The sequence below is a fragment of the Epinephelus lanceolatus genome, chromosome 24 (assembly GCF_041903045.1).
Source record: "Epinephelus lanceolatus isolate andai-2023 chromosome 24, ASM4190304v1, whole genome shotgun sequence".
Lineage (NCBI taxonomy): Eukaryota > Metazoa > Chordata > Actinopteri > Perciformes > Serranidae > Epinephelus > Epinephelus lanceolatus.
This window is the reverse complement of record NC_135757.1, coordinates 7,112,431-7,353,718: the sequence shown is the minus strand read 5'-3', so window position 1 is coordinate 7,353,718 and position 241,288 is coordinate 7,112,431. Positions and strand designations below refer to the sequence as shown.

General features: G+C 41.7%; 3 protein-coding genes and 1 long non-coding RNA gene across 11 annotated transcripts; 2 read left to right on the top strand and 2 right to left on the bottom strand.

Moving 5' to 3' along the window:
* Positions 1-472: 472 nt before the first annotated feature.
* cryaa (crystallin, alpha A) lies at positions 473-4,582 on the bottom strand. The gene is made up of 3 exons (XM_033616172.2): positions 4,206-4,582; positions 3,659-3,781; positions 473-1,279 (listed from the first exon to the last, which is right to left on the bottom strand). Exons 1-3 carry the CDS (start codon positions 4,401-4,403, stop codon positions 1,070-1,072), a joined length of 531 nt encoding a protein of 176 aa, XP_033472063.1. The 5' UTR covers positions 4,404-4,582; the 3' UTR covers positions 473-1,069.
* Positions 4,583-13,247: 8,665 nt separating this feature from the next.
* Positions 13,248-163,226, top strand: dgkza (diacylglycerol kinase, zeta a). 7 transcript variants are annotated; one of them, XM_033615708.2, is made up of 38 exons: positions 13,248-13,651; positions 13,814-13,926; positions 62,722-62,830; positions 63,242-63,337; positions 65,509-65,586; positions 66,028-66,090; positions 68,942-68,998; positions 69,086-69,154; positions 69,767-69,838; positions 69,979-70,095; positions 70,996-71,067; positions 71,603-71,701; positions 71,835-71,917; positions 72,017-72,077; positions 72,403-72,516; positions 72,860-72,997; positions 73,460-73,538; positions 73,727-73,782; positions 75,687-75,749; positions 78,297-78,370; positions 81,007-81,118; positions 81,546-81,632; positions 81,830-81,942; positions 82,074-82,174; positions 90,667-90,746; positions 91,082-91,126; positions 111,990-112,050; positions 118,263-118,303; positions 121,741-121,883; positions 133,912-133,998; positions 140,794-140,883; positions 142,963-143,019; positions 147,718-147,767; positions 154,118-154,158; positions 155,532-155,652; positions 157,049-157,085; positions 158,615-158,714; positions 162,780-163,226. In XM_033615708.2, the coding sequence occupies exons 1-38, from the start codon at positions 13,529-13,531 to the stop codon at positions 162,894-162,896; spliced, it is 3,219 nt and encodes a 1,072-aa protein (XP_033471599.2). In that variant the 5' UTR covers positions 13,248-13,528; the 3' UTR covers positions 162,897-163,226. The 7 variants fall into 7 exon arrangements, with proteins under 7 accessions (XP_033471599.2, XP_033471598.1, XP_033471594.2 ...); XM_033615703.2 differs by lacking the exons at positions 13,248-13,651; positions 13,814-13,926 and adding exons at positions 44,532-44,638; positions 60,123-61,322; XM_033615707.2 differs by lacking the exons at positions 13,248-13,651; positions 13,814-13,926 and adding an exon at positions 41,460-41,874.
* Positions 163,227-179,568: 16,342 nt separating this feature from the next.
* On the top strand, positions 179,569-225,146 carry LOC117250166 (midkine-B). Of its 2 annotated transcripts, none has more exons than XM_033616202.2 (5): positions 179,569-179,684; positions 215,137-215,219; positions 218,092-218,259; positions 222,790-222,951; positions 224,316-225,146. In XM_033616202.2, the coding sequence occupies exons 2-5, from the start codon at positions 215,138-215,140 to the stop codon at positions 224,342-224,344; spliced, it is 441 nt and encodes a 146-aa protein (XP_033472093.1). In that variant the 5' UTR covers positions 179,569-179,684; position 215,137; the 3' UTR covers positions 224,345-225,146. The 2 variants fall into 2 exon arrangements, with proteins under 2 accessions (XP_033472093.1, XP_078021713.1); XM_078165587.1 differs by lacking the exon at positions 179,569-179,684 and adding an exon at positions 186,012-186,035.
* Positions 210,258-215,171, bottom strand: LOC117250168 (uncharacterized). The gene is made up of 3 exons (XR_004501066.2): positions 215,075-215,171; positions 210,897-210,975; positions 210,258-210,732 (listed from the first exon to the last, which is right to left on the bottom strand). It is a non-coding gene; the product is annotated as an uncharacterized LOC117250168 (long non-coding RNA).
* Positions 225,147-241,288: the final 16,142 nt, after the last annotated feature.

The window sequence follows — 241,288 nt, the reverse complement described above, 5'->3', positions numbered from 1 at the left end:
CTGGATTCGAGACGTGCTGTACTTTCTTAATTGGAGAAAGTTAAACTGTCTCTTCAAGGAATGTCTAATGCGTTCGTCGAGGTCTGGGTACCTTTTCTCGCATATGTACAGAATGCAAAGTTTTCTGATATTCCAACCTAATTCATAGTTTAGGGAGTTTTGTTTTTTGCCTCTTCTTGTTTTTGTTGGTGGAGGCATACCCTTAATGTTCTATGGGCCATATATCTTCTTGGCACCCTCAGTTCTCTTTGCCTTGAAGTCCAGATGAGTCGGCATCTTGAGAATCTCTAGTGTCAGTATTTCTGAGTGAAACAAGGTAGGCAGGTGGGATATAAGGTTGGAAGGAATTTGATTTGATTGTTGAACCACACATCTAATAGTTCCACAAAACCCAGAACAATCGCACCAAATAGCACCACACTGATTGAACCGAAACCTCATATGAAGAGTAAAGAATAAATCCACACAAGAGTTGCCTTTGGTTAATTATACAGCTTTATTGTATGTTTCTTTAGTATGGACTTCTCAGTAATGAGCAGGTATCCATTGATAAGGCCTAGACTACAGTACAGAATATATTTAAGACAGAGGAGAGGGTTCAAAGAGTCAGCACAAGAATGGAAGCAACTAGGGCCTTAGAGAACTTCACTGATGGAAAATGGACATGCGTGACATTTACCTCCAAGCTTAACCCCAATCATCTGTATCGTCAGAGGGCTCGCTCTGACACAGATCAACACCAATCAGCATAATGAAGCGCCCGGTCATGTGAATGTCTCGTCCTTAGATGAGTTTTCTCCTTCAAAACTCCAGCCGCCCCTCACTTAACCATCCTCATGGGGAGATTTTTGTTAAGCTCAAAACAATGATACTAATAATACTGTAAGAGTGTGCCAAGTAGAATCAACAGAGGAGAAAGTGAGCAAGGAGGACACAGATATCCTCTAAGGAAAAGGGAGGAAAAGAAGCCGAGGGGTGGAGGATAGAGATGCTGTCGTCGTCCATCCCAGTCGAAGCAGGGTGTAGGGGGGCAGAGCCCTTCTGGCACCCCTGGTTGACCACTTTGCCTCTAGGAGGATGCAGCAGCGTTGGGCTTGTCGTCACGGGTGACAGGGATGTTGCGATCGCTGCGGCCAGATTCACTCCCCATGCTGACCTTTGGCCCGGTCAGACACAGCAGACCGTCAGCTGACAGGGTGCAGGTGATTGCTGATTGGTCAACACTGGAGGGGAGGCGGTAGCGGCGGTGGAACTCACGAGAGATGTAACCATGGTCGTCCTGAAAAACAAAGTTAATGCCACAGTGATAGAGTCAGACCAAGGAAAGACTATCCCAAAGGAACCCTTTAGCATCTTTACAAGATGCACAGGGCTTTAAAATATAACTAATGTGAACCCATTTGCAGCAATACTTGATGTTGAGAGCAAATAACAGCAGTTACAGAGATGGACTTGAGGAAAGTCAAGTTAACGTAACATTATGTAACTGACATACCTATGTCTCGTGAAGCCAAAAGTCACCATTGTTTTAACGTAACATAAGGGTATTTACGTCAAAAGACATTACGTTATGTAACAAACGTACCTGTTTTAACCCAAAATATGATCTTTTTTCTAAACCTAACCAAGTAGTTGTGTTGCCTAAACCTAACCAGGACCATTTCACAACATTAACAACGTGTTTCAATGTATTTCAGCTGTGCATCACAAAGATACGCTGAAGGGTGGCCCTGTGGGTCACTATCAGACGCCAAAGCGCGTGACAAAGCTTTGGTATTTGACAATCTGGGAATGAGAATGGGTTAGATAGACTTAAGCAGTGGTGTAGTGGTAGTTGCTAAGGTGGGTTTTCGCTCGGTAGTTGGGTAGGTTATATATTCCAATGGCTTTTTGGCTGATAGGTGAGTATACCATAAAAATCCAAGAACTCTGTCTTTATATAAATTGCAATAAATACTGCAAAGATGAAACTTTTGTTGTAGCATGACCAATATAGGGCCAAAATTACCCCCAAAATACCTTGCTAATGCTTTGCAAATCAAAGAATCTTGCCAAAAAGACTTGGAGATTTGGAGGTACAAACCGTCACACCAAAAGTTACCAACCTAGCACCTCTTGCAGCATATTTGAAATGTTTTGTAGCTGAACATCTGTATAAAAGTCATGAATTTGCCTCGTGAGGCTGTGTGTTCTAAGTGTGCTGTTAAAACGAAGTGGTCTTGTCAGCTGATACAGGATGTTAAAGGTACCCCCAGACAGGGTCGGACCTAGCACATTCGACAATAACTGCATTGTAGACGGCTTTTACCATTTAATTTTCTCTTACGCCAGTGCTCTCCACATACACTCCTCCCCATTATTTTCCTCATACCCTAAAGCTTCAATTTATAGCCCGGGGCTATTATTTGCTTAAATCACTGAACTAACCCGGCTTATTTTTGGGCCAGGCTTCTATTTGAGATAGGCTTTTAATTCCTTTCACACAAAACTGCTACACTGCAAAGGAGAAATGCAATCGAATTGTTTATTTCGAGTCACTTTTTTTTCATCTCTCTTGTTTACCAGGCTGGTAAATATGAATGAATTATTCTTTGGTGCTCATGGAGAACTGAACAATTGAACTGTAGAGAATCTAACCGAGCTAACGATATGTGTAGCATATCCATTTTGACAAAAGTTTAAACATTTATATTTGTACGAACTATCTAAGCAGCTAACTGACGTTAGCTCCAGTGGGTAGCAAACAACCAGTTTTATACATCCAAAGAAGTTTTATAAAAATGAACTACATGGTAACCAGACCAGGTGTCTATTGAGACAGGTGTTTATTTGTCAAACGTGTAGCTGCACCAGGCTAGTAAAAGGGACTGGGCATTTAATTGGGACAGCGCTGTCATTTGAAGTTTTACGCTATTTGTGTTTGTATGTGTGCCGATGGGGTGGTGACCGCCTGTTGGAAGATTCGCCGCTGCCCCCAGACATGGATGTAGTTCATTGTACTAAGTAATGGCATGGGAGTACAATCGTTCAGCTACAAAACACCTGGGTTACTCTGCACTGTTTAGGAACATTGCACGTAAGGAATTTCCTAACCAGGCCCACTTAACTTTTTTCTGGAGCTAAAAAGCTGAAGCCAATGCGAAAGTGCTAAAAACTGCAGTTCCTCTAATGGCCACTTGAGGCTGACTCCAAGAGCGAGTCAGTCCCCATAGACCTCCATGTTAAAATGTCCAACTTTATAGCAGAAATAAACGTGTCTACAGCCTGGTACAAAAAAAGTTTTGCTCTCTGTAGCTAATTTCAAAATTCCTGACACCTGTATGGGGGTGAAGTTTTATATAAATCACTTGTTTACACTTTATTATGGCCCAAAGTTATGCATAATTAAGGGTGGAGCTGCTTTTAGTGACAGGCTGTCTGCGAAGCATAGCTACCGTCTGTAAGTCAGATCCACCCCTCGTTTCTTCACAGCTCCACCCTCTCATCCAAATATGGTGACAGCCAAAATGCTAAGCTCAAGTCTTCAAATCGGTAGTCTACAAACCACTGGGTGATGTCACCGTAGCTGCGTCCGTTATTTTATACAGTCTATGACTTAAACCTACCAGTCTGAGATCATTAAAGCTGATGTGTGTATGAGTTAGAGTAGAAGCTCTACCTGTCTCTCTCCATGCTTCCCCTGGATCTCCACGTAGTCATCGGTAACCTTCACACTGAGCTCATCGGGAGAGAAGTGCTTGACGTCCAGGTAGACTGTGTACTTATCCCTGTCGGACCTCACCTGTAGGACACACACAAGCATAGAGAGGCTCCATTGTATCATACGATATTGGCTTGAACCTCTCAAAGTTCAAGTTCTTAATATTTTAGAAGTGCAATTTCTTGACTTTGAGTTGGGCTTAGATGGAGAGCAACTAAAACGAAGACTGTCACTGGAATAAACCAAAGAAAATCTGGATATTAAATAGATGTACAAAGAATCGTAACAACTAAACAAGATCAGGACAGTTTTAGGAAAGAACAAAGTGCAACACTAATAACACATTGGGATGATGAGCTAGAATGTTATCTTGTTTGGAGGCAGATGAACACAATCCTCTGCTTTTTTCCTATGAACATATGAGTTAAGCCAACTTGTTTTTTTTAATTTCTCCATCATGGTATCATGATGTGATTCCTGACATGAAGGAACCTGATCTTTTTACCTCAGAGGTGCCGGAGTTGGAGGAATCCATAAAGTTGCGGAACAGCGACTGTCTGTAATAGGGGCTGATGGTGGAGGTGGTGTAAGGGAAGAAGTCGTAGTCAAAAATGCCCTCTCCAAAAAACTGGTCAAAGAGTCGGGCAGGGTAGACAGAGCCCAGGGCACGTCTGAACCAAGGGTGCTGGATGGCAATATCCATAGTGACTGGAGACAGTTTGGTCTAGCTCGGCTTGGCGTGGCTCAGGTTGGCAGATGTACCTGCTCAGCTCAGAGTCCAGCAGGTGGAGGAAGGGAGGTGAAGCGGGATGAAGAGAAGAGAGCGTCGACAAAAAGCAACGAGTGAAGAAGTGTTTCCAGAGAGCTTTGTCCTCTGCTCTCCGGCTGCCTCCTCTTTATATACCTGAGAGCCAGAAAGAGAGGCTTTAGCCACGATCCCTCTGGAATGGCATTATCTCATGGTGGGTTGGGCCCTGTCAGCAGAATCAGGGTTGAGGATGGGGGGGCACCGCTGGGTCCAGACCCTGGTGCGACCCAGTGCCACCCACACACCAGACACCCAGGGCTGCCAAAACAAACGCTGCTGGACGGAGAGGAGGGAGGAGGAGGGCATGACACAGACAATGAGGTCAGGAAGCAAACTAAAGACACAAGGGGTTTTACCTGAGTGATAATGCATCAAACAGATACACACATATCTATTCTGTCAGTTAGTCAGTGACATAATGCTGCTGTATTGTTCTGCCTGTGTGGTTGGGTGGAGGGCAGATTTAGAAACAATGCTGCGCAGGGTCAATGGAGCAACAACAACTGACACAGAGACATGAGGACAGACGGTCTGGGGTGCAAACATATTAACATATCACTAATGTAGATTACTCAAGTTGAAAGAACAGCATTGTATCAAAAATGCTGTGAGGTAGAGTATTATTACTGTTTTAAAGGCCAAAAATGGAAATAATTTTTTAATTGGACCAATTAAAGGCAGCCAACAGCAGGCCCTCTCGCCGCAGACTCTCTAATATTTACCTATTTAATTAATAATGAAACTGCATCCAATTTACATTAACTCACAAATAAGCAGTTAAAGGTGCATTTTTTAACGTAAAATCACACTAAAGACCAACATGATCTCACAGAAATATGTAAAATGACAACACATTCTGATTGCATACTGTCACATATCGTTGCTTTGTCAGTGGACTTTCATGGGTACATATTACGTGCTTTGTATCCTCCTGCATCTGCTGTTGATATCGGGGTGCCACAACCAATGCTGGGATGTCAACTAAAGCACATGGTTAGGTTTAGATAAAAAAAACATCATGGTTTGCCACTACATTCATATGGGAAATGAACAGTGGTCTAGGGTTTGTTGGAGACTCATAGCATTGACTGTGGTATTCCTCAAGGAAGCGTTCTTGGCCCAATTTTGTTTTCATTATATATCCTTCCATTTGGAAACGTCATTATCATTTTATGCTGATGACACACAATTGTACATCTCAGTCACACCAAATGCCCCTAATGCACTACATGCTCTCATTGCCTGTGTCACTGACATTAATGTATGGATGGGTAAAAATGTTTTAAAGCTAAATGAGGCAAAAACTGAGATTATTTTAATAGGACCCAAAGTAGCAAGAGAAAATCTGCACTTTGTGTTGGGTGGCCTTAGCAAACAGATTAAAAATGCTTAAGTATTCACTCATGCTTTTATTACCAGACGTTTCAACAATTGCAATTCCTTTTTCACTGGATTACATAAAATGTCTGTAAGAAAACTACAGCTCCGTACAGAATACGGACGTTTTGTTATGCCCCTTGGTGTCTGATAGCGCTGCACAGGGCAGATTAATGTTGCAAAATGGTTGCGCAGTGCCTCTTACCTTGGGAAGCTTCAGAACAGAAGAGTGCTCCAGGGGTGGAGTGGAACTACTTGACAACAGTTATTTAAGAGCTGGAATCACTGCTTACTTTACAGATTAAGATTTCTGCATAAAAACACACTGAGGGCTTACAAATATGATGTTTTGTTATGAATTAAACTAACTAATAGTTTACAAAGTGCTTATGATAGATATCAGCCGTAGAGATGTCTGCCTTCTCTCCAATATAATGGAACTAGATGGCACTCAGCTTGTGGTACTCAAAGCTCAAAAAGACATTTGAAAAACTCATCAGCAGAAATCATGACCTGGTTGCTCAAGATAATCCACAGACCTTGTGGTGAACAGTTTCATGTAGGAACTATTTTCTCTCTACCGAACTACATCCGCCAATGGTATCACTGTGCAGAAAGAAGCGTGCATCTACAGCTAGCTCACTTAGCACCACTGAGCTAGCTAAATTTACAGCTTAGCCGATGAGGAAGCCATTATTGTTTGCATTATTGTGCTGTAATGAGTGTAGGCCTCTGGTCCATGAGTAGATGCACACTTCCTTCTGTGCAGTGATACAGTTGATGGGTGTAGTACAGTAGAGCGGAAATAGTTCCTAATGAAACTGCTCACAACAAGGTCAGCCGTGTCCAGCAGTGTTTATTGCAACAAAAAATGGGTATTTTTTAACAAGAGTTGGGGATATATCTGCTTCTTGGCAACAAAAGCAGGTATTTTGTGTGGATAAGTGGAGGGGTGTCGTCCGTCTTTACATACAGTCTATGACCTAAACGTAACCACACATTAACTGCAGCGTTGTCACATCATGAACTGAATTGTAAGAAATGTAAAGTTTCAATGTATCCACTACATAGGAAACATACAAATGTAACATATCTGTGGTTTACACAAACATACAAGGCTAACATATATTCTGCCAATATGGGCGGAACTTTATTTGTACATTTGGATATTAGCACTACTGAAGGATCTGAGTACATCACAACTGGAGAGCTCAGCCACCATCAACGAGATTGGTTCCAGAGAAAGTGTGATGTGTAGAGGTGAGCCCAGCTACATCTACAGTAGCTGGGCTCACCTTCTTGCCCCAAGTCCAGACTTTTCACCCCATTTTGTTCCCCTGCAAAAGATGCACAACCTAAAGAAGCAGACATACAGTATATATGTTACATAGGTACATCAACACCTGTGCAGTCTAATGTACAAACAGGCCATAGTTTGTAGCTAAGAGTGAATCCTAATGTTAAGACAAGGGTCACTTCCCATGCCTGTTGTTTCACCACCAGTGGCTTCCCGCCACCTGCATTAGTTTAATCCCACAGGGCTTTGGCCAGCCAGCACAGAGGCTTAGGCGCTCCATGCACCCACAAGCCAAGAGCAACTGGGCCAGGCAGCCGGGGCTGGGGCTGTTTTGGGGGCAGTTTGGGGAGGTTGTTGGGGTTTGTGGTAACGAGCTGCTGCAGACTGGACTTAGATGCCGTTAGACTGGCTGCAGTTCAGCAGAGTCAGCATTCTGGGTTTTTATCAATGGGACAGACAATGGCTGTGCGCTCTGTGTTTCCACAGCTCTGAAAAGCTGTTTTGGCTGACAACCTGGCAACCTGGCGGGGTGGACACGCTCATATTCATTCATAGATTTTTGCTCTCTAAAAAGAGCTGAAGTTCAAAAGGACAAACATGTAGAGCAGGCAAGCTTTAAAAACCAACATCATGGTATTGGAATATCTGATGCTAAAGTCAGTCATCTTAGACTTTCCCTTAAATATGATATGAAGAAATTAACAGGTTGAAGTCTTCTACATGTGCTCAAGACTCGTCCCAGCCAAACTGTAAATCATGCTTCCAAAGCCTCTCCCAACAAACAAGTACAATAAACTCTTAATTAAGGCTGTCTGCGAGGCATAGCTACAGTCTTTAAGTCAGATCCACCCCTCGTTCCTTCACGGCATCACACTCTCATCCAAATATGGTGATGGCCAAAATGCTAGGCTCAAGGCTTCAAATTGGTAGTCTACAAACCACTGGGTGATGTCACAGTCGCTATGTCCGTTATTTTATACAGTCTATGACTTAAACCTACCAGTCTGAGATTATTAAACCATGAGCTCTTAATTCAGACATATTCCCCACAGCTTTCAAGACTTCAATGGTAAAACCTCTTCTCAAGAAATCCATTATATCTTACTTAGAGTTAAACAATTACAGAGCCACTTCTAATCTACCTTTTCTTGGTAAACTTTTCGAAAGAATCGTTCATCTACTCACTTTAGAAAAACTCCAAACTGGTCATTAAGCAAACGACAGCACAGAGACTACCCTACTGAAAGTTGTAAACAACCTGAGAATTACTGTGGGTGCCTGTTTTCGACAACTTCGGAGTGAGACTGGGTTAATTTGTCAGCCTGAGTGCTAATGTATCAGTAGTATGTGGTATTCCTCAAGGAAGCTTTCTTGGCCCAGTTTTGTTTTCATTACATGTCGTTCATTTGGAAATATCATTAGCCATCACCATGTCAATGATCATTTTTATGCTGATGACAACACTGTATATCTCTGTCACACCAAATACCAACAATGTGGCTGTTCTTCTCTTAGACCTCAGTGTAGCATTTGATACAGTTGACCGCAATATTTTAATAGACAGACTAAGGAAATGGGTTGGGTCAGCCCAAGTCGTCACATATAGCTGCTTTGCCAGTGGACTTTAATGTCTACATATTAAGCACCAGGTATCCTCCTGCAACTGCTGTTGACATTGTGAGATGCTGCAACCAATGTCAGGACTTCAACGAATGCACGGGGCTAGGTTTAGAAGAAAACATGATACTTTGACTCTACATTCATACAGCGAAAACTCCTGGATGAAAGTTTGTGGTTTGTTGGACCCATCTACCGCCTCTCCTGCCTGTTCTTTAGCTCCTTATATTACATCATTACTGGTAGCGTTTCAACCTGACGCTGTCCATATCATACTGCTGCGACAGGTGCCGTCTGGCCATGTTATGAACTGACACTGCCCATTTGTGTATGTGAATTTTGTTTCCCATTATATGTACAACAGAACTGCATTTGGAGGGATCTCTTATAAGTCAGCACGGACAGGAGGAACAATTCCAGCCATTAAAAACTGTTTCATGGTGCACATTTATTGGTGTGATAATAAGTTCTTGGACTTAAACATTTCTAAAACAAAGGAGTTTATAGATTTTGGATGTTACAGAGGACCCAAAGTCTTTGAAATCCGGCACTTGGGCAGTGACTTGGGGCGTCAGAAACCAACGGAAAAAAGGCATCCTTTAATTTTGGCGTGACATGTGGCCAGTTGATGTTATAGTTGAACGGCTCACGGTGGCGTCAGGGGGAAATGCGGTGGGACAAGGACGAAAATTAAGGCGGTGAAAGTCCAATTGGAGCAGGCGGGAAGGGTGGTAGACGGGTCCAACAAACATCGACTTTCACCCGAGAGACCAGTGTTTGCGTCCCGTAAGATTCTAAATCCAAACCCTGTTCTTTTTTCCTAAACCCAACCCTCTGTGAAAACAGAAGTGTATCTTGAAAGAAGTCAATGCATGTAACAGGCAGACCTTGACAGGGCGCCCCAGAGCATCAACAACCAACGTTGTGGGGAAAATCCATGACCAAACATTAGTATGTGATGAGGTCGGAGTGAGAATGTGTTGAACAGAGCCACAGCCAAAGAAAGCATTATTTGCAATAGAACTGTGGAAAGGGTTTCCTCTTACAAATATTTAGGTACTTTTTTTGATGAACATCTTAAATTTGATGCAAACACTGCAGATATTGTGAAGCGAGGGCAACAGACACAACAGACCTTGACTGGTTTTTGCAACCCTCCAGAAAGCCTCAAGTATTTCAGCTTTTTTGGAAAGTGTTCTTGCAGGCGAATTTTCTCTGTTGCTGTCAGGGCATCGTTACGTTTTACCTGCTTGTTAAACTAATCGGTATTCAAATCTCGTATTCCCTCTGCGATTAGTCTTTTAAATTCTCTGTAAATGTTTTTGATTTGTCAATGCTTTTTTACTCTCTTTTATTGATAATCAGTCTATTAACTTTTTAAAAATTATTTATAGATTCCTTTATTCCACTGAACTCCTTGGCATATTTTTAATATTTATTTATTTATTTATTTATTTATCACTCAACCATTAATGTGTCTACATGTTACTGTATGTTATGTATGTATGTATGTTATATATATGCAATGCAAGCTGTTCAGTGTTTTTAATGTGTTTAATGACAGGTATAAAAAGAAAAGTAAAGCTTGCATGTGGCCAATGGATATAAATGGATATTAAGTAATGTAATCATATATGTGAGTGTACATTTGTATGCATGCATTTACCACCATCATCCCACCTGGATCTGTGTATAACTCCACACTGCACCCTGCTGGAGTTTCGCTGCCATCAGATGCGACTCGTGTTTACTGTGCTGAAGTACAAGAATAGGACTCCTGATTGCCTCAGCATGCAGCCCTTCATACACACTCCACTTATGACTGCCAGCCCAAGGTGAACTAAAAGATCTCCGTGTTCCTCTCAGCTGCTGACCACATCATAGCTCTAAGATAAGAGACTTAAGAAAAAGGCAGGGGCGTAAATATAGGCAGTTCAAGACATCAGTCCTGTTCCTATTTTTTTAAACTGTTTGCAGCAGTGACGCAAAATAAAAATCTGTGAAATTCTGCAAAGACTCCGTGTGTGTCTGTGTCTTATTTAACCAGTTATTGTTAGTGCTGTCCTCATCTTGTCCACCTCATTTTTAAATTTGGCCCATGGCATCAATTCTCAATCAAAAATGTGTTGTATGCTGGACAGCTGCATGTGAGTGGAGCCCCTGCCGCGCCATCTTCAGCTTCCCTTGTGGCAGCAAATTGAACGCCCCATTACGTCTCGTATCTGTCTTTATAGACGGCCAGGTGATATAGTGTTTGCCCGAAGCCTTTTCATTGTTTGTCCCTATTGTGAAATTAAACCAAAACTCAATTTGAATTAAAGTTTATGCCCCCCGCACATCGGCTCTGATAATTAATTTAAACAAAAATGACATGCAGTTTGGGGCTGCAGTGTGTAAAGAGCACAGAGGAGGAGGGCGAAGCTGCATGCGTCTTCTCTGGGATATGTTTATTATATTTACAACTGACTTGGAAGAGAATGAGGAGAGGTGGAGGACAAATTGAGAAAAGGAGAGCAAAGGACAGGATGTGAGAATGAGGAGAGGAGAGCAGAACAAACTTAGCCTGATTGTTGCAACTGAACACAGTCCTACTTTAAAGTTTGGATCGTAGACTGACTGGTTGGTTTATTATTTTATTTATTCAGGATCCAGGATAATATGATGAACTCAAATCCAAAATCCAAACAGAACACCAGGCAGGAAACGGAGCAGGTAATGACACCAAGAACATGGGGGTGAGCACAGGAGTCAACACAGGAGTAACACAGACGAACTAACAAAGAACAAAGGTAAACACACACACTTTCACAGACAGCAGTTCATCTCATTTCCACTGGGTGTCCACACCTTGCAGGCTCACAAAAGGGTGCATCTCTGACAACCAATCACATCTGTTCAAAGAAAGCATCACACCTAGCAACGGCGTCCACCACACTTCTCCCAAAGTAAAAGTTTCTGTCCCTTCCTTGCTCAGAGTTGCTCTGAGAACTTTCCTAAATAACTCCTAAGCTAGGACTCCTGACTAAATGTGTTCTCAGAGTGTTTGTGAATACATTCCCAGGTGTGATGGGAAGACTCTGGGAACAGGGAGGGACTAACGAGACAGGTGTGGCAGAAAACAGGCGGGAAAACCCACAAAGACAGGAAGTAAAACCAGACACGACACGTGAGGAGAGAATCTACAAAATAAAACAGGAAGCAGATTAAACATGAACGAATAACATGAAACAAACAGGATAACAGAGCACCTGCCCTGCAAAATGTCTGTGCACGGCTCTGTGAAGGACCCCAGCCTCCTCAGGATGGCGTCTGGTCCTCCGGAAGTCTTCCTCCTCTGTTAGAGATCTCTGCTTTGCATCTGTATTCCAGATGATAAATGGTGTGTAAATCATTATTTAATGTCCATCCATCCACCCATTATCATCTGCCTATCCAGGGCCGAGTCATGGGGGCAGCAGGCTGAGCAAAGCACCCAAGACGTCCCTCTCCCCAGCAACTCTTTCCAGCTCCTCCTGGGGGACCCCAAGGTGTCCCCAGGCCAGATGAGATATATAATCCCTCCAGTGTGTTCTGGGTCTGCCCCGGGGCCGCCTACCAGTGGGACTTGCCCGGAACACCTCTAACAGGAGGCGCCCAGGAGACATCCTGATCATATGTCCGAACCACCTCAACTGACCCCTTTTGACATGAAGGAGCAGCAGCTATACTCCGAGCTCCCCCCGGATGTCCAAACTCCTCACCCTATCTCTAAGGCTGAGCCCAGACACCCCACAGAGGAAACTCATTTCAGCCTTTCGGTCACTACCCAGAGCTCATGACCATAGGTGAGGGTTGGGACATAGATGGACCAGGCTCACCTCCCTCCAGATGTCCGAACTCCTTACCCGATCGCTAAGGCTGAGCCCAGACACCCCACGGAGGAAACTCATTTCGGCCACTTGTGTCCACGATCTCATTCTTTCGGTCACTACCCAGAGCTCATGACCATGGGTGAGGGTTGGGACGTAGATGGACCAGGCTCAGCTCCCTCCGGATGTCCGAACTCCTTACCCTATCTCTAAGGCTGAGCCCAGACACCCCACGGAGGAAACTCATTTCAGCCACTTGTGTCCACGATCTCATTCTTTCGGGCACTACCCAGAGCTCATGACCATGGGTGAGGGTTGGGACAGAGATGGCCCAGGCTCAGCTCCCTCTTCACCACAACAGACCGCCCTTTAATGAAGGATGACCTACTGGACACCTATACTGTCAGATTACATTTTGCATTATCAGAGGGCACCTTGCAATATAATGCAATCCTATCAAACAAGATCTTAATGTGTAATTTTGTACCCACGTCCGTCCTGGTTATTAATAGGCTGCTTGTATTGTTCAATAGATGACGAGGGAGGGAGAGGAGGAGGGAGGCACAGAGCGAAAGAGAGAGAGACACACAGCGCGAGCTCACAGCTGATTTCCTGCAACATGTAGATGAAGGACGGAGCAGGACACCGCTTCAACTTTCCAGTCCTCGTCTGTCCTCACTCACCGGACACACCGACGCAACTATCTGCTCTCCAACAGAGCGCGCGACACAAACGCAGCCTCATTTACATGCGTACCAAAATAGTAACTTGTAAAAGCACAGCAGCACAGCAGGAAGCAGCTGGGTCCGCCGAGGAGGATATTATTACTGCATTTCAGCGCCGGTAGTCGTTAAACAAAGCGGGACAGAGACACCGCAGGGATGATGAGAGGCTCCGCTGCTCCGGTGGTGGAGCGGCCCGGGCTGGAGGACGTAGCCGAGGAGGAGGACGTGTTCGCTGCGGAGGGAAGCTCCAGGAGCACGCTGGAGCCCTGCAGCTGTCAGGTGTGTGTGTGTGTGTGGGGGGGGGTGGGTGTTTACTGGCCTGTAAAACTGGGTGCTTCCTCTTTCCTACTTTCACCCAGCACTACCAGAACTCACGTATAATCAGAAAATAATTCAGTATTCTCAGTGGACCACCAAAATGTGTGTGGCTGTTTCCTTCAGGTACCTGGGGAGCACGGCATGGAGGGGGCAGAGGAAGATGAGGGACAGCTGTCAGTGTCCCAGATGGAGGCAGAGTTTCTCCAGCTGACCCTCAGGAAGCAGGTGTCCTACAGGTAGGGAGCACCAAACAACACAAAAAAAAGTGGAATGCGACCCACTTCCTGCTAACCTGTTCGACCTGAATGCTGCACTCTAGCCCTTCCCTGACTTGTTACTGGAGGTCACATGGTGCTGTGTCTGTGTTTGTGGGAAAAATAACTGTTAAAGGTGCTGTGTCACATGTTTGTGTGTGTATTCAAAGTGAAAAGGTTAAGATCAGGTCCATCCCTGAGATCAGACCTTAAGCTCTGTAACACTTCCTGACACAAACATCATCCAACATCCATTTTTGTACATATCCAATTGTTGACTATAGCTTACTTGTAAGGGGATACTGTAAAGGTAGATTTATTGGTCGAGGAAGGGGATGAAGAGTTGGAGCTGGATGGAGTCGTGGTTATGAAGCCGAGGGGCTGGCGTCTCAATGAGCTCCATGCTTCGTAATCCCCCAGGGCTCATATCTGGGACCATCTCGTTGTGACCCACTTGGCTCTCTTGCTGAGGAAGAAGAAAGGAAAACAACAGGGTTTCGGGGGTAGAGTCTTGAGAACTGAGACAAACAGAAGAGAAAGGGTCAGACACACTTAGGTTACAGCAGGTGATTGAACTGATGAGGCGCAGGCTATATTTCGGTGAGGGAACAACCGACATGACCATTTCATAAGGGGTCCCTTGACCTCTCACCTCAAGGTATCTGAATAACACTGGGTTCTATCCCACTGGACTCCCCTAAACTCAAAAAGGTTTGTTCCTAGTAAATGTTTTCTGACTTACAATCAATGTACTTCTTTAAATTAAAGCTGTGGATTTGCGTTTTTAAGGACCAAACAACCAGTCTATTTGAAAAACAATGAATCACTAAACACATGTATATACAGATACACATTAAACTGTCCAGGTATCAGACAGTTAGTGTTAACCAAATATAAGTATTTGATTCCTTTACTCCAAACTGATGTAGTTGCCAAACTGATGTAGTTGCCACTGGACGTCAGTATGATGTCAGAAAGACAATGGAGTCTTACGTTGGACAGATGTTAAATTTCAGTTGGAATGAAAATAGGGAAAATTATATTTTAAATGTCTAATGAGATTAGGATTTAATGTTGTGTGGATGTAATGACATTTGCAGTCGCTGGGTTTTGTTCGTCACACCTTATGACCAGTGTTGGGGGTGATGCGTCACTAAAGTACCCACAAAGTCCAAGTCCATTTTAATGGCCATGTGTCCCACATTTTGTTGATCGACTTTTCCAACAAATGTTTAGATTCTTTCTTGAAGTATTCAGGATTAAATCAAATTTCTGATTCAGTGTTTTAACGAAAATCTTTTAACTGTTTTGATCCTTTACTGTTGCTTTTATTTGAAAGCATGACATCTTCTCAGTCAGGTGGCAGATAGGCATATTTACTGCAATAACAAACTGCTCCCTCAAATGCAGCTTAAAGGTTTGACATCAGGAGTATTCATGATGTTGTCTTGGTTTTGTCTCTGTCTTTGGTGCTCAGTACTTGAAGTGGTGCACTGCAACGTCTTTGTCCTTGAAACACCTACGGAGTGGTTAACTTTTTTGAAAATACAGTTATATTCCACCAGCTATGCAGTCTGTCTGCATATGTAACCCACCATGACAAACAATCCCTATTATTATTATTATTATTATTATTATTATTCAGACTGCACATTGTTCAACTAGCAAAGAAAAAAAACAGTGTGACTGCAAACACTCACCATTCAGTTTAAAATGTCACTGTGTACGCTCTGCCTCTAAACCCAGCAGGCCACCAGTGTTGTTTGTCGTTGATACTTGGGTGTTTTTATGCCTCTGTGCTGGTAATAGCTGTGGCCGGAGGCATTGTGTGTACAGGTTGTCTGTCCGTTTGTCCCATCCTTGTGAACACGATATCTAAAGAACACCTCAAGGGAATTTCTTTAAATTTGGCACAGACTTCCACTTGGACTTGACGATGAACTGATTCGATTTTGGTGGTCAAAGGTCAAGTCTATGTCACCTCGTCTCATCCTTGTGAACATGATATCTCAAGAATAAACTGATTAGAATTTTGTGGTTGGTGGTCAAAGGTCAAGGTCAGTGTGATCTTACAAAATATGTTTTTGGCCATAACTCATGAATTCATATGCTAATTATGACAAAACTACACACATGTCTAATAGGATAAAATAGTGAAGTGATGACATTTAATATCCAAAAAGTCAAAGGTCAACTTCACTGTGACATCATAATGTTCTGCATAAAACAATTTTCTGGCCATTATGCAATGTCATATCTCAGGAACAGAAGGGGAGACTTGGTCAGATATTGAATTGGTGACACTAATCTTGGGTGTTCACCTTGAAACTGTGCTGATTGTATGTACGTTAAACCTTACATATCCATCCATCCATTTTCATCTGCTTATCTGGAGCTGGGTTGCGGGGGCAGCAGGCTGAGCAAAGCACCCCAGACGTCCCTCTCCCCAGCAACGCTTTCCAGCTCCTCCTGAGGGACCCCAAGGTGTTCCCAGGCCAGATGGGATAAGTATGTTCTGGGTCTGCCCCGGGGCCTCCTACCAGTGGGATGTGCCTGGAACACCTCCAGTGGGAGGCGCCTTGGAGGATCCTGATCAAATGCCCGAACCACCTCAACTGACCCCTTTCGACGTGAAGGAGCAGCTGCTCTACTCCGAGCTCCCTCTGGATGTCCGAGCTCCTCACCCCATCTCTAAGGCTGAGCCCAGACACCCCACGGAGGAAACTCATTTCGGCCACTTGTATCCATGACCTCATTCTTTCGTTTACCACTCAGAGCCATGACCATGGGTGAGGGTTGGGATATAGATGGACCAGTAAATCGAAAGCTTTGCCTTCTGGCTCAGCTCTCTCTTCACCACGATGGACCGGCGCAGCGCCTGCATCGATGCAGACACGGCACCAAATTGCTGATCCATCTCACGCTCCATTCTACCCTCACTCATGAACAAGACCCCGAGATACTTGAACTCCCTTGCTTAAGGCAGTAACTCTCCCCAAACCCGGAGAGGGCAATCCACCAGTTTCTGCTGAACCTTACATATGCCAACATAAAAATCCCCCTTTATTTTAGTTCCTTCCCTTGGGTAGACTTCTTTACCCATATCAACTAAACCAACTCCATGTCAGCTGTGCAGCTCTGTTTGTTGACGAAGACAACATGATGTGGCTGGAAGTTCCAGAAACAACAAGTTGGACCTTTTGGTGTGATTTGTTTTTGTCGATAAATATAACTTTATTGGGCCCATACTTGGCAGAGGTGTTCTCTGAAAGGCTGAATGTCGACAGAGGGGCAACAAACTTCAAACATTCAACAAAAGAAGTCGCTGAAACAAAGCTGTCCATCTTGGTGTTGAGTTACTCTCTAAATAATTCAGTCTCTGTGTGTATTCATTGAAGGTTTGTATGTCTGTGACAACAAGGAATCATAAAACATCCAAGCTCAGTAGGGTTTGCCTGGAGCAGCAAGGGGACAGCTATTGAGGCAGAGGCCTGTTTACAGAGGAGGAGGAGGAGGAGGAGGAGGAGGAGGGCTTACAATCAGATTAGAGACTATCACACGCCAACTGTTTCTAAGGCAACAGACAGGCCAATGTTTCATTCATGGAGAAAGCAGCGGCAACACCATTAACACTGCCAATACAGTGGGATGTAAGGTCAAAGTGTCCTGAAAACATACAGCAGGAACAGTTGGTTAAATCTATTTCAGATTATATCCTTCAACTGGCTGCCAGACCAACTGATTTCATCACAGGGGCTGCTGGGAAATTAACTGTTGTGGTGAGAGGAGTTGAAAGTATTTGGCTAGGATCCGCGACTGAGCTATAAGGATTCCACTTCAGTTTCTCAGTCAGTTTGGAAACGTGTCCATTACCTGGTGAAAACAACACAGCAAAACTCCCTGATTGCTTTTAAAGGGCTTCATATGGTGACAGAGTAATCTGCTACCTACTAATCCTTTTATAAAATTTGAAAAGTGGCTTTGAAGAGAACATGAGTTATGTTATATCGACAATATTTCACCGCTTTACCTTGCTATCAGACAGTGATTTTTGATGGAGAATTAAAGCCGTTTTATCGCTTTTTTAAAGCCAGACTCCATTGAGAAAAACAGTAATTTAACGTCACTGAACACAGGAACTGCTGGTCTACTGCTGCCTCAATATGGTAGGTTGTTTGTGTTATTCTGTGACTCTGGCATTTAAAAGGGTTAATTTGGATTCACCGAAGTCACACAATAACACAAACTAACTAACTTATGGAGGCAGCGGTAGAGCAGCAGCTCCTGTGATCAGCAAGCTAAAATTGCTGTTTTTGTCAATGGAGTCTGGTGGCTTTCACAAAAACATAAATAACGGCGTTAGTTCCCTGTCGAAAAAGTGCTGTCTAATGGCAAGGTAAAGCAGTGAAAATACTCTAAATATAGCATACACTTAAACTGCTATTGATTTTTTTTAGGTGGCTAAAATATGTTTTGTTGCTGGCCCCCATCCACAGCAGTACATTGCTTAGCCTCTGTGTCAGGACACCTGCCTGCTTCTCCAAACTGGAGGAGTGCCGACTTAAATCTACTGTATGTAATACACTGACTATTGATCAGGAACTCATACAACCCTACTTCAAAAAATCCGAACTATGCCTTTAAATCTGTTAAGCAGTTCTTCCCAGGCTTGCAACGTGCCCAACAAGAACACGACAAAAGACACTGGTGGCAGATTCTGCACCGTAGGCAAACTTTCTCCTCCCGTCAAAAATATGTTTTTTATCTTGCTCCTCCATTGTACAGAATGATGTACGCACAGTGTGTTTTCACATTTCTCTGCTGGAGTTGGAAAAGTTTCTCCGTGCTCACATTAAATCTCAGTTTAACCAGTGGATCTAGCAGCAGGGTTCGGAGATTATACCTCACGCTGGCTGTAACATGGCAGTTACTCTTTTTTAATGTCGTCTCTGTACAGTTGAGAGGAAGAGGCAAAATGATATTAAAGAAAATGTGGTTGATTCGTGCTTTCTAGAATAACATTATAAAAACAGCGTGGGATTTTGAGTCTGGCCTCTAGCCGCAGGCTATAATAAAAACAATAAAAGACACTTTTAATACCTGGAAAGTGTATTTGTGAAAAGCCTATTTGATACTGAAGATGAATGCATGCCAAGCACTGAATGTGATCTTACATAATGTGTACTGATCTCCTCCTGCTCTACCTCAGATGTTTAATTAGTGTTTTGTGCTTCACTCTTTTAAACGTCGCCGCTGGTGTTTGGTTTCAGGTGTAACATTTCAGTAAGGGCGGATGTTTTCTGTCACCGTGCACGAGGCCAGATAGTGAGACATGGCGAAGCTGTTCATCAGCCAGCTTCTTATGTCACTGCCAGCATGAGACATAATCTCAGCATAATTTAGTATAATCAGTAATCCAGATGGGATTGTGTGTGCGTGCTGTTTGTGTGTTAGTGGTGGGGGTGGGGCAGGCTGGTCCGGCTGTCAATTCTCCTGACTCACCACAGGAGTTATGTAACTGTCAGTGTCTGTGTCTGTGGCACTGCCACACTGTGTGTATGTGTGGGTGTGCGTACATTATCTTGTGGGAACTGCCTTTTTTCCAGACCAGGTAACATACTGTATGTTTATCAGGAAGTTGGAGGTATTATAGAAAATATCAGCAGGGGTCGCCACAACCTTAAAGGGATAGTTCAGAATTTTTGAAGTGGGGTTGTATGAGTTACTTATCCATAGTCAGTGTATTACACACAGTAGATGTCAGTCAGCACTCCTCCAGTTTGGAGAAGCAGGCAGGTGTCCAGATGCAGAAGCTAAGCAATGTATTGCTGTGGATGGGGTCCAGCAACAAAACATATTTTAGCCACCTAAAAAAATCAGTAACAGTTTTAGTGTATGCTATATGTAGAATATGCTTTACCTTGCCATTAGACAGCCCTTTTCGACAGGGAACTAACGCCGTTATTTATGCTCTCGTCAAAGCCACCAGACTCCATTGACAAACGCAGTAATTTTTATCTCGTTGAACATGTGAGCTGCTGGTCTGCTGTTGCTCTGATTAGTTAGTTTGTTTGTGTAAATGTGTGACTTTGGTGACTCCAAACTAACCCTTTAAAATGCCAAAGTCACAGAGTTAAACAAACAACCCACCATTTTGAAGCAGTAATAGACCAGCAGCTCCTGTGTTCAGTGACGTTAAATTACTGTTTTTTTCAATGGAGTCTGGCTTTGAAGAGAGCGATATAACGGCTTCAATTCCTCATCAAAAATCACTGTCTGATGGCAAGGTAAAGTGGTTATTAACAGTTATTGATTGTTTTAGGTGGCTAAAATATGTTTTGTTGCTGGACCCCATCCACAGCAGTACATTGCTAAGCTTCCATGTCGGACTCCAGCCTGCTTTTCCAAACTGGGGGTGTGTTGACTGGTATCTACTGTATGTAATACACTGACTATGGATAAGTACCCCATACAACCCCACTGAAAAAAAAATCAAACTACCCCTTTAAAGCAGAGAAACTTGAAGAACCAGTAGCTTCAGAGGAACATTGTGACATTTGTCGAAAATTCTGGCCAACTTGCAGTTTTAGATCATTATCTCTATGACATAAACACCACTGGTTTCAACTTTCTGCATGACCTCCCTACTCTGTGCTGTCATCTGATGCTACAGACACTCTTATCTGATCCCAATTCCCAGCCTGTTTTTAGCAGGATCAGTGATTTGCTTAATGTGTCGTTGAATATGCAGGAGGCAGTGGCTGTGCTTGGAGGTGTGAGTACCTCAGAGACATGCTGTTGGACGTGCTGTGACATGATGATCGCTTTCGCTGCTGCTAGCTGATCAACAGAGACTCTTTCACGTTCACTGTGGTTTCTTGTCGTCAAGCAGCGTGACTGTGAAGTCTAAGAGTGAGTCGGGAACCATGTTGTTAGCAGATGTGAGGGATACGTCAGTTGAATGCTTCTCACAAGTTGGCCTCTTGCACTTCGCACAATCTGTTGAAAGAATCTTTGCAGCAGTGTGGGGAATTTCTCATTCATAGTCTCATCTGCTTCTATTCGCCTCAGCTTTTCTAGGGCATCGTCGAGGGGTACACTTGATGCACATATGAAACCTAAACCTAAAGTGTTCTGATCGGCAGTCTTGACGCCAAGCTCCCTCAGAATTCAGTTGATCAATTTTCATACAAGTACAGCCTCGACTCTCAAGAAGGTATGCGCTATATGATTGGCAACCATGTCATGACCTTGCCAAATCAGTCTCAGCAAAGTCGTCTCTGCACAACTTCTTTGCTTCCTCCTGTGTAGGCATCATCATGCTCTCAGGTTGTCTGTCCGCCCATCTGTCCCATTCTCTTGAACGCAATATCTCAAGAGTTTCTTCAGATTTGGCACAAACGTCCTCTTGTACTCAAGGATGAACAGATCAGACTTTGGTGGTTAAAGGTCAAAGGTAACTGTGACCTCATCTGTATCATTCTTGTGACCATGATATCACACCAAGGCCTTGAGGGAACTTCCTCAAATTTGGTGCAAACGACCACTTGGACTCAAGGATGAATTGATTAGTGTTTGGTAGTCAAAGGTCAAGGTCTCTGTGACCTTGTGAACCTGATATCTCAAGGATGCCTCGAGGGAATTTAAGCAAATTTGGCACAAGCATGGGGCGTCGGTAGCGTAGTGGTTAGTGCCGGCGCCCCATGTACAGAGGCGATGCCTCGCTGCAGTGGTTGCAGGTTCGACTCCGGCTTGCAACCCTTTGCTGCATGTCAGCCCCCACTCTCTCTCTCACCCCATTTCAATCTGTCCTGTCCATTAAAGGCAAAAAGCCCAAAAAATAATCTTTAAAAAAAAAAAAAATTGGCACAAGCGTCCACTTGGACTCAGCAATGAACTTATTAGACTTTGGTAGTCAAAGGTCAAGGTCTCTGTGACCTTGCTTCAGTCTCGTTCTTATCAACGCAATATCTTTAGAACCCCTTGAGGGAGTATCCACTTCTACTCAAGTTTGAACTAATTAATATTTGGTAGTCAAAGGTCAAGGTCACTGTGACCTCACAAAATTTGTGTTTGGCCATAACTCAAGAATTCATATGCTGATTATGAAAAAATTTCACACAAATGTCTAACAGGATGAAATGATGGCATTTAATATCCAAAAGGTCAAAGGTCAGCTTCGATGTGACATCATAATGTTCCGCATAAAATACTTTTCTAGCCGTTATTCAATGACATACCTCACAAACAGAGACTGAAACTGTGCTGATTGTATAGGTCTTCTGTGCTGCCGGGTTGAAGGTGTGTGTGAAGCATCCATATTTTAGAGTTTTTAGCTTCTTTGCAGCAACATCCATATTTGAAGCATTGTCAACTGTCATGGCTACATATGAGTCTGGACAGACATGGATGTAAACTGTAACTTGACCGGTTTGCAGAGGCATACAACCATGAGGTTGCAATTCTATTTTTTTTTTCGGAGACCTTAGACATTGGATTTTGTCTTCCAAACATTTTTCTGACAGAGGTTCATTCTCTGGGGGACTTTATCTTGACGAGTACACATGTTTTGTATAAACTTGGATTTTGTTGTGAGCTGCAATAAATGCGGGCCTTTAACAGACTGTCCTTGATGCACTTTGTGTCGTCAGTGCTTTTGTCCTCACAATTCTTCTTGGCAGGCACGTGGCTCAGGAACATTGTCTGCCGCATGTATCCTTTGCTGGCTTTTCGTCTTGTTAGAGGAATCTGCAACAGACCGAGACCACTTAGTGAGTGCCAGAAGGGCCTGTGCAAAGGGGTGTTTATGACTAACACGTGAATGATGATGTAAACCAACAAGTCTATCTCAATCAGAAGTGACTTCACTTAGAGTCAACAATGATTGATTGCACAGTGCACAATAAAGATGGAAATAGTGGAAAGTTCTTTGGTGATTAGACCCTGACATGACATGTTTGTTCAGGGGGCAGGGATGGTCGAAAGACTGGAGGCGAATGGGGCGGAGAGTCGCGTCTGTTTGACCTGAAATGACAGCAGCAGAGAGAACGACTTTAAAATCTGACAGTAACAAGATGATTGTTTTCGGGAGAGTGTAGCAACATCTGGTTGGATTAACTCAGAGTGACGCCCAGTCAGTTGATAGAGTAGAAGCCGGAGAGTGAGGCAGAGAGATTTGTGAATGAACGAGTATAAAGAGTCTCCCTGACTGACCCTCTGCTAAGCTTCATATAGCCGACAGCAGCTTTCAGACCTGGTTGTTGGTCAAATAGCCATGGGAGAGGCTCAATTCCCAGTCTGTTGTATGTCCTGGGATCATTTTATTTAATCTTTATCCAGTAGGAGTTGCTTTGTTCGGACCCACCCTGTAGATTTCTAGATTTCCAGTTAACTAGGTTGTGATCCTTGAAGGTCCTAGATATCATTTCTGGGTCTCAACAAACAAGAAGGAAGGGTTTTGCCCCCTGGGTACAAGTGATGGCAAGCATTAGTGACTCTGATTGTCTAATCTTTCACAGTGACCATTTTAAACCACAGAATCATCATATAGTCTGATCATGGCTTTCGATGCCACCTTCTCTATCACTCCCAAGTGAGTAATATGAGACAATGGGCCCCACAACCTCTCCTACACAGGACTAGAGACACACAAAGACTTCACAGTCATTTTGTCTCTCTTTGAGCTAATTTTGTTTTTTGTGTCTTTTTTTGGGTGTTTGTGTCTCTTAGAGGTCACTTTGTTTCCCTTTTTTAGTTGGTTTGCCCCTTTTTGTAGTTGTTTTGTGTCTCTTTTTCTTTTAGGTAATTCTGTATCTTTTTGCTGTTTTGTGTTTCTGTGTAGTCATTTTGTGTCTCATAGGGGAAATTTAATGTTTTTTTTTAAGGAAAATTTGTGGGTTTTCTTGGTCATTTGTGTCTTTTTCTAGTCATTTTGTGTCTCTTTAAAGTAATTTAGTGTTTTCTTGAGGTAATTTTGTCTTTTTTGGACATTTTGTTTCTCTTTTTGGTTGGTTTTCCCCTTTTTGTTGTTATTTTGTGTCTCTTTAAAGTAATTTAATGGTTTTCTTAAGATATTTTTTTGTCTTTTTTGGACATTTTGTGTCTCTTTGTATTCATTTGTGTATCTTTTTGGTTGGGATGCCCCTTCTCGCAAATCTTCTGTGTCTCTTTGAGGTAATTTTACATTTTTTTTTACTTTTTTTTTTGCCTTTTTAGTTGTTTTGCGTCTCTTTGAGGTAATTTGTTCCCCTTTTTGGTTGTTTTGCCCCTTTTTGTGTATTGTTTATTAAATGAATCCCCATTAGCTGATGCCTTGGCGACCGCTAGTCTTCTGGGGGTTTGTGGTAGTAGTAGTAGTGGTGTCTCTTAGAGGTATTTTGGAGGGTAATTTTATGTCTTTTTTGGACATTTTGTGTCAGTTTTTAGTCAATTTGTGTCCCCTCTTTGCATATCATTTGTGTCTCTGTTGTCATTTTGTGTCTCACTGAGGTAATTTTATGCTTTTGGGGTAATTTCATTGTGTTTTTTTGTGGCTTCGTTGTCATTTTGTGTTTCTTTGAGGTAATTTTGTGTTTCTTTGTAGCCTTTTTATGTCTCTTTCTGTTTGTGTTGTCCCTTTTTGTGGTCATTTTGTGTCTTTTTTAAGTCATCTAGTTCTTTTATTTGTCATTTTGTCTTTCTTTGTAGTTAATTGTATCTCTTTCCTTTAGTTTTGTCCCTTTTGCAGTTATTTTGTGTCTCTTTGCAGTTCCTTCACATCTCTCTGTTGTCTTTTTGTGTCTCTTCCTGGTCTGTACATGTTATTTTGAGTTACATTTTGTAGGTGAAGGCCAGGGGGCCCTGACACTTTGGGCCCCTGGGTCTGTTCCTGGTGGGCCCGTTCAGTAATCCATCATGATCACTCCTGGACCAGCTTTACATGACAAGAGTACAGGTGCTGTTTGCACAAAATGTATCAAGGTCTGTCTGGTATTTGTAATCACACATGAGCAATGGTTATCAGTGACAATAGAGCGTGCAGATGGAACACAGACGTGTTGCCTCCAGACGGCTGTAAAGGCAGTTAATTAGCTGAAAGGGAGAGACTTCATACATGTTGTGTTGTTGCAGCTGACAGATGCTGATAAGAATCAGACATCAAGCGCCGTCTTCCTGGCAGTAACAACACTAATTGGAATACAATTGTGTTTATTCTGTATAATTAGATGTGTCTGCTGTTTGAAGGATGTATAATGGAAGTAGACCAACATTATAACAAAAGGCTTGTGTCAGATTTATGATGCTTACTCATGCACTCAGCCTCGACACAGTGCTCGGAGTGTGTTTCTTGCTTGTAAGTGACACAGGGTTGTGTCCATACCAGTTGTGTCTTGTGCTACCTTCCGAACAAAATGTTCACCTCTAAACAATAAATAAAATCTAATCGTCAGAGTGTAATCAGGTAAGCGCCTTTCATTTTGGCCGCTGCCTGAGCTTTTCTCTCACACCTTTATTATTATTATCATGCCTGAAATGTCATCTTTGTACACAAGCTAATAACCTGAGGCTGTGTTTATGCAGACAACAGCACTGCATGGAAAGCCAAAGTCATTCATTTCAGGAGACCTTTGTGTGAGCACGGTGTATGCAGAGGGCTCCCGCAGGGTATCAAAGAAAAACACATAGGGTTGCCATGGCCAAATGACGTTACGTACCATTAAGTTATGAAGGTTAGGCTTATGCAAGTAAAGTAAGTTTAGGAAAGGAAACATGGTGATGACATACCTCAAAAAAACTTTTGGTTACGGTCCCAAACACTGGTCTCCTGGGGGATAGTCCTGTGTTTTTTGACCTGTCTACCACCCCAACGTGCCTCCTTACATGGACTCTCAGTCTTTATAGTACTTCCGTCTTTACTTCTGTCAACGCATAGGTCAAGTGATTACAGCCTTCCACCTTGCATAGGGTATACATCAATTACAGGCTCAGTACCATGTGGGATATATATGAATTACTTGGTGTTATTATGTGCAATTATGTGTGTTATATACAAATTACTCGCTCATGATTACGTGCGTTATATACGAGTAACTTGCTCATGATTACGTGGGTTATATATGAGTTACTTGCTCATGATTATGTGGGTTATGTACGAGTTACTTGCTCATGATTACGTGGGTTATGTACGAGTTAGTTGCTCGTGATTACGTTGATTATTTAGGAGTTACTTGCTCATGATTATGTAGGTTATCTACGAGTTAGTTGCTCGTGATTACGTTGATTATTTAGGAGTTACTTGCTCATGATTATGTGGGTTATGTACGAGTTACTTGCTCATGATTACTTGGGTTATATACGAGTTACTTGCTCATGATTACGTGCGTTATATACGAGTTACTTGCTCATGATTACGTGGGTTTTATACGAGTTACTTGCTCGTGATTACGTGGGTTATATATGAGTTACTTGCTCATGATTATGTGGGTTATGTACGAGTTACTTGCTCGTGATTACGTGGGTTATGTACGAGTTAGTTGCTCGTGATTACGTTGATTATTTAGGAGTTACTTGCTCATGATTATGTGGGTTATGTACGAGTTACTTGCTCATGATTACTTGGGTTATATACGAGTTACTTGCTCATGATTACGTGCGTTATATACGAGTTACTTGCTCATGATTACGTGGGTTTTATACGAGTTACTTGCTCGTGATTACGTGGGTTATGTATGAGTTACTTGCTCATGATTACGTGGGTTATATACGGGTTACTTGCTCGTGATTACGTGGGTTATGTACGAGTTAGTTGCTCGTGATTACGTTGATTATTTAGAAGTTACTTGCTCATGATTACGTGGGTTATATATGAGTTACTTGCTCATGATTATGTGGGTTATGTACGAGTTACTTGCTCATGATTATGTGGGTTATGTACGAGTTACTTGCTCATGATTACGTGGGTTATATACGAGTTACTTGCTCGTGATTACGTAGGTTATGTACGAGTTAGTAGCTCGTGATTACGTTGATTATTTAGGAGTTACTTGCTCATGATTATGTGGGTTATATACGAGTTACTTGCTCATGATTACATGCGTTATATACGAGTTACTTGCTCATGATTACGTGGGTTTTATACGAGTTACTTGCTCGTGATTACGTGGGTTATGTACGAGTTACTTGCTCATGATTATGTGGGTTATATACGAGTTACTTGCTCGTGATTACGTGGGTTATGTACGAGTTAGTTGCTCGTGATTACGTTGATTATTTAGAAGTTACTTGCTCATGATTACGTGGGTTATGTACAAGTTACTTGCTCGTGATTACGTGGGTTATATACAAGTTACTTGCTCGTGATTACGTGGGTTATGTACGAGTTAGTTGCTCGTGATTACGTTGATTATTTAGAAGTTACTTGCTCATGATTACGTGGGTTATGTACAACTTACTTGCTCGTGATTACGTAGGTTATGTACGAGTTAGTTGCTCGTGATTACGTTGATTATTTAGGAGTTACTTGCTCATGATTATGTGGGTTATGTACGAGTTACTTGCTCATGATTACGTGGGTTATATACGAGTTACTTGCTCATGATTATGTGGGTTATATACAAATTACTTGCTTGTGATTACGTGGGTTTTATACGAGTTAGTTGCTCGTGATTACGTTGATTATTTAGGAGTTACTTACTCATGATTACGTGGGTTATATACGAGTTACTTGCTCGTGATTATGTGGGTTATGTACGAGTTACTTGCTCATGATTACGTGGGTTATATATGAGTTACTTGCTCGTGATTATGTAGGTTATGTACGAGATAGTTGCTCGTGATTACGTTGATTATTTAGGAGTTACTTACTCATGATTACGTGGGTTATATATGAGTTAGTTGCCCGTGATTACGTGGGTTATGTACAGATTACTTGCTTGTGATTACGTGGGTTATGTACAAGTTAGTTGCTCGTGATTACGTTGATTATTTAGGAGTTACTTGCTCATGATTACCTGGGTTATATGTAAATTACTTGCTTGTGATTACGTGGGTTCTATATGAATTGTGGTGCATAACTTTTCGTAGGTATATGTACGATCAGTTCATGAGAACAGCCTATGACTTGTTAACTTCTGTGCAGTAAAGCTCTTCGCAGATCTGTCAGTAAAACTGGACTTCCTGTTCTTTTTTTCATTGTCTCACTGCTGCTTGGAACAACATGGATCCACCACAGCAGGGCGTTATCTTCTTTATTGCAGTGCTGATTTCAATCTGAGGGTGTGGTAACACGCTGACTGCCAAGAAACTTGCTCAGCACACTCATGATAAACAGACAAGTAGGGCTAAACAGTATCGGAAAAGTCTTCTTTTTTGACACAATATTTCGATTGCGATTCATGATACAGTTTTTTAAAGAAGATGCTTATCTTCCTCTGCCATCTTCCTTAGCCATAATATTCACTATATACTGTAGAAGCATAAATAGACTTGCATTTGTATTGCCCTTTTTTAGTCTTCTGACCACTCAAACCTGGGTCGTGAGGAGCTGCAGTGTTTATTCAGAGAGAAACTGAAAGCTTTACTGTCATATACTGCCACTTTACAGCTTTAATTTTCTCCCTTCTCACACCTTATCTGCTCAGGGCTCATCCACCATCACTCTCTGTCTCTTTTTTTCTCTTGAACACACACACATTAGGCATATATGCTACTCATTATACATCATATTTAATCCTGGCCTTGGCTGACGCTTGGTCAGTGGTTTTTGGTGTCAGATACAGGCACTAAGAGGCATTTTTTTGACATTTGGAGCAACTGCCGTAGTATAAGGAGCAAGAAAGTCCACATAGTACGGACATAAGGGGAGGTGGATGGGTTTCACCCGGGGGACCACTGCTAGTTTCCTTTGTGAAACCAAAAGTCAGTCTTCCTCGTTGCATTAGTAACAAACGTAGTTATTTTAAGCCAAACCATGATGTGTTTTTCAAACCTAACCACATGCTTTCACTGCCCCAACCAAAGGAAGTAAACCTACAAACATTTTACGAACGTTCAAAGTTTATTTTGAAAGGAGCTGCAAGCATTTTATAAGCAGAAATTGTACATTTTCCGTGAGAATGATAGTTTATTTTGAAAAAACACAACACATGTAATGAGTGTAAGTTGACACGCCGTCCTTCAACACGCAAAACTGACATTGAAGCAACACATTCGCAGTCCGACTTCGTCACATATCGATGTTTGGTCATGGACTTCCCACACAGACATAACGTGCAAAGTTCCCTGGGTGCGGTGAAGTTCTGGGACTCTGTGTCGATTTCAATGCGTGGTTGGGTTCAGAAAAAGGAACAGAATTTGGCTTTGCAATCATACAGGAAGCAAACACTGGCCTCCTGGGTGAAAGTCCATGGTTGTTGGACTCATCTAACACCCTTCTTGCCTGCACTACTTGGACTTTCATTGCCTTAACTGTGGTTGATGTCCTGTATCATGCCAACTTTTTTCTAACACCAAAAGTCACTGCCCAAGTGTTGGTTTACGATGACTTCGCAGAGGGGTACCTAGAGTGTCACAGTGTCACCAAGCGTTGGTGTTGATGAATTGGCAGAGAATAATATGTGTTACTTAAATAACTCCATGGTCTTTCCTCTAGTTCCACCCTCAGTGTGTGGTCATTTCAGGCAAGACTACTGATGATCATATTGACGATCATGATTGACAAATGTTAAATGAATATTAACTTGACCAGCTGAGGGAGTGGGAGGGAAAACACAATGCCCCTGTCGCCTTGAGCCAAAAAGTTGCATAATGTAGCAACAACAGTACACCAGATGGAAGCAAACACAGATGGCGGAGATAAAAAGCAAAAGGACAGATGGGAGCGCGGGGCCCACCAGTCCAAAGCTGCCTCGACTCCTTCTCCTCGCAGGACTCTGTCGTGTTCAGCGTGCATGTTGTTTGTCTCTCCTTGTGAATGAAGATGAGGTCGCTCACTCGGGCCGACTACTATGATGAAGGTCACCACTGTTGTGAAAACCCACTTTCCTCTTATCACTGTAGAAGATCATATCTCTCTGCATGCAATGCATCCTGTAGAACTAGATAGATACAACAATTGTCTCAGATGAGTTATTTATGGTCTCAAAGTTTGAGATTTTGAACTTTTTAAATGATGATCAGTGTGTTTGTGCTCGTAAATCAACCTTTAAACCTGTTTGTAAATATGTAGAAATGATTTCTAGCTGTGGCAAAAGTTAGGTCTAAATGAGATATCATCGCTTTCTACAACCTGTCACCCTGATTCCAATTTCTGATATCTGTACGAGCCTAATTAAATTAGTTCAAAGACATGATGACCACCTGAGGCCAGCGTTTTCACTTGTACACATGTACTAAAATATAATTGGCAGAGTGCCATAAATGCACCGGGCACCGGAGGATGAATCCTTTTAATTTTGATAATGAGCTTTCCTCTGGTGCCCTCGCTTGACTCAAATCTCATCTTTGCACACAAGATGTTTCTTCAGTAAATAATACGCTGAGCACAGTCACAGTCTGTTTGCTGTACACGCTCTGTGAAACAATGAACAATACAACCAGGTAAATGTCACTCAGTCAGGCCTCTGTTTATGTTTTGAGGCTCAACTGACATTTGCCGCTACATTTCAGATGATCTTAAAGAAAAAGCTTTGAATGTCTCTTCACAGTGAATGCATCACATTATCCATCAGCAGCTGGTCACATGCAGTTAAAGCCTTGTACTTCTTCCCTGCCACAGTACTGCTTCTATTGTTGGTTATCAACTGAAAACAACAACCAGTTAGCATTATGTGTCAGTGCAGGGTCGGATGCAGTAAGTAGGTTAATCAATGTCACTGATCACTGCTGTCTCTCCACAGTGGAGCGTTATTAATAAACCATTATGTGTTTCTCTGCAAATAATTTCCAGGAAGTTACAATATGTAACTGTAATACTTCACAATGAATTACATTATTATCACCTCACAGGCTTTTACTTTGACATTCAACCATATTCTGAATTAAATTGTGAAATTCATGCTAGTAAATATAGTAATTTTACACAAAGTACAGTAATTCCACGGTAGCATATTGTTAAATTACACAGCTGTGCATAAACTGTGAGGTTACAGTTGAATATAGTCATTTTACAGGAGTGTACTGCTAAATCACAGTAATTTACAGGCATTAACTGCTGTGATGTCACAATACACAGCTGTCATTTCACAGTAAATTACTGTAAAAATGACACAGCAACTTCTTGTGAAAGTGATGCAGCTAGTAGCCAGTAATTTACTGTAAATGTACAGTCAAATATTTTACAGTGTGTATCTCGCTTCTCAGCTGTTTGTGTATTTAAATATATAGATAAATAAATAGTAATGCCACAATTAATGATACGATACGACATAATGGTTTATGTTTCATCGAGCAACAAAATGTCTTAAATAGACGCATCCACCGTGACGTCACGTTAACTCCTGTTTTAAAGCCTTGAGTTTGGCATTTTAGCTTTAGCTGAGACGTAATTTACAGCTGAAAAAGATAATATATTGCAATTTATTTTATTGCAATACTCAGCTTATTGCAACACATTTAAAACTGCAATAATATCGTATCGTGACTTAAGAATCGTGGTAATGTCGTATCGGCGTATCGCTTCTAGTTTGGTTAGCACTTTGCATTTACAGTGATGGTTAACTGTGATAATGCTAATGCTAATTTTTGCTAGTGAAAAATAGGCTTATTAAACCACTAAAACAAAATGTACTAACCAGCACAACTGAATATTCGACTCGTAAGAGGATCTACTGCATTGGCTTCATTCAGGTTGCAGCTTTAGCTCCATAATAACTGATTGACAGGGTTGCTTCACATCGTGTTCTCTTTAGCTCTGTTATACATAAAGCCAAGTACTAGATCATTATTTCATCACTATCTGCTGTGTAACCATGTTGTAAAAATTCATCCTGACTCACGAGTTTGGTTGGCACCAATGTGGCAACATGAGCCCTTCCACAGATGGAGCTGACACAGTCAGCAGACAGGAGGTGCTGATCTGTACTGGTTATTCATCAGCCTCTCTCTTTCTCTTTTACATGCACATCACTGTGAACACTCAGTCTGCCAGATCCTTCTGTCAAAATCAAATTAACATGACGAGCCGATGCAGGCGTAAGCAAGGACTGCTCGGAGTGTAGTGAAATGGCAAATGGCTGCGTTAATCTGACACTTAAATCTAAGTCTGTCTCTCGCCGCAACTACCACTATCACATCATGGTCTTTGTAGTCGTTAGTGTGTTGAAACTCAAACTCATTCATTTTACAACAATCCTGCTCTGCTATGGTATGTTGAACATACTGTAGCAGGTATGTTGCGTGGTGAATTTAAATCTGTCCCTGTTGGACCGATGCAATCCTCCTACACCCCCTAACATCTCCAGTTTCGATCACAGCCAGCACCCATGGGTCCTCCTTAAGCTTGTAGTAGAACGTATCATACAGGTCCCACTTGGACTCCTTTCAGAGGGCTCTACCTAGAACCCAACATAAAGAGTTATACATCAAACCATCTGTGAAACATCCTCATGTTGTGTTCACATACGCCACCCAGATCCCTCTCTGGGGGTTCAATACAGTGTACAACCTTTCCACTTTCTAAAGCCCAGTTCAGACCAAAGATTCGCAATGAGACAAAACCGTTTTAGAATGTTGCTGAGAAAAGTTGCAGTGGTGTGAACTGGCTGGTCTGGACTAGACTCAAGCCAGCTGATGGTGTCACCTGCAACTTAGCTGGTCAAATCGCCGGTAACTGGTTTTAGAATGTAAAGCACGTGACCTGTTTCAACAGCCAATCAGCTTGTAGTGAAGTCTGCTGGTCAAGTCGCAATGACCGCAGACGGTGTGTTCACTTACCGCGGCAGGTGCTCCATCCCTGCTGGGCCCTCTGTTTCAGTCCTCACAGTGCGCCGGACAGCCACAAAATAAACCTGAAAAGCTGCAAATCAGAACAGAAGTACAGAGAGTTGTTGCATAGTGATGATACACCATCTCATCTAGTTGCATTGGTGTGAATCGGCAGGTTTTTAGAACATTGCAGAACAGTACATTTCAAGTAGTTGCCTGTTTCAGCTCATCTCGTCGTGAATCTTTGGTCTGAACTGGGCTTAATAGTGCTACCAGGAACTATCTGCTGAAAAGCCTTTAATACTCCAAAGGTTTCATCTAGAACCTATCCTAGGGGGTCTCTAAAAATAGTAATTGATGACCTTACTCATAGCAACACATACAAAGAATTCTTGAAGAACCTTTTCTTTAAAGGTATAATATGTAGTTTTTCCACATAAAAATGTCTAAAAACGACTAAACCAATGTTATATATTTTGTTTAGTTGTGTACTTTGATCATCAGAAATGTTTCCAACAATTTTTACAAACCCAGATAAATATGAAATATTAATAAAAGTTACGGACTGTGTCATTAGGTTGCATGTCAATGGCGACGTAACTCCAGTTACCATAGCCATTAAATGAAGGAGAAGAAGAAGAAGCAGACCGGATGAGACGTCAGAGAATGAACGTTACTGTTGCTAAGCTAAGCTAACTCGTCATGGATCATGATTATACATTGACGGTTACTGCACCTTCTGACACCGAAGCTGTCCCGGTAAACAAGCCGGTAAAACGGAAACGTACGGGTCAACCAAGCGATCCCAGAGGAATTTGGGATAAGAACAGAGCTAAATCAAGGATAAATATTGGTGTGGCCTTTCCGAGATGGAGAGAGCTTCGTGAAAATCTAGGACTACAATTTGACGCCGACCTCACGTGTGTTCTACTAGACAGGTAAGCTAACATCTGGCTGATGTTATCAGAATATTAATCATTTCCACCAGTGTATTGCAAGCACTGCTGCCCGCCGGGGCACCAGCGCTCCGGTCAGTGGCCTCTGCTGCGGAGCGGTGTGGAGCGGAGGCTGGCTAACCACAACATCTAACGATAGGCTTCTATAATGCTGAGCTGATGCCGGTAAATGAACTGCATTTATAAAAGAGGCAGAGGAATAGCTAAACATAAGACGCACTGAGCAAGAGAGAGCAGCAGAGAGGGAGAAGCCATCGCTAACTGTAAAGCTAAGTAAGATCTGTATCTGTTATATGACTACAACTCCTATGATCCCACGCTACTTTGTGACGTCATCCAACTCCGTCTTCTGTTATTGTTTTGGTTTGAGACCCCTAGCGGCAGAAAATTACATATTGCACGTTTAACAAAGAGTTCTTCAAAAGCAAATGGTTCTGGGTAGAACCAACCAGGAAGTACCCTTTTGGATCGCTTAGGGCTCGAGATAGATACAGCCGACACTTCAAAGAGTGTAGGTCTAAAGGTTCTGTACACACTTGTTTGTAAATTGGACATGGGCCTCCAAAGATTTAAAGTCTTTGACTTGCTGACAGATAAAGGCGCTGATGGCACACACCAGATAGATACAGGGGACAATAACGTGGCAAGCTGTCAAGGTTCTTTGACCGTTCTATGTCTCCAAAGATATCTGCAAGCATCAAGTCTTACTCCTGCACCCTATTTTATCTGTAGGTCTCATTTCCACAGCAGCTAATCACTACAGCCACAGACATGGCAGCTTTGATGTTCGTGTTACACATTTTCTCTGTTATCAGATGCAAATGTCCCAACAAGACTATAAGCGAGAGAGAAGGGCTTACTGCTGCGGACCCTTCTCTGCAACTCATTAGGAAAATGGTGTGCTTTGGGGTCAGGTCTGGGATTAATGTTTGAATTTATAATCAGAGTTCGTTATAGAGAAACAGAGGGAAAAATGGGTCAGCGGTGGGTGTTGGGAAGTTAAAAGGATCTCTCCGAATTGTGTGTCATGCTGTTGAGTGGCATTTTATTTGTCATGGAAATACTGAGTGGGCGACGGATGAGAGGGAACAGTGATGACAGAAAGAAGAGGAGCAGGTGTGTGTGTGTGTGTGTGTGTGTGCGTACAAATGCTATGATGTGCTCTGTCTGTCAGAGGCACAGAAACCATAATCACACGCTTTCATCCCCCCCTCCTACACACACTATATAGATATTTTATCGCTATATAAGGAACAATATTTTATATAACAATCAGGGCAGGCGAGAGTTAAGTAATGATGACACCATAACCACAACAAAGGTGTTGTTTCCATGAAGATCCTGAAAGAGGGGTCTGATAAAGGAGTCCGTTTTTAGCCAGTTCCTTTAGAAATGTGTTATTCTGACATAAATAAAAATTCACACATCCTCCACATGTTTGGTGGGACCTTGCAATTTCACCCAGTCCTTGCATAATAAAGTAAAAAGCGAGCTGTAAGTGTGACCAATCACTGCCCTTTATGAATTGTCCAATGTTCAGATCAGACTCTGTGTTGTCTCAGGCTGCGTGTCATCCTTACAACTCAGATATCAACCAATTCTAACATTAAACCATCTCTGCCCCAGTACCTCAAACTAACAATGTGGTTTATGGAGTTATAGCTCAACTAGGCCGTTTACTTGGACCACTGTCCTTGTCCCAGTGTACAAGCACCGGAGTGGAATTGATTTATTGACCGAAGTTTGTCCGACTGTGCTAGGATATGTGGCCATATGCCTTCTTTCAGCTTGTTGGTATTGGACCTTTTTCCAGTTGACCTATTACATCACAGACCAAACAATCACCATTCTGTGTTTGCCTCCGTCCATGTATTTTGAAATATTTAACTTTCAGCGGACACAGCATGAACTGTGTCTCCTTGTCCGTCCAAAATTGCACAGCTCTGGATGTAGATTTCACCATGTTGTTACCAGCATCTGCTATTCGCCTTCTTGGTCAAAGCCTGGGGTGAAAACTGGAGCATGTTCAGTGCACCTAGGCCAGTTTGGGTCTGAGTGGCTTTATACATGTAGGAGTAGTTTGACTCCCAATCACTTGCCAATCTGAGTGTGTTTTTAGCCCCTTTTACACTGCTAGATTTTCTGCGAAAGTTTGCCGGCAAGCTGCGAGTGTTTAGACACACAGAGCCAGATTGGCGAGTTGATCCGAGGTGCCCAATTTTCCGTCTCGTAGGGTAGTCATATTGGCGGAACCCTTTAAACAGACGGAGGCGGCCTTCCGCAACGGGAGGGGCTGTTGAAGACTTGTGGGAGGAGCTGTTGATGACGCTGCACGTGTGACCCACTGGCGGTGGATAAACAGGAAACAGCTGATAGCAGGAATTAGCGAGCAGCTAGTAGCAAGAGGGAAACGCAAACCTGACAGACACTGTGAAGATGAGCAACTGGGGAGACAAGGAATTGCGCGCCCTCCTTGTCCTCGCAAATAAAGAGGCCATTAACCGTCAGATGACGGGGACGGTGAAGAACGGGCCGACTTACGAGAGAATTGTTGAAGGACTGACCAGCTGCAGCTTCCCTCCCACGTCACTGTTTACGTCACACGCTGAGCTACACGTTTTGTTACTTGCTCACGCCCCCCATTGCCCCAAAAAAGGCGCATTCTGTATAAACAAAAGTAGGTAGGCGGCATTTTGCTGCACTCCCCGATTTTGTTTTTATACTGCCAATGCTGAAAAAAGACTGATTGGGCTTTCCTGCAAATTTGCACAATTCCTATCTAAAAAGGGCTAGTGCAACTTTGAGAGATTTGATTTAGTACGATTTCAGTCAGACTAACATGTTTACATGTATTTTCAAAAGTCCGGTTTTAGTCGGACTAACTCATCTCAACAGACAGGGTAGAAACTTGTGGGACTGACTTGTAAGTCATCTGTTTTAAACATTTTCCATAACACGTTCTCGTCAAATACCAATGCTAGGTCTGTAAAAAACAACAACAAACAAACGTAAAAATATGACATGCTAGGTACCTTTCTGTATCTGTTTTGGCAACCTGGTCTCACTCAGAGCTTGTTGAAAACTGCTGTTTAGTCAGTGACTTCCGGTGTCAGACACCAACGAAAAAAAACGTCCTTTCATGTCAGCGTGATACACAGCCAGTCAGGCAGCAGCGGGTGGGAAGGGTGGTGGACTTTCACCCGGGAGGCCGGTGTTTGCTTCCTGTGAGACTGTAAAGCCAAATCCTGTTCTTATTTCCTAAACCCATCATTGCCTCGACCCCACCACGTGCTATTGTTGCCTAAACCCAGTCACATGTATTTGTTGTTGGAGGAAAAACAACGTCAATTTGCGGTGTTGTACCGACGTAGTGCGTTTATTTGGAAAAAGACTGTATGCAAATTGTACATTTTCCTGTGGTTGACTGTCTTTTGACTCAGCTGCTTGCTCCATCAGTAGAGACTGGATACTGACCCCTGGTCGCACGTGCTGCACACTGCATTCAATGAGTTAGACAGACAAAGGTGCGCATGCATTTTTGAGGATATGGAAAATGATACTGTCAGGATAATTTAATAAAAGAGCTCCGTCAGCTGCAGGATTAACATGTTTAACTCATTAACACACCATCATTAACTTTCTTTTAATACCTTTCGTACATTTGGTGGATAATACCTCTGTGCTTTTACTTTAGTAGGATTTAAAATGCAGGACTTTTACTTGTAAAGTATTTTTTATATTGCCGTGTTGCTGCTCTCACTTATGTAAAAGATGTGAACTCTTCTTCCCTCACTGGTGAACAGCCAGTCAGTTGGTGAGTGCTATTGTGACTGTAAGAGTGTGTCAGTCTGCCTGTTACCAAGGCAGCTCTGGACTGTTTTTGTCGTGATTCATGTTCATATTAAATCATCATGTTAAAGCTGGTGGGGTGCATATGAAGTGAAACTATGTTTACAACCTGGTTTCTGTACCTGATGTGCTGATGATAACGTCTCAGTGAATGAGAGAATTAAAGACATGACTGCCTCTGTGTGGATTACACCTCTTCTGTTGCTGGACACTGAATCTTGAAGGAAACTGAGCTGCTGATGGACTGTCTGGTTGTCTGCTTGCTAGACAGCACCCTCATGTGGAGAAAAGGTGACTGTGCGTTTGCTCTAAGTGGCCCAAATGTGACTGTTTCCTCTCCCTTAAATGTATTAAATTTGAATTAAACTGAGTTTTCAGCTCACACTGAATTACAGCATTAATTCTTTAATACTTTATATGTGCTTTTAAGATCTGAAACATGTCTGAGTAGGTGCTTGATTGTCATATGAGATCGAATTTTATGTTGCTTCATTGGATCATGTGTGAAAGGATACGGCTGGAGATATGAAGTTTTATGTGTGTATCAAAACCAGTGTTCCTGAGCTTCATTGTACTCACGTAAGAGCCAAATGTGGATTCATCCGCTGCTGAAAATAGTCCCTAACAAATGCACTGTATGGACTATAGCTCATATATTTGTGAGGTGTTTTTATAGATATAGGTCTTCAGTAGGAAAGAATGGGCAGGGTAGGGAAGTCAGAAAGTACTGAGAGATGAACTCTCTCTGTCTCTTCCTCTCTTAATGTACCAGTTTGAGGTTCTTGAGGTTTCTACCATTTCCCCCCCCAATGAAGGTTTTTTTGGGGGAGTTTGTCCTTATCTGCGGTGATGGTCCAAGGACAGAGGGATTTATAAATAAAACTGAATTCAACTGAATGTAGCTCCTGCCATCTGGTGGCGCTTTTATGTTACTACAACAACATTTCAGTTGGCACATAAACAGCCACAATGACTGAATTAATAGTATTAATAATAAAAATAGGACAAGAATAATCCGATGACATCATGCACGTGGTAAAAGACGACCAGCAATGATTGGTTGTGGAACAACATGCAGTCTGTCATGTCTGTGGGCCAAGTCACGGCATCATTTTATCACTCCACAATGACCTAATCTGACATAGTGACTGTCGGAACCTGGCGAGTGCACGAAATGGTGTTTCTGTCCACTTTAACGTCAATATAAACTCTCTTGTTGCTCTGTTTTTGGTCTCCACCAGTGGCTGAGGGAAGTATGTTTTTTTTTTAGTTGCTAAACGCTCCACTATGTTCACCAGCTGCTCTCTAACTCTGTCCGTCTTCTGCCGAACCAAAGCAGTAAATGAAAGCTCTGTAGACCCGAGGGATCATCACTATCAGAGACGCCTTTCTCATTGTGCTGCCTTATAGGAGACATTTCTGAGGAAAGCAAACGTCGAGGCTGGTTATTTCAGACTGTTTGAGCTGTAGTGTTTGTTGTTTGCTTTCTGTTCGCAAGGAAAACAGTTCTGTTGGACTAAATCAACACATTTTGAAGTCATCACCAGGTTGTCTGACAAACAACGACTCATGCAGTGCTGCTTAGCAAAAGGTGTGGTTATAATTAAAAGGGAATACCATTCCTTTTTAATGTAATTCATGTACACAGGAGTGTGGCAGGTGTCAGGTCTTGGCTCCATCAAGGACATAAAGCAAACAGTGCAACAAAAACTGGTGAGCAGCAGTTAGTCAGACAGAGTTTCAGTCAGGCATGTGACAGGACAGCTCACAGTGAGGCCCTGATTGTAGTCATTATCCACTTCCTGGTTTTAGCCGGGCGGGTAGTAGAGGATCAGTGTGTGTTTACGACAGTGCGTGTGTGTAGCAGCGTGCAACTCAGCTGAGTGTGTGTGTGTCAGAGTGTGCCTCACATGGAGTGTAATTAAACTCAGCGAGGAACTAAAGAAGAAGAGAGGAAGGAGGAGCAGGAGGGGACACAGTCTAAAGTTAGTGAAGAGGGGAAAAGAAGAAGAAGAAGAGGAGGGAGAGGGAGGAGGAGGAAGACAGAGGAGTGAAAAGCTGAAGAACAAACAAAAGGTGGACACTGAGAGACAGTCCAAGGAGCACTGGACGACACTGCACTGATACTACTGCTGCTGACAGCAACACTGCTGAGTGGGAGATGTGGAGAGGAATGCTGGGAAGGATTATCTCTCCCTCAGGACTCAACACTAATCTCTCTCTCTCTACACACACACACACACACAAACACACCTTGTGTATCTTGTAAAAGACCTTTGGCATGTGGATTACTGACTTTGTAGCCTCTGCAGGGTAGCCATGTTTGAAGTCCTAGAGTGGTTTAAACGTAGTAATCATTCATTGTAGAGTGTAATATAATAGTGGCAGTTTGAGTGTAGTACTTTCATAATATACTCTCGTTAAACATAATTCCTGAAAGTATATCATGCCATTGTATACTGACGTTTGTGTTGTTGCTGTAGCTGCAGCAGAGTACATTTAATTTAGCAGTTTAGCAGTTTTAAAGTAGAGTCCAGTGTTTTGAAGTTTCTGGAGCATAGGGAGTCCTGTTCATATGACAGCTTCGGAGGAGTTCTTTAAAGGTCCCATATTCTACTAATTTTTAGTTTCATATTTGTATTCTGGGTTTGTACTAGAACATGTTTTCATGCTTTAATGATCAAAAATCACATTCATTCTTTCAAACTATCTACCTGAATATACCTGTATTCACCCGCTGTCTAAAACGCTCTGTTTTAGCGCCGGTCTCTTTAAGCCCCCCTCCTCCTAAGAAAAAGACCAGTCTGCTCTGATTGGTCTGCGGGTGTTCCTCATCTGTTTGGGTCTTTGCGCTGTCATTGCAAACTGGGGAACGACTGTAACGGCACTGCAGCAGCCGTTTCTACCTTTATTCAGTAAAGTTGTGACATCACAACTTCAACAGAACTCCTGACGGCTTGTTTTAAAGGCACAGGTTCTAAATACAGATTTCTCAGAGGATTGATTTTGAATCTTTTTTACAGTATTCATATCACACCTACACCTGCTTTATCATAAAAAAAGGCATGGAAATCTGGCTTTTCAGAATATGGGACCTTTAAATGTAATGGCCCCTTGGTTGTAGTTCTTTGAGTAGACACAATCAGTCTTTGTCTCATGGATCTAGGTCATATTCCTACTATGATAGCTTTATGACGGCAGTAAAGCAATTTGGCACTGAGAGCCTTGTGTCTAACCAGAGTCCCATTCATGGTTGTCACATTTGTATGGAAGATTTAATTGGCAGCTTAGTGGTTTCCTAGAAAGCCTCAACAATCTGCGGTCGGACTGCCTCTCTACATGGAATTCATTTGAACTCCTTTGGGAATATTTGGAATACCTAAAGAAACATTTGGAGTCCTTCTTTGGGATTGCTTGGACTACACGGGAGATTCAGGACCAAAGTAATATATGGCCTTTTCTTTCTAGGAATATTGCGAACTTTGCAAGAACTACCCAGAATTACAGTAGTTACAGCTCATCCTGCCAAAATGTTACAGGTCCAGAGACCAGAGTATTGGAGTGTTTGGAACATAGTGCAGTTCTGTTAATATGACCACTTAAGAGGAGTTCTTTAAATGAACTGTAGTGATTTTATTGATGTACCCTGGTGCAGCCCTTTGGCTATAGTTCTTTGAGTACACACAATCAGTCTTTGTCTCGTGGTTGAGCAACTGGTGCACCTTTCTTAGAAAGCCTTAAGAACCGTCTCCTGCACATGGTATTCATTTATATAAAGGAACGTTCGGAGTCTTCTGTTAGGATTGCTTGGACTATACAGGGGATATTCAGGACTGAAGTCATTTATGGTCTTTCTTTCAAAGAGTATTGCAAACTGCCCAGAATTACAGCTCACCCTGACAAAATGTTACAGAGGTTAGGGTAAGGACCTGAATGAATTGTCCGTCATGGATTCCGACCTGGGAGCAGACACTGATCTGGGACACGAGGCTGGACTTGAAGCCTGTGGTGGTGCCTCTGAACAACAAATTGAAGAGACAGAAAGAGAGGGGCTGCTGAACGTAAAAGAAGGTGATGGAGAATTCAGCTCTGCATCCTCCTCCTCTAATTCCTCCCTGCCCTCCTCCTCCACCCTCCCGGCATTCCAAATCTGTGTGGAAGAAGAGAAGGAAATGCTGACCGGCTGCTCCAAGTCTTTATCCGGACTCAAGCTCTTCACAAGGAGGTAAGACTCAGCGGGTAAAAAGGGTGAAAACAACGACCTGAATATTAAAAACATTGAGGATAAATAATGGTGAATGGTGGTCTACCACGCACTGGTGTAATACCTTGTATTGGCCAGCAGGTGGAGCCATTGGTTGAGACTCACAATCCTGCTATGATTAGACAGGATGTGAACAGATGTGTAGGACTTGCAAGTCACATTAAGGCAGCTCACAACTGCAGTAACACAATCCAAGCCTTAAATATGCACACACACACACACACACACACACACACGATAAGGCCTTGCACATTTCTAGTGAAACAAACTCAGACCGCCACACAACCTTGGATCTAGTCATTAGATAACACGGCCATGTGCCTCCTGCACAGTTGAAGGTTCAGCTCAAACGTTTGGGAAAGAATACAGAAATGTTCTTTTTGCGGCTGTCCCTGCGACTCGGGGTAGATCAGGCTTATATTTTTCTGTGTTTGTGTGTATGTGTATATAACCTTGCCACTGGGTCACTAGTCATCATGTGGAGAGGGGACACGATTCCCACAGCAACAGGGGCAGCAGTTGTCATGCCAACGTTAGCAACGATGTCAGTCGTGCCTCCAGCTTGGCTCCGATAAACAGTTGTCAGGAAGCGAGGGATCATGGTGCAGCCCTAACGGCTCATTTGGTTTGTCCGGTGCCTGCTGAGAGGGCAGAAGATGTTGTCCTCTCAGGGACAAGCTATCTCATATTTCCCACTTATCTCGCATTTATTAAAGTTTCTGTGTTTGGCATTCAGAGTATTGACATAGCAGCAAAACACCATTTGCTATGTAAAGATATGGTGCAGTAATGGCGTCCTGAGCACAGAAAGAAGTCACGGTACCTCTGTGTGATGGTCCTGCCACGCAAACACGTTACTGCATGCGTGTATCCCACGGGCTAGCTCATTGCCTCGGCTTTGCACTGCGCTCATATGGTGGTTATCGCTGATTTGGTCACAGAGGCAAAGCACCAGCCCACCAGTTCTCTCCTGGTGAGCACTGTTAGCTCTGTCAGCACTGTGGCGATTATATGGAGTATAGAATTAACTTTTGCTGGCGGAGTTTGCATGTTCTCCCTGTGTCAGCGTGGTTTTCCTCCAGGTACTCCAGCTTCCTCAAACAGTCCAAAGACACGCAGGTTAATTGGTGACTCTAAATTGTCCGTAGGTGTGAATGTGAGCGTGAATGGTTGTCTGTCTCTATGTGTCAGCCCTGTGATAGTCTGGTGACCTGTCCAGGGTGAACCCCGCCTCTCGCCCAGTGTCAGCTGGGATAGGCTCCAGCCCCCTGCGTTCCTCGGTTAGAAAATGGATGGATGGATGGCTGAGCAGCTATTTTCAGGTTTAGCACTCCGCTAACTTGAATGGGGGATACATTGATTTAGTCCTGTGGCTCCTCTAGACTTTACAGATGCTGTTGGATCAGACAAATCAAATCTCAACAGTGGAATGAGTCATTTACGTGGGCGCTGTCTCTCACTCTTCACCATCTACAATCCATAATATCATCAAAGGATCCAGATAACCCTGAGAAATCTCTGCATGTATGGGGCAAGGCCGAAGCCAACATTGAATGCCCGTGACCTTTGACCCCTCAAACTGCATTCCATTAAAAACTGACTTGACAGCAGACTTCTCTGAGATGGACTGACACAAAGTGGAAAAGTGCGCTTTGGTCTGACGAGTCCATCATGGACGTTGTGTCCTCCGGGCTAAAGAGGAAAAGGACCATCCAGACTGTCACCAGCTCAGTTCAAAGCCAGCATCTGTGATGGTATGGGGGTGTGTTAGTGCCTGTGGCATCCTGAGTAACTCACATCTGTGAAGGCACCATAAAAGGTACATAGAGATTTTGGAGCAACATATGCTGCCATCCAGATGATGCCTTTTTCAGGGACATCCGTGCTTATCCCAGCGAGACAGTGAGACACATTCTGCATGTGTTACAGCAGCGTGGCTTCATAGAAGAAGAGTTCAGGCACTGGACTGACCTGCAACTGAAGTCTAGACCTGTCTCCCATTGAACATGTTGCGCATCATAAAGCACAAAATGCAGTAATGGAGGCTTCGGACTGTTGAGCAACTGAAGTCGTATAGCAGGCAAGAATGGGAGAGAATTTCACTTTCAAAACTTCACACTTATTGAGTGTTGTTTAAAAAAAAGGGTTGTTGGAAATGAAAAATTTTAATGATCAGTGTTTGCATTGGAATATTACTGGAGCCTTAAGTCACACAGGTCTCTAGTTTAGATAACTCAGTCTTTAGTACTGAACATAGTGCTGCAGAAAGGGGATGTAACTCACAATCACTTCATCTATCTTCGGCCTTTTCTGTTTCCTCTTTCTGACAGGGTACTTGATGTGTGAGTGTGTGTGTGTGTGTGTGTGTGTGTGTGTGTATGTGTGTGTGTGTGTGTGTGTGTGTGAGAGCATTTGTCAGGCAGTTTTTCACTCAGCTTGTCAAGGAAGTACACAAAGTTATTTTAGTCCTTTCTCAGGCTCTCTCTCTCTCTCTCTCTCTCTCTCTCTCTCTCTCTGTCTGTCTGTCTGTGCCACACCCACTCTCTCTCTCTTCCTCCCATGACACAGGCAGTATCTCTCATCCCCCCCCCCCCCCTCTCTCTCCCTCCCTCCCTCCACATTAGCGGTCACTGCACAACACCAGGGTTTAGTGTGAGCTCGGCAGATAGATAGATGAGAAAGGGGAGTGGAAGCATGGATGGATAATTTTCTCCTCCTTTTTCAGGTTGGCTCTTAATTTATTCTGTTTTTTTTAAATAATATTTATTAGAATAAAGAATATTGCATGAGCTTTATTTAATATTCTTAAAATATTGAATTTAGCATAGTAGAAATAACTTTAATAGTTGTTGTGTTGGATTATGAAGTGAAAGTTAAGTTAGTATTGCTCAGTGATGTCTGTCAGGTTGTTAGTGGGCTGATGCAGTGCTGTGTTCCAGTCAACTCAGACTAAAGGGGGGACATAATCAGCTGATTGGAGGGAACCTCTATGATAAATAAAGTGGGAAAAAAACAGGTCAAAATGAACGTGGCCAACAATGTCATGCACCTCAGTTTGTCCCAAAACTTTAGGTTTTACTCATGTTTGCCCACACCATTGTGAGGATGAGTTCCTGCACTAAGGCCTGTGGAAGATCACTTGTCCTTTATCAAGAATCTTCATCAAAATGCATCACTGTTTCTCAATGTAAAACAATATCTACTAATATTTTGACACACTTTCAAAGAATTTACGTGAAAAAAATCAGGAAAAATAAAATGAGCATGAACTGTCGCCTCAGCAAGAGGTTTCAGGGTCAAAACCTGTCAGCTGGATTGGGCTCTTAATGGTTTTTTTCCCAGGTCCTCTGTCTTCCTCCTGCAGCCCAAAGACATGCGGGTTAGAGTTAACTGGTGACTCTAAATTCCCTTGGATGTGAGCGTGAATGGCTGAAACTTTATTTAACTACAGGAAATTGCCATGCAGCAAAGAGTGCTAATGTAAAGAGTGCAAATATAAAAAGTCTAAAAGTCTTTTGTTACCTAAATCTAACCACGCACTTTTGTTGCCTAAACCTACCACGTACTTTTGTTGCCTAAACCTAACCACTTGCTTCTTTTGCATAAAAGTAATTACGTATTTTGTTGCCTAAACCTAACCATGTGCTTCTGTTGCATAAATGTAATCATGTACTTTTGTTGCCCCTAACCTAACCAGGTGCTTTTGTTGCCTAAATCTAATCACATACTTTTGTTGCCTAAACCTAACCAGGTGCTTTTGTTGCCTAAATCTAATCACATACTTTTGTTGCCTAAACCTAACTACGTACTTTTGTTGCCTAAACCTATCCACATGCTTTTGTTGCCTAAACTAACCACGTACTTTTGTTGCCTAAATCTAATCACGTGCTTTTGTTGCCTAAACCTAACGACATACTATGTTTCCAAAACCTAATCAGATGAATTGCGTTGCCTAAACCTAACCATGTGCTATTGTAACCTAAAGCTAACCACATGTTTCTGTTGCCTAAATCTAACCATGTGCTTCTGTTGCCTAAACCTAACCACGTGCTTTTGTTGCCTGAACCTTACCAGGTGAATTGTGTTGCCTAAACCTAACCAGGCAATTTTTGTTGCCTAAACCTAACCAGGTGATATTTTTTGCCTAAAGCTAACCACATGCGTTTGTTGCCTAAACCTAACCAGGTGATTTTTGTTGCCTAAACCTCACCACGTACTGTTGTTTCCCAAAGCTAACCACATGCGTTTGTTGCCTAAACCTAACCAGGTGAATTGTGTTGCCTAAACCTAAAGAAGTTAACTAAAAAACAATGTGTTTTACTTACGTTCTTAGTCTATTTTGAAGAGAGACTGTATCCATTTAATGAGCCGAAACTAAAATTTGACAGAGAAAGAGAGAACTTTATTAATTCTGAACAAAAACCAAGGTATTCTTGGATGTATCGGTGAGCACTTTGCTATTAACATACAAGATTTAAAGTAGCTTCAGTCAATATTCTTTATAGTAACAGTGGATGAACCATAGAAATAGAGCAAATAGAAAGAACATTGAACCATTTGCCGGGGTCATTTCACTAGCACAAAAGTCACTAGTACGGTTGTACTCTCATTGTGGTTAGTTGTTATGTTGACAGCACACGTCAGTGGGGCCGTGAAGTGCGTGACATTTACTAGTTTCTCAGTTTTGGCCTATTCGTACTCTATTTTCCTTATTAGTCAGTCAGTTTATATGGAAGTTAGTTGGGAGGTTACACTAAAGCGATTGCAATAGCATCAGTAGACATAGAAATGGCCGCTGCTTGATCATCCTGCTACGCTGATTTGAATAGGAACGTCCATTCTACTCTTATTTCTCTTCTTTTTCGATGGCACCAACTATGGATGGGTGTAACGTGAAACTTGTCGATCATAGTCATGAACCTACAGAACATTATTACCAACTTAAGTTCCCCTCAGCTCTACATAGTTTCTTTCAGCACACTGTTTTGGGTTTTCTGGCTTGAACCTTTTCTGTTTTCGTTCAGTCTAACTGTTCTCATAGTGTCGTTTCCGGCAGCAGCAGGCAGCTGTTAAAGCCACTGTACACAAACTGTCCAATGAATAACGTCCCAAAATTGGGCTGAATAAACTGGCACGATTCCCACTGCTAATACTGTTTTGATGTGTTTGTAAAAAGCACTTTATAGGGTTGCTTACAGCTGACATTATCCTCATGGTGAAAATGCCTGTCAACAGAGGTGCCGGGGATTATGCTGAGCAAAATTACCCAGGTGCCTGTATTTGTGTGTTTGTTGAAATATGCGTGTGTGTGTAATTCCAGCCATGAGGCTGACATAAGAGCTGCTGTTTAGACTGAAAACATGTCACCATGTGCTGACAACAGCGTGAGAGAGAGTGGTAATAAGAGTGAGAGATGGCTGCTGTTTAGACTGGAAACAGAGACAGAGAGAGAATGACACATAGACAAGTGTCAGGTTTATTTATTTGTCATGTGGCTATGAGAATATAGAATCAATCTTGGTTTCCTCCCAGCTCATTTTGAAAGTCGATGTTAACTGTGTTGAGTTCAGGAGGACTCCACCAGGTTCCCCAAGGCCTTCACCCTGCTGCTCTGTCCTCTAGAAATCATATTAATATACCCATTTTCTTTTGCCATTTAGGAGGAAACAAAATTGCTGGCTGGATTTAGTTGTGTTCCAGGAAGTGTTTTGTCCCTGTGCTGCACAGGAGTCATATGATACGGTTGGATCATGGGCAAACAAAGAGCAGGGGCCGCATTTATAGAGCTCAAATTCACACTGAATGTTGGCATATGAACAAATGAGGAAACGCCCAAAAAATGTCTCACTTATAAAACCGTTTGTACGTCTGCCAGTGCACAGTTTCCTCAGAATTGTCCACACGTGTATCAGTGTCACATCCTTATCTCTACACACCCACATTCAGCCATCAATAGTCAATGCAAAACAACTCATGAATGTTGATGCATAGGGTCTTTATGGTGAATCATCGCACCAACCAAGTGTCACATATGTATCCGTATTGCTTCACACCTTCAACCCAAAATGGTCGCGACTATCAGTGGTATCCTCCACCCTGGTTATTATTGAAAATGGAAGTTTGATAGGTGAACAGTTTTGTCATGGTGCTTTGACAACTTCTTTGTGTTTTTAACCATAACAGCTTTTTATCAGACCTCTAGGAACGGTTGACCTAGTAGGTAGAAAATGGGAGCTAAAGTTAGCTAGCGTTAGCTAGTAACGTTAGCTAACTTTAGTTAGTAACGTTAGCCGACAGCAATGCATCCATGTGCAGAGTTGAAATTTAAAAGACAGTTATATTGAAGCACATTTGCTCACCTGGCCAAAAAACAAGTTGACAATCATTTCAGTCATGAACCAACCCGGTCTTACTCCAAAGTTGTTGAATAGCAGCCCTTGGTCAGTGACCTCCAGTATCAAACACCACCGAAAAAAGCTGTCTTTTCACGTTAGCATGATACAAGGCTGGTTCTCGTTATTGTTTGACGGTGCCCTGTGGTGTCAGGGGGAAATGTGGCGAGACCACAATGTAGGTTAAGGGGACGGAAGTCAGAGTAAGGTGCCAAATGGGTCCAACACCCACCAAATATTACTTGGGAGGCTGATGTTCGCTTCTTGTAAGGTTGTAGAGACAATAGTTATGGTCCAATGGTCCAATAGATTTCTTGGTCTTGTATACTTTCATTGATTTGGCAAGTACACATAGTGATGTTAGGAGGTCTGGAGGACGAGGTGGGGTTAATTTGTAAAGATAATCATGTCCACTCTGAGAAAATTGGTCAAGTTGTGGGGAAAAAAACACTTTGTTTTGTTTTGTATGGCTTTTATGTTGTTATGTTCCTCTATTTTCAATTCATGAAGTATATGGATTTATCACTTCATGCCTTACATCTCAATTTCACATGTCACAATAGTTAGTATTACAAAAACCCTATGGCTAACGTAACACTTTTTAACAGAAATCCATCGCTGCATAGACTTGTGTACTTGGGGATACCCGCATTATAGCATGATAGCATTTTAGGTAGTCTCTACTCTACATTCAGTGAATGTAGAGTCTGTAGACAAACCCCGGAGATCTTGCCTCCGGAAGAAGAGCAGAAGAGCCCTGGTTTCCAGATGTAGGCTGTTTGTAGTCCGTGTGATATTGACCAATCACGTTTGAGCCGGGTGCAGTTGTTGCCAGGTTAAACGGTCCGTGCAGTGAACTAACGAGGTGGAACATAATTGGCGTCACTGCAAACTCTGAATCCATTGCAATGGTTCAGCATATTTACTTATATATAAACGGAAATCGGAAACGGAAATTCGCCTCCTCCACCCAAATCAAACCGGAATGCCAAAAAATCGGGGGTCTGCCCCCAGAGGCCGTATTCGCCGTCTGCCGGAAGTCAGACGCCAAATACAGCCGATGAGTTCTGAGAATACATTTTAAGAAGTATGCATGTAGGGAAAGGCAAGCAAGACTTTTTTTTTTTTTTTCTGGAAAGGTAACCTTAGCATTTGCTGTTCAAAATTCTAAACAAATGTTCAGATAGTCATGGTAAAATAGCCAATTATTACTGTACCCTGGTCAATAGGGGGCGTTGCAGCACCTTTAGCACCTACCTTCCTGCACCCAAGGTTACAACGTGCTTTAACAAAAGACGTAACTGAAAGTAATACAATTTTCAGATAAAAGAGATAATAAACAATATTAATTTACTCATGTAAGTATTTTTGTTGTTTTTAATTGAAATTTAAACAGAGCTAAAGTGGGAATAATTAGTCCACAGAGTGAGAGAGTACATGAGTAACCTCTCAAATATGCAAATACCAAAGTCAAATGACAGAGCACCCATTCCTTCCCCTTTCATAAACACTTATTTTATAGAATAACAGCTTGTTTCCAGCATGACATGTTTTCTGTTTCTGCATGGTGCATGTCAGCTGATCTGTCTATATCTGTAAAATATAGTGGCCATTCTCATATTCTGTCAGTCTGTGGTCAGCTTCAAGGGCCAGATATGTCTTCGTTTTACGCATACCTCCACAGTGGAGCTGATGTTAAGGAGCAAGCCTGCTGGTTGTGGTTTCACTGGTCAATTCAAATGCTTCCTGATGTGCTGAACTTGATGACCTTTTTTGTACAGGCGCTCTTTTCATGCATGATGTGCAATGATGTGGGATGTTTTATTATAGATAACAGAGCTGATTCCTGGAGTGCTTCCTCGTTGTGTGGCCCACTGCACATGCTTGACAGTGTCCAGTAGATTTTAGAGAGATTACAGCATTACATAGATTACAGCAAGAGGGTTTCAGGTTCCAACCTGCCAGGTGGTTTTTTCCATGTTCTCTGGGTTCACACCCGGTTTGGCTTTTGACATGTCATGTCAACAGTTTTACTGACCTTTATTTTATAATCATTGCCTATTGGGAACATACTTTTTGGGCTGCAGGGGATTTTTTTAGTTGCAGTGCCACAGTTGACCAATGGCACAAATTGGCTGAGAACTTTTTTTATGCCTCTTTGCTGGCAGCAGGAGGCATTATGTTTTTGGGTTGTCCGTCAATCCCATTTTCATCAATGTGATATCTGAAGAACGCATTGTGGTAATTTTGTCAAATTGGGCACAAACATCCACTTGGACTCAAGGATGAGCTGATTAGATTTGGTGGTCATAGGTCAAGGTCACTGTGACTTTGTCTCCATTTCATTATTTTGAATGCAATAGCTCAAGAGCACCTTAAGGGTATGTCTTCAAATGTGGCACAAACGTCCACTTGAACTCAAGGATGAACTGATTAGAATTAATGGAAAATGATTGAAGCATCATTTTTTTAGATTTTGTAGCCTCTTTGCAGCAAAATCCATATGTGAAGCATTGTCAACTGTCAAGGCTACATATGAGTCTGTACAGACATGGAACGGCAACTTGACTTAGATCTAGTTTTATTCCTAGGATGGCGAAGGCATGACCCGCCCTACTCTGCCTCAGTCTTCCTCTGATTGGCTTACTCTGACACCCTAACCGATCTTACTCCTTGTTCCTTGACCTAATCAATCCAACCAATAAAGGCAACAAGCACGAGCCAGTCAGAGGGAGAGTAGGACGGGTCATGCCTTTACCACCCTAGGAATTTTTTTTTGGCGTATCCATTGGTGTTAATCCATCTACCGTGTTGTCTAGTCAGCCAAAAACATAACCAGGTTGTTGAGAGGCATTTTGGGAAACAAAATCACTGTAGAAGCAGGACAAACATCACATCAGTAGAATTAGAGTAAGTCGATTGCAGTTTGGGTGAGGTGGTTTTCTCCAGGCATACACATAAATCCTATACATCCTCCCTCACAATGATGCACATCAGAGGTGTACAGAGAGAAGAGCTAACTCTCACTACATTGCCACAGACAGCCACAAGCTTTGGTATCACCTTAGTAGAGGAAAACCACATTGCTTTAGAACCCTCTTCATGCCATTGTATTTACATAGCACCTCACTGTTTTTCATGTAAATATTTAACCCAGCAGCACAGGGCTCTGGATAGTCTCACACACTCACACACACACACACTGACAAAACCTCTTTATTCCTTCACCCCAGGCTATCCACCTGAACTGGTTGCACATTTAACAGACTTCTACACCCAAGAAGTATCTCTGTATTCCAAAATTAGCACCTAGCTAGCATCATAGAGCTTGTAAGCCTGCAGACAACAAATATGCTGTCAGTGCCGTATTTGTTTGTGTATTGATGAAGTGATTAATTGCTTGCTTGTGTGATGTTGGTTGGTCCATTGATTTATTGGTCCAACACTTTTTGTCCGTTTGGAGTAACACAACTGGACAACTTCAGGCCCGCATTCTACGAACTTGGCATACAGGCTGGCTCGTAATGGTTTTTTTTTTAGGAGATTGGCCATGTTGGAGCAGATGGGGATTCAGTGCCTTGTTCAAGGGCACCTCGGGAAATTTGGCACCTCTTCAGATACCAATCCATACTCCACATTTGGTCGTAATGGGGACTTGAACTGGCGATCTTCTGGTTCCCAATCCAAGTCTCCATGGATTTAGCTACTGATGGTGATCTGATGGTGGCAATAGTGGAAAGAGTTGCACAAAATTTGCCGTGGGAAACTGTCCTCCCAAGAAGAATATCAGCAAGTGCCCCAAAAGCATCTGTCTACATTCAAGTGACAACTCCCTATAGTGGCCATAAGAATTATGACTGGAGCAGAGTAGGAAATCGGGTGATGCTGTTACATAGCCTAACAAAACATCGAACTTCAGGTTGTTCCCATTCACTGTTGGTACATTTTAATGCACCATAATTGGTACATATCCTACATAAACATGAGCCAGTAATACATGTATAACCCATGTATTCTGGAAGGCTGCGATCACGTGACCAATGTGCTGATAGAGTAAATAAGAAAGAGGGAAGCAGTCTCGTAAGGAGGAAGGTTGGGTGGTGGATGGGTCACAAAATGCAGAACTTTGCCCCGGAAACCGGTGTTTGAAACCATGTGTACTGTCAGTGAACGTTGAGTCATTTAAAGGTGCATTGTCACCATATTTTCCTAAACCAAACCTCTGTAGCTTTACGCTTGGTGAATAATTTTTACGTTAAGTCTGTAACGTCATTTATGGGGCACTTGGGGAACCATTGTATGAGGATACTTTGCGAACTTTTCCACGGGAGACCGCTTTCTTTGCCATTTCCTCCCTCAACAATGTTTTTTTTTTAAGCATGTGTGCCGAATAGGGCTGCCACTAACGATTATTTTCATTGTCGACTAATCTGTCGATTATTTCTTCAATTAGTCGACTAATCATTTTATCAAAAAATGTGTTAAAATGTTGAAAAATGTCGGTCTGTCTCACCCAAACCCCAAAATTACGTCATCTAATGTCTTGTTTCGTACTCACGCCAAAGGGTTTTAGTTCACTGTCACAGGAGAGTGTGTAAAGCTGCCAATATTTGAACGTAAGAAGCTGCAATAAGAGTATTTTGGGTACTTTTATAGTACTTTTCTATGAAAAATGACTCAAACCGATTATTCGACTACTAAAATAGTCACCGATTATTTTAATAGTCGATTAGTCATCGATTAGTCAACTTATCGTGGCAGCCCTAGTGCCTAACCTTAACCTATTTTAACCCAACCCACGGGTTTTTCCTAAACCTAACCCAGTAGAGTTGGTTCCTTAACCCAACCAAACCTTGGACGTGGTTCTCAACATGGAGGTGGCTGAGCTTGCGGCTAACAGCTAACAGTGCTAACTCCATAAAGAGGCTAAACAATGGCAAAAGTGCTGACAGCTAATGGTGCTAACCAGGAGGAATTGGAGGATGGGCAATACGCTTCTGCGACACTGGCGTCCCGATATCATCGGTAACCACTGTGTGAGTGCAGTGCATGAGTGGATATTATAGCTTTACATTAGAGTCCTGCATCGAGCCGGGTACCTGGTAGTATTTTGAGTTAATTTTATTTCGGTGCAATATTGCAATGTTGGTGATCGGTCTTGGGAGCAGGTCTTGAAAACCAAACTGTTGCATCACAAATAGTGGTTTATTGCTGTATTAATGTTCATAATGTCGTCGCATCATTAGGGATGATTTTTAGTTTTGGACGGCACAGACAGGTGGCATCACCCTGCTTCTAGAAAACACTTGTGTGTTGAGGGCGACATATTTGTTGCTTAATTAAGAGGGCTTGCTCTGTGAATATTGATGGTCTCCAGAGGATGGATCTTAACGCTTTTAATGACTGCGGCGTCCCTCCAGCATCCTGCCAATATGTACACTCGAGCATTAAAGCATAATAACCACACGTAATTAAAATGAGGTTTCTGTTTGGAGCATCACTCACAAGAAATTATGTCAACATACATTTACTTCCTAATATAGGCATATGGATCACATACCCTGCGTGGACTCATATTCTCAAGGGGACAAACCCTTTTGATTCAACATCTTTAAAAGGAGTCCTGCTCCCTTCAATAGAAAGTCTCTATTTCTGGAAACAAGAGACAGGAAGATGTTTTCCTGCCTCCTTATGCAGATCGAAACATCCCCGTGGTTTTATTCCTGTCTCCGTTCGGCCTGACAAAGCACGTTAAGCTGTGTTGACATGCAAATACACACTCAGGTGGGTAATGTTTTATTACTGAGTACTCTCGTCTCATCCCTCCCTCACTCTCCCCCGTTATGGTAAGGGATTATCATTGTAGAAGGCAGCTGTTACATAACAGCAACACATGCACACACACTCATACTCATAATATAGTTGTTTAGAGGCAGAGGGGAGAGGAGGGATAGATGGGGAAGGATCAGAGGAAAACAGTTTTAAACTGTAGGAAAGTAGGTCTCTGCAAAAACAAGGACACGTTAACAAATGATAGCTTGACTTACACCTGTTTTTTGAGCCTGACATTTATATCTAAGAGTGTGAAAATGTGGTCGTCATTTTTCACATGATTTTGATACCCATCGCTGAAAACTGTGAACTAAGATCTGTACGTGACATTTCTGCGCCGACTCGTAACTTATCAGACGACATGCTGGCCCAAAGCTATTATTACCTAATATATCAGCCCTGACGAGTTCTAAATCAAATATACTGCTTCCTGCTCTCCTACAGGGCAGATGCTTTGCTTCTTGCTAACCGCTTTGCTTACATTCTCTTGCTGATTTGTTGTTGTTTTTTTGCTAAAAGTTCTGGATAGCACATCCTGGATACTTAAAAATAATGGGGACTTTGATTTATGAAAGCTCTTCTGTAAGTTCAGAGACTTTTGACTAAGAGTGCTTGAAGCGGCTGTGCAATAAAGATGGAGTGCTCTGAAAAAAGATGCTGGGCATGGCCACACACGCTCTCTCCTCATTGGAAACAACTGAAAAAAGACTAGCACACAGGCCCTAACACCAACAAGTCTACAAACAAACAGGACAACTATCTGTCCAACAACAAATCTACAAGTAATAGTCTTCTCTGGAACTCTCATGGTACCAAATCTAAGAATAAATAATTTCCTTGGGACATGGGAAGACGAGTGATAGCCACAGCCCAGCGCCTTGATATTTGACGCCACTGGCTACCCTGCACCATAATGCTCAGCTGGAAGCAGCTCTGGACAGCTGCGAAAGAAAGTATAGCAACAAACCTCACCAACAACAAAGTGTACAACCACTGCTGCAGGTCCCTGGATCTCCATCAGGATATCCTCTTATTGTCACCTTAAACGCGAGAGGAAAAGCCAATGCTTGGGCCTCAATTTCTGTGTGAGTCTGCTGTATGTAAAAGTGAGAGCGTTAAGAACACCAAAATGCTTTCCCAAAGACATTGTCTGTGACATGACAGGAAGAATCCCACATATTCTGGCTGCATCAAACCATACTGCTCCCTCATGACATGGATGAGCAATCAGAGACACTGAAACAAGACGTCTACCAGTTGAGAGATTCGGTAGATTTCTGGTATTGAACACTTTCATTGCACTTAATTGACAAATTTAACTTTTTCTCTGATCACATACATCTTGGTAGGGCAAATTGATTTAATTTCCGCAAGTCAGGAGTAAAACTGTTCACCTCTGACCTCTTTTACTTCCTGCATCACCCATCTGCTCCCTCTGCTAAGGACAAGATACAACAGGGATCAAAACAATGACAAGACATAATACACACACCAGAAACCTTGAAATAGAACCAGATAAGCTCCCGCCTGAAGAGACATGAGGGACGTCAGAGCCAAAGAGAGTCTCCATCCCACATAGCAATGACCTCCTCCCCTCTTCCTGTTCCAGTTCACTGACCAGATGACAGAGATGGTTACTACTGGGATCTAACTCCAGCACCATTCCCCTCAACCATCAGCTTTAAGTCCCAAGTCAGCTTTGACGCTTGTCTTGGTTACGACATCCAGCCTGTGAATCTGCAAGGGAATTCTTTGGCCTATTTAAACCTTCTTATCTGTTGCTGCATGGGAAGGGGCCTTCACATTTTCATATTTACTATCGAAACAACTAAGGCTAGACAAACCATTGTCTCACAACAACACCAGCACTAATATCAACAATTCTTGTGCCTTGTTCACCGCTGTTGACAAGCTGATTAATCCCCCAACCAGTACTCAAAGTGGGCCAGTACTCACTGGTATGTAGCAATGACACTTCTATATTTCACTCTTTGGTGTACTCTGACTTTTTCTTGGAACGGCACATCTCACAAGCTGCCAGTACGCTTCTGCTCTTTCCATAACAGCTACTTTGGGCAGTTCATAATAGCCTCAAATAAGCTGCTTTACCCAGGGGGCACTCGGGGCACAACATACCCAGGGGGCACACTGTGATGCTCATCTGTTCCCATTCTCGCCTGTTAGCTTTTTTTTTTTTTTTTTTATCAGCGCCTTGGCCTGGCTTCAAAAGGCAACATAAAGAAAACATGAATAGAAGCAGAAGTTCATACTAAAGAGCTTTGAAAGCCAAATCCTCCATTGCTGAATGCACGCTGGGAGCAGCAAGCTAAAGTCAATGCCACTACTAGAAGAACCTGTTGATGTAAAGCTGGCATCAGTAAAACCACCTGCTGTTATCACCACCAGTAGTGATTAGAAGATCTTTTGAGTAATTTGTGTCATTCACCCGCCATTAGCAAACCGACTCATTTGAGCTTTTGGTTCAACCCAGTTGAGAATACAATTTCGATTAAACTCAATAACTTTTAAAACAGAAATGTCCTGTTGGACAGATTCCCATCTGGCCTCAGACCACAGCACAGAGACTGCACATAGAAAGGTGTTAGATGATATTCGTCTGAATACTGATTCACTTTTAGTGCTGCTTGATAATAGTGATACTGCGGACCATTAACCACTGGGAAAGTAGGTGGCATTATCTGGCACAGTCCTCAGGTCGTTCAAGGTCATATGTCAAATGCAGAGAGCAAGTTGTTGCACTTGGGGATCATAAATTTTGATCAGATAACAATGGCATGTGGAGTCCCTCAGGGTTCAGTTCTTGGGCCACTGTTATTCAGTCAAAACAATTGAAAAATCACTTCACTCCCTGCAAGAAAAAGAGGTGTAACAATACAAGTGGAGTCATAAAGTGTAGGTTTCCAAAAGCAGTGGTTGACGGTTGACATTTAGCGCAGGGTCTCAACGTCTCACTTGTGTGTTTCAGTGATACAGATTGTACTTGGTCGCACTTCAACAAGTTTTAACTCAGTGAAGCGAGGAAGAAAAGTGAATAGGAAATCAGAGTCACGTGACCACATTTTCAGAAGTGAACTGGCCTTCGATCCTCTGTGTGATAAAGAAATACTAATAAAGGAATTGCATATCATATCATCTCAGATTATGGTTTGCTTCACCGTGTAGCTTTATGAAAGCTAGTCATCACTGTGACAACCCCTGACCTTTCTGACTGAGCATTAGGAGTGAAAGTACTCGTCTGTTTCATGTCAGTGGTGGGATTAAGTGAGCAGCGGAGTTCTCGGTGCGCTGATGAATCTCTGAGATGGGACTTCCTGTTCAACTCTGTGGTGGTTTCAGTAGCAGAGTTCAAAGCTGCACACATTTTATCCTGCGCTGTTCTCGTCTCATGTCTTGTGTCACGTGATACGCTATTCTGCCCATGCAGAGTAGTGACACTGATCACAGCACATGTTTTCTCTCCCACTCTCTGATCTAGTGTCTCATCTGTGGTGCTGAGCTAGGTTGTTTTTTGTGACCGTGTGGTCTGTGTGGCCCTGACTCAGTCGTGTTGTTTCTTGTAAGCTCAGTGATCAAACTAGAAAGAAATATATGGAACAGATCATCTGTTGATTTGCCCACCTCACACAACCACAGAGCTCTTTTGTGTTTCATACTTTTGAACAACTCGAGTGTTAGTTACTGTAAACTCCACTGAACTGTGTCTGCAGCAGGAAACACTACAGCTATTCGATGCTTCGCTGACAGTTACGATAACAAAGGACAGAGGTGCTACGGTAAAAGGAGTTAATGATTTCACAGTTTGTACTTTTGCCTGTTGCAGTTTCGGACCTCATGTTGGCTTTTGTTTCATATGCAAAGCTACCCATAGTCTGGCAGGGTGAGACATATTTGGTCATCCTGACCAAATATACACTCAGTTACAAGTTTATAATGTCTGCCTCGCTCAGTCCTGAATGAATGAAAGTTCTGTCTAGTTTTTTGTAGGGATGAATAGTACACAAATCTGCACTGCACTCATTAACTTAATTTGAATGCCAATCCTTCCCCGGGCTCCTAATTTCAACCAGCAACACCAAGTAATCTAACTTCATTCAAATCAATGGATGGAGGCGCTCTATAGTTAAATCTGTGGCCTTGGTCTTATGTGAAGCTAATGAGTTCAGATAAGTTTTCATGGTATTGTCGGACAAAGTGCTCTCTCAATTTACCTTTAGCTCACGTTTCTGCCAGTGACAGCATAATTTGATACTGTCAGACTCAGCAAAATTCGGTCCACCAAATACCCTGGGGCTCAGAGCGACAGATTTATACTTTTGAGAGAAGAAATCCCATCAAGCATGGGGAAATTAAGAGAAATCAGAGCATGACTCTGGATGAACCCAGTACACTTATAGTCACAGACACTGTAAGACCCCAGAGCTAAATGTGAATTCAGTGCATTTGCATTAGCACTGCTTATCAGGAATCACAAAGATTAGACAGATTTATACGTCTAATCTTTGCAGATGAGACACAGCATAGGGCGTGTGCCGCTGTGTTGTCTGATAAGTGATGGAAAGCAGAGGTGCTGATGTGGAAAGCAAGATTAAAAGCACCAGAAGGGCAAGATATCAAACATAACAAGGATCTGCTGAGTAACACTCTTAATAATTTCAGAGTTAGAGAGATGACGCCTCAGGTTTGGGCTGAGAGTCTGTGGAGCATCTAAGTAGTACACCTTTTCCAATCATTTAATTGAGCTCTAAAGTCGTTTAAATGCTGATACTGCATGAGACTGACTTTACTGATGCTGTATTTGTTTAGTTTTCCGGCGTTTGGGTGGCCCAGGAAGTCCACCAAGAGCTGACACGTACAGTACATCAGTTCATACAGTTGTGAAGCCAACAAGTAGGTGTTGTTTTGCCAAGTCAGAAGCCAAGAAGTGACACAAGCATTCATTTGGGGTCATGACTGTGTCCATCTGATAAATGTAAGTGCAATATAGATAAAATCATGACATTTGTTAACAGTAACTTCTGGGTAGGAAACCCCCACGTCACGTAGATAAAATAAATGCTGAGCGAAAGAAGACAAAGCGGTGGAAGTACTGCTGGGTCTTAGTAGTACTGCGTTTCGTCCACCTTGCAAAGGGCTCACTGCATGAGTATACCCTCAAATGAAAAATATAACGTGCAAATCTCCTTCAAACACAATCCAAAGCACTCTGTAGGGTTTGTGCAAACATTAAAATGCCTTTATTTTACATGGCATCTTCCTGCAGGTCTTTTGCAGTCAGACAGGAGTTTTGATTTCACTTCCTACCAAACCTACGAGGAGCTCTCTCTGAAAGTGTTCTTGGTCTTTCAGACCTCAGCTTGACCTCGACAGTTCCTGTTAAGTGCCATTTCAAAACTACATTACAAACAGCTACCTGAAAACACTTTGCTATAGTTTTCAGAGTCCTAGGCAGCTGTTTGGAGGAGCCCATGGCTGCTGATTGTTGGGACAAGGTTTCAGGAGTCAGAGTATTTATAAAGCTTTGAAATTTACATCACCTGGCCTTTCCTAACAATGACTGTGAGTGAGTGCCCAAACTTTTGCATGCCACTGTATGTGTGAAAAGTTTTTTCAGTGTCATAGATAAGCAAATGTACACTGTCAGCTTTTATATAATGGTATACCTTGGAAGTGGTCATACTGTGGATGTTGAGGGAAGCAGTGAAAGGGCTTCTGCTTGACATCAGTTTTAATGACCTGAGTGACTTTGAACAAAACAGCACTGCATCAGGGATCCACTGATCTAATTAAACAGCTGGTTAGATGATTAAGCATGGGAACAGTTGACTTTAATGGATGTAAGTCATCATCACTGCAATATGCAAGACTTGTATCAGTATCAGTGAATTAATAGAGGTGATTGTCTTTGCTGATGTCATATAGGGAACACTTTTAATAAACAGAAAAGCCTATTTGTCCCTCCAGCAGTTCTAAGGGAAGACTGGAGCAGAGAGAAGCTGGACTACCATCAATAACCATGGAAACCGTCTTCTGTTGCATGGATATTAAAACCTTTAACCTTAAGCTTGGTACCAGAGAAGACATGGAAACAGCACTGCTATGTTCTATACCCAAGCACATCTTATCAGATGCTGCATATCTTTTTTAGTACCTTCCGTATTGCACCGCACTCCGAGACATGATGGATTTCTTCTTTCATCGCCATTTCCGCCGCCGCCAGAAAAGACAGAAGCATGCGGCCGCAGCGCGTCCGCCTGGTCCTGCTCTTCAGACCAGTAAAGCCAGGAGGCGCTCTAGTGCTGGTCTGCCCTCTGTAGCATTAGTGCAGTCCAGACGCTCCTCTGTTGGTTTACCTCCAGTTTTTTCTGACCAGCGCAGGCGCCCCAGTGCTGGCTTACTGGTGGCCAGTGGACAGAGGCGACAGTCCATCATAGAGGTAACAGAAACGGGTGAAGCAGTGGGAGAATCTGGGAAAGGAACTGAAAGAGCAGATGTAATCTTCAAGAGAGGAAGAAGAGGATTGCAGTATAAACCTCCCTATGCTCGCAGTGCCTCCGGCGCAGTCCATCGTGGGATGGTGATGCGATATCGACGTCCTTCTAAGATAAAATCTATCGAACCTCATTTACTTGGATCCTCCATGTTACTTGCAAGCGTAGTCCAGATGGGTGGAGGAGTGATAGAGATGGAAGAGGAACAGGATGGCTCCGTGCGCTCCTGTTCTGAGTCAGATGGAGAGGAAGGGAGCGATGAAGATGTAAGCTCCAGGCCTTCAGCTCAGATGCACTTAACCCAGGCGGTCGTTATGGAAAACATTACACCCCGCCCCTTGCTCCGTGCTCCTCGCTGCCTGAGACGAAACTCCTCCCACCTCCTTCCAGCAGACTCTGTGTTTCGGAGCAGTGGAACAGGTTACGGAGTTTACGGTCGATATAACCGACGGAGGTCGAGTCAAGTTAACTGGACTTTGAATAAACAGATGCAGACTTCCACGACCAGCCCCAGTCTGGGTCACTCAGCAGGTATGAGCTCGGAGGCGGGGGCTGCTGGGACAGATGTAGCCTCCTCTGGGTCGACGCTTCATAAAAGCACCTCCTCACCACTGGGGGCACCAGAGGGAACCATATACTATGATCCTTACCTGGAAACATGGGAGAACTTCCTGTCGTATGTAATACAAACACACACAAACACACACATGCACACACTAATTGTATTTCTATCTTTGTGTAAACCCTCATTGACTTAAAGCCTTCCCTAGCCTCTAACCTAAACCTATTTCTAACCTGGTCGTATTTATCAGCGGAGGAATTCAATGTGGATATTTTAAGTCCCTTACAGATAATTTTGTATCACATGATGTGATAATTCATAATTTCAACAAACAGACCATCTAATTTTGGTGCTCCTAGGTCAAGGTCACTGTGACCTCATCTGTCTCATTCTCATTAACACGATATCTCAAAGAACACCTTAATGGAATTTCTTCAAAATTTGTCCATTTAGATGCAACAATGAACTGATTTGATTTTCTTCGGTCAAAGGTCAAGGTCGCTGTGACCTTGCATCTGTCTCATTCTCGTGAATGTGATATCAAAATGAAGCCTTGAGGGAAGTTCCCCAAATTTAGCAGTAGCTTCCACCTGGACTCATTGATGAACTGATTAGATTTTGTTGGTCAAAGTCACTGTGACCTTGCATCAGTTTTATTCTTGCGAACGCGATATCGCAAGAAAAACTTGAGGGAATTTCCCTTAATGTTCAGAATGAACAGATTATAATTTGGTGGTCGACAGTCAAAAGGTCAAGCTTTTTTATTTGCATTGTCAGCCAAGAACGACACATTTGCCGTAACACTGAGATAAACTAGCAGCACGTTGACAATCTGACGGTAAATGTGCCTCTCTTGATGTTGAACTTCACCGTATAGATACCATGACGTGTCTGTGTGGGTTTCCACAGTCCAACAACATGCTGCTGTGATGATAAATTGCTCGTAGGTGTGAATGTTTGTCTCTCTGTGTGTCGGCACTGTGACAGACGTGGTCAGGTGTTAAGTGTTCGTCAGAATGGATGGATGAAGAGTGTCACTGTTGAGCAGTGTATGGCTCATTATGTTGTATCTATTGTGTATATTGTCACATGTTCTGATAAAGCATCATGACTCACATACTGGTGCTAGAGTTTTCCAACCTGCTGTATACGTCTGCAGTGTACTGTTTTTTATCCCTATCCCTGGTTTGTGGGGGAGATTTTTGGTATGAAGTGCTACACACCCCAGAATATGAATTTTAATCGTTCATTTTTCATTAGTGTCTCTTGAATTTGAATCTACTGACATTTGAGAACATCCAAGGCACGACGAAGCTTCACACAAGCGGACCATAATTCACTAGGTGTTCTTTTTTTCTTGACTGTGTTCGACAATCAAGAAATTGTTTTTTTCTTGAAAGAAAGTTTTTAATCTGTGTAATTTTGGGAGACTTTCTATAAAAAAGTCCTTTGAATTTTATTGTCGAAAAGAGAACAGGAGTGTTCACACTTTCCTGTCTCTTTGTGTTTCCAGGAAAGCGATTGCCAAGTCTGGCCTGCACCATCTACCCTGTCAACCTGGCACATCATCCCTGACCAGGACTGACCCGGAGGCAAATATCCGCAGCACCGTGGACTGGACTGTGAGTCTGGGTATCAGGGTCTGGGGAAAAACCCTTTACCTCATTCATACACAACCGAGTCGCCAGGGAAATGTTGGCGTCATACGTTTCTGCAAACCACACATTGCATGTTATGCAGCGGGGTTAGGTTAAGAAAGAAAAACCACTTAGTTTTTGTTCGGAAAAGATCATGGCGCAATCCCCTTTGCAAAAGCGGAAATGTTTAGGTAAAACACAACCACTTCTTGTACCACTATCGCACTGAGAAAACAACAAAGTGGGCAGCAATGACCCGCTAAGTCACCACTGATTTGGTCTTGATTTCGTCTACAGTGTTCTGCACCTTGTCATGCGTCTCACCGAGATGTCACGCTTTCACGCTACGCCTAGAAAACTTTCTGTCCTCCTCTGTCTCTGTGTTTCTCTTTGTAGGAGACGGCTGTGTACGGAGATCATATCTGGTATGAGACAAATGTGTCAGGAGACTACTGTTATGTGGGAGAACAGCACTGTATTGCCAGAGCACAGGTTGGTATCCGACTCGGATTATCTCTCCTCCCTGCCTGTCTTCTCTACAGCACTATTTTCTTCAAGCTCCATTCATACGCAGCAGTGTTAGGGCCGAGCATCACTCTGTTTTTCTCCAACATATCAGACCCAGTGTTTATACGACTGCATATTTGCATCCCACATGTTTACACATATAAAGCTGCTAAATGTTCTTAGACATTCCTCCAATATCTGCACCAACTAAACATCTGGAGCGCTCGTTAAAACATCCCTTTCATCCACAGCAGCAACATCTCATCGTCCACTTACTGTTTTATTCTTAGCTTTCATCCACGTCTCTCGCAGGCTTCATTTTGCCTGCGTCGAAGGCTCAGGCGACATGTGAACATCGTACACGAGGGGGAGATGGTGTAGCCCCCGCAGCTGTTTACAGATGCTCTCTGGAGTCAGATCATACATCCACTGCTCCGTGACCTTTGACCTCTTCCCAGTGGATGCTGTGGCTGGCGTTCACAAAGGGGTTGATGTTGTTTGTGTCCAGGGTCCTCGCTTCATCACTCGTTTTCTTTCTTGGTTTTATTGGATTTATTTTGTTAGTCCAACTAAAATCGGACTTTTAAAATATATGTAAACTGGAATCGTACTAAATTGAATTTGTCAAAGTCGGACTAACACACACACAGATAATGTGACTGGGAGTCGAATTACTCTGCATCTATACAGTCAATCAGACCCAAACTGGCCGAGGCGCTCCACAGTTTCCGTCCTGGGCTTTGACCCAGAATCAAACAGCATTAAATACCCAACAGAACAAGCAGCCAATATGAACATAGTGAAATCTACATCCAGAGCTGTGCGTTTCTAGATGAACGAGGAGACACAGTTCATGCTGTGTCAGCTGAAAGAGTTAAATTGAGAACGAGGTGGTGGTGTACTCGAGGATCATCTTTATATTAAACTCAAAAAGAAAACGTAGGTGCTCTTGAAGAAAAGGGTCGGCACATCGGAAGGAACAATGAATTTCAGGCTTTCCTGCGTGGAGCAGGAACAAACGCACTTGAGTTAAGTTAAAAAGCCTTACATTAAAACACCGACCGGTTTCTTCAGGGTGCAAAAGCATGGACAGGACTCAAGCAAACGTTGGCATGTTAGATGATATACAACAACAGTTGTGTTACAGTTACCGAAATCCCATTGGTCATATGTCCTTCCTGTTTTGAAATCACTCGTCTTTGTTTGAGTCACATTTGGACAGTGCTTACATGCGTCAATGAGACACCTGAAAGGAAGTCCTCCAACTTGTTTGTTGTCGCATGCTTCGGCACTAAGTCTCAAAGAATCAAACCGATCACAGTCCAGTTGGGCGATCCTTGAAAGTGACCTCAATTTGAGTATTTTATTCTCGCAGCCTGAACTGATTCCTGATCATTTAGAAGATTGTTTTTTAAAATTTCAAAGGAAACCTGAAGCTTGTCGCACTTCCACTTTCGTTCTGACTCTCTGCCGTCCCTCTGAAGGGCCCTAGTGGTGTCATCAAGCTCAGGCTTCTTCAGTTTGAGGGGAGCGACAGTGCCCAGATTTGAGGAACAGGTAGTGTTAAATAAGGAAGTGAGTTCTTTGGTGCTGAGATAGGGAGAAGGGGCCTCAATGGTGCAGGTGTCAGGGGCAGCCATGAAAGCCTCGCTGAAGTTATTGGCAGTGGAAGAGTTAATGTAGCGAGAGCAACGTGCAGGAAGATGAGAAAGGCAGAGATGCATCAAACATAACAACACCAGGTCTGACAGACGGGCATCAGTTTTTTGAGTAGGTCCGATGGTGTGATCTTTGTTATGAAATAACACCTCATGCACACTGACGCTGCACTGATTCATTTTCAGCACCACGACAGTCACTCAGTGTCATCAAACACGGTCGTATCATGTCATAGTTTCACTCATGTCAGCTCATATTAAAGTCACATGGCAAGCCTTGTCATATCACACACACACGTGGGATGTATCTATGTATGTGGTGTCAGTTAGCAGCACAGTGCTGACACCAAGTGGTCACAGATGGTATTACCGCCTCACAAGCTGCTGAGGATCATGAAACAAATGACTAAATTACTGCTATCAATTTTGCTCCTGTGATTCTTTGTCTATTGTTTTTCATATTTGACACAACTAATCACGTCCTCCCTCTCCTTCCAGCAAAAGTCTTTCAGCCGAAAGAAGTGTGCCGCCTGTAAGATAGTCGCCCACACCATCTGTATAGAACAACTGGAGAAGGTAATTTCTCATGTACTCACACACTTCTGCCAGACGGATTCAGGCTATCTAAGAGTTCACCTTTTTAATTTACCTTATGGAGACGAGAAAGATAAAGACGCAGGTGTAAGACTTCACTCCTGACACACAGATAAAGGTGGAGAGGAGATTAGAGATGGATGTTTAAACCATCTTTCACAAGGGACAAAAGGTGATAGAGGCAAGAATAAAGACGGATTAAACTTTCTGTCCTCAAGATCAGAGGGAAGTAAAAAAGAAGGATTACTTTAAACCCTCAATCTAAAATTGGATCCAAAGATAGCTGCTTTCCAGCTGATAGCTACTCTATTTATTTCAATTATAGGTTAGCTTATCTGTTTAATTTTATTCATTTTCATTGACGCAGAGGACAGCACAGTGCAGGCAGCTTGTCTTTAACTGTTCCCCCTGTCTAACTTTCAGTTTTCCAGCTCTAGAGCCATTCTGTTGGATGCCACCCTGCCCCTCAATGACCCCAACTTTAGAGTGAGATACACAAAACTCCTTCTGTCTCTCTTCTCTCCTCGTCTGTGACCCTCAATCTGACAGAAACACACAGGCCTAAGGTGGTGTCTGGACCTCACTAGTTATTCAGAAAGAAACCAGTGCACATCAGTGTTTCCCTCGGGATGAGAATTTATTTGGAGAATCTTTGTAGGTGGGGGCAAATGCATGGGGGGCGGCCTCTCAAATAAAATCTCTACAGTACATAGCAAACACAGATAGAGCATGCATTCTCTAAAGGCAAGCAGGTTTGTGTGTCATCCAATTTAAAGGTCCAGGGTGTAAAATTTAGGGGGATGTAGTGGCCTCTAGTGGTGAGGATTACACAACCAGATGAAACTTCTACCAGTTAGAAGTTCGTCAGTGTTCATTGTTCAGGAGGTTTTTACCAGGAGCTGAATTATTCATAGAGGTCTCTTCCTCTCCAAAACAACCAGACCAGGAGATTAAAACCGTAAAAACATCTCATTTTGGTGCTCCTAAGTCAAGGTCACTGTGGCCACGGATATCTCAAAGAACACCTTTAGGTAATTTCTTCAAAATTTGGGCAACTGTCCACTTGGACGCAGCAATAAACTGATTTGATTTTCTGTGGTCAAAGGTCAAGGTCGCTGTGACCTTGCATCTGTCTTGTTCTGGTGAATGTGATATCAAAAGGAAGCCTTGAGGGAATTTCCCCAAATTAAGCAATAACGTCCACCTGGACTCATTGATGAACTGATTAGATTTTGTTGGTCAAAGTCACTGTGAGCTTGCATCAGTTTCATTCTTGTGAACGCAATAGTGCAACAAAAACTTGAGGGAATTTCCCTTAATGTTAAGAATGAACAGATTATAATTCAGTGGTCGATGGTCAAAGGTCAAGGTCACTGTGACCTCATGAAACCTGTTTTTGGCCTTAACTCAAGAATTCATACACTACTTATGACAGAATTTTGCACAAATGTCTAATAGGATCAAATTGTAAAGTGATGACACTATATATCCAAAAGGTCAAAGGTCAACTTCACTGTGACATCATAATGTTCTCAAAAAAGGCTTTTATCTGACGTATCTTTTATCTGTGCTTATTGTTTTTCTGATCCAGACGTTCAGGAGGTTTTTACTTGGAGCCAAATTATTTGAGGTTTCTTTCTCAACAAAATAAACAGACCTGGGGATTTAAATTGGAAAACACACTGAATAAAACATTTTTACATTAAAAAACATTGTGTTTTCCTGATGGTGCTTGTCATGGAGGAGCTTCTAACTAAGGTGGATGACGCTGAAATGTGAATGGCCCCTTCCTATTCTGGGCTACTGTAGAAACATCGTGGCACAATATGGCAATCTCCATAGATGAGGACCCAACGAAAATATGAAAATTCTTAGTTTCAGATGATTATACACTGAAGAAAACATGCTTATTTTAATAAATTCCATTTCTGCCGATATATCCCCCTAAATCCTACACACTGGACCTTTAATTGAGTGAACTGCATTGGTATCTAATCCAGGTCAGACACACACCCTTTGCAAACTTCCACTTTTGTTCTTGCACCATGGAGGGGTCATTTTCTTGCCCTTAAATCCCAAAGAATCTTCCGTCTCTTCATCTCATTTCCTTCTGGTATGATAAATCAGACAGGTTTAAAGGGTTGGCCTTGTTGATTCCGAACTGATATGATACTAAAGCCATTTTCTGAAACAGCAGGGGTGGAGGTAACAGCAAAGAGGGATCAGGACTTGTCACTGAGACACTCTTTATCATCAAATAGAGTTTGCCATTAGTATGGGGAATGGAACACCAGTCACATGACTACATGTGGTCGTATATGGGAGAGATTGCAACTCCTGACCGAGTTAGAAATCTCTTCTTCACTCCTTCATTAGTCGAATTTTATTTATGAATCATCTGTAATTATCACATCCATAAAATATGACACATTGCATTGAAGGAATTGTTAGCAGAAAGTACTTAACATGCCATGAACACATCTTTTCCTGTCCATGAATTTCACAAACAGAATTCCCAACAAGGGACAACCCTGGCGGAGGCCAACTTCCACTGAAAATGTGTTTGACTTTGTGCCGAGTTCATGGAAACAGCTCTCACTTTGGTTATACAAGAACCGGATAGCTTGTAGCAATGGCCCTGGTACCGCCCAGATGACTTCCCATTGGACGTGGTCATAAGCTTGTCAAAGTCCACAAAACTAATGTAGACTGGATGGGCAAACTCCCATGACCCCTCCAAGGGTGAAAAGCTGGTCCACTATTATATGGTCATTAATGGGTCTGACTTGGACTTGACTTAAGAAGTCAACCAAAACAAATTCAACTTCTAATTGGACCAGTTGATCCTTATGCAAGGCTGAGTTGTGATTCGTAGGAACAAGCAGAAGTGTTAATGAACCAGAACAGTTCGTCAGGATACCATGACCTGTTCCATACCCCTTCACCACAAACAGTTTGGTTGACCTAAAAGAGTTCCACCTGGCAACCGCAGTATCCTGTGGTGTCCCTTCTCTGGTCAGGGTGTCCCTGGTTTTTCCTTTTCTTCTGTGCACCACTTCACTACGGGGGAATCATGGTTCCTCCCCACTTTCACCGCTACAAAGTCACACGTCTAAACCTCTTTGGTGAAACTGTTTCCTCCTCCTAAAACATGTTTAACCTGCCAACGTGATCACTGGAAACCATTCCAATCAAGACTCTGCAGCTGTCTGTTCTGGAGCTCCGTGCTTTCTCCTAAAACCTCTAACAGTACCCAGTTTAGATTGTGCAGCAGAGCCTAATCGTCATCTATGTTTCTACTTCTCTTTCTATCTTTTTTCCCTCTGCTCTCCTCCAGATTAACTTTAGGTGTAAACCATCTTTCAGAGAATCAGGCTCGAGGAACATCCGAGAGGTGAGTTCTGGAAATGTCTTTCTCCTCTCTTTCTGGCTATTTAATTTAGGTTCGGAAAATGACGATTCGTGTATTTTGTGTGTTCAGCCCATCGTAGTGCGTCATCACTGGGTGCATCGAAGGCGGCAAGAAGGAAAATGTAAACAATGTGGGAAGGTGAGTGGTAATTTCAGTAGTATTGTTCTATTGACCAATAATTAATTAGAACCATTTAAATCTTAAAAACTAATCCTAAAAGCTCCTCATGTACATTTAATTTGTAAAATAATGGATGTAGCCACCATTACGTCACCCACTGGTTTGTGGACTCCCTTTGAAACCTTGAGTTTGGGATTTTAGGTGGTGCCATCTTGGATTTTTGGAGACAGAAGTGAAGTAGCTTCTTAGCCGAACTCTTGCTGCTATCTTGGTTAGCATTTATGGTTAACTGTGATAATGCTTATGCTAATTTTTGCTAGCATAAAACAGACTTAAAACCATCAAAACAAAATGTACTTACCGAAAAACTGAATTTTTACCACAACCAAACCACGGTTGGAAATTAGCACCAGTGACCAGCCAAATGGTGGTAAAATATATAAGTGGTTGCTAGATCTGCTTTACCCACCAACCAAAAAAAACAATGTTAATCCCTAATTGAGTGGCTGGTAGATCTTAGAATCCACTAGCCACAGTTGTAGGTGGATAAAAAAGTTAATTTCCAACCCTGATAGCAACAGCTACAGCTATGTCTACACCTATAATTTCTGCTCCTGTTGTTCTGTGCAGGGCTTTCAGCAGAAGTTTACTTTCCACAGTAAGGAGATCGTGGCCATCAGCTGCTCCTGGTGCAAGCAGGCTGTGAGTATGTCTGGAAATGGAGTTACATGCTGGAACAAGACAGACATTAGACTTAATTTAAGCTGACATCTTTTGTACAGCGTTATATTATACAGTGCTCAGTAAATACATGTCTAATATTGCTGTATTTCCCTCTTTAGTATCACAACAAGGTGTCCTGCTTCATGCTGCAGCAAATTGAAGAGGCTTGTCCAATAGGAGCTCACGGTGCCCTTATAGTTCCGCCCACATGGATCATCCGAGTCCGACGCCATCAGGTCACTATTGTCAATCTTTTTTTTTTCCTAAAGCAATTTTATTCAATCACCACCTGCCCACTCCGAACAATCTATGACTCTACACCAAAAATAATAAAACAAGTAAGTGTCAGAACATACATGAGCTCAAATAGCCATTTAACTTCGGTAAAATAGTCCATTTTACGACACTAATTCTGCAGTTAGAGTCAAATGGAGGTTATTCCATGTCTGACAGTCTGACTCTGTTTGAGAAGGTTGCAAGAAATGCTAACCCCAAGATATCTGAACCCTGATTGTGCTTATGTAGAAAGGCAGGTTTGACTGCTGCAGCTGCGTTGCAGTTATATTGATGGGAAAACGATTTATTTTCTTAAGATTCAGCTTGTAACCAGAGATCTGTGTAAAGAGATACCTGAAAATCTATACCCTCCCGGAAAGCTCCACGGAATAAAAGGGAGGAACAGGGTTACTGCAAATAAAAGGTGACATTGAGGGCAACTTTGACGAGTCCCGAGAGACGGTGCAAAATGATCAGATACTGTAGCGTATCATTAGTGCAGACACTTACCCTGCGGTTAGTACACAGAAGATGGATCCATGAGGTGAAACGTTCACTGAAGCAAAATTTTAAGGAGCAGCAAACAGATTACAACCACTCTATTCTATTGAATGCTTTGTCTGTTTTTACCGATATAACAGCTCAAGGGTGTTCGAAGGCTTTTCCTGAGTATATGGTATTTGTATGTTAAGAGTTCACTCTTCCAGTATTTTCATATAGGATACACTTTGTCATCCCTTATGACTCATGAAGGAAACCAGCCTTTCCTTCATTATGAGAACAAGCTGCTTCATATCTTCCTTTCTGCTCTCCGTGAGATCAACCTGCGTTGGTCTGACTCTGGTTTGTGTCTCTCACAGTCATCTATGAAGTCGAGTAAGAAGAAGAAGAGAACATCATTCAAGAGGAAAAGCAGCAAGAAAGGAGCAGAGGTCAGTTCTTAGCTTGCAGATGAAAAATCTATCACTGTATTTCTGTCTGTGCCATCTCCGGAAAGGATCCCTATAGACATAGACCTTTTTGCTAAAGAGTAAGATCCTTTTTGTTTAACCAGAAACAGCCCCGAAATCCGTATCAGCAAACCCACCAGACCCAAACTCACAAAAGCCATCTTGGTTCGTCTTTCTATTCTGGTTGAAATAAACCCTTAATTCACCCAGTTACATGTGAAAATATGTTGGCTCTATACACACTAGAATTGCTCTTTTTCTAAATGCAGTCTGGTGGGTTTGACAATAGGAAAATAGGGTCCAGGTTAAAACATACCATTTAAGGATAGAACCAGATTTAAGGTATGTCTTAGGGACATGATTTGTGGTAAATTTGTGTTTGTTTTTGTCAAATAAAGTCTTCAGAGAGCTACCGAATATGTCTTAAATGTTTAGGAACACCAGCCTTAGATAAGTGCCGTCTTGGACAAATCTGTTATGGAGGATCTGAGTAGTTCATCTTCTTCTTCTTTGACAGGAAGGACGGCAGTGGAAGCCATTTATAATCAGACCCATTCCTTCACCATTGATGAAACCACTGCTGGTGTTTGTCAACCCCAAGAGTGGAGGAAACCAGGTATTCATGAGCAACACAGTCAGCCCAACAAGTGGCTCAATCAAGTGAATTAGTTGGTAAACCATCGACATGTCATCCAGTTTAGTCAGTGTCTTACTATCTATCTATCTCCATTGGTTTCTCTTTCTAACAGGGCACCAAGATCCTGCAGTCCTTCATGTGGTATCTGAACCCCAGACAGGTGTTTGACCTGAGCCAGGGAGGACCAAAGGAAGGGTAGGTCTCTCTAAAACACACACTATCAACAGTGAACATCTACTGAAGCTGTCGGACTTGTTTGGCTAGATCAATCAATAATCAGAGTTAATCTTGTAGCTTGGAGCTGTATCGTAAAGTCCATAACCTGAGGATCCTGGCCTGTGGAGGAGACGGCACGGTGAGGAACACACACATGCAAACTCTGATTTTAAAAAAAGATATTCCACTAATATTGTCTGGATATAAGGAGTAGTGTATGGTTATGTCATCAGCATAAAAATGTATGATGTTATCTGATAATATGAGCCAGTGGTAATGTAGAATTGAAAAACAGAAGGTGACCAAGAATCAAACCCTGAGGAGCACCGCAAATGTGAATTGGGTATCCAGCTGAGGCGTCTTTTCTGAGGGATACCAAAACTTCCTGTTCAAGAGTGATGGATGGATGGTTGGTTGGAGGCACACATCCTTGTCTCTGTAACTGCATGTCTGTGTGAAACCAGGTGGGCTGGATCCTGTCCTGTCTCGATGAACTTGCATTAAACCCTCAACCTCCGGTTGCCGTGTTACCACTTGGGACAGGAAATGACCTTGCCAGGACCCTTAACTGGGGAGGGGTGAGCACAAACACTGACAAACACATTTGTACATCTAAACTGTGTGGGTAAATACAGATAGTTCAATTACATGCTGTTGGCAATCTGAGCAACTGCTGGCTCATTCCTAGTTCAATATTCAGTGAGCCCTCATATGCTGTACTGAAGTGTCTGCGTTTGCTCAGTTTCTTCCTTTCATTTGTCACTAATCTGTGTGTGAGCTTGGATTAAGTCCAAACTAACATACAGATGGTTCACACGTCTATATAATCTCAGCAGAGTTTCCTCAAAATGGAATACCATCTGTTTCAGCACTTTTTTCCTGAAGTGATTTCGTCACCTCAAAGTTAAAATCTGTTTCCAGGGCTATACAGACGAACCTCTGTCCAAGATCCTGTCCCATGTTGAGGATGGAGCTGTCGTCCAGCTAGACAGATGGAACCTACAGGTTGAACCAAACCAAAGTGCAGGGGCTGAACTGGACGAACAACAGACTGATAAGGTCAGTGCACATACACACACTAGCAAATTAACGTATCATATCCAGATACTCTGAGCTGGATTCTGAAACTCACTGGGAAGTATCTTTTTGGCCATTGTCTTTGTGATGACGGGATTGTGGGTCCTTTAGCTTGGGACATTTCTTGACCTCAACAACGAGTCTTTCCTCATCTATTCTTCATCACACACGAGACACGGCAACACTCTTTGCATCAGTGGTGAAGAAAGGTGTCGAGATGTCAAAAGTGCATTTCATTTCAGGTGTGGCGAGGCTGGAAAAAGGACAATGGTGTGAAGTGCCGATGCAAGTTTAGCCACCGTGAAATGGGTCCAGTATTGAGCGAGACCGTCACTTTACGTCCAATAAAACAGAGATAGACCAATTGTTAAAAGAGTAACGCTGGTCTACCACTGCCTCGAACGTGACTGTTGTGGGTTCATGTTTGTGCATATGCTCTCTCAGCTTCCTCTAGATGTTTTCAACAATTACTTCAGTCTTGGATTTGACGCCCATGTGACTCTAGAGTTCCACGAGTCAAGAGGTACATTCATATTAATACACAGAACAATGACAAGTGTTATCACACAATATACTGTGTAAGAAGCTCACATCAATATTAATGTGCGCTGCAACATTAGTAATTTATGAACACTTTGCTTTGCCATTAAATTTGCTCCATATATGTAAAATCTTGTGTTGATTTCCTGTCTCTGTGTGTCACTGTTTCAGAGGCCAACCCAGAGAAGTTTAACAGTCGTTTTAGGAATAAGATGTTCTACGCTGGGGTGAGTGCACGTCCATGTTTAACATCAGTGTGTTAATGTTTCTCTACTGTTCAGTCTTCATTTAATGTTGTGTTCAAGACCAGATAATGTAATATGTTCGGAAGAGACGTTTAGGTGAAATATTTGAGTGTGTGGGCAGATTTTGTTGTTGGTAGTTACGTTATTAAATGTCTCAAGGTCACAAAGCATCGCAGCAGGAGGCCGGCACATGCAGCAGAGAAGGAGTTTCAGTAATGAATGCAAATGTTAGTCACTGTTTACTGGGAGCGGCCACCAGCTGTGCTGTGTCCATTTACACAGAGGGATTAGTTGTTGTCTTTGTTCTATATTATTTTATTATTTGCACACTTTAAGACACTATTTTGTCTGTTTTTTTTTTTCAACCTGTTTTCAGAAACACTGTTGCAGTTCTCAAACACTAAGAGCAATTATCATTATTTTACCCTGAGCAGCAGGACGCTTCATTTGCTCTGCGAATAATTGTCATCCACTCCCAGTATTTCAAGTGCTTGCCAAATTAAATAATTTCATCAATATGTTCATCACTGTCACTAAAATGAAAAATGTTCCTCTATTGTAGTGCTTAGCTTAAACGGTTTTTGGGAGTCTGAGTTGGTGAGTTGAGAATCATGTTCATTCAACTTTGTTTTACTCCCTATTTCCCTCTGGTAATCCATGCCCCACCTACATGGGTCTTTTCCGCTGTCACTTGCAGCCACGTCAACTCAAGCCATGCTGCGCCAATTTGTGTTTCTATTATCGGTTTAGACACGCTTCACCAGACATGGACCTTCTCCAGAGTAGGTTCAAAAGCCGGGCCACCCGCCCTCAAGCGACCACAGCAGACCCCACTTCTTCCCCTTAAACAAGCCCTGTGTATTGCAAGACTTTCTTCACCTCTGTCTGCAGGAGACCAGAGAGAAAGGCGTTTTTAAAAGTCTCTGTGTGTTCGGCTCTCAGTACTTTTGTAGCTTCTAACCGAATCTCTGTGGTTTGGAGTTTCTCTCCTGCGTCCTGTTTTTACTTTAGATATCTGCTTTATCTCACTGTTTCGTGTAAAGTTTTTACAAAGCAAAATAACGTGGGACTTGTATTGTAAAGAATCTATAGGAAATGACACTCTCCTGGGTGGAAGTCCTGTGTTTTTTTGACCAGTCCACCTCTAACTACCCACCCTGTGGCGGTTTCTTCAATATTTGTTATACAACAATGCGACGAGTGGTGCTTTTATGCCTATGCTTTTTATGCCACTTCCTCTTCTGCTCCAGTAACAGTTACTACGGCCACTAGAGGGTGCTGCCTTACAATAAATGTAAGCATGGGTCAAATAAGCTGCTTTCACAGTGGTCATTTTTTGGTGACAGCGTGCTGGGCCAAGCACATGCACATAGCAGCCTTATGACAATGCCAGATTACTGAAATCTATGGAAAATTTATGTCTGAAAAGCCGTCACAGATATTTTTCTTGGGAGGAATTAGACAATGAGCATGTTGATGAACAAGCAGTTTAATCAGTTTTGATCACAGAAACTATTAAAGACATTTGTAACGATTCATTTGGCTTAAAATATGCATCAACTGTTAATATGGTTGGTCATAACAGCTGAAATGTTCCTGGGCCTTCTGTTGTTCTTTGAAGTAATATAGTTTGTCATAAACATCTGATGTTGGCCCTCAGGTCCTTTTATGTGGCGAACATGAGGTTACTCAGGTCAGGCTGCTGTGTTGAAGTGTGGTGAGAGAAAACAACTTTGCAGTGATGAGGACTGAACACTTTCTCTGACTGCCGGGGGCAGCAGGAGGTAGCTCCATCTTGTTGTGGGTTGCACAGTGAGCTCCTCGGAGACAATCCTGCTTACCTGTCTGTCTGTCTCTCTGTCTGTCCGTCTGTGTCTCTCATACAGACAGCGTTCTCAGATTTCCTGATGGGAAGCTCCAAAGACCTGTCTAAGCACATCAAAGTGGTGGTGAGTAGCTGTCAATCAAGCAGTCAGTCATTTGTATACAATACAGAGTCTGTCTCCCTCTATCTGCCTATCTCTCTCTCATATTGAGTGTGCCTGGAGTTTAACAGTGGCATTGTTGGGCTTGCGGTTGTCTCTCTTTCTCTGTTCTTCTTCTTCTCTTGTCTTACGGAGGATTTAAGAATTGGGTCACTTAATATAAATGACAGCAGAGAGCAGGAAAAAAACATGTTAGTGTTAGTGGATTATGTAAAAGAGGAAAATGTTAAAGCTGGAGTGCAGAATTTTTGTCTCCCCCCCTCTGGCAGTGAGAGTAATTACACAAACACTGTTGATGCATGCGTATACTGTCTGCCTTAAGGTGAGCCTGCTGCATCTCCCCTCGGGCGTGCTCTCTTCAAGTCTTTTCATGCCTCTGTACTGTCTGACCGTCTGTCCCATTCTCATGAACACGATATCCGAAGAACACCTTGAGCAGTTTCTTCAAATTTGGCACAAACGTCCACTTGGGTTCAGCAATAAACTGAGTAGACTTTTGTGGTCAAAGTCAAGGCCAGAGTGACCTTGCATCTGTCCTATTCTCATGAATGTGATATGTCAAAAACACCTTGAGTGATTTCTTCAAATTTGGCACAAACATTTACTTGACTAACACGATCATAGACAAAAGGTCAAGGTGACTATGACCTCGTCTGTCGCATTTTCTTGAACGCGGTATCTCAAGAACTCCTTGAGTAAATCCTTTTGAATTTGGCACAAACATCCACTTGGACTCAACAATGAACTGATGAGAATTTGGTGGTCAAAGGTCAGTTTCATTGTGACCTTGCATCCATCTTATTCTTGTGACCTCACAAATCATGTTTTTGGCCATATCTCAAGAATTCATTGCCTATCTATGACAAAATTTCACACAAACGTCTAATAGGATATAATGATGTTACATATCCAAAAGGTTAATGTTCAGCTTTACTGTGACATCATAATGCTAGGCAAAAACACGTTTCTGACCACTACTCAACATACCTTCTTATGAACAGAAGGGGAGACATCTAGAGCATCCACTCCAGAAACTTCTGTTGGATACTTCCCAGGATATTCAGCCATTGCTTCCACCATACTCCTAGTTGCTGCTCCATCACCATGGTCTATCCCGGCCTGTCTTTTTTTAAAAAAAAAAATCTTTATTTCAGACTGTTAAGTTGCAACAAACTCCTAACACTAGCATTCCGATATACCAAGCTTTCCTTGGTGTTGATAAGCTTAATCAGCATTCCGCGAATTCGTCCATTTATACGCAAAATTATTCTGCACTCTAGTTTTAGTGTTATTTATTTGTAAGAAACACACTGATGTTGCAGATGAGGTAGACTTTGGGTTTGCTGCAGGGGAACCCACATCATTAGTCATGGTACCAATAGGAGCATCAAAAGCAATACAAATCTTGGAGGGTACAAGCAGTCAAAGAACAACTTGAGGAACAAAAAACCCAAAGCCCGTTCTCCAAGAGAAAGTGCTCCAAGGTGGCTGTGCAGATTGATGTTATCCAGGGGTGAAAGGGCTGCCAGCAGATTTTTATAAAAGCTTCTGGTCAGTACTGGACCCAGACTGGTATGAGGCGATGCGTGAGTGCCTTTATGTAGGGTGGCTGCTACTTGATGCAGAAAAGTCTTGACACTGCAGCCAAAGAAAGGGGATCTAAATGATTTGTGTTGATTTTATTTTTCCAAGAGCCTTGTAGATCAGTTGAGGAGACACCTAGAGACAATTCTACTTTGTAACCAGGCTTCCTGTGTACCAGGTCGTTCAATGTATGACAACTTATGACAGCATCTTTTAGCATCATCTTTGGGCTCCTTATTTTGGATCAGGACAAGGCCTTGAAGACATCTTTAAGGCTTTACATGCATTTGGGTTCAGGGAGCGGTTCATTGCTGGGTTCAAGAAACTCTCTGCCAGGGCCTCATGTCTGGTTCAGGTCTCTGGGGAACTATGTAGACCAGTGTCTTTGGGGAAGAAGGATTCAGCAAGACTTTCCATTGTCGGTGCAAGTATGTGCTCTTGCCACTGAGCCTCTGTTAGCCTTGTTACATAGGAAGGCCTAAGGTGGGGTGTGACCGGAGTTGGATTTTAAGGCATGATGTGTCAGTGCTGGTTAATATGAACAGGACCTTCAGGCAGTGGTGGGTCCATTTCAGATTTATCAAAGGGTGTCATCAGCAAAAGTAAACTTGAGTAACAGTGGGGGTTTGTTGTGTGGGGTTTGGAAGGAGTTGGAGGTCCCACAGCTACTGGGAGGACTAAAGTGGAGCAGAGAGGGGCTGGAGGTGTTCGGTATGTACCTAGGCTTGGAGGGCTGGGTCAGTAGGAACTGGGATGGGACTTTTTTGACCATAGATCCCTTGTTAGCAAAGGTCTGGTTCTCTCGCAGATTTCATGCAAAGGTTGGATGAAGGGGTTCTGGGGGTTGCGTGCGCTTCAGCGCCCTTACTAGGTAACTAGTTTAAATGAAGGAGATTAAAACTCAAGTCTCTCTTCGTCTTTCTCCAGTGTGACGGGACAGATTTAACATCAAAGGTTCAGGACTTGAAGCTGCAATGTCTGGTCTTTCTCAACATCCCCAGGTAATATAACTAACACAACTACTGTTACTGATACTACTTTATTATGTTTACAGCTAATAGACCTTTGTACTTGTACTGAACTTTGTGTTCATTGGTTGACTTTGGGCCCTATTTAGATGGTCTAAAGCGGACAGCGGAGGGCGCATAATCCATGTCGCAAGTGTCATTGCTATTTAGATGCAGGCGCAGTTGTCATTTTCACACCTTGCGCCCTCGTTGTCTAACTAACAAATGACCTTGCGCTTCTCTGGGTGTGTTGGTCTAAAAATGAGGAGTGGTCAGGCGCAGTCATGGCGCGTTGCTAGTTAGATGACGTAAAAAGCAAATGCTCCAGTGACCAACAAAAACCTGGTCTAACGTCAACGGCGCAGTATTTCGCTGTTATACAAGTTATGCATCTCTAGGCGGGTGCACAACGCGTGTGCACTCTGCTCAGACACACATGGAGCAGCCACACATATGCAAAAGATAACAAAAAAAAATATGATTACAATGTGAAAACTTATTATTGTGCACATTAAAATATTTATCAGAAACACGTCTTAATGGTAAGTCATTAATCAGAATGATCTAATCGCAGTAATAATGATCATCATAATTTGTAATAATGACAAATGAAATTGTGAAATTATCTGACCAATCAATCATTTTTTTGATTGAAAACCAAAGCCCACACATTGCATTTATTTTAACATGTTATATTAGGCTACATTACATTATATTACTATATCGTTATCTGAGTGTAGAGAGGACACACATGCAAATAAGAGGCAGAACACAGCTCTAGGAAACATGTGAAAACAATTAACAAACGTGGGTGGGGGAGAAAACGCTGAACAGGTCCTAGCTGCAGGATCAGCACCTTGGGGAGCTCCGCGGCAGTCCTGATAGCTGTGCTCTGTTACATGATGAAAACAAGTTTGAATAATATTCCACAGATATTTAGTAAGATCTTTCTTGTATTAGTGAGCCCACGTCTGCTTTACCTCGGGAAGCTTGGGTGCCTGTCTGCTGTCCCCGTAGATCTGGTTCTGACGGGCCTTCACCTCCCGCACGAGGAGATCCATCTCCTCAGCTGTAAAACGCTCACTCTTTCCAGTTGGTAGGTCCGCCATCTAACTAGCTCTCCGCCATGCGCTCCAATCACGCCTCTTTTAGAGGGAATGAGAGGTGACACTCTGATTGGCTTATTGAATGATACGCCCAAAACACATCCATGACTAATTCACAGAGTAAGTCCAACCCTTTTACTGGGACTGACTGGGACACACCCATGCACCGCACGCCTGGCGCTTTGTGTTTTAGACCATCTAAATAGGGCCCTTTGACTTCTTTCAGTTAGTATCTATTCTAGTGTTCAGATTTTTTCTAAAGAAGCGCAGCCTGACTTTAGACATTAAATACGAGTGTCTTACAATCCATTCAGACAGTCCACCAGAAAGTTTGACCAGGGCTCAAGACATCAGAGTAAAAATAAGTTAAACTTTAATAAACAACACTCACACTTCGTCGTAGTTGCGTACTAAAACAGAAGTTAATAACCACAAAACTTCTCGCAGAGTTGGAAGACACACATTCTAGAGTCATATCAACTTTGTTATACATGAACCCCAAAATTTAGGATGTTACAATGACGTTTTTTTGGCCCTAGTCTTCTGTACACACAAACATGCGGAGGAAACCCTTGGAAAATAATTTTGATTATTTTAAATATTAGCCTAACTTTAATAATACAGATTAAGGGATAATGTGTTTTTTATGGGTTGCATCGGCAACAGCTATGTCTGGTGGCATTGTGATATTGGTATCTGTCCGTTCCGCTCTCAGGAACATGATATCGCAAGAACACCTTTAGAGAACTTTTTCAAATTTGGCACAAACATCTCCCTTGACTCAGCGATGAACTGATTTGTATTTGTTAAAGGTTAAGGTCACTGAGACCTTGCATCCTTCTCATTCTCTTGAACACAATATCTCAACAATGCCTTGAGGGAATTTCCTCAAGTTTGGCACAAACATCCATCTGGACTCCATGATAGACTGATTAAAACATGGAGTCCGAATTTCACACAAATGTCTAATAGGATGTAATAATGAAGTGGTGAGATATTATGTCCAAAAGCTTGAAGGTCAACATCACTGTGACATCAAAGAGTTTGGCAAAAACACTTTCCTGGTCATTATTAAAGGTCATAACTCAAAAACACAAGTGAAGACATTTGGTCAGATACTGAATTGGTGACACGAATCAACCTGCAGCTGTGTCACATAGGCGAGGCACATTTAGTTCAGAGGAGTTCCTTTGAATCGGGATTCTATCAGTGTCTTACTGCATGTTTATGAGAGATATTCTGTTTGAGCTGTATCTCAGCTGAGAGGGGCTTTGCCAGCCTTCAAAGGGAATTGCAGCATGTATGTTGCATAGGTTCAGGATTTCGGATTGCAGTGGCTCTGTCGTTTCGGGGGTTCTAATGTGCTTCCTGCAGAATCTTCATCATGTGTGGATTTACCATCAACTCCAACTATATAAGCTTTTTTTTTTTTAAATAAATTTTCAGTTTCTTGACCTGAATGTCTCTGACAGAAGTGATGGTCATGACAATGTGGTGTGTGTGTGTGTGTGCTGTGTTCCTCAGATACTGTGCCGGCACTACACCTTGGGGAAACCCCAGTGACCATCACGACTTTGAGCCTCAACGCCATGATGATGGATACATCGAGGTTATTGGATTCACCATGACCTCACTGGTATGTAGCTCATTGTGTTGTGGTAGCCATGGTAACCAGGGCAGGGAGACCAGCAGCCAGCAGAGTGTCTCACTTTATTAAAATGAGTATAAAAATAATCTTACCTGGGGTGTCAACCATGATACACAGTGTAGTACTGTTTGTGATGATAGGTACAGGAAGCAGTTCCTGTTCATTCCTCACATGTTCTCATGAGGAATAAACAAAACGATCTGGCGTTGCTAAAAAAATGTTCAAAATAAGGTGTATTCAATCCAATTCAAGAGGATGCCGGACTCTTAAATGTCACGATACATACAGACAGTACAGCTCTGCCATCATGAGTTAAAAAGCCATAATGATGCATCTGAGAATCCCATACCACAAGGGTCATGGCTGGAGTAATGACCAATTACGAAGTGAAATGTACGTGTGTGTGTGTGTGTAGGCTACGCTGCAGGTTGGAGGTCATGGCGAGAGGTTGAACCAGTGCAGAGAAGTGACCCTCACCACTACAAAGCCTCTCCCAGTACAGGTACAGACTGTACATACACACCTTACTGTACTGCTACAATGAACTCCAAGCATGTTTATAGAACAAATCGTCTAGATTCTTCACAATGAGCAGCTGCCCAGTAATAACCACATTCTTGTACTGTTGATGTAGCTAAACAGACACTGAAGCAGTTTGGGTAATAACCTGCTTCTGTGATTGATCTGTATTGTTGTCAGGTGGACGGTGAGCCGTGCAGACTAGCGCCCTCTGTCATCCACATCAGCCTCAGAAACCAGGCAAACATGGTGCAGAAAACCAAACGGCGGACGTCGCTGCCACACCTCAATGAGTAAGTCACACACAGTTAAACACGACCTCAGCCAGTAGCTTTCTCCAGCCCTGTGGCCACGGTGCACAGCATTCTGACACCTTGTAATAACAACTTGTGTTAAAAGCTGTCTGGTCCTGTTTGTGTCACAGTCAGCAGCCAGTCCCAGAGAGGCTGAGGATCAGGGTCAGCAGGATCAGCATGACCGACTACGAGGCTCTACACTATGACAAGGACAAACTACGGCAAGCATGTAAGGAACACACACACCTGTATCCATATATGCATCCATTATCGTCTATAGCCAAAAAGATTTGCAAATATAATCAAAATAAGTAAAGAACAGATGTATCTTTCCACGCAGCATATTTGTGGACACACACACGGGGGAATATATGTACCAATATTTGATAGAGTTGGACAAAGTGTGTGGGAGTTGTGGCCTTCAGCTGGTGTAATATTCAGGACACAAAAATGAGGACATGTGTGTAGGTTGAAAAATATTGGCGAATATTAGTTTTAATCATCTCGTCCAGCTTTGATGTTACTTCGGATGATTTGCAGATCAAACAATCAAATGAAGTTGTGTGTTGTGTGAAGGAATAACGAGGGAATCATTAGCAAACAAACAAAAAATTAAAATTTAAAGCTGGGGAAGGGGGAAATCTGGAAAAGGCAACCCTTTGGCCAGTGCAAACCCCTGTGTCAAGGCAGCAACAGAAAGTTTGCTGTTCCAGTGGGGAGTTTGGGCGGATTAGAAAGCTTGCCCTGGAGTTGAGTCCGGTGTCTGGTGTTTAAATGTTTGTATCCTCACTGGGTTGTGATAACCTGGTCACATTTGCCGCTGTGTTTAGGTGTCATCTCACTCCCTTCACTCCCTGTAACTACTATTACGAGAGAACGTTACCGGTGGAAACACTGGTTGTTTTTGCAGCAAAAAAAAAGGTGCGACCAAATCATGTGCTGACGCAACCAAGCGAGAGCAGTGGAAAAGTCGATATGGAGCCGTGTCTGTAGCTGCGGGGAGTGAGGTGGAGGACACACTGGGCTCGAGGCTCTCGCTGACGTTAGCATTTTCTCTCCATCTCTGAAACGCTTCACCGATATTGACACGTTTTGTTCGTTTCTTGCCAGACTCTCTTTTAGACTCTTGTGTTGATAGGTCCGTCCCTGTTTTTGGGTTGCTTGGCAGTGTAGTGTTGCCAATGCTAGATTGCACACACACATCTACATTTTTATAGGAACACCTTCTCTCTGAAATGACCTGTGATTGGCCACAGTCTCCTGTAACAGTCTAGATTTTCTAAAGCCTGGAAACAGAGCCAGTTTCCCTCAATCCACTCAAATTAAAATACGCTATGTTATCAAAATAAAACTGTCTACACCAGCTTTAAATCCCTATTTTTTCTGGAGATGAAGTGGTTATATAAGATCACATTTCCACCCGTTTCCCGTCAGTATGTAGACAAAATGTCTACCAAGGAGTTACACAGGGTCAAGAAGCTGCAGGTTGGTGGACCTGAGTGACGGCAGCATCTTCAGGCTCAAGTGGGAATAAACCTGCTTGATGATTTTGAAGGTGGAGCGCTGGTGTGAAGGTCAGCAAGATCACTGTCAGCTGACTCTTCATCCTACATCACAGCCACTCTTCATCTCTGCCGTGTGTACAGAACACACAAACACACACTTGAATGCAGTCAGTGAGTTCATGCCAGTTCAGAGTTTGGACACAGGGTGGCACTGTTACCTTTTACATATAGTAAACAGCACGCTTTATAAAACTCTATTTATATTGGTGTAAATGTGACATGTTTCTTTTTGTTTCTGTGTTTTGCGCATGATTTGTATGTACTAACTGCACACACGTGAGACTATTAATAACTCATAATCACATGTTTTTTTCCAGTTCAATCCCAAAGTATTATTTCTATCAGTTCTGGATCATTTTCATAATTCTCATACCTCGTCCTTTGTTCTCGCTCTCTGAAGTTTGAGTTGTTTTCTCATTATGCAAATCAATCACTGGTCTCAACTTTTGGATGTGTCACACTTGGGGGGAGATGGGTAAAAATATGCTCCGTACTCCGAGGCACTGCTGTTATATCATCTCTCTCTGTCGCCCCGTGTTGCATCCTGAACATGGATTGAATATAGATTTGTGTAATAAAGATTTGGATGACCTTTCAGAACTGCACACGTATCATCCGTGCAGGTTGTGTATGACATTATGTGAGAGCTATTGTTTGAGAGTCGATTCAAAATTCCGATCAAATACTGTCGTGACGTCGTTGCGACTGGTATGAATAGGAACAGGGGTGTAGCACCGAATTCTGGGCACTATGCATCAGCAGTGGGCCACCCTTCCACTCTTGATCCATGTCTCTCTCATGCACCTTTGAATTTAAATTTTTTTTTTTTTTTTTGCTTTTTCTACAAAGTCAGTTTCCTTTCTTTCTTTCTTTTTGAGCCGTGATTTTTTTATTAAATTTTATTGCATTTAGAGATGAATTCTGAGCCATCAAGGGGTGAGAGGGGCCTCAGAGAGCTTCTGCTATTTTTTAAATTCAGTTCAAGTCTTTCAACTGATTTATTCCACCAAGTTCAATTTCTTATCACACTACTTGCTTTGAAATAAAACATTGCAAACAAAACAAGGCTTCTCGAGTGGGTTATCAGTCCAACTATTCCCTCAGTACATAAGTAAATACACTGTTTTAATGCACTTTTCTCTAACACCTGTCTCAAACCCAAAGCTACTCCGTTAATAATGACATAAAACACACACAAAAAAAGAAACTCTACACCCTCACATGTGATGAGTTGGAACCGGAGAATATCTGGCTTTCTGTGACCTAATTAATCAGTCATTAAAATGGTTGGCAATTAATTTTCTGCTGCGCGACTAATTGACTAATCAAATAATCAAGTTGTTGTCTCAGCTCTAATATATACAGTGTGTTTGGAAATTGCTCGCTCCAATTTACATTTTCCACGTCGTGTCGTCTTGTACCAAAATCCTGAACTGTGCTTGTATTTCTATGAGCTGTCATTACAAAACAGTGCATCACCATACACAACAACCAATTAATTTCTACTTGGCTGCCACTTGAAAAGGTCAGTTAAGAAAAAAAAGCACATGCTGAAGGAGAGTCGATGAAAATGAATGCAGTAGCTGGAATTTGAATCAGTGTTTGGTGTGGTGATTGTTTCAACATGCACTTTGATAATAAACCTCTCTGCTCTCTTCCTGTCATGGAATGTTTGAAGAGTAATGAATTATAAAAAGTGGACAGGCTCACTCCAGAGTCATTGTAATCCAGAAGTTGTTCAGTGACTTCTGGCGTCAGAACTGACGAAGAAAGCCATCCTTTCACATGAGCATGATATGCAGCCTGTTGCTGTTATGTTAAACTGCACCTGGCAGTGTCAAAGGGTAACACAGTGGGACAACAAGGCGGCAGAAGTCTAAGTAGGGTCGATGAGAGGGGTGGTGGATGGGTCCAACAAACACCAACTTTCATCCAGAAGGCCGCTGTTCACTTCCCATAAAATTGTAAAACTGAACTCTGATAGTTTTTTCCTAAACTCAACCATGTGCATTTGGACAAAGGCGACAAAGGACTAAAAAATGTCAATTTGCGTTGTTGTATGAATGAGGTGCGTTTATGTTGAAATGCCACGTCATTTCTCGACATTGAAAGTCCATGACCAAACGTTGATTTTGTGATGAGGTCAGAGTGAGAATGTAACTAACTAACTTTTGTTAGTGTACTTACTTGTAGTACACTGTGTACTCTACGAACTTAGTTGCGTAGTGCGCAAATTTTGAGAGGACAGTGTTGTCTCAAATCAGACATCGTCAACCCTAAACCCAACCCAGAACTCTAACCCTAACCCTTGCCCCGAACCCAAACTTTCCGGAAATGACAGAGATTTGACAGCTTTTCTTCTGACAGTAAATTGCCAACCTATCAGAGATGCACAGATCCAGCTTTTTCAGTTTCGATACCGATCCCGATGCTGTGGCTTTGAGTATCAGCCGATACCCGATACCGATCCGATACCATGGTTGACCTTAAAAGCTATATACATGTACAATTACATATAGAAAAGAAAAGACTTGAGGCATCAGGCGCTGATGACTACACAGTTCTTTCCTTAGATAAAATGAAACAAGATGAAACAGATTAATGCAATGATGAACTATTTATTGTTAACAAAAATAAACAATTGTGCAACAGCAGTTGAAATAGTGTGAAATACCTCCACACAGCAGATTCTCTCCTTCGCTCAATGACGTATGACGTAGCTCATGTCGCAATAGATTTAAAGGGAAAGGATCGCCTCAGGTATAGATTGCATTTTCCGATACTCGATCCCACTATTTTGATGATATCAGAGCCGATATTCGCTCCACATATCGGATTGGTGCATCCCTACAACCTATGACAACGATTGCTACTTGCCAAAATATATGCTTGTTATATCTGCTTGTTTGCTCGCTTGTCTTCTTCTGTATCTGTTTATTATCAGTTTAGAACGTGCTTTCACGGCAAATTCTGAATATCCACGGCTGATACCGAGACAACAATAGCTGCTGCATCTTGCGAATAGTTGCAGCTTGTCAAGCATCTGACCACAAATTTAATACAGAAACTTTTACAGTGAAGAAGACAATTTAACATGCACATACACCAAACGTATCTACACCCCTAGATTGTAACGTCACTGTCAAAAATGGGCTGACATGTCACAAGTTTGATGTGTTTTTGGTCCAGCCCTTTCACTACGTAGGCAACATGGTGACTAGTGATGTCCAAACGAAGCTTCATGAACCACCAGTTGTATTTGCTGAACCCACTAGATGGCGCTCTTGGTGTAATGAAAAAGGCTCAAGGGATGGCAATGCAGTTTGGTTTCAACTGTTTGTTGAACAAAGAGTGCCAGAGTGGACCCACAAAACAAAGGTTCATGAAGCTTCATTTGGCCATTACTTGATGAAACCAAACTGCATTGCCATCTCTTGAGCCTTTTTCATTACACCAAGAGCGCCATCTAGTGGGTTCAGCAAATACAACTGGTGGTTCATAAAGCTTCATTCGGGCACCACTAAGTGACCATTGAGGGTGAGAAGTGTCCAATGTTTCACCTTTCACATTTTGACTGTTATAGTATGATGACGTAGACGTGGTCGCTTCCAGTTGCCTCTTGTCTGCTTCACTAAATTGGGCTGAATTTATGCTGTTATATGTATTCAGCAAGTCTTGGTAGTGGTTTTTTTTGGCTGGCTTTGGATGGTGATGGCGTGTAGCTGTGAGTCACCTATCAGGATGAGGAACTCAACTAGGAACTAGGACTGTGGTGAAAGGAGAGGAGATTTACGGTGAGTAAGGACTGGCGTGATGGTGGGAATATGCGGTGCTGTCCTGTTCCTGCTGTGGCTGCAGAAAGGCGCTGCTCGTGTTCAGGAGTAGCGACCATTTGGCTGTCTTGTAGGGGTTGAGATTTGTGGACAGTTAATTAATCCCACACCCAGAAACCATGGATTACCAGAACCATCTGGAAACATGGACAATTATAAAGCAGCAGCCAACAATGTAAGAAGATGCACAAAAGGACTAAACTATAGCGAGCAAGTTAAAGGAGCTGATGGGATCACATTTCACTGGAGTTGTACCTTGTATAATTTTACATGCACTGTACGTAGACACGTAGTACACTGCATTTTGCCATACTTCTTAGTGTGAATGATTTACGCAGTCAAAACAGCAAGTACAGAAGAATCCGGTTTGAGACACAGCTTCTCATAGTGAAGTTACTACTGCTTGCTCCCACTGCTGTCTTTGTCTTCCACACTGAGACATTTAGTATCAATGAGAGGTGTGTGTGTGTGGGTTCAGGAGCTCCTCGCTGGGTTTGACAGCTCTTTCAGCACAACGAGCTGTGTGATGTTCAGCCAGCAGTGTTGTGTTGGTGCAGCTGGCGGTTGGCCTGCGCTGCCTCAGGGAGCAGTCTTGTTTCAACGACCTATGTCGGCTTACTGATGACGAGCCAGCTTGGTCAGGCTCATTTAAGGACATAAAAACATCAACGTTAACTTGGCACGGAGTTCTGGCACTGAGTATAAACTGTCATTTTTGGAAATGTCCAATATTGATGTCGTTCTTAAATACTGGGCTTCACCATCTCAACATGAAACAAACGTATCACACATGATTAGGCTGTATCATGCTTTAATTATAGTCTTTCGTATATTCTTCTTGATATTGAGCAACAGTGGGCTATACACGCGTTTATAGAACCAGTGTTACTTTGAAGTAACTTCCAATTGGTCTTTGTTTCATCACTGAATAGAAGACAATTGCTGCACAGTCTATGTGTCTATGTTCTTTTATTCACTGTGATACAGAGCCAAGGGTGTAGGTTTAGAATCGACACATACAAATCGAGGGTTTGGCTGTCCTCTGCCAGAAAATTCTGAGCATCAAACGCTTAATTTTATGCTTTCTGGTGAATTTCTATGCACCGACTTGTGCCTTTTATGCATCAATATGCAGTGGCATGCGAAAGCTTGGGTTAGATTTTGTGTGCTGTGAATAGATAAGTGTGTAGAAGATGAACTGATCTCCAAAAGGCATGAAGTTAAATATAAGCTTATTAAAAGATTATTGTATTATTTTGGTTTTGTACAATTGTAGAGTGAAAACAAGGAAAGGAGCAACATGCAAAAGTTTGGGCACCCCAAGACATTTGAGCTCTCAGACAACTTTTACCAGGGTCTCAGACCTTAATTAGCTTGTTAGGACTCTGGCTTGTCCACAGTCATCATTAGGAAAGGCCAGGTGATGCAAATTTCAAAGCTTTATAAATACTCTGACTCCTGAAACCTTGTCCCAACAAGGGACAACTTTCAGAAAGAGCTGCTCATAGGATTATTAGAAAGGCAAATCAAAGCCCCTGTTTGACTGCAAAAGACCTGCAGGACGATTCATCAGACTCTTGAGTGGTGGTGCACTGTTCTATTGTGCAGCGACACCTGTACAAATATGACCTCCATTTTTAGCCATGCACTGTTCCTGTTCGATAACATGATTGTGCGCCACGTGCTGAAACAGATTGGTGGTATTACCTTTGGTTGCTGAAACATTTTTTCTGCAGTTTTTACATTTGATTTCGTTTTCTTCACAAAAGCCAAAATGTGTCCTAACAAAGGACTCAATTTTCTCTAAGTTGCTCTGTTGGCTCTGTGTTTGAGTTCACCTCCAAGTTGCTCCCAGATTGCGGACTGGACAGGCGGAGTCACGTGACTACACATGCAGTAGTACATTTTTGAAGGTTATTTTTTGGGGGGGCTTTTTGCCTTTAGTTGGTAGGACAGTATTAAGCGTGAAAAGGGGTGATGTCCAAATGAAGCTTCGTGAACCACCAGTTGTATTTGCTGAACCCACTAGATGGAGCTCTTGGTGTAATGAAAAAGGCTCAAGGGATGGCAATGCAGTTTGATTTCAACCCTTTGTTGAACAAAGAGTGCCAGAGTGGACCCAAAAAATAAAGAAAATGGTTTATGAAGCTTCATTTGGCCATTGCGAGTTGAAACCAAACTGCATTGCCATCCCTTGAGCCTTTTTCATTGCACCAAGAGCGCCATCTAGTGGGTTCAGCAAATACACCTGGTGGTTCACAAAGCTTCATTTGGACATCACTAGTGAAAAGGGGTGAGAGAGAGGGGACGACATGCAGCAAAGGGCCGCCTCGGCAAGGACAGTGCCCCCATACATAGGACCCACTGAGTCCCCATGCACTGAGGCATCGGGTGCCCCAGTAGTTCATTTTTAAGGGGACAGAACATAAACACAAAAATAAAAATTATCGACATGGGCAAGAATACGTCGGTAAGAGGTTCTGAATGTCGGTTTAGATTAGATTTAAAATGAATAACCCAGCCCCAGGTGTGGCATAACTGATAGCAGTTAGCAGCTAACTCAAAGAAAACTAATAGCGGCTGAGAATGTCCACAAATTGGGAAAACAATGAGGTATGGGAGCTCCTTGCGCTCTTAGCAGGGGACGAGATCAGCCACACAGATGGTAAATGATTGTTATTGACATGTTAATGCAGTTAATGTTTATAAAGCCCTGCAACTCTATAGCACCACCTCTGTGTAAAGGGGACTGATTAATGTGTCTTGACACAAGCAACCCATACAGTCCAGACACAGTTATTCTGGTCCCCAAGTGGTGTATCTGTGGTGAACACAGCCCTGACATCCTTGACATGTGGCTCCAAAGCTACACCACAACCCCTTAACACACAACATTAAATCCCCCTTGGCTTGTAATTTGCTCTGGAGGACTTTAAACAGCTCCTGTTCTGACCTTCCCTATAAGCTGTTTCTCTCTGTCACAAAGAGGATGCTCTCAGCAAACACATCAGTTTAATTTACAGCATATATTCTCCCATCTTTGTACCCTAAATAACTGAGCATAAGACTGAGCCAGTTTAAATATCAGTCGAGAAGTTTCTGTCGGTGGTTCCAGGTTCTGGTCCTCAGCAACCACCGTGCTGCTGCTTGTCTATGCTACATGTTTAATTAGATTCATGTGGAGTCCCAGGTCTGTTGCCGCTATATGACCAAAATTAAAACTAGCAGTACTCACAGGGTCCTGAGGGCCAGAGTTGAGCACCGCTGTATAAGTAGATATCAAAGTGCTGTTGGATAATTGTCTTGTTCCTCTGTATCTCCAGCCATTCCTCTGGGACTGATCGTGGTTTCTGGTGACAGCGACTTAGAAACCTGCAGAGAACACATCCAGCGGCTCCAGGAGGTAAGGAGGAGAAGGGGGTGGGGGGGGGGGTATGGTTGTGTGTCACTGAATGGAAAGAAAAAGGCAGCGTCATAAAGCAAGATGAAAAAGAGAGGAAGCAGAAAACCTCTTTTTAAAATTTGCATCAAAGCTAATTAAGGTGTGTGTTCAGTCGAGTTAAAGGAATAGTTCAGATTTTAAGTGGGGTTGTATAGTGTACTCATCCATAGTCAGCATATTACATACAGTAGGTGTCAGCCGGCATGCCCCCACTTTCAGTGCGCTGCCTCGCAGTTTATCAAGCCTACAGACCACTCTGCTTCTCTGCTCTGCTATGCTCCCATCTTCCTCTCCAGGACTTCTGTTCTGTGCAATCCTCCGTCAGGTGCTTGGGACCGCAGGTTGGTACTTGGATGCTGTGGTTGATGTGGTCTTTGTTCAGCTCAGAGGCACACGGGAAACTAACAGCTACCACTTCAAAATTTGTACTGGAAAATCTTGCAGGCACTGATCAACAGTTAGTCAGCTCTTTTTATGTTGCATTAAAGGGATAGTTCAGATTTTTTTGAAATTTGGTTCTATGCGATACCTATCCATAGACGGTATATTATGGATGGTAGATGTCGGTTGGCACGCCCCTAGTTTGAAGAAGCAGGCTGGAGTCTGAAATGGAAGCTAAGCAGTGTACTGCTGTGGATGGGGGCCAGCACCAAAATGTATTTTAGCCACCTAAAAAGTATCAGTTCAAGTGTATGCTATATTTACAATACTTCCACTGCTTTACCTTAATGTCAGACAATGATTTACAATGGGAAAATGAAGCCGTTATATCGCTCTCTTTAAAGCCAGATTCCATTAAGAAAAACAGCGATTTAACACAGCTGAACACAGGAGCTGCTGGTGTACCGCTGCCTTGGTTCGTTAGTTTGTTTGTGTTATTTTGTGTTTTGACATTTAAAAAGGTTAGTTCAGATTAACCAAAGTTGCACAATAACACAAACTAGCAAACTGATCGAAGCAGCGGTAGAGAAACGGCTCCTTTGTTCAGTGAGCTAAAATTGCTGTTTTTGTCAATGGAGTCTGGTGGCACTGACGAATGCATAGATGGGGAACTGACGCTGGTAATGGCTTGCCAATTGAAATGGGTAATCTGTAGAAAAGGTAAAGCAGGGAAAATACTCCCAGTATATTTTTTAGCTTTGGTGTCGGACTCCTGCCTGTTTCTCCAAACTGCCCCTTTAACAGAGCACAAACAAGCAGCACGTTCTGAAAAAGATATCCCTCACAGGAAAGGCGATATCAATAGAAGAAGGCGAATATGAATATATGGATGCAGCATCCCTTTTATAGGGTGAAAGAAAAATCTGTCAGTAGCAAAGTTATCATTTACGCTACAGCTACCAAACCCCATGGTCATCCCATGGCTGTGCGATTTAACACTGTTTTCCCCCAAGATCTTTCTGCTGCTATCTCTCTGCCACACACAACAAGCCCACTGCACATGGCTCCAAACTGCTGAGTGACCTTAGACAAGGTCAACAACATCCAGCCGCAGCAGCATTAAAGAGAGATTCAAGTAGGAGCGAACAGACTACTCCGGCTTGTTTGAATTTGCTTATTTTTTTTAAGTCCAACCACCAAAGTCATGAGAAGCTTCCTGTCTGAATACCGAAATGGATTTTGGTAGAAAGGTTACATCTGACACCAGCGCCAGTGTGAGTGATTGACGGCTGAAGGAATCTAGTTAAAGAGGGCTCTAACGGTTCCACCAGTATGACATCCAGCTTTGAGTTCCTCCACTGCACACACACATACACACACACCATACTAAACAAACAAACACCCACACGCATAAACAGAACAGATTCTGTAGCCCGCTCTAGGGGATACAAAGTACAGCATGTGGCCGGGACTACATTACTAATACATTACACAACACAGTTCGTGAACACAGATATAACCATGTTTTAAACAGGATCACAAAAAAAAAACACCTTCCTCTTAGTCAGTCGAAATACAATGTACAAAACAGACATCCTACCTTTTTAAAACCGCTTAAGTGTGATGGAGATGTGAAATGAGAACAGGAAATGTCTGATTTATTGCACACCCTCTTATCTTTTACCTGCTTCACCAAAAAATACTTGAAGTGTGCTCCCACTTAACAACTTGGGCTTGAGACACGCCACTACAGGCACAGCCACTTCAAGAACGCGCAGCAAAACAGCATGGTGCCCATTTGGAGAGAGGCTGTGTGTGCAACCGGCTGATCAAATGTGATTAACGGAAAAACACACACAAATTAATCTCCTGTAATAAGACAGGAGATTACATAACCCACATGAAGTATCACGGCTTAAGATATGAATTCCCCCTTTGCTTCCTTATCATGTTCTCTGTCGTTCTCGCAGTCCAACAGCTAAGTAGCTAGCCAGCCTATTCATCAGCAGTGTAAGAAGGCCTGGATAACTTTTGATCTGAGGGTCCAGTATATCTTCAAAAAAGAAAAATATGATTAAGAATAAAGGGGCGGCAGAAGCTCAGTCCATAGGGACTTGGCTTGGGAACCCGGGGGTTGCAGGTTCAAGTCAACATGTGGACCAAGTATGGAGTGTCTTCTTCTTCCTCTAAACGCTGTTATACTCACCAGAGAGATTGACCTGGCTGCTCATGCAACTCCATGCATGCGTTTGCCGATTAGTACTTGAACAATAGAATGACCTTTATTGTAATTAAATACTGCCAATATCAGCCTTTTGTCTGCATTTGTCATTGTCCCACCGTTCCCTACCACATCTACTGGCGTCAAAACAGGGCCTCTTGCTTGATTTGCTTGGCTGCCTGCGCCAAGTGTGACACTGACGTTGTTCCTTTTGACTAGAGAATACTCCTCTTTCTTAATATCATTCTTTTCCAACTCACCACAGCTCTCCAGATTTACTGCCACTGTGGTAAGGAGGAAAAAAGGACCTTTATCTTGTATGTCAGATTCTAAATATCACATGAGTATTGCAGCTCGAGCCATTATAGTCCTTTCATGTTCGAACAGTCATTATGGAACATCTCCCTAATGGAGGCCTATGTTTGAAAGGCCAAAAGGCCATTACTTTAACAGATAAATGAAGCCGGCAATGTTACAGATTAGACGTCTGGACAAGGCTATATTCAGCCAAACTCAGTCCAGACAGTGGCTGGGACAGAAGTAAAATCAAGAGTTTGTCTTTTGTACTTGCTGTACTTCAGACAGCAGTAATGATTCCACAAGTGTTTACTCAGTACAGGTCCTCCACCTTCAGAAGTGAGGAGCAGGTCAATTGTTTAACCTCTTGGTCTGAGTACAGGCCCTTCTTTTTCCTTTTTTCTGTATTTTGGTGTTTAAGTATTTGTGTCAAAGCTTGTACACACGACGATGAATGTCTGTGCAAAATCTGTAGGGATGTCTGCCTTATGTGAGAATACTTTAAATACCTCAGCTTTTTGAACTGTGACTCTCTTTTCATTGCAAAGTCTAGAGCATGTACCACAACTTGTTGGTATTTTCCTCATCTTCAAATCTACCCTGTTTGTCAATGTTAGTATTTTCCTTACCAGCACAGCATGTTGCAGGATAGGTACAAACAGACTCAGTCTCGTTTTAATGAGGCCTGGTCTGGTCTCTCTCACGCCTTGTGGTGCACAAAGACACATCATCAGTGATGTAACCATGTGGTCACTGACTATTTTTCCAGCATCAAACTGCTGTACCCAGGCAGTTCAGTTGGAGGAGATCAGGCCCCAGCTTGAATCCAAGAGTGTGGTTCATGGATCATGCTTTTTGATCCACAGCCATCTTGATGTCTGTGATGGTAATGATGGCTCTTTTCCTTTGCATTCCTATGATACAGAGAAGCTTTAAAGCTCTGCAGAGGGACTTGGAAGCAAAGCCTCAGCAGTGAACTTCAATGAGTATATGTGCATGCCATTCTCGGCTGCTGCCCTCGCCTATTAGGTTTGTGTACTTGGCTCTCTTGCTGTCAGAGGCCTCCTCCTCCAAGTTCATCCTTGAGGAACCTTCTTCACCCCTTAACAAGGCTGCCTTCCGTGCACAAACATGCTTGTTTGCCTCTGACGACTCCTATGCTATTTCAGATGGCATCTGCCCCTCCCCAAGGCTCTTCAGACAACAGCTCTGGATATGTCCCAGTGATCTTCCTCTCTGGTACAGTGGGCATGTTGTTGTTTTTGCCAGACCACAGTGGTGGAGGTTGGATGGGTTGGAGAGGATGTTGTAAATGGACCATACTGGCTCAGCCCAGCCAAAAACAGCATACCCACTCTGCCGCTGCTTATTCTGCAGCCATGAAATTTCTTTCCTGTCCTTTGGTGCTCTTGAGTTCTCAACTGGGTCTTGCACCCTTGACTTCCTCTTAGCCCTGACCTTGTAGCCAGCATTGAAGACTTTTATCTCTGACTAGTCTCTATCTAGCACCCCCTATCCTGGTTAACCCAGATCTCCTTTGTCAGTCTGCTAAAGGGTACCCATAGCTCTTCTTCATCTGTAAGGTGATACTGCCCAGGATTTGGGCTTGTTGAAGCCACCTGATTCTATTCTCTTAAACCCTAAAGATCAGCAAAGTGCCACTGGAATTGTGTAAGGCTACCATCTTGTTAGATCAAGGTCTTCAATTTTCCAGGGAGTCTTGATCAATTCACCTCTGTCAGCTATGACTTGAGGGTACAGCCAAAGAGCTCGCCAAGGGAGCAACAGTACCTGATACCTCCAAACAGAGTCAAGTTGACCATCATGACTCTGATGGGGGGCAGCTGAACACCACACTTGGTCTGGGGCCTCCCCACTCCATCTCTGACTTGAGGACTAATGGTCAACAGGATCACTTAAAAGGTGCATCCAGTGATGAATGTCCTTTTGCCAGTGCTGTATTGATGTTGTTCTAGAAGTGACTCTCAAATTGAAGCACTTCGAATAACCCAGAATCAAATTCATAATCTTGCCAGGAACAATGTGTTGAACTAGTTAACTACTTAGTAGGCTCTTCTAACCTGGGTGGCAACCCCTGATAGCAATAAGCAATAAGTAATTCTTCCTTCTGTTTGTCATCCACCCCTGCTTTCGGAATAATTAATTGATTATGCCCCTGCGCCAGTGACAGCTGTGGCCGTAGTCATTATGTTTTGTCAGTCCATCTGTCCCATTCTTGTTAATGTGATGCCTCAAGAACTTAGGATATGAGGGATTTTCCTCAAATTTGGCACAAACGTCCACCTGTACTTAAGGATGAATTAGTTTTATTTGTAGTCAAAAGTCAGAGGCTTAAGTCACTGTGACCTTATGGTTGTCTTGTTCTTGTGAATGCCGTATCTCAGCAATTCTTTGAGGGAATATCTTCAAATTTGGCACAAACATCCACCTGGACTCAAGGATGAACTGATTAGTTTTTTGGTAGTCAAAGGTCAAAGGCTTAAGTCACTGTGACCTCATGTTTGTCTTATTCTCAGGAATGCTGTATCTCAGGAATGCTTTGAAGGGATTTCTTCAAATTTGGCACAAACGTCCAACTGGACTCAAGGATGAACTGATTAGAATTTGGTGGTTAAAGGTTATTGTAGCGACACACAATATATTTTTGGTAATAACTCAAGAATTCAAATGCTTCCTATGATAAAATTCCACATAAATGTCTAATAGGATGAAATGATAAAGGTATAGCCAGAAGATCAAGGGTCAGCTTCTCTGTGACATCATAATGTTTGGCAAAAACACTTTTCTGGCCATTATTCAACATCATATCTCAGGTTGAAGATGTGGTATGTAGGTCCCTGCCCAGACAGGACTTTCAGTTCATCCTCAGATGAAAGTTCAACTTAAATGGCTTAAGCATGGGTGCTGGGCATTCATGTCTTTTCAAGCTGTGTCATCCAGACAACTGTATTTTTTTCCATGTGGAGAAGCCATCTTTTCTCTGTGTTTGATTAGCCTTTTTCATCACGCTCTGTTGCCCTTTGCAGGTGGATAATGAACCACCACACCTCTTTGATTTAATGCCTTTTCACTTGCTGCACATTCATGAACAGAAACACTTTAAAGATGAACCAGACTCAAAAAGGGCATTGATTGATGATATTGTGAGGAGACAAACAGAGATTAGTTTCCCTCATGTGTCTCAGCATGTTGCAGCATGATGCATGGCCTGTTGCTTGTTAATGTTAAGATATGTGTGTGTGTGTGTGTGTGTGTGTGTGTGTGTGTGTGTGTGTATGTGTGTGAGTGACCTTCACTTCGTGTATTGATATACTGTGTGTGTTTCAGTGTGCTTATGGCATGCTTATGGGTGAGTTTATTGTATTGTGACTTGTTGTGAAGGTGAGCTGGATTTGTCCCATGATGTAAAGGTGATTTACTCACAGGCTGTTGCGTTAGAGGAGACAAAACGGTGACAAAAAGTGAGCCTTTTATCCTTAATTATTCCTATATTTGAGTGCAGGGTTAATTAATTAGTCTCTTTGAGAAGAGGCCTGAGAACAAAACCAGTCAAATGCGAAAGACAATTCAAAGTGCAGCTTGAATGTTTGCGATTGTTCAATAACCACTTTTCACAGTGTTGTCTGTCACACGGTCAGCAGAAGACAGCATCCAACAGAAAATTTAATTATAAATGTCATAAATGAAACTCAAGCAGCTCGATACTTTTGAAACTGAGTAACAAAACAGAGTCACTTTTAACTCTGGTACTGCCAAGACTTCCTTTTGCTCTTTTGATTCATAATATATCTCTGAGTAAATGAACGTCTAATGTCAACTGCTCAAAAGAAAAGCAATTTAATTCTAATTTTATTTTATAGACTGTAGATTGTAGGGCTTTAATTAGTCCCTGTGGAGGCAAAAGTGCGACATGCAGTACGAGCTCTGTACTAAACCTTTCTCTATGTCCTTTATCACTCACAGAAGGTACGATTTGTACCAGTAATTGTACCACAGGCAATTCAGTAATTAAAAATCAGAAAAAAAAAAATCAGTTATGCTACAATAGGTAATGGTAATACCTAATACCACACGTTAAGCTCTTATTTAATGGCACTAATTACAAGGATAATTAAACAGCCTATTATTACATAAAACCCATTAGCTACTGAAACAAATACAAAACAGCTCACAGAATTCTTCTGTTATGTTCTATGTTTCTTCCCTGAACATTTCAGCTACAGTACCTATTTTGGTCTAAGCTAGCCAAGCATTGCTGTCTCATACTGTTACCAGACGCTGTTTAAAGCTTATTTATTAATTGGTCGAAGATGCACACCACACAAAGTTGCACTGGATGACCTTGATTTTACCATTTGAACGTTCTTTAATTTCACGGTAACCAGCATTTATGTTACTTTGCGTGCGAAGCCTCTGATTTGAATTGAATTTAATTGTCATTGTCAGTCAGAGAGGTAGTGAGGTGTAACCCAGTACAGTGAAACAGAATGGCAGCTCATAGGGAACAAGCTCAGCCATGTGTCAGTCTTCGTGTTTATCTCCAACAGACGTGAGAAAATACTGTATTGTCACAAAACAATGGTCGAGTAGAAGCCAACAAACCTATGCCAAGGTCATCCAATACAATTCACACCCACACTCTCCTCTCTTGATAGAGTAGGAGACAGAAGTGAATAGCAGAGAAAAGAATCATACATCAATAAGGCACCATCAGTGTGGTCAGGTTTGTGAAAGTTAACAATAACGCCTACACTTTATATGCCTCCACGCTGAAGGCAGCCGAAGCCAGAAACATTATGTCTTCAGGTTGTACCTCCGTCGGTCCCATTCTCGTGCATGCAATATTCCAATAATGCCTTGAGGGAATGTCTTCAATTTTGGCACAAAGGTCCACTTGGACTTAACAATGGACTAGTTAGATTTTGGTGGTCATAGGTAAATGGTCAAGATGACTGTGGCCTCATCCGTCTCATTTTTGTGACTGAGATATCTCAGTCGTTTTTTTTTCATCGTAAGTCATTTTTATGTTTGTTTCATTTCGTCAAATTTGGCACAAACGTCCACCTGGACTCAATGATGAACTGATGAGAATTTGATGATCAGAGGTCATGGTCATTGTGACCTTGCATCCATCTGTCCCATTCCTGTGAATGCGATGTCTCTAGAACTTAGGATATGAGGGATTTTCCTCAAATATGGCACAAACATCCATCTGGACTTAAGGATGAATTAGTGTTATTGGTGGTAAAAGGTCAAAAGCTTAGGTCACTGTGACCTTATGTTTGTCTTATTCTTGTGAATGCCGTATCTCAGGAATGCTTTGAGGGATTCTCCTCAAATTCGGCACAAACATCCACCTGCACTCAATGATGAACTGATTAGAATGTGGTAGTCAGAGGTCATGGTCATTGTGACCTTGCATCCATCTGTCCCATTCCTGTGAATGCAGTGCCTCAAGAACTTAGGATATGAGGGATTTTCTTCAAATTTGGCACAAACATCCACCTGGACTTAAGGATGAATTAGTGTTATTGGTGGTAAAAGGTCAAAGGCTTAAGTCACTGTGACCTTATGTTTGTCTTAGTCTCGTGAATGCAGTATCTCAGGAATGCTTTGAGGGAATTTCTTCAGATTTGGCACAAACGTCCACCTGGACTCAATGATGAACTGATTAGAATGTGGTGGTCAGAGGTCATGGTCACTGTGACCTTGCATCCATCTCATGAACGCTACATCTCCATTTGGCACAAATGTCCACTTGGACTCAACGATGAATTGTTTAAAATTTGGTGGTAGAAGGTCAAGGTCACCGTGACCTCACAAAACATGTTTCTGGCCATGAAGTTACACCATTGGTTGTTTGAGTGCATTCCGTAATTAATAATTTCTACTTCCTCACCTCACATTTGTTACTGCATTATGCTGGCAATACAAACTCGGCACTTCCTGTATCCCCTTCAAATTAAAAGCCTATTATTTAATGATATTTATGTAAACAATAATGACAACATTGATAATGAACATGTCGTTTTTCAGGTTATTTTACTGTAGAAGATTGCAAACACATATTTGTGTAAGTGCATTTTTGTTTGCTAGTTCTAAAGTTAGTTTTAAAGTTTACTAATTTGTAATTCTTTACATTTGCTAACAACTCTCCACACGTTAGGGTCCAGTTTGTGCATGGTGTATACTTCGGACTGTGAAACATTACAGAGTGAAAAAAACTGAATTTCCCCTCAAGGGATTAATAAAGTATGTTGTCTCTTTGACCACGTTGCGTCATATACTATTTAAGTACACTTTAAGAGCACTTCTGAGAGCACTACAGATAATTGCACATCATCATTAATTATCCAGGAATTCACACAAGAACCGCCACTGGCTCTGACTTAGCTGCAATTTAAATTTGACAACACATCATGCAGCCATGTGCTAGGTTTGGACCAAGTCTTGTTATCATGTCTGATTTCTTTTCTTTCTGTCCTCTCTGTGGCCACAGGGGGATGTAGCTGCTGGGATGCCATACTGTTATGCTCTGTCATCCTGACACGTGCAGTGGAGGGGATAAGGTTGCTGTGCTTTTATAGTGTGCTGGCCGATGCAACCTGAATAAAGTATGGAGCTCTTCAGTCCTCTCCATGTCTATGGTTTATAAAAACGGACTTAAAACCCTTAAGGGTGGCTCCGGTATTGTCTATTGTTTTTAAGGTCTTTATATCATTCTGTAACTTTTTAGTCATACTGTGTTGCTGTTATCGATTTGAAAGCGAACAATAAGATTTTGAAATCAACTCTGAAGCGAACACGGAGCCAGTGGAGAGAGGCTAGAATCGGAGTGATATGGTCATACTTGCGGGTTCTGGTTAAGTAGTAGCCGCGCCGCAGCATTCTGAACCAACTGCAAACGTGCAACAGAGGCCTGGTTTAAGCCAGCATAAAGTGCGTTGCAGTAGTCCAGTCGTGTGGAAATAAAAGCATGTATCACTCGTTCAAAATCATTGGAAGACAACACAGATTTAATTTGAGCAAGAACCTCAAATGATAAAAACTGGAACCACGTTTATCTGCTTGTCAAATTAAAAAACATTTTGACACCAAGATTTGAGACCATAGCTTTGACATTGGGTTGCAGGGAGCCTCGGTCTAGGGGGGGGACACTGGTGCCACTGGGTCCGAACACTATGGCCTCTGTCTTACTCTTATTTAACAGCAAAAGGTTTTGAGCCAACCAAGCCTTAATGTCATTTAGACATCCAACAAGAGGGGCTGTTACTGGCCTTTTTCAGGGGCATGTAAATTTGGGAATCATCTGCGTAGAGATGGTAGGAGACGCATTTTTAAAAATGAATCCTTGGGGGAGAAGGTAAAGGGAAAAGAGAATGCACAAACAGTCTTGGTAAGTTCTTGGTAACTACCGACAGTGAGACGTGCCAAGCAATACAACAGAAAATTAGAACTTTGGATGTTTATGCACGAAGGCATCGGGCCAGTTTTGCACCAGTTTCTGTCCCTAAATTCTTATATTCATTTGCAACTTCAGTACAGTCACCATTGATATTTACATGTTCTTTCTGCTCGCTCTGAAATAAAAAATCATTTCCTCAGATTTATTGGTATTTAGCTGAGGAAAACTGGCCTGACACCAGTCAACAAACTCCTCCACACATCCACACTACAAGTCTGTCACTGGCACATTTAACATGGACAGTATCAGATGAGTTTCTACATTCGTCGGTGTTAAGTTGGTCTTTAAATACCAGGAAAAGATATGTCCATATTGCCCATCTCAGTCTGAGTATAGGTATTTCCTGCCACATTGACATGCCCACATGTTGAAGACCTTGTGAATGGTAAACATGGCCGTGTAATCCAGTTTAATCCAGCAGAGCTTTGTTTACTGTGCTTGTCTTAATTCCTCAACCCTCGAAAAGGAGAATGTGTTTCTGCTTCCAAGATGCCTCATACACCACTTGAAAACCAGAGGTAATCCCATTACTTAAGTGCATGTAAATGCAGTAAAAGATCTCTTGAACATGCTGCATTTAGGCAGCCACTGTGGATGATAGGACCGTGTTCTGTTCTCCGTGTGTGGATGTCACGTACCCATCCTTCAATTCACAATGAGCTTTTCATCTTCCCTCTTTAGGAGCAAGCGGAGCAACACTAACTCTGTAAATGTTATTTTTAACAACACTTTCTGGTTTTATATAGGTTAGATCACTAACACTGAGAAGACAGCTCATGTGTTGTTGTCAGACTTTGTGTTGCGTAGCAACCAGATGATGTAACACTTGTTTTAGCGTTTGATCTCCTGCTCTCTGGTGATGCTCGCTGGTGCAGTTTGTGAAAGGATCTCTGGTACAGACCCAATATGGTAAACCTAGTTGCTCTTGTTGCAGTACGTATCAGTACACGTGTGAACAAACATTACTGTTTTTCACTATCAAACATCAAGACAAGCAGCCTTGACATTTGAAACATCTGTCATCAGAATAATATGGAAGCTGAGAACGGCCATGCTCCCAATTATTTTTACTGCTGTTATCTCGAGACTGCAAATTAATTATTTCATTATCTCGAGAAACAAGCTTTGTTATCCCATGGTGACGAGATAATCAACCCTTTACCAGGCGAAAACAAAAGTATTATTGGTACCTCGACAACGAGACAACAAGACGAAAACTAATAACAAAACAGTTGTTTCCTCTCATTAGGCCACTGATAATGTTTATCAGCGATCAGGAATGCCAACTGTAGCAACTGACTTAAGATCACAGTCAGGTGAACCCTGCCAATTGCGTCCAGTGCATGCCAAACACACTTTTGCTAATTCTGTGGCCAGGCACTTGGGCTGGCATCAGAAAGAATGCATTGTCAGTAGACGCATTAGAGGCTGTGACAATCATGGCTTTTCACATTCACTGCTTTCACCACCTTTATTTTTATTTTTAGAGTTGTGAAGAATTGATTTTTGCGAACACTGCCATTTAACCGGGTGTGAAACTAGGTTAAAGTTTACCACTAGATTACATGGTATTGGATCACTGCATAGATTGTGCATTTGCTGATACCTGATCCAGCATTTTAAGGTGCTGATACACCAAACCGACATCAAAGAACTAGTGGCGATGAAAGCCGACTGTTGCGTCGTCTACGTCACCTCACGTCGCCTCACGTCGCCCTGTGTCAGTTGCATTTGAACACACTACATGGACTACATCCGATGGCCAAGTGTCACGTATGTTCTGTGCCTGCGTGAGAGAGAGTGGAGTGAGAGAGTGGTACATCCTGTCAGCCGAGGTGTTTCCTATCTGCGCAGCCGAGCACTGCAGCACCTCCACAGACTATTACATCCAGACGGTCCTGGTGTTTCCTCCGCAGGCTCCACTTCACTCAGCTGCCCGATAAACCCGCTGCTTCTTCCCACTTTAACCTGAATAACAAACCAGGGCTCGGTGCTCCGGTTGGATCCAAACAGAGAGCCGGGGCTAACTGGCTGTGCTTTCCTCTGTCATGCTGCAGCTAATGCTCCGCTAGCAGCTCCCAGCTAGTCCCAGTTTGTTATTCAGGTTAAAGTGGGAGAGGCAGCGGATCTGTCGGGCAGCTGAGTGAAGTGGAGCCTGAGGAGGCAGATTCACTCGCTACAGGGGGCGAGGGAATAAAACCTAAACAGCCAATCAGAGTGATCTCTCTCACCGACTAGCTCCGCCGCCGATTCAACATGCTCAATCGGCCGAAAAGCCGCCAACGCCGAATGGCCGATGGTGCGGGACACACAGCAAAAACTAGGCTGACAGAAGCATTTCCGATACTGGTATTGGTATTGGAACAACTCACTCCAAAGTTGTCGAATGTTTGCCCTTGGCCAGTGACTTCTGGCGTCAGATAGTGACGCAAAAGTCGTCCTTTTACATTAAAGGAAAAACTTCAATTCGAGGTGTGGCATCGACGTAGTGCAGATAATTTGAAAGAGACTGTATGCAAACTGGACATTTCCTGTGTTAACAGAAGTGTGTTTTGACGAAAGACAATGCTTGTAACAGGCAGAACTTGACACGTTGTCCCAGAACATCAAAAACCAATGCACCCAGGGTACCTGGCGCGTCATATCTCGACGTGGAAAGTCCATGACCAAACGTTGATATCTGACGAGGTCAGAGTGAGAATGTGTTGTCATGACGGAAGCCCTATGAATAAAGGTGGTGAAGGCAGTGAATGTGATAAGCCATGATTGTCACAGCCTCTAATGCGTCTACCAGCAATACAATACATTATTTCTGATCCCCGGTAATGAAATAATTAACTTCTGACCTCTAGATAATGGCATTATAAAACTAATTGGATAGGGTATTCTGTGTGGATCTTTTAGTTTCCTAATCTATCCTGTTGAGAAAGACAAGGTGTGGTCTCACCAGCACACCCTGGACACACGTAAAGACACTATGGTCTTAATTTACATACAGGTATTAAAGTGCAACTCATTCCTTTTGTGCTTGTGCTACCAAAAAATGAGAGCTGACCCGAATGCCTCCAAGCTCAAAGCTTTGATCATTGCTGTTTTTCTATACCACTACCCCAAAAATCCCAAATAGCCCATAAATTAATAATCCAAAATTATTCATTATGCATCATCATTAATTATTAAATATTCTGAGACAAGGACATTTAAACTTTTTTACGGGCCTAGTTTTGTAACTTCGATAGTTTGACCACTCGCGGAAGGCTTACACAGATGCTGGCAGCATCTTGCCTTTAATTTCATTCATATTTCACTGATTTTAAAACACCACATATAGAACATATATATGCCATATATCTTCAGGTGTTAGATTTATTAGGATTAATGCTGGAAAATTTGAGAAGAAGAGAGTCGATCTCACTGCTGGTACCTGGAGCAAGAGGCAAACTGCACTTCCAGGCCGATGCTCCTGTTTGATAAATAACACACACGACTCCAGGCGCACAATGAATCAGAAACAAAGCTCACTACATCTGACCGAAACAGAGAAAGAGCTCTGCAACTTTATGTGTAAGGAGGTAAACTGGAGTGAACGGAGAAGCGACGAGAGAAGAAAGAAGGTGAAGAGAGGAGTCAGTCAGTCAAACGTGTTCAGCGTTTGATTCCGTGTTTGTAGGCTTGCTGTAAAAGCCTGCAGGCGTTTTACTCGGCTCGAGACTACTGCTGAAGTCGACAGCAGGATTAGATAAGTACAGACAAACGCAGAGCAGGAGAGTAGAAGTGTTTACTTCAGCCAGCCTTTCTGTCATAGTCTCCATGAAAGGTTTGCAGTTTGAAAGGAAAACAACTTTACTTTCTTAGGCTTGTTTTACTCTCGTCACGTCTGCTGGAAGGTGACTTTTTAAATTCAGTGACTTCTCTGCAGTGCTGAACTGAAATTGTTTTGTACTGTGTTGAGGCTGCCAAAACAGCATTGATTATTAATTCGACCAGTTTTATGCTTAAAGAAAATCACTATTTTTAATAGTTTAAGATTTTATCCCAGTCACTATCAAAAAGCCTTTTCCACAACTTAAGACCACTGATGGCACCCGAATGACATCAGAGTTCTCCGTGGAATTGTTTTCTCCTTTTTGTCATGCTTTTTAAATCTTATGTCTTCGAAGCATTTTCAGGTTACAGCTGTCACCATCTTTGTTTTTGTCTGACCTTTTTATAAATGTCAGCGTGCTGTCTGCTCAGCTGCTTTGTTGCTGCTCCTTGTCTAATTCTCGCTGGATCACAGATGAATTAAGTCCATAAATCAGTTTCTTACAAGAACCAGTAACATCAGATAACATGACTGACTGAGACAGAATGCCGTTGAATACAGGATTCTTCTAATTAGCAGTAGCGGATATATCAACTTCTGAACAAGAGATTTATTGGCCCGTGGAGGGAACTGTTTTACTAATTATGACTTTTCTGTTTGAACTAGGTTGGATGTCCATTTGTCCTTCTATTATATTGTTTAGGTTTTATTGGTTGAACAAATATAAAACATTTCGTCATAGTTCCCATTTTGAAATGTTACTTTTTAGTCAACTTTATTTCCATTTGCAGTATTATATTTGGGGATATGACTCTGTTCTGGGGCCCCTCTGCTTTACCTTGGGCCTACACAGAAAGCCTAAAGTGGAGAGAGCACACCTCTCTGCCCTTCCACGTGCATACATGGAAAGCCTCATGACAGAGAGAGCACACCTCCCTGCCCTTCCATGCGCCTACATATGAAGCTTAAGGCAGGGAGAGCAGCAGCAAAGGCCCCGGGGAACAGAACAGAGCAGCATTAATGACAAACAGAAATGACATTTATAAGTCAGACACAACATGAAAAGGAGGAGCTGGGGTGGAGGCAGGTTACAAAGCAGCTTGCAGAGGAAGCAGCAACAGTAGGCAGGCAAGAGCAGTTTAAATAGGGCGCCCTGAATGAGATTCGCCAATTGGTTGCATAGAAAGGAATCATGTGATCTGTCAACTGATGTAGCTGGGTTGTGAGCTGAGCTTGACATTTCCTACCTTTGGTTGTACAAGACCAGCTGGAAACGCAGCAGCAGGTAATTAAAAAAACACCCATGTTGAGGGGTTTGAATGCCACAGAAATCCCGCTGGTAACACAATGACAGGCTATGAAAAAACACCTACAAGAAAAAAAACAACACTCAACTGAAAACGTGTGTTGTGCAGCTACTAGGGCTGTCAAATGATACATTTTTAAAGTTGTGATTAATCGTAGAATTTCAATACTTCATTGCAATTAATCACATTATTAATTGCATGTTTAAATGTTCTATAATTTTGCATTTCAAAACAGTTTTGAAGTCCTTTTTAGAGCAGTAGCTACCCGAGTGTTTTCATTCTGAATACAGCGTTTGCACTTTTCAGGAGTTCGAGTTTAGCTGCTTTCTCTGATTCATGCAGTTCGTGTTTGCGTGGAGGTATTGCCCCCCACAGCTGTGAGGCATATGACTGGTCACAACATGGCAACCCAAGTCTTCCATAATGCGTTATATTCAGACCCTAATCACGTTGCAGTAACGGGTCAACGCTGACAGCGCTAGTAGCAACTGAACAACCGCTACTGTTTTTCGTCTCAAGCAGTGGTCTGTTAGTTGGCAGCCATTTCACCTAGATGTCACACCATCCACCATCTCCTCCACCTTCCAGTGGCAAAGTCAGCTCGTACACATGTCGCTGCATAACAAGAAATGGGGCTGATAAATAGCTGATGACGAATTCTAGACATACTAGTCGGTGTAGCAGGGGTCTTCTATCCAAGTGGTTCCCAATTGGTGGGTTGCAGGCCCATTCTGAAAAGGCTGCAAGTACCCTGAATTTCCAGCACAGAGCTTTTATTCTGAAAAGCTGTAGAAAGAGTGACTATCGGACAGCTACTTGACAAAGACGGCAAACTAGCTCAACAACATGGCCAAGTACGACGCTAAATATATTGAGCTGTGGGACCTTGAACTAATGACAAAAGAGAAATCTGGACCCTGTGGCTGCACCAGTTGGGAACCATTGTTCTATCATCTATCTATTACCCTGTAAACCACTACTGACATGTATTTCATAGAGTGATAATGTTTAAACCGGGCTACCGAACACTAAGCATCTTCCTAATGAATCCTGAAGTTGAATCAACACCTCTCTAAAACAGCTTCAACAAACACTGAACATGATGATGATGATTCATGAAGGAGATATCACTGCAGAGTTGTTGGATCAGACTGCATTAGTTTTAGCTACAAGGACAAAACAAAGCTGATCCAAAGTTTTTTTTACAGGACATAAAGAAAGAAGTAAAAAAACATGCAGCATGTAACACATGGCCTCAGACAAATACAGGGATAACGAAACGTCAGGCACAGTTAGAATAAAAGTTTACTTTAAGTTGAAAACATCAATAGCTAGAGAAGAACAAATTTAAGGAGGGAGATGTCACAGTTGTGGGGCCTCTGCTGAGAAAGCTCTATTACCACAACATTTAGTCCTTGATCTGTGGACAGACAGGAGTCTTTGGTTGGAGGATCTAAGGTGTCTGACAGTGTAGTACAGGGGCAGGAGTTCACAGATAGAAGCAGGGCTAAGACCATTTAGTGCTGTGTAAACAAAGAACAAGGTTTTAAACTTCAGTCTTCAGCTAACAGGGAGCCAGAGCGGAGAGGCAGGAATCTCAGTAATGGTGTCTGTTTTTTGATCTTGTTAAAAATCTTGCTGCAGCTTTCTGAGCTAATTGGAGATAGGATGAAGAAAACGTCTGGTGATACCAAAATACAAAAAGTTGCAGTAATGAGGCGAGTCAATATGAAGGTGTTGACAAGTTTCTCCAGGTCACAGACAGAATTCTCCTGTGTTTTCCAGCAGTAAATATCTGATAGACCAGTTTATTAAATGTTGGTCCTGAATCAAATATGACTCCCAATTTGTTTGCATATGTTTTAATGTAAGATGATGATGTCACTGATTGTAAAAAATAATATACAGAGCCACCATGATGGCACCCATTGTTTTGAAGCCTGTAGTTTGGCATTTTGGCCGTTGCCTTCTTAAATTTTTGGAGCCAGAAGTGACCATATTTTGACAAGGAGGTGGAGATAACGCTAGCTGCTAGCTTAGTTAGCACAGTGCATTTACAGCTATGGTTAACTGTGATAATACTAATGCTAGTTTTGACTAGCAAAATGGAATGGGATGGTCAAATGGCGGTACTATCTAACAGTCAGGGTTTACACGCAACACAAATTAACCACTTGCACAAATTTTTGCATGTAAAGTATTAATTAAAATTGATGCACTGTTTTTGAGAATCGACACAGTATAACAAAACGTAAAGTCGTGATACTCCAGTGTATCGATAATATCTTACACTTCTACTTTGAAGTGGCCACATATGCTTTACCTAACAGGAAATGTCTGCTGTTAGCTAACCGTTTGTCCACTTGTTTACCGCCTGTAAATGGAAACACATTAGTTCCACTTGCGTAGTTCCTGGTGCGTGCCTGCAAACTGTATGATAGTCCTGCCATTGTTAGCTGAACGGAAAAAATGCAAAGTGATCTTGCTTGAATAACCAATATTGTGTGGCGGTAGTATGTTGTTCTGTTCCCGGGAGTCTTTGAGGCATGCTCTCCCTGCCTTGGGCTTTCCATGTAGGCACATGGAAGGGCAGGGAGGTTTGCGTTCTCTGCCTCAGGCTTTAGTCATATGCACATGGAAGGGCAGAGAGGTGTGCTCTCTCTGAACTCTGGTAGATAAACGATTGGCCCCTGGGCTGGACTATGGGCATGCTTTTCTTAGAGGGTCTTTAAGTGCAGTTCTGTTGACCAGTAATTAATAAGAATCATCAAAATTCTTGATCTTCATACACACAGAGAATATAAAATAATGGACACAGAAACCGTGACGTCGCTCATTGGTTTGTGGACTCCTTTTTAAGCGCTGTCTTTGGCAATTTGGCTGGCACCATCTTGGATTTTCGGAGCCAGAAGTGACCACATTTGGACAAGAGGGTTGAGCTAGCTGCTAATCACAATTCTAGCTATTAGCTTGATTAGCACGGTGCATTTACAGCCATAATTAACTGTGATAATGCTAATGCTAGTAAAAAAAGGATTAAAACTATTCAAACAAATTGCACTTAGTGGAAAAACTGAACATCCGACTCCTTAGAGAGACTTTTATTGCAACCAAATGCTGCACAGGACTTTTTTAGACAACCAAAACATTACAGTTAACTTTCATGAATGGAACAACCACTGAAACAAGGACACCTACAACTTTAATCTGTGATTCTGGGGTTACGCCATGGTTACGTTACCTAACCAACTTTGTCGCCGTGGTAGGGACATATTATCAGACGACACCCACTTGTTACTCAAAGCCACCTCATCCTTAATTAAACATAACTTTGAGAATTATTAACATTTAAATGGGTGAGTTATATAAAAATTTACCCCTGTACAGTTCTTATGAAAGCTGAAATTAGCTATAGAAACCAAAATGTTTTTGTACCGGGCTGTAAACATGTTTATTTCTGCTGTAAAGTTAGACATTTTAACATGGGGGTCTATGGGGACTGACTCACTCTTGGAGTCAGCCTCAAGTGGCCATTAGAGGAACTGCAGTTTTTAGCACTTACACCTTGACTCCGTCTTTCAGCCTTGCACATTGCTGCTTGGGATAAACTGAGTCGTTAAGCATGAGCACTTCTAACTGATTTATTCTGGGGTCTGTTGTATGGTCAAAAATGTGCATCTTTCAACCCCTCATCATGACCTCCCTGATCTGAGTTGATCAGAGGTCAGACTCTATTTGAATATAGCACCTTTAATTCAGCATTTTTGCTTCTTTCTGCTCACTGATGTGCTGCCTGTGCTTTGGAGAAACACTCTGAAACTGAACTGTAATTGGTAATTATGTAATGTGTTCATGTGGAACAACACTACAAACAGGAGTCTTTGCTAACGGCAAAAGTCAGAGATAAACCTCCAACACAGGTTCAACACATTCAGTGAACCATCATACGCATTGTGACTTCTATATGAAAGGTTTTATGAGATCATCGTAGTTATGAAGCTGCAAAGGAAGGCAAATGTGCGTGCCGTTAAAAATCGAGATATTTTTGGGTGATCTAGCACAATGGCAGAATATAAATAGATCAAAGGAGCAGAGCGCAGAATCATTATTTCAAAGATTATGGCTCTGTGGTCAGACAGACATCACAAGTTGGCAGAGAGAGGCACAGAGGAGAAGAGAGAGCTCTGACCTCTGACGGATTACTGCAGGCTAAATGACAAACTAAGTTCATAAAATCACCAGTCAGGACTAAAGAGGTGTGGTGAATGGGGTGTCAGGAGGAGCTGGGAATGGAGCTGCCATCCCTGTGATTAGTGGATGACCTGCTCTACCTTGCTGGACACCTTATGCAAGTATGTCCATGCCCTCTGCTATGAGCTCTACATTTCTGTGCCTTGTTCTTTCATTCCTTCATCCACCTTCTTGGAAAGGTCAGCGTTATTTGCTCATTTCCAAAAACTTTTTAATGTCCAAGTCTTTCATAATGTTTGAAAGTAGGTGTGTTTCTCCTTCTGACTAGAAAGGTTAGCTTTTCTCTAGGGTGTGCATCTCTGCTATACATCAGCCTTGCAAACTTGTTTTGAACAAGGTATCCATGACAATGCTCAAAATCCAAATGGAATATGATGTATCAGATTCAGAGTATTGTCATATTCGGAATAATAGTAGATCTGTAGGGATCTGTTCAACTGATTTATACAAAGGCAAGGCAGGTATAGAGGTATGAATCTCTGATCTTTGAAGTCCACGAGGGTGGTACCTTGTTCGTTCGTCCTATTGTCCAATCAGCCGAAACATTAAAACCACTGACAGGTGAAGTGAGTAATTTTGATTGTTCTGGCATTCACGTGGATACCACCTGACATGTTCCACCCACCCAAACACCGTTGCAGCCCAAGTACCCCCCCTCATGGCAACAGTACTCCCCAATGGCAGTGATGGCCCGTGGAGCGTGACAGAAAGCTCAAGGTGTCAACCTGGCTTCTAAATTTCCCAGGCCCCAATCTGCTCAAGGATTCTTGTGATGTGCCGGTACCCCAGATGTACCCCTAATCCAAGGTGGGGCCTCCTTGGATTGGACTTGACCCTTGACACAGGATCTCTGGGAGTGTCCTGCGGTGTCTGGCACCAGTGCGTTGGCGGCAGATCCATTTAGTCCAGTGGGTCGTGAGGTGGGTTAATGGCATGTGCCACAGATGCTCATTCAGATTGGGCCAGGTTGACACTTTGAGGTCTTTGTCACATTCCTTGGGCCATTCCTGAGCGATGTTTGCAGTGTGGCATGGTGCATTATCCTGCAGAGGGGGGTACTTGGTCTGCGACGGTGTTTGAGTGGGTGGAACATGTCAGGTGGTATCCACATGAATGCCAGAACCAAAGGTTTCCCAGCAGAACAATCAAAGTTATTCACCTGTCAGTGGCTTTAATGTTTTGGCTGATCGGTGCATATTCACCATAGAAAGGATGGGGTTGCCCTCCCTTTCCTCAGCGGTCCCCAAGCCATATCTAGGTCTCTTAAACAAAGCAGCCAAACCTTCTGTTCCACCCACCCATCTCTTCTTCTCTTCTGCTCTGGGAGCTGCTCTGTCAGCTTGTTAGTTTTTCTATTAACATTATTAACAATTACTGTTAACAAAAAGTCTCGTTCCACCGCCAGCCACTTTCCATCTGCTCTGCAATCTAACTCCTCTGTCTGTTTGTCTTTCAGGAGGAGGCCGCCAAGAGTCTTTCCTCACAAAGATTATCTCCAAAGTGGTGTTTCCTTGACTGTAAGTACACCCCATTGTTCATACTCCTTCCTGATCCGTTTTTCCACTACCTGGACTCCCCACTTGTGCCGTCAACATTTTTTCCACATGTGCATAAAGTACAGACAAAAATAGCACAAATGTACTCACTGAAGATGAGTGTGCTTGCATGTGGTTTGTATTTCTATTGAAACAGGATCGGTCAGTTTTTGATGTAACGGAATGAAGTCTCTGTATCAAATAGTGAAATACGCTCTGCAGAGCGATGTATGCTATACTGTCTATGCTTTATCTCTCTAAAAGAATAGGAGGCTTTTGTTTTCAGCTTCAAATAAGTGCTAATGTATTCCTATCTGTAGTTATATCAGAACAGTTCTTTTAATCATGACCAAGTTCACTCAGCCTCGATTAGCCTGACTTCAAATCATCACATTCTGGAACAGACTTAGACTGCCAGCTGACGCTATTATCCCAATTTTATTTGAACTTTCTCTGTGATGTTTTGTTGCGTCAGCTTGTAAAAGACAGAACACTCATTAGATTTATTATTGCGAATATCATATATTCGTGTGGCCCTGGCTCAGGCCTGGACCGTGTGTCAAAATCAGTTTCAAAAATCATTGCTATTTCATTTTCTACTGTGTTCACTGTACGTTGTGCATTTCAACCTTTATAATGTGCTTCCAATGGAAACAGGACTGTACACAGACGTTTTCAGGGACTGGTGCTCAAGCACCTCTTATAATGGGGTTTGGACACAATTGTCCCTCTGTCCTCTACCACTGAAACTGGTCTGCAGTTCATTGCAATCCATTTTGCAAGGGAGTTCGTCAGTAGGTCTCAGGTAGACTCAGTTTGCTTCTGAACACCTGGGGCCGGTTGCACAAAGCACTTTAATTGAAGATTTCCCTTTAAATCTGAGTTAAGGTTTCCTTTAAATAAAATCAGTTGTACAAAACATCCTTAGGTCTTCTCCTTAAGATTCCCTTGGTCTTATACTTAAGGAATTGCTTTGAGTTCACTGAGCCTTTGCACAGAGGATCCTAGCAACCAAAGTTAGGGAAAAAACACAAGGTACCTCTGCCTGCGTCTCAACTGCTACATGGTTGAGTTCATGGTGATAGCAGTGGATAAAGATAAAATGAAGGCATCCTGAGAAGAGTGTTCTGTGACACGGAGAACCCGATAGACACCCTTAATGATTGATTTTGCACTATAAATTTGTCCAGTGGTCAGTTTATGATTTGTCTCAACGTCTTAAGTTGGATCACTCAACTTTCCTATGCTGTGCTCTTCCAGCCCTGTTACAATTAGGGATTGCACTGTGGTTTTATGCAACAGAATCTTCTCAAGCAGTTATTGGCGAGACATTTAATGTACGCAAGTCAATGGTGTGCCATGTTATTCACCAGGTCTCAAATGTCCTCACTTGTCTGCGAACACTGTGGTGAAGTTCCTGTCCAAACGTTGCAGTTTTCTCCCACTTTCCTTGCTTCATGTTGCTGTTACTTTCGGAACAAATTTACTTTTCAGTATCTTCTTTTTTTTATTGAATTCCTCTAGAAGTATGATTGATCCTTGATCCTCCCTCTGACCAGTTTGGTTTTGTGTCTTCTTGTCCTCTGCCATTTTTTGTTCTATCAGGCCTACTTTGTGAAAGTACAGTTGGGTGTGACAATAGGTAGCCTGGGCTATCACAAGCACACGTACAAGGGTACAAGGGTCTCCATGGAAACTGTACAATTTTCCTGCTGTAAAATCTCTTTAGTCATTTTCTCATTTAAGGAAAAACTAAACCTTAAGTGTCGTACTTAGAGTGTGGAGAAAAAGAAAAAGAAATGAAAAAAAAACCCCCAAAAAAAACGCCTTGGAAGAACGGCACTTGTCCAGTCAGAATCCAAAAGGCCAGGTGCTTGAGCACCACCTGAGGTCTATGTGTGCACGTGCCTGAGCAGAAGTGATGGGTGACCAAACCCAAGAGTTAATATGCAGCTAATACGAGGATTCTTATCTTCCAATGTGACAGTATTTTAGTTTGTCCTCTCCTTGGTTCCCCTGACAATGTTTCCTTGCTAAGCTGCAGTCGAAGGATAGAAACACAGAGGGACTTTTGTACTAAAAATACTTTAACCTTGGAAGGTACCTGTTTTGACAAACATGGCTAACTCAGTCCGCTGAAGCCTCAAACTAACTTCATAAACTTTTCTTTTTTGCCCAAATCTTCTATTGGATGCATGAAGACGGAGATCTGTTCTGTATGTGACATTCAGAGCTTTAATACAGCAGCAAACCATTATTGTCCATGTAAAGATATAGTGGACCAATGGTGTCCTGAGCAGAGACTGAAGTCATGCTACATCTATGTGTGTTGTAATCAGACGTGGTGTCGGTTGTTGTCTACTATGACACATGACATGAGATGAAACATTGGATTATCGCGTACAACACCATACGTCGCTGCATCGGGCTATAATCGGGCTGATATCGTGTGTAGTCTAGAACTAAAATATAGTCCGATTATAAGATTATGTTTTATCACTGAAATTTGAATCACAGTTGACATACGTCTGTCAGTGTTTTTGAGGCGTTTTCTTTTGAAGGGCCATTTAAATGACAGTGCTCGCCTCCCCACATGTAAATGTTCCTACAAAACAAGTTCATCCCAACACTGTTGCGTCACTGCATCCTGGGTTTAGTGCCGCTCAAGACGACTGTGACTGGTTTAAAGAAACAAAAACAAATCGGCACGCTTTTTTCCTCCCATAGCAGAAAGATAATCTGTGATTCCAGACCTTTCTCTCGCACTGACAGAGTGCTGTGCTGAGAGCTCTGGCTACACAAGTCTGCTTCTAATAAGATATTAATAAGTGTCACAAATGAGAAATATACATCGATAAGCTCATGCTTGCAGACGTGCATACAGTCATAAATATGTGTTAAGCTGACAGAATAATCAGTCAATGACATCACAATAGCACAGTCTCTGCATCAAATATGAATTCACAGTTATTCGCCAACGTCTTGCGTGACAGTTGTTGAAACTGATTGATTTCTGGTTTAAAACTCAACACAGCAGTTGTAAGAAAAAAAAAAAGACTTTTCATTTAAAGGTTATCGTTAATGGAATGTGTGCACACACAAACCTGTGAGATGCAAACAGATTTCTGAGTTGGTAGTTTCTCAAAATAACATAAAGCACAGTACCATCGGATTCTGTTTATTGGTGAATGTCATGAATATTAATCCCATACAGCAGCGGCTTCCCAAAAATATCGCAGAGGAAAAGCATTCGTCTTACACAATGTTATACATGCACGCATACACACCTCTGTTTGTGTGGAGTCCTGGTGGAATTTAGCCAAGAACAAAGAAAGATACAACAGCGAGCTGAATGAGAGAGAGAGAGAGAGAAGGGAGAGGTGTTTGAAGAGGACAGAGGAAATGTGTAGGTGGTTAGCAGGTGATCCGGTATCTTGTCGTCTGATGGATAAACTCAAAGAAGCATCAATAAACCTACAGTACACTGGTGACAAATTATACTTCCTGATCAGGCGTTTAGCTTGGGAGCTCTCTGAGTCCTTTGATACTAATGATCTGCCTGAACCAGTCCTAATCTAATATTCAGATGTGTCTACATAGTACAGCTGCACGGTGCAAACTTAGCCCCATTTCTCATGTCTGTACAGTATCAAATTAAGGCAAAATATCGAAAAAGGAAAATCAGCAATCAGCCGATAAGGCTGTTACTGCAGCTGCAGACAAAAGATTTAGGGCTCATTAATTCTCCCTTTATGTATGAAAGTCAGTTTCAAACGTAAACTTCACTGCCCTTCCATGTGTCCTTTATAATGGTATGGGTGCATCCAATAGATGGCACTAAAAGGCAGAGTCAAAAGTTTCACACAACAACAGACAAGGTGGCAGCGGAGGAAGTCGTGATATTGTAACCTTAAATGGAGGTAGCATTGTAGATATGGTCTGTGCGGCCATTGTATACATCCTGACATGGACGTATCTTGTTTAAACTAAGCCACACTGCCCCCACAATGTCCGGTGGTACTGCTCTGGTTCATCTGTATCCGTAAGCTTTCAGAAAATGTGCACAAACGTGGACAAACTGATCAGAGTACAGACAGAAGGTTCGATCTGTGTCCGTAACAGTGCGCTGAGCTGAAAACAGGGTATTGCAATTTAGGTAGAGTAAAGTAAACTTTATTGTCCCCCAAGGGAAATTCGTCTTGGGCAATTTGTGTACCACTTCCTGTGTTCACTATGTGGCACTAGAGAACACACATTACCTATATGACATGTTGTTGTATATCACTTGTAGACCACACAGTGTAAATTCGCTGTAAATCAGATGATCTTTGTCACATAAGGCTGACTTCCTGTTGTCAGTAGCTGGTGCTATGACTATGAGTCAATATGGGCACATAGATCTCTTCAGGCCTGGATTCTTATGCAGCATGTGAAATCTCAACCTGGTCTCACTCTGAAGTTGTCGAATACTGGCGCTTGGGCAGTGACTTCCCTGATACGTGGCCATCAGGGGTAACCGCAGCAGGACAGCAACATAAGTTAAGAGAGTCCAAGTAGGGCCAATTGGAGGGGTGGCTGTGTTTGCTTCCTGTATATTGTAAAGCCATACCCTGTTCTTTTTTCCCTAAACCCAACCATATACCAGTTAACCCAGTTATAATACAGGCAGATGTAAAGCTGTGATGAGCAACATGATGTGGTAGAAGTTGTTCAGGTTCCAAACTTAAGGTTAGAAATTATTTCTGTCACAAGTCCCAGACAACAATAAGTTTCCTCTGAGGAAGACTCTCAACAGGATTTCCAAACTGTGAGTGTGTCATCACAACTCTGTTTCACTCCAAAGTCATCGAATATTGGTGCTTAGGTAGTGACTTCTGGCGTCAGACACCGACGAAAAAGCTGTCCTTTCGCATTAAAGGAATAAACGTTAATTTGTGGCGTTGTATCTGCAATTTATTTTGAAAGAGACTGTATGTAAACTGTGCATTTCCTGTGTAAACATAAGTGTATTTTGAAAAGAGACAATGCATGTAACAGGTAACAGGTAGGCAGCTATACCTTGCATGACATATGTCTACGTGGAAAGTCCTTGACCAATCGTCAGTATGTGACGATGTCAGAGTCTGTTCAAAATCTAGGGCGGATTGGACTATGTAAATTATACCCTGCAATTGCAACAAAAACTCACATTTTGTACAATAAAGTATCAAGGTCTTGAGGCTTTTTTGGACAAATCTGAGGTAAATCTGGTCAACCTGTGAAGGGTAGTACATTAAAGAAATAAGCGTTAAACTATAAAGCACAAATGTTCAAGATCTGGGCAGATTGGACCATTTACAGTTGAGTTATAAACCACTTCCTGTTTCCAGTAAAACATGGAAATTTGAAGACAGCTACCCTGTTCCACGAAAACTCACAAACTTAAAAGCATCATCAAGGTCTTGAGGCTTTTCTAGACAAATTTGAGTTGGGTCCGGTCAACTTGCTTGGAGGAAGACATCAAAGTATAAACCATGTCATTTTCTGACCATAACTAAATATCAGCACTTAGATCTCTTCAGACCAGGACATGTGAAGCTTGGGGCAGATTTGACCATTTACAGACATGTTATAAACCGCTTCCTGTTTCACGGTCAAACATCGAATTTGATACCTTGCCATAGCCAAACCATTGGACAAAGACTTGAAAGCTTCGCAATTTAGCATCGCCAACATCTTGAGTACTGCTCAAATTTGAAGATGATCGGCTTAAATCTCTCGGCCCAAGAAACGAGACACATAAAATATCAAATTTTTCACTTCTGATGCGTGTGGAAACATTCCATGAGTCTTAAATACCTTTAGTCCATGCGATTTATTTCCTGACATAAAAATAAGTAGGGTCCTCATATCAATCGGTGTTCCGGCCCGAGGTGGTGGAAACGACTAGGCCTATACCGATATGTCTGGTATTGATCCACTATTATTGGTGTCAGTTAAGGTTGTAGTTCTGTATCCGTCAGCAAAAGTGCTTGTTGGATTGTTTGTGTCTGAAGGCTCCTTTCAACAGTGGGAACATTTTGGAAAGTTGGGTCTGAAAATGTGCAGTCTTCTCATGTACAATTTAACAGAGTGAATTGTACTAGCCTTTTGGCTAGAACCTTTTTAGTGACAAGATAATTGATTAACACTGTCTCTCGCTTTTGTCTCTTAAGCTACAACAGCAGATCGTTTCTACAGGATAGACAGAGCACAGGTGAGTCTATCCCAACTTGCTTCACCTCACTTCCACAGATAATATTTCTCTATCACTGCCTCTCTCTGCGTCTGACTGGTGATCAGCTTGTGTCTTCTGGATAGAATTATCTGTAAATATAAACAGATTAAAATGACTTTTTGTTTACTCGAAAACGCGGAGGAGTTGGGGGACTTTTTGCAACTGTGAGTCATGCCTGCAGCCCTCCTCACCATCAGCATAGGGCCAAAACAACCTACCTCCAAGAAGATATGCCAGCTCATCTCAAGGCTCACATTACCGTGCAGCAGTGGAAGCAGATGTCCACTGTTTCATTAGCATGAACAGGATATGGTTCCATGCCAGCTGCTTAATTATTCCCATTGGTTGGGTAGTACTTGGCATATTTGGCATATCAGCCTGACAAGTGGTTCACACACCACAGGTACAGTGGCTCCTATTGCTGCATTTGGTTAATCTGTCTCGTTAATATTCGGTGTCACTATCAAAAGGCACGGTGCTAGAATTCCTGAGATACTATACCAGTCAAACAGTTTATGAGACAATGGGCCCCAGGGTGCAGATATAAGGCCTCGTCTCCTACACACAGACCTGGTGGTGGTTTGGCTCTTTATAATCTTGTTTTACGTCTTTTTTGTAGTCACTATGCATCTTTACTCTGTTGTACTTTTGTGTGTGGTCATTTTGTGTCTACTTGTAGTTGTTTTGTGCTTCTTTGAGGTCATTTTATGTCTTTTTGGTCAGTTTGGTCATTTTATTTGTCTCTCTGTTGGATTTTTGTGTATTTTTTGGTAATTTCGTGTCTCTTTCTAGTTGTTTTGTGTCTCTTTTTTTTAGTCATTTCGTGTCTCTTTCTAGTTGTTTTGTGTCTCTTTTTTTAGTCATTTCGTGTCTCTTTCTAGTTGTTTTGTGTCTCTTTCTAGTCATTTCGTGTCTCTTTCTAGTCGTTTTGTGTCTCCTAGTCATTTCGTGTCTCTTTCTAGTTGTTTTATGTCTCTTTCTAGTCATTTCGTGTCTCTTTCTAGTCGTTTTGTGTCTCCTTCTAGTCATTTTGTGTCTCTTTCTAGTTGTTTTGTGTCTCTTTCTAGTAATTTCGTGTCTCTTTCTAGTCGTTTTGTGTCTCCTTCTAGTCATTTCGTGTCTTTTTCTAGTTGTTTTGTGTCTCTTTCTAGTCGTTTTGTGTCTCCTTCTAGTTGTTTTGTGTCTCTTTGTGGTCATTTTGTGTCTCTTCTTGGTTAGCCTCCACCTCTTGTAGTTATTTCGGATCTCTTTGTAGTCATTCTGTCTACTTTGTGGTCATTTTGTGTCTCTTGTTGGTTGGCCTCCCCCCTTTTGTAGTTATTTTGGATCTCTTTGTAGTCATTTTGTCTGTTTTTGTTGGTCATTTTTTGTCTCTTTGTAGTCTTTTTGTGTCTCTTTTTGGTTGGCTTGCCCTTTTTGTAGTTATTTTGTGTCTCTGTGTAGTTATTTTGCGTATTTTTTTGGTCGTTTTCTCTGTGTCTTTGTAGTCATTTTGTGTCTCTTTGAAGTCATTTTATGTCTTTTTTGGTCAGTTTGGTTATTTTATTTGTCTCTCTGTCGGATTTTTGTGTATTTTTTGGTCATTTTAGTCATTTTGTGTCTCCTTCTAGTCATTTTGTGTGTCTTCTTGGTTAGCCTCCACCTCTTGTAGTTATTTCGGATTTCTTTGTAGTCATTCTGTCTACTTTTTGGTCATTTTGTGTCTCTTTTTGGTTGGCTTACCCTTTGTGTACTTATTTGTGTCTTTGTGTAGTTATTTTGCATATTTTTTTGGTCATTCTCTGTGTCTTTGTGGTCATTTTGTGTTTCTTTGAAGTCATTTTATGTCTTTTTTTGGTTATTTTTTTGTCTCTTTGTGGATTTTTTGTGTCTCTTTGTAATCATTTTGTGTCTCTTCTTGATTAGCCTCCCCCCTTTTGTAGTCATTTTGTCAATTTTTTGGTCATTTTGTGTCTCTTTGTAGTCTTTTTGTGTCTCTTTTTGGTTGGCTTACCCTTTTTGTAGTCGTCATTTTATGTCTTTTTTGGTCAGTTTGGTCATTTTTTGTCTGTGTATTTCCTGGTCATTTTGTGTCTCTGTTGTTATTTTGGAACTCTTTGTAGTCATTTTGTCTATTTTTTGGTCATTTTGTGTGTCTTTCTAGTCGTTTTGTGTCTCTTTGTAGTCTATTTGTGTCCCTGTCTAGTCATTTTCTGTCTCCTTCTAGTCATTTTGTGTCTCTTCGTGGTTGGCTTTCCCTGTTTTGTAGTTAGTTTGGATGTCTTTGTAGTAATTTTGTGTATTTTTGGTCATTTTGTGTCTCTTTGAAGTAATTTCGTGTCTCTTCCTGGTCTGTACCTGTTAATTTGTGTGACATTTTGCAGACGAAGGCAAGAGGGTGCCCTGGCATTTTGGGCCCATTTAGTAATCCATGCTGGCAATTGATTGAAATTATGGAGATATGTAAATTTGGCAAACTTGTTAATTTATCTTGTTATGTTGAGCTGTAATTGTAGCGTTTTAAGTTATATAGTTTTCCACTGCTGGTCTGAGGTATGTGGAAAAAAGAACACTGCAGTATTAGTAGAAGGCGACTGCACAATCTCTTGATTTAAACAGAAGTTTTGGGACTAATTAAACGATTTTAATTTGCAGTGCTTATAGCGTGAACACAGTGTGCCTCTGTTTTCAGTAACGTTAATTTAAAAACAGAGTGCTGGATCACCAGCCTCAGTGCTTGACCTGAACCTGAACCCTTCTCCAAACTTTATTGTTACCCGACATCGCCATGCTCAGTGCCGTTACGTTGTATGTACAGTGCATGACACGGGTTTTCTGGAAGTGATTGTCAGTGAGCATTGTGATCCAGTCTATATTCCACTCCTCTCGGTCTTTTTCATCCACATCTACACAGTTGTCTGGTGTTAATGTGGCAGTGGGAACATTCTTCAGAAAGCAGGTGTTCCTGCTTGAGGCCATCTGACATCATCAAAAATGCGATCGCTGAGAGGAGGTACACAGGTGGTGAATAAAAGCCACCTCACAGTGCCTCCCCACTCAGTAACATATGGATATGGATATGTATGGAGAGACATTTATTTAACTCAAAGAATTATGGCAAATTATGTCGTCTACTCTTCTCTGGGTTATATATATATATATATGTATGTACTCATTTTTTTCCATATCTCAGAGCCAATGGTTGCTCACATTTTGCTCAGATTTCTTTTCCTTTATTGATGTTATTTGTCTCTCGTTATTGCAGTATTGCAAATCAATAAGCTGCTTTATGGTAATATTGACTATTTAGGGAATTTTGTGTTAGCGTGACTGGTGAATATCATAGTGAGCTTCCTTCACAGCAGCGTCCTGGTCTGGTGATACCAGTATGAACTGACTGTTTGGTTAAAACTGTCTTACACTTCATGTTTTATCAGGAACATCTCAACTACGTATCCGAAATCTCCCAAGAAGAGATCTTCATCCTGGACCCTGAACTGGTTTTGATGGCAACAGTTGCCACCTCCCCGACTGCCATGCCTGACCTGGTTAACCCCGCCTCCAGCCTGGTAAACAGCAGGTAAGTCAATCACCACCACGCTGATCCTGTTATACCCCTTTCCGCCAACTTTGAACAAGCTCTGCTCTGGTTGCCACGACTACTTTTGAACCATTCATTCATTCAGGTGTTGTACACTCTGGACAGGTCGCCAGACTATCATAGACACATAGAAACAGGCATCCATTCACGCTCACATTCACACCTACATCATCAGTTAACCTAACATGCATGTCTTTGGACTGTGGGAGGAACCCGGAGTACCCAGAGAAAACCTACACCAGAAGGTCTTCCCCACCCTGGGTTCGAATTAGAAAAGTTGGTTCCCAGCTGGAACCAAAACAATGCAGGTTTTCCTTGACCTGAAGTGCATGACATCATATTGTAGAGGTTGGAAATTCTCTTGCATGTTATTGTCTTGTACATCTTTTTATCATTAACTGTTGGTCCATGTTTTTTGGATGCAAGTCAAAGTCTTCCTACTACCTACTACATCCAGTGTGCATTGTGCAACACCTTTCATTGATGACACATCCTTGATTACAGTAAGTCTGATTGAAACTGGTGGAAACAGGCTGGTTCGGCTAGATAGCACCAAGGTTCCAAGAGTCCCGAATGGAGCTAATTCAAGAACCAGGGCTAATTTGGTGGACTTTAACCCTTACCTTACTAACCAGAGCCATTGTTTTAGGACTGCTACAACAAAAGCTCTAGAACAACTAACCGGCATCAAGGACAACTATGAATTTACAGAGAAAATCCAGTTTAAAGAATGAATCCATCTCGTCCCTGCAGGGGTAGAAGACCTAATGCAAACACTGATGAGTTTTTTAGAGATACATGCAGCAGAGGAGGCAACTTGCCGAGATATTGGAGGAACGGATAAGAAAATATATCATTGCACTGATAATAAATACCACTTGCAAATTAAGGGTACAGGATTTGGAAAGGGTATTGCTCTAATATTTGCAGATGTATCCGGCACAGAAGAGACAGTGTGATAAAAATCACGATCCAACCACTGCAGAATTATTCAGGTGGCATTTGGGAAAATGGAGACACATCACGGAAGAATTAATTTCATTCACAGCAAAACTAAACTCTCAATATATCTCAACCATGGTTGAATTTGACACAAACGTTGACCCTGGTTCTAGTTTTGTCATTTCCTAGTGCAGCATTATTTGGTAAAGCACACATTCATGCACGTGCTTATACCAGGTACAATATCTTAGAGGAGAAGATGACTGCACTGGGAGAAGTTTCCAACCCTCCTCAAAGAAGTATAAACCGCTGTGTCACGTCGCTGAGCTAAACTTCCTCGGTTGGTAGTTTATCTTCTGCCTGTACCCTGTAGAAACACATCGGCACCAAAGCAGTCATTTGCAGAATACAAAGTCCGTGTTTCGCAAGCGATTTCCACAAGTGTCGCAGCAAGACGCTGGACCCCAAATTGCTCCTGATGATAAGAGCTCCTAGTGCCTTATATGGTAGCTTACTGCCAGCACTGTGTGTGTGTGTGTGGGTGTGTGTGTGTGTAAGTGAATGAAAGGGAAATAGTGCTTGGGGTAAAGGTGCTATATAAATGCAGTACACTTCTCATTTACCAGGTCCCAAGTGAAGTCCCACTGCTGCCTTGCTTTCGTTCATGTATTGCATTATGGGACAATGGTGTAGCTCTATAGTGCACTTAAAAGTCCAGTTATTATAATGCACCTCCAAGCCGGCGATAGCTATTGTCTGTCTGTCCATTTATATGTATGTCTCTCCATACCATTTACATGAACCTGAGAGAACAGGGGAATTTCTTCAAATTTGGCACAAACGTCCACTTTGACTCAATGATGAACTGATTAGATGTTGATGGTCAAAGGTTAAGGTCAGTGTGACTTTTCGTCCATCTTATTCACGTGAACATGATATTTCATAAAGGCCTTGAGGGACTTTCCTCAAATTTGGCACAAACGCCCACTTTGACTCAATGATGAACTGATTAGATTTTGTTTTTCAAAGGTCAAGGTCATTGTGACCTCACAAAACTTTATTTTGGCCATAACTCAAGAATTTCATTTGCTAATTATGACAAAATATAACACAAATTTCTAATGGGACAAAATGATGGCGTAATGATGGATGATCCATCCATCCATCCATCCATCCATCCGTACTTAGTCTGTACTTTCCATTCACGTGAACCTGATATCTTAAGAACATCTTGAGGGAATTTCTTCAAATTTGGCACAAATGTCTGCTTGGTTAGATTTTGATGGTCAAAGGTCAAGGTCACTGTGACCTTGTGTCCCTCTCATTCTCTTGAAAGCAATTTCTCAAGAAGACCTTGATGGAGTTTCCTTAAATTTGGCACCAGTGTCCACCTGGACTCTTGGATGAACTGATTAGAATTTAGGGGTTAAAGGACAAAGGTCACCATGACCTCACAAAACATGTTTTTGGCCATAACTCAAGAATTCTTATACTGAGCATTACAACATTTTACACAAATGTTTTATGGGGTAAAATGATTAAGTGATGGCAGTTTGTATCCAAAATGTCAAAGGTCAACTTCACTGTGACATCATCATGTTCTGCATCTGCACTTTTCTGGCCATTATTCAATGTCATATCTCAGGAACAGAAGGGGTGACATTTGGTCAGATACTGAATTGGTGACACTAATCTTTGGTGTCCACCTTGAAACTGTGCTGATTGTATAGATCTTCTGTGCTGTTTGGTTGAAGATGTGTGTGAAGCATTTATGTTTTCGAATTAGTAGCTTCTCTTTGCTCCATATGAGTCTTGACAGGCAGGGACGTAAACTGTAACTGCAATTTGACTTGTTCATGGAGGCGGTAATTCTAGTTTGGTATGTATTTTCTTTAATTTTATTTGGATCTCATGTCCTAAAATGTATGATTACACACTTCAAGATGTTTTTGCCAAATATCAGGCAGATGAAACATAATTGCTGCCTGGGTTATGTTTACTCTGGATGTTTTTTCCCAGTCCAGAAAGTAATAGTTTGTTATACTGCACAGAACTTTTAGAGAGGTGGCTGGGATGGATGGTGGGTGCACAAAGCGCAGGACTTTGAGAACAGGGTTTGCATCCTCATTATGTTGATATAAAACATAATCTGGGTGGCATTCCCTTTTTCTTTCCAAACACATTGCTGCTGCAAATTAGACGAGTATAAATTGTAAGGTTGCTTGGGTAAATACACTGCATACTCATACATACAAATGCCTGTGTAGCAAGGCTGCAATTTATTTGTATAGCAGTGTTCAACAACAAGCCTATTCAAAGTGCGCCACATAAGGAAAGCATTAAAACAAGAAATAAAAGAAGCACAAAGCAATCTAAAAAGACCCAATATTGTGATTTAAAAGGATTAAAACAAAAACAAATGGAGGATTAAAACAGGCTAAAATAGAATAAAACAGATTAAAAAGAATAATTTAAATTACAGTGCAGTTACAGTGCAGTATGACAATTTTTTTTCCAAAGTTAATTCAATAAAATGACTTGGCAAAAAGACTGAAAGAAAAGGTGAATGCTCCTTCTCTGTGCTTAGTTTGACCCTGGGGACAGGAAGTAGACCTGTCCCAGATGATCTGAGAGGTCTGGACAGTTCAGCAGATCAGACTTGTATTTTGGCCCTAAACCATTCAGCTTTTAAAGTCAGTTTTCTTGACATGCAGGAAGTGAATGTCGAGGTCTGAGAACTGGATTAATATGGTGTCTCTTGGAATTAGTGAGGGACTGTAGAAGCGGCATTCTGTATCAGCTGCAGCTGTCTGATCTGAGACCTGTAAAGACAGCAATTACAGTAGTCTAGTCCACTGAAACACATGAAGTTTTTCCAAATCCCACTAAGTCCTTTAATTCTTGATATATTCTAAAGGTGATAGTGGCATCGTCAGCGCTTGGCAAAACATGGCATTAACAGTCATTTACCATCCCTATTGTATGGTGGATGAACTCATCCTTTGCTTGGAATGGAAGGAGCTTCCGCACCTGATTGTTTTCCCTAATTTGCGGACATTCTTTTTCTTCTGTTCTTCTTTGAGTTACCCGCTAACTGCTATCAGCTGCTTTTTAAAACTCCTGGGCGGATTGCACACATAACATGTCATCAAAACGTCCCATCCATGGTCCCATCCTGCCAGCTGTCCCTGTTACACAGACATAGATTTGGCGCTTTTACTACCTCTGCTGCCTTAAAGGCAAGACAACTCTCTCCCCCATTCCACTATTGTACCTTTTATAGAGATTGGTGAGGAGAAACAAGGGCGCAAAATTCCTGCCTGTAAGATTGCCAGCTGGCCGTTGTAGACAGCATTTCACAAAGTCTGTAAAGTTTCCCTTAACGCAACATTTCATTGCGGTGCAATCAAGACGTGTCCGACAATAATAACCGAGGGTAAGCCCAAACTCAATGCTGCATTTTCTTGTCTTTCTTTCTTTTTTTTTAACTTCATCTTGATATGCCTCATTCATTACACAATATGAGCGCAGAGTGTGACTGTGGGCAGCTTACCTACCAACACTGTACACTGATGAAAGGCAGTGTTAATACAGTGCATTTTAATTTGCATTCTAAAGTCTCAAACAGATCTCGGGAAATGCAAATTAACGCCTACAACAGTGTGGTGAAAATGTATCAGTTGGCTATTCAACCGGTCCAAACAGATGCCAACAAAGAAAAAAAAAAACACTCGTCAAAAAATTCCACTCATTTCACAAAATGTTTTGTGAATGGAGCATGAATATTTTGTCATTGTTAATTTAGTCTAAATTAAAACAACAATTCAATGTGATCCTTACTTGATAAATAATGAATACAGGTAGTTAGGAATGACATAACTTTAAAATGACCATCTAAATAACATCTTGCATTTCCTATAGCTGTATTATTGTTGATACACAACGTTGACGCGAGTGTTGGTTTTTCCCCATTGATTGTTGCCCTTTCAAAATGAAAAGCTACTGGCAAAGCAGTGGCAACACAGACCTCCTGTTTATTTTTGTAAGCTGAAAATATCATGCGTGTTGTGTTTGATTTATCCTACCTTCGTATGTGTAGAAGAAACGTCTGCTAGTCACTAAGCTAGTTTATGCAATGGGAAATGTAATTGGCATACGCTAATAACCTTAGCATGTGATAAATCTATTGCACGCCTGTCCATCCTGGAAGAGGGATCCCTCCTCAGTTGCTCTTCCTGAGGTTTCTACCATTTCCCCCATTAAAGGTTTTTTTTGGGAGGAGTTTTCCCTTACCCGCTGTGAGGGTCCAAAGGACAGAGGGATGTCGTATGCTGTAAAGCCCTGTGAGGCAAATTGTGATTTTCAGGGGAATCGTCTCTAGTGATTGGTTAGGGAAAATCGAATCCACATCCCCCATGAGAAGTTTACAATTCAACATGACGCTGCAGTGTACAGTATGTGTGTTTCCACAGCTGCCTTTTTTTTTATTACCATAAAAACAACAGTGTGTTCATTAGCAATGTATTTTGATTGTTCTTTTTCAAGAGCAGCTAAATAACTGCAGTTTTCAGGGCCTGTGGGGAAAGAGTCTGACGTATTGACTATTCACAGAGGCTCTGATGCCAGTAGTTAAAAACTTTTTTGAAAAGTGCAAGGTGCAAGTAGAGTATGCAGGCAGAAGGAACTGGATTTAAAATGTTGCATAATGTCCCCCAATTTCATAGCTGAAAGAACCAAACTGTGTCATGCTAATTGGTTTTGAGTAGACGTAAGGACTAGACAGACCCTACAGCTGATACTGAGGAACTGGCAGCTTTATGAATTTTGGTGGTGAAGAAGGAGGCAAATTCAATGCATGACTTGGTGGGTAAAAGTTCAGGGGCCACTGACACAGGAAGGTTTGTTAGCTTGTCAACAGCAAATAAGGGGCGTGCATTATAATTGTTCTTATGCGTCTACGCTGGCGATAGCTGTAGCTTGAGGCACTCTGTGTTCGGGTTGTCTGTCCATCATTAGTCCATCCCATTTTTGTGAGGGAATTTCTTCAGATTTGTCCACAAACGTCCGCTCAAAAATGAACTGATTAGATTTTAATGGCCACAGCTCAAAGGTCAAGGTCACTGTGACCTCATCCTTCTCATTCATGTGAACATAATATCACAAGAACGCCTCAAGAGAGTTTCTTCAAATTTGGCATTTTGTGTCCTCTTGGACACAACGATAAACTGATTAGATTTTGGTGGTCAAAGGTCAAGGTCACTGTGACCATGCTTTCGTCTCATTCATTTGAACACGATAACCCAAGAAAGCCGTGAGGAAATGTCTTTCTTTAGTGGACTAATTGCAGTTGTTAGTGATGTTAGAAAAGGACTTCCTTGCATTTATGAGTTCTTAATTCTAGAAAAAAAAGTTGTAGATGCCTTTATAGATGTTGTAATGCACCAGGGGATTTGTTTTCTGCCACTTGTGTTTGACTTTTTGACTTCATTTTAATAATGTTCTCACCAGAGTGGCATTTCTCCGTGGTACTTTTTCTTACCAGAGACAGCTTTGACTTTAGTGGGAGCAATGGCATCAACATTTGCAATGTTAGAACTGAAATTATCTACATGATTATCTCCTGCGGGGGCGGGTGTGGAAGAGAAAGCCTCAATGAATAATTCACTCGTGTTTTCGGTGATACGGTGATTATCTCTGTTTAAACATTTGTGTGCACTTAGATAATCATCTCAAAGAAAACAGGGGAATGATCAGAAACAGCAGCATCAGTCAGCACAACCTTTGAAATGTTCAGACCCTTGGAGATAATTAAGTCCAGAGTGTGCCCCTTATCCATAGTTATTCAGAATACAGCATAGTTCTTCAGTGCTGCTGTCCTGCGGTTAGCAGCATAAATCTTACTATCAACAACAATAACTACGCAGTCAAAGTCAATGCAGATAATGGACAGCAGTTAAGAAGAGTCATCAAAGTTGGCACCATATTAAGGTGGCTTATAGAATGCAGCTTGACAAAAAGGGTTCAACTGAAGACCAACATATTCAGTTTCAGTTAAAAACATAAACTCAAGATTGTGCTTGATTATCAAATAATCAAATCAGTTTGATAATCAATCATATTTTCATGCCTCTGCACAGGCGTCAACCAAGGCTGCAGGCACTATGTTTTCGGATTGTCCGTCCATCCATCTGTCCCATACTTGTGAAGGGGTATGTCAAGAACGCCTTGGGGGAATTCCTTCAAATCTGGCACAAACGTCCACTTAAACTCCATGATGTAGTGACTAGATTTTGGTGGTCATATGCCAAAGGTCAAGGTCACTGTGACCTTGTCTGACTCACTCATGTTAACGGGATATCTCAAGAGTACCTTTAGGGAATCCTTTCAAATTTGGCACAAACGTTAAATTGGCTTTAACACTAAGCTGATTCGATTTTGGTGGTCAAATGTCAAAGTCACTGTGACCTTGCATCCATCTCATTCTCGTGAATGCAATATCTCAAGAACACATTGAGGGAATTTCGTCAGATTTGGCAGAAATGTACACTTGGACGGAAGAATTAACTGATTAGATTTTGGCGGTCCAAGGTCAGGGTCAGTGTGACCTCACAAAACATTTTTGGCCACAACTCAAAAATTCTTACGGTAATCCAAAACTTTTATATTTTTTTATATTTTTATTGTAATGTTTCTATTCTATAATAAGGTTTCTCAATGATTGCATTTCTTGCTTTTAATTTCCTTTTAATATGTTTACTGTGTGCACCAACCACTAAGGCAAATTCCTTGTGTGTGAAAACCTACTTGGTAGTGAACCTTATTCTGATTCTGAAGTCCAGAAGAGGAGTCTGATTTTGGCCGCTGATGGGGGCCACTGCATGAGACAGCAGGTCCTTGCCTAAGGGTTATGGAAGTGGGGCTTGGACCCTGTCTGTCCTAAGCTGCTTCTCTCCTGACTGCACTGATGCCAGGCAGATTAGCTTGGTGTTGATTTGAATGGCAGAAATGTGAGATGTGACAGTGCTGTTTAGTGGCAGCCATTAACATCACATTGACTTTAATCTCTGATCTCAACTCTCAACAGAGGGGAGGTGGAGGGAGACTGGTGGGGCAACAGCTGTGGTGACCTTGCTAGCCTTATCAGTCTTGTCAGCTCTGGCAGGAGAGAGCTGTTCTCTCTTTTTGTCATTTTCATTATCAGCAAGGGTTTTTTACAGAATGTGCACGGTTGGCGATGACAGCAGTGACCTGGACCAGTGACCTGCGCAAACCATCATTTTAAACATTATTAGCCCCCACATGTAGAATAATTTTGTTAAATTTGGGGGTGTTAATTCATCTTTTGGTTGAGGAGATTTCTCTTTTATGTCACAGACCGCAACACAGAGAGAGCAGCATGGTTTGATTGTGGTACTGCTTATGTTTCTGATAGCAGCGTCTCCCACAGCTAAAATTACAGGTTAAATTGTCTCTTTGGATGAGTTTTCCCCATGAGACTGTTTTTTGCCTTTTTCTGTTGGCTGGCACTTTATATAACACTCCATATCCAAACTCCACTTGTGTCTCATTGAAATTTATTATTGGTTCAAACCTGTTTTCCACTTGTAACGTCAGGGTCGAATGGTGTTGTGAGCCAGATGTCCATGGTCAAAGTTGGTTGAGCTGAATCCATTCATTTGGCCCTTTGTGGTTGTACAGTTTTGCACTTATCTTTAGATTTAGCAGCCAAATTATCCCAGCAGGTAGAAATTCCACTGACAGAGCATGACTTCACTGCTTTTGTTTCAGTGAGTCTTGAGGAAAATTATAGTGGAAGTGCATTTAGGATGTGTCATACTCCACTTTATTAACAAAACGGTGCATAATCGGGCTCAGAATAAAGGAAAAAGGAGTAAAATCACTGTATTCAGTCCTTTAACTAATCATAGGTGTGTTTGGAGCGCCATCTCCCATTCTTTTTAAAAGCCAGGTGCATCTGCACATGGCACACTGCTATTTACATGGCGCATCTGGCAAATCGGAGAGGTGAGCGGTTTTCTGGAGCAGTGATGTTACTACAGCAAATATCATGGGACATTTAAGCAGCAAAACTATAAACTGTAGTTATAAACCTGACAGAGGAAACAGAACTAAACTTTTAGCTTCTGAAATCATCAATAAAGTTATCCTGATTTTTTTGCATAAATGTTCACAACGTCTCTCTTAACAGGGAATTGGACAGTAGCTCTGCTCTGATCTCTGCTACGTTCAGATTTTACAGAATGTCGTTTATATTTTCCTCATTAATTATGTATTTTTTTCAACAACCCTGCAATGACTCCTCACATCCCTGTGTGTGTTAAAGGCAGAGAGTACATGCGTCATGAACCCACCTATGTAGGTGCATCTTACTATCTGAATAATACACCCTCTAAGTAGAGAGAAAATACTGCGCTATTCTGACTTCAGACCACGTTTTTGTTCGTCAGTGGCACATTGGCTTTCTGCTGCCTCAGAATAGCGATGCGCCAACAATCTGCCTGACAACAATTTATTTTAATGTCCATGGGTGCACAGATTAGCCAAAATACTTTGGCTACTTGCACAACATGGGCACCCCCGTACATGGGGGTCGGAGCCTGTCCCAGACCCTGGACAGATCACCAGACTATCACAGGTCTGAGACAGAGAGAAAGAAAACCACACATGCTCACTTTCACACATACTGGCAATTTAAAGTCACCAATAAACCTAGATGTCTTTGGACTGTTGGAGAAACCAGGAAAACCAGGAACAAACCCACATTGACATGGGCAGAGACTGAAATGCCACACAGAAGGGCCCCAGCTGGCCAGCATGTTGGCCTGCAGTGTGGGCGCTGGCCGTGAAAATGACAACTGTGTTGGTCTAAAACAAACAATGACAGTTGTAAGGTGACGTGGTAAGATAGGCCCCTTAGTGTCATTTAGAGACAAGTATCCACTTAAATTAGTCAAAATGAATTCTAATGAATTCTTCAGTATGAATATCTTTCTCTCAAGTACACCAATCTTTCAATTTTGATATGCAGAGTGGCATAATACAGTCCAGGAGTCTCATTTATGAAACAGTGCGTAGGATGTACACTAAAAAGCCAAAAATGGCCTCCACCTCCCCATCTGCATCGCCAATTTCCCATCTCCAGAATGTTCATGAGCATGGGTCAAATTTCCTCCCATCAAGTCTGGGTTTTTATGGATAACTTTTGCATGGGAATTGGCCAACGTGTCTTTCAGGCCTTGTTTTGTGCATACACAGTGCTCAAAAATGAGTCCCTTGGGCACAATTTTGTGTTTAGGGTTAGTGAGTTACTGTTTGGGTCACATGAATGTTGTGAGTAGCAGAAGACAGAAGTAGATCGTCGCAACCAACCCATACTTGTCATAAATTATCTTCCCAATGATTCAGTTGTTCCAGGAAACCTCTGTTATTCATTTTATGACAAGGAAAAAGAACAAATATAGCAGAAATAGCAAGTAAGCAAAGAGATGGAGCAACAGAACACAACAAAGATTTTTGAAAACAGGCGTAATGGTACGAATCGGTGATAAAATTAAAATAATTCTCTCTTCACATGGCAGTGTATTTGATGGCCTCACAGACCACCGTCACCGACAGCGCTGCCTGTATTAAAAGGTACACTATTACGACCTCCTTTGTTTGTTATCGTCAGAAACTTTTCACTCTGCCCTCTAGTGCCATCTAGTGGATGTTGCTATGCCAACATAAAGGATACATGGAAGTAAGTTGAAATCAGCTATCTATTTTTGTACCTAAAGGGAGCATACATGAGCCTTGAGTGTAGAGTAATTTTAAGGGTAATAGTAGTAGTAAAAAATTATCATTATCATTAATCCAACTATAATTCTCCACCTCTGGTATAAATAAAAACAGTAAAAACAAACCACAAATGAGCCTCAATGAAAAGACACACATCCAGGGCTTGTTTTCAAATCACACATTATATTTTAATGGAAATCTTACCATGAAACCCTGGCACTGCTCTCAGCGCTGAAGAAAAAGAGCCAGACTGTTCTTAGACCAACGTTATTTTATCATGCATCAGCCTGACATGACCTTTACTAAAATTTTAATCAAAGAGTCTTTGTTTTCCTGCTCCCCTTTGTTTCCTCTGACCTTGTTCTTGCATTCCTGGTTGTTAAACACACTTTTGTGTAAAAAAAAAAAAAAGCTGTTTCTCACCAGTGTGATGCAAAAATGCAGTCAGGAATACAGATGACACCACCAGGTCCGATGCAAATAGCCTGCACATTTCGTGAATGAGGTCTAACGAGTATCCACTTCACGCAACAAAACCATAACCAGACAGAGAATGTCTGAGGGGCCAATGTTAAGACACTATAGCAAAACAATCAGTAGTGATGGCCAAATGAAGCTTCATTTGGCCATTTTGCATTGCCATCCCTTGAGCCTTCATTACACCAAGAGCGCCATCTAGTGGGTTCAGCAAATACAGCTGGTGGTTCATGAAGCTTCATTTGGCCATCACTACCAATCGGACCCCAAAGTCGATGCTAACGGCAGCTGCCACTTGTTACATGTTCAACTTACAATGTAAGCAACTGCTCGGCGATCTCAAGCCATAAAATTGACTTGTATTTGGTTGCTGAGGTAGTTGTTGCCATGTTTGTTGTGCATAATTGGGTGTTGAGAAACCAAATATGACAGGATGTTCCTCTGTTTTGGCAGCTAGCTAGCTTTGACCTGAAGGGATGACGTCAGTTGGAACAAAGGATTTCATTCGTCAAGCGGAAATCTGTTGAAATTAAGGTCCATCCGAATACTTTTACCCGCATGAATGTTCTGCAGAGGTGTGCAAGCAATCATTTATACATTTTTCAACAAATTTTCAACATGCTTGGTGTCAAACAGCCTGAAATTGATGAAGGACAGTCTGTGTAACTGGTGAACCACATAGGTTCAACAGTTGGTCTTCACTGTCAGATTACAGCTGTCTTACATAACAAGGAAATACTCTGCTGCATGCCATATTTCAAAATATGTTCTTGTTTTGGTGATCTTTTAGGGACAGTTCCTCGGATCAGACCTCCAACCAGGTATTTGTTTACCCTGTGGACCCTTCCTCTCCGTCACCTTCATCCTCTGTGCCCAGGTAAGACCACACACTGAACACAAACATACTGCAGAGAGTTTTGTCTCACTTTTATAAAGCTATACACAGAAGAATAATGTTCAGTTGTTTCAGTCAAGAGTGGATGTCAAGTTGTATTATGACATCCATACAGCTGGGACTGTGGGAAGGGCTTGGCTCACTCTGATTGGCCGAGCAAGTAGATGCAAATTTCATTACGCCACTTCACAGTTTGAGTCGTCGAGCCTAGAGAGCCCATTAGACGGCAAAGCCTGCATGAAGTAGAACTGCATAATTCTCAAGTGTGTGTGTGTTTGTGTTTGTGAGCGAGTGCGCATAAGTGCATATTTGTGTGTGGGCGTATAAATACATGAATAATATTTTTCTATCTGCATCTTTCCACAGTTTATTTTCCTTCGAGAAGTAGCCAAGTGTTACTATAGTATTTGCTATGGCTGCGCGTGTGTGTGTTCTGCGTGTGTGTGTGTGTGGACAACACATTTCCCTGCTTGCCCTGCCTCCGTATGAAATCCTTTTAACCATATTTACACACTCACTCACACAGATTAAATTCTCACCTACAGGAACCTGTTAGAGCGGTCGTCTGTTGATGCTCTGTAAATGCTTCCTCTCTTTCAAGGCAGAGAAGACAGAGTCAGTGAGAGAGGAGAGGCTGAAGAGTTGCTCATGTTTTTCTGTTTGCTGATTTTTAGGATAATTCTGGTGCTTCTCTGTCCTCCAGGGACCCTGTGTCCTCATATGAGGACATTACATTTTGGGTTGGCTGCACCTTATACTTCATTCTGCTTAAGAGTTGTATTCACTGTTGTCACTTTAAGAACTCAAGATGCTGATTGACCAATCTGTCTGACGGACCCGAATTCAGCTTCAGTAGCTAAATGACGGATAGAGAAACTGGGCTTTATTTTTGTGCAGGGGAATTTAAGGCTGTGTTTGTGCGGAGCACCGTAACATTTTTGTATGAAGTGGTGCTTCATTTTCCACCAGCTCAGATCACAGTTTATTTCCTACTTTTATCAACAGCACAACCTTGAGTGTGATTGTGCTTTTATACAGCAGCTGCAGAAGCACCATTTGTTAGTTAACAGTAGTAGGTGGTCGCATTTTAGCCGTTTTGAAGCATTTTTCTGTTGTTATAGCGCCACCCAGTTGCCAGTTAGAGTTAAATTTCTCCAGTCACCTTGAGGCGTCCTGTTCTACATATCTACCAAGTTTAGTAAGAATCGATATGGCGGTTAGGCCTAGATAAGAAATGAGCTCTCTAGCGCCCCCATTTTGTTTGATGGGGTCAATAATGGAGGGGTCCCCTCAGATTATGTGTGGTCATATGCCTACAAAGTTGCGTGGTGATGGGTGAAACCCTTGAGATGTTATACACCTTTATGTGATGAGCCACGCCCTCCGCAATATTCATTGCCTTATAGAAGCTCAGTTTTAGTAAGTTTTCCAACTTTTGCCAAGAGGGAACTTTAGATATTGGTCCCTAGATTATGTTCACCCAGTTTCATGCAGATCGCTCAAACTTCCTAGGAAGAGATCCATTTGAAGTGTTTTGCAAAAAATTCAAAATGGTGGAAAATCTATATAAGCGGAAGTTATGGGTTCTTGAGGCAAATGTGTTGCTCATGAGGAGAGGCATCTCTGTGCAAAGTTTCATGTCTCTACGACATACGGGGCATGAGATATGCGATTTGATGAGTCAACAGCTTGAACAACATTGGCTGATGTTCTATAAGAACACCTGGAGTTTTGCAGTGAAGCATCCAGGCTTCTTTTATACCCTTCGTCCTCTTCTGACAACCATTCATAGTTGAACTCAGGTGTTATCTGTGGTACAACTGATGTTGCCCTCTGTAACACCAGCACTTATGGAATGCTTCTTGTCCAATTAACCTACGTCTTTAACTGCCTGGGAAATGCAAGGTCAGGCGCAGAGTGCTACTCTTTCTTGTGCTTTTCTTCAACCAGCTTTTAAGAGCGTGGTGGCAGGTTGCATCTGAGGTTGCAAAGCGCCATATCACTGTCTATTTATCTGAAGTCCTGAGTGCAGAGCTGATCTTCTTCCAGGTGCTGTTTGTGTGTACGAGGGTCAGATGTAAAGCTCTGGCAGCCCTGCACTAAAATGCTCAACTTCTTCTCCATATTCATCACAGACTGATATTTATGGAAGAAGGGAAAGATATTTGTCGACTGTGATTGGTTGTTCAGTGAATGTTGCTATGTTCCAAAGGTTGGATTCTGTTTATCTCAGGGTGCGGTCATCACGCATGGAAAAATAGGCACTCAAGAACGCGTGAGCACCACAAGGGCGTTATTCTGGCGTTTGAGTGCAACTGCAATGCATCTACATTGAAAACAATGAATTCGAGGGTGCAAAAAAACTGTACATCCATACATAATTAGGCCTCGATAAAATCGTGGTTTGGCTATCACTAGGTAGAACTGTGAAAATGTTATTATGGATAAGTTGACCCTTTAAAACCTGAGCAATTTGGCTTGGTGTCTTGAGCACCAAAAATACCCCCCAAAAATTAGCAAGAAATTAGTGAAAAAAAGAAAATTAAAAACGAAAGAAATTAAAAAAATTAATAGATTTAAAAATAAGAAAATTGGTTAAAAAAAAACCCCAAAAAACCAACAACAACAAAGGACGGAACAAACAAATGGCCTGGGAAATTAGCTTAAAGATTCTAATAATTCTGTAACATTATTTTAAATAGATAATAATTTGTTTTTCCCTAGCTTTTTTAAAATAATTTCCAAAATATATTAATTTTGTGCAATTTGTGGAACGTTTCATACCACTTTGCTTGTTCCCTTTATCTTCAGGTTTTTCAAAGAAATTGCACCAACGTGCTCGGGAAAATTAAAAACTAAAGAAATTTAAAAAATTAATAGATTAAAAAAATAAGAATATTGATTAAAAAAAACAACAACAACAAAAGATGGAACAAACAAATGACCTGGGAAATGAGCTTAAAAATTATAATAATTCTGTAACATTATTTTAAATACATTATAATTAGTTTTTCCATAGCTTTTTTCCCATAGATTTCGGAAAATAATTTCCAAAATCTATTAATTTTGTGCAATTTGTGGAACATTTCATACCAAGTTGCTCATTGCCTATTTCCCCATGTTTTTGAAAGAAATTGCATGCTCAGAGCTCAAGGGTTTAAATACTTCCGGAAGGCGTCTGAAAGCAGCACAAGAAAAGTGACGTTGCTCCAGGTTTCAGAGAGTTAAACGAACTAATCTTTCTCGCAGTGAGAGCAGTTATCATTGTGAGCATGTTAACATAAATCTGACAGATACGAGTACTTCAGAGTGCTTCAGTTAACAGGATAATCTCACTGTCTCTCTTTTCCTGATCACATCATGCAGCATGTTTACTCATTAGCATCAGTGCTCTTTTGTACCATTTTAGTAATGAGTGGTAGTTATTAGTACAAACACAAGTGGGCACGCTGCACTGACAGCGTCGCTAAAGTTAAGTGACCCTTGCTAACAGCTCAGAGAGTACAAGGCCGTGTGGCTTACAGCCTGGAACTGTATTTACTTTTCATGCCATCTGAGTTTAATTATCTGATGTCCCCTAGCCATGAACACTTTGATCATCAGTTATTAAAACAACAATGCAGACAACGTGACAATGGGGTAAAATAAACACTTACAGGATCATAATATTTTTCCTGGCATTTGCTCCGTGGATACAAAATGTAAAATGTGAGCACATATAGATTAGCATACAGAATAGAATAGAGGGAACAAATAAAGTAACAGGTACAATGTGAGTATAGGCAGAGCAACGCAACCTGCTGATCCTCACAACACTTCCCTTTGGCTACGTGTGTGTTTGCACGCACGTGTGTGTGTGCATGTGTGTGTTGGCGGGCTGATTTGCAATGCTGAGTGCACTGAGTGGGAGGATGAGGAGGAGAGATGAGACCGAGAGGCAGGGGCAGAGTGAGGGAGAGATGGGTTTAGGAGAAAGATAGAGTCAGAAAAACATTGGATGGAGAGAGAAATGCATGTCAGAGCACTCGAGAGTCACACCAATCTACTGTACTTAGACACACACACACACACACGCTCTCGCACAGTGTAGCAGTTTGCCCACGCAGGGCCAGAGGTGAACGTTATTCCTCCCACTATAATTACCTTTCTCTCTTGTGCTCTCTATCCCTCTGTCTCTCTGACAAACACACTGGAAGACACCTACACACCAAACATTTTGTTTTTTTTTTCTCCAAATGATTTTTGAGCTGATAGCTTCACAAACCATCAGTTGACACGAAAGCACCAGGTGTAAATCTGTTTAAGCAGAAGCAGTCAAGCTCTGCGGTCAGGGAATTTCTGAAATATTAGACGGGAATGTGTCGTGAAAGAAAACTTGAGATGTGACAAATAAATCTAAATGTAGACGTGCTTGTATTCTCGCCACCACAGGGCTGCAGGCAACATAGAAGTCTTAAAATGCCGTGTTGTTGTGTTATTGGGAGCCAGAATAGAAGGAGTCATGGCTCAAGACTTAAATTGTATCGCATGCCCCAGGCTATACTGTGCTTCTGGAAAAGAAAGAGAAGAGAGCCAGCTTTCCAAAGAGGTTGCTTGTCAGGTTGTTGATGATGGCGAGGACGTACAGGGTGTTCTCATCCATCCATCCATCCGTTTTCATCCGCTTATCCGAGGCCGGGTCGCCGGGGCAGCAAGCCGAGCAAAGCACCCCATATGTCCCTCTCCCCAGCAACGCTTTCCAGCTCCTCCTGGAGGACCCCAAGGTGTTCCCAGGCCAGATGAGATATGTAATCCCTCCAGTGTGTTCTGGGTCTGCCCCGGGGCCTCCTACCAGTGGGACATACCAAGAACACCTCCAACAGGGGGCGCCCAGGAGGCATCTTGATCAGATGCCCAAACCACCTCAACTGACTCCAGTGGCCCCTACTTTTGAGCTAGTGCAGAGGTATCTTCTGAAACTAGTCAGCCTTAGGCATCAGTTGGTCCCAACCAGAGGCAGGACAAAGTCATTGTTTTGCAAGTCATAAGCAACTCTCAAGTCTTTGCACTCAAGTCCTTAGTTAAGTCCCAAGGCAAGATTGACAAGTTACGAGTCAAGTTCCAAGTCCTTAACTTTTGATTGAGTCCTAAACAAGTCAAAACGTGCTCCTCAACGAATTAAATTCCATATTGAATTAACAAAAGTCATGAATGCTTTTCGACAATATGTACTAATGTATTAAAAAAAGTTTGTTGGAATTTGTTGCACCTCTGTCTGTAGTTTTCACCCTGCACATTTTACATACGGCAATCCTTTATTTTTTGGTTGACTACCCATATTTTTTGTACATTGAGATTATCTTTGGTATCATTTTTTCTAACTGGCGCTCAGTAGCCTAACGTTTATTCTTCATGATTCTCTCTTGCACCTTAATTGGATTCTGTCAGATTGGTTCAAACAAAATGGATCTGGAGAACTAAGTGTCGACTTGTTGGGAATGAATGGTGTTAGTGTTAGTTGCTTCTGGAAATGAAAGGAATTGAACTGATCCGTGACACGCTTCTTAAGTAACAATCTTTTGGCTTGTTGGAATGTATCAAGTATTTTTTAAATCAAGAGGTTCAAATCCAAGTGAACTCACAAATCATCGTTGTTAAGGCCCAAGTCAAGTTGGAAGTCTGTCATGATTTTGTCAAGTCAAGTCCAAGTCATCAAATATGTCTGGCTCAAGTCCAAGTCATGTGACTCGAGTCCACACCTCTGGTGCCAACCATGTTGGCAGAATTTTGGTAAGGGAACAACTGGGATGGCCTTTTTCAAAAGGTCCCTTGAGCTCTCACCTCAAGATATCTGAATGAAAATAGGTACAATTGGTACCCAGAGTCTTCCCCAAACTTGAGAAGGCTTGTGCACATTAAATGTTTTGTTCCTATATATATGTTTTTTTTAAGGAAAAGGATAACCAGCCTATTCAAAGAACAATGAATTGCAGAACATGTACAGATAAGACACATTAAAACAGGATTGTTGTACAAAGTATATCAATATGCCATTCCTTGACTCTTATATTGACAAAGGCAGGTTTTCAAGTAGCTTAAGTATGACAACAGCATAGTTGAGTTCCTGAAATTCATCTATGGCTTTTGGGTTGTTGTGCCTCCCCGAGATTTTAGTGGCCCCATCTAGCCACCTTTGCTCTGCTACTGATCTATGCCCTCTGCATCCCATTTGTCTTTCTAGGTGTTGCAGTTTTGAGACTTGTGCGACTCCTTCCGTGTTCCTTTTAGTAACGTCTCAGCAGTTTCCTCATGTATTAGAATTTCTAAGAGAATCTCACATACCCTCTGCTTCCTCTTGGTTCGCCCTGAGCGTGGCCTACTTTAACAGCCATCAGAATGCTTTCCTTTTTCTTCTCCTTTCTACCAGTGGCATTATCTCACTCATGCTCATTATCTCAGTGCTCAACTCTTCAACTCTATCTTGCAAGGATCCATTCTTACAAGTAAAGAGAACGCAGTGTTGAGGTTACAAAAAGGTTCATAGTTTTGACATTAAAGGCAGGCGGTCATGACTAGCTCACACATGCCTCCAGTATGTTCTCTTGAAGATCGTGACAGGGATTTCAAAGTAAGATTCTTATATCTGGGAATATATATAGTAAGAACATACTGTACGAAAAAGTTCTCCTCCATACATTTCCTGGGAAGCTGAAGACTTCACTGAATATCTGACCTTACAACAGAAAACATTCAGTCTGGTGTTTGTTTAGTGACTTTGCTTCCTGTGTCTTTCTGTAGTTCTTCTCAGAGGCAGCGAGTGAACAGTGACAGCTCTGCTAGTGACGCTTTAGCACATGACGCAGCACCTGTGACCAGCAAACTCATCAGGTAAGAATACCCTGAGACAGACGCACCCTGTACTGTGTTTTAATGTGCTATCGTAATGGGTTTAAGCTACATAAGTAAGATGAAAGAACAAGACATGCACTAACAAAGGACATGCAAAGGCACGTGGACAGAGTATATTTAAAAAGATCCATAGTCCATGGTTTAAAGTGTGTTTCCCATTCCCTTTAAAAGCCAGGTGTCCCTGCACCTGACACACTGCTATTTACATGGTGGAGTTCGCAAATTAGAGAAGCGAGTATTGCAAGAAGAGTCATAATGTCACTGCAGCAAATATCGCAAACATTTAATCAGCAAAGCTAAAAATTGTAGCTATAAACATTACAGAGGACACAACAAAATTAGCTTCTGAAATAATCAATGAAGTCCTGCTACTTCTTACATTTCTAACCCTAACCTGTACAGCAGCTCTGCTCTGATCTCTGCTACGTTCACATTTTATTTTCAAGAATGTCGTAAATATTCTCCTCATTTATGATGTATTATGTATACACATTGTGAACCTGGCTATGTGCATGTAGGTTACTATCTGAATAGTGTGCTGTTAAAGTTATTAATCACTATTAATAATTATGTTAAATAATGTGACTTAATTTACATTAAAACACCTTGTGGGGCACCATTCCCGAAAAGGGAAAAATGATAGGCAGTTAATGAAATCAGTTTCATAAAATACTATCAATTTGTTACTCTGATTAATGGTTAAATTAATAACTATAACCAAAATTACTATATTATTAGTATAGGCTGAAGGATTTTGGAGTTCTTGACGTAGCAGAGGAACAGAGGTTGACTATTCCTTCACTCTTGTACAATATTAAACAGATAGCAGGTATGATTCCAAAAGTATTTATTCACTAGTCTATACCCTTTGGTAGCTTTGTCACCTTCTACCTATGTCAGTCCTCAATGCCTATGTGCAGTTTCACATAGATTGACCACGTCAGTGAGTAGAAAAACGTGGGACAGACAGAATGACTGACTGACAGAATGACACACTGACAGTTTCCGTGATTATGTACAGCATACCATACCATGACTTAGTCATACCAAACATTAGATAAAAACCCCCAAAACATTGGTCCACAGGGGGAGCCACAGCAATCAGTCGCATTTTAGCCATTTTTAAGCATTTTTCTGTTGTTATAGCGCCACCCAGTTGCCAATTAGAGTTAAATTTCTCCAGTCACCTTGAGGCATCCTGTTCTACATATCTACCAAGTTTAGTAAAAATCCATATGGCGGTTAGGCCTAGATAAAAAATGAGCTCTCTAGCGCCCCCATTTTGTTTGATGGGGTCAATAATGGAGGGGTCCCCTCAGATTATGTGTGGTCATATGCCTACAAAGTTGCGTGGTGATGGGTGAAACCCTTGAGATGTTATACACCTTTATGTGATGAGCCACGCCCTCCGCAATATTCATTGCCTTATAGAAGCTCAGTTTTAGTAAGTTTTCCAACTTTTGCCAAGAGGGAACTTTAGATATTGGTCCCTAGATTATGTTCACCCAGTTTCATGCAGATCACTCAAACTTCCTAGGAAGAGATCCATTTGAAGTGTTTTTCAAAATATTCAAAATGGCGGAAAATCTATATAAGCGGAAGTTATGGGTTCTTGAGGCAAATGTGTTCCTCATGAGGAGAGGCATCTCTGTGCAAAGTTTCATGTCTCTACAACATACGGGGCATGAGATATGCCCATTCAAAGTTTGCAATTTCAATCGGTTGCTATAGCGCCCCCCTTTGGCCAATTGATGTAATATTGCTTCATTCGCATCCTCCCATGACCCTCTACCACTGTGCCAAATTTCACATGGATTGACCAAGTCAGTGAGGAGAAAAACGTGGAACAGACACACAGAGTTTTCGTCATTATATAGCAAGATAAGATAAAGAAAGCAAAGCACAAATTCTAACTCGTCACTATATACAAGCATGGGTGCATATGTGTGTGGTTGTGTGTGTATGTGAGAGACAGACAACAAAGGTGTGGGTGTGAAACAAAGGCCATCTGGCCTACAAACAAAATGGCTGACACCCAGAAACTTTGTCATTTTGCAGGGCGGGATGCATCCATCGTTCCAACACCACAGCTGCTGATTTCAAACCAAAGCTGAGGTGAGTACATTCACAAACACTTATTTGTATTGTTGCTTAAATTAAGAAATTATCATTACATCACAATACAATTATATTTAAAATGTAATTATATTTAAAATTATGATCATAAATAACGTCTCTTTTCTGGGGTGCAAACACCTGTAATATAATATTTCATCACACACAATTTCTACTATAAATACTTAAGAGTGTTCTCAAGACACAAGAAGCAGCTTGAGGTGTGAGCAGGTGTAAAAAAGTTGTGATGTGATTTGGAGGTTTGATGCGTCTCTGCATGTGTGTGTGCTCTACTTAGTGTTCATGCATTAACAACCCCTACGCAGAGTTCTTGTTATATTGTCAGCTTGAGTCAAGTCTCTATGTCACATCCCTCTGCTCATTAAAACATACTGGTACCCATTAAAGCAAAACAGTACTGTGCTCATTAAAACACCACTGCACTGACAAAAGGAGCACATGCAGTTTTCTTTCTGTACCCAGATCAGGCCAGTCTGCTGAGGTTAATGCGTGAGGTCACATCCCATGTCTAGGTAGAAAAAAACAGTGACACTTGATTTGAAAAGGGGTTGCATAACGTTGCCATGACACCATCATAACCATGACATGACACCTGTCATCAGCATGAAGGAGTCTTTATGAATGTTTAAAGAGGAGATGAAACACTGAACAATGTGTCTGTGGTTCCTTTGGTTTTTACCTCAGGCGAGATGTCACACTGCAGTCAAACTGTCATCGAGATTTTCTGGAGGACTAGATTGTGTTTTATGATTTCACCAGCAGGGTGCAGCCATTTTTCGACAAGCTAATTAGTGATGTCACGAGAATGGTTTGTTTCTGCTTAGTGGCGCAAGGTAGTTACAACGGGCCCAGGTGCACGCTATTATGAAGGGTCCTAGAGCACATATGTATCATCTCGTGAATACCATTGATGATCATCTTGTTCCAGTGCATTGTTCTGCTGGGAAACCTTTGGTTCTGGCTTTCATGTGGATACCACCTGACATGATCCACCCACTCAAACACCGTTGCAGACCAAGTACCCCCCTCATGGCAACAGTACTCCCCAATGACAGTGGCCCCCCAGCAGGATAATCCACCATGCCACACTGCACACATTGCTCAGGAATGGACCAAGGAATGTGACAAAGACCTCAAAGTGTCAACCTGGCCTCCAAAATTCCCCAGATCCCAATCTGATCGAAACATTTGAGGGACTTGCTGGTACCCCAGAGGTACCCCCGATCCATGGTGCAGCCTCCTTGGACCGGACTTGGCTCTGACTTGTTAAGGCATGAACAAAGGACCTCTGGCACCAGGGCATTAACTTCAGATCTTTTGAGTCCTGTACGATGTGAGGTGGGGTACCAGCATGTCCCACAGATGTTCGATCAGATTGGGATCTGGGGAGTTCGGAGGCCAGGTTGACGCCTTGAGCTCCTGTCATGTTCCTCGGACCATTCCTGAGCAGTTTTTGTGTTGTGGCATGGCGCATTGTCTACCGGGGAGTGCCGTCACCATGAGGAGGGGTGCTTGGTCTGTGTTATGGCACATAATTAGGAGGCCTAGGTGTATGGTTAGGGGTGGAGTTAGGAAGCAGGGAGAGGCTGATGTTCCACTTGGGGTATTGGGTAACTCCCCTTCCTAGGAGCTCACACACCTGAAAAGGCGGCGGTTGATTGGAGTCGAGGCTGGCTGCTGGAGACGCCGACAGACTGCCACGCCACATTTCTGCAGAAGATTCCGACAGACATTCAGAAATATGGAGACAAAATCCACCGATCTGGGAACGCCACTACACACCTCACCTGATCTGGGGTCGCGTTGAACCCCCCCCTATGAACTAAAATCACAACAACGCTGCTTGTGCTGGCCCAGCCTGGCCGTCGACTGGAGGGGACGCCTGAAGCGTTGGGTCGGGGTGGCCGCCTACTAGGGATGGGTCACGATTTTCGAATTTCGAATAGTCGTTTTATTTTCGAAAAATCGATTTTTTAATGCGACTATTACTATTCGCCGTCTTATTTCCCCCCCTTTATTTGACATGCAATTCAGCTCCTAACCACACGAGGGCAGTCTAGGATTGCTACAGCGGTATGAGATGGGCTACCAGCTAGTTTGATGCTCTTCTACAAACAGGAGAAACATGCAGAGACTACTACTCCGTGAGGAATGTCCGCAGTCATTCGGGCTTTCATAGTCTTCCGCATTGTAGTTTCCTGTAAAAATGTCCGTGCAAAATCCCCCCGATTATTCGAAAAATTGTCGAAATAGTTGCCACGATTTTTGAATAGTGTTTTTGCTTGTGTTGCCCATCCCTACCGCCTACAGTAGCAGTCGGGTCTGATGAAGGGTGAGTAACCCATTTACCCCCTAGACAGCTCAGAGATCTACACACATTAGGAAAGTGAGGCATACGTTCAAGTCCAACTACACACCGCGGGGAAATAACGAAGCTTAGTTAAAGGTTACAGTTACTAGCGTTAGGAGTGTCAGGTAACAAGTCAGGCATAATGTTAGGTGTCTTGTAACAGTCTGCGACGGTGTTTAAGTGGGTAGAGCGTATCAGGTGGTATCCACATGAATGTCAGAACCCAAGGTTTCCCAACAGAACAATGCACTGTAACAAGATGATCAATGTTCACGTCACCTGTCAGTGGTTGTAATGTTTTGGCTGATCGGTGTTGGTCGCTTGTTTGTTAGTAGTTGTTGCCGAGCTAGGCTGTTAAGCTTGTTTGTCCTTTGATGACTCTTTTGTTCTCTGACAATGTGTTTTTTTACAGCCAGTGTATGAGAAGTTTTGAGTAGAGTAGTGCATGAAAGTACAGGAAGTCACATGGCGCCGAATGGTGGGACACATGTTGCATCGTTGGTGGCTGACGTGATGACTTTATTCTCATAGATTTACAGCTTTATTCTTGAGATCTCAAATTCCTTTTCCTTAACAAGGCCCTAATCCTCCTTCATACTTTCTCAATACTCTACCATTTTCAAGAATTGTTGTTCCCATTGGACAATAAGACACAAAAACACAGGAAAACCCTTTGCAGTATTATGACACTAGTCATTAACATTTATAAAGACTGTCATGTTTATGACAGGTATGATGTCAAGGTTATGATGGTGTCATGACTGTGATGCACACCCCTTCAAATAAAGTGTTTAATTTCACGTTCTTCTATATGTATTTTCACTATCTCCACAGCACTGGACAGACACATTCAAGTTAATGTAGTAATAATATAGATTTCTTTAGGACCAGGGTATGAAAACTAACAAAACGTGACAAAATGTAAAGCAAGAAAAGATCATGATCCAAAAGATCTGATATACTTTGTAGAGCTATTTGATACGTCGGGGTCTGGTATGAATATATTTAGTAAAGACAGCGAGGCTTGAATTGTATTCTACATATTAGAGGCAGTTTTCACTCTGACCTGTGCTGGTGTGTGCATGAGCTCCTAACCAAAGTCTTCCACAGAAAGCTGTTCACCAATTTTAATGTCTCATTTGTTTCTGCAAATTCAAAGTACAACACAGACGATCATGTCTATACTTGATTATCAGTAATTAATCTATTTCTTTATTGTATAATTATTATCTTGACAACTCATTCGCTCTTTTATTCAAACCATCAGACACTTTATATATTAAATGTTTCCTACTGTTATTATGTGCAGTATTATATTATAAAATGTACATCTCTCCCCTGACTATTACCTGCCTCATCATTTAAAGGGACAGTTCAGATTTTTTTGGAAGTGGGGTTGTATGAGGTACTTATCCATAGACGGTATATTACATACAGTAGATGTCAGTCAGCATGCCCCCAGTTTGGAGAAACAGGCAGGAGTCTAATATGTAAGCTAAGCAATGTACTGCTGTGGATGGGGTCCAGCAACAAAATGTGTTTTAGCCACCTAAAGAAAGTCCCACCTAAAATAATCAGTATCAGTTTAAGTGTATGCTATATTGCGAGTATTTTGACTAATGTTACTTTGCTGTCAGACTGATTTAATACGGGAAAATGAAGCCTTTTCAAAGCCAGACTCCATTGAGAAAAACAGTGATTTAACATAGCTGAACACAGGAGCTGCTGGTCTATTACTGTCTCAGTCAGCTAGTTAGTTTGTGCTATTGTGTGATTTGGGGGTTTAAAAATGTTAGTTTAGAGTCACCAAAGTCACACAGTAACACAAACTAACTAATTGATCGAAGCAGCAGTAGACCAGCAGCTCCTGTGTTCAGTGAGCTAAAATGACTGTTTTTCTCAATGGAGTCTGGTGGCTTTGACGAGAGTGTAGATAGATAACAGAATCTGTTAACAGCTTCCTCATTGGAATACGCTAACTAACGGAAGCAGTGAAAATACTCTAAATATGGCGTACAATTTTTTGTGTGTGGCTAAAATATGTTTTGCTGCTGGACCCCATCCACAGCAATACATTGATTAGCTTCCATGTTGGACTCCAGCCTGCTTCTCCAAACTGGAGGAGTGCTGACTGACATCTACTGTATGTAATACACTGACTATGCATAAGTACCCCATACAACCCCACTTAGAAAAAATTGCACTATCCCTTTAACTCTGTGACATTAGTATTATGTTGTGTGTGTAAAACTGGCTATAAATGTGAAGTGAGCAGAAACACTAAGTGGCTGAGCAGCTCTTATGTTTGTGTTGATCTCTTTGTCCAGACAGGAAAAGAGCCAAAAGACAAGTGAAACAGAAAGGGAGCGAGAAAAAGGTAACACACACTCACACATACACTCATTCCTGTCAGCTCCAAGGTTCAGCTTTGTGTCTAACGTGAAATTTATATGAATCTTTAAATCAAACGTCAAGCTGTACCAGCTAGGTCTGACAAACTACCTATAGGACACAGTCATATGTGTGTGTGTGTGTGTGTGTTTGTGTGAGAGAGAACGAAAGAAGCGAGGCAGCTTCTTTGTCTCCAGACAGACTGTTTTCATCTCTGACACATATTTTCTCAACCTCTGTCTCCTCGCGCTCACTTTGCATGCTGGGGGTTGGCTGTGTGGGAGCCTGAGCTGTCTTTCCTGTCAGCTTCACTGTGGTTTTATTCTCTTTGGGAACTTGCATGTTTTCACTTCATGATCTGGTTCAGTTTTGTCTCTTTCTTGCCGGTGACTTCACCAGCAGTTTTGTGTTTGATTCCAGTTTTGGTTTTTTGCATTTTTGAGCTCAACACAACCCAGTTCTCGCTGTCAGTCATTAAAGTCACTATGGAAATCAGTCCCATTCTGCAACAACAGGAGGAACGCTGTTTCTGACGGAGACGCCTCAGAGGAAAGTGTTCCTGACAACTTTAGATTGCTTAATACACATACATAAATTTACATATTTAAAGCAGAATTCTGGGTGACTATATATTGTCCATTATTTTTGTCGGTTATACTCACAACATCAATAGCTGTGACCATCAGACAGGTCGGAAACCAACCAACAGTTCATCTAGATTATCTATTATCCTTATTACAGCAGAGATGCTTAAAGCCACTTATATAGATCAAAAAGTTTAGGACATAATCATTTCTATACAGTGCTGTTTAAATAATTTGCTTATAATTATTTGGGGTCTTTTCATACATGACAACATATGGAAAAACATGTTAAAACTATGGCAGCCATGAAGAGAGGTATTGTGTTTTTCAAGTTGTCCGTCTGTTTGCCTGTCCGTCCATACCATTCTCACGCCATATCTTATTTTTAAATTTGGCACAACGGCCCATTTGGATGCAATGATGAACCAATTAGATTTTGGTTGCCATAGGTAAAAGGTCAAGGTCACTGTGGCCTCTGATTTATTCTTTTGGAAGTGAATCTCAAGAACAACTTGAGCTAATTACTTTATATTTGGTGCACACATCCACTTAGACTCAATGATGAGTTGGTCTAATTTTGGTAGTCGAAGGTCAAGGTCACTGTGACCCTGCATCCATTTGATTCTCATGAATGTGATAGTGGCCACAGTGACTTCAACTTGGATTTAACAATAAAGTGATTAGAATTTGGTGGTCAAAGGTCAAGGTGTGACCTTGTCCGTTTCATTAATTCATGTCCATTTTCCACACAACATCTTTTGCACGTCTGTCCTCCTTTCCTCGTTAAATGTTTTTTGGGGGAGTTTTTTTCTTATTTGCTGCGAGGATCCAAGGACAGAGGCATGTGATATTGAGGTTTTTTGATAAAAAAAAAAATCAGTATCATGAATGTGATAGTGGCCACAGTGACCTTGACCTTTGACCACTAGAATGAAATCATTTCATCGTTGAGTCTATCTAGAGAACACCTTGAGGAAATTTCTTCAAATTTGGTGCAAACGTCCACTTGGATATAACGATAAAGTAATTAGAATTAGGTGGTCAAAGGTCAAGGTCACTGTGACAATATCTGTTTCATTCATTCATGTCCGTTATTCACACGACATCTATTGCACATCTGTCCATCAGGGAAGAGGGATCCCTCCTCAGTTGCTCTTCCTGAAGTTTCCACCATTTTTTCCCCGTTAAATGTTTTTTGGGGGAGTGTTTTTTTTCTTATCTGCTGTGAGGGTCCAAGGACAGAGGCATGTCATATTGAGCTTTATTAGTAGAATTAAAATGAATTGAATTAAATTCTTGTTAGCGTGGTATCTCAAGAGCACCTTGGGGAATATCCTTTTATGTTTTCCTACTATGTATTCAGATTGTCCATCCATCCATATTGCTGTCCATACAAACATGTCCGTCCCATTCTTGTGAACACGATATCTCAGGAAGACCTCGATGGAATTCCTTCAAATTTGTCACAAACGTCCACTTGGACTCAACAATGAACTGATTAGAATTTGGTGGTCTGAGGTCAATGTTACTGTGTCCTTGCATTAGTATTGTGCCCGTGAACATGATATGTCAAAAACACTTTGAGGGTATTTCCTCAAATTTGACACAAACGTCCACTAGGACTTAAAGACGAACTGCTTCGAATTTGGTGGTCAAAGGTCAATCTAACCTTACAAAACATGTTTTTGGCCATAACTCAAGAATTCATATGCTAATTATAACAAAATTTCACAAAAAACGTAATAGGACACAATGAAACAGTGTTTTATATCCAAAAGGTCAAAGGTCAACTTGACTGTGAGATGACAATGTTCAGCATGAAACATTTTCCTGGCCTTTATTAAAGTCATATCTCAGGAACAGAAGGGGAGACATTTGGTCAGATACTGAATTTGTGACACCAATCTTGGGTGATTGTATAGATCTTCTGTGCTGCCGGGGGGAAGATGTTTGTGAAGCATCCATGATTTCACAGACGTGGATGTAAACTGTAACTGCAACCCAACTGGTTCGCAGAGACATACAACTGCAAGGTGGTAATTTTATTCTTATTCTACTCCCACCAGGATAATGTGCCTTATAGTAGCTCGTCTACTTCCAGCTGGCTATATGATTCTGGCACTGAGTGCACATTGTCTCTGAGTAAGAAAAGTAGTCACTTCAAAGCTTACGACAAACTGTAGCAGTGAAAGTTGGTGCTTCTCAGGTGACCTTGTGTAGTCCACTCATGCAACGACAAACAATCATAGCTGCTATTGATAAATACAGAAAATTACTGAATGCATAAGGGAAAAGCACCTGTGGTTAAAGTCGCCCTCATCATGTGGATTGACAATGCCCGGTCACATAATGACCCTGCAATTAAACAAGTGTACTGTATTTTGAAATAATCAGTGGGGCGCCTGTGACTCAGGAGGTACTTGCACTAATTGGAAGAATGGCAGTTCAAATCCCAGCTCCTCCTGTCTGCATGCTGAGTATCCTTGGGCAAGATACTGAACCCCAAATTGTTCCCATCGGTGTGTGAGTGTGTTTAAACTAAGTAGCGTGTACCACCTTGTATGGTACCCTCAGCCACCAGTGTATGAATTGGGGATGTTCCTGGCAACTAAACGAAAATTTTAATTAAGTCTAGTTGACAAGTCTAAAAAAAGGTCTCGGCACAGTGTATTCAGGCTCAACATATTCAACTGACTTCCTTAAGCTTTTACTTTCAGCAAAGTTAAGTGGAAGCATATCTTGCGAGGTCATTGTTATGATAAGCTGCGTTATCTTCGCAGACCGGGCGGGATCACAGCGTCTCAGGGTGAACGGCATCAAATTGGTCTGAGTGTGGCTAACATCGCTAGCAGCAGCAGCCATCTTTCTGTGCTTGAGTTGAATGTGGTTGCGCATTGTTCCAGCCGAATTGGTTCTGCCAAACTGCCAAATGTGAGGACATCTCTCTAATTTCCCACCGTGCTGTTTTAAAACTCCAGTCTACTGGAGCATTACCACAGGGAGGGGGACTGCTGTCTGACGGCTCTGTAGCACCCGCTAGTGGCGGGCGGCTGCATGACGATTAAGAGGCCTTGTACATGAATAAAACACTAATTGGTTTAACCGACTAATATTTCTGGTGCCAACTAGCAAGGGGGCGGACGTTTAATCGTTTAAACGCCTAATCGCGCACATCCCTAGTATGAATGTGAGATTATGTAGTGTAAAGGCCTGACAGAGTCTTGGATTGTCAAAGGTGTTGTCTTGACTGGATTAACCCTATAGGGACCCCCATGGCCATGACCCCCCCATTTCTCCAGCTTTCTGTGCACTCAGGAGAGCAGATCATCCACTGATCGGGAGATCGATGGTTCAGTCTTATGTTTGATGCCTCCAGCTGTCAATAATTGTCTCTTGGGGTACCGAGTATAAGTCAGTGCTGACTGTAAGCCATACAGTCCATGGAGGTCTCCAGTGTCTCAGTGAAGAGGTGGTATTCTGTCAACATCGGCACAACAGCAAAAGAAAAGCCAGAATCAGGGGACAGGTTAATTTTTTATGCCACTGTGCTGGCAGTAGCTGTGGCCAGAGGCATCATGCTCTCCGGTTGTCCATCTGTCTGTATGTCTATCTATCTTTTATCTCTCATGAATGCCTTGATGGATTTTTTTTTTCAAATTTGGCACAAACAACCACCTGGACTCAAGGATGAACTGATTAGATTTTGATGGTCAAAGGTCACAGTCACTATGACCTCGCATATGTCTCATTCCTATAAACACCTTGAGGGGATTTCTTCAAATTTGGTAAAAACGTCCAGTTGGACTCAGTGATGAACTGATTACATATTGGTGGTCAAAGGTCAAGGTCACTGTGACCTTGCATTTCTCTTATTCTCATGAACGCAATATCTCACGAACACCTTGGGGGACTTCCTTGAAATTTGGTAAAAACGTCCACTTGGACTCAATAATGAACCGATTAAATATTGGTGGTCAAAGGTCAAGGTCACTGTGACCTTGTATTTTTGTCTTATTCTCATGAACGCAATATCTTAAAGACGCCTTGGGGGACTTTCTTGAAATTTGGCAAAAACGTCCAGTTGGACTCAATGATGAACTAATTACATATTGGTGGTCAAAGGTCAAGGTCACTGTGACCTTGTATTTTTGTCTTATTCTCATGAACGCAATATCTTAAAGACGCCTTGGGAGACTTTCTTCAAATTTGGCACAAACATCTACAACTAAAGGATGAATTAATTCGATTTTTGGGGTCAATAGTTAAGCTCAGTGGAACCTCCCTTTGTCTCATTCTAGAGAGTGCGATATCTCAAAAAACATCTTGAGTGAATTTCCTCAAATTTGGCACAAAAGCCCACTTGGAATCAGTGATGAACTGCTTAGGCTTTAGTGATCAGAGGTCAGAGGTCACTGTGACCTCACAAAACATGTTTTTGGCTACAACGAAAAGACAAAAAAACACTTGCAAAACTGACCCACCACAGGACTCTGCAGACACATTGAGGAAACATGCACAAGTGCTCTATTGAGATTATAAAAAAATAAGCTATTCTTAAAAGTTATCGACGACCTCACCTGTTTTAGCTGAAGCCACTGGCTGCAGCATTGCTGCTCCAGTCATTGAGTGGGCTGCATTTTTTGACACAGCAGTACTCTCAGTCTGACTGCAGCCATTTAGAGAAACCGGTAAGTTCTTCTCTGCCTGTACCTGAACGCTCGTTGACGGGAAAATGGACAGCTGGCACAATGTTTTCCTTTTTGCATAATCTATTTCAAGAAGAAGTCAATTAAGTTATGGAAATGTTTAAATTCAATTTGCATCTCTTTGTGTTCAACTTACATGCATCTGCTAATTCTAATGCATTCGTCCTCTGCCTCTCATCCATACACACATGCGCACACACACACACAGAGCTCCCATAAGGGTCAGACAGGTTGACTGCATCAAACTGAGAGTTCAATGGAGCAAGTGACGTGTGTGTGTGTGTGTGTGTGTGTGTGTGTGTGTGTGTGTGTGTGTGTGTGTGAGGGGAAGATGTGCCCAATTTATGAGTCTGTGAGAGACAGAAGGAGGGGGGCAAGTCTTAGCATAGCCTCTATGGTTTCATAAATCTCCTCTGCTCTCCTGTCTTCCTCTCCTCAGCCTCTCCCCTCGTGTCTTAAGGCTGGCTCTCATTTTCTCTGGTTTACTTAATTCCTTCCCTGGGCTAAATTCATTTAATTCCTACATTCAAAGTGTGTGTTGGGTTTTGTGGTTTGTGTGTTGTTTTTGATTTGTCTTGCAGCCACAAAAGCTCTTAGAGATTTTTTTTTTTGAAGTCTTCCCTCTCTTTCTCTCTCTCTCTCTCCTTCTCTCCCCATCTCTCTCTCTCTCTGTCTCACCCCTCCTGTCCCCCTCTCTCTCCCACACACACACACTCACACTAAGCCTAACATAACTGGATTAGGACTCAGCTATTTAGAGAGAGAGGGAGTGAGAGCGAGTATTGAGGTCAACCTAATAAACATTCATCTCATATGTCAGCCTGGCTTTAGCCATATACACAGCATGTGTTTCAACCAGTAATGACATTAACATACCATGATGTCTGTGTTTCAAATGCTTTTGATGAGACATTACACTAATGACACATATTGCCTTTGTCTAATTCACCCGCTGATACTGTATGCACTGTTTTACGCCTAGTTATGTATATATATGTTATAATATGCATCTCCGTCTGTCTGTTTCGCTCTCTCATGTATTCTAGAAATGCTGATCGAGTGTGTGAAGAACAAGGACGTGAAGAAGGTGAGTGACAGCCTCATTTGCCAATCCATCACCAATGTTTGAACATTCATCCAGCACAGATGGAGGCTTGGCGAAACGCAGCAGAAGCTTTCTTTGACCATTAATTACCATGAATTGTAACTGATATAATTTGACAAGTCTGAACAATGATCACTCAATATAGTGTGAGTTAAAGTGCCCCTCCAGACATGTTTTAAAGTATGTGAAAATTAGGGATCTACGATGTTGAATTTTTTGCCGATATCCAATATGCTGATAGAAAATGACCCATTTGGCCAATAACTGATACCGATATCGATATATCCACATTTTCTCACCTCACATCTCACCTTGAGGAAATTTCTGTCAATTTGGCACAGACGTCCAGTTGAACTCAGTGATGAACTGATTCGATTTTATTGGTCACAAATCAAAAGTCAATTAATGTCATGGCTTCATCCATGACATTCTCATGAACACGGTATCTCAAGACCACCTTGAGGTAAAAGGCTGAAGCACAAACGTCCACTTGGATTCAGTGATGAACAGATTTTAATTTTGGTTGTCAAAGGTCAAGGTTACTGTGACCTCGCATTTTTCATATTCTCACAAACACAATCAAGAATGCCATGGGGGAATTTCTTCAACTTTGACACAAACGTCCACTTGGATTCAGTGAAAAACAGATTTTAATTTTGGTTGTCAAAGGTCAAGGTTACTGTGACCTCGCATTTTTCATATTCTCACAAACACAATCAAGAATGCCATGGGGGAATTTCTTCAACTTTGGCACAAACGTCCACTTGGATTCAGTGATGAACAGATTTTAATTTTGGTTGTCAAAGGTCAAGGTTACTGTGACCTCGCATTTTTCATATTCTCACAAACACAATCAAGAATGCCATGGGGGAATTTCTTCAACTTTGGCACAAACGTCCACTTGGATCCAGTGATGAACAGATTTTAATTTTGGTTGTCAAAGGTCAAGGTTACTGTGACCTCGCATTTTTCATATTCTCACAAACACAATCTAGAATGCCATGGGGGAATTTCTTCAACTTTGCCACAAACATTTACATACAACACTTATCCTAACAATACCAGATGATTCAATCAAACATACATATTTGTATGTATAGATATATAGATATCCGAATAATTAATATTTGCTTGTAATATATGCCCGTTTGCCATATGAACTTTATAAGGTTAGAAGTCAGATGGTGTATTTTCAGCTTGTTCCGCTGCCCCACAATAGTAAAAAAACATAATCAACTCATTAAATGTAAGTTAAAAGTATTTTTCTTTAAGTATTTGTAGCACTCAGCCTAAATGTTGCAAATTACATAATGTTTGCCACTTTAAAGCTCATTTAACATCTATTTCACACAAAGCTGCAGGAGCTGCACCTGAAGGGGGCGGACCTCACAGCGCTGGACTCATCAGGCTGCAGTTTGCTGCACCATGCTGTCGCTACAGGAAGCAAAGACGTGGTCCGCTACATCCTTGACAATGGTAACTGTAGCTTCTAACCATATGTTCTAATTATATTAGATGTAATCAAATTGGAATGCAAGTCTAATTAATCTAGGCTTCTGGACCCACATGAGAGACGTCACAGTGTTACAGTTACTTGCATTATCTCTCTTTGAGCTCTGTTTTGGTCTCCACCAACTCCTGAGAGAAATATGTGGCTCAACAGCAGATAAATGCTCTATGATATTTAAGTGTTTAAAAGTAGGTGTGTTTCTTTTTCTGCCGAGCAATGTGGGCTTTTCTTTTGGGCATGCATCTCTACACCAGCTTTTAAACTGTTGGCAAGTTGGTTTGGGTACAATGTATTGACGACAACGTGCTGAGTTGGTTCTTCTGTGTGGAGTTTGCATGTTCTCCCTGTGTCAGTGTGGGTTTTCTCTGGGTTTTCTCCTGTCCAGGGTGTACCTCGCCTCACACCCAGTGTCAGCTGGGATAGGCTCCAGCCCCTCCACAACCCCTAACAGGATGAGCAGTTACAGGAAATGAATGTAAACAGAGTGATTTACACCTCCGTCTCTTTGGTGTCTTTTGTCTGGGGCAGTAACCTCTTTAAAAGTGCATGTGGTACCTGTTCACGTCAGTGGTACATTAATTAAGTTTAATTAATTCATAAACCCCTGGACTTGAATAGCTTATATTAGTTTCAGCAAAATTTTCAGCTCATGTTTAAAACATATCCCACATATCTGTGATCTCCAAGCAGTGAGACTAAAGTCGTAATATTTTGAGAATAAAGCCAAAATATTTCAGGTACAAATCTACCTTCCCTTTAGTCTGCTGTGCATAACATTATAACTCTGCTGATTTGGTGATACCCCCTTCAGACCGTCAGATGGAAAAGAACCCTGTTTGGGACTAGATGAGGCAAAGTTTCGTAGGACTCCTGTGGCAAAGTTGGAAAACCAAAACTAACTGAAAACACCTCTGATCAGGCATAAATCTCACCATAGTGTGGCTTATTGTCCACATATATATTTCCAAGCTTCCAGTAAAGTGAAGCTCTTAGCCGCTTCCCTCAGCTTCTCAGTGGGAAGCATCCTGGAGTAGTTGGACAGTCCCATCCAAGCGAAGGTATTTATAAGTGAATTAAGTGTTGCAGATGTGATATTTATTTAAATGTAGCTCTTATTTTCATCGTTAAATCTGGAAAATGTGACTGTGAACTTAATCATGAAAAGACAATGTACAATCCATCTGTCGTCACACAGTAGCTAGGAATGAAAATTTCAACGACATGATTACTAACCATAACCTTTTTTTTTTAAATTAAGGTATATTTGTCATCATCTCACTGATCATAGGTGAGGTAAAGATAATTATTAAATTAGTCTGATGTCTCTCTACAGTAACCTCTTTTCATCTGTCTGTTTTGCAGCTCCAAGTGACCTGCTCGATGTCACAGAAAAACTACAGTAAGTTCCGTCATGGATACCTTTACCATTAAAACCATTCAACAATTGTCACATTATGTTTTCAGATTGCCCATCCATCCATATGTCCATCTGTCTGTCCATCCCAGTCTTGTAGAAATGATATCTGTAGAATGTCTTGTTGGAATTCCTCCAAATTTGGCACAAATGTTCACTTGGACTCAAGGATGAACTGATTAGAATTTGGTGGTCAAAAGTTAAGGTTGCTTTGACCTTTCATTTGTCTTATTTTCGTGAATGCAATACCTTGAGGGAATTTTTAAAAATTTGGCACAAACATCCACTTGGACTCAACAATGAACTGACTGGAATGTGGTTGTCAAAAGTCAGGGTCACTGTGACCTTGCATCCATCTTATTCTTGTGCATGCAATATCTTAAGGAGGCCTTGAAGGAAATTTCCGCAAATTTGGCACAAACATCCACTTGGTTTCAGCCATGAACTGATTAGAATTTGGTTGTCAAAGGTCAAGGCCACTGTGACCTGGTTCATCCCATTATTGTGAACATGATATCTCAGGAACACCTTGAGGGAGTTTCTTAAAATTTGGCACAAACGTCCCCTTGGACTCAGTGATAAAGTCTGTCAATTTTGGGGGTCAAAATTTCATGACCTCACAAAGCATGTTGGCCATAACTCGGTAAGTCATACACTAATTATGACGAAATTTCAAAAATGTCTCGGCCACTGTGACTTTGCTTCATTCTCATTCTTGCAAACATGATGTATTAAGAATTCCTCAGGGTAATTTCTTCAAATTTGGCACAGACATCCTCTTGGACTCAACCATGAACTGATTAGATATTGGTGGTCAAAGGTCAAGGTCACTGTGGCCTGGTTCATCCCATTATTGTGAACATGATATCTCAGGAACACCTTCAGGGAATTTCTTAAAATTTGGCACAAACATCCCCTTGGACTCAACAACGAACTCAAAAATTTAAAAAATGTCTAATAAGATAAAACTATGAAGTAATGACATTTTATATCCAAAAGATCAAAGGTCAACTCCACTCTGACATCATAAGGTTCTGCATAAAACACTTTCTGGCCATCATTTAACATCACATCTCAGGAACAGAGAAACATTTGGTCACATACTGAATTAGTGATACTAATTTTGGGTGTCCATCTTGAAACTGTGCTCATTGTGTGTGTGTGTGTGTGTGTGTGAAGCATCCATATTCTAGACTTAGTAGCTTCTTTGCTACATATGAGTCTATGAGTCTACATGCCACACAGTGTGGCTAAGAAAAAGTTTTTAAGGCTGAAAGTTTTCCCACTGACTGTAGCACCAGCTTTGATGTTGTGTCCCTGGGCTCTGGTCTGTCTATATGTGCTGTACATCCTAACAAGCATTCGAAATCTTAAAGAGAATAAACATAAGAAAGCAAACAAAAGCCGTAGGGTGCCTGGTCATCAGTGGTGCTTGACTCTCAGAAGACGTCAGATGCTGTTCTCTCATGCCGGCTCTCTCGCTTTCTCTCTGTCTCTGAACTCTGGACCACCAGCGGCGAGACGGTTCTTCATCGAGCTGCATCTCTGTGTCACAGGACCATCTGTCATTATCTGGTCGAAGCAGGAGCCTCACTGATGAAAACAGACCTACAGGTAGGTTATGTGCACAGGTGTGTAGCGTCCAATGTTTTTAGTACACCATTTACCCAGCTGCACTTACCACACATCTGATTTTCAGCTGACTCTACATGCATAATATATATTTATATAAAAGCACTTTACTGGAAATTAGTCTTTTTATTTTAGTCTTTTTTTTTCAGCTGAAAAGAAAAAAATAAACATTCCTGTTTTGCTCAGATCAGACCCTGGAGAACACAGCTGTGTTCTGCTCATTTTAAAATGACCAAAATGAATTTTTCTTTTTAAACAGATGATAAAAAAATGACCTTTTCAGTGAAGTAAACATATGTAATGTGGTATTAAGCAGCAATACTCTTGTCCGGCCTCTTGCTTGGTCTCTTTTTCTCTTCTGTCCTTCCTCTGTGAATATCCTCCTTAGTCTCATTGCCTCTGCCATGATGTCTGTACTGAGAACACTGAGCTGCTGTAATTAGGGATGCACTGATTGTGAAAATCTGGGCCGATACTGATGTTTAAAATAACTATTTGGCCGATAGTTGACACCAGAACAATCCAGGAAACAATGAAATATTCACTATGAAAATAACTGTTAAGAACTGTTTTAAAGTCATTCAGTCCTTCATTACACTACCTTTGAATGAACACAACCTTTAATAGTATTGGGCACAAACTGCTCAGGAATGGACCAAAGAACATGACAAAGAGCTTAAGCTTGACCTGGCCTCCAAATTCCCCAGATCCAAGACCAATCGAGCATCCTTGGGACATGCAGGTACGTCATCTTGCAACTGACAGGACTCAAAGGATCTGCCGAGACGACCCTGGTGCCAGACACCACGGGGCATCCCCAGACTTCCTGTGTCCATACCTTGACATGTCAGAGCTATGTCTAATCCATAGAGGCCCAACTGTGGATTGGTGGTACGTCTGGGGTATTGGCATGTCCCATAGATGCTCAGTCAAATTGGGAGCTGGGGAATTCGGAGGCCAGGTCAAGGTCTTGAGCTCTTCGTCACGTTCCTTGGGCCATTCCTGAGCAGTGTGGCATGGCGCATTGTCCTTCTGGGGGACCACTGCCATTGGGGAGTGTTGTTGCCATGAGGGGGGTTTACTTGGTCTGCAACAGTGTTTGGGTGGGTGGAGCACATCAAGTAGCATCCACATGAATGCCTGGACCAAAGGTTTCCCAACAGAACATTGCACTGCAACAAGATGATCAATGTTATTCACTTCACCTGATCTGGATGGTCAAGAACATTTGATGCATCTAGAGTTGACTTCTCTTATATTTTCTCTTATCAGAAGATTAAGTAAAAATATAATAGAAATTTAAGAGAATGTTGCTGCATGAGGCCCCTTGTTTTTTGTGTCGTTACTATCGAAATTAAATGAAGTGTATTTGACGATAAAAAAACTGTTAATTTAAATGAAGTCTGGTGGGTTTGGCAGTGGCAATTTCAGGGCTGTTTCAGATTAAACAAAAAGGATCTTACCCTCTAACGAAAAGTTCTGTCTCTATAGGGATGCTTTCTGGACATTGTCAGACACTTTGAATAATATTCTTAGCCTGTTGTTGACGTAAATTGACAGTGTGAGGATGCCTCGAAAGGTTACATTGCAGCCTGTTTTGCTGGTCTTGCTAGTTTCAAAAATTGTTGTTCCCATCAGTCACTTAGACACAAAAACATGAGAAAATAGAGCCCAGGTTTAAAACTACCAAAGTTACCCTTAAACTAAAGGTTTGGCTGTTCTGGTGAAGTCTACCATTGTGGACGTCTCTTGGGTGTGTGTGTTGGTCTCCAATATGCATCTTCTTTCATTTCTGTTCAGTTTTCCATGGAGGTTTCAACAGTGTAGAAAATGCTCCTAACTGGCTGGACTCAGCAATGACCTAGTTACAGCGAGAGGGAGAGAGAGGGAAGAATGGAGACAGGGAGACGGACAGACAGACCGCGAAGAGAGTGCAGTGAATGGAAAAAGAGACGAATGACTTGAGAAGATGGCGATTTGACATCGCTATAAAGTACTCTGTTTTATCTCTACATCTCCCTGCACTCACCACTTAGGGTCTCGCTCTGTCTCTCTGCGTCTCTGTCTCATTCACTCGTTTACTGGGAATGTTTCCCAATCTGGTAAAACCCCAAAGACAAACACACACACACACACACACACACACACACACTGGACTCAACTAATTAGAGTGTGTGATTCAGCATAAAGGCCCCTCCCCCCCTAAACAGCCACTTAGACTATGTGTTGTGTGCGTTTGTGTGTGTCCTCTCAAGGACACATGTTGTTTATTTCATTTCTGACTCACTCTCATTATCTCATTGTTTTCAGTCGGAGACAATGCTACTGTAACAACAGCTCTTTTCAGTTCTAGAGAATTGCGATGTGAAAAACTCACTTGGCCGTAAACTCCCTATCACGCACGTTTTAGACACGGCAGCTGGATCCTAATGAAACACCACAATCTCGCCAGCACAGAGAAGAGCAGAGGGCGGTCATTATGGCAAGTGGGAATAAGACTCTAACAAAAGCCTGTTTTGTTTTTAACAAGACTTAAAGTCGAGAGCCCAGTGTGCATCACAGCTCGCTGTGCAGAAGTCACCAAATCACCAGTGTGTTGTTTAGTCTGTTTACTGTTGAGGCTTACAGTACCAGAGGTCTGACTGTGTTAACAGTGAAGATGGGCCAACAGGCTTTATTACAGTTTGTGCAAACAAACAAACAAACCTCCAACATGTCATCAAGGTAAACAACTTATTTTACTGTGCCGTGCTGTGCTGTGGAAAAAGACTTGAATCCTCCTCGTGGCTTGAGTGTTCATGGTTGTTCAAGTCTAAATTAGCCAGGGAGGCACTGGTTGAGAGATTCTGGGCCAATACCAATGTTTAAGATGACAATTTGGCTCATGGGTTAGTTGTTCACAATGTAGCAATGTTTTCAACTTTGGCACAAACATCCACTTGGATTTAAGGATGATCTGATGAGAATTAGGTGGTCAAAACTCAGGATCACTGTGACCTTGCATCTGTCTCGTTCTTGTTGATGCGATTCTCAAGAACGCCTTGAAGGTATTTCTTCAAATTGACACAAACATCCATCCATCCTTGGACTCCACAATGAACTGATTAGATTTTGGTGGTCAAAAGTCAAGGTCACTGTGACCTTGTGTCTGTCTAATGTCACCCTGTTGTTTATCTGGAAAACAACAGGATGTGTCCCGCAATGCAATGATAGTGAGTTTACGGCGTCCTGAAGGAATCTCAATGGAGATCTCTGGTCATCCCGAACTCATTTTCTATCGTCTCTCTGACGACAGGACGCTGTTAATCTGGAGCCCTGCTTTTTAGCCTGAACGAAATTGATGTCACATAACAGGACAGGCCAGTGGCCATCAAAAAGGCGAATATTGGCTGATGCAGATTTGCGCCTGATAATTTGGTGCATCCGCAAAAAATTAGCCGTGCATATCCCCTCTCAGACCTGGTGAAAGGATTATTGGCAAGGGATGACATTCGAATATATTTGGTGGGTGGGATCACAGCATGCATTTTTACTTTGAAATGCAAAATCTATGCCTAATCCATATGTTGCCTGTAGCCGAGTACCTTTTATATGTATTGAAATAAAACAAAGACATAGCCAGGAAACAGTTCTGCAAATTTAAATTGTCATTGTTATCTTGACTGAACACTTTTCCCGAAAGATCATAAGAAGTATAACAATTAGTGCTAAAGAAATTCAGGTAAACTGCTCCTCTCCTGGCTGATTATGAAATCATGAACATAGTATGGAGAAATCTGTGTAATCAGTGTGCAAATGTGGGTGACTATGACCTGAAAAATGGATCCCAATGTGAGCATAGCCTCTGTGGTCAGTTGCCATAGTAAAGGCACCATAATGTGCTCTGAGCTTTGATGGACACAGCGTAAAGGTCAGGGGGATTTCATGGAAACCTGGCCTCTCACTGTTGAGGTAGCTTTATGTGGACTGTCAGTGTTGGAATAAAAGAACAGAAAGGACAAGCAGTTGAAATAACGGTCTCTGTAATCCTTTGTGTCTCTTCATCAGGGTGATACTCCCAAGAACAGGGCTGAGAAAGCCAATGACTCTGAACTGGCAGCCTATCTGGAGAACAGACAGCATTACCAGATGATACAGAGAGAGGACCAGGAAACGGCCGTCTGAAACTGCCGAACTCTTTCTGGGAAGGACGTGGGTGAAGACGCCGCTGTCTTCGTCCTCATCGTCGCGAGTCTGACAGCAGCTCATTGAGGCCTGTGTGACAGGGAGGACTGGTACACAGATTCCGGCGCGTGCTTTCAAGGAATGACACGCGTCAGCAGAGTGCAGACTGAGAGTGAAGCTGTGCCAAATCTGATCACAACATGCATTGATGGTAAAGACAGCTGAAGCCTATGTTAATGAGGGATAAACAGAAACATTATGAGATGTATATGAAGCCATTCCATTTTATTTTGAGTCGCTCAGTAATAAAAAGTGTTTGTGAAGCCAAAACAATAGAAACAGCTGCGGGATGATCCGAATCTTGTTCTTGACTTTGAGAAGCATTTTGGGGTCAAACTAAAAGTGATCATCGGCCATAAATCAGATATAATGCAATGTTTGTTATTATGTTTATTATCAGAGAGTAAATTGAGTCTGTCATGGCTTAAGAAAACGAGGAACTACGGAGCAAAAGTTCACCTCACCAAAATTTCAGATGTTTTATGTAGGTGAGATTATGAAATATTGTGTGTGCGTAGTATTGGCATTTTGGCCTGAAGATGGCGTTAGGTTAATGTTGATTGAACGTCCAATAAAGAAAACCTCTGGGGAAAAATTTGGGCTCAGTGGGGCCGTTAGGATTCATTCTCTTGGGACCATGAGAGCTAATTTCATCAAAATCAGACCATTAGTTTTTAGAATATGATTATTCATGGCAATTTAGTTGTTCTTGTTTGGACCAAAGTGCTGGACTGATTGACCAACCGAGCCATTTACCATCAAGAACAGTGACACCTCTGTTTGTTCATTGGGATGAAGCTCTGTGATTATTTTGCTGACTATAAATGCCATCATCAGTTATGTTGTGATCCGGCTTCGGTTGGTCTTACCTCACCCGTTTGACTTTATCAGTTTGTTGTACATAGTGTATTTTGTTGACTTATATCAACATATTCTAGAGATAATTATTATTTATGTCGGGAAGTAATCAAAGTAATGTTTTTCTGGTGCCTGTGCTGAACGATTGGATGTCTGAGGTGAATTCATGGTCCAGTGTGTAGGATTTATGGGGATAAATTGGCCAAATTTAAAATGCTTATTTTCTTTAGTGTATCATCCCCTGAAAATAAAATAGTTGTGTTTTCATTACCTTCGAATAAGCTGTTTATATCTACAAAGGGAGTCAGTCTTTGTTTATTGAGATTGAGTCATGTTCACCGCCATCCTTCTACTGTAGCCCAGAATGGACGAACCAAACTCTGGCTCCAGATGGGCCAATTGCGTTTTCTCATCGGCCACTGTAGTAAGAAGCCCATCTGCAACAAGTAGTGTTGGGAAAACACTGATTTGAATGTCCTCCTGAATGTCTGGGTCAAAGAAAAGGTGACTGCACATTAAGCTATCGGAGAAAAAAGCTGTGCAAGGTTCTGAACAGTGTAGGAAAGCTGCTCAGTACGTTTCCATGACATTAGAGAAAATGGATTTATTGTGTTAGTCCGACTAAAACTGGACTATAACATGTAAGTATGACTGAAAGTGTACTAACTTGAATTTCTCAAAGTTGGACTAACACACCCAGATAATACGATTGGGAGTCGACCCAAACTAGCTGAGGCGTTCTGCGCATGCTCCACAGTTTCCGCCCTGGGCTTTGACCAGGAAGTCCGATAGTATTAAATGCTTAACAGAAGAACAAGCCACTAACAACATGACAAAATCTACATCCAGAGCTGTAAAGTTGGCCACCATGGTACCAGTTTGCTGCAAGCTGACCGTAGCTAACTTGTTTGTTGATTGTTTGGTCTGTGACGGAATTGGTCAACCGGAAAAACATCCAATACTAACAAGCTAAAAGGGGGCATATCACCACCTATCGTAGAAGAGTCGGACATACTTTTGTCAATCAACCATGCTTGTATACTGGGACAATGACAGCAGTCCAAGTAAATGGCCTCGTCGAGCTGTAACCATATCTTGACTTAACCGAGTACGTAAATGTACTGAGATATTTGTAACATAACAGGTTATTGTTTTTGAGAGGAAGAGACCTTGCTGATAATTTCCGCTCCCCGTAAGAACTTCCTCAACAATGAACTCTGAAGGAATTCTTACCAGGAGAAGTTTCAGCTGGTTGCAACACACAGTCCTCGTGGCTAGATGCCACTAAACCCCACTTCATCTTACACACTGAACCTTTAAACATCCTCAACATCAAGATCAAAGTTGTTTGTGAGTGTACATTAGATGAAAAAAAAGAGACATCTGTATGCTCATATTTTATTGTTTTTGTAAAATTTAAGCCTGAAATCATGTCCGATTAATTTAAGGTTGTGCCAAATTTAAAGCTTGTTTACATTTAAAGATATAGTACACACCAGTCATTGTCTTTTGAATCTGTAATCCAAACTGTGTTGAGTTCAAGATCAACACTGAGGAACATTTAGATTTCGGGGGTCACTTTTGGACGCTGCAGAAAAAACAGATATTAAACTCAAACCTCTTTCAATCGCTGTCTGCTTTACATTCTTTGAAACTTTGAAGCTGTACGAGTTTTTAAAAAATGGGCACTCCCGACATCTATTATTACAGTTGGTCATCTGATTGGATTGGGAAAACATTTCAGTAGGATTGGTATGCCTTTGATCCAAAATATCAGGATTATCCTAAACCCAACAGAATGCTGGATTCAGGGTCAAAATGTAATAAAACTTATAAGCAAATGAGTTGTTAAATTGTTCGTGATAAGGAAGATAAAGTAAACATTGGGCTACCAATTAAGCCTTTCAGTGTGGTTAAGTTAAAGAAAAAAAGAAGAGGGTTGGTGTCCCCATAACATAATCCCCCCAAACAGCTGTCAATGTCAAACAAAATTTATTTCCTAGTCTTTATATTCCTATGAAGAACACTGGTTATCGGGATTTGGATATCTCGAAAAGTTTGTATCTGGATCAGGGTGATCCAATCCAGTGTTACTTTGAGAAACCACCCCAAAAGTAAAATGGATTGGCTGATCCTGGATAGCAAAACATGGGAAGTCCAAGTCTGAACCATTCCGAACAATAATTCAAATGACAAACAATCAGAAACCTGGATCCTGTTCGAACTATGTCTACATGAAGATGAAGAACCAGATTTTAAGACTGGATAAGACTTAAACTGGGATATTAATGTGCATCTCATCGCAGTCAACACTCATTACATGGCAGTGTTTTTTCATGTGTTAAGATTTTTCACATATAAAGCCTAAACGTAACTCGCAGCATCATCTCAGTCTTAATCAGGAAAACTGCAGGCATTTTGCAGGTTTTGCTGTCTCTCTTCAGATCACAGCTGGCGCCGGACATCAACATAATGTCAGAAAGATGGCTGACGATATCTTATATGTCTACCAAGATTAGAATTTAACATTGTGTGGACTTTAACATCATATACCCTCTTTACACCTTGCATTAACATGCGTTTTTTTTGTGTGATCGGATTGCTCTTGACCACATGAAAGTACAGGTGTAAGTACACTCGAAACGCATTAAGGACAGATTGTTATCCGATCTGCCAAACCACTTCTGAAGGTGGTCAGGGATGCATTGTGACCACATGGAACAAAGGTGTAAACGCAAATGCAAACACTCAACGGGTAGCGACTGCCAAGACAAAAAAAAACACGGAGAGACTCACAGTGAGACGAAGTGTCTGCTCTCCATTTGGTCTGACAAAAGCGTCCATACAATACTTAATGGGGGGCTAACATCTTCTTCTTCTTGTTATTGCGGCGCACAGGATATGAAGCTCAGCGTAAGTTCAATCAGGAAGACCTTTCCGTGCTCATTCATTCACAATTCTCCCTCTCTCACTCCCACTGCTTCCTCCAATTAGCTGCCACCAGGCGTGCACTCTTCTTGCTGTCCTATTGTAATTAGCCACGGCCTCCATCAGCCAATCAGGTCGTCACTACGAGATTTTAAATCTGTTCTCTCCTCTGACACTTTCAGCTGTCATTCTAGGCAGAATCACCGCCCCTCCTCCACCCCGTTCACCTCCAGCCGTCACATCCAAGGTCAAAGATAAACCCGAAGACTCATTCCTCTTCTCATCCAGATCATCAGCACCCATCCATCTGATCCTCATCTCTTCTCCACTTCCTCTACCACCACCAGCGTCTAGACCCCGGGGGGGTTCCCTAATTGGCTACGGATCCATCACCCTCCTTATAGCTCACCATCTCGAAGGGGTCTAATCGCCAAAGACTTTTCACATTTTCACATTCCATTCTCATGTGCATTTGTAATTAAATATTTTCTTTCCTAACCAAAAACATGTCTCTCCTCATTGAAATGATAGTCTGCTGCTGGAAATTTTTGCAGAAGAAGAAGAGGAGGATGTGACATCAGCACAACGGAGCGTGATCGGATAGCAAACGGATCTGGATGTGGACACCAGAGGCGCATATTAATACCAGGTATAAATGTATGTGGTCAAGCGCTATCCGATTGCAAGGGGAGTAAAGGGGGCCATAGCATTTTCCAGACGTTGGGTTTTGTTCTCTGTACCTTAGGACGAACTGTCATTATTCTACATCAGGATGATGTCGGCATAAAATGTTCGGAAGATGCTGGATTTTCATAACTTAACAACACAACTTGGAACCAACGAAATATCAGTGTCATCTGTCATCAGTATTCTACATCAAATTGACTTTGGCTTTCAACATTGTCCTGACATTGAATTTTGGTCACCCAAAGTCACAACCTAAACTGAACCAGATATTAACGTCTAACGACACTGGTGGGCGGATGCCAAATTCTCTTGACAAGCCGGGCATTCTCTTGAACTGAACATACTTTTACTCGTTAAACAGCTTTTTGCAGATTACCTGTGGAGTACCCGCGGGTACCTGACCCGATGCAGGACCCTGGACTGCATGTAGAAAGTGAAACCAGCATGAAGTGTCTCAGGCCACCACAAACCTCCAAAACCGATTAAGTGCTCCTTGCCAAGTCTGTGGAACTCTATCGAAGGGATAAACACCATTCATCCACAAGATATTCCTTCATTTATATCAATTACAGCCTTTATTTAATCACTCATTGAGAACAAGCGCTCTAAATACAGCAGATAGAGGAAAGCAAAGATAACCAGACGTATCAAAGGAGCATGTAGGATCAGAGATAATCACAGACTTTTGAGGATAGAAGTTTGTATATGGTGTTATGGAGATGATGAAGATCACACATCTTCCGTTAGTGTTTTATTGACTGTAAAACAGTTTATTTATTTTCATTTTCATACTCACCAAAACACTCGGTGAACTCTGGTTCACAGAAGCATCTGAATCTGATGCTTTTCCCACTCTTTTATTAGTTTTTGATTCTTGAATTTGTCCTCGATCTGTTTAAAATATCTTGGTGCGAACATCCATTTCATGAAGGGGACATATCAAAATGATAAAAACATGGCCGTGTCTTGCCCTACCTTGTGTAACCTAAGCTCTTTTGAGGAATGATGCCTGTACTAACCCTCCTACCCACCTTTAAAATCGAACTTCCACCCCTGGTGTGGTCATTCAGCGAGTTATCCAGCAGGGCGACTGGACCTATGCTCTGTATTCGGAGCCAACTCCCACATTCAGAGATGCTGCTTTGAAAAGCAAACTCCTGTGCAGCTACAGAACCGACCCATTTTCAATCATGTTTTGGGGGGAGGGGGTGTATGTGTGCACCAAGATTTTTGAGGGTTTGATGATTTCTGTCTAAACTTTGTACAGTAAGTTATTACTCTGACTTTGATTCGGCACAGCGGCTGCTGAAATAATTGGCAAACCGGAAGAGACATGTCTCAAACTGGTTTCAGTGACTTTTTTTCCCCGGTTTGTTCTGCCTGTGAACTCCAGCATTTGAAATTTGTTGGGTGTCTTTAAGTTAGCTTTGCTTTGACAGAAAACTCTGGCTAATCTTTATTCTGTCAGGTTATTGACTTTTTTTGTAGAAACATTGGTTAAAAAAGGTATGTGTTCATTTTGTAATTATTTCTATTTATAATCCTGCATTTGAGATTTGTTTTAAAGTTGTTTGATATTTGGAACATTTGTTTTTGGCATAAATAGGCAGATAATGAAAGACGGGGGTTAATTTGAGAACGACTTGTGTTCGTTCTGTTTTTATAGATACGGTATACACACAAACAAAGTGAGTTTCGTGTATAATTATTTCAGTTTCCATGTTTCTAGACAGCTAGACCAGATCACGAAGCTCCTTGTAAAGTTCAAATGGTCACAATTATTGAACAACCTGAAGTTACCAGTATGGATGGATCTGCCTGGATCTGAATCTGTCCATTCAGGAAGCACAAGTGAATCAGTTTCAGCTGCTTTGGTGCAAATCAAAGTGACAATGTAGAGGCAAAAGCATGTGGTGTCCACAGAGAGTTGCTCTCTCCTTATCCTTCCTGTCCGATTCGTCGCAAGTTTTATGTTCTGCTGGTGTTAGGCAGCATGAGGCGGTACCTGCAACCCAATCATGATAACGCACAGTACAGCATGACCCAGATGTGCCAATCACCAGCACCCTTCTGTAATGTCTGTAATGACAAGATAAGACACAACTGGGGGACGAATGGACCAGGAGTGCTAAAGTGCTGACTCATTTCTAGGTTTTAGGATTCTATGGAAACCTGTCAGCCATTTAATGTCAGGGTTTGAAGTTTTGCTCCCCTGTTTCCCCCTCCCTTGTGTTCCTGTCTGTCTTGTCCGTGTCTGCTGGCTGGGCATGGTTGACCCACATGCAGATTTCCCACTTTTCAACCTACTCACCTGCAGCTCATCTCCTGGTCAATTCCTCCACCTGTTTATAAGCCCAGTCTGATCAGCCACTCGTCGCCAGTTTGTTCCCATCACGTCCATCTCTGCTTGAAACCTCTTTTGGACTATTTGCCTGCTTTGTTTTTGCCTGAAAACCTTTTGTCTCCCTGCCTGCCGTGCCCAGCCTGCTGACCTTTTTGCCTTTTTGTTTTGCCAGCTCATGCCACAATGCTCAGTTTTTCCCTGCACCTTTTTGTATGAAAAGAACTTTTCAGTTTTGAACTGCATCCCTTTCCACTGGCACTGTGAGGACCCTTAGAAAGAAAGAACTCGACACAAGAGTTCGTCATGCGTTAAGATCAAGAGATGACTTGAAAGCAATAAGGAAGATACTGGATCCCAACATATATACGTTGCCTTGTGCTATGTGCACACAGCCTGGAAGGTCCATTTCTTTGTAAGAACAATGCTTTATGAATACATTCATAAAAACAGTTTGAATTGGAAAGTGTCTATAGCCTTTATATAGCCATAATTGGTTAATGTTTTATAAAAGCAATGGCTCAGTCCAGCCGCGATACATTGTGCTTTTAACAGTTAAGGGGACGCAAAGCCAGTGACCCTTAGCTGCAATAAAATCACAACCACTGCCTGTCATGAGCTATTGCTTAATAATAAAATAGCCGTGTACAGTAGGCATTTAAAAATATTCCGCAGCATTTCTCCTCTAGAAACACAGGAAAGACAGGAATAACAAGACTTGTCATCGATCCTGACGCACACTTTGGACAACTCACTTTGAGAAGAACTTGGTTTAAATACCACTTGCCTGGAATAGCAATAGATTTCCTATTGATTCCATCCAGGATGGTGTGTCTTCTGTTGTCCACACTGCACACCCAATCAGAGTGATATGTCAACCCCTCCTTCTAGATCAGATGTATTGATCTCTGTCTTGTTGTTAGTATACTTACTGAGCAGCTGTAATGTTTTCAGGGAACAAGTGGCCTGTATTGCTTTTTTCTTCTTCTTCTCATTGATCACTGTGGAACTGCCTTCAGTGAGCAGTAAAACATGATACTAGACTCTTAGTAGAGGTCTCACACTCTATGCCAAGGACTAATTGCGGGATAAATGTCTGGAAAATCTTCTACACATTTTTCTCTTCAACTAATCACTTTAAATACAGGAGCTTTATTTCTGCACGATGGGATTGATCGTTCTCAACAACCCATTGCTGTTTGAATGGGTTAGGTATATCTCTGACATTTTCTTTCTCATAATTATCCCACTGAACAAGGCATATAAATACAGTTTGACAATTTGCACTGAGAAGAAGCAAAACAGAGGCAAGGCGCACACTGAAATAGCAATGTGCACATCTTGAGGCGTGAAAGAAGCCGTCTATGTCAAACTGGAACAACCATTGTTAAAAAGAGGAGGTGGCCTACGACACCATTTATCACCCACCTACAATGCAGTCTTGGGATCCCTCCCAAGACGACTTCACACTCATTCACATCTGGTCCCACCTGACTCTGACGACACACGATGGCCAGGTGGGTCAACGACTCATTGTGACCTTAGCGGCTCTGTAAGGGTTCACACCCACACAGAGTGTAAAGGCTGCAACTCTGTACCAGTCAATTAGAACTGAAGAAGCTTCTTGGATGAGAGGCGAATTGTCTTCAAGAATAGCAGGCAAGTCCAATTGCCTTCGAAGACCTGACCTGACCTGGATGGATTCTGCTGTATGTGAGGATAGTCCAAAAGAGTTCATATACTTTATGTCTTCACATCTAAAGTACCTCAAATAATTTCTGTTGTGAACATTTATACATGTTAGAATCTGTCCTCCAGATTTTGTCAATGCAATAACGTCATGACCGTCGTTGGGATAAAAATGAAGTTTTAAGATGGGTGTGGTCCGGGCAAGGGGCCTGGAAGTAGGGGGGTATTGAGTTGGGAAAAGGCCACTTTACACTCCTGGCCGACAGTCACTTTAAGTGACACATCATTGTATCGTGGCTAGACTGATCCCATTGCAATTTGGTCTCTGTTATCTTTTTGATCACTGATTTCCCAAGGTGTAAAACATCATCTAGTGGTCACACAGTAACATTCATTTGAAGTCATGTTTGTGTCCACGAATATAAGTGCAATATTTCCTGTTGTTTAGCTCTGGTTTGGTCTCGAACACTTCTAGGTCTTCTCCCTAAACGCAGGTGACAGGCTGCAAGAAAAGATGAAGAGAACTGATCACATCACTCCTTTTCTTTTTGCTGTACCCTGGCATCCAGAGTGTCACATAATTACTTGAAAGTACTACTGCATGTCTATCAACAATGTCTAGAAATTATGTTCATCCGGTGCAACCACTCAAGAGACATGATTAGGTTATTAGTGAAAACAATTTGGGCCACCTGACGACACATATGACAATGCTGCAATGGAAAACTCTTGGAAAACTTGCACAACTGTTGTGCGGCCTCACTAGTATTATGCATGTCAGCACAAATGCTTCGACAATCTGTTAAACTACAGCAGGACTTTGAGGCACTGGCGGTCAGGATTTAGAGCCTTGGAAAATGTGCATTTTCCGTGGTTCTATTCTGACACGGAGGACATCCTGTGAGAATTTTAGCTGCATTTTTAGCATGCATCAGTGGCTGCTCAACTTCTGTGTTGCGACTGGTCTTGGTTTTTTCAACTACTCTGACTATTTCTGGATCCCTAAAAGCGGGATAATCTCCATCCTGACCGCAAAGGACCAAGACTGTTAAACACAAACATCAACTACTTTTGCAAACACCCCGACCAGTTGGGAGGATAGGCCACAAAAGTTGCACACAACCTTCAGATACATCTATCAGTCCCCTATTCTGCCCTTTCAAACCTCCCCCATGCTGCTGAGTGAATTTACCTCTTTTCCCCTGAATGATCTGCTTGATATTTTGTCACGCATGCACTTATCCTTCTGTGGCCTTGACACTTTTCCCCTGGACGTTTTTTTTAAAGAGGCCACTTACCAGTCTTCTCTTGATTGTAAATGAGTCTTTGTGCTCTGGTTTGTTCCCAGACAATTTCAAACAAGCCTGTATTCAGCCCCTTGTCTTTGATCCAACACTTCCTCATAATTACAGACCTATCTCCAAATTACCCATTGTCACAAAAATCACTGAAAGGCTGTTGCTAAACAAGTACTGGAAATGGTGAAACAACCTAACATTTTCGCCAGCTGCATAGTGTTAAAAGCTACCAACAAAATTCTGATGAATGCAGTATCTAGTTAGTCATCATTCCATTTTAGTATTGATAGACATTTGCCACCTTTGACACTGTAGATTTTACCATCTAGCTGAAGAGACAAAAGCAAAGAGTGTCGGCGTAGATGGAACTGCACTGTGATCTTTGTTGTCATGTCTTCAGAGAAATCTTTCAGGATGACTATTGATGATTTTGTCTCATTGTCGGCTCATATGTTGTGTGGGGTTCCACAAGGTTTAATCCTTGGTCCTATCATGTTCTGTTTATATGCTTCCCCTTTGTCTTATTATTATTATTGTTCAGCAGTTTAAGAGTGTTGCCTACCATTGTTATGCAGATGACACCCAGCTTAATGTATCACTTAATGTGATCATCTTAGAAAATCTGGATACTCAGTGTTACTAAAATTTGATATACAGAGATTGAACTTTAACCCTTTCATGAGTCTCAGTCAAAAAGTTCAAACTGTAGAAATGAACATTCTCCCAGGTCTCCTTTTTTTTGTTTTCAAGAAATCAGTCAGTTCTCTGAGTGGGATCCAATTCTTTCCAGGTTCATTTGGCACTGGAAAAAACCCAGAGTTAGGTTAGGTTTGAAACTTGACAACTCCCAGAAATGGAAGGAAATATGTCTGTGCCACATTTCAAAGATTGCCTCTACTTGGCTTAAATTAGACCATTGATGAATCTGTGCTGCCAAGATCATTATGTAATAATGATTTGGGAAAATTTATAAACAGTGTGCAGAACCCATGGATACAATTTCAACTTAAATTCTGTGACTTTGTTGCGGAGGAATATAAATTACAAGATGATAGATGGATAGCCAAAAGGAATAACTCAATAACGGAAAGGAGACAATTAAAAAGACTTCCAAATTTTAAAAGAAAAATATGCTCTGGAAAGGCAATTGCATCATTATTTTGACCAAGTTGTTAAAAATGACCCACTAGATATGGATGATCCAGAGTTAGGAGCTTATTTGTCAAAGTTAAACAGGAGATATTATACCCAGACTGCATAAGAGCTTTATGAAAAAAAAAACATTCCATGGATTATTAAAAATAAATGGGAAAATTAAGATAACACTGATATTCAAAAGGAGGACTGGTACATCTATTGTGACTTTTACATGAAAGTGCATCAACTCACATACATGGATATGGATGGAAGTGCTTAATTAAATTTTTCAATTACCCCAGAAAGAAGACTTTACTGAAGAGAATTCAAACTGCTGGAGAATGTGAGGGAGCCCGGATGCCAATCATTGGCATATATATATTGGGAATGTCCAATAACGTCGGGTCAGAGATGCATGGAATATTGGAAGGCATATTTAATACGAAAATACCTTTCCAATTTTTCCTGTTCAGGGAAAGTCGACTTTCATCAAGGCACTTCAGCAATTTATCTGGTGTTCTGATATGTGCTTGCCTACAAATAAATATTTACTAAATTATGGCCAAAACTAGACAGTAGAGAAAGTAGTCATAATACATATGATGCCAACATAGAGAGGACATGCCCTCAGTACTTGAAAGACTATGAGTATAAAGTAGAGTGTGATAATCATACACCGCCCACTGTTGACTTCTTGCTACATAGTGATGTGTAATGTACAAGAAACCTTCAAGCAAGCTATGAGTCAGAGATTTGGGCAAGTGCTATGAAGAAGGAAATGGATTCCCCTGGGAAAAATAATACATCAATATTGACCACAATGCCAGGGGGCAAACATGCAGTTGAGGGCAGGTTGGTCAATGCACTCAAAGACAACTCGTATGATACTGAAACATACAAAGCCAGATGCCAAAGGGTTATGGTCAAATGGCAAGAATAGACTTCAGGGAGACTAATTCTCCTACAGCAAATATGACATCGTGGTTAGTTGTCCCTTGAGAGGAAGCTGTGACCACGGAGAACACAGTGGTTACCTAGTGCTGGAGAAAAGGGGTTGAATGAAGTGGCTACAATCAGAGGATATAACAGCTGAGGGCAGAGCTAAACAGAGTTGTCTCATTCCACTTCAGTAACCTCTTCACCTTCATGGAAAATGGGGCCATACTGGATTTTACAGACGTCGTCAATGTGTTTTGTCGACACTACATCTACCTGCCAGGAGTTCAAAGGACGGCTGCGAAATTTCAAAATCAGTGGAACCACCATGGATTATCCGCACAGGGTGGACGAACACTTCTCCAATTGTGATGGAGAGGGGCTTTTAATAGAGCCCGAGCAATTCAGGACATTTTTGCAGGAAATGGTACCTTGAAACCAATAAAGTCACCCCTCTACAGTTAGAGAATGGATACCAGAGTCAAGGTGTCATTGTGTACCTGAGAATTTCAGGTTGACTTAAAGGGAAAATAATTGCTCCAAAAATAAAAATCCACTCACTCTTTATAGAAATTAACAATAATAAACACTAGGGTTGCATGGTAATATCGGCGAGTCATTGGTATAACATTGTATTTCATGTGTCCACCTGCTGGAGGGCCATCACAATAAGAATATGCATAATATGATGTTAATTCCATGCAGAAGACATTTGAGGATCACTAAAATTAGGTGGGGAAAAAAGTGGATTAATCAATATCGGTATTGGTTATCTGCCAGATGAGTTGTTACATATCAGCATACCAGATATCGGCAAAAAAATCCAATAGTTTGCATCCGTAATAAGGACCAAGCAACCCATTTTTTTTTGCCGTCTTAGTGGTTTTAGTTTTACTTTCTTCAAGGCGTTTTGACCTTTGATGCTGCCTCCTGATTGTGACTTTATCCTAATGAGACGGACCTGATTAACTAAAGGTTACATACATGCAGAAGACCGTTGAGTTTTAAAGGTAGATTCAGTTTGCAGACACTAGTGATGGAGTAGAATGCAACAGAAGTTACATGCCTATGTTTCTATGAGAGACAGAAGGGAAGAGGCAGTGTAATGTATGCTGCTCGCTCCTGTGAAATCTTTATTCATTTTCTCATTGACAAGTACAAGCTAATTTCTCATGAATAATGAAAGCATTATATCAGAGGTTATATTGCTGTCTTTGATCAGGAGCATGACACGCTGCCAACTGCTCTTATGCTCACTTACAAAGCTTAATCAAACTATATTATCTCCAGTGCAGCATGGAATATCTAGAGTAACACAACAACTTGTTGTGGACCCCTTTTCTTTGTCTTCGGTTGTACTGAAAAATTGATGGTTCAAGGGTTATTTTGAAGAAATCATGACTTGTGTTAGGTGGCACGGTGATGCAGTGGTTAGCATTGGCGCCTCACAGCAAGAGGGTTCCTAGTTTGAACCTGGGGTGGGGGAGCCCATCTGTGTGGAGTCTGCTCTTCCTGTGTCAGCGTGGGTTTTCTCTGGGGTACTCCAGCTTCCTCCGACAGTCCATAGACATGCAGGTTAATTGACTCTAGAGTGGCTGTAGGTGTGATTGGTGATTGTGAGTGTGAATGGTTGTCTGTCTCTATGTATCAGCCCTGTGATCGTCCGCTGAACTGTCAAGGGTGTACCCCGCCTCTCACCCACTGTCAGCTGGGATAGGCTCCAGAGATTAAGCGGTTATGCAAACAGGCTGAGGTTGCAGACGTCCCTCTCCTCAGCAACGCTTTCCAGCTCCTTCTGGGGGATCATGGGGTGTTCCCAGGCCTGATGAGATATATAATCCCTCCAGCGTGTCCTGGGTCTGCCCTGAGGCCTCCTACCAGTTGTATGTGGCCAAAACACCTCTACTGGGAGGCACCTAGGAGGATCCTAATCAGATGCCCGAACCACATGACATGAAGGTGTAGCGACTCTACTCCGAGCTTTCTCCAGATGTCCAAGCTCCTTATCCTAATACGAAGACTGAGCCTAGCCACCCTTTGGAGCAAACTCATTTTGGCTGCTTGTATCCACGATCTCTCCCCTCCAAGAACCACCATCTTGCGTGTCCCCGTGATCCTGGGAGCTGTGTTGTCCGGGGCTAGTAGCCCCTGGCATGGTCTCCCACGGCAAAGTGGTCCCAGGGGAGGGGCGAGACTAAGTGCACTTCAAGAGGACCGTGATGAAACAGCACATTCGGGAAAAGAGTACCTCGCCCAGTAAGGGGACACTGGGACCCCCTTCTGGAGCCAGACCTGGGGAAGGGAGCTTGTCATTTGGGCCTGGTGGGCCGTAGATGTGTCAGAACATGACTCCGAGAAATATGAAATATAAAAATGTCAAAATACACTGGAGGGGGCTTTAAGTGTCATCAAGCAGTTTTAGAATGATGTTTTTATTTGAGTCAAAGAAACTCCACCAACATGCCTCTCGGCCTGTTTAAATACCATCAAAGCTTCTCTAAGACATCATAGCTTCAAAATAGTTATTTGCTCTGCTGTTATTCTTGCTTGGTCTCCCTTGATGAAGTTCAGCTCCACATTATGGGTGTAAGATAAAAGCAGAGGCATGAATTGATTCAGTTGTGTCTGATAAGAAAAGATGCACAATGATCAAAGAGACAACAAAGGCTGAAGAGAAATCTTCTTGCTATAGCTGAGTTACAAGCGCTGCTTTTATCACTTTGCTGATGCGGCTCTATATGATCAACAAAGTGGAAGTAAAGTTTGGAAACAAGATTTGATTGAGCACTTTTGCAGCTTCTGGCCTAACTTCCAACAACCCTGCATTCTCATATGACGACATTACATTTTGGATTTGCTGCATTCTGCTGAACTTAGACCTGCTGGCCTCATTCGTGGACACTTTTATGTGCCATCTAGTGTTATCAAAAGCACACTACACTAATGTCTGTAAACACAAGATGGCATTTCTGCTAAATCAGTCCAGAGACTATTGATAAACTGAGATGGCCCACTTAAGATTCATTTCCTGTATGTGTGTCACATGGGTTTCACCAATGCCCTGCCCCTTTAGCAGAATAGCAATGGTCCTAATCTATTCACTAGAATTAAAGAAGTACATGTTAGTACAGAATATAACCGTTGCCTTTGCCCCATAGTCACTTAAGTAAATTTTGGAACCATTTTCCACAAGCCCCAACTAGACAGACAAATCAGCAGAAAATTAACTTGGTTTGAGACATGTCTCTCTCACAAGATTTGGCAACATCTGACGTGATCTCATAAAACAAGGATCAAACAATAAATGTGAACTTTGTGTCTTCAGCATTGAAGACAATGGACTCACATTCTTCGTACAACTCGTACGCTAACACAGGTGAGCTTGTCAGAACTTTGTTCCCCGGCAGCGGAATAGAAGCCAGATTTAGTTTGGAATTGCTTCTTACTTCAAATCATTTGGGAATCAGGTAAAATGTTCATATAGAATTTAAACAAAAGTGGGTAGCACTGTCACCTCACAGCAAGAGGGCTCCTGCCATGGGTTTCTCCAGGGTACTCTGGCTTCCTCCCACAGTCCAAAGACATGCAGGGTAATTGGTGACTCTAAAGCCCCTTTTAGACTGCCAGATTTTCCACGAATGCCGGTCAGCTGCGCGGGTTTATACACACAGAAGCGGAAAGGCGAGTTGATCCGAGGTGCCCAATTTTCCGCCTCGTAGGGTAGTCATATTGGTGGAACCATTTTAGTTTAAACAGACTGAGGTGGCCTTCCGCAATGGGAGGGACTGTTGAAGACTTGTGAGAGGAGCTGTTGATGACGCCGCATGTGCGAGCCACTGGCGGTGGATAAACAGGAAACAGCTGATAGCAGGAATTAGCGAGCAGCTAGTAGCAAGAGGGAAACGCAAACCTGACAGACACTGTAAAGATGAGCAACTGGGGAGACAAGGAATTGTGCGCCCTCCTTGTCCTCGCAAACGAAGAGGCCATCAACCGTCAGATGACGGGGACGGTGAAGAACGGGCCGACTTACGAGAGACTCGCCGAAGGACTGACCAGCCGTGGCTTCCCTCCCACGTCACTGTTTACGTCACACGCTGAGCTACACGTTTTGTTACTTGCTCACGCCCCCCATTGCCCCGAAAAAGGCGCATTCTGTGTGAACAAAAGTAGGTAGGCGGCATTTTGCTGCACTCCCCGATTTTGTTTTTATACTGCCAATGCTGAAAGAAGACTGATTGGGCAAATTTGCACAATTCCTATCTTAAAAGGGCTTAAATTGTCTGTAGATGTGAATGGTTGTCTGTCTCTATGTGTCAGCCCTGTGACCTGTCCAGGGTGTACCCCGCCTTTCACCCAATGTCAGCTGGGATAGGCTCCAGCACCCCTGCGACCCGCAAGAGCATAAGCGGTTATGGAAAATGAATGAATGATTGTTTAGGTGTTAAAATGAACAATTTTAAAGTTCTAGTTTTAGACTTGAACAGTGACCCCTAACCCATAGAGTTACATTATCATTAAAATAAACCCACTGTCCCCATATGAGGACGTCTTTTTTGTCTTTCAAAATCTACTCTGTTTAAAGATAATAACTAGTTTTTATAATCTCAAATAGCCAGGAGTGTGTGTGTGTGTGTGTGTGTGTGTGTGTGTGTGTGTGTGTGTTGGGGGGTTAATAGTTACTGTGTGTGTGTGTTGCTGTGAGGGCGTGGGGTGAATGGGGCTAATGTAACCAGAATGAACTGGTTCGGGAGACAAAAGCAGGGGGCTCGGGGAGGTGCATGAATGAGAGTCATAGGAAGCGAGAGAGACAGAACTTTCCCCTGAGTCTTTCCACAACTGCCTGGTAAACAAGTAAGTGCACTCTACATTCCATCTCATCCTTTACAAGAAATGTTCTGAACTGTGATTACTTTAAAAAGAGAGGAAAATAGTGTTTGTGTGTGTGTGTGTTCAGAGTTAGGTGTCAAAAATAAGTGTTAAAAGGCAGACACTTCATATTTACTGTAACTCTATACTGTACAGATGTCCTTGGCTGCTATTCTAACCCTCCTTGTTTGCTGTTTATCATTTCCCCGCTGGGTTTTATTAGTCTTTATGTAATTGTCCCATTTCCTGTGCCAGCTCCCAGCACTTTCCCCACATCTCAACTTTAAAATACTGCAAGTACAGCTCTTCTGCACACACTCTATGTGGCATGTGTGAGTGCTCTACTGTAAGAGAGAGGCATGGAGATGTGGCGAAATGTGTGTGTGCAGCAGTTAAGCTATTGTAGCACATTTTAAGGGTTTGATTAAAAATTGTTACGCACTTTAATGCATGTTTTTGCTTCCTGCTGATACAAGTAGCTTTGTTGTGCTGTGCTTTAAGTATCTGGTACATTTGCAGTGCATGTATGTGTGTGTGTGTGTGTGTGTGTGTGTGTGTGTGTGTGTGTGTGTGTGTGTGTGAAATTGAGAAGGAGAGAAAGAGAGGTAGAAAGGGCTGGCAGATGGGAGCAGTGTTGAGAGAATTACATATTATTAGCTGTGCTTTTTGCTGACAAACTGGGCAACAGGACAGACTGGTGAGCAGCAACCAAAAGGCGATTAGAGAGAAAGACAGATGCAGCTCAATAAAACTTAATTGTGCAAACCATTATTGTCCCCAAAGTGAATATTTATAACCCATACAGACATAAATTACATGCAAGCGCACTGCCATAAATTCTCAGATAGTGGCCTCGCATCAGAGAGAGGTCGGTCCTGCGATACATGTTTATATTTTGAGGTTTTATAACAACTTCTAATGAGTATGATTATTATGTCACATTTGAAAACCTCATTTATATTTTCCTACTCTCTCAATGAATTCAGCATATGTGCATTTCCACACATGGCTGGATTAACTGGCATTGGGGTCTCGGAGCAAAAATGAGCCATCCCCTAGCAGGCTCTTTCACAATTTTCTGTCCTACAAAAAGCAATGCACCCATATTTGTGCATATTCCACATATTTTGAAAGGCTGCAATCACATGACCAAGGAAGCAGTCTTGAGCGCTTGTAAGGAGGCAGATTTGGGTGGTGGATGGATCACAAAAAAACTGACATTTGCCCAGGACTTTCCCCTGGAGTCATGTGTTCAGATTCGTGTGATCTGTCTTCACCATGTTTCTTTTCCTAAACTTTACGACAGTACCTTCACTTGCCTGAACCTAACCTCCGTAACTTTACATAGATAATTGTACGTTTACGTATGTAATGTCAATCGTGAAGTGCAAATTTGTAGGATACTGTACAACCGATCGTGCATACATTTTCCATAGGATATCATACGAACCGTTCTATGAGTATACCTTGCCCTTACTTGATTGTGCAAAGCATTCCTCTGCTGCAATATTACTTGGCCCCAGGTTTGCTGTGCAATAATATAAATAAGAATGTTGATAAATACAAACAAAGTAATATGTACTGGGAACTGCCCATTGGTCCGACAGCCCATTGGTCCGACATCCCATTGTTCCGACCATATTAAACCCATTGTTCTGAAGTCCCGTTGTTCCGAAATCATCATGATGCCCTGTGGTTAAGGTCTGGTTAGGTTTAGGCACAAAAACCACTTGGTTAGGGTCAGGAAAAGATCATGGTGTGGGTTAAAATGAAAAAGAAAGTGGCAAACACATAAGCCGTGAGCCTGCTTCGCCTCAAACCTTTCCCAGCTGACCCAGAGCCGGTCACGGCGCACCATCAAGGCAGAAATACGCCCGCCGGGAGCCCTTCAGCACCGTGGACTATCGGACTAATGGGATGTCAGACCAATGACATGGACCCATATGTACCAGGGTGAACATACTGAAACAAATACAAAGACAAGATTTTGAGACGACACCTCAAGTTCAGGTAATAAAGTCCCAGCCTTAAAGGGATAGTTTGGATTTTATGAAGTGGCTATTTGCAAAGGGTGCTCATTCATAGGTATCGTTTTTTTGCTGGCCCCCATCCACAGCAGTACATTGCCTAGCTTCTGTATCTGACTCCAGCCTGCTTCTCCAAACTGGCAGCATGCTGACTGACATCTACTGTATGTAATACACTGATGATGTATAGTCACTAGTGATGTCCAAATGAAGCGTCATGAAGCACCAGTTGTATTTGCTGAACCCACTAGATTGCACTCTTAGTGTAATGAAAAAGGCTCAAGTGATGGCAGTGCAGTTTGGTTTCAACTAGCAATGGCCAAATGAAGCTTCATGAAGCATTTTTCTTTATTTTTTGGGTCCACTCTGGCGCTATTTGTTCAACAAAGGGTTGAAACCAAACTGCATTGCCATCCCTTGAGCCTTTTTCATTACACCAAGAGCGCCATCTAGTGAGTTCAGCAAATACAACTGGTGGTTCATGAAGCTTCATTTGGCCATCACTAATAAGTATCCCATACATCCTCACTGAAACAAATCTGAGTTGTTCTGCAGAATACTTGTTCCTCTACATATATATGTGTTCGTATACCTCTACTCTCTGACATAGGGCCACATACTGTTCACTACTTTTACTGATACATTTAGCCATAAATAATGTTTATATTCCGCTGATCTCACACCAATGTGGGATCAAGTCATTGTTTTGCAAGTCACAAGCAAGTCTTTGCACTCAAGTCCCAATTCAAATCCCAGTCAAGTGTCAAGTAAAGACCGACAAGTCCCATGTGCTAAACTTTAAGTGTTGCATCCAAACCAAGTCATCATGTGCTCTTCACCAAATGTAACACCATTTGAACAACAGATTGATATATTAAATTCACAAAAATCATGATTGCTTTGTAAAATGTTGTATTCAGTTATTAAAACGAGTTTGTTAAAAAGTTACAATGCTGTTAAGCTAACGTTAACTAGCAATCAGCTTGGTTAATATTAGCCTTGACTTTCCTTTCAAAGCTGGAAGTTGCTGTGTCTCCATCTTTAATTTTCAAATGACATGTTTTGCTTACTGCAACTTGGATTTTGTTGAGCACCACATAGTTTTTGTATACCAACGAAATGATCTCTGGTATGGTTTCTCCTGCAACTTGATTGGGTGCTGTCGGATTGGATACGTTTTCATTTTTGGACTTGGGGGACAGTGTCAAGTATTTCCAAGTCAAACTCTAGACTCCAAGTTAAGCTGAGTGTCAGTGGTGTTAAAGTCCAAGATTGGAGATGAAGTCTTTTGTTTCTTAGTCTGATTTTGGATATGGCTATGTAATGACAATTAGCATGCACTTCACATGTGTTATTACCTGCTGAAGACCTCTTGAACATTGTGTGAATAGTTTTTATGAGATTCTTTATTTGAGGGCATATGACCATATTCCTATACAAATTTCCAATTCAGTATTTTGCCATACAGTAATCCTTGGGGCTTTTGGGCTACACTTTCTGCTCTCTGCAAAGTTTCCTTTCTCAGTCTGTTAACATTTCTTACACAGCTGTTTCACATTAAAAGCCTTCCAGAGTATCAAAGGCTGTAAGCCTCCCTTTCCTGGTAGGTTTTAATGTGAAACATCTGTAGAAAAGTGTTGACTCATGGTTGATTTGTGGCTCTTCGGGGTATCTGAGTCAGGGAAAATGGGATCAGAGAGAAGTAGCTGGAAGTAGCTCATTTACCGAACGTTTTGGGGGCTTGGAGTCTGAACACCTTAACACCTTTAATGTGTTTATGTTTGGCATGTAAAAGGCAGTTCAAAGAAGGCTGGGACACGCTCTTAGGAAATGTAACTGGAGCTGTGATGTTGGACGGTTACAGCAGATGGCACTAGAAATAAAGGGACAACTTCCTGTCAGGTGCTCTTTAGGCTCTCTTTGGGTTCACTTGGCCTAGCATAACTTTTGGATACACTCAATTGGCAGTTGATATACAACAGAACATCTGCTTATAGAAAGCATTTGTTTATGGTCTTTAGGTCTAGGGCTGATGTTGGAAGGCGATTTTATTGCTGCTTAGGGAAATCAGGCTGTGGTGGTTTGAGTCCAGGGCATGATGTTAGATTAGAATTGATAAATTTGATGCTTTGGCTGCTGTCTGTGGTGGTGATCAAAGACTGGTTTGCAGGATGGGAGGGATGCCCTCCAGTTCAGTAGTAGACACAGCTATTCTAACGCATGCCTTTCAGCAATAGTGTATTTCAGCTTTATTTTCCCAGGAGGGGAGCAGGCAGCAACTTATGTCTGCTGTTGCTGTAGCAATTTGAATTCAGCCAGTGCAAACCCCAGGAGGGTCTGATGCTGGACCAACCCAACTCCCTGTCAAATCAGCAAACTTTCTGGTACTGCCGTTACACAGGAGCTGCCGTTTGTGTGTGTGTGTGTCTGAGCGCGAGTGTGCAGAAAAAATCCTTGCACTGGGGCCAATCAAACTAATGTAATGCTGCTGTCTGCTGGTCTGGACTACAGCCTCTCCTGCATGCTGGAGAAGACATCATTGTGGATCATCGCTTACACATTCCCTCTACAGGCAGCAGCAGACGCTGTCAGAGTTTCCACTGGATCCATTCTGATGAAGTAGTGCTGTTGTGCACTCAGAGCTCACAGCCCCAAACTCAGCAGTTATGTGCAGAAGTCAGAGGATGCGTTGGGTTGCTGTTACAGAAATAAATTGTGAGTGAAGTGGCCGCTTGTGCTGATTAAAACTGAAGCGTATTTGTTCCATAGATGTGACACAGAAGACTGAAAAGCATGCCTGTTTAGAACGGCTCTTTGTCACAGATGTCACTGAGATGTGTTCACTGTCTCTGTCCTCTGTCTCTCTCTCTCTGGTCTGTCTGGCTCTCTCTTATAGTTAGTAGGTCATACAGGGACCGATAAAAAGTCATTTCTGCTTGGCTGCTTTTCAAAATCCCTAATTACAGAGTCAACAGCAACACACACACCCACACACACATCCACCAGCTCTCAAGCCCTTATCTCCAACCTCCCTCACTTCTAATAATTTGGTCAGAATCCAAACTCCAAACTTGGGGTGGCTGGGGAGTAAAATTTGTCTTTTTCACAGCACACTTGGCTTTTCAGATTAAAAAGTGAACATGCCACAGAAATTTATACTGTCAGCCTTTTATTATGCGGTATGTGTGTGTGCGAGTGTAGGCGTTACTGTGTTTTGCTTCAATGACCAACCACGACTCTTGGTCCTGTCAGATAAGAACAGTGTGTCTGCTAAATGCCAGCTCTGCAGAAATTAAAATTAAAGGTTATTTGTTGTAATTCTAGGTCTGCACTGCAGACAAGGTCCTCTGAAGCTAAATGATGCCAGTGCAGAGCAGGACATCGCTTAAAAAACTCTGCAAAGATGACAAGGAGGTCAAAATGATTCCAGCAAGATTCATGTCTCTTTACGGAGAAGAGTCAGGACCAGGCTGTCATGCCACAGTAGCCATAGAAACCATTGTGCACCATACAAACAATATAAAGATGCATTCAGATTGAGCACAAAGTGAATTTCAACCTGCTGTATTTGAACAAAATTGACCACTGAAGCGGTTCTGCAATAGAGCATGTCAGTGGAATTGCATTGATAGACAAAACCTTGGGTCTGTGTTTACTTCCTGTTTGCTGATGTAATTCACATACACTGCAAAACATCCCAACAAGAAAAGGCTTCTTTGTATGTGTGCAGTCCAGATGGGAAGGTAACTGGAGGTGACACTGCACAAATGCTTATTTTTTGTGCTGTTTACAGCTGTTTCAATCCATGAATTAGGAAAACAAGGGCCACATTAGGTCCTGGAAATAGCAGGTTAAAGAGGACCTCTTATGCTTTTTGGGGTTTCCCCTCTTCCGTAGTGTTTTGCATCGCATTTTCATGCATCTATAAGGTCTGCTAAGTAAAAAATGCCCAAAGTCCAGGCTAAAGGAAGCTCTCTTTCCCCACAGAGACACAGCTCCTCAGCTGCTTGAAACGCCTAGTTTGCATTCCTGCCTTTACTTACTTGGTTGCATCACAATGTAACAAATGGCACACAGAGCTGAGGCCCCAAACAAACCTACTCAGAGCAGAGCTGCAGAGAGTTTGAGCTGTTGAGGAGACACTGCTGTTTTGAGTGCAACCACAAGTGACGCTTGTTTGGACTGCCAAAGGAAGAAGAGACGAAGAGGAAGTGGTTGGAACACTATTTCTCAACAATATAACTAAGACATTTTATTTTTTCCCTCCATTTTCCTGGAGGGCAAATCTGGAGATTTGGGATCACAACCTGTAAGTATGCTTTATGAGTTGTGAATTTGTTGTTGTTTGTAAGTGTAGAGTAGATGTAAACCCTGTGTGGGTGGAAACCCTTGCAGAGTCGTTAAGGTCACAATGTGAGTCGCTGACCCACCTGGCCACCATGTGAGTCGTTAGGGTCAGGTGGGACCAGGGATGAACGGATGTGAGGTCGTCTGGGGAGGGATCCCAAGACTGCATTGTCGGTGGATGATAAGTAGTGTTGTAGGCCACCCCCTCTGTTTAACAATGGTCGTTCCAGCTTGACGTAGATGGCTTCTTTTACTCCTCTTGACTATTTCAGAGGGTTACCAGTGACAGATGATTTGGATAGTTTCATGTCTGGAAAAAAATGATGATTAAACAGGTTAAATCAGGCTTTCACCAGATATGCACGCCTATCTGCATTTGTAGAACAGCCAATATGAGCAGCCTTTCTCTAAACTGACCTTAATTGGCCAAACTCCCGTCACAGGCTAGATTTACTAAAGCCTGAAAACAGAGCCCAGAGGAAGTGCAGAAGTCTTGTTCTCTCTCAGACCACTTAAATTACAATATGCTCAAAGTTTATAATGGGATTTATTGCACAATGACAATAAGATAAAATAGCGTTAATAGAGTATTATTCATTTCTCTTTTCCTCTAAAATGGTCAATTGTTACTCCCTTTACCCCATAATTTTGTTTTCTTCTTCTGTACTTAACATTCAAGCAGCAGTAGGAACCTGTAAGGATGTTATGAATCCTGCCAAACTCTACCAGGGACCGAGTCCGTCCTTCAAGATATTTTTGAGATAGCATGTGTGCACTCTCAGCGGGGCAGAAGAACCCACAATTCTTTGTGTACCATTTTCCAAGATTGAAGGCAAAGCCTCTTCAATGATGCACACCTGGGCACTCGCTAGCCTGTTCCAATGTGTGATCACCATATGTTAGGTCCTACAGAGGCTAGGCAAGACCCTTTCCTGACTTCTCCTACAAAGGAAGCATCCTTGACTTTGAGAAGCACTGATTGTATCTCTGGTTGATTCTGTCTATGGCTGGGATACAGTTGGAGAGTACTGTGGAGCCCTCTGCAGATGTGGAAGGTCATAGCTTTGATGCAACTCTGTCCAATACAACTCTGCTCAGTACAACTGTGTCCAATACAACAGAGAAGAGATCATCCTACTCAGCGGATGAACTGCATACCACTTATTGTACAGTGATGACAATGAATGTGTGCTGAATGGTAGACCATGATGTTTTTTTCATGATTTTGAAAGACATACTATGCCATGACATTTTTTTCCCAATTTCAGAAGACATCCTATACTGTGACGGGTTTTTTTTTTTTGTACATTTTGGATGACACACTATACTATGACGTTTTTTCGTGATTTAGGACTCTCATTTCAAGAAATACCATACTATGATTTTTTTCAACGTACTGTAATAAGACATTTTATGAGGGTTATATTTTTTACATACAATACTCAGGTAACCAATCAAACCTACATTGTAAAAGTCCCATGCATTGACCATCCACCACGTCTGCAGTTCTCCAGGGACCCCCCATTTATACCATGTCATTTGACTTTGGTCAGAATCTGCAGTTTTTTGTCTTGTGAAGTTACAACATTGAGGTGTTTTCAACACACTGTACTGAGTTATTTAGGTTTTCTCGACATATATTATAAATATTTTTTAAATTAGTTATACATGGACTTCCTTTTTTATTTTTTTAATGCTTTTGCAGTTAGTAAGTGAAGATGTCTTAGAAACACAGACAAAGTGTCTCTGGCCTGGTAGCTCAGGCTGTTAGAGAACCAGTTGGAAGTCCTTAGATTTAATGTTCGATCCTAGTCCAGGGCAGGTGAATTTTAAAGGCTACTGTCTAGAGGAGAGAATGAAAGGCTACATGAAACACTAAGGGAGTCTGAGGTGGAATAGCTCAGGCTGTTAAAGCGCTGCTTGGGAATCCAGAGAATGAAACTTCAATCCTTATCTGGCGCAGGTGAATTTTAAAGGCCACTGTCCACAGGAGACAATGAAAGGCTGAAACACAACTGAAGTATGAGGTGGAATAGCTCAGCCTCTTAAACTGCTGCTTGCTCTGAGATTGGAAGTTCGATCCTCATCGAGGGCACGTCAGTTTTAAAGGCCACTGTCCAGAGGAGAGAATGAAAGGCTTTGTGAAACACAAAGCAAGTGTGAGGTGGAATAGCTCATGCTGTTAAAGCGCTGCTTTAACAGCAACGCCCAAATAAAAAGGCTAAATGCGCCCGGAGAAAAGGTGATATGTGTAGCAGCAGGATAGCTCAGTGGTTAAGGCAACTGACCTTAGTGCGGGAGACTGCTGTTCCAAACTGGTCAGTTTAATGGTTTGATCCTTATCCAGGGCAGGTTAATTTATGAAGTCCAACGCCCAAATAAAAAGGCTAAATGCGCCTGGAGAAAAGGCAATATGTGTGGCAGCAGGATAGCTCAGTGGGTAAGACTACTGGCCTTAGTGCAGGAGACTGGGGTTCATATCTGGCGAAGTTAATGGTTTGATCCTTATCCAGGGCAGGTGAATTTATAAAGTCCAACGCCCAAATAAAAAGGCTAAATGCGCCCGGAGAAAAGGCCATGTGTGTAGGCAGGATAGCTCAGTGGGTAAGACAACTGGCCTTAGTTCAGTAGACTGGGGTTCAAATCTGCTCAGATTAATGGTTTGATCCTTATCCAGGACAGGTGAATTTATAAAGCCCAACGCCCAAATAAAAAGGCTAAATGCGCCCGGAGAAAAGATGATATGTGTAGCAGCAGGATAGCTCAGTGGGTAAAACTACTGACCTTAGTGTGGGGGACTGGGGTTCAAATCTGATGCTACCATATGCACGTCATGGCACGGCATGGGGGAGCCAGGACGCCGGGAAAAGTGGGGATGTCATCATCATCCCCACATTGAGTAACATTAAGTGGGTAATAGTAAAGTTATGGTTTGCAGTAAGGTATCTAGGACTGGGTAGTAAGAAAGATATGATGACTGGGTAATAAGAAAGGTAGCTGGGGCTGGGTAATAGGTAGGGTAGGTAATAGGAAAGGTAGCTGGGACTGGGTAATAGAAAAGGAAGGGTAGGGTAGGGTAGGCAGGAAAGGGATAGGGAAGGCTAGATGGGTAGTAGATATTTTTTTAAGTAGATTTTGGACACAGGAATTAGAAAGTTAAAAAATATTAAAAACACATAAAATACATTTAACAACAACAATACTTACACATAAATAAACTTACACAATTTTACATTTAACTTAACTTTAATTGTTAAGAAACAACAACTAAACAAGGCTGAGTTTAAGAAAGTTAAAATGTCTATAAAATATCTAATAAAATGTCAAAAAATGTTTAAGAAACACAGACGTGTGTTTCTTAAACATTTTTTTGACATTTTAAACATTTTTTTGACATTTTACTTCTTAAACAGTTAGGGACTGTATAACAGGATAACTTAAAATGTCTAAAAAATGTCTCTACCTCCCTACACCTTACACCTTCCTGTCCTAGGTCTAGCTACCTTCCCATCCTGCCCTCCTATCATCCAGTCCACCTTCCCTATTACCCCAGTCCTAGCCACCTTCATGCCACATTCATGCCCAAGGCCTAGCTAGCTACCATCCTTAACTGCCCTCCTGTCTATCCTAGACATGTAGATTACAATAGGTTATTTGTGTTACAAGTTACTGTTAAATGTGTGCATTAATTGTGTACTCAATGTGGGGGATGGTGACAACATCCCCACTTTTCCCGGCGTCCTGGCTCCCCCATGCCGTGCCATGACGTGCATATGGTAGCATCAGATTTGAACCCCCGTCTCCCGCACTAAGGCCAGTAGTCTTACCCACTGAGCTATCCTGCTGCTACACATATCGCCTTTTCTCCGGGCGCATTTAGCCTTTTTATTTGGGCGTTGGGCTTTATAAATTCACCTGCCCTGGATAAGGAGCAAACTATCAGTCTGACCAGATTTGAACCCCAGTCTCCCGCACTAAGGCCAGTTGTCTTACCCACTGAGCTATCCTGCTGCTACACATGTCACCTTTTCTCCGGGCGCATTTAGCCTTTTTATGTGGGTGTTGGACTTTATAAATTCACCTGCCCTGGATAAGTATCAAACCATCGACCTAGCAGATTTGAACCCCAGGCACCCACACTAAGGTCAGTTGCCTTAAGCACTGAGCTATCCTGCTGCTACACATATCGCCTTTTCTCCGGGTGCATTTAGCCTTTTTATTTGGGCGTTGGGCTTTATAAATTCACCTGCCCTGGATAAGGATCAAACCATCCACCACCTAGCAGATTTGAACCCCAGTCCCCCACACTATGGTCAGTTGCTTTAACCACTGAGCTATCCTGCTGCTACACATATGCATTTTCTCCGGGCATATTTATCCATTTTATTTGGGTGTTGTGCTTTATAAATTCACCTGCCCTGGGTAAGGATCAAACCATGATCAAACTATGACGTTTTTTTTCATGATTTTGCACGACATACTATACTATGACCTTTTTTTCATGATTTTGCACGACATACTATACTATGAGGTTTTTTCATGATATTGGGCGACATGCTATACTATGAGGGGTTTTTTCATGATTTTACATGACATACTATACTATGAGGTTTTTTCATGATATTGGACGACATGCTATACTATGACGTTTTTTTCATGATTTTGCACGACATGCTATACTATGAGGGGTTTTTTCATGATTTTACATGACATACTATACTATGAGGTTTTTTCATGATATTGGACGACATGCTATACTATGACGTTTTTTTCATGATTTTGCACGACATACTATACCATGAGGTTTTTTCATGATATTGGACGACATGCTATACTATGACTTTTTTTTCATGATTTTGCACGACATGCTATACCATGAGGTTTTTTCATGATTTTGCACGACATGCTATACCATGAGGTTTTTTCATGATTTTGCACGACATGCTATACTATGACTTTTTTTTCATGATTTTGCACGACATGCTATACTATAACTTTTTTTTCATGATTTTGCACGACATACTATACCATGAGGATTTTTCATGATATTGGACGACATGCTATACTATGAGGATTTTTCATGATATTGGACGACATGCTGTACTATGACGTTTTTTTCATGATTTTTCACAACATGCTATACTATGAGGTTTTTTCATGATACTGGACGACATGCTGTACTATGACGTTTTTTTCATGATATTGGACGACATGCTGTACTATGACTTTTTTTCATGATATTAGACGACATGCTATACTATGAGGTTTTTTCATGATTTTGGATGACATGCTGTACTATGACGTTTTTTTCATGATATTGGACGACATGCTATACTATGAGGTTTTTTCATGATTTTGGACGACATGCTGTACTATGACGTTTTTTTCATGATTTTTCACAACATGCTATACTATGAGGTTTTTTCATGATATTGGACGACATGCTGTACTATGACGTTTTTTCATGATTTTGGACCACATGCTATACTATAAGTTTTTTTCATGATTTTGCACGACATACGATACTATGAGGTTTTTTCATGATTTTGCACGACATACTATGCTATGACATTTATTCATGATTTTGCACAACATGCTATACTATGACGTTTTTTCATGATTTTGGACCACATGCTATACTATGAAGTTTTTTTCATGATTTTGCACGACATGCTATACCATGAGGATTTTTCATGATATTGGACGACATACTATACTACGAGGTTTTTTCATGATATTGGACGACATGCTATACTATGAGGATTTTTCATGATTTTGCACGACATGCTATACTATGAGGATTTTTCATGATATTAGACGACATACTATACTACGAGGTTTTTTCATGATTTCGGACGACATGCTATACTATGACGTTTTTTTCATGATATTGGACGACATACTATACTATGACTTTTTTCATGATTTTGCACGACATGCTATACTATGACTTTTTTTCATGATTTTGGATGACATGCTATACTATGACTTTTTTTTCATGATTTTGCACGACATGCTATACTATGACGTTTTTTCATGATTTTGCACGACATACTATATTATGACATTTTTTCATGATTTTGCACGACATGCTATACTATGAGTTTTTTTCATGATTTTGAACGACATGCTGTACTATGAGTTTTTTTCATGATTTTGCACGACATGCTATACTATGACGTTTTTTTCATGATTTTGCACGACATGCTATACTATGACTTTTTTTCATGATATTGGACGACATGCTATACTATGAGGTTTTTTCATGATATTGGACGACATGCTATACTATGACGTTTTTTTCATGATTTTGCACGACATGCTATACTATGACGTTTTTTTCATGATATTGGACGACATGCTATACTATGACTTTTTTTTCATGATTTTGGACGACATGCTATACTATGACGTTTTTTCATGATTTTGCACGACATACTATATTATGACATTTTTTCATGATTTTGCACGACATGCTATACTATGAGTTTTTTTCATGATTTTGAACGACATGCTGTACTATGAGTTTTTTTCATGATTTTGCACGACATGCTATACTATGACGTTTTTTTCATGATTTTGCACGACATGCTATACTATGACTTTTTTTCATGATATTGGACGACATGCTATACTATGAGGTTTTTTCATGATATTGGACGACATGCTATACTATGACGTTTTTTTCATGATTTTGCACGACATGCTATACTATGACGTTTTTTTCATGATATTGGACGACATGCTATACTATGACTTTTTTTTCATGATTTTGGACGACATGCTATACTATGACGTTTTTTCATGATTTTGCACGACATACTATATTATGACATTTTTTCATGATTTTGCACGACATGCTATACTATGAGTTTTTTTCATGATTTTGAACGACATGCTGTACTATGAGTTTTTTTCATGATTTTGGACGACATGCTGTACTATGAGGTTTTTTCATGATATTGGACGACATGCTATACTATGACTTTTTTTTCATGATTTTGCATGACATACTATACCATGAGGTTTTTTCATGATTTTGGACGACATGCTATACAATGAGGATTTTTCATGATATTGGACGACATGCTATACTATGAGGTTTTTTCATGATTTTGGATGACATGCTGTACTATGGGGTTTTTTCATGATATTGGACGACATACTATACTATGACATTTTTTCATGATTTTGCACGACATGCTATACTATGACTTTTTTTTATGATTTTGGACGACATGCTATAGAATGACCTTTTCTTGTGATTTTTGATGACATGCTATAGTATAACGATTTTTCCTGATTTTGGGCAACATACAAAACTATGACATTTTTTCATGATTTTGGACGACATAAGAAAATATGACATTTTTTCATGATTTTGGAAGACATGCTTTAGTATGGTCTTTTCTTGTGATTTTGGACGACATACTATACTATGACATTTTTCCCAATTTTGGAAGACATTCTTTACTGTAACTTTTTTTTTCGGATTTTGGACAACATGCTATACTATTACGATTTTTCATGATTTTGGACGACATGCTATACTACAGACGTTGCGCTAGACTTTTTCGTCGCCGGTCATTTTGAAATAGATAAAATAGATTATGGCCGGATCATTAAAAATCCGGCCATAATCTATTTTTACCGGTCATTTTAATTTTCATTTTTAAAGGATAATAAAGATATTCAAAGACATTTAGTTTTCATTTGTTCATTTTTAATAAATACAACAAGCAAGTTATAAAGTGTGCATCAATAAGGACATGAACGAAAAGATGAACAGACATCCACTCACCCATGCCATTAGCATCCGGTGTGTCCAGGGCGTTATGTAGTTATGCCTGTAGGCTCGGTGACACAAAATTAAAATTGTAATGAAGTGATTATGGTATTGAAAAATGTGTTCGGTTATGCACTGCTATGTTATTTTAAATTATACTGTAAACACGGTATTTTCTCCTCATGTTCCTCAGTGCGTGTTGTCGTTATTTTATTTTGAAAATTGGCAGGATTCTCTCGTCTTTTCTGTGTCTGACTTCCTGTTAGGTACGATCTGCTCTATCCAGCTTGACAAAAGCACTCGCGGCTCGTGTGAAAAATAGACCAGATGCTGAACTGAAGTGCTGAATCCGCAGTTTAACACGGGCGCCGACTGAAAACTGCCTCCGCTGCTGGGCGCTGTGCTTCGGTTCCGTGTCCCGTGTGTCCAGGGCGTTATGTCAACAATGCTACATGAAGCAGATGAATGACCTTTTCTCTGCAGTGTGAAAACGGCAGCCACTGACTGTGCACTCCGCTGCCAGGTGGGCAGGGGTGGGAATTGCAACTGGTCAAAATGACCGACGGTCTTCAGATTTTTTAGTCATTGTTGTAAAAAACCGGTCAGTGACCAAGAATATCTGATGAACGCAACCCCTGCTATACTATGACATTGTTTCATGATTTTGGAAGACATGCTTTACTGTAACTTTTTTTTTAGGATTTTGGACAACATGCTATACTATGAAGTTTTTTTTCATGATTTTGGACGACATGCTATATACTATGACATTTTTTTATATTTATGGACGACATGTTATACTATGATGTTTTTTCATGATTTTGGACGCCATGCTATAGAATGACCTTTTCTTGTGATTTCTGACGACATGCTATACTATGAAGTTTTTCTGTGATTTTGGACGACATGCTATACTATGACATTTTTTCATGATTTGGGACGACATGCTAAACTATTAAGTTTTTTCGTGATTTTGGACGACATACTATACTATGACGTTTTTTCATGATTGTGGACGACATACTATACTATGACGTTTTTTCATGATTGTGGATGACATGCTATACTGTTCTAACGGATGTGATTGAACCCAAATGCAGCATTCGGTGACAGTTGGTAATTACTTTTATTTGAACACAGAATAAACAGAAAGTTGAGCCGACGAAGATATTCAATTAATAACTCATTCTTCGGGCTCAGAGCCACACACAGTCTTCAGGGGGAGGCAGTTTGGTGAAAGCACTCATGCTGAAACGTCATGGGTGGAAAACACCACACAGCCACAGGCAGATGGAAACCAGAAACGCTCAGGTATGGGGGACAGAAGGCTGGTGCGTTTACCGGGAAACAGACGGCGTAGACGGGTCAGAGGCAGGCAGGGTTGATAACAGGAGATCAGGCAGGTAAGGAGTGCTGGAATGTATTGCACAAGGGTGAAGAACAATTTGGCAAAGAGTGTGTGTGCTGGAGAAGCTTTTATACCAGGCTGGTTGGCTGATGAGCTGCATCTGTAGAGGCAGGTGAGAGGAGTTGTCTTGATGAAGGGGGCGTGGAAATTTACCAGGAGCAGGTGAGGGAGAGAAGCAGACTGTGACAACTATGTAGTTTTTTTTCATGATTTTGGACATTTTTGCCAATATGCTATAATCTGTTGTTTTTGCAGGATTTTTGACAACATACAGTACTCAACTATGACTTTTTTTTTTCTCGATTTTTTACATGTGATATAATGACTTTTTTCATGACTTTGGATGATTTCATGGTTTTTGACAAAATACAATACCATGACTTTTTTAAATGATTTTTTGACGATATGTTTTAAAAAGGTTTTAAAAATGTTGTAAAAGTAAAGCCAACATACAGTAAATTGTAAATGATTTCATTTTTATTTCCGACATAAGAACATCAGATAAAAAATATGAAATTTTCATGGCAACACTTGAAATATATACAAGGAAGGTGGATTCAGGGAAGCTCTTAATTTACAAACCCAAGGAAATCAATATTTAAATTCAGTATTTCACAGACTGTTGATGATCTGATGAGGCTCGTCTTTGTGGAGGTGTTCGAGAGCCCAGTGCCATTTGCTGAGGACATGCAGAAAATTCCCATCTCAAAGGAACTGGCATCCTAGTATGAGAGACCCTCAAAGGAGGAAGTGGTTGCTTTACACATCTCTCACTTCAGCCAAGGGGCAGCTGAAAGCCAACGCAGTGACCAGCGGGATCAGGACATGTTCTGCAGGGGATATGGATTCAAGCAGTTTGGCCCTAGGCCTGGATGGTATAACATACATGTAGGATGAACTGGAACCTGGTTCATTACCCAAAACACCTAATAAGTAAAAAAAGAGAGACAAGGCATACTGTTTAATAAGCAAGCAAATAGAGACTCAGGAGACAACATCACTGCATCACTGCAAACCCATTCCACCCTGCTGTTGTAGGTGAATCTAATTTTTCCTTCTAAATGCACATTTGTGTAAGGTTTCATACTCCAGCATCTAAGTCATGTCGGCTGTGATCTGAATTCAATTTTCTCTCACGTATCCTGTCGTGATTCTGTGGTCATCCTGCTCCCTGACTGTGCAGCTGCTTCCTGCAGATCCTCTTATCTCAACTGAGGACATTCCATTGGCACTCCTCCTCTGCAACAAACACTCAGCTTTTCCAAACAACTTTATAAACATGTTTCAGTACAAGTTTGTCCATTATCTAGGCGGTGACCAACAGTTGCAAAGGTGACCATCCTTTGTTCTTATACTTCTTGAATAATAAGGCAGTTACTGAAAACAGTTGCTACAGCCTGTATTAGACACTTCAATCCAAGTGTTAGATTTGTCTGTACTTTCTCAGGTGGAACTACAGTGTCAGACAGAGGCAGCCTTTGATTTTCTCCAAGTTTTAGCCCAATTAAAAAGAAAATATGGAATGATGCCTCCAGTCTCATGCCTTTTCTTTGATGCTGTTCTGAACCTAGTTCAAAAGCAGCCGTTTTTATCCACATTGTAGCAAGTTCAATTAGAAACACTTAATAGTATTCAATTTTACAGTTGATCGACTTTGTACTAAAGGGGGGCATCTTCCATCTTACCCTAGCAGGTAAAGGAGCAGTGAAACAAAGTCACTGAGAAACAGAGGCAAATTAAGAATCACACATTAGATCTTGATGAATGGAATATTAAAGTTGAAAATCTTTACTGATGTACATTGCATAATTCATTGAGAACAAAATGATGTAGCAACGGTCAGTGAAAACCAAAATCATCAACCCACTGATTCAAAATCACACCAAAACTCAAAGTAAAAAAACTGAAATCACAGGCTGATCAAACTTGCGTGAATTTTATAACGGCAATTCATACTGTGTCTCAGGTGTGTGTGTGGCCCCAGTGTGCCTGTATGCACTCCTGCCAATGTATGGGCATGCCCCTATGAGTCGACAGATGCTGTTCTGGGGGATCTCCTCCCACACTTGCTGATGCATTGGTGAGCTTCTGGACAGTCTGTGGCAGTAATTGGCGGTGTTGGATGCACAGATACATACTATTGCATGTATTTGTGTGGGTATATAGATACTTATAGGTACTCAGTTGGGTTTAGGTCAGAGGAATGAGAGGGCCAGTCAATGGCATCAATGCCTTCATTGTCCAGGAACTGCCTACAAACTCTGGCCACATGAGGCCGGGCATTGTCCTGCACCAGGAGGAACCCAGGGCCTGTAAGGTCTGGCAATCGCTCTGATGATTTCATCTCGGTATCTAACAGCAGTCAGGGTACCACTGGCTATGACATGGAGGTCTGTGTGAACCTCCAAGGATATGCCTCCCCAGACCATCACCTGTCATACTGGATGCATGACGTTCACCACGGCATCTCCAGACTCCTTTCACTCCTGTCATATGTACTCAGTGTGAACCTGCTCTCATCTGTAAAAAGAACGGGGGGCGCCAATGGCTGACTTGCAAATTCTGGTGTTGTCTGCCAAGCAAACTGCACAGTGCTGGGCTCTGAGCTAGCACCACTAGAGGACGTCGTGCCCACTAGCCACCCTCATGGAGTCTGTTTCTGACAGTGTGGTCAGAAACATGCACACCAGTAGCCTGCTGGAGGTCATTTTGTAGGGCTCTGGCAGTGCTCCTCCTGTTCGTCCTTGCACGAAGATACCGGATGTAGTCCGGATACCGAAGATATGAACAGATACTGGTCCTGCTGCTGGGTTGATGCCCTTCTACAGCCCTGTCCAGCTCTCCTTGTGTAATGGCCGGTCGCCTGGTATCTCCTCCATGCTCTTGAGAGTGCTAGAGGACACAGCAAACCTTCTTGCGACTTCAGGTATGGACGTGCCATCCTGGAGGAGCTGGACTACCTGTGCAATGTGATTGGGCTGCAGGTAGCGCCTCTTGCTACCAGTAGTGACAAGGACAACACTAGCGGAGCACAAAACTAGAGAAGAGTCAGTCAGGTAAAATAAGAGGAGAGCAAATGTCTGTGGACACCACATGCAAAACCGTTCCCTTTTGTGGTGTTGTCTTGCTTTTACCTCTCCACTGCACCTGTTGTCACTTTCATTTGCACCAAAGCAGGTGAAACTGATTCTGCAGGTTAATCCAACCCTTTTATGTTGTCACTTTCCTTTATATCCAATTATCACATATGGATTTATGACTTCAAGCCCTCCATCTGAATTTCATGTGTGGTAATTGTCATGTGATTGCAAACAAGCTATACAAAGGAATCCATTCAGAATGTTTACGTTTTTAAGTTTGAAACTGTCTTTAGATGTGTCTCAGTCGAATCAACTCATCACAGCTGATACTATTGAAAGGTGTTTCATTAACATAAATAACCACAGAGCTGAATTAACACCTACCAGACACTAAATTAAATATGATACCCTCATAATTGTGGAGATAAGTTCAGAGCTGTTGCACTGGATGTAGCTAGACGTACCTAATGAACAGGTACAGGCAAGTCTGCATCCCTATCTGAGTCTACTGTCTGCCTCTGGTACTGTAGTTTGCAGTGTATGGGCTGCAGTATGTAAAGTGCTGAAGGCAACAAGTATGTATGAGAGCTGGTATCAGTCAGGTTCAGTCAAGTTGAGTGTATGGGTTTGTAGCACTGAGCTGTCTCAGCAGTGAGAGCATACAGCTATGGCAGGCCCTGAGGGGAAAACATGATTCAGTCAGTCAACACCCACATTGCTTTAAGCTAAACTTCCTAACCCTTGTCACACAGCCAGTAAGTTTGGTAACATATAAAAGCTGAGTAGGCGGTAAAAGCCGCAGGCTTCTGTCATGTTGAACTTCAGAGTGTGAGCACATGGATGTTTCTTGGAGGAGTACAGTGCTGACCGGCTGCGTATCAAATTTGCAAAGTATCAATAGAGAAGAACTGTGCATTCATTTTCAGCCAGCAGCAGTTGATAGCGCCAGGTCAACAAAAGATGGGTGACTCCTATGTGCTCTGGCCATATTATGTTTTCAAGAAGTGTGTTTGATTTTGGATCAGCTGAAACTTCTCCCAATTAGAATTCCTTCAGTGGTCATAGCCAAGTTTTTACCAGGAGCCGAATTATCCACAGAGGTCTCTTCCTCTCTGTACTGTTCTCTGTATGTATTTACTTCCAAATTCTCAAACATGTAAACAACATAAAATACTCACAGACATTGCTTTCTGTGGGATTCATACAAAGGACTATGCTGGATTCAACATGGGACACTGTACAGCTGTTGACATGCTCTTTTCTGTTTACAGGTAATCCCAAAACTTCCTACTTCCTGTTTCCTCTTACCTATTTCCTGTTTTCGCTATTTTACACCCTTCAAAATAAAAGCCACAATATTTCCTAAAAATAACAATACAAACATTTTTAACACTAAACACACTCAGGGTAGAACACTCCCTGTCTGGCATTTACTGATGCCACTCAACTGCTTGTACTTGAACTTTGACTTTCTTCTTTCTTTGACTGTCTTTACTTTCTCTTGTGACATTGTCCTGATCTCAGTTTTGCGGGCCTGTCCATCACTGCTTGGGAAAGTGGAAGTGACAAGACCCATTGGCCACTCATTGCCATGTGCTTGGCTCTGTTTAAGCAGCACTACGTCTTCAACTTGTAGGGTCCGACGTGCTGTGCGCCACTTTCGCCTTGGCTGAAGAGTGTGGAGATACTCATTTCTGCATCGGGACCAGAACTCATTTGCTAGTGCCTGCACTTGTTTCCACTGACACTTGAAGAGGTCCTTTTCATTGAAGCTGTCAACTGGAGCAGGTACAGCTAGTTTTTGGGTTCGGAGCATAGCAGGCGTCAGAGACAGGGACCAAAGGCCTCGCGCTGATGATAGCAGACATCTCTGCCATCAAAGTACAGAGCACTTCATGAGTCAGGTGGATATGTCTGGTTTGCAGCAACATAGAGTCAAGAATCCTTTGGGTTATGCCAATCATGCGCTCCCAGACTCCCCATGTGGGATGCATGTGGGGGATTGAATTCTCAGGTACAGCCATTCTCGTAAGGAACTTAAGAATGGGGGCTTGACTTGGATCATCTTGTCCCATGCCCAGTTCAGAGCTGGCTGCTTTGCCGGTCCTCTTAATGCAAAGAACCTGTGCAGAGCGTTGATACAACTGGCAGTACCCATGGTATCTATAACTTCCACATGTACAGCCCTGGTGGTCATGCATGTAAAAAGTATGGCCCATTGCTTTCTTTGAGCGGCTCCACCTCTTGTGCATTGGGTGACCACATTCCAGGGCCAAAAAACATCTAAGCCCACATACGTGAATGGTGTACATGAGCTCAGACGTTCTGGAAGGAGGACTGCCATCTTTTGTGTCTCGAGTTTCCCTCCAGATTGCGGCATGTGACACAGTGATGCAGAACCGAACCCATCAATCTCTTGTCAGCAACGATCCACAGGCCAGCAGCCCCACTGCTCCCTCTGTGAACTGCCGCCCTTGGTGTTTCACCTTTGCGTGGTAATGACTCACCAGCAATCTTGTGATATGACTTTGTTTTGGGAGAATGATTGGATTTTTCACCTCAGAATTGACTGATGCATGTTTCAGACATGCATTTTTGTTCCTGTCCGCAGGAGACCATTACACATGAAAGGATTGAGATCTAGGCTTGCATTTGATCTTTGGATGGCCCTGGTCTCTTGTAGTGCAGCATACTCTTCTGGATAAGCACCCCTCTGGACAGACTTCAGTATAAGCTTTGCCGCTTCCAACTCTTCTGGAACGTGAGGTTTGTTGCACCGATGCCATCCTTTACATGTAACTGATGAGTCTGTCCTGTATGAACGAGTCTGATGGATCAAGAAGGAAACTGGTCTCAGCAGAGACTCCCATGTCGAGAAGTGCTGGAACTGTTCTGAAGTAAGTTTACCTTCACTTAGTGCAAGTAGCAAGAGTGGTCAGCTGAGGTCTCACATCCGCATCTTTTTCAGGATCCACTAGCTCAAAAGACTCATGTGCTTCAGGCTGGTGTGGTTTGTGAAGGAGCTCTGGCCCCGTAAACCACATGGTGTCAGTGAGCCGTGATGCAGGCACAGACCTGGTGGCCAGATCAGCTGCATTCTGATCTGTAGGCACATAATGCCACTGTTGTGGAGAAGTTGTTCGGCAAAATTCCCTGAATTTTTGGATATTAAATGTCATCACGAGATTATATTATCCTATTAGATATTTGTGTGAAATTTTGTCGTACTTAGAATATGAATTCTTGAGTTATGGTTAAGATTTGTGAGGTCCCAGTGGCCTCATCCTTTGACCTTTAATCAAGAAATTCCAATCAGTTCATTCTTGAGACCAAGTGGACATTTGTACCAAATTTGAGGAAATTCTCCTCAGGCCCTCTCAAGATATTGTCTTCACGAAATGAAATGGATGGAAGGCCACAGTGACCTTGACCTTTGACCACCAAATTCTAATCAGTTCATAGGTTCTCTCGAGATGCAGCCTTCATGAAAATGTGTCAGATGAGGTCACAGTGACCTTCCACATTCTATTTTAATTCACTTTTATTTTGTTAGTTGAATTGTAAATGTGTGCTGTTATTTTGAAAGACCAGGAAGTTAAAAAGCTAAAGGCTGAAGCTTTTATTTTGAAAGGGTTCATTTCCGGCGTGTGATAAAAACCGACCAATGTTGTGTGCAGCATGGACACGTCCTCGTAACAACAGTGTAAGTCTACCGCCTGGCTGATAAGGTTTGTTTCTTGTCTTTAATATTGTGTGACTTTATAAATCCTTTTAACAGTTTCTGTGAATTTAAATGAGCATGCTTATACTAAATAGGACGCTACGTTGCAATTAGCTCAGTATACCTATGGCACGTTACACCAAGAAAGAAATGTAATATTTTGTTTTTGTTTTGCTTCATTGTAGCTCTTATGGAGCGTTCATGGTATGTACGTTGATAAACTGTGGAAAACAAAGCTTCATGAACCAGCAGTCAGAGCGCCAGACCATTAATCAGCCGAGTGGATGTTTGTGCCAAATTTGAAGAAATTCCCTAAAGTTGTTCTTGGAATATTGCGTTCATGAGAATCAGATGGATGCAAGGACACAGTGACCTTGACCTTTGACCACCAAAAGAGAATCAGTTTGTCGTTGCGTCTGAGTGGATATTTGTGCCAAATTTGAGGAAATTTGAGAATGGGATGGACAAACAGAAGGACAGATGGACAACCAGATGCAGATGCAAAGACACAAATGGTCCCACTTAGCCAGTGTTTAGTTTATCCCATTTTGGGCGACTGTAGAAACATGGCGGTGCAAAATGGTGATCTTTAATCACTGACCTGCTCCCTTTGTTAATAAAAATGGCCCAGTCTAAAACACAGCATGATTAAACACTTAAACACTAAAGAAACCATACTTGTATATTCCATTTCTGCCAATATATCCCCCTACATCCTACACACTGGACCTTTAATGATTGCTCACAGTAACAGTGTTTACAATCTTTCATTCAGTTTGTCATACAGAGTGACGATGCAGGTTTTCTTTGCCTCATCACTGAACAGTCAACTCATCGTGTTTAGTCTTTTATTCACTGTGATAGAGCGCGGCGATCTCACTGAGCGGAGGCTTTGCAGTGAAGATGTGTTTATTGCATGTATAATTTAACTGACAATCAAATGACAGAGCAAAAGAATATGAAATGGCCACTGGTTATATCCTAATTTAATCTCCGTCATGGGGGAGGACTCCACGTCTGTCGCAATAAAACACTCCAGTCACTGAAGAAGAAGGAAAGCATTTCTTCCTTTCCTCTCCCTGACACACTCATTCCACTGGAAATAACTTGTCATACATCATGACCCCGGAGAAATCTTTTCTTTGTCTACTTTTATGTTCAGAGGAAAGTCAAAATGTGGTTTCAGGACTGTTTTTTGTCCTGTTGTGTCTTATGGCAGATGGACCTCTAGGCACTGACAGAGATAATCAGAGCAGAGAGAAGGAAGTCACTCAAGGGAGTTTAGAGTTTTTCTGTCTGTTGACCAGGATTTTTCTTTCGGGGCGCGCTGACACATTCACACAGTGACTACAGTAGCTTTAAAAACAGACAGAAATTTCACGTCTTTAAAATCAGTCCCTCCATAGATGTTTTATCTTTAGACTAAAAGCAAAACGATTACGATCAAAGACCCGTCAAACATCAAGTACTTCTCGGAAGCATCAAATATTCATGACTAAATAAGCAACAGTCAAAGTTGTCGTTGTGTATTTAAGTATTATTTATTAAGAGTTTAACACTCAAAAACTTAGCAGAGCTTTTTCATCCTGACAGGGTGGCTGTGGTTTTGATATCTGGGTATAAACTAAGCCAGCACTGATCCACTATTTTGCATCCATATTGTCAGAGTTAAATACATTATGCAAACTAATCCCGCAGACAGTCCTCGGGGAACCAACAAACGAGTCCAGACAGAGTCGGAGGACCAGTCACTGACTTGTAGTGCGGCAAGCCCTTTAACATTTAATCAACAGGGCTGATCAGTAGCAATTTAATTTGGTGGAAATGACATTTCAACATGTACAAATGTCATTGTGACATGTCCCATATATATTTTCACATGTAGAAATTACATTCCGACTCGTCAAATCTGATTTACAGATATCTTAAATTTAATTATAGATACCAATAATTCCTTTTTCAGCAGTAAGAATAATAATCACAGATCTCTACAACTGGATTTCCACATGCTTGAAAAAAGGATTGTAACTAAAGGAAATGTATTTTCACAGTTTGCATTTTCAAGATATCAGCAAACTGTTTTGGATGTGGCTGTATCATTGCAGTCACACAAAGCTATTGATTGACTTTAAATTAGTATATTCATTTGGGATATATACATATGTCTTTGAAGAGATCTGTAATGACATTTTTAACTGGTGGAATATCCTTTTTTGACTGACAGCAATTCTAATAAAAGAGATCTACAATTCATTTATCACTAATAAATTTAGTATTGACAATTTCTTACCAGTGGAAATTTCTATTGACTATTTCTATTTCTATTGACTTCTATTCAGACTCAATTACAGATATCTGCAGTTCAATTATTTACGTGTTATTATCCAAGCCAGCATATACATAATGTAATTTTGACTTGTCAGAATTGAATTTAAGATATCTCGAATTCCATTTATGATATCTGTAAAATAAGAGCAACTGTTGATATCTATCAACATTTACACTAGTAAGAATTGAATTGTAGATATAATTAATTTGTATTGCAACTAGTCAAAATTACATTATGGATATGTCGACTTGGAAATATAAAATGTCAAATTTGAATTGTACATATCTGTAATTGAGTTTGAATAGAAGTCAGTGGTTGACTAGTTGAAATCAATTTACAGATATCTACAGTGCACATGTCCACTAGTAAGAAATTAATTGTTGATATCAAGAATTAGCACTTTTGATAAGTGACAAATTCATTGTAGACATCTATAATAAGTGTTGCTACTTGTCAAAATTACATTATGGATATGTCGACATGGAATTAAAAAAACTGAAAAATTGAACTGCAGATCTGTAATCAAGTTTGAATAGAAGTCAATGGTAAAAATTAGTGATAGGCAAACGAAGCTTCATAAACCACCAGTTGTATTTGCTGAACCCACTAGATGGCACTCAAAGTGTAATGAAAAAGGCTCAAGGGATGGCAATGCAGTTTGGTTTCAACCCTTTGTTGAACAAAGAGTGGACCCAAAAAATAAAGACAATGGTTCATGAAGCTTCATTTGGCCATTGCTAGTTGAAACCAAACTGCTTTGCCATCCCTTGAGCCTTTTTCATTACACCAAGGGCGCCATCTAGTGGGTTCAGCAAATACAGCATGATGAACATGAAGCTTCATTTGGACATCACTAGATGTAATTTAGTTACAAATATCTATTACAGATATATACTAAAAACGTTTTCACAGGTAAGAAATTAATTGCTGATATAAAGAATTAACATTTTTTTTTACCAGTGAGAAATGACTTGTAGATATCTTTAATTACAATCTCTAACAGTCAGAATTTCTTTATGGATATGTCAACTTGGAATTATAACATGAAAACTGAATTGTATTGTGGCTTTACCTGTAATTAAATGTGCATGGTTGCGATAAAGTAGAAATAAGCATTAGCACATATGAAATCTTAACGGAGATATGACCTACTGTCTAACTGGTCACTACACTCGTAGCTTTTGTTCTGTTTCACAAATACACTTACAGTCACGCACATAAAAAAGCCCTGTGGCGTGGTCACTGTGTTTCTCGGTCACTGGCTTCACCAAGACTTAAATTGTGTATAATGGATAAAGAGCTTGTGACAGACTGTCCTCTCTCTCTCTTTCTGTTTTCTGCTCTCTGTTTATGTTGGCCTTTCTCTCTTCTCACTCTTTACTTTTTGTACACGTGGGCGGCATCTTATCCGTTCTTTTGTCCTTCCAGTCTGTAGCAGGGATGTCCAACTCATTTCACTTCACGGACCACATACAGCAGAGTTTGATCTCTAGTAACAACCATCGCATAATAACCTATAAATAACACCTCCAAATTGTTCCCTTTGTTTCGCTGGCACAATGATATAGGCATATTAATGCAAGTACACTCTTTCAAAGAGCTATGAACTTTTAATACTTAATAATATTAAGCCAATGAAATGGAATATAAACAAAAAAAATTAACATAATGTTTTAACACGTATTAGTATATTCAGGAAAGTAGCCTGTGTATAAAAATATAGTACATTTAGTAGCTTTGTGTAGCCCAAAATTACTTAGCAAGTATTCCCTTGAGGAGGCAGGCTGGGGTGGTGGATGGTAGTGATGTCCAAACGAAGCTTCATGAACCACCAGTTGTATTTGCTGAACCCACTAGATGGGTGTCATGATAAAGGCTCAAGGGATGGAAATGCAGTTTGGTTTCAACCAGCAATGGCCACATAACACTAAGTTCTTGGTTAGGTTTAGAAAAAGACGATGAGCTCCAAGAATGACGTTACATACTTAGCTTAAAGCTACACATTTAGCGTAAAGTAACAGAGCTTAGGCAAGTAAAGTTACGGAGGTAAGGTTTAGGAAAAGACACATGGTGAGGACGTACCTCAAAATGACTCAAAGTTCAGTCAAAGTTCCTAACACAGCTTGAGAACAAAGACTGTGTTTTGTGACCCATCTTGTGATGTCCAAATAAAGCTTCATGAATAACCAGTTGTATTTGCTGAACCCACTAGATGGCGCTCTTGGTGTAATGAAAAAGGCTCAAGGGATGGCAATGCAGTTTGGTTTCAACCCTTTGTTGAACAAAGAGTGCCAGAGTGGACCCAAAAAATAAAGACAATGGTTCATGAAGCTTCATTTGGCCATTGCTAGTTGAAACCAAACTACATTGCCATCCCTTGAGCCTTTTTCATTACACCAAGAGCGCCATCTAGTGGGTTCAGCAAATACAACTGGTGGTTCATGAAGCTTTATTTGGCCATCACTAGTTGAAACCAAACTGCATTGCCATCCCCTGAGCCTTTTTCATTACACCAAGAGCACCATCTAGTGGGTTCACCAAATACAACTGGTGGTTCATGAAGCTTCATTTGGCCATCACTAGTGGGTCACAAAATGCAGGACTTTGCCCACAAGCCATGTATTAGCCAGGGACTTTTACTGCACTTTGAGTCATTTTAAGGTACGTCCTCACCATGTTTCTTTTCTTAAACCTAACCTCTGTAACTTTACGTTAAATACGTAGCTTTATGCTAAGTATATAACGTCATTCTTGGGGCTCAAATTTCATTCAACTGTTGCATGAGCGCTGACATTTCTCACAAGATGAATTCAACCAAGAAGTTTGGTTTCCTAAATCTAACAATAAGGATGTGTAATGATGCGTTTCAGCTGTAAGTGACAAAGACACACTAAAAGGTGCAGGACCTGGGAATAGAAACAGGTTGATATTTTAATGACTTGCCTAACTTTAACACCCGCCCCCTGCTGTACATATAACTCATGCAACAATTTTGTTGTTTAACAGGGTAGAGTAGCTGTGAGACCAGACTAACAGCAGCAGCATCCAAACACAGATGCACAGCGTGAGTTCACAGCGTTATTGGTCATTGTCTCAGAATCTGTTTTGCCTCATTATCCAGTTGTTTCCACAAGGTTAAGTCCTCTGAGCCAGCAGCTGCCAACTCTCACGCATTTATTGTGAGACAATGGCTTTCAAGCTCTGCCCCATGCTTTCACACTCCACAATCAAATGTCAGGCGAGATGAAAAGAAGCTGCAGCTCCTCTATGGCATTACTTATATATCTGCATACAGTATAGCTTGTTATCAGCAGCAGTCCTTGAGTGCTGTCCGTATTCTCCAGCTTGTCTTAGTCTCATGGCTGTTTTGATGCAGATTTTTCTCGCGTCCTGACAAAATATTTGGTAACGACAGCCCTGCTCGCAGAATTAGGTCAATACAGCTTCAGAGATTTGTGCTGTTGTTTCTTACATTCAAACATGTTGCACTGCAGTTATAAACATGAAAAATTCAATATGCAGTGTAATTGGTCGAATCCATCACGATGCACTGAACTCGTCGTGCGCTGTTGTTTTTATATGGTCATATTTTGTAGCATGCTTCCTCAGCAAACGCTAACTATGAGCCACCGGGGACACTGTTATAAAGGGCCCCCCCAAGAAAAAATACTTATGTATATTTAATGAAAAGTGGTTCACAGATGAGGAATTTGGGTTTCGAAAGTTGATAATTTCATGGCTGAATGCACACTTTGTTGGCCTTCTTTTCCATGCAAATTTGAGGGGAGGCTTGCACTCACCACGTCAAGCTGACATGGCAAGTGGATGACTTTGCACAACCGATATTGATGCCCTTGTGAAGGCTAACACAAGACGCATAATGGCGGAAAAATATGTATATGTGGCGCAAAGAGAAGGGTGCCATGGTGTTGCTGTAAGATCTGTGCGTCACTTGTCTTCTGTTTTGAGGTGGTGAACACACACCTTTAAAGGGATAGTTCAGATTTTTTGAAGTGAGCTTGTATGGGGCACTTACTCATAGAAAGTATAGTACATACAGTAGATGTCAGCCGGCACGCCCCCAGTTTGGAGAAGCAGGCAGGAGTCTGACATAGAAGCTAAGCAATGTACTGCTGTGGATGGGGGCCAGCAACGAAACGTATTTTAGCCACCTAAAAAAGTTCCACCCAGAACAATCGATATCAGTTTAAGTGTATGCTATATTTAGAATATTGCCATTGCTTTACCTCAATATTAGACAAGGATTCCCAACTGGAAAATTAAACTGTCTATTGAGCTCTTCAAAACCAGATTCCATTGAGTCTAAAATTACTGTTTTTCTCAGTGGAATCTGGTGAATTTGGAAACTGGAGCCATTATCGGCTGTGTGATGAAAAGGTATAGCGGTGAAAATACTCTCAGTACAGTGTACACTTAAACTAATATTATTTTTTTCGTAGGTGGAACTTTTTTACATGGCTAAAACACGTTTTGTCACTGGCCCCCATCCACAACAATGCATTACTCAGCTTATGTGTCAGACTCTAACCTGCTTCTCCAACCTGGGGGCGTGTTGACTGACATCTACTGTGTGTAATACACATGACTATGGATAAGTAACCCATAAAACCCTACTTCAAAAAATCTGAACTCTCCCTTTAAAGTGCACTTGCAATACAGCCAGAGGGGTAAGCCCTGCAGCAAAGATCCCCAGTTGGAATGGAAACAGCAATACTGCAGGGTATAAAGTGCATTTAATATGCATCTTTTAATTTGCTGCCTCACTCACACTATCTCACCATGAAGTGATTTTTATTGTCCTAGTACTGTAGTTTTTATTAAAATAAAGAGGATATGAAAAGCCAAGCTCTTCTAGTTTGTCTCCCTCCCTCACTCACTCGCTCTCTGTGTCTTTTCCTCTCTGTTTGTGCTGCACTTAAGGCTGCACACAATGCTCTGCCTGTGGGTCCTAGTGTGTAAAAATTTCATGGCACAATAGCTGTCTCGGTGTTTATAAAAATCAATAAAATCCCACTTCAGCCATCTGTTAGCGGCTCTAAAAACCCCTGTTCACTCTTTGAGGCATTTTGAATCAGCGGCAGCAAAAGTTTAAAAGTTAATCCCACTATTAAAATTAAAATTAATTACCTATAACTTTCAAATGACTTAAGATATGTATTCATGTTCAAGTGAAAATGTGTTATATTTTATGAAAGTGCTTTTTCACTTAAGGAAAAGAAAACTAAGGTTAGGTTTAAATGTATTCATTTTTCTTTTTAAATTTTAATTAATTATTATTATTTTGCTTGTTACAGCAATGTTTTTGCTGGAGAGGTAAAACAGATTTGACAAGAAGGCTCATGAAACAGAGCAGCCCTCAATTCAAGATATAAAAATAAGAATAAATAAATGACACAAAATACAATTACATCTAAAAGTGGAAGCATCAGATTTATTATTTTGGCTTCTGGAGCCACCCCCAAGTGGCCATTAGAGGAACTGCAGTTTGTGGTTTTCAGTAGTGATGGCCAAATGAAGCTTCATGAACCACCAGTTGTATTTGCTGAACCCACTAGATGGCGCTCTTGGTGTAATGAAAAAGGCTCAAGGGATAGCAATGCAGTTTGGTTTCAACCCTTTGTTGAACAAAGAGTGCCAGAGTGGACCCAAAAAATAAAGACAATGGTTCATGAAGCCTCATTTGGCCATTGCTAGTTGAAACCAAACTGCATTGCCATCCCTTGAGCCTTCTTCATTACACCAAGAGCGCCATCTAGTGGGTTCAGCAAATACAACTGGTGGTTCATGAAGCTTCATTTGGCCATCACTAGATATCAGCCCCAGAGGTTGCTGCTTCCTTTAATCTAAACTGTGCTGGGTTTTACTTGTGAATGTAAATATGTGGACTTCAGAGACATGGTTCAGCTGATCTTCAGTGTCATTTACAAATATGTTTTAATAATTTAATTTGAATAAATTAACAGCAGAATGCACAAACTCAAAGGGAAAACCTCTCATTTTGTCTCATCATGTCACATTTAACTCAACATCATTTTAAAAACCCGTCTCTTTAGCATCTGATGATACATAAATGAGGCTCTGGTTGACCAAAGTCTTTATTGCCATAAATATTTTTTTTCATTCCCCTGCTGCTGCTTCATATGATCCTGGAAAAGGCTTGGAATGGTTTCCTCGTGGGATGCTGCTGCGGTGCTTTTCAACTCCAGTCCCTGGACAGGTTATTAGTGCAGCAGTGCATAATTGCAGCCTGGTTGGTGTGTGAAACTTCCACTCCATCATGCTCCACCAGCTCCGCTCGCACTGTGTGTTACTGACTTAAAAGAAAGGAAATGTGAAAAAAAAACTAAATATTGAAAAACGTTTTATCTGAGCTTTTCATGAGGACACTGATAGTGTTCATGTGTTGTTTGGAATTATATATAACAGTTTGTGTTGACCTTGGAAATAACAGTTTGACATTGTTATATTGACCACCTACTATTTCTGGAGGTTTAAGCCACCTGTCTTTGCCATGGGCGGATTAGGATACAATGGGCCCCTGGGCCCCTCCACCTCTCCTATATAGCAGCAAGACACACAGACATTATGTTTTTTTGTGTCATTATGCATCTGTTGTGGTATGTGTCTCTTTGAAGTCATTTTCTTTCTCTTTGAAGTCATTTTGTGTCCCTTTGAAGTCATTTTGTGCCTCTTTGAAGTCATTTTCTTTTTCTTTGAAGTCATTTTGTGTCTCTTTGTGGTTGTTGTCTGTCTCTTTTAAGTCATTTTGTGTCTCTTTGCAGTCATTTTGTATCTGCATGTGGTTGTTTTGTGTCTTGTTGTAGTGATTTTGTGTCTATTTGTGGTCCTTTTATGTCTCTTTGAAGTCATTTTATGTCTTATTGTGGTTGTTTTGTGTCTCTTTGTAGTAATTTTGTGTTTTCCTGTGGTTGTTTTGTGTCTCTTTGTAGTAATTTTGTGTTTTCCTGTGGTTGTTTTGTGTCTCTTTGTAGATGTTATGTGTCTCCTGGTGGTTGTTTGCCCATGTTTGGAATTATTTTGTGTCTCTTTGCAGTTCCTTTTGTGTCACTTATCATCATTTTCAGCCTCCCTTGTCAGTAAGTGTTAATTGGACATTTGACATTTTACAAGCAAAGACCGGGTGGCCCCTGACACTTTGGGCCCCTGGGCCTGTGCCCAGTCAGCCTGTTCAGTAATCCATCCATGTTTATGGCTGTCAGGAGCAGATAGAGTTTGTTCAGCTGTCATGGTGTTCTCTATGATGAGAGCCATGAGATGTGGCTGAAAGCTTCCACATGTAAGTGGACCTGGTGACAAATGTGTCAGGTTTCTGTAATTTCAATAATGAGCATCATTATTTGTTAAAATATTTCAAGAAATAAAGTTTTTACTCTTCTATGTTAATAGTTTCAAATAGGTTGATTAGTTGAGTCGTTCTTTCTGCTCTGTCAGTATGTAGGTGTTGATCACATCAGCTTAGCACTGACGCCCTGGGGTGTATCAGCTGATACCAGATCCTGCTGGCTAGTGAGGCAAAGCTAGTAATAGTTAATGATGTCAGTTGGCAAGCTTGATGTCTTTACATGAAGATAAAAGAGTTTTGTGAATTGAAAAACATGAATAGCATCCATCTTTTGCCTGTCTTTTTATCTTGTGTCTAAATGATGAATGCAGCAGGACTAAAAGCTGAACCCGGACCCCGACAGGAGCGAACTACATTTTACAGGAGTATGTCTGTTTGTTGGTTGCTCACTGCTGGTGGATGTTATCTTTGATGTGCTTTCTTGATCACTTTGTCATGCTGTGCTTGTGGCTGATGTGCTGTTCTGTATTGTATGCAGGGCATAAATGAGCACCTGGCAGAGTGGGGTGGGATGCAGGTGGTGGAGAGAGCTAAATGTTTTATCTTTCCCAGTAAAGCTCTGTATGTTTGTCAGAGGAGACATATTGCAGCATTCTAGGGCCAACAAAGGGAGTTATATTAGACAAGAACTGTAACTGTCCACTCCAAATTTTAAAAAGCAGGGTGAATCAGGAGGAAGACCCCTGTTGTTTTAGCCTTTGAGTTATATAAATGAAAAAAGGACCACTTTAGTCAAAGAACTTTACAGAGAGACACAAAAGGACTGCAAATTGACACGACTACAGAGAGACACAAAATGACTACAGAGAGACACAAAATGACTACAGAGAGACACAAAATGACTACAAAGAGACACATGACTACAAAGAGACACAAAAGGACTACAAAGAGACAAAGGGACTACAGAGAGACAACATGACTACAAAGAAACACAAAAGGACTACAGAGAGACACAAAATGACTACAAAGAGACAACATGACTACAAAGAGACACAAAAGGACTACAAAGAGACAAAGGGACTACAAAGAGACACAAAAGGACTACAAAGAGACAAAGGGACTACAAAGAGACAACATGACTACAAAGAGACACAAAAGGACTACAAAGAGACAAAGGGACTACAGAGAGACACAAAAGGACTGCAAAGAGACACAAAAGGACTACAACGAGAGAAAATTACTACAAAGAGAGACAAAAGGACTATAAAGAGACACAAAAGGACTACAAAGACACACAAAATGACTGCAAAGAGACACCACAAAAAGACTACAAAGAGACACAACATGACTACAAAGAGACACAAAAGGACTACAAAGAGACAAAGGGACTACAGAGAGACACAAAAGGACTGCAAAGAGACACAAAAGGACTACAAAGGCACACAAAAGGACTACAACGAGAGAAAATTACTACAAAGAGAGACAAAAGGACTATAAAGAGACACAAAAGGACTACAAAGAGACAAAGGGACTATAAAGAGACAACATGACTACAAAGAGACACAAAAGGACTACAAAGAGACAAAGGGACTACAGAAAGACACAAAAGGACTGCAAAGAGACACAAAAGGACTACAAAGGCACACAAAAGGACTACAACGAGAGAAAATTACTACAAAGAGAGACAAAAGGACTATAAAGAGACACAAAAGGACTACAAAGAGACAAAGGGACTACAAAGAGACAACATGACTACAAAGAGACACAAAAGGACTACAAAGGCACACAAAAGGACTACAACGAGAGAAAATTACTACAAAGAGAGACAAAAGGACTATAAAGAGACACAAAAGGACTACAAAGACACACAAAATGACTGCAAAGAGACACCACAAAAAGACTACAAAGAGACACAACATGACTACAAAGAGACACAAAAGGACTACAAAGAGACAAAGGGACTACAGAGAGACACAAAAGGACTGCAAAGAGACACAAAATGACCACAAAGACACACAAAATGACTGCAAAGAGACACAAAAGGACTACAAAGAGACAAAGGGACTACAGAGAGACACAAAAGGACTGCATAGAGACACAGAATGACCACAAAGACACACAAAATGACTGCAAAGAGACACAAAAGGACTACAAAGAGACACAACATGACTACAAAGAGACACAAAATGACTACAAAGAGACAAACGACTACAGAGAGACGCAAAATGACTACAAAGAGATGCAAAAGGACTACAGAGAGACACAAAAGGACTACAATGAGACAAAATTACTACAACGAGACACAAAAGGACTACAAAGACACACAAAAGGACTACAACGAGAGAAAATTACTACAAAGAGACACAAAATGACTGCAAAGAGACACAAAAAGACTACGAGACAAAAAATCACTACAAAGAGACACAAAGGGACTATAAAGAGACACAAAATGACTGCAAAGAGACACAAAAGTACTATAAAGAGACACAAAATGACTGCAAAGAGACACAAAGGGACTATAAAGAGACACAAAATGACTGCAAAGAGACACGAAGGGACTATAAAGAGACACAAAATGACTACAAAGAGACAAACGACTACAGAGAGACGCAAAATGACTACAAAGAGATGCAAAAGGACTACAAAGAGACTCAAAATGACAACAGAGAGACGCAAAAGAACTATAAAGAGACTCAAAAGGCCTACAAAGAGACACAAAATGGCTACAGAGAGACACAAAAGGACTATAAAGAGTCGCAAAAGGACTACAGAGAGACGCAAAAGGACTATAAAGAGATGCCAAAGGACCACAAAGAGACACAAAATGGTTACAGAGAGACACGAAATGACTGCAAAGAGACACAAAAAGACCACAAAGAGACTCAAAAGGACTACAGAGAGACACAGAATGACTGTAAGGAGGCACAAAAGGACTGCAAAGAGACACAAAAAGACTACAAGGAGACACAAAAGGACTACAAAGAGACACAAAAGGACTACAGAGAGACAGTGTTTGTCCACCAGCTGTTTAGACAACACAGAAACCTAGACGAATGTCATCACCATCACATTGCTGGCTCTCAGGCTACGCACCACATGGGCAATTTAAGCCTACAATATATGAAAATAACCAGCTGTTGATTTGTGCCGTGTCCTGCAAACCTGACATTCTACGTCCCATTTAGGATTTACAAAAGTTAGATTTATAAAACAACTATGTGCCTGCTTTCTTGTTGACAGTGTTAGGAAGTCCCTTGTCGGGTTGTTATGAGCTGTTAGGGTGTGGTGAGAGGAGCTGATAATGATTTCACATGAAATAACCCTGGGGTGAGGGTCAACACTTAATGGTTTACCAGTCGTGATGAATGTGAACCTTTGTAATGTTGATTTGTCCCACTGCTGTGTGTTTGTACAGGATGAGGGCTGCGCCGCTGCTGCTGCTGCTGTTAGTCACGCTCATCACCGTCCAAACTGTGGCTGGAGGGAAAAACAAAAAAGGTAAGATCCACGCTTTCTCTCTCTGTCATGCCTGCACTCGTTCTTTATTTTTCTTGTCACATATGAACCTGCAATACAAATGTAATGCAAATCTTGACTGCTGAAACTGAAATATAGTGTATGTATAGCATTCTGAGGATATGACACACTGTATGTGCATTAAAGGAGCAGTGTGTTCCATGCAACATGGCGATCTCTGGAGACGTGGGGTTCATCCCAACACCCCTCCTGGACTCCTCTATCCTCTATCCTTGATCACTTGACCCTGAAATCGATCAAGACTCACCATCTTGTAGGACGTCTCAATTTGTTAGATTGGCTCAGAGGAGTCGAGGAGACATTCAGAGGGGAGGGAAGTGAGGATACATGAAGACTTTTACTGACTGACACACTCCCCTGACTGGATATATATCTATAAATAGATGTGAGATAGAGACTCAAGTGAGGGAAACATGAATGCAAGATCAGGTACTGAGATGAACCCAAAGACCCTCTCTTTATAACAAGAATAAATGAATAAATAAAAAAGTTTCTTACATTTAGCCGATTCTACACCGACGAAAACAGACTTATTATATCCCATCTCTGCAAATCCAACTCACTGGATCTTTAATAATCCATTTAATCGAAGTCGAGTACTGTTTGGCATTTAGAGCTATGCACAGTGGAGCAGAGGGCATCGATTTATCAATAAAATATATGCTCCTGCTAGTAAGTCCATTGTTAAAACATCCCATCATTCACAAAAAGTTTTTTATAGATTACAACTTCTGTGTGGGAAGTGGCGTATTAAAATTGGTCCAATTCTGCCCTGATGACAAAAGTCTGAGCAACACACTTTGGAAAATGAGAGACCAAAGGAGAGGTTGGACTTGTACTTCACTTTGTGATCATTAAGTCAGAACCAAATTTAGACGCTGAGCTTTCTAGATTTTGGAAAATATATTTTCTTTCTTTTTGGGGTGTAGATAAGAAGATGAATACCAATATCTGTGTTTCAAGTGCAAAGTTGTAGTCACAAAGTGGTTAGTTAGGGCCGCCAGATCCCAGGCTTCAGCCGTTGCAGTTGATACCTGCCACACACCCATTTTGTGTGTTTCGTTGTTACCGTCTTGGACTTTTGGAGCCAGAAGTGACTGTGAGATCTGATTGAGAGCCTGAGGACAGCCTGGCCTTAAAGCTCCAGTGTGTAGGATTTAGGGGGATATATTAGCAGAAATAGAATACAATATAATAAGTGTGTTTTCTTTGGTGAAAAATCACCTGAAAATAAGAATCATTTATATCTACATTACAAAACTGAAATCCTGCTTCTTGGCCCTGAAACAAGAAGAGAAATGCTGTTTAATAATCTGGAGAATTTAACTCCCTGGATTAAGGCCCAATCCCAATACCCCCCCCCCCCCCCCCTCCCCTTGTCCACTACTCCTCCTTAGCCCTTGGCCCTTGGCCCTACCCCTAGCCCTTAGCCCTTAGCCCTTAGCCCTTGGCCCTGGGCCCTACCCCTAGCCCTTGCCCACTACCCCTTGGCCCTCAAAATGAAGCAACGAGGGGTAGGGGTAGAAATCTTTCCCTAGGAATTGGGACACCACTCACTACATCACCGCATCGGTTACGTTCACGTATACGTAACTATTTTTTTAAACAAGAAGCTGCAAGCCATCTACATTTCCAACTGCCATCTACGATGGAGTCTCATTCATCCTACCAATTGCGTTTGCCACATTCATCCTGATTCGTTTGATGAACGACAGGTGACAGGGGACTTCTGCTAGCTAGCTAACCAGCTAACATTACGAGGTAGCATAGTTAAACTAGCTGGCGTGTTATCGTAATGTGAAAAATCCGACAATTGTGCAGAACAGGACAGATGACAGACGGCAGATAGTGCGAGCTAGCTAGCTAGCTAACAAGCAACCTGGCGACGGTAACGTTAGCTATGTACTTACTTTTTTCCCCGTCTCTTGCTTGGTGGTAGCCATGGCGACGTTAACCCCTCGCTGGCAAGTCAGCATCTGAAATCCCTCGCTCCGAAGGGCTAGCCCACTATCCCTTGTTATGCCCGCTACCCCTACACGCGAAAAGGGATTGGGACACCACTACTGCGGAACGCGCAAATGTAGGGGTAGGGCCAAGAGGGCGGTATTGGGACTGGCCCTTTATCTCAGGTTACAAGTCTTGGTGTGATCCTAGATTCAGATCTGAGCTTTAAGTCCCACATTAACAAGGTGACGAAAACATAATTTTTCAACCTCAGAAACATCGCTAAGTTATGACCATTTCTAAATGAAACACATGCTGAAAAATTGATTCATGCCTTTATTTCAAGCCGCCTCGACTACGGTAACACACTTTTTACTGGCCTCCCAAAAAAACACCATCGAGAGACTTCAGCTCATTCAAAGCTCTGCAGCTCGGCTATTAAGCAGAACCAAGAGGAGAGAGCACGTCAGGTCAGTCTGAGCTGCTCTGCACTGACTTCCTGTTACATTTAGAATTGCTTTTAAGGTCCTCCTTCTTGTATACAAAGTCCCACATGGGCTAGGACCAAGCTACATTGCTTGGAGGTTATTGGAGGTTCCCAGCAGCAACAGGAAGAAGATCAGAGACGCAGCCTTTGTCAGTTACACCTCAAAGCTATGGAACACACTACCTGTAGACATTAAGGAAGGGCCCTGAACACCTAATTGCTTAATCTGCTTTCCTCATACAGGCAGTTCCCAGTGAGCAGCCCTCTCCAGCAGACTGGTTGAACTCAGCAGCTCGTGCTCGCCACCAGCAGCACTGTCCCTGAATTTATGGATTGCGTGTTGAGATAATATTGAAACTATGCGTGTCTGAAACACTTAATGAATCCTTATTTTGTCCGCAGAGAAAAACAAACCCTCCCAGCCCGGGTCAGAATGCACTGACTGGCGCTATGGCAACTGTGTCCCTAGCAACGGGGACTGCGGAGCAGGGTTTAGAGAGGGGTCATGTGACCAGCAGAACAAGAAGATGAAATGTAGAGTACCTTGCAACTGGAAAAAGGACTTTGGAGGTAACACACACACACACACACACACACACACACACAGAATGGTTGTGCTCCATTGGCCTATAAAGTTAGAGATTTGATGGATGGATTCAGAGCAGGTGAAATTAGTGGAGGTAAACTGCATATCCCAGAGTGAAGTCTGCAGCTAGAATTAATACATTATCTGTGGACCTTTGCTCTCTAAAGCATCAGACAAACGGCTGACACTGACAGAGTAATTCCACACTATCTCAATACAAAAAAACATCACAGGCACCTGTAACATATGATGCAATCCAGTATAAATACATCTGTGTAGCTATAATGATAATTTGTGTCACACTTTGGCAGTAAAGATTCATCTCTAATTGGTTCAACAACTGATGATTATGACACATTTTGCGGTGAGATGCCTGAAGCTTGTACTCTGAAGATAATAAGTGTTTTTTAACCATCATGCTTGGAGGTTTACGACGGGTGTTGCATAACTCTGCAGGTTGGTATCCTCCTTTAAGCCCAGTTCAGACCACAGATTTGCAACAACAAAATTGCAACTTGCAACTACTTGTCAAGGCATCCTACAACATCCTGACACCGATGTGACTGGACGAGATGGTGTATCACCTCCAAAGCAATGACTCTACTTCTATCTAAATTCTGGCAGCAACAGTTGTGGCCAGAGGCTTTATGTTTTTATTTCATGAGAGAAAAACAAAGGGAGGGACCACATTATGAAAGTGACCTGGAAAAGGTGCGATTTTGTGTGAATTCTGGGGGATGAATAAGTTATCAACAGAATGCAGAAAGCATGCAGGCGTATATGTTTTAATTAGATCTGCATTGTAACCAAGTGCTAACCCATGTAGTGCTTTTTAGGTCAGGGTGTGTACTTTGGAATATGCTGCTGCATGAATGAAAGAGAGAATAACTAGTAGTAGTAGAAGAAGAAGAAGAAGAAGAAGAAGAAGAAGAAGAAGAAGAAGAAGAAGAACTAGCACCAGAATAGGAAGAAGACAAAGAAGAACTAGTACTAGCAGAGGATGAAGAACTTGTCCTAGGGAAGAAGGGAAAGACAAAGAAGCTCTAGTACTAGAAGAAGAAAAACTAGTACTGGTAGAGGATGGGGAACTAGAAGAAGACGGAAAAAATCTAGTACTAGAAGAACTAATACGAGTAGAAGAAGAATTAGTATTAGAAGAAGACAGAAGAACCATTTTTAGTAGAAGAAGAAGAAGGAAAAAATCTAGTACTAGAAGAACTAGTGTGAGTAGAAGAAGAACTAGTACTAGAGAAGAAGGGGAAGAAAAAGAAGATCTAGTCCAAGTAGAAGAAAAATTAGTACTAGTAGAGGATGGGGAACTAGTACTAGTAGTAGAAGAAGAAGAAAGAACTATTTCTAGTAGAAGAAGAAGACGGAAAAAATCTAGTACTAGAAGAACTAGTATGAGTAGAAGAACTATCACTCGTAGAAGAACTATTACTTGTAGAAGAACTAGTATTAGAAGAACTATTTTTAGTAGAAGGAAAAGTACTAGTACAAGAAGAAGTACCACTAGAAGAAGAAAAAGAAGAACACATACTAGGAGAGGAAGAAGAAGAACAAGAAGAAGACAAAGAAGAACTAGTATTAGTAGAGGTTGAAGAACTAGTACGAGGGAAGAAGGGGAATTAAAAGATCTAGCACTAGAAGAAAAAAACTGGTACTAGTAGAGGATTGGAAACTAGTACTAAAGAAGAAGAAGAAGAAGAAGAAGAAGAAGAAAGAACTATTTCTAGTTGAAGAAGAAGAAGAAGATGGAAAAAATCTATTACTAGAAGAATTAGTATGAGTAGAAGAACTAGTACTAGTAGAACTATCACTCGTAGAAGAACTATTACTCATAGAAGAAGAACTAGTGTAATCGTAGAACATTACTTGAAGAAGAACTAGTATTAGAAGAAAAAGAAGACAGAAGAACTATTTTTAGTCGAAGAAGAAGGAAAAGATCTAGTACTAGAAGAACTAGTACAAGTAGAAGAAGAACTAGTACTAGAGAAGAAGGGGAAGAAAAAGAAGATCTAGTCCAAGTAGAAGAAAAATTAGTACTAGTAGAGGATGGGGAACTAGTACTAGTAGTAGAAGAAGAAGAAAGAACTATTTCTAGTTGAAGAAGAAGACGGAAAAAATCTAGTACTAGAAGAACTAGTATGAGTAGAAGAACTATCACTCTTAGAAGAACTATTACTCATAGAAGAAGAACTAGTGTAATCGCAGAACATTACTTGAAGAAGAACTAGTATTAGAAGAAAAAGAAGACAGAAGAACTATTTTTAGTCGAAGAAGAAGGAAAAGATCTAGTACTAGAAGAACTAGTACAAGTAGAAGAAGAACTAGTACTAGAGAAGAAGGGGAAGAAAAAGAAGATCTAGTACAAGTAGAAGAAAAATTAGTACTAGTAGAGGATGGGGAACTAGTACTAGTAGTAGAAGAAGAAGAAAGAACTATTTCTAGTAGAAGAAGAAGACGGAAAAAATCTAGTACTAGAAGAACTAGTATGAGTAGAAGAACTATCACTCGTAGAAGAACTATTACTTGTAGAAGAACTAGTATTAGAAGAACTATTTTTAGTAGAAGAAGGAAAAGTACTAGTACAAGAAGAAGTACCACTAGAAGAAGAAAAAGAAGAACACATACTAGGAGAGGAAGAAGAAGAACAAGAAGACAAAGAAGAACTAGTATTAGTAGAGGTTGAAGAACTAGTACGAGGGAAGAAAGGGAATTAAAAGATCTAGCACTAGAAGAAAAAAACTGGTACTAGTAGAGGATTGGAAACTAGTACTAAAGAAGAAGAAGAAGAAGAAGAAGAAGAAGAAAGAACTATTTCTAGTTGAAGAAGAAGAAGAAGACGGAAAAAATCTATTACTAGAAGAATTAGTATGAGTAGAAGAACTAGTACTAGTAGAACTATCACTCGTAGAAGAACTAGTGTAATCGCAGAACATTACTTGAAGAAGAACTAGTATTAGAAGAAAAAGAAGACAGAAGAACTATTTTTAGTCGAAGAAGAAGGAAAAGATCTAGTACTAGAAGAACTAGTACAAGTAGAAGAACTAGTACTAGAGAAGAAGGGGAAGAAAAAGAAGATCTAGTACAAGTAGAAGAAGAACTAGTACTAGAGAAGAAGGGGAAGAAAAAGAAGATCTAATCCAAGTAGAAGAAAAATTAGTACTAGTAGAGGATGGGGAACTAGTACTAGTAGTAGAAGAAGAAGAAAGAACTATTTCTAGTAGAAGAAGAAGACGGAAAAAATCTAGTACTAGAAGAACTAGTATGAGTAGAAGAACTATCACTCGTAGAAGAACTATTACTTGTAGAAGAACTAGTATTAGAAGAACTATTTTTAGTAGAAGAAGGAAAAGTACTAGTACCAGAAGAAGTACCACTAGAAGAAGAAAAAGAAGAACACATACTAGGAGAAGAAGCAGAAAAAGAAGAAGAAGAAGAACAAGAACAAGAACTACCACTAGTAGAATAACAAGAACTAGTGCTAGAAGAGGAAGAAGAAGAAATACAAAAAGATCTAGTACTAGACAAAGAAGAACTAGTACTAGGGAAGAAGGGTAAGAAATAGAATATCTAGTACAAGTAGAAGAAAAGTAGTACTAGTAGAAGATGAAGAAGAAAGGACTATTTCTAGTAGAGGAAGAAGAAGAAGAAGGAAAATATCTAGTTCTAGAAGAACTAATACGAGTAGAGGAAGAACTAGTACTAGTAGAAGAAGAAGTATTAGAAGAAGACTAAAAACTAGTACCAAAGTTCTACTTTACTGGACATGATGGTGTATCACCTCCATAGCTATGATTCGATTAACATTTAAAATTTTGGCTTTTCATGTACAAGTATCGACTGACTCATACTATATGACGTCAGTAGTCAGTAAGTCAGTACTGAATGTAGAAATTTAGTGTTTATGGTTATGGTTATAGCAGTAGTGTTCTGGAGAAGTTGCAGACGAAAATTTCAATAGTCAAGTCAGGAAGATTCACATGTATGGATCAAAATTTCAGTATCTTCAGAGAGAAATTGGTGGATTCTGTCTATGCTTTGGAGGTGCTGAAAAGCTCAGCTAACCCTTAATATGAGGTTTAAATGGCAGTATTGGGTCAAATACCCAAAATTTAGGTTAGCATAAAGATTTGAAAGACTCATAGAATCATTGAGAAGGATTGGCAGGTATATCTGCATTTCATTGGCATGATAATTCAAATAAATCCCATTGTTGGAGATAATATTACCTAGTAATAGCACGAGTACATCACAGTAAGTGCACTGTACCAACTTTATAAAGGAGAAGCAAGTTATTTTTGGTACAAGGTGAGTTCTGTTTGACAAATAAAAATGAAGTGCAGCATTGAATGCATGTTCTAAATGTGTCTTCTATCACTGCCTCAAGTGCCCTTAAGGCACCCATTACAGTTACCTATTCCCACTGGACCATGTATGTATGTATGTATGACAGCTGCGTTCCCTGTGTTCAGGTATCTCCTGTCTGTCTCTTTTCCTCTCTCCTCTAGCTGACTGTAAGTATCGCTTTGGTAATTGGGGAGAATGTGATCCAAGCTCCAGCTCAAAGACCAGAACAGGGACATTGAAGAAGGCTCTGTACAATGTAGAGTGTCAACAGACTATCTCCATCTCCAAACCTTGCACCGGGAAAACCAAGACAAAACCCAAAGGTTAGACTCACAAGTTCATTGTGTGATGTCTCTCCATCTCAATGAAGAACAATAAACTGTGATGTATCATGTATTTTTTTCATGTCTAGACAACACACTGAAGGAGTTTGCACTTGAATGCACCGACTGCTGATTTTAGCCATCTCCACCATTACAGATTTTTGCATCAATGAATAAATTCTACAGCGATGCCATGCAGGAAGCTCTGTGAGGCTGTACTGAGGCACAGTAGTGCTTTGGGCTAAATGCTAATATCAACATGTTCACAACAGTAACATGATGTAATCAGTGATAATACACAGCGAGCAGTTTGTTGTTGCAAAATAAACCCAGACAGGATGATGCAGGATGCAGATCTTGAATCACCCTGAAGGACTTTATTTCGCAATAATGACCCACTCTCTGAAAACCTGGTGCTAAAACTCAAGGAGTCACCGCAAGTCATGTTAATCCATTAAATAGCTGTCAATATATTCAACCAAAAACCGTACATATGAACCTAATGGTTGCACTAGATGAAAAGTCAGTGGATCACCAAAGCGATTAGAACTCATCCTCTGGGGACAATGAATGTCTGCACAAAATTTCATGACACTTCATTCAACGGTTGCTGAGGTATTTCTGAATTTGCTGGATGTTCACTGTCCTCAGAAGATGTTTTCTGACAACTGTGAAACCCAACATGTTCTCATCCCATCTCGTCAAATATCGCTGTTTGGTCAGCGGACTTTCACGTCTGCCTATGAAGCACTGGGTATGAAGCGTCTGTTGCTAACGTTCTGGGACGCCGTGTGAATTTACGTCTGCCAGATGCAGTTTCTGCTTGTTAAGTACTATTCGGACGGGATTAGTTTTACAAAGGGATGTGGACTAATGTCAGTTTACCACAGGATATCTTATATAAATTCCCACGGGACAAGAAATCTCTGTAATTCTACCAGAGATGGGAGTGGTAACTCGGTTTGCGCCCTGGCGTCACCTCCCTGTTGGCATGTGCGTGCTAGGTTTATTTCCTTGTCCAACAAAAGCATGTGTTAGGTTTCGAAAAATAAAACATCGTACCCATCCACCTCCCCTCCTGCCCACCCTATAGCGACTATCCAAGTCCTTATATTACATTGTTACTGGCGGCGTATCATACCGGTGTCTGACGCCGAACTCACTAATCAAGACGTGGTATTTGACGACTTGGGGATATGAAGGGGCTGTGAAAGCTTGACCTGGCGCTGCTATTAGGCCAAAAATTCCAGTTGTACACGAGAAATATGTAAACCCACTTACTCATTTGAATGCCATATTCGTGTTCAGTTACAGACCAGCATCTTGTGAAGTAACATTAGTGCCAATGTCTGTCTTTTTTCCAGGGAAGAAGAAAAAAGGCAAGGGCAACTAGAAACAGGCTGTTTTGAAGAGTCTCCAGGGACAGACAAGAGTCTTCAGAGCTGAAGAGCAAATAGAAACAGAACAATAATTGTCTGAACCAGCTTTCCTCCGACAGATGCACAGAGGCCCCAGCACTTGTAGATTTATAGCCTAATTTCCATACACGCAATTTTGAATCTGAGCTTCGTCAACCGTGTGTAGCATATTGTTACTGTATGTATCACCAACAGGTAGCATAGGTGGACACTATGATTTGGAAAGAAAATTATTTTATAAAAAGAAAAGAGACATATACATCTGGACTTAAATTAATGATGTAAATATGCAGTAAATCTCTAGGACTAATGATGTGAGCATGACTTGTTGCATTAAAACCAGCCAACACAGGTGTTTGAAATCAAACTGCATTTGGAATATTAATACATTTCTAGACCACTGTGCTCCTTAACCCATCACTACCACACCTGTTGTAGATTATATGCATCTCTGTGTCTTATTGTTTCAGCTACTTCTGTGGCAATAAACACAGCCCACAGCCAGGAATCTATACCATTCAATCAGTCTACCTACCATAGCTCCTTGTAGATGAACGTGCATTTGGAATATCTGCATTATAAATTTCCTAAGGGACCACACAAGCCCTGTGTTATACATTTCTTTCATTTTGAATATTGTCAAAAGAAAAACAAAGGCACTTGCTGTAAGGCTTTTTCTCACTGACCTTTTCACTCCCACTTTAGAATGACCATTTCTTCTTCTGTAGTTCTTCTTTTCCATTTTTCTTTTGTTTATTAAAATTTCCAAACATACTCTGACAATGTGTCTTTTTGTGTTATTTCAGACTTTTAAACTCTGTATTCTAGATCTATTAATTACTGGATATTATCTTTTCTTTGTCTGAGCAGGTTTGATCCAAAATGGACCCCAGGTCAAGGCGCCCAAATCTAAGGCCCAGTATACACTGTGTGTTTTTTGCGTTGTCCCAGATGAAAGATGACTAACGTGACAGAAACATGGCGATACCTTTGGTTATGGCTCTTAAACAGTGGTCCTACGTCACACAGTGAGAAAGGTTCAAGGATGGCCAATGCCCCGATCTTGCAATCAAAGACAACCTGAGATAAAATTCTGACACAATTCTGACAGTTACGACCTACATCTACTAACCAACGAATAGAAATGCAGCATGAAATGATGCACTGATTAGCGTGACAATGCTAAATGCTAGTAGATGCTAATTAATACACTTCAAGCTCTCATTGCAAAATTGAAATGCCAAGTTGGCCTCTTTGCCCCAGCTACAACTGTGTGCACATTCTCCTCCTTCTCCTCCTCTTCTTCAAGACTTTTTCAACACATGAATTCCACTGTAGCGAGGGCTCGATTCATGTTTGTTTTTATTTTTCTCTTACTGCTTCAGCGGGGTAGATGTATGACGCCTGCTGATGATGTTTTGTTCTTGCGTATTGACGTCCATGGATGTATGTTGTAGCCTGCGATTCAGTAGGCGCTGTCATCGTACAGTCTGCATACATCAAACTTGATGTTTGTAAGTTTGCTAAAATTAGTGATGTCCAAATGAAGCTTCATGAAGCACCAGTTGTATTTGCTCAACCCACTAGATGGTGCTCTTGGTGTAATAAAAGGCTCAAGGGATGGCAATGCAGTTTGGTTTCAACTAGCAATGGCCAAATGAAGCTTCATGAACCATTTTCTTTATTGTTTGGGTCCACTCTGGCACTCTTTGTTCAACAAAGGGTTGAAACCAAACTGCATTGTCATCCCTTGAGCCTTTTTCATTACACCAAGAGCGCCATGTGGTGGCTTCAGCAAATACAACTGGTGGTTCATGAAGCTTCGTTTGGCCATCACTAGCTAAAATCTCACTTCCTGGCTAGACACTCTGCTCATTCAGTAAATTTACACTCACACTGCCTCTGCCAGCGACTCACCTGTCCTAACATTTCTCACTCCTGCCAGTCCACCACACCCACTTCAGCGAGGCAACTCAGTTCACCTGCTCCTGATTACACTCTTCCAATATATATATATATATATATATATATATATATATATATATATATATATATATATATATATATATATATATATACACTCTTCCAATATATATATATATATATATATATATATATATATATATATATATATATATATATATATACACTCCAGCCTCACAAGCTCTTCTTGCCAGATTGTTCTTTGTCACTCCCATGAAAGACTCTCCAGCGTTTACTCCCAGACTGATTCCTCATTGCTGACTCTCCTGCTTCGCCTGCCTCATGGTAAACACCTCAGCCTCCTGTCCCCGACCACGAGCTTTGCTTAAGTGTTCCTGTTCCCCTTGGCTGTGTGGCGTCGTTCCCTGACAACTCTACAACATGAGTTTACCGCATACATCGCCTTTGTGTGCGCCACCTTCCTCAGCTCCTCTGCTTGCCCGACATCGTCTCCCTCGCAGTACTGCTGCACACACTTGAACTTTCTGGTGTGTGTATGCATGCCTCCAGGAAACGGCAGAGACTCCCCTGCTTTCTGCTTCAGTGTGGCTTGCCGAAGGTTTTTGGACTGAACTTTAAACTTTCTCGCTGTTTCACTTGTCTGCTTGTTCTCTCTTTTGCAAAGTTGTTCAGTAAAGACTAAAACAAACAGTGGTGCTGCAATTGGGTTAAAACATCACCTCGTACACACACTTTTAGCTGTGAGTTGTGTTTGAGCAGTGATTTGAGAGTGAGAGTGACACTTTCTGGCCCCACTGATGTATGCGTGTTGTCACCATAACAACTAATGACAAAAGCTCTTTTTCTGTTGAACCAGTCGAATGATCACAACGAACCAATCAATATCCTTTCTATTCATTCTGTTTCTATAGTTCCCCTCCAGAGTTTCTCTTCTTCCTCGTCTCTTATCACTCAGGCTTCTCTGTGCTGCCTGTGGGTGTTTCCACACTGGATCTTTGTCCTCCAGGAGATTCAGCCTTTCCTCTTGTCTCTCCGTCTTCCTCTACGTGTGTTTGTGTTTTCTTCTTCCTTTATGAATGCTGTGCTTTTTATCTTGTGTGTTTGTAGTCTGTCTTCTTCAAGGTCTCCGTGGTGGAGAGGAGGTTGTGCGGCTCAGGTCTGTCAGGTGGCACCTAAAGTTTCTCTTCCTTCATTTTCTCCTGCTAGACGATGTTTGGATAGATTTCTTGATCTCAATCGAGGGTCTAAGGACAGAGGTTGTATGCTTAGAGCCACCGGAGGCAAATTTATGATTTGTGATATTGGGCTTTATCAATGAAATTGACTTGCATTGACTTCTACTAGTTGTGAGCTTCATGATCCGGTGTCATGCCATTTTGATCTTATTTTAATGACCTGATTTGGCTGTCTCTGTAAAACACACACATCATACGCACCTCCAGTCAGTCCCTCTGAGCCTCTGTCTCTCTGATACACATTTACACACACCTAGTGTGTCACTCAGCCTTTGATGTAGGTTAGAGAAGAAAGGCTCTATCAATAAATAAACAGCTCCCCACAGTAATGATTTATTTCTGCTGTCTTCATTTCAACCACTGATTCACATTTCACCGAGGCTCCACACCTGGTTTATCCTGATGTCTGTGAAGTCTGACGAACTTTGCAGCATTATTTAAATCAAACAGCTCTGCAGGGTGTTCTCATGCATTGTGTGTACGTTGTCCTACAGGAAGTGATGCACTGTTATTCGTTCATTACCCATGTAATCTGAATGACTGCAATCATGGATCAATGTGCTGATAGGGGTGAAGAAGGAAGCAGTCTAGAGCGGTCTCTGTAAGGAGCACGGACTTCCAAACACAGGACTTTCCCCACGAGATTGGTGCTCGGAACCGTGTAGTCTGAGTGGACGGAAGTTCGCTGCATAGATCAGCCTCTCACTGGGCGGAACGAGCCACCCGCAGAAGTCCCTCCCTACTACCTCCGGTTGTGTAGCAGTTTTCAACACATCCTTTACTAACTTTTGCGGTGTTTGATCTTGCGGGGATGTAGCCATTTTTCTGCCATGGTTCGCGTCCTGTAGCCAATATTTTTGTGGGCGTGTTACACCAAAACCTGTTTCCCCCCGGCAATATTTTTGCAAGCGCACTGTTGCTGTGGCACCGCCCAGAACAATTGTGATTGGTTGATAGAAATACAAGCAGCCGGGGCGTTTTTTTCTCCAATCTTAAAGTGAGAGTCGGCCCAGCCAGACCTTTCTTTTCTTGAGAAAGGTCTGGTGAGCGAGATTAGGAACCGTGTGATCTACGGGTGAACTTTGAGATGTTTTAAAGTAAGTTGTCACCATGTTTCTTTTCCGAAACCTACCCACAGTAAAATATCATGCTTAAACCTAACTTTACACTAATTATGTAACTTTACACTAAGGACGTAACGTCCTGTTAATGCGTAGGATATCATACGAACCGTTGTATGAAGATATGTTAAACTCTGCCACTGGATCCCTTAGTTTTTGTCAGTGTTATTATTGTTATTGTTCCTATGGGGAGATCTGCCTTGCAGGAATTATGAAGTCCATCACTCTGTTTTTCTCCAAAAACTGTAAAACTAATTAAACTTATCTCCCCGTACACCAAACTTGCTGCACAACATCTCCAGACTGTTCTCCCCAATCAATCCAGTCCAAGTTTTATTAATGATCAAAAATTGAGCCCATAGTGTATCTAAACTTTTTCGTGTAAACAGTACTGTAACCAGCTGCTGCAAATTCCCGCTAAATAATTCTCCAGTGTAATGTGGTGAATTTAAAAACCGTGTCACATAACAGATTTGTAAATTGTCACAGTAAACAGAAACAGGAGCGTCTTTAAACAACAGTTTGTCAATTAATCTTTCTAGAAATAGATTCCAGACATCTCTGTGTGGTCTACAGACAACAAACTTTTATCACATGTTGATGTTTGGTCATGGACTTTCCACGCTGACATATGACGGCAAGGTATACCATGTCAACTTCAGCCTGTTCATTGTCTGTTTTCAAAATACACATCCGTTACTGCAGGAAATTTACAATTGCATACAATCTGTTTCAAAATAAGGCACTACATCAGTACAACACCGCAAATTGACATTTGCTTCCTTTACGCATGTGGTTAGATTTGGCCAACACACACACATGGTTGAGTATAAAAAAAAGAAAAAAAAGAACAGGGTTTGGCTTTACAGTCTTATGAGATGTGAACACCAGCTTCCAGGGTGAAAGTCAGTGGTTGTTGGACCCATCTACTGCCCCTCCTGCCCACCCTACTCAGACTTTCACTCCCTTATTTTGTCATCCCGCCATGTATCCCCCGATGCTGCCGTGTACTATTACACAAAGACGGCAACCAGCTGTGTATCATGACGATGTGAAAGGACGTCTTTTTTCGTTGCTGTCTGACACCTGAAGTCACTGACCAAGCGCTGGTATTCCATGACTTCAGAGTTAGAGCAGTTTGGCTAGATGAAGTACAAACATTCTCAGAATTTTACTGTCCCAGAATTTTACTGAATTTTCAATGTATCTTCATACAGCAGTTCATGTAATATTCTACCAATAAGCACCCTACAAATTACATTACATCATTAAGGTAAGGTTATGTAATTAATGTTAAGTTACTGTGGTTAGGTTCAGGAAAAAGAAAAATGGAAATGATGTAAATTAAAATGACTTAAAGTTCGGTCAAAATTCACATAGTTCCTAACACCTCTCTCCTGGGGAAAAGTCCTGTATTTTTGTGACCAGCCAAACCTGCCTTATGGACCACTTCCCTCTTTACTCCTGTCAGTGCACTGATCATGTGATCGCAGCCTTTCAAAATACGCAGATAATGCACAAATTACTGGCTCATGATTGCGTGGAAATGTACGAATTTTGGTGCATTACTTTAATAGGAAATCGTACAAATAGTGCATAAGAACAGCTTACAGTTTTGACAATAGGTTCACTTGGCAAGTAGCTTAATCAGTCCATTACTTGGCTTTGGTGTCAAAAGTTATGAGTTTGGGTGATGTAGAATAAAGATGCCCTACTCAGGCAATGCGCTGTATAAAAGGTATAAAGGTATAAAACTCTTTCATCCCTCTATCAGTGAATCTCCTAAACTCAGGACAAAGTGAGGGTGTAAAATGAGGGGCAGTGTTGTCTGTATTTGAATTCACTTTATATCTGTCTATGCTATGTATTTTATGTCTGTTTCAGCACTATGTATATATTTGAGTGCTGATTAAAGCCACATAGTTTCTCAGATATTTCTCATTTAAGAAGTTAAAATAATTAGCGTCTGACTGCCGTATTTCTCATTTGTCTTCCTCTTCTTCCTTTTTTCATCTTTCTGCTTCTCTTGGTCCTTCTTCATCCTCCTCAAAATCTCTATACCTTTTTTTCCACTCCCAAAATATGTTACTTTGTCACTGTGTTTGATCCTCTTTCTACATGTTTTGTCATAAAATTCAAGGCGCTGTTCTTTTTCTTACTATGGATCTAAACTTCCAGTGTTACTATTCATCTTTCCTGCATGTGTTATTAAATCACGGTAACTTTTGTTCACTACAAGTACTCTACAACTTCTAACAGTGTCTTTTTTTTTAAATGTTAAAAAAAAGTTGTTTTTTTTTAAATTTTTCAAAAAGGTTTTTAGGATATTATCCCAGTTAACTAATTATTCTGCGGCCTCAGTTTGAAAGTTGACAAATGTGAATACACCAGAGCCAATTAGGTGAAAACTGCAGGTTCATCAGGTGATGCAAGATGACGTGTTTTGTATGAAACTACCAGGAAGCCTAAAGCTGTCTGTTGGGCAAAACCAAGAAACATACAATTACCCCAGCTTCCAACCACCCACATGACTGGCTTATGATCAAGCAAAATCATGTTCATTGTAAGTATTAAAAAAATATGATATCATTTGATTGAAAAATGTATTTAAGGGGGGGGAGCTGGTTTGATCCCTTAGATGAAGGATGCCCAGCTGTTGTAGACGTAAAACTGTAGGTACAGTCTCCATATGACCAAAAAAATAAATAAAAAAAATTGTGAGTACTGTATACGCTGACTATGGATGACAACAAAATGTAAAGCACTGATAAAGGACTAAAGTGCCTTTTTAAGACCGTAGGGAGTAAGGAGGAAATGAGAACAGTACGAAGGAAGATCAAAACCAAAATAAAGGAATGTGAGGCAGCCTACAGGGATGAAACACTGTCACACTTAAAGAAGGACACAGAGAAAGCCTGGAAGGGTTTACAGTCTATTACAGGATAGAAACCCAAAGGACAATTTATCTCATTTACTAACGAGCAGGACCTTGTCATGATTTAAAAAGCTTTTGTTGTAGACTCCACTCCAAGGAGTTTTAGATGAGAGCAGTTGAGAATAACTGAACGTGGGAAAGGCACTTTTTTTCTGAAGAAAACTTTGTGTGCTCTCACGGTTGTTAACCACCTGGGCGGGACAAATTATGTCATGGTTGCAAATGGGGACTCACAGTCACAGGTCACTGCAGCCCTTAGACAAACAGTGCTGTGGCAACAGAAATGTTTTCAGCCACAGCTACAATCTGAACAATGTGTGGGAGCTCCTGGCCAAGAAATGAGAGAAAGAGAAGACAAGAGGAGCTCAGTGGATCATAGGAAGTCCCCGGCAGACTAGGCCCATATTAGCTCAACTATGGCCTGGTTCCAGGGAAGTCTAAGCAAGCCCTAACTCTAACTATGTACTAGGCCTATATCAGCCTAACTAGGGGCTGGTCCAAGTAGAAGCCTGAGCCAGCCCTAACTATAACTATATACTAGGCCTATATCAGCCTAACTAGGGGCTGGTCCAAGGGAAGTCTAAGCAAGCCCTAACTCTAACTATGTACTAGGCCTATATCAGCCTCACTAGGGGCTGGTCCAAGTAGAAGCCTGAGCCAGCCCTAACTATAACTATATACTAGGCCTATATCAGCCTAACTAGGGGCTGGTCCAAGGGAAGCCTGAGCCAGCCCTAACTATAACTATATACTAGGCCTATATCAGCCTAACTAGTGGTGGTCCAAGTGGAAGCCTGTCCAATCCTTAACTTGTAGTCAGGACTGGCTCAGGCTTGCCCTTTTCTCCTTATCAAAGAGGACACTCTAATGTCTTTTCTTGAATGTGCTGAGGGTGTCTGCCTCCCGGACCAAAACTGGAGGATTATTTCACAGAAGAGGAATGTGGTAGCTGAAGGCTCTGGCTCCCAATCTACTTTTGGAGACTCTAGGAACCACAAGTAACTGCATTTTTGGACCGTAGTGATCTGGTGGGCTAATATGCTGCTATAAGATTTCTATGAAGCCTGACCATTTAGAGTTATGAAAGTGTGGAGAAGGAGTTGAGGTAATCATAAAACCAGTAAGGTCTACAGCTACTGTTATCACTGGCGCGGAGGCATTAAAATGCAAAGGGGCATTTTGTTTCAGTTACCAGAGAAATGATGATCCAGGAAAGATGGTTTGAGTAATACATCCTGGCATAAGTCTTAATACTTACCAGCCACTAAAACATTCACAGAGATTTATAATACTATGAGACAAGGCTTTACAACCCTGGAAAATGATAGCAGTTACAATTATTTTAGCCTCTGTGAGGGTGAGATTTAACATAATCACTGCCCTGGTTCCAGACCTGTGAATCATCGGCCACATCTGCAATTTGTTCATCGATTCAAATAATGAAGTGCAATGAAATGGTGATTCAGTCGCATTATAAGTCAACAATTTCAGTTGTAAAGTAATGACCAGCAATTTGCTCTTACCCCCATTTCATTGCAATTGTTGAGCTTTGATATGCAGTGTAGCACTGTCTTTCATACCTCTCTGAAACCAGTGATCAGGGTTGGACTGGGGATCTTCACCAGACCCACAATCAACCCTTCTTTTGTCAATTCTAACCAATCGAGCCAACACGGGTTAATCCCTGGTCATGACAATTCAGATACGACCTGGGTAACAACCTGGGAGCAATGAATACCAATTACCTTACCTTGAAGTCTTCATTGTCCACCGGGTGCACACACTCAGCAGACAGTTCAATTGTGTGCAATGGTGACGAGAGGAGGCAGGCAGAGCCCAATGTCAGAAGAGCTGAGGTTTCAAAACCAGGAGTATAGGAAACAGCCTCTCTGATGTGAAGCCGGCCGTGGACAGAGGAGAGGTTGAAACATGGAAGCTGTGGTGCACACACAAAGGCGACATGTGGGGTGTCGGTGGTGTAGTGGATAGAGCAGGCGCCCTATGTACATGGCTGTTGCCACAGCGGCCTGGGTTCGACCCCAGCCTGTGGCCCTTTGCTGCATGTCATTTCCTCTCTCTCTCCCCCTTCATGCTTAGCTGTGTTGTCAATTAAAGGCAAAAATGCCCCAAAAATATATATAAAAAAACAAACAAAGGTGACATGTGCAGGTACACAGCGAAGCAATCCACAGCACAGATCACAGGTGACTGAAATGGTAAACTCACTCAGGAAAGCTGGGTGATGATGTTTCCACACAGCTGCAGCAAACAGGTGAACAGGAACCAGGTGGTCGAAAACAGAAGGCAGAGTGGTTTACTGGGGAGCAAACGAAGCAGGAGAGTCGAAGATGGACAGTGTCGATACCAAGGAAGCAGTCTGGAAACAACACTGGAAGGTCTTGCATGTAGGCGAAGAACAATCTGGCAAGGCGTGTCTGTGAATGTCTGTCTTTATAGTGACAGGGGTAATGATCCACAGGTGAGCAGCTTTAGCCTGATGAGGTGGGCGTGGGAAATGTGTGGACAGGTGATAGGCTGGCAGGTAGGTGTGGTGGCGAGGTGGGGTGAGTGGAAAATTACTGAATGAGCTGATGACTTTTCAGTTTTTCCTTAGCTGAGGAAATTGCTAAAGGTGTGGCACAGAATCTCCTAAAAGGTTTCCTTAGTCAGGGAAAGATGTTCATGCATTTAGTGCCCTGGAAGAGATTTTGCAATGGTAAAAATCTACTGTCTCCAACTGCTGATTAAATCAATTATCTGCAATTTTACTGCCAGTTCTTACATTATACAGATACAACTAATTATAGGGATTAGCACTTCCTAATCACATACCTTAAATAAACCTTAAACTTTCATCATTAAGGTAAAAAGACCTATGATCCAGTCAAACATGGTATCTTCCACCATCAGCACATCTGTAATTGCTGTAGCCTCTTTTTAAGACAGCACAGGGCATTGGTTGCTTCAGAAACAGGGACTGAGGAGGAGACTACTAGTATAAGGACACCAGGATTGCAGATCATTTTAAATTGGAGGTAAATTTGGAATAAATATTTCATGTAAGCACCTGCTTAGCCATACATACATACAGTCATACATTTGAAATATGTCAGTGTATGTACACATGAATAATCAGTTGGGAGCTTCTACTATACTGAAAATAGAAGAGTGTATGATACTGAATTTGCATGACAGCTTGAGGATTGTAATTGCTGGGATCATCAGAGACCTGACAGGAAAAGCTGCAGAAAAGCTACATAACATTTGGAAATTCAGATTACAAGGCAATCTGATGTTTACACGAGTAAACAGGCACAAATGTGTGTGCAATACTAAATAACACCCAGACACAGATGGGCTCCTGAATCACACACTCACATATGGTTTTGTTGGTACAATATTTGTTTTTAGTCGATTGTGTTAAGTGTGTGTGAGATGCCTCATGAATACAACCTCTGAGTTCCCATTTCACATTCTTGGTGGTGATTATGTATCCTCATAACAAGACACAGAGCTGTTGAGCTGATGATGAGGATCACATTTTCACCATGGCAACACTGCCTCTCTTCCTCTCTCCGTGTGAGTGACTGCTAAATACCAGTGACTTTCATTGTTCAGTGTTATATTACAATAGTGTGAGATGCAGGTTTCTCTCAGTGTGTTCCTCACGGTGTAGGTCAGGTTATAGACCATGGAAAAGTGGTGAAACATACCGTCTGTGGTGATGACAACAGACTATAACAAATAACCCCCATAAATTGAAGAAATGGAAGTTGGCACTCTTTAGCATCTGTACTCTGACCTATAGAGTGAATTGCAATGTTAATTTACAATAACCTCCGGGTAGAAAATCCTTGCGTCACATACATAAGTCATGAGACATGTACATTAGACCGTCGTGAGACAGGTTAGTTTTACCCGACTGATGATGTGTAGTTGCAAAAGTAATCCTGCTCAGTACCAGAGGAACCGCAAGTTTCCTCCTTCCTTTCCTTCCGCAATCTATCTAAAGTCACTCCTTGATCCAAGCTTTTAGGGCAGCTCTGGCTCAGGAGGTAGAGCTGGTTCAGTCCTGGTTCTGCATGTTAAAGCATCCTTAGGCAAGATATTTAACCCCAAGTTGCTCCCTTCCATTGGTGTGAGAGTGTGTGTGAACGGTTACTGAGTAGCAGGTGGCGGTGGGTGTGTGAATGGTTGAATGTGGCTCGTAGTGTAAAAAGTCCTTTGGGAGGTCAGAAGATTAGAAAAGTGCTATTGAGCAAACATTGCCTCAATTAGTAGTTTTTAGCCACCAGAAGAATGTTTTCTTTTGTTCCCTGGACAACGGAATGACGTTGGTCTTGGGCCTACTTTTTCAATGCAGTCTCAATCCGAAGTCGTAGAATTAAACGTTATTGTAAAGTGGTTCCTGGTGGTGTCAGAGGGGAAAGCAGCGAGACAACAATTCAAGTTAAAAGGGGCAGAAGTCAGAGTTGGGCAAGTGGAAGGGGTGGTGGATGGATCAAACAACAACAGACTCTTACCTGGGAGGCCGGTGTTTGCTTCCTTTTTGATTGTAAAACCAAATCCCGTTCTTTTCCTAAACCCAACCATGTGTGTGTTGGAAAATTTGCGGTCTTGTACCGTCAGAGTGCGTTTATTTCAAAAGAGACTGTATGCAAACTGTACATTTCCTTTAAAAACGGAAGTGTATTTTGAAAGAGACAATGCACGTTATAGGCTGAAGTTGACACCCAACCCCAGAACCCCAGGGCACCTCACACGCCATACATTGACATAGAAAGTCCATGACGAAATGTCGATATGTGACAAGGCCAGAGTGAGAATGTGTTGGCTTCTCAGCCTTTGCAAATTGAATGTGACACAGCAGAAACGCATCACGCCAGGTCGGTGTGGCTTCTGCAGTGATGCGGGCGATGCACCGGCCCGTCGTGGTGAAGAGGGAGCTGAGCCGGAAAGCAAAGCTTTCAATTTACTGGTCCATCTACGTCCCAACCCTCACCTATGGTCATGAACTCTGTGTAGTGACCGAAAGAATGAGATAGCGGATACAAGCGGTGGAAATCAGTTTCCTCTGTGGGGTGTCTGGACTCAGCCTTGGAGATAGGGTGAGGAGCTCGGACATCTGGAGGGAGTTCGGAGTAGAGCAGCTGCTCCTTTGCGTTGAAAGGGATCAGTTGAGGTGGTTCGGGCATCTGATCAGGATGCCTCCTGGGTGCCTCCTGTTGGAGGTGTTTCGGGCACGTCCCACTCGGAGGAGGCCCAGGGGCAGACCCAGAACATGCTGGAGGGATTACATATCTCATCTGGCCTGGGAACACCTTGGGGTCCCTCAGGAGGAGCTGGAAGTGTTGCTGGAGAGAGGGATGTCTGGGGTGCTTTGCTTGGCCTGCTGCCCCTGCGACCCGGCCCCGGATAAGTGAATGAAAATGGACGGATGGACAACAGAAAAACCTCGGCCACTTCCATTGGTGAATGTCAACTCATTTGCTGATAGGTTGATACTGATGGTGGCCTAGAAACTGGTGCAGTACTAGTTTTGCCCACTGACATCTCTGACAACTCACATCTCTTCCTATCTCTTCTCATATGGCTCTGTTATCTAGTCACTATAATCCCCAAGTGGTGAAGTGTGACCAGTGTCATATTAAACAAAGTCTCATTTGATTGGATGAACTTTTGTATGCGCCCTGAGTGCAGGATGAGTCACCAAACATTTGAAACTGTTTCACCTGCTTTTACAGGAAGCGAAAAGACAGAAAATACTCACATGCTGATGTTTTCACACTTATTTGCCACATAACAAGAGATAAATGATCAATTTACGGAGGGACGGGGATTAAAACTGGGAAACTGTATTTTTCATTTCATGGGGAGTTAAACCGTGAGCTTTTTGCCCATTCAATTATTTTTCCCTGATTCTGACTCTTAACGACCTGCTCCTCCTAATCTAGGTCAGCTCTGATGTTCTGATCTCTCTGTTCCATTTCATTGGAATCGACACTGGAATAAATGTGTGTAGTATCTATCTGTGTTGCCATGGTTACAGCGTGATGTTGGCATTACAGTGCCAGTTCCAGTGGGAGGGGCAATCTGTGGTTTCCAACACTGATGCTTGCTTAAAAAGATAACAGGCAAAAATGTATTAAACAATTACAATGGCATAACGCAGATTGAGAAAACACAAAGTACTGATGCTCATCAATACATTGTATGGTCTTGTATTGCAGAGTCCCAAGTCTCTGTTATTCTTTTCCCTGAGTAGGCTACAGTGTTTAAAGTCTCTCTCCACTCACAAATGCATATTTCATCCTTTTCCTTGATTCTGTTTGAGCTTTACTATGCAGAATAATGTCTGCGCACATTTATTATCTAAAGGAGGGAGTTTCTCTGTGCTGACACTAAATCTCAGTTGAACATGTGGATGTACCTGCAGGATCTGTGACATCTGGCCACTCGTGCCAGAATACGGGTGACAGCGAAACTTTAGACGGCTCCACCAAACACTTTTGGTATGGTACCTTTGGAACCAAAAGTAACCCTTCAGACCCTTCCATCGGTATCATCCACAACTTTTCACAGTGGAAACAGAGCAAATATCAGACTGGTACCAACAAAAGAGAGGACTCGGTAGCAGGACTCAACTTATGCAGAATGCAAAAATGCAAGATATCTGATCAAAAACTAGAGAACACTAGGAACAAATGGCTAGAACATGTGCTCCAAACTACAGAGACAAACTGGCACAGACAAAGGGCAGCAGGTGGACGAAATACACAAGGGAGGAGGGGTAACGAGGGACAGGTGAGGCCAATCAGGGCAGGGCAGGTAATCACACAGGAGGGAAACATACAGGGGCAGGAAGTGTCAGAATAAAACAAGAAATACTAATAAAACTGAAAACAAGGAAACATGACTTCAGGTTGTCTATTGTCCCTCTACTTTTTGTGTGCACAAGAAAACACCCCACTCTATTATCAGTGACTAAGTGGCACAGCCAGATCACCGTCAGGTGCCCTGCCAAGTGCCTTAGGCGGCCAGGCTCCCTTGGCACACTATGCGAGATCAGAAAAAACACATTATTATTGCCGCAATAATAAGAACACATTATTCTTGGTGTGTGCATCAAAAGCTGTATCTTTATTACATGTCTGTTTAATCACAGAGCTCACCCTGTCATGACAGCTGCTATGCTTAGATTTGTCAGAAGAGTGATGGGAGTAGCTGATTCACACCCCATGTACCTGTTGACAGCAAGCCGCTCAGGGTGATCTGGAGCTCCTTTGCTGGAATAGGCACCATTAGACATCTGGAATGCTTCCGAAAAAGGCTTCAGCTCTGTAATGCAAAAACCTGAAAAAGAGGATGTTTTACTGTGCGGTACGATGCAGATGATGGTACCTTATTTGTTTAAGTTGTGGCTGCTGATGTTCTCCTGTACTGCTGGCCACCTGTGTTCTGTTGGTTAAATGGCCCGTTCGGTTGGTATTCGGATAACTGGGGCTTTACTGGTATAATGCAATAGCACCACCCAGCAGTGAAACCCGTGTACACGTGTACACGAAAAAAATGACCCACTCTAAATGTTTAGAGATTTTTGTACACAAACTCACCCCTACATTATACAGTATTTTTGCACTAAAAAACATACTGGACAGGAACTGTAACCAAATAACGGCCTGGTGCAGGTCGGTGCAAAAAATAAAATAAAAGCCTTGAGCAAATAGCCGCCTGGTTCTTTTAAGCGCCTGGGGTCAAAATCGATTTTGTGAAATAAACGTCCGGGCTACTATTTGGAAAAATACGGTAAATCACTTTACATGTATACATATATATACTCTCCTTATGCATGTACAATTACTAGATTCCTGTTAACGTTACAGTTCATTCCTTGTGCAATTATTGTTCATCAAATATATATGTATATTTTATATTAAATACATGTCATATTATACCCCCATATTTTAATCTCTGCACTATTTCTGTCTTAGATTCTCATTTTTACCTGCATGATTTTCTTTGAATATAAACTAAGCACAAAAAGTAAGGAAATTTGTGTTTGGTAGATTATTTCTTTGTTTTAACAATGCTTCTTGGCAAAAAAATATCAAACCGTTGGAAGCCTGTTTATTTCCCTTTTAAATGGTGCCACATTTGTAAGGAACATGAATTCGTGAGATGAGCAGCAGAGCTGGGTTGTGCCCATGAAAAATTTGCCTGCCAAGAAGCATTGTTACAACAAAGAAATAATTTACCAAACACAAATTTTCTTACTTTTTGTGCATAGTTTATATTCGTACGAGCATTGCTGGAGGAAGCCCGAGGTCTAAGATTGTCTTTGCCAGTGACTACCTCCCTGTTGTGCATATGACAATAAAAAACCTGGTGAAGCATATATGCCTCAAGTCGCCTTTATGTCAGCTCTGCGAAATTTATGCTAAATTTATGCTAAAATCTATGCTAGCTAGCCAGTACCGTCTTTTCTAGTTAATTTAGGTCTCTATAAAGTTTTTTGTTGTCTTTTTGTAGTCAGTTAAAATCTTACTGTTTAGAAAATGTTAATCTGAGTGAAATTTTGCAGGTGAAGACCAGGGCGGCCCCTGACACTTTGGGCCCTTGTGCCCGCTAGGCACGTTCCGTAATCCACCAATGAGTGTGTGATATATCACTGTATGTAAGTGTGCATTACATGACTTGCCTTGTTTGTCTGGTTTATTTAGTGGTGTTATTGTGTGGAGCACTGCCAAGTAACCGCAGATGAGCATTAGCTTTAAGCTAACTCTGGTTCAGTACATCAAATAATGACATATATGTTCAAAATTGTATATGGTTCCTCACTACTACAATAAATATATTCAAAAAAATATCATACAGAATAGAAAAATGAATAAGACACAAACCTTATGTGGAAACTTGAAGCCTCCAGGCCATGTTCACTGACAATTAAGTGTAGTTAAACCTTGAAAGGAGCAGCTACCTGAGAGAAACAACATTTGCATATTCATGAATTCTTGAATTTTCAGTGAGGGCAAAAGGGTAGAGATACTTTTAAGACTTTTTTTTTTTGAGAAGGTGATGGAACTTTTCATGAAAAACAAAACATTAGACACAAATTATATTTTTTCAAATTTATGTTGAAACATGTCTGGAGGGGTTCTTTAAAATTTGGAAGAATTTTTTTTTTTTTTTGGAATAATAATGTCTAAAGGATGTGCCATTTTCAGGTCACTGAATGCAGTTTGAGACAACACACATTGCACAACCATTTAACAGCAAGTGTTTATTAGCATTACAGTTTTGTATCAACACAAGTTGCTTCTAATATATCTTTAATACATGTTATTTAAAAAGTAATACTAGCTGTGTATTGTGCCAGGCTATGCTCTATGTTGATTTGAAAATGATGCATCTATTCAAATAGTGTTTTACATGGAAAAGTATGAGAGTAATTACAAACAGCCATAAGGAATTATACAGACAAAAATAAAAATAAAAATAAAAATAAAAATAAATAAATCACCAGAAAGGTTTTTTGCCAAAAGCCAACACTGGAAGCCAAAGTAAAGAGGGACCTGACTACAATGGCACTCAATGTTTTAAAGAGTAAATCAACCGTGACTCATAAAGGGCAGCAAACGGCAGCTTCACTGCGGTATAGCCCATGTAGGAAATATAATATTTTAC

Excerpts from the sequence above, each read along its gene's own strand:
- dgkza (XM_078165999.1), top strand. The coding sequence starts at position 60,334 with ATGATGGATTTCTTCTTTCATCGCCATTTCCGCCGCCGCCAGAAAAGA. Across the intron at positions 71,918-72,016 it reads CAGGGAGGACCAAAGGAAGG|CTTGGAGCTGTATCGTAAAG; the intron begins GTAGGTCTCTCT and ends TTAATCTTGTAG. Across the intron at positions 82,175-90,666 it reads GGACAAACTACGGCAAGCAT|CCATTCCTCTGGGACTGATC; the intron begins GTAAGGAACACA and ends CTGTATCTCCAG.
- cryaa (XM_033616172.2), bottom strand. The coding sequence starts at position 4,403 with ATGGATATTGCCATCCAGCACCCTTGGTTCAGACGTGCCCTGGGCTCT. Across the intron at positions 3,782-4,205 it reads CCAACTCCGGCACCTCTGAG|GTGAGGTCCGACAGGGATAA; the intron begins GTAAAAAGATCA and ends TGTGTCCTACAG. Across the intron at positions 1,280-3,658 it reads GGAAGCATGGAGAGAGACAG|GACGACCATGGTTACATCTC; the intron begins GTAGAGCTTCTA and ends TTTGTTTTTCAG.
- LOC117250166 (XM_033616202.2), top strand. The coding sequence starts at position 215,138 with ATGAGGGCTGCGCCGCTGCTGCTGCTGCTGTTAGTCACGCTCATCACC. Across the intron at positions 215,220-218,091 it reads TGGAGGGAAAAACAAAAAAG|AGAAAAACAAACCCTCCCAG; the intron begins GTAAGATCCACG and ends TTTTGTCCGCAG. Across the intron at positions 222,952-224,315 it reads AACCAAGACAAAACCCAAAG|GGAAGAAGAAAAAAGGCAAG; the intron begins GTTAGACTCACA and ends TCTTTTTTCCAG.